Source organism: Sus scrofa, chromosome 6, assembly GCF_054392235.1.
Source record: "Sus scrofa isolate SSC_HxYL_T2T_F1_AM1 chromosome 6, Sscrofa_HxYL_maternal_Yorkshire_Landrace_v2.0, whole genome shotgun sequence".
Classification (NCBI taxonomy): Eukaryota; Metazoa; Chordata; class Mammalia; order Artiodactyla; family Suidae; genus Sus; species Sus scrofa.
Genome location: NC_139388.1, coordinates 67,801,013 through 68,034,151, shown reverse-complemented (window position 1 = coordinate 68,034,151; position 233,139 = coordinate 67,801,013). Strand labels below are relative to the sequence as shown.

At 60.8% G+C, this 233,139-nt stretch overlaps 13 protein-coding genes, 3 long non-coding RNA genes and 2 other non-coding genes across 119 annotated transcripts; 7 read left to right on the top strand and 11 right to left on the bottom strand.

The window, feature by feature from the left end:
* Window positions 1–4,548: 4,548 nt before the first annotated feature.
* On the bottom strand, window positions 4,549–20,960 carry TTLL10 (tubulin tyrosine ligase like 10). Of its 11 annotated transcripts, XM_084962490.1 has the most exons (16): window positions 20,189–20,667; window positions 20,023–20,088; window positions 17,809–18,004; window positions 17,562–17,628; window positions 16,949–17,029; window positions 16,735–16,870; window positions 16,530–16,648; window positions 16,318–16,447; window positions 15,518–15,589; window positions 14,960–15,045; window positions 14,407–14,578; window positions 13,355–13,526; window positions 12,712–12,852; window positions 5,882–5,998; window positions 5,441–5,534; window positions 4,549–5,048 (listed from the first exon to the last, which is right to left on the bottom strand). In XM_084962490.1, the coding sequence occupies exons 1-16, from the start codon at window positions 20,350–20,352 to the stop codon at window positions 4,603–4,605; spliced, it is 2,259 nt and encodes a 752-aa protein (XP_084818616.1). In that variant the 5' UTR covers window positions 20,353–20,667; the 3' UTR covers window positions 4,549–4,602. The 11 variants fall into 11 exon arrangements, with proteins under 11 accessions (XP_084818616.1, XP_084818611.1, XP_020953083.1 ...); XM_084962485.1 differs by having other exon boundaries at window positions 16,735–17,029; window positions 17,562–18,004; window positions 20,023–20,286; window positions 20,623–20,960; XM_021097424.2 differs by having other exon boundaries at window positions 16,735–17,029; window positions 17,562–18,004.
* A 2,562-nt stretch (window positions 20,961–23,522) lies between these two features.
* MIR429 (microRNA mir-429) lies at window positions 23,523–23,603 on the bottom strand. Its single transcript, NR_038606.1, has one exon. It is a non-coding gene; the product is annotated as a microRNA mir-429 (primary transcript).
* Window positions 23,604–25,321: 1,718 nt separating this feature from the next.
* On the bottom strand, window positions 25,322–25,386 carry MIR200B (microRNA mir-200b). The gene has a single exon (NR_162178.1). It is a non-coding gene; the product is annotated as a microRNA mir-200b (primary transcript).
* A 24,167-nt stretch (window positions 25,387–49,553) lies between these two features.
* LOC110261078 (uncharacterized) lies at window positions 49,554–53,512 on the bottom strand. The gene is made up of 2 exons (XR_014806910.1): window positions 53,392–53,512; window positions 49,554–53,199 (listed from the first exon to the last, which is right to left on the bottom strand). It is a non-coding gene; the product is annotated as an uncharacterized LOC110261078 (long non-coding RNA).
* Window positions 53,195–55,091, top strand: LOC146402524 (uncharacterized). Its single transcript, XR_014806911.1, has 2 exons — window positions 53,195–54,107; window positions 54,443–55,091. It is a non-coding gene; the product is annotated as an uncharacterized LOC146402524 (long non-coding RNA).
* Window positions 55,092–56,268: 1,177 nt separating this feature from the next.
* On the bottom strand, window positions 56,269–70,676 carry LOC106509643 (uncharacterized). Its single transcript, XR_014806909.1, has 2 exons — window positions 66,793–70,676; window positions 56,269–58,680 (listed from the first exon to the last, which is right to left on the bottom strand). It is a non-coding gene; the product is annotated as an uncharacterized LOC106509643 (long non-coding RNA).
* Window positions 70,352–99,775, top strand: RNF223 (ring finger protein 223). Of its 12 annotated transcripts, XR_014804914.1 has the most exons (11): window positions 70,352–70,901; window positions 71,314–71,566; window positions 85,904–86,028; window positions 86,113–86,201; window positions 87,300–87,375; window positions 90,424–90,510; window positions 91,410–91,612; window positions 92,341–92,475; window positions 92,999–93,024; window positions 93,127–93,157; window positions 94,207–94,878. XR_014804914.1 is itself a non-coding variant. In XM_084958377.1 (10 exons), exons 4-10 carry the CDS (start codon window positions 86,130–86,132, stop codon window positions 94,302–94,304), a joined length of 525 nt encoding a protein of 174 aa, XP_084814503.1. In that variant the 5' UTR covers window positions 70,352–70,901; window positions 71,314–71,566; window positions 85,904–86,028; window positions 86,113–86,129; the 3' UTR covers window positions 94,305–94,878. The 12 variants fall into 12 exon arrangements, 8 of the variants coding, with proteins under 8 accessions (XP_084814503.1, XP_020950849.1, XP_084814504.1 ...); XM_084958377.1 differs by lacking the exon at window positions 91,410–91,612; XR_014804913.1 differs by lacking the exon at window positions 70,352–70,901 and having other exon boundaries at window positions 70,944–71,566.
* Window positions 99,525–102,448, top strand: LOC146402523 (ring finger protein 223). Of its 2 annotated transcripts, none has more exons than XM_084962484.1 (2): window positions 99,525–99,769; window positions 101,171–102,448. In XM_084962484.1, exon 2 carries the CDS (start codon window positions 101,179–101,181, stop codon window positions 101,929–101,931), a length of 753 nt encoding a protein of 250 aa, XP_084818610.1. In that variant the 5' UTR covers window positions 99,525–99,769; window positions 101,171–101,178; the 3' UTR covers window positions 101,932–102,448. The 2 variants fall into 2 exon arrangements, with proteins under 2 accessions (XP_084818610.1, XP_084818609.1); XM_084962483.1 differs by lacking the exon at window positions 99,525–99,769 and adding an exon at window positions 100,713–100,849.
* Window positions 102,449–103,223: 775 nt separating this feature from the next.
* On the bottom strand, window positions 103,224–115,760 carry LOC100620540 (tyrosine-protein phosphatase non-receptor type 11). Of its 2 annotated transcripts, XM_084962482.1 has the most exons (14): window positions 115,686–115,760; window positions 109,626–109,748; window positions 108,445–108,642; window positions 107,603–107,789; window positions 107,401–107,520; window positions 107,103–107,216; window positions 106,865–106,961; window positions 106,591–106,670; window positions 106,088–106,243; window positions 105,743–105,874; window positions 104,854–105,008; window positions 104,676–104,743; window positions 104,232–104,547; window positions 103,224–104,058 (listed from the first exon to the last, which is right to left on the bottom strand). In XM_084962482.1, the coding sequence occupies exons 1-14, from the start codon at window positions 115,697–115,699 to the stop codon at window positions 104,004–104,006; spliced, it is 1,815 nt and encodes a 604-aa protein (XP_084818608.1). In that variant the 5' UTR covers window positions 115,700–115,760; the 3' UTR covers window positions 103,224–104,003. The 2 variants fall into 2 exon arrangements, with proteins under 2 accessions (XP_084818608.1, XP_084818607.1); XM_084962481.1 differs by having other exon boundaries at window positions 105,743–106,243.
* A 1,457-nt stretch (window positions 115,761–117,217) lies between these two features.
* Window positions 117,218–149,447, bottom strand: AGRN (agrin). Of its 17 annotated transcripts, none has more exons than XR_014806905.1 (38): window positions 149,165–149,447; window positions 146,772–147,033; window positions 135,612–135,659; window positions 131,370–131,585; window positions 131,062–131,286; window positions 130,755–130,979; window positions 130,386–130,592; window positions 129,092–129,310; window positions 128,823–129,017; window positions 128,531–128,731; window positions 128,298–128,446; window positions 128,102–128,207; window positions 127,296–127,412; window positions 127,060–127,224; window positions 126,779–126,922; window positions 126,552–126,676; window positions 126,373–126,478; window positions 125,943–126,275; window positions 125,727–125,864; window positions 125,148–125,275; window positions 124,888–125,002; window positions 124,676–124,795; window positions 124,224–124,571; window positions 123,843–124,035; window positions 123,531–123,746; window positions 122,907–123,136; window positions 122,682–122,816; window positions 122,485–122,584; window positions 122,229–122,393; window positions 121,974–122,085; window positions 121,420–121,773; window positions 121,097–121,289; window positions 120,932–121,019; window positions 120,710–120,733; window positions 119,995–120,027; window positions 119,475–119,699; window positions 118,879–118,982; window positions 117,218–118,571 (listed from the first exon to the last, which is right to left on the bottom strand). XR_014806905.1 is itself a non-coding variant. In XM_021095178.2 (38 exons), exons 1-38 carry the CDS (start codon window positions 149,375–149,377, stop codon window positions 118,414–118,416), a joined length of 6,198 nt encoding a protein of 2,065 aa, XP_020950837.1. In that variant the 5' UTR covers window positions 149,378–149,447; the 3' UTR covers window positions 117,218–118,413. The 17 variants fall into 17 exon arrangements, 16 of the variants coding, with proteins under 16 accessions (XP_020950837.1, XP_084818591.1, XP_084818592.1 ...); XM_021095178.2 differs by having other exon boundaries at window positions 121,420–121,536; XM_084962465.1 differs by lacking the exon at window positions 120,710–120,733 and having other exon boundaries at window positions 121,420–121,536.
* On the top strand, window positions 136,608–155,079 carry LOC110261384 (uncharacterized). Of its 5 annotated transcripts, XR_014806906.1 has the most exons (8): window positions 136,608–137,045; window positions 145,626–145,841; window positions 146,562–146,679; window positions 148,413–148,440; window positions 150,183–150,286; window positions 150,400–150,578; window positions 152,474–152,587; window positions 154,520–155,079. XR_014806906.1 is itself a non-coding variant. In XM_084962480.1 (5 exons), the coding sequence occupies exons 1-4, from the start codon at window positions 136,608–136,610 to the stop codon at window positions 148,442–148,444; spliced, it is 804 nt and encodes a 267-aa protein (XP_084818606.1). In that variant the 3' UTR covers window position 148,445; window positions 148,847–148,929. The 5 variants fall into 5 exon arrangements, 2 of the variants coding, with proteins under 2 accessions (XP_084818606.1, XP_084818605.1); XR_014806907.1 differs by lacking the exon at window positions 154,520–155,079 and having other exon boundaries at window positions 150,400–150,555; XM_084962480.1 differs by lacking the exons at window positions 150,183–150,286; window positions 150,400–150,578; window positions 152,474–152,587; window positions 154,520–155,079 and adding an exon at window positions 148,847–148,929 and having other exon boundaries at window positions 148,413–148,445.
* ISG15 (ISG15 ubiquitin like modifier) lies at window positions 151,320–152,330 on the bottom strand. The gene is made up of 2 exons (NM_001128469.3): window positions 152,252–152,330; window positions 151,320–151,849 (listed from the first exon to the last, which is right to left on the bottom strand). The coding sequence occupies exons 1-2, from the start codon at window positions 152,252–152,254 to the stop codon at window positions 151,349–151,351; spliced, it is 504 nt and encodes a 167-aa protein (NP_001121941.2). The 5' UTR covers window positions 152,255–152,330; the 3' UTR covers window positions 151,320–151,348.
* A 3,954-nt stretch (window positions 155,080–159,033) lies between the features above and the next one.
* Window positions 159,034–163,932, top strand: HES4 (hes family bHLH transcription factor 4). Of its 2 annotated transcripts, XM_084962464.1 has the most exons (5): window positions 159,034–159,064; window positions 159,105–159,285; window positions 159,366–159,461; window positions 159,564–159,651; window positions 159,741–163,912. In XM_084962464.1, exons 2-5 carry the CDS (start codon window positions 159,178–159,180, stop codon window positions 160,133–160,135), a joined length of 687 nt encoding a protein of 228 aa, XP_084818590.1. In that variant the 5' UTR covers window positions 159,034–159,064; window positions 159,105–159,177; the 3' UTR covers window positions 160,136–163,912. The 2 variants fall into 2 exon arrangements, with proteins under 2 accessions (XP_084818590.1, XP_003481977.1); XM_003481929.5 differs by having other exon boundaries at window positions 159,064–159,285; window positions 159,741–163,932.
* A 9,732-nt stretch (window positions 163,933–173,664) lies between these two features.
* Window positions 173,665–179,417, top strand: PERM1 (PPARGC1 and ESRR induced regulator, muscle 1). 2 transcript variants are annotated; one of them, XM_084962458.1, is made up of 5 exons: window positions 173,721–173,940; window positions 174,722–176,162; window positions 176,358–177,393; window positions 177,926–178,051; window positions 178,319–179,417. In XM_084962458.1, the coding sequence occupies exons 2-5, from the start codon at window positions 175,044–175,046 to the stop codon at window positions 178,420–178,422; spliced, it is 2,385 nt and encodes a 794-aa protein (XP_084818584.1). In that variant the 5' UTR covers window positions 173,721–173,940; window positions 174,722–175,043; the 3' UTR covers window positions 178,423–179,417. The 2 variants fall into 2 exon arrangements, with proteins under 2 accessions (XP_020950819.1, XP_084818584.1); XM_021095160.2 differs by having other exon boundaries at window positions 173,665–173,940; window positions 174,722–177,393.
* PLEKHN1 (pleckstrin homology domain containing N1) lies at window positions 179,393–186,771 on the bottom strand. 2 transcript variants are annotated; one of them, XR_014806904.1, is made up of 16 exons: window positions 186,647–186,771; window positions 186,454–186,553; window positions 183,844–183,990; window positions 183,671–183,751; window positions 183,497–183,569; window positions 183,084–183,211; window positions 182,879–183,010; window positions 182,695–182,775; window positions 181,945–182,020; window positions 181,678–181,789; window positions 181,391–181,540; window positions 181,080–181,220; window positions 180,780–180,911; window positions 180,399–180,608; window positions 180,104–180,152; window positions 179,393–180,021 (listed from the first exon to the last, which is right to left on the bottom strand). XR_014806904.1 is itself a non-coding variant. In XM_021095175.2 (16 exons), exons 1-16 carry the CDS (start codon window positions 186,727–186,729, stop codon window positions 179,906–179,908), a joined length of 1,848 nt encoding a protein of 615 aa, XP_020950834.1. In that variant the 5' UTR covers window positions 186,730–186,771; the 3' UTR covers window positions 179,393–179,905. The 2 variants fall into 2 exon arrangements, 1 of the variants encoding a protein (XP_020950834.1); XM_021095175.2 differs by having other exon boundaries at window positions 181,678–181,826.
* KLHL17 (kelch like family member 17) lies at window positions 186,770–193,951 on the bottom strand. 32 transcript variants are annotated; one of them, XM_084958374.1, is made up of 13 exons: window positions 193,124–193,369; window positions 192,052–192,311; window positions 191,843–191,964; window positions 191,553–191,707; window positions 190,926–191,042; window positions 190,523–190,736; window positions 190,126–190,270; window positions 189,874–190,041; window positions 189,380–189,468; window positions 189,228–189,301; window positions 188,860–189,041; window positions 188,396–188,503; window positions 186,770–186,943 (listed from the first exon to the last, which is right to left on the bottom strand). In XM_084958374.1, exons 6-13 carry the CDS (start codon window positions 190,731–190,733, stop codon window positions 186,904–186,906), a joined length of 1,017 nt encoding a protein of 338 aa, XP_084814500.1. In that variant the 5' UTR covers window positions 190,734–190,736; window positions 190,926–191,042; window positions 191,553–191,707; window positions 191,843–191,964; window positions 192,052–192,311; window positions 193,124–193,369; the 3' UTR covers window positions 186,770–186,903. The 32 variants fall into 32 exon arrangements, 18 of the variants coding, with proteins under 18 accessions (XP_084814500.1, XP_084814490.1, XP_084814494.1 ...); XR_014804904.1 differs by lacking the exon at window positions 186,770–186,943 and having other exon boundaries at window positions 187,613–188,503; window positions 189,380–189,619; window positions 191,486–191,707; XR_014804901.1 differs by lacking the exon at window positions 186,770–186,943 and having other exon boundaries at window positions 187,613–188,503; window positions 189,380–189,596; window positions 191,486–191,707.
* Window positions 193,952–194,795: 844 nt separating this feature from the next.
* Window positions 194,796–207,715, top strand: NOC2L (NOC2 like nucleolar associated transcriptional repressor). Of its 8 annotated transcripts, none has more exons than XM_084962462.1 (19): window positions 194,796–194,845; window positions 194,961–195,113; window positions 196,517–196,691; window positions 196,781–196,906; window positions 197,492–197,609; window positions 197,696–197,786; window positions 199,386–199,464; window positions 199,573–199,683; window positions 200,022–200,135; window positions 200,844–200,985; window positions 201,176–201,315; window positions 202,154–202,265; window positions 203,662–203,775; window positions 203,962–204,063; window positions 205,226–205,369; window positions 205,467–205,580; window positions 206,257–206,392; window positions 206,707–206,805; window positions 207,092–207,715. In XM_084962462.1, exons 10-19 carry the CDS (start codon window positions 200,866–200,868, stop codon window positions 207,196–207,198), a joined length of 1,188 nt encoding a protein of 395 aa, XP_084818588.1. In that variant the 5' UTR covers window positions 194,796–194,845; window positions 194,961–195,113; window positions 196,517–196,691; window positions 196,781–196,906; window positions 197,492–197,609; window positions 197,696–197,786; window positions 199,386–199,464; window positions 199,573–199,683; window positions 200,022–200,135; window positions 200,844–200,865; the 3' UTR covers window positions 207,199–207,715. The 8 variants fall into 8 exon arrangements, 6 of the variants coding, with proteins under 6 accessions (XP_084818588.1, XP_020950833.1, XP_084818589.1 ...); XM_021095174.2 differs by having other exon boundaries at window positions 200,797–200,985; XM_084962463.1 differs by having other exon boundaries at window positions 197,489–197,609.
* Window positions 207,307–228,007, bottom strand: SAMD11 (sterile alpha motif domain containing 11). 18 transcript variants are annotated; one of them, XR_014806899.1, is made up of 14 exons: window positions 226,964–227,845; window positions 225,754–225,845; window positions 221,613–221,794; window positions 220,178–220,228; window positions 216,255–216,379; window positions 213,099–213,188; window positions 212,807–212,941; window positions 210,853–211,015; window positions 209,719–209,834; window positions 209,443–209,495; window positions 208,833–209,353; window positions 208,505–208,629; window positions 208,141–208,251; window positions 207,307–208,041 (listed from the first exon to the last, which is right to left on the bottom strand). XR_014806899.1 is itself a non-coding variant. In XM_021095156.2 (14 exons), exons 2-14 carry the CDS (start codon window positions 225,823–225,825, stop codon window positions 207,796–207,798), a joined length of 2,016 nt encoding a protein of 671 aa, XP_020950815.1. In that variant the 5' UTR covers window positions 225,826–225,845; window positions 227,922–228,007; the 3' UTR covers window positions 207,307–207,795. The 18 variants fall into 18 exon arrangements, 16 of the variants coding, with proteins under 16 accessions (XP_020950815.1, XP_020950816.1, XP_084818575.1 ...); XR_014806900.1 differs by having other exon boundaries at window positions 212,807–212,923; XM_021095156.2 differs by lacking the exon at window positions 226,964–227,845 and adding an exon at window positions 227,922–228,007 and having other exon boundaries at window positions 209,443–209,521.
* Between the last annotated feature and the right edge of the window lie 5,132 nt (window positions 228,008–233,139).

The window sequence follows — 233,139 nt, the reverse complement described above, 5'->3', positions numbered from 1 at the left end:
GGTATTTTTCCAGCCGCCTCAAAGGGCTGACACCTGGGGAGGCTGATAAGGACTCTCTGGCATCCAGGGTGTGGCAGGCGGGCCAGTGGAGACTGGTCTCAGCAGCAGTAGCCTCCAGCTGCCAGCACGCCTGGCCACCTGCCTGAGGGTGGCCCCCCTCCGCCAGGCCCCCCCCACCCCGCAGGCTGCCGGCAGAGCCCCCTCGACTCACTGGTCCAAACGCCCCCAGTTCCAGTGGGTGGGCGGGCCAGGCTCAGGGCAGGCAGGTGGAGGAGAGGGAACTCTGGTGCCCTCCCCCCACCTCCGCCGCAGGAGGGCCGAGCAAACCGGAAGTCCTCGTCCCTCAGCCCCCCCCTCACCCCTTGGGTCCTAGGCTCTGGCATCCCAGGGAGTCAAGGGCAGGGGGGTTTCTGGGACGGCCCTCCGCCCACGTCCCTGGGACCTGCCAGTCACACCCATCGGCCCTCCTCTGTCTCCAGGCAGGACCGCCTGTCCTGCCAACCTCTCTCCTACCCGCCTCCCTCTCCGGGAAGCCTCTCCCTGGGGCTTGCTCTTGTCACCTGGGTCACTTGACTGCCCCACTGCTACATGCAGGAAAGGGGTCCCCAGCCCTGGCTCAGGATCCGGATCCTAGACAGCTCGTCTAGGGCCTCGGGGGCGGAGCGCGTTCCGTTGACTCAGCGCGGAAAGTCCTCGTGGGCGGCCCGGGCGTGGGACAAGCGCCCGACTGACGTCCGCGCGGGGGCGACAGGGCTGACGCAGAGCGGCGGGGGATTCCTGCTCCGCGGGGAGAGGTCCGAGAGGGGAATGTGGTGGGCGGACTCGCATCCCCATGGAGTGGAGCGGCTGGGAGACTGGGGCCGGCCTGGGGTGGGGTGGGGGCTCTGTCCGGGCAGCTCTGCGAAAGCTGCCCACTTGGCCCTGGCCCCTCCCCGCAGCAGAGATGCCAGGCTAGCCCGCCACCTCCACCGGGGTCTGAACCCAGCCGCATCAGCTCGCTCTCAGGCTCATGTCCCTCCCCAGGCAGCCTTCTCGGAGCCCCCAGCATCCCGCAATTGATCAATTGATCGCAAGTTGGGAGGGGCGGGGAGGGGCTCCGTTAAGGGCAGGGCGAGGCTGGATGCTCAGGAGCAGCGGACAGGGGTTCTGGGAGGGGCGACCTGAACAAGTCCAAGCTGGGGAGAGGGATAGTGGAGTGAGCAGGGTGTGGGGTCGGCAGTGCCCAGGGCCGCGGGAGGCTGAGGAGACTCTGGGGCGCTGGTGTGTGGGCAGTGCGGGTGGGGGGCGTTGAGAGGCACCCATCCCCCCCTCTCTCAGCTCAGCTTCCTGCAATGGGGGCAGGTCTGTGCCCACCTGGGTCCCCAGGTCTAAGCGAGACCCTCAGGTGAGGCTGCCGGGAACACCCCCGCCCCGGAAAACCACAACTTCTCCCCTGAGGGTTGGAGTCCATGGTGTCAGTTCAGCCTCAGATAAGGGCCCAGAGCCGGCTCTCTGTTCCCAGAAGTGCTTTTCCGGCCACAGCGAGTCCCACCCAGCCCCACCCCCTCACCTTGCTGGGAAAGGCCTCTGACCTCACTTCTTTTACTGAGATCCGGACTCAGCCAGTGCCCCCCCCCCCGCCCCCCGCCCTGCTCCTCGCAAATGGACAGTGGGCAGAGAGCGAGATCCCGTCCTGGACGGAACAGGACCCCAGCCCCTCCCAACCCATCCCAGGGCAGCTCCAGGGGGCTGTCCAGGGGCAGGTTGTCACTGGCTGCCTCCTGGTGCCAGGATGCTAAGCTTGGCCCCTCAGGGCCCTTGACTAGGTCCTGGGGCCATGGCGCCCACTCCTCAATGGTTTCCTGAACCTTCCAGAGCACAGCCACTCCTCCCACAGCTGGGCTGAGCTCTGAGGTCAGCAGAGGACTCAGTCCTGCAGGGCCTGCCCTCCTCTGGCCCCTCAGTGGTTTTCAGGGCCCGGAAACCCTCTTCCCACTGGGAAGGGGCTGCACACTGGGTGAGGGGCAGACGTCTCTCCAGGAAGCTTCGGGGGCTGAGGTGTTTTCCAGAGTGAGTCAGGCCACGGCTGTTCCAGACACCTTTTTTGGAGACTCCTTCCAGGGAAGAGGGGCTGGGGGGGCGGCATCCTCTGAGTCCTCAAGGCTTCACGGGCAATTGGGCTGAAACGGACCTCTGATTGCTAGGAGCTGAGGGAGGCTCCAGCGAGTGCCAGGGTGAGGGCCTCCAGATGGGGGCTGCAGGGATAGTGGCGCTCCCCGGGTGGTTCCTGGGTCAAAGCCAAGGGCAGCTTGATTCCCCAGACCTTCCGTGGGTGGGAGACACGGCAAGATCCCCCCTGCCTCCGCTTCCCCAAGCAGGACCCAGGACTCACCCCTGGAGGAGACGGGGAGAGAGTAGAGGGGAAACAGGGGTGGGAGGGACGGGGAGACGCAGCTTGGGCTGCAGCGCTGAGCAGCCTTGTCCTGGGCGCTAGGAGGGGCACCCCCGCCCTGCTGCTGACTCTGGCTCTCAAGCCACTGCTGGGGCCCGGCTGTCTCTGCTGTGCCCACCACCCATCACATCATTTGAGGACTGGGGCACACCTTGTACCTGCCCAGGTACCCACAGCCCAGACTCGGCCCCCTGCCCGCCCTCCCTGCAGCCCTTGCAGTTCTGGCAAGGAGGCCGAGTGTGGGCTGGGAGGGGCTGGGGAGGATCCAGATGGACAGACAAACAGCAGGGACACCTCACTGACTGACATCCATGCTCTCAGGAGGTGCCAGGGGCCCAAGTCAGCAGTCTGGCCAGGGCTTTGGGGAGCCTGGGGATGGGGGCTCAGTCAGGACTCGCACTTCTTGCCCCACACAGGTGCCCATGGGCCACTGCATCCTCTCCGGGCCCAGGGATGACAGAGGCAGCAGAGCCAGCCTCTCCCTGGGGATTAGGTCACCTCTGCAAATGCGGCCTTGACTGGCTGGCTGGACCAGGGGAACAGTCCCACTCTGGCTGGGAGGAGAGCTGGAACATCCTGGGACCACACAACAGCCACCACGGGGCCCATCAGGAGCCCCAGCCAATGCAGGTAGAGGCCAGGGGAAGGAGAAGCCTGGGAGCTGAGGCAGGAGGAACAGAGGGTGCTTGGCGTTATCAGGAGGTGACCCGAGCTGACGTGGCTCTGTAGCCAGCAGGGAAGGTGGTCCTGACCCCAAAGTCCCAGGTGTGGGTTTTGTGAAGACAGGGGTGCACTTGGCCCTCCCCCCCAGGAGGCCCCCTCTCCCTGGTAGAGGCTGGTCTTCCAGACTTGGGGCACAAAGCTGGCCAGCGGGCTGCAGAGGAGGCACTGCTGAGCTTGACCCCTCATGGAGAGCCCATGAGACAAGCTGGGAGGGGACTCAGGGCTCCCGGGCCCCAGACACACAGTGACAAGTGCACTCCTGGCCTGAGGACTGCACACGCCAGCCACAGCAGCAGGAAGCTGAGGGGAGTGTGGGTGGGAAGGCTGTGAGTGACAGGACAGGTCAGTCCCCTCCCCGGGTCTGTACCCGGGGAGGCCTGGCCCTACTTCTCCGAGCCCCAGTCTCTGGCTCCCGGCTACACCTCCAGGGTGCTGGCCAGAGACCTGGCAGCGCTGCCCTCTAGAGGGACTGTGGCTCTGGCATCTCTGGGGAAGGAGTGGCAGGTGGCCAGCGTGGGAAGACAGGCCCTGTGGTGCTCTAATGCAGGGCAGGGGTCCCAGCAGCCCCTCCCACCAGTGGTGGAGCCTGCTGGGGTGGGGAGCATAGGTGGGCGAGGCAGCAGGAGGGCGTAGGACTTGGCAGCGACCATTTGGTGAGGTGAGGGCAAGGGTGGGTGTGGGGGGCAGGGGTGGAGAGGGAGTGATGGCTCAGGACGCTTGGTGGGAGGGGTTTGACACATCCGCCGGGCCCGTGGGGAACATAGAGACACGCTGGCTCGGCACATCCCCGAGGGCACTGTCCTGCCATGACCACGTGCCTGCCGCCCATGGCCTGGGTCCTCTAGGCCTCCGCAGGGCCCGCCTGCAGCAAAGTCAGGGGCCGTCGCAGGCAGTGAGCTCAGGGCCCTGCGGCTCTGAAGGTCCGGTAAAGAGCTGTGCTGGGTGCCGTGGGCACGTCTCAGGCACGGCCTCTGAGGAACATCTTGGATTTGAGGAAGCCCTGCTGTGGGGATCTAGAGGGGCTCATAGGGAGCCAGACTCTTTCTTGGGGCACACTGAGCCAGGCAGTAGGGGTCAGGTGGGCTGAGGGGCTGCAGGAGGTCCCGGGGTGGGGGGCGATGAGGCGCAGGTGATGGGTGGGGGTCCAGGAGTTGGGGAACTGCCTGCCCCAGGCGGAGGAGCCCATGATGGACAGAGTGAGGCATCTGGGGCTCATCTCCTCTTCCCGCAGGACAGACTCCCTTATCTCTCCACCCCTGTGCTCCCAAGGACTGATCCCAGCAGTGGGGTAGGGCTCGTGGGGCAGAGGGAGGACAGGTGGGGGCCAGGGACGCTGCCAGGGAAGTCTGGAGGCTGAGGGTGCCGAAAGCCGCGGACCCGCTGCAGAGACCGCGTTTGTAACAAAGTAGCTTTTATAGGTCCCCTACTGGGCGCTGGTGGCCCGCCTGCTAGGAGCCGCGGTAGCCCACGTCCTTGCGTTCCTCCTGCGCCGGCCCCGGAGACGGCTCCTGCGTCGGGTCCCCGCCGCCCACCCGCGGCCGCCCGCTGCCCGGGGCCTCGGGGTCCGGGTCCTGGGCGCCGTCGGGGGCCGGGGAGGGCGGCCGGCAGCGCCGCAGCGCGGAGGAGGGCTGCGCGGGCGGGGGTCGCCCGGGTGCGCCCCCGGGGCCCCGGGAAGGCGCGGGCCTGCGCGCGCCCGGCCAGTCGGCGGCGCGGAGCGGGGGTGGCGCGGAGGCCGTGGAGTCGCGGGCGGGCGGGCGGGGGACGCTGCGGGAGCCCCCGGGGCGCGGCCACAGGTCCGCCTCGCCGTTGTGCAGGAGCACGAAGCGCCGCTGGGTCAGCAGCGGCAGCATCTTCTCGCTGCGCAGGCTCTTCCGGAAGGTCTCAAGCGCCAGGTCTGGAGGTGAGCAGGGGGCATCGGGCCGGGGCTGGAAGCCAGGGTCAGGACCCAGCTTCCCCGGCGTCAGGGTTGCCGGCTAGGGTGGAGGTTCTGGGAGCGGAGGAGGTGGTGAGGGGGTGGGCTCCGTGGGCAGGCACAGCCTTGGTGGGGACCGTAGGGGCATGAGCAGTGGGTGGGTTGCCGCGGGGCCCTAGGGATGTTGGCCAGCCAGGTGCGTGTGCGTCTGAACCCGGGGGAGAGGGTAGGCTGGCATATCCAGGACTTGGCCAGCGGGGCCGGGGGGTGGGTGGGTGGGGGGGGAGGAGGTGTGGGGGGGGGTGGGAGGGGGGGTGGGGGGTGGGGGGAGGTGGGGTGGTTTGAGGGCTCCAGGGGCTGGGCAAGGGCCTCACCCAGGGTCTCCATGACCACGCCAGGAATCACCTCCTTCAAGACTTGGCAGTTGGTGTGCAGGGCAGGGTTGGAGTTCATCTCCAGCAGCCACACCTGGACCCAGCGCTGGTTAGCACCCCTCCCGGCTTATCACTTGGCCAGCGGGAGGCCAAGGCCCTGGTCCCCATTAAGACAAGTGACATGGGCAGGTTGCTTCCCTTTCATGGCCTCGGTCCCCCATTTGCCTAAGGGGCTTAGACTCTGGGGGTCTGAGGGTCAGGCCTTCGGGGCTTCCCAGGTGCAGGAGGAGCAAAACCTTATGCACACCACCCCCAGGGCTAGGGAGGGCACCTGACTGCCCACGCTGGGTGCCCGCCTCGGTGGTCAGGGTGCACGCTGAGGGCCCCTGCTCCTTGTACCTGCCTGCCAGGCCCCACCCCCGAGGGACACCTCAGCAGCACCTTAAAGTTTTCATCGATCAGGAAGTCGCAGCCAATGAGGTCGAAGTAGCCTAGCTTGCACTCGAGCTTGGATTTGACAGCCAGGAAGCAGTGGGCCATGATCTCCTGCATCCGTTTCTGTGGGTGGGGCAGGGAGGGGGCACTGGTGTCACCTGTGGGCCCTGATTATACTCGCCAAGCTTGGAGAGCTGCAGTGACACCCCTCGCCTGCGTTCCCACACCTGCCCACACGTTCACGTTTCAGAGTCTCAGGCTCACAGAGAGCCCTTCACTCTCGTTTTATCCTGCAGCACATGTGTGGATTCCTCTTGTGTGGCAGGTACTGGGGGGGAGAGTGGAGAGGGCTTACGAGGGGTCTCCGCCTTCCAGCAGCTCCCTCACAGGGGAGAGAGACACAAGAGGGACATATGAGCCATCGGACACCTTGTACTGGGCATGACGCCGCACGTGCTGATGGAGAAGATGAAGCAGGAAGGAAGGGTCTTCCCAGGTGTTTGGTCTGAGACTCTGGAAGGATGGAGCCCCTGGCAGCCCAGGAGAAGATGGCCGTGGGGGTCTGAGGTAGCTGTGAGCTTGCAGATGGGGTGTTATAGGCCAGGGTTCAGGTTCAGGGGAGCGATCAGGGCTGGATGTTGGATGTGGACTCTTAAGCACATAGTTGGAATTTAAAGTCAGGAGACATCCATCGCCAGTGGGTGCAGGTGAAAGAGCAGAGCCTCAGGCCAAGCCCTGGGCCTCCAGAGAGCAGTGGTGGGAAGCCGGGGCGGGGGGGGGGTGCGCTAAGAGGGAGGGGGCAAGGTCCTGGAAGCCGCAGGGAGTGGGGGGCTGTGTCTGAGGTTGGCTGACAGGTCAGGGAGAAGAAAGCTGACCGCCCTCTGGGTTTGGTGCCAAGGAGGTCACTGACAAGCCTCGCAAGCATTTCAGGGAAACAGCAGGGAGAAGCCATGTGGAGCAGGTTCAAGAAAGACAGGGAGGGCATCGCACAACTGGCAGAGGAAGGGCACCTGGAGACGAGCCGCTCCATACAACCAACCAAAACCTGGCCCAGCCTCTCAGCATCAACCTTCTCGGAACTCTGATGTTCAGTGGCCCGAAGAGGGTGTCTTCAAGCCAAATCTTGACTCTTGGTAACAGCAGCAAGCTTTGTAGCAGTTTAACTTGCCCTACTTTTGTCCTCACTTCCAAGCCTGCATGCTCAGGGCTGGAGACAGCAGGATGTCCCTGTCTGGCAAGAATCGTGGCCCTTTGTGGTGATGTGTCCTGTGGTTCCTTGGAAGACCTCACTTGAAAAGAACTGAAGGAAAATAGAAGAACCACGTCTTACCAAAGATGGGATATCAGTAAAGAGATAGAAATTATAAAATGAAGCCAAAGAGAGATTCTGGAGTTGAAACATACAATAACTGAAATAAAAAATCGCTAGAGAGGCACAACAGGACATGTGAGTTATTGAAAGATAAGGCAGTTGAGATTATCCAGTCTAAGGAACAGAAAGTAAAAGGAGTGGAGTCCCTGTCATGGCTCAGTAGAAGTGAATCTGACTAGACCCATGAGGACGCAGGTTCGATCTCTGGCCTTGCTCAGTGGGCTAAGGATCCAGTGTTGCTGTGGGCTGTGGTTGTAGGCCGTCAGCTTTAGCTCCAATTGGACCCCTAACCTGGGAACCTCCATATGCCGTGAGTGTGGCCCTAAAAAGATGAAAAGAAAAAGAAAGTAAAAGGAATGGCGGAAAATCAAGCTGCAGAGACTGTGGGCACCGTGGAGCAGACCAGCAGAAGGAGAATCCAGAAAGAAAGGAGGGACAGAGGTGAGAAGAGTTTTTGAGAAGATAACGGCAGATAACTCCCCAAATTTGATGAGAAATAATCTACACATTCAAGAAGGTCAGTGAGCTCCAACTAGGGTAAATGGAAAAGATCCACCACAGCATAACCTTTCAAAAGACAAAGACCAGGAGCCAGTGTCGGAAGCAGCGAACAGAAGCCACTCGTCGTAAAGGACCCTGGGTGAGGTCAACAGCCAGTATCACATCCAAAACCACGGAGTCCAGAAGGCAGTGGGATGACACATTCAAAATGCTGAAAAAAAATTGTCATCTGGATTGCCCGTCCTGGTGCAGTGGAAACGAATCCAACTAGGAACCATGGGGTTGTGGGTTCGACCCCTGGCTTCACTCAGTGGGTTAAGGATCCGGCGTTGCCGACAGCTGTGGTGGAGGTCGAAGATGCGGCTCGGATCCGGTGTTGCTGTGGCTGTGGTGTAGGCCGGCAGCTGCAGCTCCGATTTGACCCCTAGCCTGGGAACCTCCAAGTGCTGCGGGGGTGCAGCCCTAAAAAGACAAAAAAAGAAAAAAAACAAAAACAAAAACTTGGTATTAATCTGAAAGAGATTGTTACAACTTAAGATATTAACGGTAATCCTGAGGGCAGCAACTAAGAAAATAATTTAAAAACATAATTAAAGAGATGACACTAGGAATGGTACATTAGAAAATACCCCATTCCTGGCCCGACTGCCGCCCGAGGAGGGCCCCTCGCCAGATGCCGCGTGGAGGGGAGGCCAGGGGCCCATCGGACCCAGCAGTGGCCCTGAACCGACAGTGCACTCTTGCCCAGGCCCAGGCCCTCGTGGGCCCCCAGGGCACAGGCCACCCCATGACCTCCCAGCCCCCGTGGCCCTGACCCGGGGCGCCCCGGGACCCCAAGGTGGCCTTTCTATCGCAGACACAAAGGACTGCTGGTGAAATAAAGTGTGTGAGGCTTCCGTGCATGACAGGTGTGCGGGTGCGGGGGCCTGCGGGGGCCCCACGCTGAGGGTCTGGGCATAGGTGCTGCAGCCGCTGGGCCGTTGGCACCACCACTGGGCCAGGAGAGACCTGGGGGCCGCAGGTCTGGAGCCCCTCCGGAAGCCTCTCCGGGGGGTGACCTCGTCCCTTGCTGCCCCCACCTATCCGGAGGGGGGAAGAGGAGAGGACTTTAGAAAAGCAGCCCCGGCCCCCAACTCCCAGCCCAGGCCACGGAAGAGCAGCCTCTGCTGGCAGCGGCCCCAGAGACAGCCCGGACCACCCTTCCCCCGCCCCAGGCGGCACCAGGACCCTGGAGGGCGCTGGGGGTGGAGACCCCACAGGTGAGGCCCCTCTCCTCCCTTCCTCCGGGTCCCCGCAGGTGCCGGGCCAGGCCATCAGACCGTGCCCCCACCCACGCTGGGCGGAAGGCCGGCAGCCCTCAGGCCCGCCCTGCCTTACTCGCTGGGGCTCAAGATGGCTGTCGAAGCCTGGCTCCCAACCCAAACTTCCGGATGCTGGTGCCACCGCCGGCCTCGTGACCACCCCCCCCCAGCCCCTCCCTCCCCCTGAGAATTCCAAGCAGGTCCTGGGTCCCAACCCAGCTTTACAAAAAAGGACTGGCTGGTGCCTCGGACCCAGGGCTCTGAGGCCAGAGTTGGGGCAGAAGGACCCCTCTGTCCTCCGTCCTCCCTGCCCACTTCGGGCCCCAGCTCTCTTCTGAGTGCCCTCTGAGAGCCAGGGCAGCTCAGAAAATATCTATTTAACACAAAAGGAGGCAGTGATGGAGGAACTGAGAAACAGCCAAGACGTGACTGTAGGAAAGAAAGGGCAAAAGTAGCAGATGTAAATCTGAACCTGGCAGTCATCGTGGTAAATGTAAAGGACCTAGTTTCCCGACTAAAAGGTGGAGATGGGGGCAGAATGCACCCCATTCACCATCTGTGGGACTCGCGTTAGATCCCAAGACACAGATAGGTTGAAAATAAAAGGATAGAAAAAACACATCTCATGCAAACAGTAACCAAAAGCAGATGAAGGTACGGGAAAATAATGCTATGTCGGAGTTCCGGTCGTGGCGCAGTGGTTAACGAATCCGACTAAGAACCATGAGGTTGCGGGTTCGATCCCTGCCCTTGCTCAGTGGGTTAACGATCCACTGTTGCTGTGAACTGTGGTGTAGGTTGCAGATGCGGCTCGGATCCCGCATTGCTGTGGCTCTGGCGTAGGCCGGTGGATACAGCTCTGATTCGACTCCTAGCCTGGGAACCTCCGTATGGCGCGAGAGCGGCCCAAGAAAATGGCAAAAAGACAAAAAAAAAAAAAAAAAAAAAAATAATGCCATAGACCAGGTTCGCTTTATACGTGGAGACACATTTCTAGTCAATGAAGAACTTGCAGACCCGGCCCAGCAGCATACTCACAGAACACCATACTATGTCCAAAGTATGTTTCGCCCAGAAACATAAGACTGACTCCACACATACCATCACGGTAACACGGCACGTTAAGAGGAGGAAGCTACTGCACCCGCGACCGCGTGATGCTGGCTTAGGACAGACCCTCACACCGGTAAAGACGGAGCATCTGGAAGCAAACACATACCCCCTGGTCAGCTGCTTTCCAACAGAGTACCAAGGCCGGTCTCTCTGACGAATGGTCCTGGGACCGTCGGATAGCCACAGGCAAAGGGCTGAAGCTGGACCCCCTGGTCACACCATATACAACAGTTAACTCAAAAAGAGCTAAAACTATAAAACTTTTAGAAGAAAACATAGATACAAATCTTTCCAACCTTGCAATTCCCGCTGTGTCGCAATGGGATTGGCGGCACCTTGGAAGCCCAGGGACACAGATTTGCTCTCCGGCCCAGCACAGTGGGTTAAGGATCTGGTATTGCTGCAGCTGTGGCTTAGGTTGCAGCTGTGGCTTGGATCTGATCCCCGGCCTGGAAGCTCTGTATGCCGAGAGGCGGCCAATAACAACAACAAAGAAGCAACCAAAAACTTTACAGCCCTGGCTTTGGCAATGGATTCCCTTTTTTTTGTGTGTGTGTGTCTTTTTCAGGGACACACCCTCGGCATATGGAGGTTCCCAGGATAGGGCTGATCCGAAGCGCGTCTGCGACCTACACACAGCTCACAGCAATGCCGGATTCTTAACCCACGGAGCAAGGTCAGGGATCGAACCCACAGCGTCATGGTTCCTAGTCGGATTTGTTTCCACTGCACCACGGTGGGAACTCTGGCAATGGATTCTTAAATATGCCATCAAAACATGAATAAAAAAGAAAAATAGATAAGGTAGACTTTATAAACACCTACAACTTTAGTGCACAGAAGGACATTATCAAGAAAGTGAAAGGAGTTCCCTTGTGCTGTGGTGGGTTAAGTGTCCAGCATTGTCACTGCAGTGGCCCGGGTCCCTTCTGTGGAGCAGGTTTGTTCCCTGGCCCAGGAACTTCTGCATGTGCCACAGATGCAGCCAGAAGAAGGAGGAGGAGGAGAAAGTGAGAGCTCACAGAGGGGGGCAGATATTTGCAAATCGCTTCCCTAATAAGGGTCTAGAATTCAGAATATGTCAAGAGCTCTACAGCCTTACAGGAAAGAGCAGACCAGGGTCTCCACGGAGACGCTTCTAGAGCAGCAAAATGGCCAGTAAATACTTGAAAAGATACTCTGAGTTGTGAGCGTTAGGAAACTGCAGATCAGCCCACAATGAGATACCACCTTACGCTCACGGGATGACTAATAAACGAACGAGATAGCAAATGTCAGCAAGGACACAGAGAGACGGGAGCGCTCGTACACTGCGATGCGATGGGATGGGAAGCACTGCAGCCACCGTGAGAAGCGGTCTGGCGGGTCCTCAGAGGGGTCACACAAGAGCCACCACATGACTGTGCAGCTCCCTTCCCCGATGAGGACCCGAGAGACGTGCCCGTGCATGTTCCTGCAAGACTCTGTCCGGGGTATTCACAGCAGCATAGTTCACAACAGACGAAAGTAAAAGCAGGAGTTCCCGCCACGGCGCAGCGGGCGGCGTGTCCGACTGCAGAGGCTCCGGTCGCTGTGGAGCCACAGGTTTGATCCCAGGCCCTGCGAAGCGGGTTAAAGGATCTGGCATTGTGGCAGCTGTGGCGCACGTCAGAGCTGTGGCTCAGATTCAGTCCCTGGCTGGGGAGCCTCCACATGCCATAGGTGTGGAAATAAAAAGAAAAAAAATTTTAATTGAAAAAAGTAAAAGCAACCGCATTGTCTATCAACTGATGAATGTTTATCTGAACCGTGCGTGATCCATTTACACTATGAAATATTACTCCGTTATAAAAGGAATGACGCAAATAGAGCTTGAAACCATTATGTTCAGAGAAAGAAGCCAGGAGAGCCTGCAGATCGTGTGGCCTCTTTCAGATGAAAAGTCTGTGGGGACGGGAAGTAGACGAGTGGCTGCCGGGCTCTGGGGGACGCGGCCGTGGGGAGTGGTCCATGGGTCCAGGGTTTCTATCTGGGGCCATGAACATATTCCAGAATAACAGAGTGGCGGGGATCGTGCAACTCTGCCTAAACCAGACTCCATGGGAATGTACTCTCTAACAGGGCGACTTTTTTTTTTTTTTTGCTTTTTAGGGCGGCACCTGCGGCACGTGGAGGTTCCCAGGCTAGGAGGTGAATTGGCACCAAAGCCGCTGGCCTGCGCCACAGCCACAGCCACAGCAGATCCGAGCCGCATCTGTGACCTACCTCAGGTCACAGCCACGCCGGATCCTTCACCCCCTGAGCGGGGCCAGGGATCCAACCCGCAACCTCACGGTTCCTCGTCGGATTCGTTTCCGCTGCGCCACGGGAACTCCGACAGGGCGACGTGTGTGTTGTGTGAATGATCTCATTTGAGACAGAGGGAGCAGTGAGTCACCGCAGGCGCCTCCAAGCCGCCAGCTTCCACAGTGCACGTGGCTCCCCCTGCAGAATGTGCCGGGGACTAGCCCCCCCCCAACCCGCCGCGCGCTCAGGGGTCCTGCCCTGGGGGCGGGCAGGGGTGCACGCACCGTGAAGGTGGTGAAGACCCAGTCTCGGGGGAGGCCCCTGGTCTTGCAGAACTTGTCGTTGATGTAGCGGTTGAGGTGCTCCATGCTCCACACTGTGTCTTCCTTGAACAGCACGTAGAGGGGGCTCTTCTTCTGCATGAACTGGGGGGCAGTGCAGCACTTGGAGGCCCTGCCCCCACGGTGGGCGCCTGCAGAGACCCTCACCCTGACCCAGAGACCCAGGGGTCCTTGGCGATTCTGCTCCCCAGGACACCCTGTAGCGGCCCTGCTTTGCCGAGACCCTCCCACAGCACCTGCCTCGGAGAAGTCGCTGCAGACCCCCGCACCCGGAAGGGCCACCACCCGCTCTTCCTAATGAGACCCTCCCACAGAGACCCCTGCCCGCAGGTTCCCTCCACTGAGGTCCTTGCAGAGAACCCTGGCCCTCGGCTCCTACCCCTGCCCGTGCCTGGTCCACACCCGGAGGGAGCTGAGCTGGGGGCCAGGGGGCAGGGCGTTCAGCTTTTACCAGGTGCCCAGCTGTGGCCAAAGGTGAGAGGCAGTGCTGACTGCAGGCAGGGCGGCCCAGGCCGGGAGCTGGATTCTTGAGCAGTGATTTTGTCCCAGGCTGCAGAGAAAGCCCTCGTCTGTGGGGTGCACTTGCCTGGTTGGTTAAATGGCCACCGAGGTCACTGGAATGGGCATCGTAGAGGCTGAGGGTGAGTCGGGCGTAGCCGTGGCCGAAGAAGACCATGCAGGGCACGGCGCAGGCGATCAGCAGGTAGGAACGCACGTCGAACTTCTTCCCGTCCAGCAGCAGCGGGTTCTGGATGTACCTGGGGGGCGTGGTCAGCCTGGCCCAGGCTCCCTTGCCACCCCCCCCTCCCCGACCAGTCCTCAGCATGCCCGCCACGTGCCTCAGGTGTGACCTGTGGGTCCCCTGCCCTAGCTGAGGCCCCCCACTCTTGCTAAGGGGATATTATAGGTCAGGGAGTTGGGGGGGGGCCTGGCCCCTGGAGCTCAACCCACTGTGTGGGTCCGGGGTGCCCCAGGGACAGCTCTCCCCAGGAGCCCGGGAGGCAGAAGCAGACTCGGGGCCCCTGAGGGCAGAGGAGGAGGTGGGAGAGCTGCTGGGAGGAGAACGGAGGGGTGACCTTGGGTCTTCAAGGGCAAGTGGCTTTGGAGAGGCAGGGAGGGGAGCTCCCAGTGAGAGGGCTGTAGGTCTGAAGACCCAGAGGCTGGGAGCAGCTGCTGGGGTGGCAGACGTTGCTGCAGGAGTGAGATCACAGCGGCAGACAGGCAAGCCCAAGGGGACCCTTCTGAGGCTAGACTGTGCCCCTTGGACAGAGATGGAGGGAGCAACGGAGGGGGTCTGCTCTGGCTGCAGCCCTGATGGCTGCGGCCAGCCGGGTGGGGTGTGGGGCAGAGGCCGGAGGACAGAGGGTGCAGGACCCAGACTGGGGCACAAACTGCCCAGGCCCTCCCTGCCTCACACCAGTCTGGGAGTCGGAGCGGGGGGCATCTCATCTGAGACCCCGACCAGGTGTGACATCCCCACCTCCTCTGGCTGGGCAGGGGCCTGGCTGGGGTACTGTAGCCTTCCACCACCAAGGACTCCTCTGTGGGCCCTGTGACCCCTACCGACTCTCACGGGCGGCGGGCCCAAGGTCGCCCCCCCCCGCCGCCCGACACCCCTTTGGGACCCACGAGCAGCACCTCTGCACAATCCGCGCCTGAGGTGCCCGGAAGGGCATCTTGCGATAGACGGGGTCGTCCTCGAGGCGCTGGGTCTTGGCCTGGAGGGCAGCAGCTTCCTCCTGGCTCCTGAGCAGAAAGATGCCTTTGCCCTGGTTGGAGGCAGTGGGCTTGCAGATCCATATCTGGGTTTCTGCGGAGAGAGCCGCCTGAGACTGGGGCCGGCCCTGCCCTGTCCCCCTCATCCCTGCCTAGCCCATCCTGGGCCCCAGCCTTGTCCCTGGCAGCCCTGACTCTGCCCAGCCCTGGCCACACCCACACTCCTTCCAGCCGTGATGGCCCCAGGCTTGGCACCCCGAGGCTTTGGCCTCAGCTAAAGGTGAGCCATGACCCTCCCCTGCATTGCCTGGTGCCAGCGCTGAGCTCACCCACCCTGGCTGCACCTTCCTCTCCCTGCCCACGCCCCCACCTGGACCTTGCAAGGCCCTGAACTCAGCTCTAATCTTGCTCCCACTTTGGTCCAGCCCCACACCGGTCTCTCCCAGAGCGGGCCTGGCGTCCAGGGGCCTCTCACCATCAAAGAGGGTGAAGAAAGCCTCTCTCTCTTCCCTGATATCCAGCCGGTAGGTCTCCGGGAAAAATTCTTCCATTTTTAGCACCCTGGGGAGGCACGACGGTGGGGAGGACGCGGGGAGGGTGGTCCCCTCCGGTCAGCTTACTGACCTTCCCAGGAACCTGAGCCCAGGAACCTGGCCGGAGGAGGCTGTTGGGGGAGCTGGGCTCGGCTCCAGGCACCTGCAGCCGTTGGTTCCTCTGACACCTCCCCCTCGCCCCCAACCCTTTCCTTGCAGAACTTTGCACCTTCTGTTCCCTGGCCACATGCACTCTTTTACAGCTCATGCATGCCTGCTTTCTCTGCAGGCCTCTCCGTCCACCTCCCTGCTCTCACCCCTGTTGCTCTCAGGCCTTTGTGCGTGGTCCGTTCAGATCTGGGCCTCCGGGCCAGGACAGCGTCCAGCAGGCAGCGAGCAAGTGGCAGGCACAGGTCCCTTGGCCTGGGATGCCCTTTAACCCCTTTCACTGACCGCTAGGTCACCCTTCATTTTAGGGCGGAATGGCTGAGCCAACCTACCTCTGTGGCCCAAGGTTTCCTGGGCTGGTCCACACAGGCTTTTCGAGGGCCAGTGTCATGTCCTTTCTGGATCTGTACCCAGGAGGACCCAGGACCTAGCCTGAGCGGCTGCTCTTGTGTGGAGAATGGGTGGGGGAGTGGGTGGGGGCTGGCAGTAGCTTGGTGGTTTGCGGATGGGTGGGGGCTGGATGGATTTTGGACGGAAGTAGGGGGATGGGTAAGTGGTCTGGGAGGGAGATGGGTGCCTGGAGGAGGGGGGGGACTGGAGCTGCTGGCAGAAATGGGTGGAGGTGGACAGCTGGGCAGGGGGATGTAAAGATGGCATCAGATGGCCGGGGCGGTGGTGGGGGCGGGGGGGGCGCTGTCCCCGGGGTGGGGGTGGATGAGGGAGGCAGAGGGTGGGTGGCTGTTTGGATGGGTGGGCAGACTTGTGAATGGCCAGGCAGTGAGTGGATGGGGGGTGGGTGGGAGACAGATCTCGAGCATGCCCCGGGGGTCAGGCTGCGTGGGGCGGGGAAGGATCTGGGGAACGGTTGGGGGGGGCAGTGGAGACGATGCAGGATGCCAGTGGGGGGCTCTGGGGCGGGCCTGTAAGGACTGCTGGGAGCTGTGGGTGTGGGTGGATGGGCTGGCAGCAGGTGTTGGGGGCGCGGGTCCACGGCTGGGCCATTGGGAAGACAGACCGCGGGCAGACCGGCTGGGTGGAGGGCGGTCAGGACTAGCGATGGGCTGAGCCTCCGGTGGGTGGGGGGATGTGTGTGTAGCTGGAGGGGGGCCCCCGGGGGCCAGGGCGGGCTCACCTGTCCTGAGGGCAGGGGGCCGGCTTGCTGGTCTTGCTCACGACCCGCGCACGCTCCCTCAGGGCGCTGAGCAGCCCGATCTTGGTGGTGAGCAGCTTGTTGTTGGGGAGCTGGAACAGCAGCTGCTCACCTGGGGTTACAAAGCCTGGGCAGCGGCTGCATGTGGCACGGAGGTCCGCACCCCCACCCCCAGCCCCTGCCCGTGCCCCCACCTTCCCGGAAGCTGCAGTACGTGTCCCTGCTCTTGACCTCGCACCACTTCAGCTGGTAGTCCTCCCGCCGGGCGTCCTGGATGCGCTGCCAGCCCTTGCTCTTGCAGTAGGAGCTGATTCTGCAGGGGGAGGGGCGTGCATGGCAGCGCATGGCAGGCTGGCCTTGGGGGCTGCGGGGCTGGGCCCGGCCTGAGGCCCCACTCACATTGAAGCCCCGTTGGTGCCTCCAATGTAGAAGAAGGGGCCCTGTCCGCTGCTGGACGGCTGCTTCTCCCCCGCCAGAGGGTGCTTCTCCAGGAGGGTGGCCTGGGGCGTGGCAGCGTCGTCCTCGTCCAGGTCGTCTGCGGGCAGGTGGGTGGTCGGAGGCTCTGGCCCAGCTGGTGGCTTTTCTGCCCCTGCCTGGGCCCTGCTGAGCCCACCTGCCTCTCTGCCCCGTTGGCTCAGCTGGTGTAGGAGCCCCTCTTCTCGGCGGCTCCCCATTGATCTCTCACGGGCCCAGCCTGTGAACAAAGGGGGCGTCAGAGGGGGTGGCAGGGGAAGTGGCCCTTCAGAATCTGACTGAGCCCTGGGCAGGTCCCCCCGACCCTGCTGTCTCAGCCGATCTCAGCCGTCTCAGACCCAACCAGGGCCTCCTAGGAGAGAGGCAGCAGTGGCCGTCATCTAGGGCCAGCCCCGGAAGGGGCAGGATCCCTCCTTACCAGCAGGGCAGGGGCTCGGTATGGGGCAGAGGCCGGGGTGTGAGGCTGGAGCTGGGGGCAGACACGATGCCAGGACATGTTCAGGAGGGTGGGCAGGGGTCACAATGTCCATCGTGACGTCACGGGTGACCCACGTCGGTCAGGGATACCCTTTGTGTGCCTGGTCAGACCTGGTCTCTGCTGTGCTCTGCCCAGTTGGCTGGTCCAGATCCCACACCCATGCGGGCGTCCTGCTGGCCCCTCTCCCAGGGCGTGGCACTGTGGGTGGTCCCCGTGAGAAGGCCTTTCCTGGGAATAGGGTGCCTGTCCCCAAGGAGGCCCTGGCTGCATTCACCTGGCATCTGGGCGTGGCTCCGCCGGACCCCTGCCATCCTTGACCGCTTGCCTCTCTTCTTGCCAACCTGGGTCCGAGGGGGCAGTGCCCGGCGGTGGATAAAATGGGTGTGGCCACAGGCTGCAGGGATTGGGGCACCGGGGCAAGGACACCCCTGGGAAGATGTGGCCCCCACCCCTCTGTGGGACCTTCGGGTGGCTCGTGGCCCTGGCCCTGGCCCTTGAGCTGGGCACACGGTCAGGCTCACCCCGCCCGGGGCGGGGTGCCGCCCAGCACCCTGCATTAGGGCTTCCTCTTGTGGATGGCTCTGGCCTCCGTGGTGACCGTGGGGCCTGGTGGCCCTTGGGGACAGGGCCGTCTCTGCATCCTGGCTGTTGGGGATGAGGCCCCTGCAGGGACGGTCGGGTGGGCGCCAGTGTCTCCGTGCTCGGCCTCGGTGCAGGCTGTAAGGAGGGCTGTGGTCAGGCCTGCAGGCAGTGATGCCCTGGTCCTCAGCAGGCACCCCCAGAGTCAGGGCGAGGCAGTGTCCTCGCTGCTGCCCCCGGCCCTGCCTGAGGAAGATGCCTCATTCGGGCCGCCTCTCCTGGGTGCCTAACTCAGGAACATTTTAAGGAACTGTAGCCCTTCCTTGTCTTCCCCTTTTGGGGCCGCTTGGGAGGCTAGAGCTTTTAGAATGGTTGAAGAAATACGAGCGGTGGAAAGCCAGCACCCTAGGGGGTTGGCCGCCAGAGAGGCTCCTGCACTTGCAAACCAGGTGCCAGCAGGCTGATCTCCAAAGACACTCGCTTTGCAAACAAACCAGCTGGTCACCCCAGAGGTGCTGCCCAAGACTTTCATCTCCACTTAGGACAGAAGAGGCTAAACCAGGAACAGCTGTCTCTATGGCTGCGGGGGCTGAGCAGGCGCTGGGAGGGTCTCACACCCCTGCCGAGTGTGGCCGAGCTGTGCGGATGACCCGGAGCCCCCTCCCCAGCCCCACCCCCCAGAACAGGAGGGCTTCTCTGTGGGGGCTGGACTGGGCCAGCTTGGCTGGGGGGCAGGTCTGAGCCTGCAGGGAGGGTGCGTGTGTGCGCGTGCGCCCCTGCGCGTGACTCCGCACGCTGCCTGGGAGACCCACCCGCTGCCGGCACATGGGACCCCCACGTGAATGCCGGTCAGCGCCATCCCCCAGCACTCTTTACGTGAGTGGCCACTGCATCCACAGGCATCTGAGGGAGGCCCCCAGGTGTGAACCAGAGGTGGACACACACACACAGACACAGCCGCACACAGCCAGGCTCAGAGGAAGAGAGGGGACGAGGCTCGGGAAACAGCCCTGGGGACATGCCAGGCGGGACCAGCTTCCACCGCCAGGGGGCGGGACGGTTAGAACCAAGGGACAGAGACTGGGGCAGAGCTCTGGAAACTCAGGATACGGGAGAAGTGTCAGAAGTTCATGGCAAGGGAATGGGCTGGAAAGGAGAATTCCAGAAGGAAGTGGGTGACTGTTGAGTCTGGGGACCCAGCCGGAGACATCTCAGCGCAGGAGGCAAGGCTCCCGCCGCCAGCCAGCCGGGTGTGACCAGCCAGCGGGGTGTGATGCCTCCAGACCTCCCTCAGGGGATTCCTGAGGCAGGCTCTCTCCAGAGGGGTGGGCCCAGGGAAGGGAGCTGGGACTGTGGCATGGGTCAGCTCTGTGCTCATGTCCCCACTGCGGGGTTGGCTGGGGGGGTCACAGCATTCTGGTGAGGTTGCTGTGAAGACAGTTCCTGCATGGGACGTGTGCAGACGCCTGCCTGGTCACGCCTATTCAAGGAGGGCCCAGGTGGTAATGAGGATGAGAGGGCCAGCCAGTGCCAAGCAAGGCGGCCAGCCTGGAGGCAGCGTTCTTTGTGTTGTGCTGTGAATGTGGGTGGTGTGGGTGCCCCCCACACTGATGGGTAACTTCTGTGGTGTCAGCCAGATGCTGCAGTGGGCACGCCCCAGAAACGGGAGCCTGGAGATGGGCACGGGGCGTTGGCTTTCAACACAAGCCTTATGAGCCTGTGCCTCTATTTGACGTGTCTTAACTCCAGTTGTTTGATTGCTTTCAAAGAGTATTAAACAGGTCGTGAATTGCCATTTCTTGTTATTCAAATCAGCAACGATTAAGAAAAGGAAAAGACCCGGGGACACACACGGGCGGGGGCACCGGGCCGGGGCTGCAGGGTGTGGCCGGCGGGGCCACAGCACGGGGAGCAGGGCAGGCGGGCGCAGGGCTCAGAGCGACGTTCTGAGAGGCTCTGCTGAGCAGTGGCATTTCTCAGACTCTCGGAGGGACCAGTTCTAAATATGGTAACAAATCTTCACGCGGAATGACGTTCACAGGGTGTTATGTATGGTGGCAAAATGTGGGCATGTCCCCAGACGTGCTGCAGAAGAGCGGGGGGGGGGGGGTTCAGTGGAAACAACTTTCTAATGAATTTGTAAGTAAACTTTTTACCTGGTCAGGTAAAAAGACCGGCAGGAAAGGGCGCCCCTGTGTGATGAGCAGAAGACGCTCGCGAACCTGCAGGAACCATCCAAGGGGTGGAGGTGACGTCCGAGTCCCGCCAGGAGCCTTCTCTGAAACACGCGTTTGGCCACACGGGCCGCTAGGAGGTGCTGACCTTGCTGGATGGTCTGGTGTCTCCCAGCCTGGGGCGAGCTGCCTGGGGGCACGTGGCTCCCCGTGGACTTTAGGAGGCCGTTCTTCTGGGAGTTGGCTCTGGGAAACAGACCTGGTCCTGAGCAAAGGAGCTGGGCCTGAGGGGCTGCCATCCCCGGGAAGCATGACCTTCTCAGCCCAGCCTGGGGGTCTCTGTCCCTCACGCCACGGCCCTGGGGGTGCGGGCCCTCCACAGGGGGGCCTCTGCCCAGTCAGGTGGCCCCTCCCCTCCCCTCCCCTCCCCTCCCACGCCTCCTTTATGCTCCTGGGCAGAGTCCTGAGAGGACCCGCAGGGCTCCTGGGGGCCTGGGGAACCCGGTGGGGGGCACTGGATGGCAGGCCCCAGCCTTCGTGCTGGGTCTGGACCCCTGCCGGTGGCCCACCTGTCTCACTTACCTGCCCGACCAGGTGGTGTGAGCCCTCTGCCCGGGAAACAACAGTGGTGACCAGGCAACCGTCTCCCAGCAACCACAGCCCCAGGAGAGCAGGTGGATTGGGAGGGGCAGGAGGCTAGCGCCGCAGGGGCGGGCGGGGGTGGAGTGGGGAGCGACTGAGGCTGGAGAAGGGGTCCGCCTGGGCCCTCCATCCTCCCAGAGCATTCCTGAGCCTTCTCAAAACCCCCAGAGCCGGGCCCAGACCCCGACTTGACCCCATAACATTTCCTGCTCACTGGGCTTTTCCTGCTCTGTTTCTCCCCTCGTCACAGCCCCAGTGTGTGGAGTTGGCATGTCACGGTCCAGGAGGCGGGGACTTGGTGAAACCGCGCCCCCCAAGGGGTGGAGGGGGCTCCCCTCCAGGGCCCTGCCCAGCGCCCCCTCCACCCTCCAAGCCTTGCAGTCACCAGAGTCTCTTCTCAGGGTGCTTCTTGTGGGGTGGACGCGGTCCCCGTGTGTGTCCTCGTCCTGAGCCCCGAACCTGCGGCCGCAGCCTCACTGGGAAGAAGGGCCTTGCCGATGGGCTTTGGCTGATGCGCCCTCCATCCAGTGACCAGTGTCCTCACGAGAGGGAGGCGGACAGAGAGGGGACAGGCTGACCGAAGATGGGGGGCGGGGGGAGTAGGCTGGAGGGAGGCGGCCACACCCGGGAGGCCCTGAGCCCTGGCTTCAGAAGAGGCGGGCAGGACCCTCCCTGGAGCCTGGGGTGGGAGTGCGGCGCTGATGCCTGGCTCCTGGCCGGGGACTCTGAGGGAACACACGGCGTTTGTGTAACTCTCTGTGGCCACCCCAGGACGTGAATCCACCCCTTTACCGCTCCGAACTTTGAGGGTCCCGTGCAGCAACCCCCACTAGGGGGAGGCCATCCTGACCCTGGTCAGAGCCTGACGCAGCCCCGGCCACCTGCCTGCCTGTGTGGTCATGCCAGTCTGTGGCTGAGACGCTTTGCCCTGGGGGTAGGGGCTGCTCCTCTAGCCAAGTCCTTGATGAGGGCTGTCCTGATCTTAGGAGCTGACCTGGCGGGGGGCAGTGGGGCCCTGGTCACCCGCAGGCCACTTGCTCTCCCTCAGCCTGAGCCCGAACCCTGCACTGTCCCCCTTGGGAGCCCACGCCCCCTCCCACATCACTTTTCGAGACCCAGGCCCCTCGGAGGCTCCCAGCTGGGCTGGCCCACCCCCTGCTCCTCTGTGACTACCCCCCACCGCTGGGAGGGGTGCTGCCCAAGTGGCAATATCATGACATCTAGGCTCAAACTCAAAAACTGCCTCATAACCCAAAAAACTGGTGTGGGTGCCAGCCCAGTGGCCTTTCCCACGATGGCCTGGGGCTGGGTGCTCAGTTGCCTCCACAGCCTGGAGCAAGGCAGCCAATCATTAACCCGCCAGAGCTGCAGGGCGCACGCGTCTCCCCAGGGCAGCTGGGTGGCCAGGCTGTCTCTGGGCTTAGATGTACTTGGCTCGGGTACACTGGGCAGCTGCTCTGCTCTGGGTAAAAGCGCAGGGATCCTCCTGCGCTGGTGGTTGGGGTCTCCCAGCAGGTCAGGCCCACCTCCCCCCCTGGAGAGTTGGCACCTTTGCTGGGGCTGTACCAGGAAGCCCTCCTCAATGGCACCTGGGCCGCCTCTGGCCTCTAGGTCCTTCTGCTTGGCTTCCGGCTAGTCCCTGCTGGGCTGCCTGCTCAGAGAGGCCTTCCTGGGTCACCCTCACCCTACCCCATGCCCTGCTCCTTTCCTAGTACTCCGGCCTCTGGGTCGCCAGCAACCCCTGCCCTGATGTGTCCAGCCCCCAAGCCTCCTCATCATCTGGTTCCCTCAGGGCCTTCCCATCTCCAGGGTCTGGAGCTGCCCTGGCTCTCAGAGGGCACTCAGAAGAGAGCTGGGGCCCGAAGTGGGCAGGGAGGACGGAGGACAGAGGGGTCCTTCTGCCCCAACTCTGGCCTCAGAGCCCTGGGTCCGAGGCACCAGCCAGTCCTTTTTTGTAAAGCTGGGTTGGGACCCAGGACCTGCTTGGAATTCTCAGGGGGAGGGAGGGGCTGGGGGGGGGTGGTCACGAGGCCGGCGGTGGCACCAGCATCCGGAAGTTTGGGTTGGGAGCCAGGCTTCGACAGCCATCTTGAGCCCCAGCGAGTAAGGCAGGGCGGGCCTGAGGGCTGCCGGCCTTCCGCCCAGCGTGGGTGGGGGCACGGTCTGATGGCCTGGCCCGGCACCTGCGGGGACCCGGAGGAAGGGAGGAGAGGGGCCTCACCTGTGGGGTCTCCACCCCCAGCGCCCTCCAGGGTCCTGGTGCCGCCTGGGGCGGGGGAAGGGTGGTCCGGGCTGTCTCTGGGGCCGCTGCCAGCAGAGGCTGCTCTTCCGTGGCCTGGGCTGGGAGTTGGGGGCCGGGGCTGCTTTTCTAAAGTCCTCTCCTCTTCCCCCCTCCGGATAGGTGGGGGCAGCAAGGGACGAGGTCACCCCCCGGAGAGGCTTCCGGAGGGGCTCCAGACCTGCGGCCCCCAGGTCTCTCCTGGCCCAGTGGTGGTGCCAACGGCCCAGCGGCTGCAGCACCTATGCCCAGACCCTCAGCGTGGGGCCCCCGCAGGCCCCCGCACCCGCACACCTGTCATGCACGGAAGCCTCACACACTTTATTTCACCAGCAGTCCTTTGTGTCTGCGATAGAAAGGCCACCTTGGGGTCCCGGGGCGCCCCGGGTCAGGGCCACGGGGGCTGGGAGGTCATGGGGTGGCCTGTGCCCTGGGGGCCCACGAGGGCCTGGGCCTGGGCAAGAGTGCACTGTCGGTTCAGGGCCACTGCTGGGTCCGACGGGCCCCTGGCCTCCCCTCCACGCGGCGTCTGGCGAGGGGCCCTCCTCGGGCGGCAGTCGAGCCGGGAATGGACGGCATTACCAGACAGTATTAGACAGAAGAACCAGATCTAACCGTGCCTGGTAAGACACCCATCGGCGGCAGTCTCATCTGTTGGCCCTTCCGGAGGGCCTGGCCTCCCCCACTGCCTGTCCCTCGGCAGGAGCCCCAAGGAAGCAGGAGGGCTCAGCAGGTGGCGAGACCCCAGACCCTCCTGTCTGTGGAGAGGTCCCAGAGGCCCCAGTGGCTTGGCCTAGGGCTGTGCCGAGGAGCGCTCTCCCGAGACCCCATTGGGTGGCGGCCCTGGAGGCACACGCATTTGTGGGCGCAGCTGGGGAGCAGGCTGGCTCCTCTGCTCCTGATCCTGGGCCAAGGTGGCTGCAGCGCCCTCTCAGCTTCCTGGAAGGCCTTCGTTGGTTAATGAGCCACAGCCAGGGTGAGCAGAACCCCCCGCTGAGAAGACCTGCTGGGGCCCAGGGCACAAGTGCCACCCCTGCGCCTGTGTTGGCTGAACCTGGCTGCTGTCACATCAGAAAGATAAAACAAAGGGCCATCCTGGCCTCACCGATTTGGGACAGGGGCTGTGTTCTCCATCTCACCTGTGACACTGTGGGGACTGGGGCAGGGAGAGCAGCACAGAACGTCCACCACACTGGCCAGTGGGCGGGAGCCAGGCACCTGGACACACTCTTGTCCTTCCTGTGTCCCCAGTGGGCTGAGCGAGTGCGACCCCCTTTGTGGAGTAAGAGAAGCCAGCGCCTTGTCAGCTGGGGACTCTCAGCAGAGGGTCAGCCGCCAATGGTGCTGTGGCAGGGGTGCCCGGGACAGCGTGGCGGATGTCTGACCCCAAGTGGTGGACTGGAGGGGCCAGGAAGCAGAGGCGAGGGCTGCCGGCTGCCAGCTCCATGCCAGCTGGACAGTGCATTTCCGTGTGGCTGCTGACTGTGCCCGACAGCCGTTCTGTTGAGTGAAAGGGCTAACCCAACCCTTGCGCGGAGGGAGCGGCTAAGTCCCCGCCAGGCCAGCCTTCAGGCCAGCCTTCAGGTCACTTGGGGAGGCACGGAGGGCCCCGATGTGGCAGACCCGGCCCTGTGCCCGGAGCTGAGATATGCCATCTGCTCATCCCCTAGCCGGCCCTGAGTCCAGGAGCTCAGGACGCACGTCCTCGGGCCACTTCCTGGCGGGCGATGGGTCACCTTTGAACATCGTTACCAGACAGTGTTAGAGTCGAGCCGAGAAATCCAGCACTGTCCGGTAAGATGCCCACAGAGGCCCAGGTGCGCCTCGGCCCGGGGACGCGGACAGACCTGGGTGCTTGCCCTCAGCAGGCCGGCCCAGGCTGCTCCCTGCTTTCCCAGAGCCAGAAAACCCGGGGCCACAGACCTCGGACCAAGGCCGGAGGTGTTGCTGGTCTGCCAGGTGGCCCACCCACCCAGGCCCGGGCTGGGCCTTCACCCTCCAAAGCCTTGGCTGCGGCTCCGCTCAGCCCACACCTGCCAGGTGTGGTGGCAGCACCTGCTTGGGCGCCATGGGCAGGGCCCGGATACCTGAGCATCCTAATCCCGGCCCCCGGGGGTGGGGTGCTCTGTGCAGCTGCAGGAAGCCTTTGATGCTAGGGGCCGAGAAGGGGGCTCAGCTGCGTCCGGGCCTGGGGGGAGGGGCCTGGCCAAGGTCAGCTTTCTGCCTAAGCCCCAGGCCGTGGGCGGACGGGCTGCCTGGGAGTGTTGGGGTCCTGTGGCCTGGGTGGGGTCTGCATGGGGAGAGGGCGGGGCTGGGGGCCGGTTCGGGGAGGGCGGCCCCGTCGCTGCGAGCAGGGCCCCGCCGTCATCATTACCAGGCAGTATTAGAGACCAGACACCATCCAATGCTGCCCAGTAAGATGGCGGAGACTGCCCCCAACTGGGTCCGGGGCCGCCCGGCTGGGGCCCAGAGGAGCCTCGAGGGGGGCGTCCCGCAGCCTAAGGTAGAACCATGTCTTCCTAGGGCACTGAGGTGGGGAGAGACCGGGAGGGGCAGGGGCTCAGGCCAGGGGAGGTGGGGTGGCGGCCCCCGGAGGCCCCAGGAGGCCCCTGGAGGCCAGGTCCACAGGAGTACCTTCCTGCGCAGCCAGCCCAGCTGGCCCCGTGGGGCTCTCAGCTCCGGGTATGGGGTGGGCACCTGAGAGGGGCAGGGGGACCTGCCCACAGGAGGCCGGGGCCCTGTGGGGCGGGGCAGAGTGGAACCCTCCCTCTGGGACATCCCTGAGGTCCTGGGTGAGCCCGAGTATGTCTGAGGCCGATGGGGTTGCTGTGGCTAGACAATGGGCACAGCGCCAACGCAGTCTCCCGTGCCCCCACCCCCCTTCGTCAAGGACGTGGATGAGTGTCGGGACAGGAGGGAGGATGGTTCCTAAGATGGGTCAGCGTCCGGCCCTTCTCAGCCCCCGCCCCACCATGCCGAGCAGGGCAGTCTTGCCTCTCGCTGAACTGCCTGGTCACCAGGGCCCCATTGCTCTGGGGCCCTGGGGTTCTGGCCACTGCTGGCTGTGAGGTCCAAGGGTGAGGTGGTGCTGGGCCTGCAGGAGGGGTGCAAGAGGGGCGCCTGGTGGTCACTGTGGCTTGTACGCCCACCAGTCTGGAGGCTGACCCCGGAGCAGGTGGGATGGCAGCCCTCAAACACAGAACATAGGGCGACAAGCCCCAGGTACCTGCAGGTGGGATGGCAGCCCTCAAACACAGAACATAGGGCGACAAGCCCCAGGTACCTTCAGGTAATCTTGGAGGCACCCCTGGGATGGGTGCTCAGTGAGAGGTCAAGGAATTGGGCGGCCCTGCCCAGGGTCCACGCCTGGGCCCTGTGTGGAGCTGAGACACCACAAGCGCCCTGCCAGGGTGGTTGGGGGGGCACTGAGGAGGAGGCCCATTCCGACTCCTGTCCCTTCTCTGTCCCCATGCAGGTGGCACACAAGCCTGGGGAGGCGGCCAGAGTAGCTTCTCAACGTTTTCCAGCACCTTCTACCCACAGAAGCTGTAGGGAGAGGGCGTGGGCTTCATGCTGGTCCCCCCAGGTCTCTCAGGCTGACCACGGCAAAGACTGGCCACCAGGCCCCCAGCCCCAGCCGGGTCCACCTGCTTCTCCGGCTTCATGCCCGGGAACAGTGGACATGGGCCTGACACTGGGGACTGGGCCCCCGTGACGCCTGTAGGCGCCTGTGTCCAGTCTCAGAGGGCAGTGCCCACAGCCAGGATCCTGGCCGTTGCCCCTCCGGCCCCTTCTGGTTCAACTCGCCTATCAGTGTCCATCCCTTGGGCCTGTAAAGTCAATTCACGTTTTTCTGAGCTAAGTGAAACCATCTAGATTTCATGTTCAGAGCTGAGTTCCACTTCTGCTGCACTCCCGGTGGCCAGGCCACAGGGCAAGGCAGTGCGGTGGGCGGATGCGGGCGGGTGCCCTCACCTCTCCCCTGTGGCCGGCTCCCCGAGCACAGGCCGCCTCCCCCTGCATGGCCTCCAGAGCAGGAGCCTACTGCCCCAGTGCCTTAGCTCTGCTTGGGGGACGATGAGGGTCCAGGAGACCCCACAGACCCAGGCCCGCCTAGCTGCCAGCCAGATGGATGGGCCAGTCCTGCTGTCCCCCGCCCTCGGCTCATCAGCCATTACGTTCTCACCTAGGAGGCAGAGACCTGGGGCAGGCGGGCAGCAGAAAGTCCCTCTTAAGCTCCAGGACAAAATCCCACGCTCCTCCTGGACTCGGAGCCTGTAACCTCACAAGGAAAAGCCAGCGCTGGCCTGGGCCTCAGTGTGGCTTTCATGCGGGTCAAGGGTCTGGCCTGCCGTGTGCCTGGCTGGGGGCCGGCAGGCGAGTCTTACGGGCTGAAATGAAAAGTGGCAACGAGTGCTCCCTGTTTCCGGGTGCAGCCAGGGCAGCTTCCTGGGCCAGGGGTTGGCAGGAGTGAGCTGGCGTGTGGTCCCGGGATGCGGGGTCTGGTCACCCATCTCTGTGACCACCAGGCTCCGCTTAGGCCATCGTGGTATCAGAGCATCTCCTCTCCTGTTTGCTGAGCAAACAGCCCACCCGGAGGGTGCCCAGCTTGCCCAGCCTGGCGGGTCCCACCTGCACAGGACAGGGCGGGGTGGGAATACGATTCCAGCGTGGAAAACCAGCAGGCTGGTTAACCTGCCCAACGGGCCTTAATCAACGGTGAGGCAGCACAGAGAACAAAGCCCAGAAATCCGACCCCTGTGCGTGGCTGGATCAGCCAGCCGGGCAGGGAGCCGCTGGGGTGGGGGCGGCCAGGAGCTGGCCTGTCTGCACACAGGGCACAGCCGGAGCTGCGCGTCGTGGGGGCCAGGCCGCCATTTCCCCGCTTGGCCCTTCGGGGCGCGCCCACCCCACCCTGCAGGGCGGACCGGTCTCCTCAGAGGCCGGAGGCTCCCACAGGCCATTGTAGCTTTTCCTCGATGCACCAAACCAATGTTGCAAATAAGGCATTTGCAAGTTACTGACATGTCTGAAAAGGCGCAGCGGACTCGGTCCATGTTTTATAGTGTTTTGCATTTTCGTAAATGGAAAACGTACTTTGCCTAATTCACCACGCTGCCGAGGGCACTAGCTTTTCGGCATTTCGTCTGAGTTACTAGAAAAAAGTAAACCAAAAGCGAACTGACCTATTTTTCCAGATGCTCAGCCTCAAAAGTCCTAAAACGCTCCTGATGGACTAATGAAAACACCCTATTCTTCCGCCTGAGAAGTTTCGTTCATCAGGAGCAAGGGACTGGATGTTGTGCCGCAAAGAACGTGAGCTGTTGTCATCTCCTCAACTTCAAAACGGCCTAAGAAAGCCAGCGGTTAGGGCTGTGGGAGCAGCTCCCGGGTCCTGGTCCGCCCAGACCGAGGTGCGCGCAGCCGGGGAGAGTGGCCCCACACCCACAGCCGGGGGTGCGTGCGGCTGCGGCCGAGGCTGCCTTTTGTGTTTAAGGGAAGGCTCTTACGAACAGACTTTGGACCTGACTCCAGTACCCGAGTCATCGGCGGGGCCAGCCTGTACCTCCTCCAAGGTGGTTCCGGCTTTGCTGGCGCCTCACACGGGGGCGGGAGGGAAAGAGCACGGATCCGGGCCAGACCGGCTCTGGCCTCACGCTCGGGCTGGTCATTGCCGGTGTGGCCACTGGCAAAACCGAGCCCTTCCCAAGAGCGAAGCTGAGAAACCCACCCCAGAGCCGTGGCATCTCAGGCTTCCCAGCGCCCAGCTCCGCTCCGAGGGCAAGGATGCCTCAGAACTGGCCCTTCAGTGGCTGAATCGGCAGGAGGCTTTCCAGAAGCCCACAGCCGGGGAACGCGGGAGCCCTCTGGCTGAGCAGGAAGACGCCACTGCCCCGTGCCCGCCCCACGGACCTGGCCTGGGCTGCTGGATGGCTCCATGCCCAGCACCCAGAGGCCCACCTTCCCCTCGGAGAGGAAGGGCCCCCTTGCCCCGCGTCCCGGCCCCGCTGGACTCCGCGGCCCAGTGGGCCCCGACCACCACCGCAACTTCCCCCCGGGCCAGCGGCGCAGGGGTGCGCGGTGCGCCCAGAGGCTCTTGCAGCGAGCGGCCCCCTCGGGCCCCTCCACCTCCACGCCTGCACTTACCTGCCCCAACAGGTTCCGTGCCGGAGGAGGAGGGCGGGAGGCCTCTCCCCACCCCTGCTGCCAGAGCCCAGCACTGTCCCTGCTTCCGGGACCCGCCAGGCCTCGGAACAGACAGCAGAGGCTCCCCTGGCACCAGTCACCCCAGGTACCTGTCAGCCCCTGGTCCACAGCCTGGGCGCCCAGGTCTGGCTTCAGCCTGACCTGACCCCAGCCGAGCTGGGCGGCCGGCTCCTGGGGAGACCCGTGCCTGCCGCCCCGGGCTGAGCCTCCACACAAAGGCAACTGAGGTCCACATGTGTGCAGTGGACGGCTGGCTGGTGGGCCTGGGGGAAAGTTCTGGGAGCGCCTGGGAACAATGGAGGCGGCGCCGGGCAGTGCAGGGAAGAGGCGGCGAGGCCCCGGCTCGCCTTACATGTAGGGCCTCCCCCCTCCCCACGCAGGTGTCTGCTCTGGGCCGACCAATCTCTGCTCCTGGCCGCCGACAGGTGTGTCCCCCGGGCTCCCATAGGCCGGGAGGGAGGCAGTTAGGTGACGCAGCAGCAGGGCGGGCGCCAGGCCTGCACACATTCCTGCCCCCGCCTCGCCCAACTCGCCCGCCCGGGCCAGGTTGAACAAAAACCAGGGCAGGGAGCTTCTGCAGGGGCTGCAGTGGAGCGTGTGAGCCAGTGGCTGGGAGGGCCCGGCGCAGCTCTGTCCAGCGCTGGCTACTGCCTCACCGACGAGGGAGGGAGGGGAGCCGGGTCCTGCCCTGCGCCCTCTGCCTCCCCCGCTTCCCCCAGAGGCCCAGCGATGCCCCTGCCCCTTGGGGCTGCAGCCGTCCGTTGACAAAGATCAGAGGCTGGGCCCGACCCCTTGGCTCCAGGCCCCCAGCAGAGGACGGTCTTCTTTGCGTGAACCCTCTCCTAGAATCCCTCTCCTGGAAGCCCCCGGCCTTCACCCCGAGGGCACATGGCCCCAGGATCAGGCTGTGTGTCACACAGACCCACACGCTAGGGGAGCCAGGCTGCTGGGGACAGCCTGGTGACGGAAGCCTCGGCAGCCCCTGGAGCCCCCATATGGAACCCCTGGACGGTTTCTCGCTGGGCTTTGGAGGGTCCTGGGGGCCGTGGCCACAGAGTGGAAGGACAGGGCCCCAGACCAGCTGGACACATCCCGAGGGCGCGGTGCTTGTCCCCTGCTCCCAGCACAAGGGCCTGTAATGAAGCGACTGTGAGCTCAGTAATTAGCCCGACCAGCAGAGGGTTCCCCAAGGCCTCACCATCTTCCCCCAGGACTGCGGCTGGAAACTCCTGGTGACAAGGGCTCTCTCTGGGCTGCCGGCTGTGTCCCACTGGGTGGGGCTCCGTGGCCCAGAGCCTGTCCTCCAAGGATGCACGAGGCCAGAGGGCCGAGCTGCCACCACAGAGGCTCCATGGCAGCCGCACAACTCCAGGGGGTGCTGTCCCCACCACACGGGGACCCAGGGGTGGCTACGGCCCCCAGGAGCCTCTGTGGGCCTGGATCCTAGGCTCAAGGTTGGGGAGCCAGAAACCCACCCTGGGCACCAGGTTCTGAGTCCAGTGCCTCCGGACCTCCAGAGGCAGGTCCAGTCCTTCCGGCCTGGGGCAGGGGCATGAGTGATCTCTAACCCGCCAGCCCCTCCCTGGACTGCCAGCATGAACCCTCGGGTGTCTGCGGGGGTGGGGCAGGCCACAAGTCTCCAGTGGACACCCCGTCTTGGGGAGACCGAGTCATGGCCGTCGAATGGGAGTGGGGGCGCTGCTGGCGCCGACCCCCTCCTCACGCTCCTCACGCTCACCCCCGTCCTCCCAGTGCTGCCTGGTGAGGCCGCATGTCCAAACCACAGGGCTCAGCCCAGAGATGCCAGGGGGTGGACGGGAGCAGCCTTAGCAGATTTCAGAAGCTCCCAGGAGGACAAGGGGTGGCCGGAGGGAGCCAGGGCCAATGTCTGCTGGGCCCTGGGGGCCGGGATGTGGTGAGCACTGGGACGGTCACTCGAGGAGCCCCTGCTCCTGGGTGGCCAGAGGGCCGACTGGCCACATTACCCTACCTGAGGCGAGGCGGAAGCGAATCTTCTCTGAGTTACGGGCTGGCCTGGCCTACCTGCTGCCTCTGATCCCATTGTCACCAGGTGGGGACCCTTTCCCACCACTTCAGGCTCAGATGCAGACTCAGAAACACCTGGTTGCTGTCTGTGTCTGGCTCACCGGGGCTGAGAGCCCACACAGTTTCCTGCGGGAGGTTTACTGAGGCCGCTCTCCCGGGCAGCTGCCCTGGGGCCGGGGAGGCCCTCAGCTCGGCTCCGCTTCCACTCTGGCAGTTATTTCGGGAAACTGGAGGTCGCAGTGGAGGCCGCCCCAGCTGGCCAAAGCTGTGCCGATAAGGCCTGCTCTTAGCCCAGGGTCAGAAAGGTCAGGAAGCAGCTGAGCTCCACCCGTCCGGAGAGGGGCTGGGGAGCCAGCACCCCCAGGAGGCAAAAGCCACTTTGATGGTCTCCCAGGCCCATCACCTTGAAGAGGACAATTCTGGTCTGGCCAGCTGCCCCTCCCTGGCCTTGCAGTGACCACTCTGTGCTCCTGCCTGTTCTGCCTCAATCAAGCAGAGTGGAAATGACCCAGAGTGAGCCTGGGCCTTGTGCAGGGGTCATGGCAGTTTGCACGAGTCCCACGCCTCGGAGTCAAGCGGCCAGCTGAGAGATTGCCTTAACCCCCAGGCAGTGCAGGCAGCCCCTGCCAGCCCAGGCTGGGTCTCAGGCTGCTCCGGGGCCCTGAGTGGAGGCAGTCACTGGTCACTCCTACCGCGGCAGCTGTGGCTGCCGCCGTCGACGCCTGCTCTGTGCAGAGGCCCGGTGAGGATGTGTGCGGTCAAGGGGCTCCATGGGGCGGGGCCTGGACCCTCTGGCCTCCTGCAAGGGGAGAGCACGCGGGTCCTGCTGGCTGGGGAGAGCAGGGGGCTGCCCCCGCAGCACACCCGGCCACACCACCCCGTCCTGCGGGCTGCAGCTGCACTTGGTGCCAGGACGGCTGGAGAAGCCGGTGGCCCCGACAAAGGTTCCGGCCCAGCCCAGCTGCTGGGTGCAGATGTTGCCATGGCAGCAGGAAGGGGCGGGCCAGGTGAGGCAGGTTCTCCAGGGACAGAAGGCCTGACCTGGGAGTGATGACAAAAGCCACCCCCCACTTGGGGACATAGTCGGGCTGGTGGTAGAGCTAGCCCCCAACCCCTCAGCCCTGCCTGGGGCTGAGGCCTCCGTGGGCGTGGTGCGGGGCAGGCAAGACAAAGGGCCATTGTGCCACAGCTACTTCCTGCATGGCGGCCAGCCACAGAGGGCCGCAGGGTCTCTGCAGCCCCCAGGGCCCAGCCTTGGCCTGGAGGCCAGGCCAATGAGGGATCCCACCTCACCGTTAAGGGATGGCCCTCCTCCAGGGACGGTGCTGGACAGTGAGGGCGGAGGGGCGGCTGGAGCCCCCAAGGCCAGCTCTCAAGCAGCCCCAGGCTCCCCCTCCCTGGGGACACAAGCTGGTCCCTGCCCTTCTGGTTGGGAGGGGCCATCTCCCCTTGGCATGGCCTGAGTCTGCAGGTCCCAGGCTCCTGACTCACCTCCTGGCCGCAGCAGAGCCAACACCTGGGGTAGGTTGTGGGGATGATGGGTGCCACCTGCCAGCCCCAGGGGGCCTCTGCAAGTAGGCAACTGTCTGTGGGGTGGGCGCCCCCCATGGTAGGGGGTAAGCTCTGTCCCTCACCCCTTTCTGGCCCTCCACCTGGGCAAGCGTATTGACCTGGGAGGGGAGGAGAGGGGCTTCTTCCCCTGCTAATTTTGCCTTTGGCCACTGTCCTCAGCGCCGCCCTAGAACACAGGCGGCTTCTCGGCAGGAAACTGGGAGAAAGGTCTCGCCACGGGTTCTGCTTGTGGGCCCGCCCGAGCAGGACCCTAGTGTTTGGGCTGGAGGTTAGGACCTGGAGGTTCGGCCCAGGAAGAGGGGTCTGTCCAGGGGGCACCAGCCCTGCCACCTCTCCCTGCTCTGAGCCGTCTGATGCAGCAGAGACCCCGTCCCACCTCAGCAGGAAGGCCGAGCAGGGGCCGCTGTGTTGCCGGGGGGACCTGCCCACCAGCCTCCCCTCCTGCCCCTGAGCCGTGCGGCCAGGTGTTCCCTGCCCAGGCTGCTCCCGCCCACTGTGCTGGCAGGTGAGCTCGGCCGGGGCTGGTACAGGAGGGCGGGCCCTGCCATTACTATTGCTGCACAGAGAAGGGACCTTCTTTCACCTACATGGTGTTCTTTTGTTTTTTCTGGTTTGTTTTGTATGCTTTGTTTTTTAGGGCCACACCTGAGGTACATGGAGGTTCCCAGGCTAGGGGTTGAATCAGAGCTTCAGCGGCCAGCCTACGCCACAGCCACAGCAACGTGGGATCTGAGCTGCGTCTGCGACCTACACCACAGCTCACGGCAATGCTGGATCCTTAACCCGCTGAGTGAGGCTGGGGAACAAACCTGTGTCCTCATGGACACTGTGTTGGGTTCCTAATCCGCTGAGTCACAACGGGAACTCCCACCCACATTTTCATCTCTCTCTCCACTCCTGTGGCCTCAGCTCCTCCCACCTGCACGCTGGCCCAGGACCCACTGGCCTTCCCGAGCTCAGGGCGAGAGGGTTCAAGCCAGAAAGCTCAGTCCGCTCACAGCCAAGGTCCCTTCTTGGCCCCACGAGCTGTCCTGGAGGCCTAGTCCTCACACGAGGTCACATACGTGCCCACTGGCGGGGTTAGGTATAACCCACGCTGGAGACTTCTCTCTGGCCCTCCTGGACAAGTCCTGGCAGCCCCTTCCCTGCCTTCCTGCCCTGGACCACGTTCTCAGGCACCAGCACTCAGGCAGGGCCTGGCAGCATACCCACAGGCCATGCCAGGGTGGCGGCATGCTTCTGAAGCCTGATTCGGCCTTGACCTTGACCTCCTGCACCTGAAACCTGGAAGCACCTGTGTTGTCCCAAGGCCCCTCTCCCTGAGGGCTGCACCTGGTCATAATGTCCAGAAAACCCTGGGCCAGAAGTCTGAGACCCTGTGTCCATCATTCTCAGACAGGTTGAGGCCTCAGCAGCCACTAGTGCCAAACCCAGTGGTCAGCCCTTCGGACTGTCGGCAGCTGGTCACTCTGCTCTCAGAGCCTCTGTCCCACTTGGCCACCAAGACCAGGGCACCCTGGGTCTGCCCATATCTGAAAGCCAGCAGGTCAGGTTCTGGTGTGTGGGCAGAGAAGGGGCAGAGAGGACTCAGAGCCGTGGATTTCAAACATGTTTGAAATTAAAATGCAAGCAATAGAAAAAGGCCCCCTTGGTGGGAAAACCTTAGCCAGGTGGCGTGGTGAGGTGGGAAGGGCTGCGCCTGCGACCCGGTCTGAGCGTGAGGAAAACATCGGACAAGTCCCCGTGGCTGGGCAGAGCCCCGCCCGGCAGCCTGCAAGCCACCAAGATCACAAAGCAAGGGGCGTCTGGGACTGTCCCAGCTGGAGGAGCTCCAGCCCGCGACGCAGTGTCACATGGGGTCCTGGGGGGAAGAGGATGTGCGGGGAAACCGGAAATCCTAGTGAAACCAGTGAGGTCGTCGTGACAGATGCTTCGCCCTGATGCTAGTGACACGTTAGCAGTGGGAGAAGCCAGCTGTGGTGCCATCTTGGCAACAGCTCGGCACGTCTGAAACTACTGGAAATAAAACCCTTATTTAACTGTATTTTGAAGAGTCTGACCGTGACCTTGGCAGGTGTCCTGAGGTTGTCAGGGACAGAAGTGGCTTGCTGTGGTGGCGGTGTCAGGGCTGCTGAGGAACCGGACAGCGACGGGGCAGGATGGGGCCTCTGACTTTTGGCTGAGGCCTCAAGGGGCACTGTGTCCGCGGTCCCACTGGCTCCCGCCCCACCCCAGCCTGTGGGTGGGCTCCGTGGGGGCTTGGAGCTCGGAGGTCCCTGAGGCCTCCTGTCTGCTTTGGCCTGAACGTTTCTGGGCGCCGGGTCTGGCACTCAGCACAGGCGCAGTTACCTCCACAAGTCTGTTGGGGCCACTGCTGGGCGCCCTTGACTCTGCTGAGAGACGGGGGGCCCTGGAGGCAGATAGCCAAAGCCTGGCTTTAGCTGGGGGGGTGGGGGGAGTGTGCCCTGGGAGCAGGCCTTGGAGGGGGTGGATCTGGGGAGCCAGGAGGCCTTCAGCTTTTAGGTGTGGCCCAGGCATTGCCTGCAGACGGTGGATTCTGGTGGAGCAGACCGGCCAGGCCTCGCTCCAACATTAGGAGCTGGGAGGCTCCGGACCAGGGTGCCTCAGACCAAGCCAAGAGCCCTTCCAAGGCTCTGCCGGGGGAGCTTCGTACACGCTCCCAGCCAGCGGACCTGGGCCCTGGGGTTCACAGGAGTCCATCCCAGGCCCTGCCGGAACCAGAGCTGCAGGGAGGGATCTGGCAGGGAAATCTCAGCAGGGAGGGAAATGACTCAGGCAAATTGCAGGGGCGGTGCTACCCCTGCGGGGGGCCTCCTCTCCCTTCCGACGGAGACGGACCTCAGGAGGCCCAGAGGGAACGCTGGAGACTGGGCCCTCCTGGGGGCAGCTGCCCCAGGGCTCCCGCAGCCCCATCGAGCACAGGCCTGAGGAGGCTGGGGGTGCCCAGCACCATTTGGGGCCCTGTTTTATTCTAAGTCTTTCCTTCATGACACTTTTTTCCCTTTTTATTGTGAAATTATTCCAAACTGACACAAGAGTTGCAAGTACAATACTGAATCCGTCGGCTTGGCAGCTGTAACAAATCACCACAGTCCGGGCAGCTTAGACCAGACGCTGCTTCCCGCAGAACTAGGGGCTGGGAGGCCCAAGGTCAAGGTGCCGGCAGACCCAGCGTCTGGCGAGGGCCCTTCCCGGCCTGCAGACGGCCACCTTCTCGCTGTCCTCACGGCCTTTCCTTGGTGTGCGAGCAGGGGTGGTGCGAGCCGGGGGGGGGGGGGGTATCGCTCTGTCTTGCTCCTGCCCTCAGGGCACCGATGCCAGCACGGGCCCCACCTCACCCCGATCACCTCCCAAAAGGCTCCACCTCCAGACACCATCACACTGGGGTCATGGACTTGGGGGTATACAGCTCAGCCCAGGGCAAATACCATTTCCTTCCCCCAGGACAAGGAGAGTGAGCTGTTGGCTGGATACCTCTCACCCCTGTCCCCCCCAAAGTACTCCATGGCCACCGAATCCAGGAGTTCCCATCATCCAGCCCCATGTCCTGCTGCGTACGCCTCACCTGATAGGCACTGGTGTTCTTGGCCCCCACAGCTCCCTCCCTGTGTCTGCCAGGAGCCCTCCATCCCTCTGGTGGCGGCCACCCCCTGGACTCTTTGCCACCCCCACCCCGGGAGGGCTGGCTAAGCCTTTAAAGTGCATCCAGCCTGGGACACCATCTGCTCTGACCACTGCCAGGTCTCCTGGGTCAGCACCACGGCCCCCACAGGTCCCTACCTCTGCACTTGCTTGCTGCCAGCTCAGCTGAGGCAAGACACCCTGTCCCTGCTCCCCGGCAGGTGTCCCCACTCAAGCCCACCGTGGCCTGGCCCTTCACCCCCTCCTCCCAGCCTCCCCAGGTCCCTTGCACCTTCCCCGAGTGCCTCTGCTCAGGGTGACCTCTCAGTGAGGCCCAGGCACTTGCTACCTAGAGTCCGGCCTGCACTCCACCCAGCAGGACGCGCCTGGACCAGCGTCAGTTACGCACACACTCTGATGTGGGTCTCACCTCCGGGCTGGTGTCTCTGCCTTGCTCAGGGCTACCCAAGAGCCCGGGCACAGCCGCCCCTGGAGGGCGCGGGGCATTGGCTGGAGGAGTGAGTGAGTGAATGATGCGGCAGCTCTCGTGCTGTGGGGGGCACGCAGAGCTGCCCAGGCTAGGCTTGGGGCTGGTGCACACGCCAGGGTCGGCCTTTGTGCCCCTCCCGGCTGGCACCAGATGCGGGTGGAGGTGCGGCGTTTCCCCATGAGGAGGCCGAGTGATGGCGGAGCGGCATGGGCCACGTTCTGCCAGCACTGGGATAACTTGAGAGAGGCTTGGACCTCGATCCACTCCTGTAGGCGAGGCAGCCGGGCTCTGGCCCCACAGAGCGGGCGGGGGCAGGCCAGGTGGGCGCTTAGGAAGTGCCCCCAGATGGCCCCTCCTGGTGCCCATGCTCCAGTGGCACCACCACCGACAGGGGCACCTTTGCCTCCTGGGAGCCCGAGCCCGGGCAGAGGCCGCCTGCCACCCCCCTACCCGCCCCCGCCGTGTGCGGGCTGCACCCAGGCCGGCGGGATGGGCAGCAGTGTTTGCGCAGGTGCTTCAGATTTACATCTCAAATTGTCTGGGGCAGCCGTGGTTAGCATCTAATTTGAGTGAAAATTCTCAGATTCAGCGGTGGGGGTGTGCGTCTTGAGACACACAAGCCCCTGATGAGGGGCTTCCCAGGGATGGGGAGGGGCCTTGCCCACCAGCCCGCAGCCAGCTGGGCTCCCAGGGGACACCCGGCCTCCTCACACCCTCACTGCTCTGAGTAGAGTCCTGGGTGGGCAGAGCCGCAGGTGGGACGGGTGCTGCTGCCCCAGGAACACCAGCTGTGCCCCCCAGGCGTCTGCAGCCTCCTTGGCCTCCCCTCTTGTCCTTGCCTGGCTCGGCCCAGTGGCTGTGGGCAGCCTCTCCCCCTGACCCTGACCCACCCTCTCCGGCCACAGCCGCTGTCCCGAGCGGGGAGGGCCCACCTGCAGCCCAGGCCCCACTGGCCTCCCTGAGCCTCGGCGCTGACGGTGACACGGGGTGGTGGCGGCCCCAGCACAGCCCGGCAAGGCAGCAAGCACTGCCAGCCCACTCCCAGCTGCCACTGGGCTCTGGTCAGAAGGACCCAAACTGGCCAGCCTCCACCCCGCGCCCTTGCCGGCTCTGGGGCCTTGAGCGGGTGAAGGCCTGGCCCACAGCTCCGCCTGCTCGCCCTGGCCTTGCTCCTGGCCTCAGCCAGTCCAGCCATGGGCTCCCGGGGCTTTCCTGGTTGGTGGATACGCTGCTCCCTCGGGAAGGGCCCCTGTCTCCGTCCCTCGTTAGCACCCCCTCCCCAGCAGCCGCGGGCCTCGCTGTCCCCCAGCAGCGGCAGGAAGGGAGGCCTCGGAAATCCTGGTCAGAGGAAGGGGGGTGGTGGATGCTCAGCAAGAAGGTCAGGAGGGGTCAGCGAGGGGGCATTCCGGAGTGTCTGCCTCCTCCACCCCTTCCCTGGGGTGCCCCCTGGAGACAGCCCCTCCTGCTCCCGGGCGGCTCCGTGGTCATTTCTGCCCTGTTCTCCCTGCAGGGGCCTATTGTACGGGGTCCCCTACAGGGCCCAGACTGGACGGATGGTGCCTCATCCCGCGCCCTCAGTCAGGGCCAGGCATGGCCGTGGGGGCAGGGGTGTGGGGACAGGTGAGGTGACCTCTGGGGATTGGGAGGGCACGGAGCCAGGCGTGCGGTGGGAGGAGGCCCCTCCCAACTGTCTGGGCCCCTTAGGGAGCAGCTGTCCTGATCCAGGGGAGGGCTCTGGAGCCACCACCTCTGTCCACAAATGCCCTGTGGCCGAGCGGAAACAGGCTGGCTGAGCCCCTTCTGCCGGGGGGACGGAGAGGCAGCATCTTGGGGCCTTCAGAGCCAGACTCTGGGCAGGACCATCAAGGGGGTCGCGGGAGCAAGGCCCTGGGACCTCCGGCTTCCAAGGAGGGTTAGGGCAAGGGCCCTGGACCCTGGTTCTGCCACAGGACGTTTGAGAGGTTTCTAGGGGTCAGTGGCCATTTGGGAAACTGTTCCAGAACCAGCCTCTAGCTTGGCCTTGTCCCTGACTGACTCTGAGCGACGGCCTTGCACAGGCTGGAACGGAAGCCTCCAGAGGCCCCACATTTATCGAGTTGGGCTGCAGCAGGAGAGGAGGGGCTGCGGCCATGCTGTGGGAGGCAGGGCCCAGCCCACAGGGCCAGGAACCCTCACTGCCCTGGAACCCGGGCGGCTCCAGCCTGTGGCAGGAAGCCCGGCCGTGCGGGGTGGGGCGCACCCCGGGCCTCAGGTGCTGTGGGGCCTCATGGGGCTGCCTGTCTGATGCAACCCCAGCACCAGGAAAGCCAGGCACCAGCTGGGCTGTTGCCACGGCAGGGAGGGGGCTCTGCTCCCTCTGGGGACCACCTGCCCTCGGCTCCTGCTGGCAGAGCCCTGAGCCCACTTGGGGGCCCGGACACAGCCAGGCTCCTTCTGCACCTCCGGGCCTTCGGGGCCCGCCCGAGCTGCACAGGCCCTGGACCAGCTGCCCTCACGGGGGGCCCCCTCCCGCAGAGGCTGTGATTTAACGAGGCCACTGGGCCGGCTCATCCCCTCCACCTGGGTAATTGGTCTCCGAAGGCAGGGGAGTGTCACTGAGATGCCTGGAGCTGCCTTGGGGGATGGGGCTCGAGAAAGTTACACCCCCCTTTCCACTCTCTGGAGGCTAGTTGTGCTCTGGGTCCGCCCACCTGGCACCCAGAGGGCTTGTTTGTCAGACACACAGGAGGGAAGGTGGGCTTTCCTGTTTCCAGGGGCCACGGCACATTCAGAGGGTCCCTGAAACTGCAATGGTGGACGGCAACTGTGGGCTGAGTGGTGGGGAGGGACGCAGTGGCCCACGAAGCCCCTGGATCCTAGGATTGGGGGGCGGGTAAGAGAGTTTGTCTTTTTCATTGAGGTGACATGCACATAAAATGGGCCATTTGGAGCTGGCGATTCGGGGGCATTTACGCATTTGGGATGCTGGGCAGCAGCCACCACCTGTCTCCAGTTCAGGAACGTCCTCAGCCCCTGAAGGAAAGCCTGTCCCCGAGCCTGGGGACCATCCCGGGCTCCTCGTCTCGACACTTCCCACCCCTAGACCCAGGAGCCCATGGCTCAGTTTGGCCCCCCTGCCCTGGGCCCTAAAGGCAGGAGACCCCCGCCCACTCACCCCTTGGGTCAGACGACAGGATGTGGAGTCCATTGACCTGCTGCTTGTTCCCGGTCTGGGCCCTGACACTGGCGGGGCTATGCTTGGGTCCGAAGGGCACCCAGCGAGCAAGGGGTCCCCGTGAGGAAGGGGCTGGGCTGGGGGGGACGGAGGGGGGAGCAGGCAGGATTGGGGGGAACCGATGTCCCAGCTTTGGGCAAGGAAGTGTGAGGCGATTGTCAGACAGGTCAGCTGGGGCTCAGGGCAGGAAGTGGGTCTGTGGGTCTGGAATCCAGGGTGCCCTGCAAGGTGTCAGGCACCCGAGGACCTGTTCCCATGAGATTCCTGGGGATCAGGGTCAAGGGGTGGAGTCTGCACCCCTGGACATGAGATCCAGACTCTTCACTGGGCACCGAAAGCTGGATCCCAAACCGCAAGGACAATAGCTGGGAAAGCACCCCGTAGCTGCTACTTTAAGAAAGATGCTGCGAGGTCGGATGAGAGGACCAAGGCTGCTGCACCCCCTCCCTGGTGGCTGGGACTCTGCTCAGAACTGTGTCAGGAGGCCAGGTGGCTTGGGGCAGGAGCTTGGCTGCAGTAGGTCTGGATTGGGCCTGACCAAGCATCTCCACCCATTTCATCCCAGGATTCTAGCAGTGCTGGTGGGCCCGGGTTCAGGGGTGTGGGCGCTGGGGAAGGAAGAGCCCCAGCTGGGGAGGGGGGAGGCAGAGGTGGCTCAGGCAGGGGCGGGGGCGTGGGGAGATGGAGGATGGAAGCCAGAGGGCCCTGGCTTCTGAGGGCTGCACCTCCAGGGAGGGTGAAGCAGGGGCCAGGCCCGGAGGAGGAGGGAGGTCACCGTGACCTTGAAGAGAGGGCAGGCTGAGCAGCAGGAGGGAGGAGCCGGGGCTGGGATCTGCCTGCAGGAGGAGGAGGCAAAGAGGGCAGGGCTGAGGGACGGCTGGGGGCAGGGGGATTTTTTAAGGTGGCTCTGTGGAGGCAGAGATGGACACTAGGGGAGTGTGGGGTCCCCAGGAGGCCCCCACTGGGGCTCCCCTCTGCAGGAGCATGGCTTCCGCCCTGAGGGATGGCTTGGGGCTGACTGCAGTTTGAAAGGAAGCTGCGGGACTGGGCGTTTCCTGTGCAGGAAGCGAGCGGGCACAGGTGGAGCCCTGGGGACAGGAACGAGCCCTGACAGAAGCCGTGGGAGGAGCAGCCGGGGGGTCTGCGGGGAGGAACAGCACAGACTGACCTGGGGGACAGCGAGCAGGGCTCAGCCTAGGAGGCCAGGCCTGCAGGGCTGCAGGGGCTGGGGTCCAAGGGCCCAGGGGAGAGGCCCCATGGGCGCAGCGAGCGGTGAGAGGGTGTGGGAGGGCCCCTTAGGACGGGGCAGACGCTTGGCTCAGGGCGCCCACGGGATGTCCATGGGGACAGTGGGGGTGTGTGGATGGGGCAAGAACCGTTTAGGAAGGAGACTTGCTTGGACGGGGGATGGAGGAGACAGGCGGGGGAGGCCCACTGGGAGAGGGCAGGTCAGGGAGGGGACGGGTGGAGGCCTTTAGGGGGTGAGTGTGGGGACAGCTGTGGGGAGAAGCCAGGGCTGCTTTGAGAAGGTGATGAGCCCGTGTCCTGCCAGCCAGAAGGAGCAGGTGGGCTGGGCCGCCCCCAGGTCCTCAAGGGCCGTGGACCTGCCCCCCACCCCAGGCCCCTGGGTCTAGGCATAGTCCGAGGGGCAGCATAGGGCTCTTCCTGGCACCAGGCCTGCGGCTCCTTATGTCCTCAGTGGCCCCACTGGGTCTTGGGAGGGGGCTGGGCCAGGGTCCCAGGGATGCCAGAACCTCTGGAAGACCCTCCACCCGCTCCTCCAGTCTGGTTGTTTACTGGCCTGGGGGGTGGGGTGGCTGCCCCTGGGGCTTCTGTCTGGGTGGGGTGGGGCTGCAGAGAACAAAGCCGGGCGGGGCAAGGTGCCCATTGACCTGTCGGGGGTTGCATGAGGCCACGCCGTCTCTGGAAATATCGGAGCAAAGCACAGACGGTCTCACTACTGCTGCCAAGAGAAACGCGCGGCTTCGGGGTGGCGACCGCAGGAGCTGGTGATAAAACTGCACAGGACCAGTGGGGAGGCCTGGCAGGTGGTGTGGATGCTGAGGCTGACTTTAGAACGCTATACTTGGCGGCAACAAATGCTCAGGAAATCTAGATGCCCAGGTGGGTCTTGCAGTCTTGGGCCCGCTGCGGGCACGCAACGCCACAGGGAAGGGGCTTCACGACCCGATTCCATGTTCAGCCCCTGAGTTCCACTGGGGCTTCGGGGCCTTCAGGGAGGTCTGCCTGGGGAGTTCCACCGCGGCCCATGCCTCGGTCAAAGGCACCCACACAGCCACGTCCAGGAGATCTGGGGGTTGTAGCTGAAGCAGAGGGACTGGCAGACCTGCGATGGTCGGGTCTTGATGCCTGGAAGGTTCCCTCCAGCCTGAGCCCTGAGGCCACGGCGTGAGAAGTGGGGCGCATGCGGAGAACACCCCTTGCTGATCTCAGGCCTCCTGAGCCTCTGTGGCTGAGGACCAGACCTGCCCCCTACTGTGGCTCTGGCCTTGAACACAGAGAACCCCCCTCCGCCCCCTTTAAACTGCTTTAACACGTCCAGGTCCCCTCCTGCTTCACACCCTGGGACCACCAAGCCCTAGCTCTGCCCGCGCCTCAAGGATGCGCAGGTCACTCTCAGGTGCTCCTGGAGGTGTCCTGGGACAGCACATCTGTCTTGTTAAGTTGATTCCTTGCCCCAGTGAACCTGCAGGCCTGGGTCCCCCCACGGCCCAGGAGGGTCCCTCTTTCCTGTCCGCGAGGTGACATCGTGACCCTGGGACACTCTCTTGTCCCAACCCCTCCTGACATGGTTGAGCCTCCCCCGGGGGCTTTCCCCTCAGATCTCACCCCAGGGACTCCCAGAGCCTCCCCCAAGTGTGGCCACTGGGCCTGGTCGTGGCTTTGCCTGATTAGTGGGAAGCAGACGACAGCTGGGGCACCAGGTCCTATCTGTGGGCACTGGGCACACTGCACATCATTTCCTGAGGATGCCAGGGTGGGGTGGGCTGGGGAGGGGGCAGATCCCAGCTCACCATCACTATGCCACTCAGAGCAAGGGTCCTGGCCCACTGTCGCTCTGGCGGCCCCCCTCCTCATGGCCCTCAGGGGTCCAGCGCCTGTGATGAGAGAGACCAGTAGGAGGGAGGAGGCTGCAACCCCTGTCCACCCCCTGCTCCCCGCATGGCCCCGCCCCTGCATCTCACATCTGGGGAAGCACCTCCATCCGCCCTGCGGGGGTCTGCCCCCTTCTCGTCTGGTCTGGCTCTGTCCTCCTGCCGTGGATGTGGGATCGCACATGTGTGCACTTGGGCCCCCGGGCCCCGTGGACAGACCCAGGGAGCACCCGCGCGGGGTTCAGCTGCGACCCCAGGGTCCTGGCCAAGTTCTATGTCCTGAGCGCAGGGCCTTGCGCAGGGCATCCACTCCGGGAGGCGCGTGAGGGCTGCTCCCCTCGGGGCAGTCCCCGGCCTCCCCGCTCAGGTGTTTGGAGGTAACGGCCGAGGAGAAGTGGGCGTTGGGGTTTGGGGTCTCGGCTTGGCCCTCGGCGTGTCGGAGGTGCCAGGTGGAGGCTGGTCTGCCTGGCACGAGTCCCTGTGCTCCTTGCAAAGTGGCACTTTCTGTGTTCTTATCCTCGGGGCCCCCAGAGGAGGCCAGTCAGACTCGGGCCTTGGGCAGGGGTCTGCCTTGAGGGTGCTGGGGGTGGGGGGTGCTCTGAGATGGGGCCCCATGCCATGCGTCCTAGAGGAGGGTCTGGGGGGCCAGAGTGGGCTGGGGGCTGCCGGGTAAGAGCTGAGGGTGTGTCCTGATGTGGACCCCAAAGCCAGTGTGGGTGCCGCTGCCACAGGGAGGCAGCGCTGCGAGCCTGAGAGGGAAGAGCAGTTAGGAGGCATTTCCGGGGGGCAGGCAAGCGGGCCCTGGCCCTGAAGAGATGGAAGCAGACCCATGGGATGTGGGGTTCCAGGAAGGAAAAAGGGGGGCTGGCCAATAGTGGGGACAGAGCAGAAGGGACAGACGCCAGCTCCACCCCCGTCGCTCCTCTCAGCCAGGATCCCAACCTGCTGGGACTCTGGGGGGCCTCCGGCCACCGCCTGGGCACAGGAGGCAGGACCCAGAGGTGCTGAGGCACCTGGCCTGGCTGAGCCTCAGTTTCCCCATCTGTCCCACTCCTCCCTCCTCCCCTTCCTCTGCATTTTGTCTTTTCAAAAGCCTGTCGCCGGTCAGGACCAGAGCTGAAAGCGGAAAGCAGCCACGAGTGACTGCAGCGCCGGAGCTGAGGGTGTTCAAGTCCTGAAAGCCCCTGAGCTTCGGCTGCAACGAATCCTGCTCTTGTTTTTGGCCAAAGGTCTTTTATTGTTACACAAGTTGATAGATAGAAATGAAGCATCGAAATTCTACGGGGTTCTTCAGGCCTGGGAGCCATCCTGACCTCACCCCCGCGGCCATGGCGCAGGGCACCCTGTCGAGCTGCAGGACCTGCCTCCAGCGTCTGGCGATGTCCTCCTGGCCACCCTCCCCAGGGCCTCCCACTCTCAGGGTGGTGCTGACCCAGAGCAGAGACAGCCTCGCGACACCCGGGCAGTGGGTGGGCTTCCTGACCTGCAGGCCCCAGGCAGGGCCGACGCTCGACCCTGGAGATGTGCAGAGGCCGCCTCGTCTGTCTGTCACACTGGACCCAGCTTCTGGCTGCCCTGCTCTTCTCCCCAGAAGGGCAGACCCAGCCCCGCTGTCCCGGACCTTGGGGACCAGCATGTGTTTACTTGACACAAGGGTTTGACAAATGCCCCCATCTACCAACACCCACGTTTTGCAGAGCGCTCTGTTCCCACGGGTGACTGGGGAGGCAGGGCCTTGGGTAAAAGGGTGCTGAGCAAATTTAAACTCCCCGGAAAAGTGGGAGCAACTGCCAGCTGAGCCCTGGAGGGTGCGGGTGGGGCCGCAGCTGGCCATCTGTGCGCGCCAGCCTCCCTCCTGCCTCCCCCTGACGCCTCTCTCTGCTGCATCCCACTGCTTTTGGGAGTGGACCAGGTTGCCGAAAATCCGGTGTGGCGGAAGCTCGGGGAAGCAGTTGAAGAGGGCTTCCTGAAGGGGTCGACCTGGGGGTGTGGGGTGGGGAGGGTCACACAACCATCCTGAAGAAGCTGGAGTTGGGAAGGAGCGGGTGGCTTCAGTCAGGTGGAGCCTGAAGGTGAGAAGGGCCGGCCTGCCCTGCCCCCGCCTGGCCACACTCTGGATGTGGTGGGAGGACTGAGTGCAAGTGCAGATGGATGAGGGAATGAATGAAAGCAGAGCCTCTGCAGTCTGGTCACCTGGCCGCCAGCCCCAGGCGCGCTCCCGTGAGTGTGCCTGAGTGTGCATATGTGTGCACGAGGCTGTGGGATTGTGGGTGTGTGGCTAAGCACCTGTGCTCGAGCGTGAGGAGCCACAGGCGGGAGGCAGAGCCACCAGGAGGGCGCTGGAGGAGGCTCCAGAGGAGTGGGCAGTTCAGGTGGTCCAGGTCCCTGACTCCGACCCCTGGGGTGCAGGGAGGCCTCAGGAGACCCCACCCTCCTTCCCCCTAATGCTCTCCCTTGGCTCTTGTGACAAGAGACCCTGAACCTGCCCCTAGGGTCACAGGGATTTGAACCCAGACCCAGAGGCAGTGCCTTGCCCCTGAGGTGGGCCAGGAGAGGTGGGGAGAGCCCTCTTACCAAGAAGCCGCTCTCTGGACCCCAGATCCCCCAGAGGCTGCTCTACAGTTGGGCTCAGGGTGACCTGGGGCACCCTGGATCCCTGCAGGTGGCCTAGTCCCAGCAGGACCCATCACTCTGGACACTGCAGAGGGCTAGGGGGCCTCAGGCCCTGCAAGGGGCCCCAGGATCCAACATAGGGCTGGGGAGAAGGGAGAGGGGCACGGAGGCCAGTGAGGAGGGAGTCAGGCCACTCCCCCAGCAAGGCCCCTGCTACTTAAAAGTAACCCTTTGCCAGGAACCCTCTCTAAGGGTTTGGCCCCATTTGGTGCCTGGGCCAAAAGGGTGATCCCTGAGGAGTAAATGTTTGCTTACCCTGCTCCAAGCCCCCTGCAGTCCTCAGGGGCGCTGGCAGTCCAGGGAGGGGGCCTCCCCACAGGGGTAGGGGCTCAGCCCCTCAGCCCCTCCCACCCCTCCTGAGCCTGCACAGACCCCAGATCCGCCCCCGCACCTGGCCAGGCTCAGGTTTCCTTACGCAAAGCTCAGCTCCCCTCCCAGGGGTGGAGGGCAGGTGCACAGAACCCAGGGCTCAGGTGCGCTCCCCTGTCTTCACCAAGGCCGGGGTGCCCACGGCCAAGTGCCCGTGGTAAACCCACTGCCTGGCCGACGGCCTCCTCCCACCGGCCTGCCCCGCCCCGGGGAAGGTTGAGCTGCCGGGCTGACCTACCAGCCGCACCTTTGTTTGCAGATCCGCACCTGCGCTCAAATCAGCCAGGTGAAGGAAAGCGGGGTTGCGTGTGCCTCACCAGAAAAAGGACCCCCCTCCTGTCTTCCCCAAGGCCTTGCCCAGGCAGGGACTCCCCAGGAACCAGAGCCCCCATACCCCACCTCCAACCTGCAGCAGCGGGCAGCTGGCACTCTCCACCTCCACTCTACCTTGGGGCAGGTGTGGGAGGCTTGCCCAGGCCCTCTGCTCTGCACCCCACCCCACGCTGTCAGGAGCCTGGAGTCCAGCTGCACCCTGGGACCTGAGGCTCCACCCCATGCTCTCTCCCTAAAGGGTCAGAGCCGCCTCCAGGGTGAAGCCCCTCTCAGCGCCCACAGGCCAGGCTACACCTGTGAGGCCCTTGCTGCCCTCAGGACACAACCGGGATGGCCCGGGGCACAGATATTTTTGTGTCCCAGCCCCACAGGCTGCAGCAGCCCCACTCCCGTGCTTCTTCCCGGTGAGAACACTGCAGACCCCTCTACGAACCACCTGGCACCTGCCGGCCCAGCTGCCTGCCTGGCGTGGACCCCCTGGCCCCTCCCCAGGACTAGAGGCCCTGCGGTCCTCCACTTACCACCCCCAACACTCAGGTCAGGGCCACCGGGGCCACCAGGGCCACCTCCTCCAATCCCGTTTCCAGCCCCCATCCCGTGTTTCTCAGCGCTCTGCCCGCCCCTCGCCTGGTGCCCCTCCCTGCACCACAGGCCAAGGGTTGCTGCAGCCCCCCTCACCGGGCACCTGGAGGGAGGGGAGCAGGTGGCTCCTCTCGGCCTCAGAGGGTGGGTGTGGACCTGAGGCTATTCCCTTAGTTCACCTGGTGCACCCATGGGTCCCGCCCAGTTCTGCCCTGCAGCCCAGCCTGGGTCCTACACGGTCACTCGGGGGCCTCAGCCACGTGGCCCCAAGGCCCCAGGGACCCCCAGGCTTCCAACGGTTCTCCTTCTACCCAGAACCACGCGGGGTGACACAGGAAGCCCTTGACTGTCCGCCCGGGGTGTTTGGGAAGCGCTCCCCCCCCCACCCCCCGGCTCCTCCACACCTCTCCCCAGCCCGGGGCTTGCTGGCCGCACCTCGGCGCCCTGAGGCCTGTGGGGGGTGTTTCCACATGGAAATAGCAAATGCCCCCCGCCCCTGGGCCATGGTTAACATTTACTAGCCCACCGTGGCCTGGGGCCACCCCGTTCCAGACCCGCTAGTCTCTGCACAGAAGGGGGCAGACAGGGTCTCCTTAGGCTCAGGGGCAGGGTGACCGGAATGGGCAGCAGGGTGGTGGGAGCAGCAGAAAGTGGCCTTGGGCTGGCTTTCCAGGGGGCAAGCTCTGGGGAATGGGCAGAGGCTTCAGGGGGACGCCTGCCATGGGAGGTGACATCCCGGTGCAGGGCAGGGGCTCCCAGGCACCGAGGCCTCAGCCAAGAGGTGGTGAAAAACCTGCTGAAGCCACAGGCGTGGACGGTCTGGGCCCAGGTTGGAGCAGCCCCTCAGGACCTCCCCCGGGGGTGGGGCGACCTGGCGAGAAGTCTTAGATTGGGAAGGTCGGGCAGCCTGGCCTCCTCTCTTTGGCCTTCAGGGAACCGGGCGAGGAAGCCAACCTTGCCCCCCAAGCGGGATTGGCCATCCCCGGCTTCCGGTCCCCGTGCTTCCTCTTCCTCAGGCCCCAGGGGGCCCGCCCAGTGTCCTAAGTTCTCCCCCGGACAGGCCTTCTGTAGGGCCCCACCCCTGCCTCTAAATATCCTTTCTTGGGGGCCAGCTCTGCCCGTGTGAACGTGGGCCCTGACCTGGGCCCTGTCGTGGCCCCCCCGCCCCGGTGCTCTCTCCACCCTGCTCCGGGCGCTTGCTGAGCAGGACACTGGAAAAAGCTGGTACCCACCCCCCTCAGGCGCCTCCACGTGGCGGGGTGAGACGCACCCAGACACGCAGGGTGTGTGAGACCCCCAGCCCCCTGCCTGCCCGGCTGTGTGGGGCGCAGTGTGGGCCCTTCCCGCCTTGAGGCCCCTGTGCCTGCTGGGGACCGCGTGCAGCCAAGCCCCCTCTGTGTCAGGGGTGTTAACAGGACCCGAGGAAAGGTTGGGGAGCTGGTCCTGGCTTGGGCGGAGTGGGGCAGGCGGGGGGCGGGGGTACACCGAGCCCTGAGAGGAGGGGGCAGCGTGGCCCCGAGCTAGTCACCCCAGGCCTCCTTCTCTGCCCGACCAAGAGCTTCACACGCTTGTGGGAACTTGCAGTGAAGACGGGCAGTCAGTCGCATTGCTCCTTCTCGGGAAAACCAACCATAGAATCCAGCTCTCTCTCCTCCCTGGACCCACCACCCACTGGCTCAAAGTCCAGAAAACTGTGCTTGTCCAAACAGACCGGGACCCCAGATCTGGCCTGTGCCAACACAGACAGGCAGCCTGGGGGCCCTGCAGGTCCTGGGCTGACGCGGGCACACACCCGACGGGTCAGAGCGCCGGGGCCTCTCCTGGAGGCAGGTTTCTGCAGGAGAGACACCAGGGTCACTCATCTGAGGGAGGAAGCAGCCAGGAGGGGTCCCGCTGGCTGCTTCCCACGCTGCGCGGTCCAGCAGGACCTCCTCCCCCGGGGCAGCCGGCCTGACCCTGGGATCCACTGAGGCCCGGGCTGGGCGGAGGGTGCCACGCACCGGCCAGCTCCCCGCCTCCCAGTGCAGTGGAGCCAGCCACACCTGTCCACGTGGGAGAGCCACCCTCACAGGGACCCCACTTGGGAAGGACATGCCAGGGGCCAAAGCCGAGGGACGGCCCCTCCCGGGACCCCAGGGACACACCAGAGCTCCCACCAGGGCCTCCACCTCGGTCACTCCTCTGAGCCCACACCTCTGCTCTCTGTCTTCCTGTGAGGGGCGTTTTTATTTATTTGTTTTTCACACAGACAAGCCTGCAGGAATCATTTCACGTGAACACCTGGGGCCATGCCGCCCCCCACCCGAGTCCCCAGGTGACACCCTAGCTTGTCTTCCTCTGTGATTTCTCTTTGTGCACAAATTCAGCGCCTACACGCCGACCACGAGCATCTCCCGTGTAACTTCTGTGCCTTCTGTGTGGATTTTTACCGGCGGCTTTGCAAGAGTGACGCAACGTATAAACTCTTCCTTCTGACCTGTGCTCCTGACACCTCTGAGCTACCCGGACCCCCTCCCTCTTAGAAGGAGCTACACACCAACTCCCTCTTGGGCTGAGCCTTGCCCCCAGGTTCATGTTTCAAACTGAGTCCCAGGACCTCTGGATGGGACCGTATTTGGAGATGGGCCTTAACAGAGATGCTTCAGTGAAGCAGAGCTGTGGGCTGGGCTCCAACCTGGTCTGACTGGTGTCCCCTCTAAGAGATCAGGACCCAGACCACCTGAGGACACGGGGAGATGGCCGTCTGCTCTCCCAGGAGCGAGGCTTCACAAGGACCCAGCCTGTCCACACCCTGATCTCAGACTTCCAGCCTCAGGGCTCGGGAGACAAATTCCTATTGTTTGAGCCCTGAGAGGCTGCAGTACCAGCCCTGCTCACGTGACCTTGCAGGCATCCACCGAGGCAGGGTTTGCAGGTGCTCCTAGCTGTCGCCGCATGACCAGCGGCCCCTCATTCCTCCACAGCCCGAAAGAGTGGGCTGCCCCAACCCCAGCCCCTCCACAATCCCTGCTTTGGCTCCTTCATTTTGTCAGGTGGTGCAGCCCAGGGCACCCCCCTCCAGAGCAGCCAGTTGCCCGCCCAGGCCCTCTTCTGCCAGGTGCGGCCCCCTCATGCAGGTGTCCTGGCTGGTCAACCTCAGGGTGGCCACGGTGCTGAGGCCCCCACTCCCACCGCTGCCCCAAGAGCCCCTCAGCACCCCTCTCGCACAAGGACCCCATCCCGAGCTCTGCTCCCTGGAAACTGCCCCTGGCAGCGAATTGGGCTTTCCCGAAGCTGACGGCCCGTGGATCTGCTCGCTGGGCCAGCCAGCCACAGCCCTGACCAGCTTCCCATAGTGTTTTTTGTCTTTCTCTTGACAATTTATAAGTTCTTAACCCAATGTTTACTTTACCACTCGCCATCTGCACTAAAACATTTTCTTGAATTGATGATTTGTCTGCTGACTTTGCTTGTGGATTATTTTCCTATGTTCAAATTTTAACTTTGATAGAGTGAAACTGCTACAGAAATATGGGGAGAAAACTCTTTACTGCACTTCTCCAGACAGAGTCTGTACGAGGAGAAGAAAACTTTTTTAAAAACACTGTTAGTGATGTCCTCGAAGAGAGAATTTTGTGAGCACAGAAAAAGATCAGAACGCTTTAGAAATAAATATTTCGAGAACAAAAATGGACCTCAGTAAAGAAGTCAGAAAGAGAGCGAGAGACCCCGGAAGGAGACTGGGGCAGACCTTCGGTGCCCACGAGATCCCAGATCCCCATTCACCACCGGGGAGGGACCAGAGAGAACAGAAGCCGGAAACAATCGAAACGTAATAATTAAAGAATATTTCCTGGAAATAAAGAACGAGATTTCCAGACCGACAGCCCCTGGCCCTGGCAAGTGGGTGAACAGGACCCGCGCAAAGGCCGTTTCCCGAGCCGTCGGAACTGGGGACCCAAAGAAGCCCCACGACGTCCAGCAAGAAGAGACAAGCCGGTTTCATTACCACGGACCAGGGGTTACAATGACCTTGAATTTCCCTGCAGTGGCATCGGAAGGTGGGAGTCCTGGTTGGCAGGAACGTGATTCTGGGCTGGATCCTGTGCCCAGCCAACGCTGTGTCCCCACGTCGGGCTGCGTGTCTGCCGCGCCCTGTCTCAGGAAGCCACCGAAGGACATGCTCCAGCAGAACCAGGGGTGAATCCCAAAGATGGGGGCATGGGATCCAGGAAAGGACGACCCAGGGGAGAAGCAAAGGGAACCTTTGGGATGAAGGCCGGCCCTGCCCGGGCCCAGGAGGACGGGCACCCTGGGAGTAGGGCGGGGGCTCCCGGACCGACCGCCTCAGAAAGACCCTTGTGTTTGAACTTAAGCCACTGGCGAGAGTCTGAGGATGAATCAGTCATGAGTTCAGAGAAAACTCAGCAAGCATGAAAGAGGAAGGCGATTATTAACTCCGGGGCAGACAACACACTTTGGGATTGGGGCTGCAACCCTGGCCTGCCACAGGCCTGGTGTGAACGCGAATCTGACCGCTGCGTTCACAGCTGTAACCACAATGGCGCTGGAAATGGGGGGAACCCAGGTGCGTGGGGAGTGGGAGAGGCAGAAGAAATAAACATCAGCTTCCCTGGGGTGAATTCAGTCGATAAGCCCTAAAACTGAAACAGCAAGAAGCTGTCATTCAGTCGTGCTGTCACGCAGACGCCAGTAAACAGCATGAGATTTGCTGCGGCTTGAGAGGCTGTATTTGTCTGAGCCTCGTGGGAGCATGGGACTCGTAAACGACATGCAAGTATAACTTTGACAAAAATGAAATTAGACCTCAGCCGGCACGGTCCCCGCGCTCTGAGGCCTGGGGACATTTCGATGACATTGGAATAGGACCTGTGATCGCTGTTCTCGTGGTCTTTCCTGGGATGTGGCTCTAACCCCCTCTCCTAATCCTCTGCATAAGGGGCATCAGCACAGCTCCACCTCCACGTCTGACCTGGGGACTCTGCCAGGACAGCGCCCATTTCCCATCACGGGGCCACTTAGAGTTCAGCACCCCGCCCGCGCCCGCGCCTGCTTTCCTGGTCAGGCCGGGTCTCCAGCACATCCCGCCCGCGCAGGACGGAGCACCGGGGCGGAGCCGTCCCACATCTTGGCCCACGTCTCATTTCTTTTGTGCCTTCGGGTTCCTGTGACACCCTGGGCCCTGAATCTTGGGCAGGATTGAATTTCAGGTTTAAGCAAGGAAGCTGGTCCAATTCCAGCCGATTAAGAATTACACACCACAGGGTAGTTCACAGATACCTGTGTCCTGTTAAGTGGAATAAATCTGGTTTCCTTGCAAGAGCCTTCTGGCCATTGTCACATAGATTAAGGTGTCTCAGACTCACTCCCTCCCCCCGACTCTGGCTCCCTCCTCAGAGACAGTGGGGTCACACACAGGCCTGTCCCCTTTTCCCACTGGAAGCTCAAGACACCCAGTTTCTCCTGGGGGAGCCCATGGGTCTCCTCACGGTCTCTCTGTGCAGCCACGTGGGGCCACAGTCCCACCTGGCCCCTTGGGGGGCCCCAGCCTGGCCAGCATGTACCACGGGCACGACCCCCACCCTATTCCCCAACAGACCGCAGACACAGGCAGCTTTCTGTGACACCCCTCTAGCTGGTGCATGTTCTCCCAAAGACCCCACTTTCTCTGCAGGCTCCCACTGGCCCAGGGCCCTCCCCTCTGGTCCCAGGCAGCGCGGGACCTCCAGAGACTCTGAGGTGGGGGAGGGGAGGTTTGGAGCCAGGTCGGCTCAGAAGTCAGGGGGAAACCGCAGACCCCACAAGACAGACTTCTCCCAGCAGCTGCCCGGGAGCCTCTGTCCTACCTGGTCCCGTGAGCTGCAGCAGTGTCGCCGAGGTGCGGCTCCCGGGCTGCCTTAGCGCGGTCTGACCGGGGAGTGTGGTGGAAGCCTTCGCCTGGTACAACCGGCCTCTGCAGCCGCCCAGGAATTCTGCGTTGAATAATTTTTAACTTCTGCTTGAGAGAAAACCAAGGTTGCGTGCAGCGTCTGTCTACACAGACGCCCAGGGGCTTTCATGAAGGCGTTAAAATCTCAACGGTGACAAGGATCCCACCTTGGCAAGAGGAGGGCAAGAAGCACAGGAGAAGAAAGCGGTCCCAGGGCTGGGGGGTCAGCGGGCGAGCAGGCGAGCAGTGGGCTCTTACCTCTGCCCCGACGAAGGGCGTCTAGCTGGGCACCGACCACGGCTCCCGGCACCTCGGGCGCTGCCGCCTTGGCGACCGCTCCCCACCCACGGCCCCCAGCTCCCCCGGCCTCTAACCCCACACCCGGCTCGCAATTTCTTTCGACAGCCTCATATTTCAAACTGCCAGCCAGGCACCACCCCTGCAGGCCTCCCGCCTTCCACACTGGGGCTAGTTCTGTGCCCGTCCAAGGCTGGGCCTGTGACCTTGCAGCTGTGCGTGCAGAGGCCACTCAGCGCTCCTGTGGGCCCTGCGGCCGCCAGTGGGGAGCCCCGGCCTGCCCCGCCCAGAATGGCCTCCACACCCCGAGCTGGGAGACCCGAGTTTTCCTTTAGAAAGAGCTCAGTTTCTCCGGCTCTGGGACCGGAGTGACGATTGCCCAAGGTACCTCAGGGAGGCCTGCAGACCCCACGTGGGAGGGCACCGGGCCCCACAGCACGTGGGGTCACCACTGCCCAGCTCTGTTCAGCCATGTGGGCCCTGGGCTCAGTGCTGGGTCTTGGAGGCCTCGTGAGGCGGCTGGGGCTCTTGCCCAGAGCTGTGGCTGAGCAGAGGCCAGGCTCGAGCGGCCTGGGCAGATGGGATCAGGAGAAGCTGGCTCCCACCACCCTTCCCCATCCAAACTCTTTGCGTAGCATGTGTGACCCCTGCACACCGCAGGATCTCCTCGGGGACAGGTGAGTGGACCAGGAGGGTGGACGAGGCAGCCCTAGGCCCTCTGCCAAGGAGGCGGGGCTCCAGTCCAGGCCCATGAGTGAACCTTGGGTACATGCCTGCTGGGTAAGGGTCCCTCTCAGGACCTGCCCTCTGGCACAGCAGCCACAGCCAGGCTGGGGGGCAGGGGCTGGGCAAGGCGGCAAGGCCGGGACACTCGGGCGGCCTGTTGGAGTGCGGATGGCTGGGGCTCCTCAGGCAGGAAAGCCCCGGGCCTTCCCACCCTGCAGATTGCGCTGGCTGTTTGGGGTGCTGGCCCTGTCACCCCACATTTCTTTCACCTCCCCTTTGCTTTCAGCACCTTCTTCCTGGATGCATCTGTGTAGCCTGACCCGCTCCTGGCTCTGCGTGTGCCCCCAGGCGGCCCCCCACAGCTCTCCAAGGATGCCGGCACCCAGCTCGCCATGCCCCCAGCTGCCTGCCTAGTCCACACCTGGCCGCTTTTTCCACACCTGGCCACCTCTCCACACTTGTCCACCTCTCCACACCTGCCCACCGGTCTATACCTGCCCACCTGTCCACACCTGCCCACTCTGCCCACACCTGCCCACCTGTCCACACCTGCCCATCCATCCACATCTGCCCACTCTGTCCACACCTGCCCACCCATCTATACCTGCCCATCCATCCACACCTGTCCACCTGCCCACCCCTGCCCAGCCTGTCCACACCTACCCACCGCATCCACACCTGCCCACCCGGAGCTGATGCTCAGTTCCCACACGCAAGACGGCAGGTCCCCGCTCCACGACTCAGATCATCACCTTTGTTCCACTTTACAGTTCTCTCCGCGGAGGTTATGCATATTCTTGCTTAATTCCTAGATGCTTAATTTTTTTCATTGCTGTTATGAATTCTTTTTTTCCTAATTGGTTATTGCAGTATAGAGCAATGCTATTTATTTCCTTTCATTTAAAAAATTGAAGTAAATTTTATGCAACATAAAATTAGCTGTTTTAAAGCGTACAGTGTATCGTTGGTGCTTTCACAGCGTTGTGCAAACACACCCTCCCTACCTAGTTGCAGAGTGTTTTCACCACTCCAGAGGGAACCCTGTCCCCATTACACAGTGACTCACCTTTCTCCCCGGAAACCACCAGTCTGTTTTCCATTTCAATAGGTTTCCCCAGTCTGGATATTTCACAGAAATGGAGTCTTACAATCTGCAACCTTTTGTGTCTGGCTCATTTACCATACTATTTTTTTCGTTTTGATAAAACACACGTAATGTAAAATTTGCTATTTAAACCCATTTTAAGTGCACAGCTCCGTGACGTCAGGCGCATTCACATTGCTGTGCAGCCATCATCACCACCCATCTCCAGAAACTCTTCATCTTCCCAACTGAAACTCTGTCTCCTTTGAACTCTAACTCCCCTCATCCTCGAGCCCCTGGCACCCACCCCCCTACTTTCAGCCTCTAATCTAGACACTTCGAGGACCTCATTTGAGTGGATTCATAATTATTTGTCCTGGAGTTCCCATCATGGCTCAGCAGAAATGAATCTGGCTAGTATACATGAGGATGCGAGTTCAATCCCTGGCCTCGCTCAGTGGGTTAAGGATCTGGCATTGCCATGAGCTGTGGTGTAGGTCACAGACATGGGTCGGATCCCAAGTTGCTGTGGCTGTAGTGTAGGCCCGCAGCTGTAGCTCTGATTTAACCGCTAGCCTGGTACCGTCCACATGCTGTGGGTATGGCCCTAAAAAGCAAAAAGCAAAAAAAAAAAAAAAAAAAAAAAAAAAGAAAGAAAATTGTTTGTCCTTTATGACTGGCTTATCTCACTCTGCCCAATGTCCCAAGGAAAATAAGACTCATCTTTATAGCTTGGTTTTTTTATTCAGCAATTTTATTAGACTCTTATTCTAAAGTTTCCTCATTTATTCTACCATTTTTCCCCCTGATAGATGATTGTATCTTCTGTGAATAATATTGATTTTTATCTCTTCTCTTATAATCCATGTGTCTCATTTATTTTTCTTTCCTTATCATGTTGGTTACAGTCACCAGTCCTGTGTTAGGCAGTAACTGTAACATAGAGGCACACTTGACCTGACCTCAACCAGATCTTGAAGAGAATGAATGAGAAGTTTCTCCAGTTAGTATAAATTTTGCTACAAGGCTTTGATTGTGAACTTTTTTATAACAATTTTTATTTTTTCCATTATAGTTGGTTTACAGTGTTCTGTCAGTTTTCTACTGTACAGCAAAGTGACCCAGTTGCACACATACACACATTCTTTTTCTCACATTATCCTCCATCATGCTCCATCACAAGTGACTAGATATAGTTCCCAGTGCTATACAGCAGGATCTCATTGCTTATCTATTCAAATGCAATAGTTTACATCTATTAACTCCCAATTCCAACTCCATCCCACTCCCTTCCCCTCCTCCTTGGCAACCACAAGTCTGTTCTCCAAGTCCATGAATTTATTTTCTGTGGAAAGGTTCATTTGTGCCATATATTAGATTCCAGATATAAGTGATATCATATGTTATTTGTCTTTCTCTTTCTGACTTACTTCTCTTAGCATGAGAGTCTCTAGTTCCATCCATGTTGCTGCAAATGGCATTATTTTGTTCTTTTTTATGGCTGAGTAGTATTCCATTGTGTACATGTACCATATCTTCTTAATCCAGTCGTCTGTCTGACATTTAGGTTGTTTCCATGTCTTGGCTATTGTGAATAGTGCTGCAATGAACATATGGGTGCATGTGTCTTTTTCAAGGAAAGTTTTGTCCAGATATATGCCCAGAAGTGGGATTGCTGGGTCATATGGTAGTTCTATATTTAGTTTTCTGAGGTACCTCCATACAGTTTTTCATAGTGGATGCACCAATTGACATTCCCACCAACCGTGCAGGAGGGCTCCCTTTTCTCCACACCCTCTCCAGCATTTGTTATTTGTGAACGTATTGACGTTGGCCATTCTGACTGGTGTGAGGTGGTATCTCATATTGATTGTGAACTTTATCATGTTATTGAACTTCACTTCCATTCCAAGTTTGTTAAGAGATATTTTATAAATCACAAACAGGTTTTAAAATATTTTTTCTTTTGCTTTTTTGTAGGGGCACTTGTGTGACATATGGAAGTTCCCAGGCTAGGGGTCAAATCGGAGCTTCTGCTGCCGGCCTGCACCACAGCCACGGCAACTCATGATCCGAGCCGCATCTGTGACCTACACCACAGCCCACAGCAATGCAGGATCCTCAATCCACTGAGCGAGGCCAGGGTTTGAATCCATGTGCTCACGGATACGAGGAGGTTTCATTACCTCTGAACCACAACAGGAACTCCTAGGTTTTGAAATTTCTTTAATCTATTGAACCATCCCTGCATTTGTGTTTCAAAGCTCCTTTGGTCATGCTGTATTGTTTTTAATACATTGTTGCATTTTGTTAGTTACAGAGAGGATCTTGCCGGTTAAGAAGCGAACCCTCCACACCCCTTCGCCACAGGTTGGCCCAGTAGGGCCCATCTTCCCAAAGTGCTGCTTGACCTTCCTCAGCCCTGACTGGCCTCAGCCTTTGCCCATCTATGGGAATGAGTGCAATGCACGGGAGTCAGGGTGGCCCAAGAGATGGCACGCTGAGCACCAAGCTTCAGCCCATCAGAAGACTGCCTGCTGCCCACATCTCTGTGCTGGGCCCTGGGGTCCCTTCCCTGACATTCAGGGGCATCTTGAAGCCCCTTTGGAGCTTGAGGGATGATCGGTGGAGTTCTCACAGGGACTCGGGTGTCAGCTTGTGTAAGAAGATGTGAATTCTAGTGGCATTCAAGGTGCTCACACATAGTGGGATGGACTGGGAGTTTGAGGTTAGTAGATGCAAACTGTTACATTTAGAATGGATGGGGAATGAAGTCCTGCCATAAGCACAGGGAACTGTACCCAGTCTCTCGGGACAGACGGTGATGGGGGTGACACGAGAGAAAGAATGTGTGTATACATATGACTGGGTCAGCTTGCTGTAGAGCAGACACTGGCACCACATCGTCGATCAACTATACTTAAAAAAATACAAACACACACACACAAAAGATACTCTCGCAGTTCTCAGAAAACCCAAGCAAAGGGGTAGAGGCAGCCTTTCGGAAGAGAAGTCATCACGCGGGGATCAGGGGTACATCTCTTCGTCTCCAATGGGAAACATGACAGGAGAAGGGCTGACTGTCTGATGTACAAGATGCTTGAAGAACTGACACATTAGAATCCTCTGGTCCCAAGATAACATCTTTTCACAAGGGAACCATCTCCAGGAGGCTGCACTCAGGCCAGTGTCCAGCAGCAAAAGCTTCAGAGCAGCATAAGACAAAGCATCTGAAGAGGGAGGTTTGTTCAAACTAGTAACACCTCTGGGGAAGCCAGGGCGCCTGCAGAAACGGGTGAGGAGGCTAAGCCCAAGGTGCGCAGCTGCGGGATCTTGGGGTCTGGGCTTGCTCCTCCCGCCCGGTCTGGGGACCGTTATGTCAGGGAGAGCAGGGCCAGAGTGTGCGGGGTCTTGCCGGCCCTCTGGGGAAAGGAGCAGATCTGTGGGGAAAGCACACGTGTGCAGGAATCAGCAAAGGGCGAGAAAACCCTGGGCTGTCAGGAGCGACCAGTGGGGGCAGCAAACGAAGGCCAGGAGGAGCCATGATGCCCCAGGGGCAGGTCTGAGGATGGGGGTGACCAGCAGGCCCAGGACAGAGGGTCAGAGCGGGGCCATGGTGCTGGAGCCACGACCACATCCCCCAATAGCTGAGGGTTCAGAGGTGTTGTGTGTGCCCTGGAGCCAGCACAGGGTCAGGCACCAAGGATCTGCCCCGGGCAGGGGACACAGGGCCTGCCCTGCACCAGGGCTGGGTGGGAGCCATTCCCCTGTCGGCCTCCATGTGGTGACAGGCTGCCCATGTCCAGCTTTCTGTCTTGTGCCTCTGAGCCCAGCCCGTCTGCTTGCAGGGGTGTTTCAGAGGTGGACAAGGTCAGCCCCAACTGCAAGGCTCTTTCAGCCCTTGGGGACCTTGGGGGATGGCTTCCAGTGTCACCCTGCCCGTGTGGTGGCAGGGCGCTGACGGGGTGTGTGGGGTCCCACCCCGCATACCCCGGGGAAGGGACTGAGGACACAGTCCAGCCTCGGCTGGGAAGTCGTCTGGAGAAGCCCGGGTTCTAGGCTCGGAAGTTCAGGGCAGCTGGGCAGCCCCAGGCCCAAGCCTGCTCCTTTCTCCAGGCAGCAGCCCACCTCCTGTCCTGGGGCCCAGGGCAGGGCCCCAAGCAGCAGCCAGACTCTGCGACAGAGAAGGCCTTTCCCCCGAGGCCCCCGAGCCGAGGTCTGGAACCTCGGAAGGCCAAGGGCTCGCCGTGCTCTCTCCCAGAACGAGGGTCCCTGGCGATGCAGCATCAGCTCGCCGCGTCTCCTTCTGGAAGGAAACGTGGCCTCAGGGAGCCCATGGGCAGGAATCCATGCCCACGCCTGGCTCTGTCATGCACAGTGAGGTGCCCAGTCCCCAGCCCAGGCAGGCACTGGAAGCACAGCTGGTAGGGTGCTCACTGCCCTTGTCCCCAGGGGCGGCTCACGGGGTGGTCCCCAGTGGGTGGCCAGGCCTGGGGACACAAGTTGTGGCTGTGTCCGCGGGAGCTGAGAAGGGAACAAGGCTCTTCCAGGGCTCCACTGTGGACACGACACTTGCCGTTCTCGTGGGTTCTCCTGGCCAGCCAGCCCTAGGCCAGGGCGGAGGTGTCAGCTCCTGTATTAATGACGGGCCCTTAGCAGTGAGCAGGTCACCATGGGTCTCTCACTTGTGCGGACAGAGCTGGAAGCCCACTGCGGGCAGGGACTTGCTGCTCTGCCATCCCTCGCGGCCCACGGGCTGAGCTCCCCCAGGGTGAGCAGGCCCTGGCGGTGCAAAACGTTTGCGCAGCTGAGAGATCAGCGCAGCGCTGAACCTCACGGAGTGCGTTCATAGCTCCCTCTGCTTCCTTACAAACTTTTTTCTGGGCATCGATGGAAGCAAACGTAAGTAAATAAATATGGGGTTAAAACCCCACTCATGCTCTTCCTGTCCAAGGCCACGTTGCATCTTCTCACGTACGGCTACGACGTGCTCACTGGACGTGCTCCAGATGCAGGCACGCAGTGTGCTTCCCCACCTGTCAGAGTCTTCCACAACCTGAGGTTTTGTGCTGAACTTGCATTGGCAGATGATGGTTGGCCTCTTTAGCAATAAAGTATTTTTATTTATTTATTTATTTAGCCTCGCCTGAGGCATGCGCAATGACCACACCAGACCCTTAACCTGCTGAGCCACCAGGGAACTCCAGCAATAATGAATTTTTAAAAGAAGGCGTGTGTGGAGTTCCCGCTGTGGCTCAGCGGGTTAATGACCTGGATTGTCTTTGTGGAGGCGCTGGTTTGATCCCCGGCCCAGCGCAGTGGCTTAAAGATCTAGCATTGGATATTCCTGCTGTGGCACAAAGGCAAAGGTGGAGACTGAGGCTCGGATCTGATCCCTGGCCCAGGAACTCCGTATGCCGCGGGGCGGTCAGAACTGAAAACAAACAAACAAACAAACAAAGATTCCATCCTGGCCCAGGACGGTCCATATGCCACGGGTGGGGGTGGGGGCGGCGGAAAAGATATAAGGCATAGACACACTTTCTTTTAGACATAATGCCATTGCCCACTCAATAAACTACAGTACCGTGTAGACATAATTTGCACATGTACTGGGAAACCCAACATTCGTGCGACTCGTTTTATTGTGTAATTTGGTGTGTTGCATGGTCTGGAGCAGAACCTGCAGACTCTGTGTGTTTCTGGGTGTCGGGGGAAGTGCTCTGTCTCCTGTTTCTGATCAAATTCCAGGGATGAGCTCAGACAGCCCGCGCCTGGGCAAGTGACCGCCCCCCACCATGTGCCCAGCCCGCAGGCTTGGTCAGTGGTTGATTTTACAGACGACCCACAGGGAGGCCTGTGGCGCCTCCCAGATCTGTTTGGCAACAGACAGAGAACTGGCCCCCGGGCTCTGCAGGCTGACCACATGCTTGGGCCCCCTTTGCGCCGCTCCCCGGGGCCGCTGGGGCCACCCTGCTGGTCAGTAATCCAGGGTGGCCGTGAGGACTCTGTTCCCAGCCAGGGCCCCTTTCACTGTGCCCCCCCACCTCCCCCCTCTGCCACCTCCCTCCTGCCTTCTTTCCTCCAGCCACAGTGTGTGCCCACGTCCCTGGGGCTGTGGGGCCGTGCCAGGGCCTGCACTCTGGGCCTCATATCCGTGCCTGGGACCTGGGGCTTCTCTCTCAGTGGCCCTTGACTGGGACCAGGCTGGTTACTCTCTGGATGGCTGAGCTCCCGGAAGAGCGGGGGTTGAGCTCTGCAGCCTGGGCACCTCCGTGCAACCTGATGGCAGGCCCAGGGCCCAGGGAGCAGAGGGGCACGGGGTCTGTCTTGGGGCCGCCCTGGGCACTCGGGACCCGCACCTGCCCAGGAGGCTCCTGGGGGCCAGCGAGAGGACCAAGGCCAGACCGAGGACACACCCCCTGCCCAGCCTCCTTCCTCCAGGGCAGCCCGAGGGCCTGGGCAAGAGGTATCCTGGCTGGAATCCGGGAGTAAGCCAAGGATCAGCACTGACCAGCCTGGGGCCAGCTCTGCCACTGTGGCTGGGCTGCAGCCACCTTCCTGGCCTGAGTCCTCCTGGCTGAGGTCCCTGTAGGACGCACGGTGGCCACCGTGGCCCCTCTAAATTAAAGTGAGCACTGGGGGTGCAGACAGGAGAGGCCTGTGGGGCTCCCATGGCTGCACCCAAGCTCTGGGGCCAGCACAGGTTCAGGCCGTTGGCAGGCTGGGAGCTCTGCCAGCCTGGCCGAGAGGCCACCCATGGTCTCTGGGTCACTTTCCAGGCCACAGCCCTCTCAGGATCTGGGCACTCCTGGCTGTGAGCCCTGGATCCCCCGGGCCTCTGCTGTCGCAGCATCGGTACCAGAGGCCTGGGCACCAGGACACATCCCGGGCGGGGCTTCCCATGCCCTCTGCACCCGGGACAGATGGCCAGAGCACCTCAAGCGTGGCCTCCTGCCAGGCGGGGCGTCCTTCTCGGCGTTGCCATGAAGCCCGAGATCCTCGCGGTGCATGCAGCTCCCCTGTAGCCCGGGCCCCAGGCTGACGACCCTTCCTGGCCAGTTGGCAGCCCCTTTACTCCTGTGCCTCGGCGGCTCTGAGAACCTTCCGGGGGCCTTCGTCCTATGAGCCCTTAACTGCCAAATAAATATTTGCCCAGGGCGGGGCTTGGTGCTCAGGGTTAGGCAGTAAATGGGCTGAGAGTCTGAGGAGCCTGTGGCTGCCCGGTGGAGCCCAGGCAGCGTTGGGGTGCTGGCCCGGCCGCGTCCAGTTCCCTGTCCAGGCAGGAGGGCAGAGCTGACCCCATGGCCAGCCCAGCACAGGCTGAACGCCAGCCCAGAGACAGAGGAGGATGGAGGCAGCGGGAAATCCTGGGAATGTGAGGTGCATGGAAAGGCGGTCAATCCCAGAGGTCAGCGGAAGGCGGCAGGCAGGTCCTTGGCGGCCAGGGCAGAGGCGGGAAAAGGCACATACACACCGATGTGCGTCAGGCATGAGCTTCCAGGTGACGGGCCACCCGAGACAGCACCTGGAACAGCAGCATCCCTCATCTTCCTGCGGCCCCGGGGCCAGAGCAGCGGATGCGGCTGAGGCTGCTGGCCATGCGGAGCCTGGAGCTCAATGGGGAGGGTTCCGCAGCCACCACGGGGCTGACCAAAGCCCCTTGATGGCCAGCCTGGGGTAGGCCACCTTGCCCCTTTCATCATGCTGCGTCCACTGAGAAGTGAGTGGGGAGGGGACGGCTCCTCCTGGGCGCGGGTCAGGATCCGTGCAATTGGTTTGTTTTGCTTTGTTCCTGGAAGCCACTCATCCTGCTTATGGGCTTTGGTTTGTTTTTGATGGACCGGCCGTCAGTTGGTTAAGACTACGAAGTGGGAGGAGTTCTGAAAAGACATTCCTTTGGTGTCGCCGTCGCTCTGACGGACGCCAGGCCGCGCATCTGGCCCCCTGTGGCAGCTCCTGCCATGGCTGTCCCCCAGCTTCTTGTCCACAGACTCATGGAGATGCCGTGTCCTCACTAGTGTTTTTCAAGTGTTCAATCTGCTGTTCCCTGGAAGGAGCGTGCACCCCCCACACGTCCAAGTCTCTTCATGCAGCACGTCTGCCGTGGCCCCAAGTCCCCGCAGCAAGCCAGGGTCTGGTCTGATCTTGTGGCAGCCTGACTGAGCCAGGGGGAGCCCAGGGGTTGGGCCAGGCCCTGTCCTGGGCGTTTTTCAGTGAGACGAACACTGAAATCAGTGGGCAGAGTAGGGTAGATGGCCCTCCTGTGACGGGGGGCCGTGTCTGATCCATTGAGGGCCCGAGCAGAGCAGAAAGGCCGGACCCTCCCTCTAGGAGGGACCCCTCCAGCCTCAGACCCATGCTAGCCAGCAGTGCTTGCCGACTGCGCTCCTGGGGCCTCGGCCTGCACAGCCACCCTGACTTGATTGTCTGGGCGAACGGGTGGTTGTGACCCCGCGGAGCCCAGCTGGCGGAGCAGAGAGGCTGGGTGGGGGCCCCCGGGCTCGGGGTGAGGGAGGAGGTGAGCTGCTGTCAGCCAGAGAGTCCAGGCCCAGGAACTGCCCAGAGACCCTCCCGTGGGCGAGGGGCGCTGTGGGACCCTGAGGGAAGCAGGAAGGCAGGCCGAGGGGAAGGAGCAGCCCCACGGGAGATGCGGGCTGGGGCCCTGTGTGGTCAGTAGGCGGCCGCCCCGAGACTGCCTGGGCTGCTCCCAGCGCTGCTCAGGGTTTCGGGGACTAATGAGGTCATGACGTGGGGCTTTCAGGCAGCTGGAACAGGGAGGCACTGGGTGTCACAGCAAGGCAGGGTCCCCTTCTCCTCCCATAGGCCCGGGAGCCTCAGCGCTAACCTAGAAGCAATCCACACACCCATTGCCTCCCCGAGTTGCCCTCAGGCCCTGGCGTTCTCGCCCAGGGCAGAGGGCCTGGGGCAGCAGAGCTGGGGCTCCGCTTGGTCCAGGCCGCCGCCCGCTGGACAAGGACTCCACCTACAGGCCGGCCCTGGGATGCGCCATCTCCGAGGCCCCAGCCCGGGGTGGCAGAGCCCCAGAGGCTAACACCCAGCAGGAGGCCAGCCTCCCTGCACGCTGGGCCCCTGGAGCTCTGTGAATATCCTAGCAAAGGTCACACAACGCTCTTGGGCTTTCGGCTGTGGGCAGGGTGCACGCAGGGCCCAGAGGTCGGCCCAGCAGGGACGGCGTCCACGTGGCCGGCACCCCCAGTGCTCTGTCCCCACGCAGCTCTTTGCTAGGTGACGGGTGTTTGCTGGCAGCCCGTGGCTCCTGGGGGGTTCGGGGTGCCCCCAGCACACCTGCTGGGTGCCGGCAGTCACGGTGAGGACCCCAAAAGCTATGAGCACTGGGTGGTGCATCTGGGGCAGCCTGGTCTTCAGAGGACACAGCCCCACTGGCCCTCCCCGCAGCCCAGGGAAATGGGCCTGGTTGGGGGGTGCTGGTGGGGGTGGTGGGTTGTAAACAACAATTAAGGCCTCTTTCTAATTGCTGTGGTTAATTAGTTGATGATGGAGCCTCCCTTAGCATGGGGGCCCTTCAGAGAGGAGCTAAGGACTTCACCTGCTCCTCCCCAGGCTACGCAGAGGGCCAGCGGGGGCTCCACAGGCTTGGGTCCTGGGGGAGACACCAGGGACCTGGCTGAGGGTCCTGAGCCTGCCCCACGCCTGCCAGCCCACCAGGGTCAAATCCCCTTCTGGTACCTGCGAGAAGACTCTTAACACGGAGGCAGAGCGGGGAAGGGCAGGCCCCGGGGAACACAGGGCAGATAATTGCCTGCTCCCGGCGCCCCCACCCGCCAGGAGCAGGAAGCAGCGAGCCTGGGCAAGTCCGCTCCCTCGGGCGCCCCAGAGCACCTGCCTTCCTGAGCTGATGCAACAGAAGGGTCCCTCAGACGCCCCGGGAGCCTGGGGGTCGGGGGGGGGCTGTTTGTGCCTCAGGCTCCTCTGGGCCAGGGTCCCAGCTCTGTGCCACACAGGGTGTCCAGGGGCTGTGAACACTCTGCCCAAGCAGCTGCGTCATAGGAAAAGCCAAGCATGAGAAAGGCCACCAGGTTTCAGGAGACAGGACAGAAACAAAGACCCTGAGAGATGGTCAAGTCCAGACAGAGGCAGACAAGCCACCCCTTGGGGAACACCGTCCCCAAACTGGGGCGTCGCACGCTGTGTTTAGTTGTCATATTGTCCCGTGTGTGGGCCTCCCCGTCAGGTGCAGCGTGTTCCCCCACCCAGCCCCTGGAGCCTTCCAGCTGCCCCGCCGCGCCCTGTCGTCTGTTGTCTCCATGATTTTGTCATTTCAGGAATGAGTGACCTTTTGAGACTGGCTTTCTTCACCTAGAAAATGCCCATAAAATCCATCCTGGCACTGCCCAAGGTGCGCCAAGGAGCGGCGGCCCTGTTCTCCCACCAAGGGACACTGGGCTATTTCCAGGTCTGGCTTTTTACCAACAAAGCTGCTGTGAACATCTGGTACAGGTGTTTGGGTGGACATCAGTTTTTATTTCTCTAGGATAAATACCCAGGAGTACCCCTGCTGGCTTACCCAGGAAGCGCATGTTTGGTGTACAGGAGACCGCGAAAGTGCCTTCCGGGCACTGTGTTCCATTTCACCCCCCACCCCAAGCAGTGCATGAGTGACCCGTTTCTCTGCAGCCTCCGCAGTATTTGGTGTTGCCACCATTTTCAGTTTTAGCCGTTGCGATGGGTGGGTGGTGGCACCTCCCGTGGGCCCAATTTGCATCTCCCCGATTCGGACCATCTTTATATCTGCCTACCTGCCACCTGGGCGCTTTTTTAGTGAAATGTCTCTTGTCCATCTTCTAATGCTTTAAACTATTTACAAAGGTAGAACACTTTATTTCCTCTTAAACTTTATCTGAATTAAAAAAAATCCTCCTGATTAAATACCTGATACCTGGATTAATTCAATTTAGGGTAGCTTATTCTAAAATTTCTCTTAAGTTTTCAAACTTAATGTAAGCTTAGCAGGATTTCATCTTAAAGCAACAAATCTAAGTAATTTCCATGCTTAAATGTTGCCTCGGTGGCAAGCTGATCACCTCTCATGCACTAAAACACAAAATGTGTTCTCATCCCATTTCAACACAGAAAAATTCTAGTGCCCGAGTTTGGTTCTCTGCTCCCCACACTAACTCGAAGACCCCCGGGGCAGAGAGGCGACCATTCAGGGACCCTGCCCACCCAGGGGCCCAGGCGGTGCCTTTGACCCGAGAGATCTGCAGGATGCTGGCAAGATCCAGCCGTCCATCCTGGCGGGTTTTGCTGGGTGCCAGCCCATGTCCCACGTCATCCTCCGTGCCCTTCGGGGAGCACCCCCACAACTGCTATGTGGGATTTTGCCTTTCTGTGGCCCTTAAGATAGTAAACATATTTTTGTTTGGGCCTGGAAGTTAATCTCTAACGTGATGGGCCCCTGAGAGGTGCCCTTCTGCTCTCCACTGACCCAGGGCAACTGGGACGGTGCAGCTCAGGAGCTGGCACTTCCAGGAACACCTCAGCCCCGCCCGGGCCTGTCAGACACTCACCTGACACGGACTTTCCCTCCAAGTTCACGACGGCTTCACAGGTCTGGCCTGTCCGCCTTACGGAAGAGGGAGAGGCACCCAGAGAGCTGGTGGAGCTGCCTGGCTCAGCCATGACACTTCACTTCCTGATGGTGTGGCCCGGGGCCCCACCAGCCAGAGACTGGGCCGGGCGGGGCTGCTGGGAGCAAGAGTGCAATACTGTGCTACATGGCAGCCAACCAGTACCTCGTAAAACCAGAGACTGAAAAAAAAAAACCAGGACGGGAGTTCCCTTTCGCCACAGTGGGTTAAAGACCTGGTGTTGTCACAGCAGCGGCTCAGGTTGCTGCTGTAAGGGGGGTTCGATCCCTGGTCAAGGAACTTTCACACACCACAGGTGCAGTAAAAACCCCACAAACCAAAAAAAGGCAGCGAAGGGAACGGAGGTCACCACGAGTCACAGTCAAAGGGCTGTTGGCCCTGAGAAGCTGGAATTGGAAGTCTGGAAGGGTCGAGTCAGAGACGAAAACGAAATAGAAACAGGCCTCTGCTTCTAGCCCAGATGTATCCCAGGTACCCCCACCCCCGCCCCAACCGACTAGAACCCAGACAAGACCAGGAGGCAACGGTCCCCAAGGCACAGGACATCAGGCGACCAAGGACAGTGACCCCCAGGATGAGGGTGCAATTGCGGTGAGTGCCCTGGCTGCCCAGCTCACGGCTGCCAGCTCCCGGGCAGATGGTCCCAAGGGATGAGTGCGGCCAGAGTTCACAGGATGGAGCCGTGAGGGGAGTGCTCTTGAACCCGCGGGGGCCGCTAGGGAACTCAGGAGTGGGGCACAATAAGCCCTGGAGCGCGGGCTGCCCAGAACCTCCTCACGGGGCTCAAGGGGAAGATCCAAAAGGGTCAAACGGCCGCCAAGGAATTTTTCGGCATATCCCAGAACAGAGCCCAAGAGCATGGATTATAAGATTGTCCAGAAGCAAGGTAAGGTTGCCATCTGGCAAGCAACCAAGGATGGCCACAGTTGGCTCAAAAATAAGCACATAACAGAACCAAACAACCTGAATAATCGTTAAAAACCTTCTTACAAAGAGAATTCCCAACCCATTTAAATTCCTAAACATTTAAGGGACAGATGAGACCAAGTATCTGCTGGCTGGTCCACAGTGAAGAGGAGGTGAGCTTCCCGCCTAGTCTGAGGACAGCGAGACCCTCACAGCAGATACAAGGCATCCTGGCAAATTACTCTTAACTCGGAGAATTTTAGCAAATTAATACAGCAATAGGATAACCTATCATGACCAGATGGGATTTCCTCGGAACATAAGGCTGGTTTAACATCCGAGAATCAGTGTGGTCCCACGTGAACAAACTAAAAAGGAGAAGCCAGATGATCATCTCAATAGATTTTTTAAAAAGCGTTTCGACAAAACCGAAAGCAAACAAACAAACAAAAACCACGTAGAAGGAGAGGGCACTTCCTCAGTTTAGTGAGGCGGGGGTTCCTGTGGGCCTCGACAGGTGGAGTATGGATGAGACCTCAAGGCAGAGGTGTTGAGGGGGCAGCTGGTTACATGGAGACAAGGTGCAGACAATTGTATTGTTCATTTCAGGAACTTCATGGGGGAAAAAAACTCTAAACACCAGGCTTTCAACAGATCCCATGACTCCTCCGACGCCCTGCCTTGCTGTGTCCACCAACCCTCAACTACCACGCGGGGACTTTCCCCCACCTGCACCGAGCCTCCTCCGCACTGGAAGCTCACCCTGACCCTGACCTGTGCCTCCCAGATCGGGGCACTGCAGAGACTCAGCCAAGAACCCAGGCGTATCATCTCATCTGCAGGCTTCTTGAGCAGCATTTTCAGGGAGCCCAGGTCTGACGCTACTGAGACGCACTGGCGGAAAGGTCACCCTCTGATATCAGAGGATGCATTATGAATGGATGCCCTGACCTTAGAGAAACTTGGGGCTGAAGCAGGAAGGCTCAGCAATAAATACCAAGTTCCCACTGGTCTTCAGAAAACCACCAAGAAGGTGGAAAGGTGCAGAGCCGTACAAAGCAATTCTGTGACACGGCGCAGGTGGGCGCAGAGCCCAGAGGAGCTGCTTCAATGAGGCAGGACTACTGCCCGAGGATGGCTCACACTGGGCCAGCTTCCTCCCGACCACGTGGGCCCACTGTCCTCTGGGAGGGAAGACCCAGAGCGACTCATCCTCCTGCCCCATGCTCTTACTTGGAGAGTAGCTCGCCCGGTGAGTCTGATACTCCATTTCCGTTGAAGGGTGTTCAAACTTGGGATGAATGTCCTGAGGCAGCGTCCAGAAGGGGAGGAGAACCTGCAGGATTCAGCCAGATGACCAACTGCACAGAAGCCAGCCAGGAAGGGAGCTGTGGTCGTCAGGGAGCCCAGGGACTGGGAGCGGCCTGGAGCCACCTGTCCAATAGCACTCGTGCCCTGCACCCCTGCACACCCTAACCCTATCTGCACCCGACTCAAACAACGCTCCCAGGGTCCTGCCCTCTCCTCGGCACACTTGCGATCCCATTTCCTGAGAAGTTAGGAGTGCTGCAGGACACACACTGCTCTTCTTGTCTGGGGCGGCTCAGAGGCAGAGCCTGAGACCACACAGAAATTCCCGTGTGTCACAGTTCCCATAGTGGCTCAGTGGTTAATGAATCTGACTAGCATCCATGAGGACGCAGGTTCGATCCCTGGCCTCGCTCAGTGCGTTAAGGATCCGGTGTTGCCATGAGCTGTGGTGTAGGTCACAGACGTGGCTTGAATCCTGCGTTGCTGTGGCTGTGATGTAGACTGGCAGCGGCAGCTCCGATTTGACTCCTAGCCTGGGAACCTCCATATGTGACCCTAAAAAAAAAAAAAGCGAAAAAAAAAAAAAAAAGAAAAAGAAAAAAAGAAAGAAATTCCCCTGTGTCATCCTGTTGGGACAAACCAGTCCAGGATGCCAGACAGTCCTGTCACCTAGACCCCACACCCACAGTCTTTAGGACTGACTGTGGGGGACAGTCACAGTCCCTGGGAGGCACAAGGTCACGGGGTGGAGCTTTCGTGGACAGAGCAACCAGTCCGACCAGTTCAGAGAAACCCGAGATCACACTTCTTTCCCGTCCATCCTTATTCATGTTGAATAAGGATGCTGGGGAGAGATCTGAGAGCCAGTGTTACAGGCGCCCATGCTGACAGCAGTTTGCTGTGTGGGTGCCCTTCCCGGTCCAGGCCTCTCACTCAGACTCACTCGCCCAGGCACTGCTCTCCCAGTAGCCGCCCTTGCGGAAGATCCGCCCCCTGTCCCCGCACCCAAAGATACACAAAGCACAAGGGCGGTGGTGGTTTTACTCTCTTTTCTCCCTAGGCAAAGCCTCTCCCGGGACCAGCTCCGCACGTCCGTCCCTCGGTGCAGACCGGGCCCCGGGTATCCCACTACCCCGCCCCTCTCCGTGAGAAGGGCTTTGCCCGCCCGGAAAGCGGCATGAGTCACGAAGGTGGCAGAACTGGGCGCAGGGGGGCGCTCGGCAGCCCCGGAACAGAGTACTTCCTGGGGAACCCCTCCCCCAGAGAGGACGCAAACATCGCAGAGGCCTTTTCCCCGCCAGCCGTCCTCCGCGCCCGGGCGCGGGACTGGCATCAGGGCGGAAGCGGTCGCCAGGTACTGCGGCGCCTCTCCCCAGGATGCGCCACTGGAACCCTGTGCTGTCTCCGGAACCGCTACTCCGCCGGAAACCGACGGGCAGTCCAGCCGAGCGTTGACGGAGGAGACCCGGGCGACTTTTCGGAAACCGGAACGCAGACGCCTCGGACTGCAGGGCTCTTTGGTCTCCTGGCAACGCCGGACGGCGGCGTAGTCCTTCCCTTACTTCTGCTGCCATGTTTAGGGCCCTAGACTACATTTCCCAGGTCGCTTCGCGCGAACCTTCAGATCTCGCGAGAACTCTGGCCTGGAACCCTCCGGGGGAGGAGACTCGCGCGGACCGCCGGGAGTTGTAGTTCCGGTTTGGGAGCTGTGCTCCCTGGCACCCGGGCTGAGAGACTTCAAGTCCCAAGGGGGCACAGCGCGACCGCCTGGAGGGCGGGGGGTATGAAAGAGGAACCCGGAGGGCGCAGGGGTGAGTGAGGGGCCGGGAGTGGGCGGGCGGGGGCTGGCTAGGGGTTGGCTGGGGGCGGGGACTGCGGCGGCCCTGGCTGTGCGGAGTCCCGCCGGGGCAGTCAGGGCGGCGGGGTTTGGCCGCCCTTTCTCTCTGTGCCCCTCGCCCCGCCACCGGCTCAGGGCGCCCCGGACGCGCGGGAGGAACCGCGAGTCCCAGGAGGTTTCCCATTTCAGCTCGCTGATCGCCACTGGAGTGTCAGGCCTCGTCCAACAGGGGTTCGTGTGCGTAGTCACCAGAACGATTTAATTGACGTTCTAGTTTAAGTTCATTAAGATCGGGGGGTTTGGACGCGCTTCTCACAGCGCTCCTGCAAACGCAGCTCCCTGGTGGCGGGGCGCTCAGGTGGCCCGGCTTTGTCCTGTGTTCTCAGGGTCACCGCGGTGCTGGAGGTAGCGCTGGGCCTCGTCCTCTGCGCCTCAGCCCGCGCCCCCGTAGCAGCCTTGTTCAGCCATAATCTGAATGCAGAAGCTCCTAGAAGGAAATAAAATCTGAATTTTACGGAAAGTTTCTTCTGGCACACGCGCACTCCACCCCGCCCCGGTGTGCGTCTCCCAAAGACAGAGCAAACGTGCCTTGGAGGGTGGTCACCCCAGGACCCTCCCTGCACCGCCCTGTTCTGCAAGGTAAGCGTAATTCACTTGAAGAATGATCTCTAGTCACCACAGTACTGAGAATTCCGCATCCCCACGGCCAGGAACCCCCTGGGGAGTTCCGGGGGTCCTCCCATCAGTACCTTCTCAGGGCTGCGGAGTCCACGGAGCACCTACACGTACACAGACTTTGCATCCAGTCAGATTGTGTACACCATCGGTTCTCCATCAGCACGATGGGACTTTCGGGTTGAGAAACATGTTAATGAACAGGGCCACACACAGTTCTCCTTTTGTCCTGAGAGCCACATTGCTCCCTTTGCTTGCTGAGAAAGTGACTGGCAGGAACCTGCCCTGAGGGGCTGGAGATCCAGCAGGTCCTCCCGTGCTGTGCTGGGCAGTGGGAGAAACAAGATCAGCACATGGGATTTTTTTTTTTTTTTGGTCTGTTCATCTTTTAGAGCTGCACCCCCTGGGCGTATGGAGGTTCCTAGGCTAGGGGTCTAATTGGAGCTGTAGCCGCCAGCCTATGTCACAGCCACAGCAACACCAGATCCGACCCATGTCTGCGAGCTACACCACAGCACACGGCAATGCCAGATCCTTAACCCACTGAGCGAGGCCAGGGATCGAACCTGCGACCGCATGGTTCCTAGCTGGATTCGTTTCCGCTGCGCCACAATGGGAACTCCAGCGCATGTGATTTTTAAAGCTGGCGACCCCCCCTCTCCAGCCACAGCCGCCGCAAAGCCTGGAGGAGCGGTATGTATGTGGCGTCCACCGCCCCCTGCAGTGGTCATCCAGGCAAGGCTTCCTACCAGGGAGCCCGTTTACATGGTTGTCCAGCCAGCACCCAGCCCCTGTTGACTGGTCAGAGTGATTCCACCCGCTTCGTGATGTGTTACTTGTGCAGAATCACAGTGACTTCTTCATTGAAACCACTTTTTCTAAGGAAGAATGAGCTGTGCAAGAACGCACAGTACAGTGTAAATTCTCACCAAACTGCATTACATTGTGGAAACTCGTGCTCCATTACTTAGCTGTTTGGCTCCCATGAGATCTTCAAAATAGAAAATGAATTGCATTTATTCAGTTAGTGCGTGTAATTCACATAAATGAAATGCACAGGCTCCGTTTGATCAATTTTGACAAAGGCGTACAACTGTCACCTGCACGCCCATCATGACAGGACAGTTCTGTCTTCCCTAAAGGTTCCCCTGTGTTGTGGGCCGATTGGCTCTGTCGCCCCAAATCCATGACCCCAGTGTGATGGTGTCTGGAGGTGGAGCCTTTGGGAGGTGATCGGGGTGAGCTGGGGCCCGTGCTGGCATCGGTGCCCTGAGGGCAGGGGCAAGACAGAGCGACCTCCCCACACCCCGCTCACATGACCCCTGCTCGCACACCAAGGAAAGGCCATGAGGACGGTGAGAAGGTGGCCGTCTGCAGGCCAGGAAGGGCCCTCGCCAGACGCCGGGTCTGCCGGCACCTTGACCTTGGGCCTCCCAGCCCCTAGTTCTGCGAGGAGCAGCGTCTGGTCTAAGCTGTGCCGGCTGATGAACCTTGTAAACCTTCCCAGCCGCCCCCGACCCCCCCTCCCCCGCCCCCGCCAGAAGCGCAGGCAGGGCTCTTCACTGTTTCTGTGTGAGAGCTCACGGGCACGGGGTGCCCCTGGCCGCGCACAGCGTGGTGGGCATTTTCTGATGGCTGGTCTCCGGGCTGTCTTGTGTGACCCTGAGCAGCGCCTTCCTGCGTGTGTGCTCTGGGGCCCAGTGGCTTGTCTTCAGCCTGCATCTCCTTGAGTGCTGTGCCGAGCGTGTGTGTCCGTCTCTGGCGCCCTCCCCAACCTCTTTTCTGAAGTGTCTGGTCAAATCTGTCGCCTTTAAAAAAAAAAAAGTCAAGCTGTAAGGCCCTTGCTGTTGGTCGGATAGATGTATTGGGGATGGTAGCTCCCATTTTTTGACTTGCCTGTTCATTTTATTAATGGTGTCTTAAAAAGTTAACTTTAAAATTTTTGGAATGGTTTTAGATTCACAGGGAGGTTGCCAACCAAGGGGCGTTTGTGGAAACTGAGGCTCCGTTACTGTCCCCTGCACTCCAGGTGTCAGGCCATGTGCTGCCCCCGTGTCCTCTTTGTGCCCCGGATGCTGGCCAGGATCCTGTCTTTTCATGACCCGGACAGTTTTGAGAAGGGCTGCTTGGCTGTTTTTGTAGCATGTCCCTGATGTTGCGTTTGTCTGATGTGTTTTCTCATGGTTGGACGGGGGTGTGGGTTTTTGGGACGAAGACTCCAGAGGTGAGATGACCCTCTAGCCACATCGTGTCAGGGGCACCTGGCATCCACACCTGGTCCTGGTCGCTTGGTTCAGGTGGTGTCTGCCAAGGAGAGTTCTCCTGTCCTGTCCTTCCCCGGGGGCGGTTTGGATTCCGTTTGAAGGACGGACTTGTGGGCGTTCGTCTGCACTTTGGAGGGGAACCAGCTCTGCGCTCTTTGTCTGCCCACCTTGGTCCAGCCTTGGCCACTGGGAGGCCACCCTCTGCCCTGAGTTGTTTTGAGCCCTTCTTTCCTTTCTGGCACTGCCAACTGCTCCAGCTGCTCACTCAGTCTTGTATCCCTGCCTCAGGCCTAGACTCAGCCGTTTCTCCAGGGAGCTCTGGTTCCTTTCACTGGAGAGTGGGCTGGAGAAGCCAGGATCTGGCAGTGGGCGTGGGCACTGGGGCTGGGCTGTCATTGCCTGCAGTCCCCTCACCAGATGGACAGGTGTGAGTCTGTAACCTAGACTCTGTAGTAAAAGTGCTCGTGTGTGGCCTTCTCACCACCATGGCCATGGTTTACGTGTTTGTCCCACCCCAGTGCACATGAAAAGCAGTTTCAGAATCGCTCCCCCATAGACCCCCATCCTGAGGGGCAAATTCGCCATCTTGACCACCGTGTTTATTTGCGGTTTCTTTTTATCGTTGGTTTTACATTTTCTAGTCAGAACACTGTCTTCCTGTTCCCTTCAGTGTGTTTGTGTCCCAGGTTGTGATAGAGTGAGAGTCTGTGGTTGTGGTCTGCTTTCCATCCTGAGATCCCTGACCTTCTGGTTGGTGGTATTGATTTTTTTTGCATGTTTTAGCCTACTTTCAGATTTTTTTTTGGCCACACCCACAGCATGCAGAAGTTCCCAGGCCAGGGATCGAATGCAAGCCACAGCATTGACCCGAGCCACTGTAGTGACAATGCCAGATCCTCAACCTGCTGAGCCACCAGGAGACCTCTTTTTGCATGTTTTAGAGTCTACTCTCTGTGATACGTTGTTCTGTGGGTTTTGACAAATATGTAGGATTTATATCCATCATAATGATGTATTGTAATGAGCAGAAGTTTTTAATATTAATGACGTTCAATTTATCAGCCAGTGGTTTTTCTTTTTTGGTTCATGCTTTCTGTGTCTGATTTAAAAGCTTTCGCCTAACCAGGAGTCACAAAGATGGGTTCCTGTAGTTTCGTATAGAAGGTTTGTAGATTCCATTTTTCTGTTGGCTCCATAAGCCATCTCTAATTAATTTTCCATGTGATGTGAGTCGAGGTTGACTTGTTAATTCTATTTGAATAACCAGTTGACCCAGCACTATTTGTTAAAAAACTTTCTTTTCCCCATCGAATTGCTTTGGCATCTGGTCAGAAATCATTTGAGTGTGTTTGTGAGAGTCTATTTCTGGATCCTGTTAACATTGATCTGTTTATCTGTTCAGCAGTCCACACAGTCTTGTGACTTGATAATAAATCTTCGGGTTAGAGGAGTTCCTGTCGTGGCTCAGCGGTTAATGAACCCGACTAGGAACCATGAGGTTGTGGGTTCCATCCCTGGCCTCGCTCAGTGGGTTAAGGATCTGGCATTGCGGTGAGCTGTGGTGTAGGTCACGGACGCGGCTTGCTGTGTTGCCGAGTTGCTGTGCCTGTGGGTAGGCTGGTGGCTACAGCTCCAATTAGACCCCTAGCCTGGGAACCTCTGTGTGCCGAGGGTGTGGCCCTAAACAAACAAACAAACAAACAAAAAATCTTCGGGTTAGAGTGTGTAAATCCTCCATGCTTGTTTTTCTTTTTAAAAATTGCTTTGGCTATTCTAGGTTTTTTTCCATTTTTTTTCCTTTTTTTTTAGGGCCCCATCTGCAGCATATGGATGTTCCCAAGCTAGGGGTCAAATTGGAGCTGCAGCTGCCAGTCTACACCACAGCCACAGCAACATAGGATTGAGCCATGTCTTCGACCTGCACCACAGTTGACAACAATGCTGGATCCTTAACCCACTGAGCAAGGCCAGGAATTGAACCCTTATCCTCATGGATACTAGTCAGGCTCGTTACCCTTGAGCCACAATGGGAACTTCGTGCATTTTTATATACATTTTAGAATCAGCTTGTCAATTCCTCAGAAAAAACCCCAAAAGCCTCTGCTGTAATTTTTTGACTGGGATTACATTAAATTTTGGTTCAATTTACAGGGAAAGTAATCTGGTTGGTTTTTTTTTTTTTTTTTTTTGGTTGGTTTTTTTTGGCCACACCTGGGGCATGTGGAAGTTCCCAGGCCAGGGACAAATCTGAGTTACAGCTGTGGCAACACCAGATCTTTAGCCCACTGCACCAGGCCAGGGATGGAACCCTCACTGCTGCAGAGACAACGCAGGGCCCTTAACCTGCTGCACCACAGCGGGAACTCTGGGAGAGATTAATGTGGTGATGCCGAGTCCTCTAATGTAGTCACGTGGATTAGGGATGCGCCACGGGCGTGTGTCCCTGTTGAGACAGGCTCCATTGCAGCGAGTGTTTCCAGTATTTGGATCTTGAACTCCTCTCAGCAGTGTTTCTGTGTAGCTGCTCTTACACATTTTTTATCAAATTTATGCCCATAAACCAGTTGTTTTTGAGTGCCATTGTAAACAATACTTAAGTTTCATTTCCATTTGCATGTTACCAGAATATAGAAATAACAATTGAGGAGTTCCCGTCGTGGCTCAGTGCTAACGAACCCAGCCAGCATCCATGAGGATGCGGGTTCGATCCCTGGCCTCACTCAGTGGGTTGAGGATCCGGTGTTGCCTCGAGCTGTGGTGTAGGTCGCAGATGTGTCTCGGATCCTGCATGGCTGTGGCTGTGGTGTAGGCCAGCAGCTGTAGCTCCGATTCAACCCCTATCCTGGGAACTTCCACATGCTGTAGGTGTGGCCCTAAAAAAAGAAAAAGAAGAAGAAATAATAATTGATTTTGCATATTGACTCTATATTCTTGGAACATTACTGAATTCACCTAGATGATATAGCGGTTTGTTACATTTCCTGGGATTTTCCATGTAGATGATCAGGCCTTGTACACAGAGGCGGGATCACTCTTCTTTCTCGTCTTGGTGGCTTTTGCTTTGTTTTCTGTCGTCCCTACAGATGTGGCTGGAGCTGTGGGACAGTGATGAACAGATTGACCGGGCCTGGGGTCCTTGGCCTGGTCCCTGTTGGTGTGAACTTGGCTGTGGCTGGTTTGCAGGTGTCTTTTATCACATTGAAAGTGTCTCCTGGAGTTCCCGTCGTGGCACAGTGGTTAACGAATCCGACTAGGAACCATGAGGTTGCGGGTTCGATCCCTGCCTTTGCTCAGTGGGTTAATGATCCGGCGTTGCCGTGAGCTGTGGTGTAGGTTGCAGATGCGGCTCGGATCCCGTGTTGCTGTGGCTCTGGTGTAGGCCGGGGGCTACAGCTCCGATTCGACCCCTAGCCTGGGAACCTCCATATGCCGCGGGAGCGGCCCAAGAAATAGCAAGAAGACAAAAAAAAAAAAAAAAAGGGTCTCCTGTTTTGAGTTTGCCGAGAGTTATTATCATGAATGGCCCTGAAATGCTGTCAGATGCTTGTTTTTCTTCTGTTGAATTGGTTACATGATTTTTTTCCTTTTTCATCTGTTAAGTGGTGGATTACAGTGACTGGTTTTTGTGTATTGAGCCAGACTTCTGTTCCTGGAAGAAGTTCGTTTGGTCACATTCCGTCCTGCTTTCAGCGTGTGACTGAGTGCACTTTGCTTAAGGCTTGCCGAGGGGTTGGGAGTCAGTATTCACGAGGGATGTAGGTCTGTCTCGTCCCCTGTGACGTCCTTGTCTGGATTTCCATCGGGTTGTGCTGGCCTATTTTTGAGTCTTGCTTTGCTGATTTTATAAACGAGCTGGGACGTGTTCTCCCCTCTCTGTTTTCTGAAAGACTTTGTGTGGTGTTGGTTCTGGTTCTTCCTTAGCTGTTGATAGACCTCACCAGGGGAGAGGCTGTCTGGATCATTGTCATCTTTGTGGGAAGTTTTAAAATTATGAATTCAATTTTTTTAATGTGTATAAGACTCTTCAGATTTTCTGCTTCATCCTGTGTCTTTTATTTTAATTTTTTTTTGGTCTTTTTAGGGCCACACCCACGGCATATGGAGGTTGCCAGGCTTGGGGTCGAATCAGAGCTGTAGCTGCTGGCCTGCACCACAGCCACAGCCATGCGGAATCTGAGCCTTGACTGCAACCTACAAACAGCTCATGGCAACGCTGGATCCTGGACCCCCTGAGCAAGGCGAGGGATCGAACCTGTGTCCTCATGGATACTAGTTGGATTTGTCACCACTGAGCCGCAATGGGAACTCCTTCTGTCATTTTTGATAATTTGTATATTTAAATAAATTTTGATCATTTCATCTTAGTTGTTGAATTTATTGGCATAAAGTTGTTTATAATATTGTCCATGTTTGTATAATTATCCAGCCGTGTTTGTAGTGTTTTTAGTGATGTCTGCTTTTTCATTTCTTTTTTTTCCTCTTCTTCCTCTGTTTTTTTTTTTTTTTTTTTTTGTCTTTTTAGGGCCACACCCTCAGCATATGGAGGTTCCCAGGCTAGGGGTTGAATTGGAGCTGTAGCTTCGGGCCTACACCTTGGCCACAGCAACTCGGGATCTGAGCCACGTCTGTGACCTACACCATAGCTCATGGCAATGCCGGATCCTTAGCCTACTGAGCAAGGCCAGGGATCGAACCTGCATCCTCATGAAAGCTAGTCAGGTTTGTTAACCATTGAGCCATGATGGGAACTCTGTGCTTTTTTGTTTCTGGTATAGATAATTTGTGTTGACAGTTTTTCCTTGCTTATTCTTGCCAGAGGTTTATCAATTTTATAAATCTTTTTTAAAGATCCAACTTTTGACTTTGCTTATTTTCCCTAGTTTTAGTTCTATTTCATTCATTTCTACTCCTATTTTTATTATTTCATCTGCCTACTATGGTTTAATTCACTCTTCTTTTTCTATCTTAAGACAGAAGCATAGGAATTCCCTTGTGGCTCAGCAGGTTAAGGATCTGGCATTACTGCAGTGGCTTGGGTCGCTGTTGTGGCACAAGTTCAATCCCTGGCAGGAACTTCCATGAGCTGTGAGGATGGCCAAAAAAAAAAAAAAAAAAAAAAAAATTTGTAGAAGCGTGGGTCAAAGATTTTACACTCTTCTTCTGTTCTTACATAGGCGTTAAAAACTAAGTTTCTTTCTAAGCCCTGGTTTAACTTTTTTTTTCTTTCCTTTTTTTCACCACTGCACCTGTGGCATGTAAAAGTTCCTGGGCCAGGGGTCTAATCAGAGCTGCAGCTGTGGGCCTATGCCTCAGCTACAGCAACACCAGATCCGAGCCACATCTGCAACCTGCACTGCAGCTTACACCAGTGCAGGTTCCTTAACCCACTGAGTGAGGCCAGAGATCAAACCTGCATCCTCACAGAGACTATGTCAGGTTCTTAACCCACTGTGCCACAGCAGGAACTCCTTCTTTAGCTTCTTACTGATATGGCACACTTTGTTATCTTTCTGTTAAAAATATTTTAAAATTTCCCGTATTTGATCCATGAGTTATTAAGTTTATTGTATAATTTACAAGTATTTGGAGATTTTATAAGTATCTTTTGCTATCGATTTGTATTATAATTCCATTTAGTCCATTTGTATTAAAATCCCAATGGATATGCTCTACTTGATTTTGAACCTTTGAAAGTCATTGATGCTTGTTTTATGGCCTGTGTTAGTGAATGTTTTGTTTGCACCCAAGAAGAAGGTATATTATACTTTTGTTGAGTGTCATATTCTGTGATTGTCAGTTGAGTTAGTTGATAATATCACCCAAATCTTTTATATCCTTACTCCCTTTTTTGTCTACTTGTTCAATCAGTTAAAAGAGGGGTATTAAAGCTTCCAGTCATGGTTGGGAATTTGTTTTTTTTTCCTTTAGTCTTGTCAGCTTATTCTTCAGGTATTTGTGTACATTAAGGGCCTACACGCTTTGAGATTGATTCATCTTCTTAATGAATGTATTGCCATTGCTGTGAAAGGTTCCCCTTTCTCTGAGGCGGTCATCTTCTCGAAGCTGACCTTGTGTGGGGCATCGCTGTATCCGCATGAGTGCTCTCGTGCTCGGTGTCTGTATAGACTGTCTTTTCCTTCCTGTGCGTTCAGTGGTCTGTGTCATTACAGTTAAAGATTGTTTCTTACAAAGCGCTGATCATTTGGTCTTGCTTTTTATTCAGTCTGACAATTTCTAGGTTTTTTTTTTTTCATAAAAGGCATCATACGATTTTTCTTTTATTTTTTAATATTCTTCCATGAATTAATTAATTAATTAATTAGCCTTTTTTTTTTTTTTTGTCTTTTTTGTTGTTGTTGTTGTTGTTGCTATTTCTTGGGCCGCTCCCGCGGCATATGGAGGTTCCCAGGCTAGGGGTCGAATCGGAGCTGTAGCCCCCGGCCTACGCCAGAGCCACAGCAACGCGGGATCCGAGCCGCGTCTGCAACCTACACCACAGCTCACAGCAACGCCGGATCGTTAACCCACTGAGCAAGGGCAGGGACCGAACCCGCAACCTCATGGTTCCTAGTCGGATTCATTAACCACTGCGCCACGACGGGAACTCCTAGCCTATTTTTAAATTGTTGTTTCCCCAATACAATTTTTTTTCTACTGTACAACATGGTGACCCAGTCACACATACATGTATACATTCTTCTTTCTCCCACTGTCCTGCTCCATCATAAGTGACTAGACATAGTTCCCAGTGCTACACAGCAGGATCTCATTGCTAAGCCATTCCAAAGGCAACAGTTTGCATCTATTCTAGTTTTTAAAAAATAACTGTAATAACTACTACTTATTAAGGTACTTTATATGAATTATGTAATTTCATTTTTTCCAGATTTTTTTGTGGTGGTAAAGTGTATGTAATACACAGTTCCCTTGTGGCTCTGTGGGATCTGGTGTTGTCACTGCTGTGGCTCTGGTTACAGCTGTGACATGGGATTGATCCCTGGCCTGGGCACTTCAGCATGCTGCCGGTGTGGCCCCCGCCAAAAAATGTAACATAAGGCTTACCATTTAAACCATTTTTAAGTATCTAGCCTGTAGCATTAAGTATATTTATGATATTGTATGACTCTTAGCAGCATCCATCTCTGGAACTTTCTCAGCTTCCCAAACTGAAACTCTCCCCTCATTAAATGCTAACTCCCATCCCCCCTCCCCCAGCCTCTGGACCCACCTACTTTCTGTCTGTATTTTGTTTTGACGACCTTAGGGACCTTAGAAGTGGAATCGTGCATTGTCTGTCCTTTGGTGACTGGCTAATTTCACTTAGCATCATGTCACCCATGTTGTAGCAGGTATCGGAATCCCCTCCTTTTTAAGGCTGAATTAATATTCCGTGATGGGGATGTGTACCACGTTTTGTTCTTTCCTTGGTTAGCTTTCACCTTTTGGGCTATTAGGAACGATGTTCCTGTGAACTCATGTGCACAAACATCTCTTAAAACACCCTGGTTTTGGTTCTTTTGAGTATATAATCAGAAGTGAAATTGTTGGATCCTATGGCAAATCTTTGTTTTCTTGTTCGAGAAACTGCCATACCATTTTCTACAGCAGCTGTGCCACTTGGCGTGTCCCCCAGCGGTGGACAGTGCCACATCCTTGCCAACACCCCTTATTCCTTTTGTTAATAGCCGTCTTCATCGGTGGGGAGTATTTAGGTTGAAATCCTACCATCTTAATGTTTGATTTCCATTTTTCCATCTGTTTCTCTGTTCCTCCTTCTCTCTCTTTTTTTTTTTTTTTTTTTTTTTTTTTGGTGAATCAAGTTTTTCAAAATTCCGTTTTATCTCCTTTACTGACTTTTTAGCTCTGTCTTTTTGTGTTATTTTTTAATGGTTCCTCTAAAGATGAAACGTGCCTGTTTGGTTTGTCCTGGGTACCTAAGCGTGGCTCCTGTGCTTTGCAAACAGTGCGAGGTCTGTTGAGAGAGGTCCCGCTTCTCGTGCTCTTGGTGGCCTGTGGTTCTCTTCTTCATGGGCTCGAAAGTTCTACAACACAGTTATTATCTTTAGCTAATAGTCTTCAAAGATAGGAGTGTATTATATTTATTTTTTAAGTCTCAGATGCCTTTATTTACTAAGGTAAGAATTTCTGTAGAATTGCACCAAACTTGGCCAGGCACACGAAACGTGTTAGTTGCACATTGTCAAAACGTCAGTACTTACTGGCTGGAGTAGGAGAACCTTAGCCCCAGTTCACTGTGGCGGGTGAGAAGAGGCTCTGGAGCCAGAGGCCTGGCCCAGTTGTCACCCTCGTTCTCACCCTGTGGTCTCGTGCAGGCCTGCTTTCTCTCCTTTAAAACGGTTGCTGATAGGTGTTGTTGGGAGGATACAGCAAGGTAGTGTGAGCGGATAACGCATCGTGGCCCTTGGCACATGGCAGTTGTTGGGCGGTGAGTAGGTTCACAGCCCTTGGAGATCCAGGACCTGCAGCACAAAGAGACCTTTGATCCTTCTCAAAGCACATGGGTATGAAAGGCCAGCCCTAGCTATGTGTGTGACAGACCTCTAAGTTATGAAATGACATTTCATAGGAGAATGAACCTCAGATTATTAATTTGATCATTCTTTGGGGAACGTTTCAGAGATGAAAGGGGCTACTAAAATAATATTACGTGTAACTTATCTCAATTTATCTTTTCACAACTGGATTCACGTTTTTAGCAAAGAAGCGTCTTCTGGCTCCCATCCTATTTATTCCCGAGGCTAATTCCGGTGGCACCCAGTTCTGTCCAAGTGCCCTGCTGGCTGAGCAGAGTGCAGCATATCTGGAAACAACCTCTTGGCCCACCATTTGGTTTCTGAATAAAAAACCATGCAGTGGAGTTGTTTCCAGCATGGATGAATCAGCTCCAACAAAATGAGAAGATTCAGTATTGTTATAATGTCAGCTATCGCAGTCAAAATTCTAGCAGGCTTTTTATGTAGTAATTGCCAGGGTGATTCTAAAATATGGGAACGCAGGCGACCTAGAATTGCCAAGGCAATTAAAGCAGGGCTTCGCCTGATTTCAGGTTTTCTATGAAGTTTCAGCCGTCGAAGTGTGTGGTCTAGCTCAAGGAAAGACACATAGATGAATGGAACAGAATAGAAAGTCCAGAAATAGACCCACACGTAGAGCGTTGACTTTCAACCAAGATATCAAGATAACCCCCTTTTTAACAAGGGGTGCTGCAACAACGGGATGTAATAGGGAAAAAATGAACTTTGATTTTTATTTCACACCATCACACAAAAGTAACTCAAAATATAAAAGCTAAAATTATATAAAACCCCTGGAAGAAAACATAGGAAATCTTTATGACCCTGAGGTCAGGACACAAAAAGCAAGAACCATAGGAGTTCCCATTGTGGCTCAGCAGTTAACGAACCCGACTAGTATCCGTGAGGACGTGGGTTCCATCCCTGGTCTCGCTCAGTGGGTTAAGGATCTGGTGTTGCCATGAGCTGTCGTGTCGGTTGCAGACGTGGCTCGGATCCTGAGTTGCTGTGGCTGTGGCCACAGCTCCTGATCATCCTCTAGCCTGGCAACCTCCATATGCTGTGGGTGTGGCCCTAAAAAGACAAAATACATACATACATACATACATAATTTTTTAAAAAGCAAGAACCATAAGAGAAAAAAGTCAGTGCATTTGATTTCAGAAGAATATTTGTTCTTCTAAAGATACCCCAGAAGCGGGAGTTCCCATTGTGGTTCAGCAGGTTAAGAACCCAGCTAGTATCCATGAGGAGGCGGGCTCGATCTCTGGCCTTGCTCAGTGGGTAAGGGATCCAGTGTTGCTGTGAGCTGCGGTGTAGGTTGCAGACATGGCTTGGATTTGGAGTTGCTGTGGCTGTGATATAGGCTGGCAGCTGCAGCTCTGATTCAACCCCTGGCCTGGGAACCTCCATATGCCACAAATACAACTCTAAAAAGATAAGACCAAAAAAAAAAAAAAGATAACTAGAAGAAAATGAAAAGACAAGTCACAGGATAGGAGAAAATATTTGCAGTATACATATCTGACAAAGAATATGTGAAGATCTAGGAGATAAAGAGAAAGACGACCCACCCAAACACGGGGGCCCAAAGATGTTAGTAGACAGGCTGCAGGAGATTTCAGAAGACTGGGATTGGCTGATGTCAGTATCAGGGAAACATGGGTTGGAACGACCAGGGGAATGGCCACACGCCCCTGGCTTGAGGGCCAGAGTGGACAAGCCGCTCACCATGCTGGTGGCAACGTACTTGAGCCACCACTGGAAACAGCTGGCAGCTTCCTGGAGAACTCCCATGCCCCGGTGGCTCCAGGTGTTCACCCAAGTGCAAGGAAAGCTGACCGTGCAGAAACAGGCACCACCATGGCAGTGTTGGTCACCAAAACATGGAAACAGCCCAGGCACATCAGAAGGTGGTCGGAAGGGCAGTGTCGCCTGCCCTTATGGTACCACTCAGCCACCAGAGCACGGAGGACTCTGGAGATCACTGGGCTGCAGAGAAGGAGCCACAAGGTGTGCGCTCGGGATGCCTATTCGCCTGAAATTCCACGAGGCACAGTCTGGTGAACAGCAGACAGGGTCAGCCCAGGGCGGGGCTGCACGGCCAGTGGAGGGGGCGCGTCCCTTGCACTTTGTGTGCTTCCTGTGGTGTGGCTCTTGGTGTGTAAAGCATGCTCAGTAGTGTCGACTGAGTAGCAGGTGGAGGGGTTGATTGAGAATCAAAGGCATCAGTGTGTCTGTGACATCAGCAGGTGCTGCCTAAAGGGATCTCACAGCACAGAAAGAAGGGGCTGCGGGGAAAAGCCTGTGTTTTTAGTGGGGCGGCAGGGCGGGGGTAGGGAGGGGCAGTGCCTCCTGATAGCTCGAGTGACAGGACAGATCCCAACCTGGCGCCCCGCCTTCACCCCCCCATTCAGTGTTGGCCCCCAGCCCCAAGTGAATTATTTGGGATGTGCCCGGGAGCAAAGCAAGGGCCCTGTCTGGAACACACAGCTTCGACCCTGCAGCTGTTTTTGTTAAGTAAACAGACTTTTTTAGAGGCGACTTTTATGTGTTTTGGACCATTATAATTTCTGTAGGTTAGCAGAAGTTTGTTAAATACCCAACTGATGGTTTACTTCAGGGGTTCTGCAGGTTGTGTGTTTTCCTGTTGTGCTGGAAATGTGGCAGCGTAAGCCCTAAATCACATGGGCTATCAAGTTTCAAGTGTTTTGTTGCTTTGTTTTTCCTTTGCTTTTTCTGCTTTTTAGGGCCGCACCTGTGGCATGTGGAGATTCCCAGGCTAGGGGTTCAATCGGAGCTACAGCTGCCGGCCTACACCGCAGCCACAGCAACGGCAGATCTGAGCCGCATCTGCGACCTACACCACAGCTCACAGCAGCACCAGATCCCTGACCCACTTATCAAGGCCAGGGATTGAACCTGCATTCTCATGGATACTGGTTGGATTCGTTTGCACTGTGGCCCAATGGGAACTCCTCAGTGTTTTTGGTTTTAGGAAATTTCTTGGCAGTGTGTGCCCTATTTTGTCTGCTCTCTGAATACATCACCCCATTGAAGTGTCTGTGCTCTGGCAGCCCCTGAATCATGGCTTTTGTCCTGACTGGATGTTTTTCACACACCCTTCGGTGATGACAGCAGGGCGAGGGCAGAAAACTCTAAGACCCAGGGTCCTTGACGGGCAGCTGCCCCAGAGGCACCCTTGCCGCTCACCAGTTCCGTCTCTGGGTGAAAATGCTTGAAATGGAATCTGGGTCTTACGAAGACGGGCCGTCTGAGCTCTTGGCAGGACCGGCCCCTGGGCCTCTTGTGCTCCGTCCTCCTTCCAGGAAAGCAGCCATTGGCAGAGCCGGTGGGGCAGGGAGCCACCTGTGCAGTCCTGGTCCCTGTGGGCCAAGCGTGGCGGGGGCTCCTTACGGAAAGTCTGTTTGGATCAAGGCCTTGGCCTGGTTTGGCTGTGCTCGGCCAGCAGCGAGGCCTTACCTGTGCACCTTGATTTGCAGGCCTCAGGCCGAGGGTCTACTGGGCGCCAGGATCGTGGCACACCTGGTGCTCGGCAGCCCCCACCGACCGCTGATCACAGGCGGCCGGGGCCTGGATGTCTCCGGCCCGTGTGCAGGAGGGCCAGGTAAGGGTCCTCCAGCCCCGCCCCCACCCAGTGTCCCGGCCTGGAGGACAGCGCCTGGGCCAGCCAGCACCCCCTCTCTCGCAGACCCTGCGCCCTGGAACATGGCGCTGCCGCGTGCCGTCCTCCTGGCAGGTCTCCTGGTGGAAGTGGCCAGCAAGGCCTCAGGAAGCGTGGTAAGCCCCGGTCCTGTGGCGGGCGGCCTGGGCTCTTTCCCTGGGGCGTCTCACCCTTCTGCTTCAGGTGCCACCCTTGCCCTGGCCCCAGCGGCACTGACTGTGCCCATGTCTGGGTCAGAGCGCCCATGCCTCTGGAGGCACCAGCTCTGTCCTGCTGCCAGAAGCTCTCTTCTCTCTTGGCCTAACTGGACGTCTTCTGGGAGCTGGCGCAGGGTCTCCACAGGGCTGCCCCCTGGCCAGGACCCGAGCTGGTGGGGTGGACGGAGGCGCTCATCCCAGGCCAGCAGCAGCTTCGAGCAGGGGCCACTGCAGGCCTCCGGCAGCCAGGTCGTGGCTCTCTGCAGGAGCCCGGCCGTGTCTACACCCAAGCTGGAATCATCTGTAAAATCATCAGAGAAGCGTCCAGGGCTGTGGGAGCGCAGGGCAGACCCCTCACCAGGGAGGCCAAGGGTGCTTGGGTTTGTCTTCTGGTTTCACCACAGTCTGGAAACACGTGTGTTTCCTTTCTTAGCAGTTTAATCTTTTAATTTTCAAAGCCACCAGCTGCGAGTGGCGACTAAGGTAAACACTTTCACTGTTGAAATGCCCGCCCTGAGCCCGCCCGTGGCCCATGTGACTCAGGAGAGCCTCGTGAGAAAGGGCTACCACGAGGCCCCGAGGGAAGGGCAGGAAGGGCGGGCAGGCACCCGCAGACCCGGGGACTCAGGACCACCCCTGCCCACCAGGCTGCTCCCAGCCCAGATGCCCGACAGAATCTCTGGGCAGCCCCAAGTCACCCCCGAGGGCTTGTCCTCTCCCCGCCGCTGCGAGTCAGGGTGCCAGGGGTCATGCCCTGGACAGTCCCAGCCTGATGCTCCAGGTACATATTCAGTCAGCAAAGTGCTGTCCCGGGGAGCTTCCTTGCATCGCAGCCATGCGTCCTCAGCTCGCCCCAGGTCAGCAGGGTGCAGTCACCTGACACTGACCCGAAGAGGCCGGAGCCCTGGGCTTTGGGGTGAGCTTGCTCGGAGCCCCTCTGCGAACACTGTCCTGGGCCTGGTCCACATGAGCCGCCCAGCCCCAGGGTCTGGAAACCCACCGCCATCTCCCCTCTAGGACCAGCAGCCCGAGTGTTGTGTGGACGTGGTGGACACCAATGCCACCTGCCCGGGCACAAGCCTGTGTGGCCCAGGTAAGCTCTGGCATGAGCCGGCCTAGGTCTGCCTCGGGAAGGGGGCTGGAGGGCGGGCAGAGCAGCAGGGACAATGGGGCCCGCCCGTTCTGAGGCCTCCTCCCTCCTTCTACTCGGTGGGGACAGCACCCCCTGCGGAGCTAGATGGTGGCTCGGGGCTGTGGGAGGTGTGAGCAGGTGACAGAGCCTCTCCCCTGGAGGGAGTCTCAGAAAAGCACACAGACACACTTTTATGTGACACATAAACAAAGTTGCAAATAAGTGGCCGAACCTCAGGGCTTAGTATCAAGCTGAACGAGGAGATGGCTGTGGGCAGGTGCCTGGGACATGGGGGCCGCTGCAGGAGGGTGAGGGTGATGGTGGCAAGGTCGTCTAACTCCCATCTCCTCCCGGGTCAGGGAGGGCAGCTCCCGGCTGGGGTTGGTCACCTGCTTCTGGGAAGAAGGAGGGAGGCCAGGGCGCCCTCTGGCCCCGGCTGTTACCTGAGTTCTTCAACCCCAATCAGTCCTCACGCCACAGTGGCCGTGGTCTGGTTCCCTTCATCCCTCGCTTGAAACTACCTTCAGGAAGTTTCACGTGTTAAGAGCCATGCTGGTAACCACGGAGCAATGTGGGTTAGAAGTTGTGAGATAAGAGGTCAGCAGAGGGGAGAAGAGACAGACGGACAAGCAGCAGGGAACAGGATCAGCCCCGCCGTCTGCCTCGCTGACCTTCAGTCCTGCGACAGACTCACCTTGGGAGCAGGGTTGTGGGTGGGCTCCCTCTGCAGCGGGTCGGGTGGGGACAGTGGGGAACTCTGGACGCTGCCTGAGTCTCTTGGGAGCGTCCTGAGGGACCCACACGGCTGCAGGTCACTGTGCCCTGCCGAGGCACTGACCCGAAGTTCACATCAAGTCGTCCGGCCTCCCTTTGCAGGGCTTTGGGGAAAGGGCACTACAGTTGTTGGTGACTCCAAGTCGCAGAGGTGGGAGGAACGTGGAGACATTAATTTGGCGAGTCAGGGTCAGACAGCAGGGGACGTGAAGAGCTCAGGATCCCGTCCAGTGTACAGGTGCCTGGACCTCAAGGGCAGTCAGTGCTCAGGACTGAAATCTGTGAACCAGACGGACCGTGGTCTCTATCGAAACACGTCTCTCTACAGTCACCCCCCCACCTTTGTTTCTTTTTCTTTTTTTAACTTTTTGGCCATGTCTATGGCACGAGGACGTGCCCGGGCCAGGGATCGAAGCTGCACCACTGCAGTGACCCAGGCTACTACAGGGACAATGCTGGAGCCTTAAGCTGCTTTGCCGCAAGAGAACTTCTAGTCACCCCCTTCCTACCAAAGAAAACCACAGTGAGATTAATAGCTTTAAATCAAGTCCAGCCTTGGCAGTTCCCACTTTAGCCCAGTGGGTTAAGAATCTGACTGCAGTGGCTCAGGTCCCTGCAGAGGTGTGGGTTCAATCCCCAGCCCAGTGCAGTGGGTTAAAGGACCTGGTGGTGTTGCAGCTACAGCCTAGGTCACAATTGCAGCTTGGATTCGGTCCCTGGCCCAGGAACTTCCATAGGTTGCAGGCGTGACCATAAAAAAAGTCTCACCTTGCTAAACTTGTCCTGATTGTTTAAGTCAGTTTAGCAAGAACAGCGATTGACCACATGGGCTCGGTTTTGAGTCTGCATTGCTGGCCTTTTCACAAGGACTCTCAGATTGGACTTTAGAAGGCCTCTCAAGTCCAGGAAGCCAAGCCACCAGACTTGGCCTGAAGTACCTATAGATTTGGGTGACTTCCTCTCTTCTTGAGGTCTCCATGCCCCACCAGAGGTGACCTTCCTTATTTACTGGTGAGACTGGCAACCTGGTGAGCCAGGTACTGGCCATTTTTCCAGGGACTTTTGGCTCTATAAAGTCAGCCTTTGCCCCTTAACACTGCCTGGTTACTGGTTCTGGCCCCTGGCTGTGCTTTGTCCCTGTGCTCACAGCCCAGGAGTCTGCTCCAGGCCAGCATCCCTGGCATCTTTGCTAAGGAGTCAGTTTACCTTGGAGCTGGCAGAGGGTTCTTCTCGGCAGAACCGCTGCCTGGGTGCCAGGTCTGTGCCCAGGACCCCACGTGCTGGGCCTCCTTGAGCAGCCTCCCAGGGGTCGGCTCTTCCAAGGAACGAAGGAAGAGCGCCGGCTGCCTCAGAAGAACCCTGTTCTTACGAGAAACGAAGGCCTATTTCTAATACTTGTACAATTCCACGTTGGGCCTGACACGACCTCCTGGCATAGCGCTCAGCCTATCCGGCCCCGCCACTCTTCAGGCCCTGCCACCTGCTTGGTGGCTGGAAGGACTTCCTCTGACGGTGACCCACTTGCATGTAGCCTAAATGCCTGTACTGGCCTTTAGCACCTATGGCCGGTAACTTCTCCAGTGCATGTCCTCCGCCTGGGCCGCCCGCTGAGGTGTTAAAAAAAAAAAAAAAAAATACAGGTGCAAGACACGATTTCCGTGCTGTATGCCTGAAACTAATACAGTGTCAGTCGACTATTCTCCAGTAAAACTAAGTTTCTTAAAAAAAGACAGAACTTCTGCCCTGAAAGGGTGCCCTTGGCAAGACGGACTGGCCATAAACCACTGACCAGCAAGAGTGGAGTGCTTCCAGCCCCAGGGCAGGCCCTGGGTGGCTGCAGCATTGGTCTGGGCCCTCCCGGGATGGCACAATGGTACGGGGGCAGCAGAGGTGGCACACACAGCAGGGCTGGACCCTGTCCCTTGCGGCAGCCGAGTGAGGGTGCACTGCAGCCCTTGGTAGAGGTAGGAGGCAGGGGCTCACCTCTGGTCCCCTCCAGAACTGAGGCCACACACTCGGCACCTTTGACTTCAGGTTCCCATCCTGGCTTCCGAAGTCGCCGAGACATCCAGTGTGGGAACCCTGTGTGAGGGAGCGCCGGCTCGGGTTCCTCTCGAGCTTGTTCTTTTTCTAAAATCCATCCAAACTTCCAGAACAGGTGAACTAGCATCTTGGGATGAATGTGGTTTTACACAGCTGACGAGGGCTGGCTTGGGCCTCCTGTCTCTCGCGCAGGCTGCTACGGGCGCTGGGATGAGGACGGCACGGTCAGCTGCGTGCGGTGCAGGAATGGGACCCACAGCAGCTCTGAGTGCAGGAGCCGTACGTCTTTGCCCCCCGTCCCTCCCGCTCCCTTCTCCCGACCCTGTTCCCTGCCCTTCCACCTGCCTGCTTCTCACCGAGGATCCATACCTCCAAGTTCTGGAGGAAAGGGTGGGAGCCGTGGTTTTTGTCCTCACACCTTGCCCAGGGCCACCGCCCCCAGTGGACACCCCCAGGAGCCCTCCCCAAGTCCTCTTGTCCCTTTGGACAGGTGTGGGGCAAGGGCTGCTCTGCCTCCGCGGCCCCTCCCTATCTCATTTACGGCCCATAATTGCCATTTGGGCTGCACCCCTGGCTCTTTGGGGGTCCTCAGGGAGGTCCCGGTGCCGGGTCTGGGACCTTCCCGTGGGTCTGGCTGCCCTTGGAGCCAGCAGTGCTGATGGCTCTGCTCCCCCACAGTCACTGGCCAGGGCACTCAGTTCCCTGGGAACAGGAGCACAGGGAGGCCTGGCCGGCCACACCTTGCTGAGTCTCCTGGCTCTAGGTCAGGCCCTGGGGCCCGCGGGCAGCATCACCATCTGTGCAGACACAACCAGTGATGCTGGCCACAGCAGGGCCACGGTCACAGCCACGGTCAGACTACACTCCAGCCAAGAGCTGTGTACTAGGACCGAGCCCTGGTCATGGCCAGGGCCCCAGACAGACCGAAAGCTCGGCCAGCTTTGAAGTCGGGGTCTGAGATTGATTCTCAAGGGTGGGTAAGGCTCAAGTCACTTGGTGTGGGCACCTTGTGCCTCTGAACGGCCTGGTTAGTGGAAGCACCTGGAGCTGCGTGTCTGAACCTTCTGCCTTCCTCAGCGCATTGGCCCCTTGGTCCCTGGGAGCTCAGGATGTGCGGTTCTCCAGGATGGGGGTACACCCTGAGGTCCCCTTGCCCCCTTCCCTGGTGGCTCTTTTAGGACATAGGTCTCAGAGAAGACTACAGACACCACACACTGGTCAGACATGCCCGCCGCATCACCTGTTCCTTAGAGGTGGACCCAGGACCCACCTCCAGGATGCCCTGGTCCCCAGCCTGCTCCTGCTGCCAAGCACCTAACCTGGGGTGCTTCCCCAAGCCATGGGGGGGCAAACTGTGCAGAGGCCTTGGCTGGGCCGCAGGGTATGGTGCCCAGGCCACCAGTGGCCACTGTAGTCAGGGAGTGGGACCTGCCCCACGGTGTGGCCACCTCTTCTCTGGGTCGTGATGGGAGTCATGTCCCCCCCAAGACTCTTGTCCTTCAGCAGTGGGCGTGTGGGACCTGGCCAAGCGTCCACCTTCCCCATGAGTCTCAGGACAGAAGCTGGTGGCCTTGTGCCAACATGGGCCACTGAGGCCGTTGCACCGGCGGCAGCAATGTTGTCAGACAGGCTCAGACGGCCCTGACTCCTTGTGACGTGGGGTTGGGCCTGTGGCAGATGAGGGCACTGCGGTCCAGTGTTGAGCTCGTTTCCGTGGTGGCAAATGTGGTCCCACTGTGGCCCTGGCGGCCTGGCAGCTGTACTCGGGTCAGAAGGGCACAGGTGTCTGAACATGTCTTCCTATCCTGACCCTGTGGGTGAAGGTGGGTGGGCGTCCCGGTGCCAGGAAGGCCCCTCCGGTGGCAGCCAGCAGCCTCCTGAGAGACGTGGCAGGGGGTCTTGGGAGCCCCTGCTCTGAGCTCTGGTCACGCTGGGGCGTGAGGGCCCCCGTGTCTGTGAGTGTTGAGGATGGAGGTGGGCTTGGGCTGGCGGCACTGAGCCTCTTCACTGCTGCCTCCTCGGGGGACCCTGAGCCCTGGAGCCTTGGCGGAGAGCATGGGGGCCCCGGGCCACTCCGCCTGCCCCTGGCAGCCCTCGCCTCGCTTGCAGGGGGCCCTCAGGTGGCAGCCTGCCTCTTCCTGGGGACACTTCTCATCAGCGCGGGCCTCATCCTCTCCGTGGCTGCGTTCTTCTACCTCAAGCGAGCCAGTAAACTGCCCGGGCTCTTCTACAGAAGGAGCAGAGGTATCCTCCCACCCCAGAGGCCCCGGGCAAAGGGCGGGCTGGGGCTGAGATGTGGGAGAACAGGTGCGAGCCTCTCCTGGGGCAGCCAGGAGGGCACTGGGTTGTCCCACGACTGTCGTGTCTGAGGGTGAGAGGGTGGCTGCTTCCTCGCGTGCTCTGGGGTGGTGGTGTGGGGTCGCACTGTGGGGTGCTGGGTGACTCGGCACCTGGGGCTGCGTCCTGCAGGCCAGACCCAGACTGGGGCAGCGGTCTGCAGGCCGGCTTGTCTGCCCTACCAAGAAGGTGGGAAGCTGGGCCCTGAGGAGGGGGCGACTTGCCCCGGTGTGCTGGGTGGACCCCAGCCTGAGTGCAGTGGGCAATAGGGCCGGGCAGGCCGAAGGCACTGCTGGGTGTGGCAGGGTAGGCCTGGAGCTCGGGAGACCCTCTTTGGGCCAGTAGACCCCCCAGGCTGAGGGGCCGCCCCCCGCCCCAAGGCGGAGGCAGCTGTGTGGCCTCTGAGTGACAAGTGTGTCTTTCCCCACAGCGCCTGCCCTGCAGCCTGGCGAAGCGGTACGTACGGGGCGGGGGGTCGGGAGGGGCGGGCTGGGCTGTGTCTGGACATCCGGGCTGGGGCCGCCTGCAGTTCTCACTGCACCTTTTCCCCTTTTCAAGGCCGCGATGATCCCCCCGCCGCAGTCCTCAGGTATGTCGGCCCCTCTCATCCTGCCCTGTGGGGGTGCCCGGGCTCTGGTGGGAATTTCAAAACGCCAAGCCCAGGGCCACTGCTGGGCCACCAACCAAGCCCCACGGCCTTTTCCCTTTTATCCTGAGCTGCTGAGTCTGTGGAGAGAAGCGGGTTCCCACTGCAACCAGGGGTCACCTCTGCCGCCCTCGGCCCTTCGCCAAGTCCCAGCTCTGCCCAAGTGGGAAGCAGATCGGCTGGCACAGGGCCCTCCCGGGGCCCCTCCTGAGCAGCTAGCACTTTAGTTTTACTGCGTGAGCGGTGCTGCAGTTGATGCTATGAGCACAGAGCAGTCACACAGCCTCAGTCAGAGCGTCACTCAGAGCAGGCGTCACCGGCCTCCTCGCAGGCCACTGTCACCGCCGTGCGGAGGTGTGGAGTGGGGACGGGTGAGGACAGAGAAGTGGCTTGATCAAGGCTAGATCCGCCCTGTCCAGTGAAACGCTCGCCTGATTTCTCTAAAGCAATGCTGTGTCCAGGGGTGGGCGCCTGCATTCTTCCCCTGGGGCGGCTGTGACGGGGGCTTGAGATGGCAGAAGTGTGTTCCCTCAGAGTCCCCGGCCAGGAGCCAGGCGTCAGGGCCGCGCTCCCACCCCAGGCTCCAGGGAGGGTCCTGTCCGCCTCTTCTGAAGCCAGGGCTCAGGGCCTCCTGGGTGTGGCCGCCTCCCTCCAGCCTACCCCGCTGCCCTCGTCTTCGGTCAGCCTGTCCCCTCTCTGTCTGCCTCCCTCTCGTGAGGACACTGGTCGCTGGATGGAGGGCGCATCAGCTAAAGCCCATCGGCAAGGCCCGTCCTCCCAGTGAGGCTGCGGCCGCAGGTTCCGGGCTCAGGACAAGGACACACATGGGGACCCCGTCCACCCTCTGATGTGCGTCACACATGACCTGCACCTTTGTGTCCAGGCTGAGGGGGGCTGGGTGGGTGTCCAGAGGAGGAGGGACCTCGGGGAAGGGGGTTTTCGCCCCCAAGGCTGCCCTGTCCTGACCCTGCCTGTCTCTGACCCTGTTTCAGTGCGGAAGCCACGCTACGTCAGGCGTGAGCGGCGCCCCCACAGGGATGTGGGCCCCTCTGCCGTCTCCTCGGTGGAGGCCAGGGTCAGCAATGTCTGACCCTGAGGCCCCCCCACAACGCCGCCTGCGCCAAGGAGGGGCGCAGTGCACCAAGGCCAGGCGCTACCCAGCGAGGCCTCAGGACACAGCCCTGGCTCGGTCCTTCCATCTGCAGCCACGGCCACTGTGGGGGAGCCACCTGCTGCAGGCGCTTCTCTGCAAACAGCTGCTCAGCGTGGCTGAGCCAGAGGATCACTCGAGTCTCTGTCCCGAAATGGGCTTGGGAGCCAGGCGATGTGGGGTCCAGGCCCCTTGAGAGAGAGACAGCAAGTTCCCAGGGCCAGCACCCCACGCCTGCACCCTGGGGCCGGCAGTGGGCAGACTCCTGCCGCAGGCTGCCTGGCCTCTGCAGCCCCTCTTGCGCAGTGAGGCCGAGGCCTTTGAGTCTCCAGCCGCGTCCAGACAGAGGTGGAACAGGGCCTTGGAACTGCCCCCTCAACTGCAGGCTCAGACGCCTGCAGGGCTGTCCTCCGTGGCTACGGCTGCCCATTTTCAGGAGCTGCAGAAGGGAGTTATCTGGGTTCCTGCTGAGTCTTGTCTGTTTTTAAGCAGAAATGCATTTTGTACAAAAGTCCAAGAGGTGTGCTGTCCTCACATGCTCCCTTGCCTGGGCCCCAGGTACTGCCCATCCTTGTCCACCCAGGGCCACGTTTGCCTGTAATTGCCACCTGGACCTGCCAGGGGCCCTGCTGGCTGGCCAGCAGTCCTGTTCCGCCGTCCCCACCTCGAGGCATCGCCCTGTGTGTTCCCAGCCTCGGCTGGTGCCGATGGCCGCGGTTCCTGCAGAGGGCAGAGCATCCAGGCCACTCTGCTGCGCACTGGGTGGCGGCCCGTCCCGCCCAGGCCCTCTCCTGGGACCGGCGTTTTCTCCCTCAGCGTCCGATTTGTGTCCCAGGGGCCCGAGGCGGGGCCCGCGTGGCCGGCCTCCCTCCCTTTCTGCGCTGCCATTTGCGTCTAAATCGTTCACAGTTTATAGACAGGAGCTTGTTGGTCAGGATGTGAGTGGACCACTGGCCGGCAGCTGAGAGGGATGGGCCACCTTAAATCGGTGTCAATGAACCACTCGGGGCTTCCTTTTGCCACCCCAGGGTTCACCTGTTCCTAAGCTCGGGTGAAGCCTCACTGCCAGAACTGCTTCCCTGTGCTGGGGTGAGGCTGGCCGGGTGGAGAGCCCTTAGCAAGGACTGGGACCCCGCCCCCTGCCATTGCTCCTCCTGGAGTCCGGGGCCCAAGGAGCTGCTGGGCAGGGTCCCCACCCTAGTACGTTATCCTTGGGAGGATGCAGATGGCACACCCCAGGGGCCCAGATGTCAGGACAGGTGGGAAGAGGGTGGCTGCCCCTTAGGGAGGCTTTTCTGTAAAGCATCCAGACCTCGTGGGGGCTACGGAGGTCACAGTGACCACAGGCCCCAGGCCCCACGCCCCACGGCGCCCGGCTCCCAGCTCCCAGAGGAAGTCATACGTGGGTACAGAGTGCAGGCTGGAGTCACCCTGAGGAGGTGGGGTCCTGAGAGTTGATGGCCCTGAGAGAGGCTGGCGAGCCAGGGGACATTTACCAATTGGTGGTGGGCTTCATTCTGGCATTTCAGCCAGAGCTGGCCGGGGCAGCAACCATCAGGGCAGGGCAGAGAGCCTGTCCCTGCCCCAGATCTGCTACCAGCCGTGGGCGCCTGTCCTTAGACACCTGCTGCATCTGGCCTAAGGTTTGCAGTCATGGGGGCCCCCTGGGGGCATCTGTGTGGCCCTGGGCCTTGGTGCTGAAGGAGCCACCTTAGCATAGCCAGGGCCTCTGGGAGGCTCCTTGAGGTTTTGTCCTTTATTCTGGGAACACCTGCCTCCATGGCCAAAAGTCTCGAGGGGCTGTGGGGTTCCCACGGGGTTCCTGTGGGCCTAAGATGACCTTTGGTCTTCCCGGGGTCCCCCAGAACCACCTCTTCTCTAATGTTTGCCCCTACGCACAGCCCCCGGCCTCAGCTCTGCCCCACCCCCAGCAGCAAAACTCAGCTCTGAATTTGACCCTGCAGCCCTCTGGCTCCCACTCGACGTGCTTCCCATGACCGTCCAGCAGTGTGGCCCGGCCCGTGGGCCTCAGTCGCCCCAGTCTCCCCTCTGCCGCAGGACACCCCTGGGCCTGGGTGCACCTGTCTCAGGCCCCCAAATAGTGGGGGGTGGAATCTGATGGACATCTGGGCCAAAAAGTCGGGGGGGGGGTGCACCTGAGGTGGGGGTGGGGCCGCTGGCAGTGGCAGGGCGTCTGTGCTGGGACCCGGCACAAGCCCCTCCCTAGTTTTTCTCCATCCTGAGCCTGTTACCTGGACCTCCGTAAGCCAAGATGGAGCTCCTGCTGTGGCGCAGTGGGATCGGCAGTGTCTTGGGAGCTCTGGGATGCAGGTTCAATCCCTGGCCCAGCATAGCGGGTTAAGGATCACAGCTGCGGCATGAGTCACAACTGCAGCTTGGATTTGATCCCTGGCCCCGGAACTCCCTATGCTGCGGGGTGGCCAAAAAAAAAAGGAAAGCCAAGATAAGGCCAGTTTGTGGGCTTTAGGCCAGAGCAGGTTGGGGGGTGGAACTGGTCCCCACCCAGCCCTCTGCCATGTCGGCCACTGTAGGGACCCAGACGTCCCACAAGGTGAGCCTGGTGGGGGGCGGGGGTGGGCAGCGGGCACAGCTGCAGCTCGTTTGTCCACTCATCCGCTCACTCGGTGCTGGAGAAGCCCTACAAGCCAGCAGGGGTGAGGGGTCAGCGAGGGGAGCGCCCGCCGTGGTGCCGGGCGGGGGCGCCTGGCTCTCACTGCTGGGTGTGGGATAGGACTAGAAGTGTCGCTTTGTGGCCAGAGGGCAACCCAGAGCTGTCAGGAGCCCAGAGTGCAAGGGTGGGCGGAAGCTGGCCCCAAGGGCAACCCCCACCCAGAATGCTTCAGCCCCACCCATGCCCCCAGGCACTGGCCTTGGGGGACATCTGACTTCACGCCCATGTGGTGCCCTCTCCCCAAACGCCTTTCCACACGTCTCCTGCAGGGCTCTGGGATTCAAAGCCGGTTCAGTCCCCAGTCCTGGGGGTGGGGGGACCATGGCCAGGGTGGGCCTTGAGGCTGTGGTCCTCTCCTCTGCTTGTCCGGCCAAGGACAACTTCTGTGTCCGGTGCAGGACTCCCGGGTGTCCTCAGAGTGCGGGCCCCCACATCCAAGAGCCATGACAGGATGGGGTGGTTGCCGAGGGCCTTGTTCTCTGCCAAGTCCAGTGAGTCTCAGTTCTGGGGTCACGCGCCAGCAGCCATGCTCCCCTCACGGGCACACTCCTGCCCGCGCGGACACGTGCTCACACCTGAGGTAAGCTGGTGAACACGCTTACCCACTCACGGAGCCCACGTGGTACATGGCACAGCTGCTCCTTCCCTTGTCAAGAGACTGAGCGGGTGTGTGCCTGGCGACCAGGTGTGCCAGCCGGATGCTGTGCACTGAGACTGGCCACCACCCCAGATGGCACATCCCTCAGGTATTCGTGTCCTTTTGCCTCTGGGCACTGACTGTCCACTGAGGAGCTCAGAATGACCTCAGAGCTCGGATATTCCCAGAAACCCTTGGGAAGTTGTCCTCAGAGGACCGAGGACACTTCCTGGAGGCAGCATGTGACCCCGAGTCACCGTGCCCATGGGAACCAGAACCCCATCATGCATGGCCCTGCCCAGCCCTCACAGTGGCTCCATGCTCTGCGCCCCCACCCTTCCCGTCTCTGTCCCGCCTCTGAGCCCCACCCCCGAGCCCTCAGCTCTCATTCCCTTGTCAAGCTTGTCACTGAAGCGCCTCCCTGCCCGGGGAGCGCCTGGGAGCCCTGGCCCCTGCCTGAGCACAGGTGCCCCTCTGCCTCCTTTTGAGCGTAGGCCCGGCTGCCTCTCCCATCTCGCTGTGGCCACTCTTCCTGGAGTCCGGTGGCCAGGCAGTCTGCTCTGGGCAGCCACCGCCTAACACGGCAGTAGGGTCTTCCGCTTGCTGGCCTCTGACTTCTGTTGGCCCTCAGTGCTCCTAGTGATGTTAGGGCCGAGGACAACCTGCTGAGGTGGTCAGTGGGCACCTACCAAGTGGGCGGGATGAGGTGGGCCAACCCCCACCAGGGTGGCCTCCTGCTCCAAGCCTCACCAAGCCCAATGTCCCCGCCCCCCAGCTCATGACTGAGGTCCCATCTCAGGTCCTGGGCCCCTGCCCAGGAGTCGGGGGGCCACCAGCCCAAGTCTGGCTCAGGTGTGCATGGAGGCGCTGTGCACAGCCAGGAGGCAGGGAAGCCACAGTGTGTGGGGGAGCCTGTTGTAACTGTGGGGGCTTGGAGTGTCAGGTGTCAGATGGGGAGTGGCTGGGACTTCTCAGGAGCAGTGAGGCTATGGGCAGTCACAGTCTGTGCCATTGGCTAGAACCCAGACCCCTCCAGCACAGCCCCCTCGTGCTCCATCCTTGTCCCCAGCCTCAGCCCTCAGGCTCTCGCCAGCCCCCAGCCAGACCTCTGCACGGGCTAGTCCTGTGGTCTGCCAGAGACCCCAGGAAGAGTTCCGGATCCCCTGGCTGGGTGGGCACATCCTTGGAGCCCCTGCCCTACTTGTGTAAGGACGTTCTTATGGCCAGTCTGGTCCCTGACTTGTCCTCAGCCCTCAGGGGCGATCCCAGCCCTGACCTTTCACTCCCACCCTGGAGCCAGATCAGGGAACTCCCTCCTGGCCCCCAAGGGCTGCAGGTGGGGAGGGGTGGGCAGGGCAACAGCAGCCCAGTTTGGGGGGGCCGTGCTTGTGAGTGGCTGGCCACGTGGCTGAGGTTGGGGTTCCTCTGGGGGAGGGCATCAGTGAGGCCATAGGTGGACGGGGGTGACAAGCTGAGCTGAGCTTGTGAAGGGGGCTCCCTGCAGGCACCCTCTGGGAGGACCACCCAGGAGCTCACGTACCACCAATGTGAACAGGGCTGGGGAGCAAATCTGTCTTTGGAGGGGCGGCTCCAGTGTTGCAGGGGCCACAGAAGAGGGAGGGGCAGGGGTCCAGTCCCCGCCTCAAACCTGCCCAGAGTGACCCCAATGCCACCCCATACTCTGACCTCTCACTTCTGACTGCCCGCCCTCGGCTGCTCAGCCTGCCAGGGAGAGGACAGGCGGCCAGCCAATCCCAGACGCCCCGGGCCGCACCCCTGGCCAGCGAGATCCAGGCGAGCGTATAAATACACCTGCCAGGAGCCCACACCCAGAGAATCCAGCTGCCCTGGACAGCGCTCGACACCCAGAGGAGCTCACACATCCCCCTGTGCCCCACCTGCCTGGCACAGCTGCTGGTGGCTGGCCCTGGAGAGGAACACCTGCCAGGTAGAGCATAGGCCGGCCTGCCCCGGGGGAGAAGGAGCCAGCACCGCTGGGACGAGAGAGCACGCAGCTCCAGCCTGGCTGTGCCGGCCGAGAGGTCATGCCCAGGTCCCACTGACCTCAGCTACCAGGTAAGCCCAGCTCAGCTGGCCCTCACCTCTCACCTGCATAGCTCAGGGTGGGGCAAGTCCTTGGGCGGGTGGGGCCTAGTGCCAAGGAACCGGTTACACGGGGTGCGCTGGCTGGGGGACGACAGCCTTCAGTCCCCCGGATACTGCTGAGGCTGCTGCCTAGCCTGCGGCGACTGCTGTCACCAAAACCTAGCGCTATCTCATGCCCAGATGCCAGAGGCCCCCGTGACATCACACAGTGTTGTCACCGTCAGGAGACACCTGAGCCTTCGTGGCATGTCACTGCGAAGTCATTGCACCAGCCCACCTGGACGGACCAAGTCAGGCTCAGGTCATTGTTGGGGGCCCTCCTGGGCTCCATCGGGAAGGTGATGGGCGAGTCACCCCCTCTCGGACCCCTATGGCCACCTTGGGTGGAGACCTGGGCTCCGTGGAGGGGCAGCAGGCAGGTCACCTGAGCCTCCCCAGGAAGATAGAGGCAGGGACTCCTGTGAGAGGGAACAGGTTAGGTGGGGACATCCCACTGCCTCCTGGCTGGTAGCTGTGGCCGAAGGGACTCTTCAGGTGCTGGGCCGGCCTGGAGAGGACGGCAGGGCCTGTCCGCCTCCTGCTCCCTGGGCTGCAGGCTGAGGAGCATTTCAGGGCCGTTGTCACACGCCAGACAAGCTGGCCCTGCAGGTTTGGGCCGTGGCTGGGAGACAAACCCACTTCTCGGGCCACAGCCACTGCCCTTGCTCAGGCCCTTCCCACCTCCTGCAGCCCGACCAGCTCAGGCCAGCTCCCAGATCCTGACTCCCAACTCGCACACCACCCAGCCCGGCCCTCACCCTCACACAACTGACTGAAATCTGAGTGTGCCCCAACCAATCAGCTGCCCACACTGGGATCCCTGGTAGACCCACTTCGCCTGACCTGGAGCCACACCCCGCAAGAGCCTAGGTCCCTCTGAGCTGTATCTTCCGTGCGGCGGCTGTGGCGGATCACGTGAGCAGGGCCCAGCCTGGCAGAGCCCAGTTGTAAACGGTACTGCTGTGGGCCATTGTCATCATCACCATTGTTTCTGACCAGTGGCACAGCCAGGTAGGACAGGGCTGTGGGTGGGTCTGATGAGCAGTGGGCCCCACGGGCTCCATCCTCAGATCTGCCCTGGTCTGCCCCCCCACCCAGGGTTCCCCCCCTTGACTCGGCGTGTGAGGAGGGAGGGAGGGCAGGGTTACAACTTGGGCAGAAAGACCTTGAGCCAGGGACAGGTGGGACTTTGCAGAGAGGCCCACAGATGGGCAGTGTCCTTCCTGGGATCTTTGGGGGCTGGCGCAATAGGTGGGGACAGGGAGAGAGCAACAGGCTGAACTTGCAGGAAACGGGCAGGCAAGGTCACTCATGGTCACCTCTGTCCCACAGCCCAGAACATGTCAGGCCCACGGGTGTGGCACCCGGTCATGCCGCCTTCCAGCAGGAGCAGCCCCACAGCCACAGTGCCCAGGTCCCCCAGCTCAGCGAGCAGCCCCAGGTCCCCGGGCACCCCTGGCTCAGAGAAGGTGGCCTCCCCTCTGGAGTGCTCCATCTGCTTCTCGGGCTACGACAACACCTTCAAGACACCCAAGGAGCTCTCCTGTACTCACGTCTTCTGCCTGGAGTGCCTGGCACGACTGGCGGCTGCCCAGCCCTCAGGCCGGCCGGGTGGCGAGGCGATGCCCTGCCCTTTCTGCCGGCAGCCCACGGCTGTGCCTGCTGCTGGGGCCCCTGCTCTGCGCACCAGCCGCCAGCTGCAGGCCAGGATGCCGGCGCACCTGCGGCGGGAGGAGCCTGTGTGGCTGGAGGGCACCAAGCTATGCTGCCGCCCGCAGCCCTCTGCACCCGGCCTGGCAGCGCCTGGCTTCATCAGCGTAGATGTGGGCCTGAGCAAGCCCTCTGAGCCCCCTGTGCCTATACCTACCCTGGGCGCTGCCCGCCGCAGCGGCCGCCTGGCGCGCTGCTGGGCACGCTGCGGGGACTGGAGACGGGTGGCACTCATTACAGCCTTGCTGCTTGTGCTCTTCTGCGTGGTGCTGTGGCCCGTGCAGTGTGCTCTCAAGACGGGGAGCCTGCGCTGCCTGTCCCGGCCCCCTGCCACCACCACTGCTGCCACGACCTACTCATTTGGGTCCCTGGCTGACAACTAGGGTCACCAGCTCCACGTGTGGATGCCCAGCCCACCGCTGGGGTCACAGGTGTAGCAGGTATCTGGGGTCCTGCCCGGGATTCTGGAGGAGCCCCAGCATCTCCCTACCCCACGGGGCTCACTTGCCTCCCTCTCTGGGGCTGGGTCCTATGGGGTGGACAAAAAGGTCCCCTGAGCTCCCGAGAATCACAGGTTCCTATGGGCCCTAAGACCCATCCCCACCTCCCATCATGGAGATGGGGAAACGGAGGCCCAGGAGAGACGGCTTGGTGAGGCCCCTCCTTGTACACACTGTGAACGGCCGGCAGGACCAGCCCCTTGCTGAAAACGGAGGAGGCTCTCCATCTCCATTTTTTCTTCACATTTCACCACAGCTCCTTCCCTTGCTCAGGTGGGGCTGGCCCCTTCCCTTGGGTGATCAGGGAACAGAGGGCAGGGGTAGGGTGCCCAGGCCCCCGGTGCGCATCCCACCCTCCTGAATTGTACAGTGTTAAATAAATTATTTTGTACCCACTTTAGGAAGGTGCCCTCACTCTGTGTGTCCTCCTTCCTGCACCATTAAGCCCCTCCCTCCAGAAAGGCCCACCGTCTGCCTTTGTCGCAAAGACCCTCCATCCAAAGGACACCCCCACTGGATTGGACTCCCAGCAGCCCCGGGTTTTAGAGGATCCAACACCTGTCCCCTCTGGGCTGTGGATGGGCTGTCCCCCAGGGCCATGAGGTGCCCCCTGGGAGAGGGGAAGGGCCCAGAGCACTGGGTAGGCAGGACCGGTGAGGGGCCTTGGCCTGGTCCACAGCCCTCCTCCTCATCCCCCACCGTGGTCACACCAGGCTGCATCCCCCAGAAGTCATGGCCCCACAGCCCTGCCAGGAGCCCTGACTGGGGGCCCACGGGATCCCCAAATCCCCGGGGAACTGAGGCCTCAGGGTGTACAGAAGTGGAGGTGGTGACAACTAGCACGTTCTGAAGATCCACAGGCCTCAGGTCCCTCCAGCAGACTCTCCCTGGGCCACACCTGGCTGGCGAAGCGAGTGTGGCGAGGGATTGGCAGGAGTCCTGCCAATATCATCTACCCCATCCCCGCCCAGTTCTGCTCTCGGCCCCAGGAATCCTGCACCACCAGATTGGTCCTGGCTGGTATGGGACTCAGCCTCCTCATCCCTCACCCCAAAGTCCAGGACTTCTTGCTCCAACCAGCTGGGCCTCTGGCCCAGGAAGCCCCTGGGGAAGCTGGGGCCCGTTGTGGGGCCCCATGTGCTCCCTTTCCCCAGACCCCAACAAAGACACAGAACTGAGAATAAGGCATTTTACTGAGGATACCACAGGGCCACAGGGCCATCTGTGACACGAGGCTGCAACTATGGGCCACGTGCAGTGACGTCACAGTGCCACACACCAGTCATGCACACATGGAGCCTCGCCCTCATCATATGGTCACAGGAGCACGTCACACATTCCCTCGTTCAACAAGCATTTATCCACACATGACGGCAATGTGATGGTCTGGGCCAGGCTTGGACACAGCAGGGACTGAGCCACTGCCTGGGCCACATCCCAGACCATGGCTGTGGGCAGGGGGAGGAGCAGCTCCGAAGGGGTACGGGGGGATGCACAGGATGCAGGGCAGGGGCCACAAACGCCGGTGACTACAGTCTGGTCAAGCACAGACTGCCACTCACTTGCTCATGTGCCAAATACAGGCCGTGACACTCAAATACGTGGCTCACACAAAGTCACACGTGGTCACTGCGCCATGCAGGTGGTCACTGGTGGCCTCCCATACCACACCAAGACAAACAGCAGCCCTGCCTCTCCTCCTCCACCTTCGCCTGGGAGCCCCTGGAGGGCCAGCAACACAACTCCTGAGCGCCCCTCCCCATTCCTGGGCGTGCAGGCCGGGTTAGGGCAGGTCTGAGGGGCAGGCCTGGGCGCCCTCCCCCGCGCGCTCTGGCATGGGCGCTGGTCTGCAGTCCTAAACACAGTCCCTCGGAGGAACGCGAGGGCCGGCCTTGCTGGCCTCCCGTCTCCTCGCACGGCTCCAGCCCTACTCAGGGCGCTCGCACGCGGGGCTCTCAGGGCCTGAGGCCCAGCAGGTTCTCGTACTCGCGACCGGAGGCCTCTGGGGTCCTGCGGGTAGAGACGTGCTTGGGCTGGGGCCCACCTGAGATCCCGCCCCCTCGCCTCGGGCCACGCCCCCAGGCCTCGGCGGGGCCGCCTCCCCACGCCCGAGGCCACGCCCTCAAGGCCTCCCCGCTCCGGGTCCGGACTCCGCCGGCCCCGATCCTCGACGACCTACTCACGCCTCGGGTGCCGGGGACGGCGCGGGTCCCGGGCTACAGCCGCGGTCGGCTGGCAAGGCGCCCACGTTCAGAGAGTCGTGCTCCTTAGGCGGCTCGCGCTGAGGGGAGGGACCGCTGGTCACCATGGTGATGCCCGCGCTGGCTCCGCCCCGGACCGGCCCCGCCTCCTGCTCGCGCAGGCGCAGCTGCTGTCCCTGGATGTACCGCTGCAGCGCCAGGTACACGAACTTGTACTGCGCCTCCGTCTGCACCATCCCGGAGCGCTGTCGCCGCACCAGCTGGATCGTCTTGGGGACGTCGATATCGCAGTCCAGCCCTGGGGACGAGCGCACTCAGGAGGGGGTGGGAGGGCTAGAGGAAATGGGCGGGGCCCTGCAATGGCGGGGGGCGGGGCTAGATGGGAGGGAGGGGCGGACAAGGAGGGGTGGGCCTGGGGCGGCTCACCCTGCCTGCGAACGATGTCCACTAGGATGTCAATCACAATAATGGTGCCAGTGCGTCCGATGCCCGCGCTGTGGAGGTGGACCAGGGAGGCCTGTGGCCAGCTGATGGGACAAAGCTCTGACCCCTTCCCCAGTCGCACTGTGCCGCTGGCCCCACCACGCCCTGTCCCGGCTCGCACCTGCAGTGCACCACCACGGGTCCGGCCCCTGGCATGCTGTTCTGCGCCCGGTTCACCTCGTCCAGGAAGCCCAGGACGCCGGCAGGCTCGGCCGGGACTCCATGGTCCGGCCAGCTGCAGTACTGATAGTGCTTCACAACGCGCTGCGACTCCTCCTGGGCAGGGCAGGCTGGTGAGCTCCAGCCTGGCAGTCTGGGCGGATCCCAGGAGGGCCGGACCGCAGTGTGGCAGGATTGGAGCAGGCGCTGCCGTGACTCTCGGGCGGGAGGGGCGCAGGGAATGAACCGGAGGAGGGGGGCCGTGGCTCAGCGGAGTTTACCAGAAGGAATGTCCCGCAGGGCCCAGGAGCAGGAGGGAGTGGGAGGAAATGATGGTATTCAAAGCTTGGGGGACCCCCAGATGGCCCCGGGTGGCTCAGGTGCAGTGGGTAAGGGAAGAAAGACCATCGGGGGTGGGGGCAGCTTCCCTGGACAGTGAGTTCTATTTGGGAAGGGCCAAAAAAAATCCCTTCCCCCCCAGAGGCTTGCAGGAGCCCCACCCCCCCAAGGTGGATGGACAAATGGGACTGGCTGGAGGGATCTGTGCCTGGGACAGAAATAGGCACCACTGGCACCCAAAGAAGTCCATAGGTACCCAGATGGCCCAGGGAAGGACTAGAGCGAGAGGCAGGTGTGGGTAGGAGGCCACCTGGAGCCAGGCAACAGGAGCTGAGAACCTGCCTGCCTGGGGACACTGTGCCCACTGGGCTGAGGGACATGGAAGCCACTAAGGCCAGTGGGGCTGGGTGGAGGCGGGGCCAGCACAGGGCTGCCTCATCCTAGTGAAGACCTGGGGACTTCCCGACCCCTCTGACCCTGGCCCAACATGTCCCGTTGCCCTCCAGACTCACCTGGTTTGGCTGCCACACCTGCAGCTCCCGCACACAATAGCCCTGAGCCCAGTGCTCAGCCACGTTGCGCACACGCAGGTGGCCATACCCTTGGCTGCCATGCAGCTCTGGCCAGTATCGGAAACACTTGTTCTGGAAGGGTGGGTGCGTTGCATCAGCCATGGTGGAAGACCACCAGCGCCCTTGCCCCTCGGTGCTGTGGGGCATACAGGGTCTCTCCGGGAAAATCCCTTCCCCCCCAGAATCCCTAAGACTGAAGAAGCAAGGCTGGGCCAGCACCAGCCAGCACAGGTGCAGCTGGGCACACAGTGGGAGGAAGAGGGGAACACGATCCTGAGCTCCTACCCGGCCTCGCTCCACCTCCCTGGTGGTCATGACAATGACACGGGTGTTCTCCTGGTGCACCATGGCCCAGAAGGCAGCTACCGTGGTCTGCAGGCAGCCCTGGGTGGCAATGTACAACTTGCCCAGTCCATGGCCTGGCTTCTCTTCTGGGTCACTCTGAAAGGAGGTGGGGTCAGCTGCCTGGCATTTCCAGGAATTACAGTGCCAGAGGACAAATGCATTTGATGCAAATGATACGCAAAGTAGCTCAGCTGGCTCACACAAGTCCCTCCCACTCTAGGCTGGGGAGGGGCTTAGGACCAATATTTAGTCCAGCAGGCTCTGAGGCCCTCTCTGGGGACCCTAGGGCACTGTCACAACCCCTCCCCCTGAATATCTATTGTCCTGCCAAGGTCCACAGACAAACAGAGGCCAGCAGGCGCTCCAGGCTCATAATAAGGGGACAGGAAGACTGGTGTTTGTTCCTTGCAGGGCCACGCATGCAGCTGGCCACGCACACTCACCCTGATGTAGTTGGCATTGATGTAGTCAGCCCCAGGCACATTCTTGTCCACGTCACGCAACACGACACGGGTGGTATCAACTGGGGAGGGAAGATGCCACTCAGGTCTCCAGGAAGGAGGGGGTGTTTGTGGACCCTGTCTGCTTCCTTGCCCGCTGACCCGTGGTGAGCGGAGACAAGGCACGAAGGGGCAATGACCCCTACCTCCACCCCCTGGGCTCCTCTGCAGAAGGGGCCTGTGAATGTGGTGGTGGAGCCCCGGCCCCCCGCCTCACATGGAAGAATGTTCTTGTAGCGATTCTTGGGCTTGTTCTCCAGCCGCTGCCCTTCCCTCCGGGGATGCAGGAGCTGGCATTCCTGCTGCTGCAGCAGCTGGTGGGGGGGGGGTCTGCTTTAGCCCAAGACTCTGACCCTTCCCCAGAGCCCTCCATACCCACCCCCTGACCCACACCCACTCGCCACATCCCAGAGGATAGGGGTCTGAGAGGGGGGCAGTGGGCAGCAGGCTGGCACCTCAAACTCCTCCCAGAAGCCCTGCTTGGCCTTCTCGCTGGCATCCATGACCTTGTTGAGCTCCTGCACGCGGCTCTCAATGCTTGCAGCCTTGATTCGTGTGGCCTTGAGGGGCTGGAAGGGAGAGGTGCGTGTTCCAGCCGAGCAGGGCCCAGTGGACTCCATGGCACTCTGGCCTCGGAACCTTCCCTTCGGCCACCCTGCCTCAGCGCAGCCTGGTGCCCTATGTTCTGGGCGTGGCTATGCCAGGGGGAGAAGCCCACTCTGAACCCCAGGGTTCGCGTGCCGGGGGGCATACCTGCCCGAGGTGCACCATGGCCCCTGACCTCTCCACCATGGGGCTCTTCCTGTAGTGTTCCACCAGATCTCCCAGGGTGTCGAACTGCTCCCCACCTCCCACGTCGTACTTCCCCTCCGGCTGTGAGGGAGGCAGTGAGGGGCCTGGCTGATGCCCCCGCCCCCCAGCCACACCTCCACCCCGGCTGCTGCCTCCCTCCCACCTGGAAGTGGATCCTGATGTGAGTGACCCGTGGTTGGCAGTCCGCCTTATCCAGCAGCTGTGTGAGGACCGACAGCACAAAGTCCCCAGGTTTGCTCTGACTCTCCCGAACCAGGAAGCTGCCGGGCCGCCCCTTCTCTGTCAGCAGCTTCTCGGCCTCCTTGCCAGACAGGTGCCCATGGTACCACCTGGCCCAGGGCAGTACAGATGAGACTGGGGGCCCTGGCCTGCCAGATAAGGGTCACTGACCTACATGGAGCCTAAGGCTCTGGGATACAGTCACTAAGAGACACAGACCCACCCAGGCCTTGGGTGACCAAGCAGCACCCTCAGCCAGGCCAGCTTCTGTCGGCCCGCCGGCAGGCCCACCTCTCCGCCTCTCCCCCTCCCCAGCAGGTGGGACAGGAGGGCCCTGCAGTGCCATAGGGTGACCACCAGGTGGCACCCTGGTCCTCAGCAAGGAGGGGCAGGACTGTCTGCCCGGACCAACCCCACCTGGCTTCCCCCAGCTGCAGCTCACTGAGGCCTCTGAGTGCAGAGAGGGAACCTGCTCATCTCAAGTCACTAGCCATGAGGGCAGGGGTGAGACTGGCTGCAGAGCCCCTGCCCTGCACTCTCACCCCTGTGGCTGCTGCCTGGCACTTGGAAGGCCCAGAACCCCAGGGTGGGCGTGTCAGACACTCCCTCAGCCTTGCCCCAGATGTGCCCAGGCCTGTCCTGGACTCTGGGGGGCAGAGGACACCCAGAGGCCATGCCCAGCAGCCTGTGCCCCTCGGACACTCGCATACACATGGGTGCAGACAGACACACAGATGCCAGCCAGACAGAGACACGGCCACTTACCGTTCTGATGTGGGGTCCTGGCAGCCCAGAGGGTGCCGGAGCTCCACCGGGGCCCCACCGCGCTCTCGGAGCAGCCCCCCGTGCTGGCCAGTGTAGTGCTGCACCAGCTCAGCCAGTGTCGCGAACTTCTCCCCTCCGTAGAGATCGTAGTAGTCGCCCGTGCTCTGGATCTTGATGTGGGTCACCTCGTCATGGCGCCTGGAAGGGCCCGTGCACCAGACACCGTGGGGGGCCCTGCTCCCACCACCCAGCCTCCTTTCCGTCACCACCCTCAGCTTCGGGAACACTCCCTGGGGTTTTCCTGCCCGGAGGTCTCCACCTCTGCCATCCCCCTGCCAGGAACAGTCACAGTCACGGCCACGGCCAGGCCCTTCCCTCTGCAGCTCCCCGTCCAGCCAGGGTCCATCACCCACCCCCACCACCAGCTGGTGGGCACCCCACGCCCACTGCCCCTCGGGCCGCGGGGACTGGGCCTGGGCTTGGAGGCTCAGGTGGGGGCAGCCCCTCAGCAAAGACCCTGCCTCGCCCCAGACCACCCGCTCAGGCGCTCCAGACCGATGCGGGGCTGGGCTTCTCCCAAGTGTCAAAGTGCAGCCTGGAACGCCCCCGGAAGAATGTCCCTCCAAGGCAAGGTAAGTCCATCTGGAGCACCAGCCTCAGTTCCACCTGCTGCCTCAGGTTTAGCAGAACACCTGGAAAGATCTGGAGCCCTTTCGGGACACCCTCTCCCCAGACCCTAGACTGATGCGCCTCAGCTGGTCTGGCTGGTCACGGCCCCTCCTGCTCGTCCTCCCTGCACAATGGCCTTTTCTTGGGCTCCAGCCAGACCTGCAGAGGGTGGCAGCAGGCAGCACCCCGGGAGACGGGATCTCGGTCACAGCATTGAGGCCCTTTCAGAGGGTGCCACGGAGGTCTTGCCGACGCCCCACTGCCTTGAAGACTTTTCTAAGCGGCCCCTCCTGCCTGGAGGCCACCTGGCCAGGAATGCCAGCCACCTGCCCCTACCCTGAACTCTGATGTCCCGCATCCAGCCCTGCAGGGGTCCTCACTGCCCAGAAGGCTGCCCCCAGCACTCTGGGAGGACTGGGGAGCCTGAGCCCCAGCTGCGTCTCCCGCTGAGGCTGTCTGCACCCTGTGAGGTCTCTTGGGGCCCCTCGCGCCTGGCCCCACCACCCACCCACCTGACGGACAGCGTGAAGCCACCTGGGCAGCTCTGGCTGGGTCTTGCCAGGAAGCTCCCGTGCTGGCCCCTGGACAGGAGCAGCTTCTCCGCCTCGACCCCACTGATGTTGGGGTGGAACCACCTGGAAGGAGGACAGTGAGTTGGTGGTGCGAGAGAGCCGGGCCATGCTGGCTGGACCCAACCCCATCTGCCCTCATCCCCGCTGCCGCGGTGTGCCCGCCATGCCTGCTGTGGGCCGCCCTGAGCTCACAGCCTTCCTTGGCCGTGACAGCAGGTTCTGGGGTCTGTGGGGAAGAAGGTGGGGGTTGGGGTCCTGGGGACACAAATGGGCAGAACTTCCCCACAGTGGAGGGTGGGCAGGGCAGACCCCGCCAGTGCCTCCACAAGACACCACCAGGAACCTCAGCTCATGCCCTCCGGGGTCTCGCCCCACCCACCAGGGTGTCCCACAGCCACCCAGGGTCCCCTTCTCCACTCACAGCCTGGCAGGGGACCCTGTCAGTCCCACCCTCCCACCTCCATGACCCCTCCCATCCCCCCCCATGAGGAACCCTCTCTGTCAGCACCTCCCAGACGAGGGCACAGCCCGCAGCCCCCAGTCCACCGTCCATGCCCTGCTGCGCCCCCGCCCAGCTGCTCACTCACACGGGCTTGGTGTGACTGAGTGACCCTCTCACTTCGCTCTTGGATGCTTATCCTGCTTATTTTTCTTCCTAGCATTTGTCACCTCACTGACACATACTCCACAGGTATGGGCTTGTGGTCTGCCTGCTGCTGGCCTTTCTGCCCCACAAAGGCAGACACTGTTCTGCGCGGTGTGCGTGGCCAGGGTCGGAAACAGTGTCTGGGTGTTAATGGATGTACTCAAATGCAGACGTGAAAGGATGCTGGCTGGGTGTTGGGTGAGAGCAGCCGTCGGCCGGGCTGCTCCAGAGGCAGGGCCAGGGTGGCTTGCAGTCGCGGGTCAGGAAGGCCCAAGAACACCATTTGTTCTACTGAGTGTGAGGCCCAGTCCAGGCTGAGACAGGTGCTGGTGAAGGGCCAGAGCTGGAGGTCCAGGCTGAGTGGGACTTGAACCCGCCGCTGCCCTGGGACTGTCCTTCACAGCCTCTCCATGAGATGGGGGGACAGGTCGGGCAGCCTCATCAGGGCTGCCCGTGAGCCCACATCTGAGATCATAACTGCTGTTTTCTTTATCCTGGTGTCTTCGGTCTGTGTCCCCCCTGTTAGGACAGGAATTTCTGGGTCTGGGGTTAAATCCCACTTTTGGGGGAGCTCAGGAGCGTCTCCGAGCAGGATCCCTGCACAATGCCCAGTGTGGTGCTGGCCTTCCATGGCAACGCTGTGTCTCCCACCGCGTTGCCAAGGGTCACTGCATCAGGGCTTGGGACGTTGGGCTCAGAGGTATGTCCCTGGCTCCTTGCACAGACGACTCGGTGTGGGGGCTGGTCCACCGCAGGACCCCCAACTCCACCTCGCCCCCCCGCCTGTGCCCTCCAGGCCCTGCCCACTTGTTTGCAGTCAAAACCTGGGCACAAATGTTGTGGGGGCTGCTGGTCCCTGGGCAGTCTCTGCCCTGCCCCCACAGCTGACCCAAGGCCATCCTGCCCCACCGAGATCTTTCTAGAATTGGAATCAGATCTCGCCTCATGTAAGAGCTGCCTGCCCACCTCCTCCGGCCCCTCTGCTCCTCGCTCTGCCTTGTCCCCCGGCCCCCTCTGCCTGGGCCTTCAGCCCCTCATGCCCTCCTCCAAGGAGCCGTCTGTGCTCAGCCTGCACCGCACTGCCTGACACGCAGCCTGTAGCCTGTGTGAGGTGTGCACGAGAATGGATTAAAATTCAGCAGAATCACAATCCAGTTCCCAAGTCACAGTGGCCACACTTCCTGCTGAGAGCCAGGCTGGTGCTTGTGGGCAGGAGAGAAACTTTTCCACCACGACAGGAAGAGCTGGCCTGCCTGCATGGTCCACACGGCCCATCTTTGCCGGAGGCGCTCAGACCCTCACTGGCTTTGGTCTCAGCAGCGGGAGTTCTCCACTCAGCCTGTATTCCCCCCTCGCACGCCAGGGTCCTCCTCTGCCTCTTTCTGACCCCACAGTGTTGGGGCCCCCACCTGTGCCCTGCGTGCACACACCGCCTACCTGCAGCCTCGCTCGACCTCCAAGCTTCAAGCCCAGAGACCAACTCTTTTGAGCATCTCTATTTGGAAAGGTAATGGCATCTCTATCTTAACATCTGCAAAATTCTAAATTTTTTTTTTTTTTTTTGTCTTTTCTAGGGCCGCACCCGCGGCATAATTGGAGCTGTAGCTGCCGGCCTACGCCAGAGCCACAGCAACGCAGGATCCAAGCCGCATCTGCGACCTACACCACAGCTCATGGCAATGCCAGATCCTTAACCCACTGAGCGAGGCCAGGGATCGAACCCGCAACCTCATGGTTCCTAGTCAGATTCGTTAACCACTGAGCCACAGTGGGAACTCCCTGCAAAATTCAAAATTCTGATAATGCGCCCCCAGCCCTCTATGTGGCCCTCATTCTGGGAGGGGGGTTGCCTCCCTCCCTCTGCTGGCTCCCTGCTCCGTAGACTCCTGCACACTCTCAATACCGCGCCCTCTTTTCCTGAAATCCGAACGCCGCAGAACTAACGACTTCTCCTACCACCCTGGGTCCAGGGCCTCACTGGCTCTTGCCTGGACTATGGAATTGATTCCAGGCCTCGGGCCTCATCCCTGACCCTCAGCTGAGCCATGGCAGACAGAGGGGCTCTCAGAAAATGCACACCAGGGCCACGCAAATCTTTCCAGCGGCCCTCAGTGGCCCTCAGGATGCTCCCAGGGCTCATGGTCCCACCATCAGAGACCCCTCCCCCATCCTCCATCTCTCTGTTCACTGACCTTGCCCCTCCTCTGGTCACCTCCCACTGGCCCCCAGGGGGCATGGCTCCCTTCCTGATCATTTCCTGAGAGTCCCCCCGCCCAACAAGTCAACAATGCAGCTGCATCACTGCCCCCTTCCCCGTGTGGCACCTGCAAGAGCAGACACCTGCAGATGGATGTATTCAGGCTTCTTTGTTTACTCGTCCCCCGCCCCCCCCGCCCCCTCCTTCATGTCCTCATCACCAAATAAGCCCCAGGGAGGGCAGGCTCCGTTCTGACCTTGATGGCACCCAGGGTCCTTGTATTGGTTCAGCGAGGCCCAAGCGCTCAGGTGACCTGCCCAGGGCCCGCTAAATGCTCCCATTCACCCTGCCCGTGGGAGAAGGAGGGACACCACCAGCCAGGTACTTCCTGAGCACGTTGTAGGTCTGGGGTCTCAAGCTCCCTACCACACTGGCTCCAGAGGAGTCAGACCTGAGGGCAATTTTGGTCACGTCCTGTAGGTGGGGCTGCCAGGGGGGCTTCCTGGGGGAGGAGCTGCCAAAGGAGGACCTCCGGGCCGGTATGGGAGAGCAGGGCAGGCTACCAGGAAAAGGGCAATGGCCTCATGCTGCCTGGGGTGTGTGTGGGGGGACTGGAACCCTACAGAAGGCTTCTGACCCCCTGGACCCCGGGGCCACCCACTCTGCTGAACCACATCCTGTGATGTGCCCTTCCCTGGTCCCCGGCAGCCTCAGACTCTGGTCCAAGAGGGGTGATGCCCGGAGTGTCTGGGCAACAGGAAAGGGTAGAGGCCCAGCATCAAACCACAGAGGGGGCAAAGGCCACACTGTCCTTTCGGGGACCCTAACTCTTACTTTCTGTCCCTCTCTCCTCCCCCCAGGCTGCTCTTGGGTATCAGGTGGGAATCTCCAGGGGTGGGGCGGCCCGAATTGTTGCAGCAGCTCCACCCACCCATAACCCCAGACCCAGGCAGGCCTCGCACCCCCTAACTGGGCTGAGAGGTGGGGCTGAGTGTCAAGCAGGCCCTCCCGCTGCCTAGGCTGGGGGGCAGGAGTGGGTGGAGAGGCTACAGGTCCCCATCTCCAATCACCACACCCCCTCTGTGTCCAGCAGCAGGTCAGTGACTCGGCTCTGCCCTGGTGGTGGCATGGGCAGGCCACACTAGCTCCCCACAGGTCTAACAGCCCAGGCCCCTCAAAGAGCCTGTGAGTGCTGGAACTGAAGCCTGTCAGTGCTCAGGTGCCCAAGGACAGCTCAGCTCACCTGAGAGATCAGCCTGAACCCACTGGCCACTCTGGCCCAGCTTCCTGTGTCACATCTGTAGATGTGTCACATCTGTAGATGGCACAGCGCCAACCCTGGGACTGGACTCCCAGGAATGGCCCGTCAACTTGCTTACACATACATGATACAGGGACTGGACACGCCTGCGGGGAAGGGGTCGTCATGATGGGGGAGGCACATGGACCAGTGGAGAAGGGTCCCAGGCTGGAATTCCGAGGCCCAGCCAGTGTCCATCTGCATCCCCTGCCTCCAGTCCCTCCTGGTCCCAGAGGAACCTCAGCCGAGCTCTCTCCTGTCTATGCAGAACCGAATTACCCAGGCATGCTTTCTTCTCCAACCTGGGAGGGGGGATCCTGAGAAGGCTCAGTAGGCCCCCTGCCACAGGACCCAGCTCCCCCAGGTACCGGCATCAATACATCAAACCACAGCACTACGCGGGACTTATGCCCAGCCCTGCCCACAGCACCAGAGACCCTGGGCAAGTGGTGCCGATGGCAGTGCCCGTTAACCCACAAACCACAGCGCTATGGGTTAGGGGCCGCAGGGAGGGGGGAAGGCCTAGAGGGGAAGGGCTTTATTTGGGATTTGGTTGGGCCTGCCCAGGCCTGACAGGGATGTGGGCAGGGACCCAGGGGCCAGAGGAGTGACCTTCCAGATGGTCATCACAGGGTGGGGCCGGGAGGGTTGGTGAGGAAGGGCAGAGCCTCGCCCGGGGCTTTCCCAGGTTGGCCCAAGGTCGCATGCACGTGACGTGGATGTAGCTTTTTGTGCCCAGGGACAAGTAAGAGCAAGGCTGAGGGGAGCCCGAGGGGTCATTCCAATGAGAACCCAGAACGCCCTCCTCCCGACCTCCTGCTGCTCGTAAGCCTCAGGCTCTCGAGCCGACAGGTTCTTAGAGATCCGACCCACTTCCACTCTTCCTGCCCCTAAGAGGGCCCTTGACCTTGCCGAGGCCACTGTGCCAGGCTCCCCACACTCCTCCGGGGGGATCCTGGGACCCTCACTGCTGAGGCACTGCCTTGGGCCCCACAGATCAGAACTTGCTCAGCCCCTCACTGATCTAGGGGTCACTAGGGTCTTAGGGTGACCCCTCCTGTGACCCCCAGCCTCACCCAGGCCCAGAGGGTGGCATTCTGGATGTGCCAAGTACTAGGAAGTGGTGACATGCATCTCGCACCTGTGCGGCTCCTCCCTAACATCCACATCCAGCCAGAGTCTGAGCTCATGCGTGTGTGCACACACACCCAGAGAGCGGGAATCTGGTAGGGTGGGCGCCAGTGTCCCTTCCCACACACGTCCCACATTTCCTTTTTGTGGACGCCAGAGCTGGCTCGACCTGCGGGGACCTGGGGGGAGAAGAGCCTGTCAGGGAGAGCTGGTCTTTGCAGGCCAAGGGGCCATGTCTACAGTGGGAGACTAGAGCCTCCATGATGCCCCCAGCTTCAGGCCTGGGGTAGCGAGGGCCCCTGCCAGGTGGAACACATCTCTGGTGGCCAAAAGGGAGCCTGCAACAGGCAAAGGATTCCAGGAGAGTGAGAGAGAGTCTGCAAATGACCTGACACCTACTGCTACTTTAGGGTCCAGCCACTGTCACCCAAGGGCGCAATCTGTTCCCTAGGGGCAGAGTACCTCTGACCTCCACCCAGGCCCAGGCCTCATCCTCCCTCCCAAAAGGAAAGAGTCCTTTCCACCGGCCTGAGTGAGGCTGGGGACCTGGGTATCCAGCCCTGGCTGTGGAAGAAAGTAGGTGTCAGAAGGTCAGGCCTGGGGTGGGGGGGGGGGTCACAGGCCAGGAACAGGAAATGTTCTGGGTCGCATCTCACCCGCATCCCCATCTGCCCGAAGCGCATATCCTGGGGTCCCAGCGTCAGGCCACCGGGGGGCCGGGCTCACCTAAGCGAAGTCATCTCCGCTGGGTCTGGCCGCTCAGCTGCACAGAGGAAGCCCCGCCCACCGAGGACACGCCCACACGAGCCACGCCCACAATACACTCGCCACGCCCACCGAGAGGCCTCTCCCCTCCAGAGCTCCCTTAAAGGCGACGCATCTTTGGGTCTCGTGGCAGTGCTGGGAGGTTGGGATAAAAGCACTAGTTCTCAAGGGCGCTTGTTTGGGTGGTTTCCTTTCCAGAACATTTCCGATTCCGCTTCCGTCCTGGGGGAGAAGGGGTCGCGCTCTCTGCACTCCAGGGGAGCTAGAGGATAGAGTGGACTAGGTCCCACCAGCCGCAGAGTCCTGGACGGCACCCCAAGGTGGGAGGTGTGGGCCCACGTGGTGACCAGGTCTTCCCTCTCACCCTGTCACAGCTTGGGCTGCCGCCTCACCTTCTCCCCACCTCTGCCACCTGCCATCACTTCTTAAGTGATGCTGACACCTCTTGGACCTCAAGGCTTTTCCTCCTACTATGCCCCCACCAGGCCCACTGGCTGATCGCCTGGGTCTCTGCCCTTCTTTGCCTGGGCCCCTAACCTGGGGATCCCCTTTAGGAGGGTCAGGGCCTGCCCAGCCCTGCCCCACTTTCAGGAGTGGTAAGGCACTGGCTTGGAACCTTCTGCTGCCTTCAACCCCTGACCCCCAGTCAGCAGTGCTGCTGAGACTGGGCCAGTGTCCCTTGGCCATGGCTCTTCCTCTTCCTCCCAACCACCCGAGGGCCCTGCACTGTTTGCCCCCAGATCCCCCTCCTTTTGGAAGCATCAAGTCCCAGAGCACCCTTCCCTGGCCCTCCTGGCATGGGGCCTCTTCTCTCCTCCCTCGGCACCCAGCAGAGCTCACCAACTCTCTCATGTGCCAGGCCTCAGCCCAGCCTCCCCTCTGCCAGGGAACCCATGGCTTCCTGAGCTCCACTTGGGTGGCTCAGCTCCTCAAACTCAGCCCCTCCAGATGCATCAGGATGGTCCCCACCCAGGTGCTCCAGGGCCTCAGTCAGTGCCTCCTCCGCCCCGTGTCCAACCCAGCACCGGCCCCTGCCACCCCCAACCCACCCTGGATCCCCTCCCCCCGGCCCCACCCCAGCCCCAGCCCCCATCCTGGCTCCCGCACAGGCCCTCCTTGCCCTTACCTGCTCTCTTCACAGCCCCTCTTCCCATCCTGTGCTCACAGACACAGAGATGTGTGCAAATATGCACACACATGCACACATGGCAAGGGGAGCAGCCTGCCATCCTTTAGGAGGCTACGTGGACTGAGTGCAGGCCTCCACGCCCAGCCAGCTCCATGCACAGTGTGTGCATTCACTGCATGGGGTCTCCCCGCCAAAAGCAGCCCCCACCCCAGCACAGGCTCCCCCCTCCATCCAGAGCCACTGAAGGGAGCTGAAGCCTGCATGCCACCATGAAGCTGAGCAAGAAGCTGCTGCAGAGAGGAACCAGCCAGTGGGCGAGCCCAGGGCTGATGGTGGTGTTTGTATGGACAGATGCGAGCGCCTCTCAAAAGTGTTCGGACTTTATTTCGTGGTGATTGACACAGACACAGATTGGAGTTAGTAACAGGACGTGTGAGGCTCCCTCCGGCCTCTGAGCCTGACACCCCAGGCCCAGTTGTGGGAGGCGCTGCTAACCCCACCAGGACGGGGAGGGGTGGGGGTGGGGAACAGGACCAGATGAGACCTAACACTGCAGTTTAAGGCGTTTCTGGCTTAGCAGCCATCTCTGCCACCCCTGCACCTGCCCTTTGGCCTTGGTCAGACACCAGTCAGCTCCTGGTCATTCTTGGACAAGGACAAGCACTCCTCATGCCAGAACAGTGTGGTGTCCTCAGCTGCCCTCGGGCCAGGACAGGAAAGACAACAGCCCTGCCATCCCAGGGGTCAAGTAAAATCAACACGTACAGGTTCTGTGGTTGGTGGTCAGGCCTGGACGTGCTTCCTTGAGAGGGGATGCTGGCTGCCCTGGCAAACAGGCAGTGGGTGTCGATGGCATCGCAAGCTGGCCCCTTTCCCTCCTGGGGCTTGGGGGTGGGGAGGGCTGCCCTGAACAGGCCTGAGACTGGCCTCTGCTCTCCAGTGCCTCAGGACTGGTGGGCACGTCTGGGGGAGGGGTGCAGTGTGGCCCCAACAGTGACACGTTTCTAAGTCACAGTCTTGGCACAGGAGGCCCGGGAGGGGCGGGCCCGTGCTCTGTGGATCCAGGTGAGGTCAGCCCTGCCCACACAAGCAGGCAGGAGGGGCAGCTCGGTTGGTAACAAAGGTGTCGTGGGGCTCGCGCAGAGGAAGGGCCCCCCAAACCCTGGCAGTGCCTTTCTGTTCTGGGGACACAGCCCTTTGCCAGATGGAACGTGGGCAGTGTGTGTATGTAGGGTCTGCCGACAGGCCGGAAAACACGAGGGCCAGTGCAAGCGGGCACACCAGGGAGGCACGTCCCCAGAGGCCAGGACGCAGTGTCCCAAGGCAGAGGGGTGCATCCCAAGCTGTCAAGGGAGTCAAGCCCTCCATGGGCCGCATTTTGCCCAAGCCCGAATGTCCCTCGGCACCAGGCCTGTCTCTGCGGCTCGGCCTGGACAGGAGGGAGGCTGGGCCGGCAGTCCCTCTGGCCAACGCGTAGGCAAGAAAATCATATCAAAAAAGCAACAAGTTTACAAAAATAGAAAATAATTACAGCAAGGTGGGCGGTGGCTGTGGTGTGGCTCACGGGGTGGGACAGGGCCGAAGCTCCGGCTTGGTGACGGCGTCCTCCAGCAGGTGCAGTGGGCGCCGACCCACCACCACATCCCGCAGACAGCCCACAAAGCCTGTGCTGTAGGCCTTGGGCAGAGCCTGGCCCCCAGGCAACTTCTCCAGGCCACCTGCCGGAAGACAGGGGAGTGGTCACTGGGCTGTGACTCAGCGATGGGCAGGCCTGACACTGGTGGGCAAAGGGACTGGGTGCACCTGAGTGACCAGGTGAGCTACCTGGGGCCTGTCAGTGCCTGGGGGGCCAAATGACCAGCAGACATGTCCAGCCTCCTGGTCTCCCCACAGGAGGGGAGAAAGCTCGGCCCCAGCCAGCCGATCAGCTGTCCCGGAGGGGGCTGACACAGAGGCCGCTCTCAGGTGCCAGCCCCAGGGGATGGGACCTGCCCCTGAGGGAGTCTGAGGCCCCTTGTCACTCACCCAGCCACAGGGCTCCGTCGGTGTCCAGCTGCGTGGCGCCCAGCGGGGAGGAGCCTGTCACAGGAGCTTCATTGCCCACCTGAAGAGAACCTTCCCTCTGGTCCCTGGGGGAAGGGTGGCGCGAGGCCATCAGGGTGGCTCCAGGGGGCCAACTCTGCCATCTCCAGATCCTGACCCCTTTGTTCCTCCCCCCACAACACCACACCCTGGGGACCACCACCAAGTGTCAGTCCTAGGGGCCAGCATGGGGTGGCATTGACCCCGGGAGAGCACCTGATGGCCAAGGGCTGAGGCTTCATGTGGGCCAAGCTTTGTGGGAGGGGATGGCCTGGCTTGGGCCAGGGGGACACATCCCCACCAGTGTCTGGGCAGAACAGGGACCCCCCTTTCAGACGGGGGTCCGCTGGCCATCACTGCTTCTGTGTCCACCTATCCTTCCCTCCTCTCTCACTGGCAGTGACCTCAGTCAGGCTGCCAGCCCTCATCACCGCCCCTGACAAGCTCCTACCCCAGCCACGAGGGGCCAGGCATGCCCCGGTTGGGCAAGTCCAGGCACCACCCGCTGCTATTCTTGGGTCCCCTGGCTCTCTGCTAACCTGTGTGCCCTGACCCGCAACCAGCGGTTGGTGTTGACTGCGACGGTGGAGCGCAGCACCACAGGCTGGGAGCCCAGGTCGTAAGTCAGCTGCAGGTGTCCATCCACGATGGCCAGGGCGATATAGTCGGCCCGCTCCGTGGCCTTGCCACTCCACAGCACCAGCCCCTGCGTGGCCTCCGTGCGCAGACTCAGCTCAAAGTGGTTGCTCTGCAGCGCCTTCTCGCTGGTGGGCAGAGGGCTGGTCAGGCCTCCAGGAGGGTGGTGGGGAGGGGAGGGGAGGTAGGAAGGCGAAGGTCACATCTACAGAGGCCATAAGGGCTCGTGATACCACTGGGTCAGCTGGATGGGCAGATGGTGGACACCACCAGTGGGACAGATGGCCAGAGAGATGGATGAGGGAGATGACGGCCAGACCGTCAGAGAAGCGAGGTGGACACACAAGGACAGCTCGGCAGAGAGGCCACCGGAGAGATGGGAAGACCACGGGCAGATAGCGGGGGCCGGGGCCCACTGCTCACCTGTGAGGGGCCCCGGATTCTGGAGCTTCAGGGCTTAGAAGCAGGAAGAGAGGGAGGCAGGTAAGCGGGAGACAGACAGGCTGTAATGCAGGGCAGGGTAGGACCCGGCAGTAGCCCTCCCCACATCCCCTCCTCAACAGTGGAAGGTGGGAGGAGCAAGCATCCACAAGGACACCCAGGACCCTGGGACATCGGCTCCCCTAGCACGGAGCCCCGGCAGTGACACAAGGGCAGCCACAGGGCTGGTGGGCATGGCTCAGGCCAGGAGCAGAGGGCAAGAGCTGAGGCGCAGATGGCAGGGAATGGGGAGGGACTGAGGAGTCCTGGCTGGGAGAGGCGCCTGGACAGCACACCCCTCTCCACATACGCATGTGCACATACACGGGAACACACGGACTCGTGTGCACACTGGGACACACGTGTGTGTGTGCACACAGACACAGGAGCACATTGTGCTGGTGCCTTGTGCTGAGGGGAGGGGCTGCAGGGGTGGGTGGGCAGATTGGCATTCAGTGCATCCTGGAGAGGGGTGACTCCCCACTTTCAAGCTAGGACGCCGTGCCCAGGCAGCACGAACAGCACCCCCAAAACCCTGTCCTTCTCCACTGGGGATGGGAAGCTCAGCCTGTGCCCTGGGGATGTGCTGACAAGTGGGTGGGGAGCAGAGAATGGGCGTGAGCGTGAAGGTGGCGCTAGGCCCCCAGAGGCTACTTACGCTGGGATCTCATTGGTCAGTTCGCTTGGAAACAAAGAGACAGAGAGGTGAGAAGGAAGGAGGGTGGAGGGGTGGGGGGCAGACTTCGGCTTTCCCTTCGGGCCTCAGAGGCAGGGGAGGTGTGGAGGGGGTCCTGCTCACCCTGCACCGCAGTGCGTGTGTGTGTGCAGGGGCCAGAGAGCGGAGGGCCGAGGGGGCGCCTGGCTCCCTGGGACGCGCTACCTCTCAGTCACGGCATTGAGGTACTCGACGTAGGTCCGTCCATCAAAGGCCAGTGCGTCCAGGTCCCCTGCTGACTTCTCAATCAGGCCTGAGAGACAGCCAGGATGAGCGCCGGCCTCCGGGGCCCCCGTGGTCCAGCCGCAGCCCTGTGGGGGCAGCACTCACCCTTCTCACAGTGCAGCCCTGAGAAGCCCCCAGGACACAGGCACTCATAGGAGGCCCCCCGAGGGAGACAGGAGGCTCCGTTGAGGCAAGGGTGGCCCGCGGCCTGGGTACAAGGGTGGTCTGCAAAGGACGAGACGTCCACTGCCTGCACCACGTGCTCCCGGGTCAGCAGCTGGCGGCCGTTCAGGGCGACCTGGAGGAAGGGGCATGAGAGCCTCTGTCCTGCCAGCCGGGTTCCTTACCCGACGGCCCCCGTCCCAGGACAGAGGACCCCTCTGGACTGGGCCTCTCCTGGAGGCTCCCAGGGCACTGCCCCCACATACCAGCTGGATGGCACCATCGAAGCCAGAGGACACGGCGGCTGCCCGGGCCAGCCTGCTGAAGTCGGGGGCGCCCCCAATGTACAGGGGCTCCTTCAGGTTGAGGATGGTGTGCGGCACCTGGTGGGGTGCACGTGAGGGGCTGTGAGCCCACCCCTTGGGCAGGAACAAGAATGCGAGCCCCGGACCTGTCTGCCGTGATGACCCACCCCTTGCCCTCCCGCCGAGCGGGAGGCAGAGTTAATCACACAGACATGGCGACACGTGGGGCTTAGTGGGGGAAGGAGCTACTCTAGAGGCGGAGGCGGCAGAAGACGGATGAGCAGGATGAGAGGGAGACGGTACCTTGCGGGATTTCTGACATCCGAAGAGCGGGGTGGGGGTTGCAGAGCAAGGGCCAGAGAGCAGTGGGAGCAGAGAGCAGACACAGACAGAGGCAGAGGAAGAGGGAGAGAGAACAGTTCGGTGAGAGCTGGCTGTGGGGCTGGGGCCGCATGCCTCCCTGGGGGAGGAGAGGGGCAGGGAGCAGGCAGGGGGCCCAGGAGACGCTCACTCACCGGGGATTCCCCCAGCACGCGGGGCCCGTCGCCCACCCGCATGGCTCCTTTGCGGCCGTTTCGCTCCAGGGACACCCTGGTCCACACGCCCAGGGCCACGGGCTCCTTGCTCCTGAAGAAGAGGGGAGCCCGGTGAATAGACCATGGGCTCTGCCGGCCTGCCCGTCAGGGCCTGAGGGACATCGCCATGTGCGCCTAGGCTGGTAACCTGCACCCTCCGTGGGCCATACTGACAACTGCTGCCCCCTTGCCCACCTGATGACCGCCGCCCCCTTGCCCAGGTCATAGCGGAACTCCAGGAGGCGGTTGTGCAGCGCCAGGGACACAAAGTCACCCTTGCCGTCTGTCTTCTGCCCGTTGTACAGGAGCAAGCCGCTGGGGCCCCGGGCCAGGAACACCACCTCCAGCTCCATCTTCTCCCTGAGGTGGCAGGAGGTCAGGCAGGGGTCCCTTGATGCTCCCTCTCCCCACGGCTGGCTGCTCCCCTCACCCACCCCTCTGCCCAGCTAACCCTAGGTCCCGCTCAAAGGTATGCAGGCCTTTCAGCTCCAGGTAGGAAAAGCTGTTGAAGTCAGCCAGGAAAGGCTGCATGGCATCGTCCCGCTCCGAGGCTGTGAGGTCAGGAAAGGGGTCACACGGGGTGCTGGGCCCCGACTTCTGGAGCCCCTCACCCCACCGCCCTCCTACCCTAAGTGCCAGTGTCCCCACCTGTTTGGCAGAGGCTGCCGCCCCGGCCCCGGGGGCACTCGCACTGGGCCTCGCCCTGGGGCAGCACATGGCAGGGGGCTGCCCCATGGCAGGGGTTCGGCTGACAAGGGCCCTTCTCTTCCGCACAGGTCGGGCCTGGGGGCAGACGGGATGGGGTTCCAGGAGGCGTGAGCCCCTCACAGACACACAGGTCCCCCCAGTGCCTGGCCCAGGTCCTGTCCTCACCAAAGCGGCCGGGTGGACACTGGCAGTGGAACATGCCGGCCTCCAGGGCCTGGCACGGGGCGCTGCCGAGGCAGGGGCTGGGCACACAGGGGTGGTCTCCGCACTCGCCCACTCGGGAGCTTCGAGTCGCAGAGCCCTGCCAGGCGCTCAGCTCCAGCCTCTGGTTGTTGACGTCCAGCAGGCGGATGCAGCCCCTGAGGCCGACGCTGACAGAGGTCCGCTCAAGCACCCTGCCGCCAAGATGAGGGCCAGGGGTCAGAGGCACCCCCTCTCGCAGCCCACTGTGACATTGCACCCCTCAAGCAGTAAGATCGTGAGTCAGGGCTGCTCCCCAGCCCCACCTGGCCGCTCACAAGACCGACAGTCCCACAGAAATAGGGCAGAAATCAGGAGATGGGCTGGGCTGAAGGTCAGGGCCAGCCCGGCCCCTCCTTAGTGAGCTCACGCAGCCTGGTCCTCAGAATCAGGGTAAAGGGTTGGGGGTGAGGTCACGGTGCCAGCCCTCCTTCCTCCACTTTGTTATCCACAGGGAGCTTAAACCTCTTGGACGCCGCCCCCAAGAGGGGAGCCAGGATCAAGGTTGGGTCTGTGGTCAAGGCCACCCTCCCCTCCCCCCATGCTCACACAGCAGCCTGGTCCTCGGGGACGCCACCCACGAAAAGGTCCGTGTCCAGGTTGAGGCCGTCGGTGCCACTGGGGCTCTGGCCCAGGACAGGGGTCTCGCCGTCCACTGACAGCGTACCCCGTCGCCAGTGCCGAGACAGCTCCAGGCGATGCCACCGGCCAGGCTGCACGGGCACAGAGCTGGTCAGCACCGCAGGCCCAGAACCTGTGTCAAACCTGGAAGGTGGGAGCAGGTGCTCAGGACAGCCGCGCGTGGAGCCAGGCCCACGGCCTGGCCTTGCCCCACCCCACCCCCAACCACCCACCACCCACCTGAGCTGCACGCGGCCCCCCAGCAGTGCCAGTGCCAGGAAGTCCTTGCCCCGGGCGTTGCCGTTGTAGAGCAGCAGCCCCTCGGGCTCCAGGGCCCGAAATTCAAGGGCCAAGCGCAGCGTGTGGTAGGCGCGGAGGGTGGGGAAGGCCAGGAAGGAGCGGCCCCCAAAGGCCGGCCTGGACAGGGGCAGCGCTGCAGGAGACAGGGAGGGGCTGGCCGGTGGAGGGCACGGAGGACCCCACTGCCCTGGCCCTGTGCCCAGCGCCGGACAGGGTGTCCAACCCGACCCTCACCTCAACCTGACCCCTCCCAGGGGCTTGGCCCGCCCCAGTCTGGCCCGCACCTGCCTCCCTGCCCCTCTCCAGCACGGCTGACCTTACCCTCCTCACAGAAGGTGCCCCCTCTGCCTGCCGGGCAGCTGCAGGTGAAGGCTCCACCCGGGCCCTGGTCCTGGCAGGTCCCCCCGTGGAGGCAGGGCTGGGAGTCGCAGGGACTTGGAGGCTTCTGGGTGCCTGGAGGCAGGGGCCGGCGTCCAGGCACACGACTGGGGGCAGTGGTGGGGGGCTGGCGTGTGGTGAGGGGAGCTGTGGTCCTGGCGACAGGCCGGCTTGTGTGACTGGGATACAGGGCCCGAGTGGCTGCAGCTGAAGGAGGTAGGCGGGCCACAGTGGTGGCTCTGGCCGTGGCTGCAGCAGGGGTGGCTCCCGTGAAGAATGCAGGAAACCAGTCTGAGAGCAGGCAAACCATCAGCATCTGCAGGGCGCGGGACACTGGGGCGGGACACTGGGGCGGGACAGGCAAGCCGGAGCAAGCGCTCAGACCAGCCACTCACCGAAGTCCATGAACCGCACGTGTTCCTGCAGAGGACGCCTCACCCCCAGGGACCGGCGCCTGGACACTTGGATCTGCCGGAGCAGGGCCCTGCCCACGTCGGGTGCCCTGAAGGTTGTGGCTGGGGAGGAGGGACCCTGAGCATGGTGGAGCCCGGCTCAGAGTCCCCTCACCTCCCGGGGGCAGGGGGGGCGGCCGGGTGTGGGGGCTCACTGGGGTCAAAGTGCACATCCACAATGGCTCGGACCGAGCTGCCGGGCCCCAAGTCCCGTAGGCGGATGCTTCGGAAGTCCTTCTTAACGTCCGAGTTCCGGAAGAGGTCATCCAGCTGAGGTGGGGAGTGAGTCAGGGCTCCGGGAGGATGCTGGGGGCGGACTGCAGGGCCCCCCGCCCACTGCCTCTCTCGGTCTGTCCCGGGAAAAAGGCCAGTGGCTGGGAAGGGGCTGCACCCCTGCCCATGGCTCCGGACTTACCGCGCTCTCGATGCTCCTGGCGGTCTCCCCAAACAGCTCGGACTTGGGGTCGGCCATCTCCGGCGTGTAGAACAGCTCCTGCCCCTCGACCCCCTCAAGCTCCAGCACACCCTGGAACACCTTGGTGGCTGCGGGGGAGGGGAGAGTGAGGTCCTGCCTGGCACAAGCCTGGCCTCTGGGCCAGCCATGGGCACAGGCCCCAGCAGCAAGCCCCCTGGGGGTGCAGGGCAGGCAGCGGTTAGTCAGATGGTCATGAGGTTAGTGGGGACCCCGGGGCAGGGCTGGCATCAGTTACCAGGCAGACTCCTTGGAGCAGTGCCCCAGGCCGGCTTGCAACAGGAAAAACAGGTTAGCCACAGGGTCCTGGGCACCCACGTGTGTGTGGGGGCCAAGAACACACGGATGCATGCGTAGGCTGAATCCCCAAGACCACACACACACCACGTGTGCTAAAATTGGTAGCCCGTAAACCTCAGGGCCCACCTGCCAGACAGGCCTGTGCCCGGAGGAGAGACGGCACCTCTGGCTGTGTCCGGGCCACGCCTCATGTTCCACGCCAGCCCCCGCCCACCCACTCACCAGGACAGTTGGAGCCCTCTGCGTCCAGTGAGGGTGTCCTGCCATCTGAGCAGCAGCCCACAGGCGAGTTGTAGCAGGAGGCCCTCTCAGCGGGTGGCCCCGGGGTCCCAGCGCCGTCTCCCTCAGGGGGCAGAAGTCCTAGGGAGGTGCGGTCTGAGCCCAGCCCCGGGTGCAGCTCTCCTGGGCCCTGCCCCAGGCCCCTGGGCCCGTGCTCACCTCCTGAGCCAGCCCCACTGGCCTCCAAGTCACCACTCAGCTCCTCGTCGCTGCTCCCATCAGCACTGCCAGATTCACCGAAGGCGGACATGGCAAGGCTGGCTGCTGCGGGGGGCGGCGTGGGAGGCAGGGTCGGCACAGGCCTTGTGGTGGTCCTTGGGATGCTGGCGGTGGTCCAAGGTTGTGATGAGGGTCGCGAGGCGGGCTGGCTGAGGTGGCTACCGCTGGGAGCCAGGGGGAGGGCACTGGCGGGGGGCAGCAGTGCCTTGCTCAGGTCAAGCCATGAGGCGGCCACAGAGGCGGATGTTGGACGGGGGCCAGAAGCAATGCCTTCTGCAAGGAGAGGGGAGTCCAGGTGGCAGGGCCGGTGGTCAGAGCAGGGTCTGGTCTTCCTGGTCAGTCAGGGGCAGCGGAGTGGGTAGGACCTCACCCTGGCAGGGGCCGAGGCTCTGGACAGAGATGTCCAAGCCCTGACGGCAGGCGATGGTCCTCAGCTGGCACTCGTTGCCATAGGTGACTCCATCTGACCCACAGACCTGAGGCACAGGGCAAGGATGCTGGGGCAGGCTCCTCCCACCCCTGCCGCCCTCCACACTCCCTGTCCCTCACCTTGGTAGCGTTGGCCCCCAGACAGGTGGGTGTTGGGCACACGCAGTGGGCGGAGCCAGCCTCCTCCACACAGGATGCCCCGAACTCGCACGGCATCTCAGCACAGGTCTTGGGTGCCGAAGGGTCTGGGGCACAGACATGGGAGACCCTGCTGGTTCAGGAGACACCCCTAGGACAGCCCCGCCCCTAGCACAGGGAGCCCGGGCAGTGCCAGGTCTGGCCCTCACCTGTTTCACAGCCAGCAGGGCCCAGGGCATGGCCATCTGGACACTGCCCGCACTTGGGTCCAGCCACTCCAGGCTTACAGGAGCACAGCCCGGTCATCTGCTCGCAGTCATCCCGCACGGCGCCCTGGGGGTCACAGCTGCAGGCTGGGAGGCAGGGGGAGGGAGCAGAGATCTGTGCCTGGCCTCCCCAGGGACCTGAGCAGGTGGGACGAGGGACACAGGGACAGGGTGGAGAGGCAGGAGTGCTCAGCTGGAGCTCAACCGTGGGCCCTGTCACTTACGGGTACAGCCGCTCCGGCCGTCGGTAACGATACCACGGAAGTTCCAAAAGCCAGGCTCACAGCGGTCACACTTGAGGCCCCCCACGCCTGGGCGGCAGGAGCACTGGCCTGTGGCTGGGTCACAGGTGCCGCTGTAGGAGCCGTGTGGGTTGCACTGGCACGAGCCTGCAAGACAGGGTCACTGCAGTCGCATGGCTCTGCCTGGCTGTGGGTCAGGGCTGGGCTCGGGTACTCACTGGGGCAGCCAGCCAGGCCCACACCCCGGGCAGCAGTGATGTTGTCCTGGCAGCAGCCATAGGGGGCCTGAGCGCAGTGCAGGGGAACTGCAGGTGGCCGCGGGGCCAAGGTGGGGCCTGCAGGGAAGGGCGGAGATTTAGATGACACACAGGGCTGGATGCCCACCCTGGGTGCAGCCACTCTGCCTCAGCGCCCCCTGCCAGCCATCACCACTCAGTTCTCCTGATGCCAAGTCCCACCAGGGCCTGTAGGTCTACGGCTCGGGTCACAGGTGAGAAACCCAACCACACACGGGAACATGTCTTTACACAAAGGACCGGCAGCAACACATGAGACACGCACAGACGGTGGACATGAAGCCCTGTGCACACACACACAATCGGAGCCACAAACTCGGATCAGCGTGCCTCTGCAAACTGGCATGTGCTCACGTTCACCATGACCCTCCACACGCACACACACAGGAGCACTTGTGCCCAAAGACATGGTCGACGGGATGTGTCAGTTAGTCACCGTCAGCCCCATCCCACCAGAGGAAGCACCTAGAGGGTGGGCCTCGCTGACATCTCCCTGCACGCGTGCTGACTGGCAGGCACACCTGTCCGTACGCTGCAGCTGCATATGGGCATGCACCAACACTGCACACCTAAAGCACATTACTGGTGTTCACACACACCCACCACGGCACACACGGAACAACCTCGAAAAAGGCACGTGCCCCCCACACCTCCCATCTGTGTGCACGTGCACCTCTGAACATGCACCTGTGGACCCGCACAGCCAGACTGCCCTGCACCCCACTCACTGCGGCAGGCTCCCTGGGCCACGACGTACAGTTCTTGCCTTGAGTCACACCTGGCCTTCTTCAGCTCACACTCGGTGCCGTAGGTAACCCCGTCTGAGCCGCAGACCTGGAGAAGGGCATCAGCGTGATGGCTGTGGCCCTGCCGGCGCCACCTGTTCAGAGACAGGGGAGTGCGGGGGGTGGGGGGGGGCCTCACCGGGCTCCTTAGGACACCCTGGCAGCTGAAGTCGCAGACGCATGGCCCATCCTCAGAGTCTTCGTCCCAGATGCCGCCTCGCTGCCGGCACAGCTCCTGCTCACACTCGCCGTCTTCCCCAGAGCCGGAGCCTCCTGAGCCGCACTCAGCTGCGGGTGGGGGAGGCCGGGTCAGCCCAGGGTCCTGGTCGAGGGTGGGGCCCTGCAGCCCCACGCCAGTTGCCCCCAGCCTACCCTGCTCGCACGGCCCCCCCCGGGCCTCCTCAATCTGCCTCTGCTGCTGGCAGGCAGCCTCGCGTAGCTCACAGGCACTGCGGTAGGTCACCCCATCGCTGCCGCACACGGGGCCAGGTGGAGGGTGCTCACACCGCGGGCACACACACTGTCCTGCCAAGCACACGGCCCCAAAGGCGCATACGGACTCTCCACAGGTCTCTGCAGAGGGTGGAGCCAAGCAGGGGTCAGCCAATACCAGCGGGAGGGTGCATGGGACCACAGCCCGCTGGGCACCCCCAGCCCCACTCACGGCAATGTCCGGCCGAGGCCACGTGCAGGCTGATCTGGTGTGTGCAGGCGTGGACATGCAGTTCACACTCACTGGCGTAAGTGTGCCCGTCAGAGCCACACACAGGCTGGGCTGAGGCCACACATTCAGAGGGGCACACGCAGCGCCCGGTCTCAGCCTCGCACAGGGCTCCAAAGCGGCACTGCCCGCAGCGGTCTGGGGAGAAGCCTCCATCACTATGATGGCCAGGACAGCCTCCCCCCAGCAAGATCTGTTTGTCCGTCACTGACCACAGGGTCCTCGACGAGCCACCCGGATCTCCTGTCCAAGGGCACAGGCGGTAGCCTCCAGCTCGCACGCACTGCCGTAGGTGACGCCGTCACTGCCACACACAGGATCATAGAGGCCGGAACACGTCTGCTGACACACACACTCGGCTTCCCCATTCTTCACGGCACACGTCGCCCCAAATGGGCACTGCACCCCGAGGCATGGGGACGGGGGCTGGTCTGGGGAGAACATGGGTACTCAGCGGGGTCCCCACCTGCTCTCCTGGGCAGTGCACAAAGCCCCTAGCCCCACGCAGCAGGCCCTCTCCCAGGGTGGGGATGGTGGAGGAGGAGTGGACCAGGAGAAGGGGTGGATGCACAGGACACAGCAGAGAAAGGGACAGACACAGGACAGACATGGACAGGGACACAGACCCAGGCGGCCCCAGGCCCCTGCACGAGTGTGGGGCGGGACTGCCCTCAAAATGTAGGAGCCCCCAGAATGACCTCGGTGGGTTCTGGGAGGGCCAGTTTACCCAGCCCACCTGGGCACTGAACCTTGACCACCAGTAGCCCCGGGACATCCATGCATATTGGGGGAGGTAGGGGCTCTCTCTCTCTCTCTCTCTGCAACCCAGAGCCACACCCAGGGCCACACGGGGGAGGAGGTGTCTGTCCACTTGCTCTGAGGACCACAAGGCCAGGCAGCAGCGAGCCACCCCCCCTGCCGCGCGGGGGGCAGACCTCGGGCTGCGGGCTCCTGGTGGCAGGCGCGGAACCGCGCGGAACCTCATCCTGACAGCAGGTCAGGCTGGAAGACACAAGAGGTGGAGCCAAGAGGGAAGGGGGCGGAGAGGAGAGGAGACAGACGCAGAGAGAAAGGCCAGAAAGATGGACAGACCGACCGAAGGGGACGGAGTGAGGAGGGCAGAGCTCCAGCCCACGCAGGACACACCATCTCTGGCCTCTCCAAGCCCAACTGAGACGCTGTGTCCACAGGGGCTGCGTGTGTCCTGAGTGTGGGGCGCAGAGGACTTGAGGGCTGTTGGGCAGGACGGCCACATGCAGGTACGAGGGAGCCTGCACATGTGAGCCCCTGCCTCCTCCCCTCACCCCCCCCAAGGTGCTACAGGCACGTTCCTGGCAGATTGCACCCCCCCCAGAGCCCGGTGACAGCCATCAGCCCTGCCGGGCCTCCCCAGAGTGGCCGGCACTGGCCCACAACCCAGGAGAAGCATGACTTGGATGGAGATGGCACGTGATGACCGGTGCAGGACAGGACCAGCCTGCCTCGGACGCCGCCCACGGTGCTCACCACACGGGCCCTGGTGCTTGGCAGGGATGCTGCGCTGCTGCTGACACTCGGCCTGCTGGCGCCAACAGTCGTTGTCATACGTGTGCCCATCGTGGGCGCACACAGGTCTGTAGGCCCCATCACAGATGACACGGTCGCAGGAACAGCGGGGGCGGCCTCGGCGGGACAGGCACACAGCACTGAACCTGCACGTCTCTGGGCACTGGTCTGGGGGGCAAAGAGATCAGAGGGGCCGGCGTACCATGCCAGCCCCCACCTTGGGATGTGCAGGGGATCCGTGGGGACCCGTGAGGTGTGTAGAGGAGGTGGGGACAGACAGGGCTGAGCCATGCCGAGTGCCAGGGTGCCCTCCCCCTGGGAGCTGCCCACCTCGAGGCAGGCACTGGCCAGAGCGCACTTTCTGGAGGAGGAGGCCTCGTGTAGCCCCTGTTCGGCCCATGACGCAGTCGTTATCGTAGGTGACCCCATCGTCCCCACACACAGGTGCCTGCCGGGAAGGGCAGCTCTCTGGCCGCAGCAGCATCTCTGGGTGCCGTGTACGTGGGTTCACACGGCAGACTCGGCTCAGGTCGTTGAGGGCGCCCTGGCAGGGGTCTGGGGGCAGGAAGGCGAAGGTCAGGGCCCTGCCGCTGGGGGTACCCACTGAGGTCACATTACGTGTGCAGGCGCCACTCACCGCAGGGGCCATCGAACTTCTTGAAGACGTTCTCCTGACGGGCGCAGGCGTGGCGCAAGAGCTGGCACTCACTGGGGTAGTCAGTGCCATCGCTGCCGCACACCGGGCTCTCGGGGGCCCCCAGGCATGTGGCAGGGCACAGGCATGTGGCCGTCAGCCCATCTGAGGAGCGTGCGCAGGTGCTGCCGAAGCTGCAGGTTATATTAGAGCAAGGGTCCCGCATCCCTGTGGGAGGGGCAGGGTGGGGTCACACTGGCCGTGCTGCCACAAACCCCCTCACCGCAGGCCCCGCCCCACCCCACACTCACCACAGGGCCCCCGGCGCAGCAGGCGGATGCGCCTTTGCTGGCTGCACTGCGCCCGCTGCAGCTCACACTCGTTGCTGTATGTGGAAGCATCCGAGCCGCACACCGGTGCCACCACGTTAGGGCAGGTGCTCTTCTTGCACACACAGGAGGCTCGGCCCGGACCTTCTGCACTAGGCTCGCACACGGCGCCGAAGCCACACAGCATTCCTCGGCACGCTAGAGGTGGAGCGGAAGACAGGACCCCCAGGCCACGGTCATTACTCGCAGCATCCAACAGCCTCATGCCTGCCTGTGGGTCACACTGGCTGTGTGCGAGACCTTGCACGGACAGTCGCACATGCACATGTGTGTCCACCCATGTTCGTGCTGACTCACAGGAGCACGTGTGTACCCGCTGGGGCCAGGCCTGATGCCTTCCCCCTCTCAAAATGCCCCAGCGCATCGCAGGGCTCCCTCACCAGAACCTTCTCTAACCTCACCCCTGGCCTTGCAACTGTGGAGGGGCATTGCATCTGCTCCTGACCCACTCCCCACACAGGGGCAGACAAACAGCCCCCAGGCACAGGGAACCAGGGGCCTCTCCCCACATTAGAATCAAAGCCCCTCGTGTGACTGTGACCTACCCCTCAGGGCCCAGGCCCCCTCTGCCCCTGCTTGGGAGCTGCTCCAGTGTCCACACCCACACCTGGCCCCTGCCTCCTCCCCAGGACCAGCTCCCCTGACTGTCAGGGATGGCCTGAGGTCACACGGCTGCAGGGAGTGGCCTCTGAGGCTAGGTCACATGCTCCACCTTCAGCAGACACCCCTGCCCTGCCTGCCTGCAGACTCCCCCTTTCTTCTCACTCTCCCCGCCTGCTTGCCTGCTTCTCTGCAGCCCCCTCTCTCCTCAGGCCTGTCCCCACCCACATGGGCCCTTCTGTGCCCACTCCCTACCTTCCATGCTCCCCACAGCCAGCCCTCCTCAGGTCCAGCTTTGCTGCGGCTCTGCCACCACCCACCCAGCCCTCTCAGGCCTCCCAGCTGCAAGCTGACCAGGGCGTTTCTCCCTGGAGCCCCTGGGTGTCCCCACCCTCATCTCTTGCCACCTCTCCTCCTGAGCAACTCCCCTCTGCCCCGAGGTTCTGCTGCCCCACCTCCCGCTGAGCATGGCTTCTTCCAGGACCCTAGAGCGACAGCCCCTCCTGAGCTCAGCCTTGGGGCAGGGGCAGGCTGACTCCTCAGGACCCCCACCTGGGACCTCACACCCATAGGCGGGGCAGGGCCATTATGGGGTGCAGCTGTCTGGACCTGATGAAAGTTTCATTGGGTCCAATTATCATTAATAAGTTATGGGGGCAGCCCCACCCCCGGCCCCCGCTGCCAGCTCCCAGCAGGCTGAGGAAGTGGGGCAGGAGGAAGCACACTCCATTCCAAGGTGGGGTGGAGGGGGGCCGCTGCACAGGGAGCTGGAGTCAGCTGTCACCGCAGCGATGGCCCACCCCAGGCTCCTCTTGTCTGTCTGTCTGGGGGGGGGGGTCCCTGCCCCCATCCCCCACAGGCTGAGTGAACAGGGGCTAGAGGCCAGGGTGGGGCCAGCATGGATGCCCCAGCCTGAAGCCCCTGCAACCCACCTGTGCTCCTCTCCCACCACCATACCCTGGGCCACCTCCATCAGATCCGGGAGCCCAGCTGTCCCCAGCTGCATTCGCCACCAGGTGACTGTGGGCACGCTATGACCCCGCCACACCTCAGTATCTCCTTCTGTGAATAGGGACGGTGGAACTTACCTCCCAGGGCTGCCGTGAGGCTAACTGGGCCAAAGCCGCCAAGCCCTGGAGAGGCCCAGCACACACTCTGTGGGGGGATGGCCACCATGACCAGAGCAGTAAGAGCTGCCAGCACCCCAGCCACCCTGGCCACACACCTAACTCTCTTCTCACTCTCCCTTTCCTTCCAGCATCGTCTCTCCCTGAAGCACTCACGTCCCTCTCGCCTTTAACGCTCTCTTGCCCACGGCCCCAGAGACCCTTGGGCCAAATCCACAGGCACTTCCTGCATCTGGCTGGCTCCTCTACTTGACGTCACCTGGACCTGTTGATCAAGGTCTCCCCAGAGTCCTGACCCCATGGCTGAGACCCTCACTGCCCCTCAAGCTCCTCGGCCAGCTGCTCCGTGTGGTGCCTGTGCTCCAGCCTCTCTCCCTCTGGTCACCTCGGTCCAGCCAGACGCCACCCGAAGTCCCAGTCTCTTGGCCAGGGCTGCTTACTCCTGCCTGACCAGTAGGTTCCTCACCCGCCACAACTTGCACCCTCCCTTCAGAGCCCAGGGTTCTGTTCTGTTCCTTCAAGACAGAGATCAGGGAAGGAAGGTGATGATGATGGTGGCAGCTAACCTGTGATGAGCAAGGCTGGGGCTCTAGGTCAGGTTCACGGAGGATGGACTGGAAGGTGAAGGACTGGGGGCCGGAGACCAGACATATCTCAGGGACTAGCTCCTAGACGGAGGTGGTGAGGGCAGCAGGGGCCAGGGCCCCCGAGGAGGGGCACGGAGCTGAGGCCGCAGCACTGACTCCCAAGTCAGATGGGCAGGTCCAGGTCCCAGCCCCTCCGCTACCCAGCACTTTGAGAAGCCCACTTCCCTCTCAGAGGGCAGCTCCTGAGGGGCTGAAGTGGGGCCAGATGTCCGGCTTCAGGACAGGTGCTGCACTTGATGATACAATCTGGGCAAAGCCGAGGGTGGGGCACGTGGTGTTGGTCCCCTCTCAGCCCCAGGCCCCGCATCTGTTAGGTTGGATGAGAGTGGCCCTGTGCACCCCCACATCTGCTCCCCTGAGGGGCAAGGGGATTGGAGACGCCTGAGATGACCTTCCAGACTGAAACTACGCGCACAGACAAGTGTGATGGCACACGCACACATGCACATGTATGCAGGCACAGCTCATTGTGCAAGTAACAGCTCGCCGTGTGGGTGTCAGGCCACGCAGGCCACACCTGTATTAGCCCCGGATCGTTACACAAGCTGCCCCTCGTCGCTGCACATGAAGCACCCAGACACTTAGAGACCCTTGGCCTTGAAGGCTCACCTCGGGGCTCTGCCACACCTGCCCAGCTGGGCCTCCTGCAGGAGCCACACTCCTCACTTACCCAAGTCCCCCCTCTCCATGTGCAATGCTGGAGGCGTTGGTGGCTTTTTATAGCCTCCGGTTGGAGCGGGTATATTTAACTCTCTTCCCAGACTTGGGGAGGTTGGAGCATGGAGCGGGTCCCCTGAGCCCCGCCTACAGCCACAAAAGTGAAGTGTGTCCCTGAGAGGGGTGACGATGGTCACGGGGTGCTGCTGTCCCCAAATGGGCAATGGGATCAGAGTGCAGGTGTGGGGTCCACGTGGAAGTCTGTGGGGGAGGGCCAGGGTGTGTAACAGAGAAGACACACCAGGCTCTGGGCTTTAGGAGAGGAGGCCAAGGACGCTGGGGGAAGAGGCGGGTCTTTAAATCCAACCTGCTCCAGGCCTCTTGCCCACAGCCTGTGACAGACTCAGTCCTGGGCCCCAAACCCCAGTCCAGCACAGACCTGCCCACCCCCCACCCCGACGGCCCATCCCATGTAGGGACAGCACTCTGTGTGTGTGCCTCCGTGGACCTGGGCAGGTGCCTGCCCAGCAGGGGACCCAGGTTCCAAAAGCAAAGCCCAGGAGAGCACCTCCCTCTCCCAAGAAGACCCCGGGCCGCCCCCTTCTCTTGCCAGCCCACAACACCAAGAGCTTCCTCTCTTCCCCTCGTATTAGCTTAATCACCACAAGCCACACACCAGCAGAGCCCCCCAGGGAGGCCAGGCCCCAGCCCACAAAGCAGGTCAAGATGGCCAGCCCCAGCCTGCTTGGTCCCAGTGACAGGCCCGCCAATCCCTCCTCAAACAGCTGTCGATGGTCCTGCTGAGGCCCTTCCCCAGGGCCCTGGTCTCTGCATCCTTCTGCACACAGTGCCTGACTCATTTCTCAGCCTTTGGGCTCCAGGACTAAGCCCCAGTTTTGTGGCCAAGATGCAGCCAGGCCCAGGGACTTTGGGCCCCACGTTCCCTTTGCTCTCCACCACTGTGGACGCCCTAGGAAGGACCCAGGTTCCCTCATCCAGCCTCCTCCTCCTCCTCCAGACACACCTAACACATCTGATATGCACGCCCAATTATAGCCCCTAACCCCCAGGAGTGCCACTGCTCCTCCAGGCACGGGTTCCCAAACTCAGTCTGTCACCGAGCCCCTACTCACCATCCGGAGGCGTCGGGGGCACTGGCGTGAAGTGGGTTCCAGGTTTGTCTGGAAAAAAACAAATCTCATGTTAGGTCCCTCTGAGCCAGTCCTCCCATAGCCTGTCCTTCTGTCCGGCCTCTGTCCCCCCTGCCTGCACACATCCCTTCCCTGGCCCCATTCTGAGCCCTGAAGACAGACTGAGGCTAGGGGTGGGCAAAGGCAGAAGCCTTGGCTTTTCTCTGTCCCTCCAGCTATACCATCATGCCCTGACACTTGTCAGGTGAGGCCCAGCGGCAGGCATATGGGCAGCCATCTAGGCCCTAGACGAGGCCCAGACTGACAAAGCCCCCATTCCCAGTGCTGCCAGATGCCCCCTAACCCTCACTCCCAAGGAAGGTTGTCTCTGAAGCTCAAGATGAGGGTCAGCCCTCTCCCCTGCGCCCGCCCCCTGCCCCAGCTGCCAGCTGCACGAGGATAAGCTTCGAGGGGCCCATAGGGGTCCGGGCATCCAGAGATAACCCATGGTGCCCTCCAAAGATGCAGTGGCCCATCATAGCTGCCGGTTTCTCTGTGACCCTGCCTGTCCCCTCATATTTGGTGGCTGAGGCGGGGGACCTCAGCCAGCAGAGGCAGGATCCCTTGGGCCTGGCAAGGTAGCCACACCCAGACACGTACAGTTGTTGAGGAAGAGTAGTACCGCGAAGCCGAGCGTGGACGTGGCCAGGAGGATCAGGCAGACGTTACAGGGGATCATGAAATACCGCACCAGCAGGGAGACCCCGTGCTGCTGCCGGGGGTCCCGCTCCAGCGGCAGCGGAGGCATGGCCCGCTCCTTGGCTCCCACTCTTGGGGTGTGGGGGGTCCTCACGGAGTGCCCTTAGGCCTCCTGGGTGCTACACCGCTCATTCTTGGCCCCCCGGGGCAGTTGACAGCAGCTGCATTTCAAAGTTCAGCTCCAGTCACAGCTGGGGAGCAGGGGGCACTAGGCCCCCTCCGCAGCCCTTGAGGCTCATAATGGGAGGTGTGCAGGATTCTCCCGGAGTAGAAATCCCAAATTTGGGCTCGGAGGGAGGCGGAGGAGGAGCTGAGGGCCGGGAGCCACCCCTGCTGCCCACGCCGGTCAGGGCCTGGGCCGCAGGCGCCAGCAGCTCTCCGCAGGGCTCCGGCTGTGCTCGGTCTCCCGGAGCCTCTACCAGTTCCACAGCCCCGGCTCCTGCCCGCTCGGCTGCCCTGCAGAGGCGGGTCCGAGCGCGACTGGCGGCGAGGCGCAGGGCGCGGCGGGCCCCGGCTGCTCCAGCGGCTCCAGCGCCCGGCGGAGGCGGGAGCGGCGACGGCAGCGAGCAGGAGGAGCGCGCGCGCGTCCGGAGGGAGAGAATAAAGAGCCGTACGCGGAGGGCCGCGCCTCGCCTCCCGCCTCCGGGGGAGCCGCGCCCGCTGCCCGCGCCCTCGCGGGTGAGTGAGGGGCGAGGGGCGCCACGGAGGGAGGGCGGAGAGCAGCAGAGACAAAGGAAGACGCCTCCCGGGACCCCAGCGGGCGCCCGCGCGGGGAGTCGCGGCTTGCGCCGCAAGGGGGATCGCGCGGACGGGCACGGGAGGGCGTCGGCACAAAACAGAACGCAGGGACCAGGGGCGCCGGGGTAAGGCAGCGGGGTCGGGGCGGGCAGGGAGCAGAGCTGGAGAGGGCGCAGAGGTAGGGGCCGGCGCTGAGGTGGGGCGCTGGGGCCGGGGAGGGTGCAGGGACGGGCCAGGGCCGGGTGGGAGCGGAGGCTGGAACTGGAGGAGAGGCAGGTGTTGGGGCGGGGGCGAGGGGCTGCGGAGTGGGAGCGAGGAGCCGGGCGCGAGCGGGGCGGCACAGGCACGGGGTTCCCTCCCGCTCCCACCTGGCTGCGCCAGGCTGGACCGCGCTTAAGCGGCCACCCGGGGAATGTCGGAGGGTCTGTTTGCGTCCCCGCAGGGGGCTTGGCCTGCACGTTGTGGGCTGCGGTCTGCTTGTCACTGCGTGTGCGTGCCACTGTCTCTGCTCCTGCTGGCCCCATTCTGGCGGGGTGGGGGTAGGGTCTCCGGAGTATAGGTGCATACACAGGTGGAGAGGGGGCTGGGTTCAATTCGGAGGGTGGGCTTCCGCCGCCTAGGAACTGACAGCAACACCTCAAACCATCCGCGCACCCCCAACTCGAGTCCCCGCAGGGAAAGGAACATGCAAATGAGTTCTATGTAAATGAGAGTTATACAAAGAGCCGCAGGGCTCCAGGCACAGTCCGCGAGCCGGGAGCGCCCCCCAGAGGCGGTCCGGGAGCGTTGGGGCCGCGAAGTCAGCGGGCCAGGGCGCTTGGCCCACCTGGGACTCCGGTCCTCCCTACTACGTACCCAGCTGCCTCACAAACATGTCCCTGGAGTCGCCCCCCACCCCCACCCCCTGCTCACTCTCTCCTCCTCAGGTGGCCTCCGCATGCCCCCTCGCCCCAACCTTCCTCAGCTGGGACAACGGCCTGCCAGCCAGCACCCAGGTTGGCAGGTCCATCTCCTTGGACTCCTTTCCGGCTGCAGGCGCACTAGTACCAAGTCCCAGTGGGGTCAGCCTGCCCTGTCAGGGTCCCCCGTCACCCAGGGCAGAGGTCTTCAAACCACTTGGAGCCCTGAAACCTTGCAGGAAAAGCCAATACACAAAGTGGTTCCCCCCACCCCACCTGGCGATAGACCCAGAGCAGCAGTCTGTCAGGCTACCTGGAGAGGGGAGACTCTGGCCCCTGGCTGGCTTCACTCCCTCCACAAGGGAGCCTCCCACTCCTCACCTCACCTTGGCACTGCCCACCCCACACTGAGAGTGGTGGCTCCCAGGGCACCGCCCAGAACTGGGAGCACCCAGGGCAGGGTCTGACTTTTTATCTTCTCAGGGCAGGGCTTGGCCCAGAGCCCAGGACTTGGGGTGTGGTGAGCCCAGGCAGTGACACATTTCTCATTTTACTTCTCAATGCAGTCCTCCAGACTGCAGGACGAATCCCTTGGCTTCAGGAAGTGCCCAAAGACAGGGGTTAAACTGATGTGCCCACTGGACACACGTTTGCACATGAGCCCTGTTTGCTGCTGCCACTGCAGCTGTGGGACCTCATGGGTGGGCTCTGTAGGAGGAGGGCGAGGCAAAGGAATCAGAGTGTGGGAGGTCTAAGCCCAGGCATCTTGGCCGCGGTGGCCTCCCCCAGGCAGAGACCCTGGGATCTGCCAGCAAATGGGCTGGCCTTGGATGCTCACGTGGTGGTAGGGGGCTCAGGGCCTATCAGGCCTGGCCTGGGGAAAGGGGAACCAGCAGGCAGCCTGGTCCCTCCCACCCGAGTCTGAGTCTGAGCCCCCACAGGGGTTGGATGCCTTCAGAGAGACAAAGGACCATTGAGGCCCCAGACCCAGCCAGGGAGGGGAGCTCAGGCTCCCCAGGCTATTTTGGGATCATTCAGCCCTAACCAGCCCAAGCTGGCGCATGCCCCAGGAACAGAGAGTGCGCAGAGCTAGGAAGGAGCCCAGCTCCGGGCGCACGCAGAGTAACATGCTACCGCTCACATGTGTTTACACACGCTCCATGTTCCCAGCTCACACAGGATCTTGCACACTCCCCCACGTGCACACATGCTGGGCATCGCCTTCACACCTTAATGCAGGGCAGAGCTTGTCCCTTCCCACACAGCACACACTGGATGTGCCCCAGGTACTCCCCTGGCCCTGAGAAAGTGGGGAATGGAATCTAGAGAGGCTGGGAAGTCCTACCTACTGGCCACCTGCTGACCCCTTTCTTACAGAGATGACCCTCATTCACGAGGGGCTGAGATGTCACCGACCCCACCCCCCGCCCGCCCCCACCACCGCCCCGGTCAGCGAGCACACACGGGATCTCCGGGGTATCCTGCTTGGGTGTGAAGTGCATCGAGCAGCTGAGTGCTGGCTGCCAGGCGGCCCCACAGTCACAGATGTCTGGCTGCCCCTGCGGGAGTGGAGGGGCAGGGGGGCCCCCTCCCCCCGTCCTGGCCTCCTGGTATCCGTCTCAGACGACGGCCTTCCCCTCCCGCTCGGCCTCAGCAGACAATGAGCGTTTCACAAGCGGGACGTTGCTGCTGGACCCCGGCCAGCCTCCGGGAAGGAGGTGGAGTCCAGCCCAGGCCACAATCATTGATCGCTGCCTCAGGTGAGGCTGGTAGGCGCCCATGTTTGAGTCGGCCGGCTCTGTGCCCCGCCGCCAGGCACCGGGCCGGGCCCACACTTTTGCCGGTTGGCCCCCGCTGCTGGGCAGAGGGATTCAGCGAGAGCTTGGGGAACAGGCTCAGCAGGGCTGGCTCATAGGGCAGCCCCCGCTGGCAGCTAGAAGGGCAGCTGCAGGCCACTGAGCGCCCGCGCTCCTCTGCGCTTACTCAGCACTCCTCCATCTGCGCCCTGCCTCCAGCTGGTCTGAGCTCCTCCGTGGGCGGGCCGAGTGCAGGAGGTGTGTGCCCCTCAGGTAAACTCTCTGCCCTCAGGGAGGCTAGCCAGTGGCAGAGGGTGCCCTGGATTGGCGGGCCTGATATCTGTACAGAGACCGAATGATGGAGCGAGGGGTTGGCAACTCCAGACGGAGGCCACTACAAAGGTCCCAGTGAGAACAGACTCTGAGGATGCAGGAGTCCTGGAGGAGCCTGCCAGGTGGGACCGAGGGCAACCAGGGCTATGGGAAGATCCTCAGGCCCCGGCAGCTCAGCTCAGGGCCTGGACACCTGCCAAGACATAGGCTGCAGCCACCAAGAGGTGCCAGCCAAACAGAGGAGGGGACAGCAGGCACCTGGGGATGGGGTGGAGCTGACCCCTGCTCTCTGTCCCTCCCTTCCAGGACAGCTCCTCCTAATGCACCTCGGCATAACCCTGCCCACCTGCAGGAGGAAAGAGAAAGCTGGGGGAACCGGGGTGGCACCCAGGTGTGGTCAGTGCCTGGTGAGTCAGGAGACCCTCCTGAGTCCGGCACAAAGGTCCACACTGGGGGGCAGTGCCTCCAGAGGTGCTGACCTGCGTGTCAGGATGAAGGGACACCTCCTCGAAGCAGGACAGGCAGGAACAAAGGGGTAGAGAGACTAGAGAGGGCCACTAAGACCTGAGCAGATGCAGGACAGAGAGAGGTTAGGGAAGCAGCCCCTGGGGGAGAGCAAATGGGATGAGCAGCAAAGGTGGGAGGGCTGGCTCAGGGGAGGGTCCCACTCCCCCAGCCAGTGGGTTGTGGCCTGGACTCCAGGTTGCCGGCCCTCTCTCATGTACCACTCCAACCCCTCACCCAAGACAAAGGGACGACCTGCTGCTCCCTGCACCCTCGAACCCTGTTGTCCTGTCTTTCCCGTCCAGAATGTCCTTCTCCCTCTGCCTTCACTCCTCCACACACAGCTCACACCTGGCCTCCTTGGGATGCCCATCCGGAACCTCAAAGGGCCCTGTGCAGGTGACAGCAGCAGCCCCTTCCAGCGGCCCTGTGAGGATGTGCTGCTGGGCCGTGAGTGACTGCATTGATGAAGGAGCCAATAGGTGGAGTAATAAGTGGCCCTGATGAGCCTCACGGCCTCCCTGTCCAGGAAGGCAAGTGGCGCACATCCCCTCCCCACTGATGGGTCAGGGCCAGGCTACAATCTGCCTGGATGTTTGGGCTCTTATTTCTCCCCAAGGTGCTGGACCCACATCTGTGGGCAGAGGGACAGGTGTCTGCTTCTCCCAGGGCCAGCGCGGGGTGTCCCAGCGGACGCTGCTGGGGGCAGAGGCAAGGCAAGCGCAGACCAGCGGCAGACCTGCCTCTCCTGACTTGCCCTGCCTGGCTCCTTGTGTCAGACTCAGGGTCCGGTAGGCACTTGAGGGGACAAGGAGCCCAGGTGGCCCCTGCTACAGCCCTTCCATCTCCGGCTTTGAGAAACCCCGAGGCAGAGACTACAGGGCGAGGTGCCCAGACCTCTGCCAGGTATGGGTGGTGGGAGGGGGGCACCGCTGGACACTGGGGAGATGGGACCCACGTGAGGGCAGAGGGCTGGAGCCCTGTAAGGTTGCGCATGACCAGCCTGTTGGCAGAGCACCTAGAGAGTCCCCGCCCCAGGCTGAGCCCTGGGATATAAGGGTGGCAGGAAGCACAGGTCACCAGCTGGGGTTTCAGCCAGAATGGTGTGCAGACTAGTACACCTGAGGTTGCAGGCACGTGTGCATACATGCCTACAAACCTGCACACGTGCAGGCCACACAGCTGCAAACAGCTGGCTGCCCATGGGACACAGAGCTCCCCCCTCCCACGTCTCCACCACAGGGGGAGGGGAGCTGGGAGGGGCGTCTTCCCTTCCCAGGTCCAGCTGTAAGCAGCCCCTGGCAGGGGGCCTTCCTCAGGAAGTTCTCAGGGTCTGCTCTGGGGGGAGAGGCCCCTTCAAGGGGAGCTTTCCTCCCAACTGGAAGCCTTACCAGGGGCCTAGGTCACTCCCTCCCCAGCTCTGAGCCACAGCCCGGGACTGGGACAGGTCCCTTGGAGCCCCAGTGTAGCCCATGGGGGCACAGCACCCTCCTCAGATGACCTGTGTCACTGTCATCAGGTAACTGCCACTAGGGCGCTGTCTCATTTCTGAGATTCCTTTTTCTCTCTGGTGAGAGGTGGGCACCTCCAGGGACCCTGGGGTGTCAAGTGCTACTGGGGCTACTTCAGTAATTGTGCCTGCAGCTGCCAGCCCAGCCAGCCCAACCTGCGCGGAGAAGCCCCAGTTCCCCATCCCAACGGCCGGGAGGAGCTCCTTGGGCTGGCACAGCAGGACAAGAAAGGGAGCCCATTTCCCACGGACCCCCAGACCTCTAGGCAAGGGAGAGCTCGTGGGGGAGGGAGGGCAACCGGGTCCCACAGGTGAAGGCAAAGGACCGGGGTGGCGCGGCAGGGGCAGGAGAGAGGCCAGTTTTGGCAGCTGTTTTCCACTCTCCTGTGGGGGTGGCAGAGGGAGCAGGCTTTGCTCTCAGGGGTTGAGGGGGTTAACCCTTCAGGGAGGAAGCAGGGCAGCCTGGACTGCAGCGGGGGGCTGGTGAGAATGACCACTGGCTAGATCCAGAACCCTGAGTCTGGGGCCACTCCCTCCTCTGCACTCCCCCCTCCTCAGCCTGTCACGGTTCGTGGGCAGGGGGCTGTAGCCTCAGACCCAGACCAGCCGTTTCCTCCGCTGCGCCTGGGTGCTGGGTGCTGGGTGCCAGCACACACAGAGACTGCTGCGAGGGACAGCAGAGATGGAGGAAAAGGGAGGAAAGTTTCCAGAGAGCCTTTTTTCCCATTTCCAACCTGCAGGGGAGGATGGAGGTGGGGCTGTTCTCCCGGTAGGACCAGAGAGATGGGGTGGGGTCTGGAAAAAGCCAAGAGCTGTTTCCACCAGCTCAGTTCTGCCCTAAAGGAGCACTGCCTGGCCGAGCGACAGGACCCAAAACCCTTTGGTTTCAGGAGCAAAGCCCACTCCCACGCGCCCCCATCCCTAGGGGACTGCGTGGTGACGGTTGCCTGCACGGGTGGGCCCGAGTCCACTCCCCGAAGCCTTCCTACAGGAGAGCCCCAGGTGGGGAGAAGAGGGCACAGCGGGGTGGGGGTGGGGGTGGGGTCCGGGCAGATGCCCTGCCCCCCGCTGCTGGAGGGAAGGAAGAAGGCGCTGACGCCAACCTCCAGCCTGGGCCTGCCCCCTCCAGGCCGACCTGCCTGGGGGAGGGGCCAGGGAGGGCCCTGGGCGGGTCTGAAGCGAGAACCTACAGCCTAGAGGAGGGAAACCCGGACAGGAAGAAGCCACCTCCCGCCTCAGCAGGGAGGAATGTGAATGGGGGGGGGTACGGCGGGCTCAGCGGAACTGGGGGTGCAGAAGCTAAGTGCCAGACAGCAGAGGGAGCCAATCCCAGTCCCGAGGGAGCCGCCCGGAAACCTCCCCCTGGACTTCCACCTGCCCCTGCTCGGCTCTGGGGAGGGTCAGTCCCTGTGGGGGTGGGGGCGTACCGGCCGTCCACACCTGCTTGCACCAAGGCCAAGGCCGGTGGCGGGGGACCCGGGGCCTCTCCAGCGTGAGCTATAGGACTGCCCTCCAGAAGGCCCTAGACGACTGGCCTGGCAGGAGGAAGGGTGGGGGCCGGCCAGGCTAGGCCAAGTGTGGGCACCAGGACCCCTATTTCAGGGCTGGGCCGGGCTGCGCTGGACCAGCGCCAGCCTCACTCTGACCCTGTCCCTGTGCCAGGCCCAGAGAGGGCAGACAACACTTCCTTTCTCTGCTCCTGGCTCCTGGTGGGGGGAAGGGCCCCAGGCCTGCACCCCTCTCTCCAAGGGGCTTCAGGGGAGGCCCCAGGACCAGTCCTCATGAGGTGGGGGAGGGGAGGGCCGTGCCCAGACCAGGGCATAGTAACCGTAAGGCTGGAGGAGATGCCCGCTCAGCTGCCAGCCTGGGCAGGCTCGTGGTGTGTGGGCGGCTGGCACTGGAGGAGCCCAGGCTGCTTCCCTGACAAAGCAGGGGCGAGGGTCTCCTCTGGCAAGAGGCTGCTTCAGAGACCGTCTCCCTCGCCCACAGGTGGCGCAGAGGGAGGGACACATACCTGTCTCAGTTATGCTCGGAATGTGGCTCCTCGGGCGGGAGGACAGGGAGGAGGAGCTCCCAGGGGCCTGCAGGCCCTGGGGGAGACACTGAAGAAAGCCATCTGCATAGAGCAGGTGACCAGGTGTGCCACCCAGCAGCAGGTGCCCCTTCAGGAGAGCCCAGGTGGGGATGAAGTGGAGGCATCCAGGGAGGTGGACCTGGGAGGATGTGCCCCCTGACCTTGGCTGCTGTGGGCCTTTTGGGGGTTGGGGGAGGTGTCATAGAGGCAGGGGTCTTGGGGTGGTCTTGGGGCAACCTGCACAGATTGGTGGCTGTCCAGCCTTCCCTCTGGGCCCTGTGGGGCGGGGGCAGCTCTGAGGCCCCAAGGAGCAGAATGGGATCAGAGTCAGACAGGGAGAAGTCATCGTAGCTCAAGCCCTGCCCATCTGTCCCCCTTGCCAGGGTGAGGCCTTGGCTCCCTGGAGAGTCTGGGGTGGGATCCAAGGTCCTTATCTCCTACAGAAAAGGAGGCGGTCCTCCTCCCACCCCCACCCTGCTGAGGGAGGTGGGGATAGGGCTGTTCCCTTCCCCAAGCCTGGCCCTAGCTAGAGGGGACCTTGTTCCTCAGGCCTCGGAGAGCCTCAAGGGGGAGGCGCCCCCATCTAACCCAGGGCCCTGGGAGGCATCCACCCTGTCCCCAGAGCCCAGCCCTCCCAGCCCCCTGACCCCCAGCTGGGCCGTGGTTTGCTTCCAAAGAAGAGATGCATGTGTCCGGGCTCCGAACTTCCAGGGCTCTCCAGCAGCTTCCAGTGGACCCAAGCTGCTCATTCTGGGCCCCTCTGCTCCCTGGGGGCTTCCCCTCCACCCTGGCCCTACTGCAAGGCCCCAAGCCACAGTCAAGGCTACTTCTTTTCCTTCCTCTTCATGAACCCCCTTCCCCAAGACCCTCCACCTGGCAGGCCCACCCAGAAGAGTCTGGTGGCTTCAGCCTCTCCTGGGTGCTCACCCCATTGCTACAAACTGTGGGTCCCAGCCCAGCTGGAGCTAGGGTCCTAGACTGGTCACTACCCTGGGCAGCCCCTAAACACTAGGTGGCATCTCCCTCAGTCCTGGGTGGGGGCTCTCCCTGTGGGTCCTCCTCTCTGGCTGGCCCTCTGCCTGATCCAACATCCAGAGCCAGGGCCTGGCGTGGGCCGAGCAGGGTCTGGCAAGATGGCAAACCTTGTTCTGTCTGGGGCTGCCCTCCCGCCACATGCCCTCTGACCCCTCAAAAGGTCTCAGTTACTGACTCACGGACCCTCCGGCTGGACCCGCCCAGCTGTAGAGTAGATGACTTGCCTTCTCGATCTTGCAGAAACAGGGGATGTCTTGCGTCCTAACACCTCTTTTCCAGCCTCTCCTTAGCCTTCAACTCATCCCCCAACTGGGCATCACTGCCCCACGACCTGCCCCATCTCTGGGGCATCCTCCCACCTCTTCCTAGACCGCAAGCTTCTGGACCAGGGCCAGGGTCTCCAGCCCTCACCTGGTGAGAGGGTCATGCCAGGACACTGCAGCTAAGCCACTGCTGGCTGTGTATGATGTCATGGCCTGGGACTCTGGACACAGCCCCAGGAGCAACCGACCAAAGGCTGAGCAATATGCTGCAGGCTCCCCTTCAGCTGCTGACCTGCCCCCCACCCAGTCCGACCCTGGCCAGGTAAGTCCACTGTCCAGGACCCCACAAAAACCAAGCCAGCATCCCAGCTGTAAGTTGGGTAGAAGATGGAACTCCCTGCTGGCCGAAGAGCAAATGAGAGGGACAGGGTCACCTCCCAGGACAGGAAGTCAGGGACCCTTCCCACCACCCTGGGAGGAAGCCTTCTCTCTGCCCCACCCCCCACCCCCCAGACATCCCTTCCCAGGCAGCCATGAGGGGACAGACAGGATGTGGGGGCGACGGCAGTTCCTGCGTCCTCCCTGCTGCATTCCCCAGCCGAGGAGCTCGGCCCCCAGCTGGGATTCTCTTGGGGCGAGGGGGCTGGGTGAGCCCTGGTCATGTGGTTCCCGCGTACCTCTCAGACGCTGGGGTGGGGGAAGGGCGTGCTTGGGCCATTTGAAATAGGGGGACGGGTTCTTCATCTCTATGAGGGGATCCCACAGCCACTCACGCTGCTAGAAGCATCCCACTCCACATAATTGCCCCTTCGGGTGGGGTAGTACTCCCGCCCCTGGGGGCCCCCGCACATCCTCATGTCCCACCCCAAGGGGTTTGCTCAACATCTGGGCCCCGTCTAGACAGATGTTTGGGATTCTGCAGAACACAAACAACTGGTGTTCATTCACCTGGTCTCCGTCTCTCGCCCAGAAAAGGGGACTCCAGGAGGGGGTGTGCCGAGCTGGGAAGCGGGGGAAGAAAAGGAGGCTTGTCCCTTTGCAGGGCTCGGATTGTTTGGCTCCAAGATGCAAGAGGGTGGCATCTCAGGGGAAGTCCTGCTTCTGTCAGAGACTGGACCTGAGACAGCCAGGAAGCCAGGGGGCCAGGACACGGCAAGGAGGTGGGACCACAAGACACCATGTGCTCTAGCCTACGACAGCGGGTCCCTTGCACACCTCAGTCCCCCGCTGCCCCGCGCTAGCCCTCACAGACCTTCTACACAGTGCTCCACCTCCTCCAGGTTCCGCAGGGTGATGCGCATGAGGCTGGAGTTGAGCATCAGCTCGTTCTTGTGGGCCGGCCACAGGTACGGTGGTGCAGGGTTCACAAAGAAGATCCTGGTGTCCCCAGTGGACACCTGGTTGTCACAGATGAGCGGGTCTCCGAAGCCACCAATCACCACCTTGTTGCCTCCATCCAGCAGGCTCTCCTGAGTCACTATATCTTTGCCCTTCAAGTACCGCCAGACCCGCACCTGGAGTGGACATGGGGGGTGGGGGGCACAGGTGTCAGTGATCCTCCTCCCACAGGGGAAAAGAAAGGGGGCCACAGAGGCAAAGAGCAAGCTGGCCCTTGGGCTTTTTCCTTTCTTCCCACCTCATGTGCTCAGGCCAGATGTCCATAGCAGACCGGAACCCTGGGCAGAGGTGTGAAGGTCTTTGGGTCAGCCCCCCAGGAGGAAGCTTCAGGGATGGATGCGGCCGCCCGTGTGTGTCACACACTCAGACACATGGCCTGTAAACACATCTTCTCCCTCCAGAAGCAGCCCCCCCAACCCCCAGGTCTAAGGGACCGCAGTCACCTAGATTCCAATAATGTCCACCTCTGTTCAGGCTGGACATGGGAAGGGGACCCAGCTGGCCTGGGGTGCCTGTCTTCCCAACCTATGCTCCCAGTCGACCCACCCAGTCCTCTCGGCCCACCCCTGGGCAGAGCCGGGAGCCGCTAACATGACTGTGGTTTTCAGGGTGAGGGGCTCTGAGCTCAGAGCTCTGGGCTGGCTTGGGTCCCTACAGCCCTGTGGGTGGGCTAAGACAACCTCCCCGCCCCCGCCCCAGCCTCTTTCAGTGAATGCGGTGCAGTCAGGGCAGCCTGTGAACCACAAATCAAGTTTGGGCAGCACAGGGCAGCCCCACCCTCCACACTCGGCTCTTGGAGCCCTGAGGGTACCCACTCTGACAAACCAGGCCCTGGGACGCGCCCACAGCCTAGTGAGGGTGGGGAGCAGGACCTACAGACAGAAGGGCTGCCCTAAAGGAATGGGTCTGCGGGGGCATGCACCCATGCATGCTGTCCATAAAAAGACCCCTCTTTCCTTAGGAGCACTGGGGGCCAGGACTTTTGGAATGGGCAATGAAGGACAATGGTGGCCTGTCCACCTGCCTGGCCCCAGCGGGGCGTCTCGGGTCTTCAGAATCCACAGGGACTCCCTCCACCCTTCGGTGGCCCAGGAGAGGCTGGGGAGGGGGTAGCTTTGGCTCACTCTCTCAGCCACCCCTAGACTTAACATAGGCTCTAGAAGGACGGTAACCAGCAGGGGAGGGCAGGGTGGCTTTCATCGCCTCCCCCAACTCCAGCCACACCCAGGAGCAGCGGGGAGGAAGTCGGGAAAATCCTGCAGGGACTTGGCAAAGTGCCCTGGCAGTGGTGGAGGGGAGGGGGCCCGGCGGGGGAGCCCAGCTATAGCCTGCACAGGCCAGTCTGAAAGAAGCTGCCACCCCTCCCCATCTCCATGGAGGAGGAATGGTCTGATTTTGGGGTGGGGAGGTGGTTTTAGGGGCTTGAGTGAGGCTGGGTCCCTTGAGTCCTCCCTAGGAACAGATGTAGGACAAAAAACCACCGTGTATATTCCAGGGGGCTCCCAGATCCAGCTGAAGGAGAGGTGAGGTAAGCCCCCCCACCCCCCCGCGGCCAGGGGCGATCCTGTTCTCCCAAAAGCGGAATGGGGCACCTGCCCCTTGGCCCCCTCCCTGGAGGCTCAGCAACGGCCCCGCCCACTTCTCTGCACACACCCCCACCCCCAGTCACTGCAGCATTTGCCCCACCAGGACCCTTGCGGCTGGGAGATTAGATGTGACCCCTCCTCTCTCTCCTGACCACCCCTTCTCGCCTCTGGGGAGGGGGCACAGCACTGACAACAGGCCAACCCCCCACTTCCAGCCCAAGCAGAAAGCGTTACCTCCCCACGTCCCTATTCTTTTTCTTGGGCTGGTGGGGAAGGGGGTGCGGCAGTCGTGCATTCTCCCTGGATGGAGGCGCACTTGTTTCCAATAAGGGCTTGGGCTTAGGGTGAAGGGGCAGACGGTGAAGGGGCCTCCGGAGCTCGGGCACCGCGAGGTGGGACTGCAGCGGCACCGCAAGAACTTTCCCAGACCTGGCGCCCCACCCGGGGGTCGGCTGTCGCCAAGGGAGCGGGAGCGAGCGCTGCGGAGCGTCTGGGGCTCGTTCCCACGGCCTGGGGCGGGGGGTCTCAGCGGGGCGGCCGGCTTCGCGAGGGGAGGGCCTCCGGAATAGGGGGCAGGGGTCGCGGGGGAGAGGCCCCCAACTCAGGCTTCCAGGAGAATGCGAAGGGGGCTCAGGATCCCAGGGGTCCCGCGGGGGCCCACCTTGCACGAGTACGTGTGCTGCACCGGGTCCACGTTGAGGATCTCCTCCACGGTGCCGGTGAGCACCACGTTCGCCTCCTCCTCCCGCCGCTCCAGCGCGCGCTCGGGGCACGTCCCGTCGGCGCTGGGCAGGGCGCGCGCGGCCACGACCAGGAGCAGCAGCAGCAGCAGCGGCTGCAGCGGGGCCGAGCCGGACGGCCGCAGGCTGGCCATGGCGCTGGCGGAGGACGGCGGAAGGCGGCCGGAGCGAGCGCACGGGCCGGACCGCGCCGCAGACGGGACTGGACTGGACGGGACGCAGCTCCTGGGAGGCGGCGGGAGCGCGGGCAGCGCGGGGGCGGGCCGGGGGCGGGCCCGGGGCAGCACCACCCCCTTCCCGCCCCCCCCGCCCCGTCTGCGCCCGCCCCCGGCCCTCCCGGCGCCCAGCGACCCGCGCCGGCTGCGAACAAAGCGCCGGGACAGCGGCGCCGGGTGGAGGCCGGGCTGCGGAAGGGAGGGGGCCGGTCTGCGTCGGGCCAAGGTGGGTGGTGGGACTGGCCGGGGCGAAGGTGGGCCGGGCGGGGCGGGGGCGGGGGCGGGCCGGAGGGTGATCTCCTTGCTGCGACGCACCCCCACGGACGCCCCTGCCCCGCCCGCGCGGACGTTCTCCACCCCCACTCCCCCGCCAGGAAATGCGGCTGAAATCGGGTTAATGCATAATCTGGAGGCGACGTGACGGGACTTCCAAGGGGCTCCAGGCTGCGCCGGGGCTGGGGCGGCGAGGACTCCCCGGCTGCGGGGAGGGGCTGCCAGATCCGGGGCCCCACCGCCTCTTGAGCCCTGCAGGGCAGTGCCCCGCCCCCAGCAGGAGGGACTGACTGGGGACCCCAGCCCCTCGTTGGAACTGGGGACGGAAGCTCGGCCGGCCCGGGACCCCCTTCCTGCTGGGACCAATGCGGGCCGGGGGCTGCAGCGATTGGTCACAGGGAGTAGAGGCCCGCCCACCTCCCCCTCCCGGTAAGCTCCGGCCCCTCTGCAGGGAGACGGGCTCCCTCTGCCGCCACGAGGCTGCAATCGCGTGTCAGCAGTGGACGGCCGGCCACGCCCCCTCGCCCGCTCCCGGAGCTCCGCTAGGTACCGAAGGTAAGCCGAGAAGGGTATATGCTGAGATCCAGACCCGCTAACTTAGAGCATGACCTAGATGAAGGTGGTGGGGGGCGGGGGGCGGGGAGAGGAGATCCCTTCTGTCTCTCTAGGACTGGGTCCGCCGCGCACACCCTCACGCAAGCCGGCCGTGGATCTCGGAGCCAGAGGCAACGGAGGATGAGCAGCGGAAGAGACCCCTCTGGAGGAGGACGCTACTCCGCCCAGACCCTGGTGGAGGGATTCAAAAGAGGAGGGTGGCGCTGAGGGTGTGTGCTCACACTAAGTTACGGTATGACACAGAGGTGGGGGTGGAGGTGCAGGAAGTGAGGCTGGAGCCAGGAGCACCCCCGCCGATGCACCCTCACCTGCATATCTACACATATATCTGTCACAGGCAGGTCTGCTCCCCCTCCCCCACTCAGCTGTGGACCCCCACAGACCAGGAAGGAGGCTTCTGGGTCTTCAGCCAAATGCCCTGAAGAGCCCGAAAGCAGAGGTCCTCAGAGCCATGCCCAGAGAGGTCCACGTCCTGTGCTCCTGCCTCCCCCATGTCCAGGGCTGACTCAGCCTGGCTCCTGTGGGGCTCACGGGGGAGGCTGGCTTCCCTCACAGCTCACCCAGACAGGCCACAGGGGCTCATGCCCCCACTGCTTCCAGGGGCACTCACCTGGCCAGGCCTTCTCCTCCCTGTGCTATCTGCTGACCCAGATGTGGGGCTGCAGAGCTGACCACGGCACAGCAGGAAGACAAGGATGGGCTCTAGCGGCTGTGCCTCTTTTTATTTCTCTAGAAGGTAATTTCCCAAAGATGTGGGGACACATCTTCGATTTCTCTGGTGTGTGTGGGGCACCATTTTGATCCCACAAGGCTTGTCCCTTAACTTGGCAACTCTAGTCTGGTGACCACCCAGCAACCTCTGGGTCCCCTCATCCCACTCCCTCCTCCATCTCACCTCCTGTCTCACCAAAATGGGTGCAGAATGGAGGACTGACACCGAGATGGTGCTGGCCAGAGAAGAATGGACGCTTTGTTACACTCAATTTTGCCACAGCTTTATTACTAGCACTCGGTGAGGTGCTCCCCTGGCCCTGTCCCGCCCCCCCGCAGGCGCAGATTCATATACACGGTGCACATAGGCTTGAGGTCATACTCCCCCAGCTGGTGCTCATCCTCCATGGGCTTCCCCTCGAAAGTCAGCCAGAACTGGTCAGCTTGCACGCCCTCCTGCTGACACACCTGCTGCTTGAGCTCAGCCACTGTCTGCGTCAGCCAGACCTCATAGGCGTTGCTGCGACCCTTGTCGTTCCTCACCAGGATGCTCAGTGGGTCTCTGAAGCTTTGCACCATCAACAGGACTGTGCTGCCTGGGCCCAGGCCCTGGTTGACCAGGGGCACCCCATCCTGAAGCACATTGCCGGCTGGGTGAGCCAGACGCTGCTGGAAGGCGGGCACACCGATCTCCCGGGCGATCTGCTGCTTCAGGTCCGATGCCATCATGCAGTCCCTCAAGGGCACCAGGATCTCCTTGCCTCCCAGCATCTTCACCTTCAGTTCCCTACCCTGTGGGCGTCACACAGGCTCAGAGACCCTGTCACCAGTCCCAGGGCCACCACATAGTGGGGCAAAAGCTCCTAGAGCCCAGGAGTGCTGCTCCCTCCTCCCTACCCTCCCCACCCTCCAGGAGGGGGACCCCGGGCACTGGAGAGGGCAAGGGGGCATTTCTAGAATGGCCACCACCCACAACCATCATGTCACCTCCCTTCACCAGCTAAGATGCCTCCCTGTGCCGACCCCAAGGGATCTCAGCCCTCTGAGGACACAGACCCTGACGTCAGGAGGAGCCCCATCCCTCCCCTCATGCTTAGGAACCTGGCGGGCCCTGAGCAGCTCTGTCTGCCTGGTACACATAGGTGTTCTGCCCCTGGGAGAGGCCACCTGCCCCACCTGTCAAACCCCCCTCACCATGGCCGTGGGCTTTGGCGACAGGTCCTCTGTGAGCTCTGCTTCGCTGCCTCTGTGCGCTCTGCGTCGCTGCCGCTCAGCTCGCCGCTGCTCTTCAGCCGTGGCGGCTCAGCCCTTTAAAAAGCCTGAGCAGCCGCGTCAGAGGGCGGAGTCCAGGAGCCAACCACCGCGGGAGCCGAAATCGAAATCGGCTTCAGTTTCGGTTTCCTTTTCCCAAGGCAGGCTCCGGAGTGCATGGCAGGAAAAAACAAATAGCAATGACAGGACATTGAGGAAGGGGGTACAGAGTCTCTCCAGCTGCCAGCCAGGCACACGACAGCATCCCCGCCTCCAGAGGTACGTGTTCAGAAACCCCCGGCACGCCCAGTGCCTCACATCCTTTTCACGATGCACAAATAGCATCATAATACCGAGAGCTAACAATTGGCAACTTTCACTTTCCATTTACCAGTTTGCAAAATTAGGAACCTTGGAAATCATTGCCGGGGTTAATTCAGAAATAGCAAAACATAGTGACAGTCCAACCAAGCCAGAGATAACAACCATTGGTTTATGACAATATTTATTCAGGTTTTTTATTCAGATTTTTTAAATGAAAGAGATGTGTCTTTTATTTTCCATGAAAATGAACTCACGAATACTATTGGCAAGGTAAAAAAACTATCTACAAAATGGGAGAAAATATTTGCAAGTCATGTGTCAGTTAAGGGCCTAGTATCCATAATACATAAGGAACGTTTACAACTCAACAACAAAAAGATAAACAACTCATTTAAAAGTTGGGCAAAAGACTTCACAGACAGTTTAAAATAGAAAATACGTAAATGGCCAACAACCACATGAAAAGATGCTCAACATCACTGGCCATCAAGGAAATGCACATCAAAACCACAGCGAGATACCATGTCACACCCACTAGCATGACAATAATAATAACAACGATTAAAAAGAGAACAGTAACAAGTGCTGGTGAAGGTGTGGAGACATTGGAATCCTCATACATTGCTGATGGGAATGAGAAGTGGTGCAGCCACTGTGGAAAACAGTCTAGTCAATCCTCAAAATGTTAAACAGAATTTTCATGTGATTCAGCAATTGCATTTCTGGGCACAGGCCCTAGAGACCCGAAGACAGGTGTTCAAACAAATGCTTGCACAGAAATGTTAACAGCAACTCCGTTCACAGTAGAGGAGTCATAGAAATGGGGTGGGGGGAGGAACCAAATCCATCAGCAGGTGGAGGCCTCACCAAAGTATGGCCCATCCTGGAGTTCCCGTCGTGGTGCAGTGGTTAACGAATCCGACTAGGAACCATGAGGTTGCGGGTTCGGTCCCTGCCCTTGCTCAGTGGGTTAACGATCCAGCGTTGCTGTGAGCTGTGGTGTAGGTTGCAAACGTGGCTCGGATCCTGTGTTGCTGTGGCTCTGGCCTAGGCCGGTCGACTAGCCTGGGAACCTCCATGTGCCGCGAGAGCGGCCAGAGAAATGGCAAAAAGACAAAAAAAAAAAAAAACCAAAAAAACAAAAACAAAGTATGGCCCATCCTTAGGGTGGAACACTCTTCAGCCATAAAAACGAGTGAAGCACTGCCACAGGCTACACTGTGAGGGAACCTTGAAAATATGGTGCTCAGTGAAAGAAGATAGACACAGAAGGTCACATATTGTGTGACTCTGTGGAATGGCCACACGCGGCCAGTCCATGGAGACTCAAAGTTGTCCGGTGGTAGCCAGGGGCTGGGGGAGGGGGGAAGAGTGGCAGCGAAGGACACAGGTCTCCTTTGGGATGGTGAAATGTTTCAGAACTGCATCAAGTGACGGCTGTGCCACACTGTAAATATGCTAAAGGCCACTGAATTACATACTTTAAAGCGGTTAAGTTTATGTTGCATGGAATTCCCGCTGTGGTGCAATGGGATCGACGGTCTTGGGAGCGCTGTGACATGGGTTCCATCCCTGGCCCAGCACGGTGGGTTAAGGACTCGGCGTTGCTCTGAGCTATGGTGTAGGTTGCAGATGCCTCTCGGATCCTGTGTGGCTGTGGCTGTGGTGTAGGCCGGCAGCTGTAGCTCTGATTCGACCCCTAGCCTGGGACGTGAGTGCAGCCCTAAAAAACAAACAAACAAACAAACAAAAACAAAAAAAAAACACCCTCCTAACTACTGTCACCGTTTTGTAACCTGCTTCATTCTTAGATGTGTTTAAACATCTTTCCATAGTAATAGATACTTTTATGCAAGTTGTTTTAGTGTCTGCGTATGTTCCCCACAGCATCAGGAGTCTACTGGAGAATAGGATGCAATCAGGAGTTCCCCTGTGGTTCAGTGTGTTAAGGATTCGGTGTTGTCACTGCAGTGGCCTGGGAACTTCCACATGCTGCAGGCGTGGCCAGAAAAAGAGCAAAGAATAGAGTGTAATTAATTAACCCATCCCATATTGTTGAATATTTAGGTTGTTCTCAAATTTTCACTATTACAAACTGCACATTATAGGCATATGTTTGCTAAAAATAAATAGATAATTAATTTTTAAAATAAATAGCTTTAAGTGAACTCAGTCAGACAATGAGACACCAACATCAAATGCTTTCACTGACATGTGGAATCTGAAAAAAGGACAGAATGTACTTCTTTGCAGAACAGATACGGACTCACAGACTTTGAAAAACTTATGGTTTCCAAAGGAGACAGTTTGAGGGGTGGGGGGATGCGCTGGGGGTGTGGGATGGAAATCCTATAAAATTGGATTGTGATGATCATTGTACAACTATAAATGTAATAAATTCATTGAGAAACAAACAAACTAAAATAAAGTAAAAATAATTTTAAAAACATTTTTGTCTTTTATTCTTTTCCCTTTAAAAATAATTTTAAAGAAAAAAAAAGTAAATAAACTTTTAAAAAGAAAGTAATGAGTTCTGGTGGCCTAGTGGTTAAAGGATCCAGTGCTGTTGCGGCTGTGGCTTGGGTCACTGCTGTGGCGTGGGTTCCATCCCTGGCCCTCAAACTTTTGCATGCTGCAGGTGCAGCCAAGAAATAAATAAATAAATAAATGGAAAATACAAAGTATTTTGAATATAAATTGATCATTCCACCTCCCCTTCCCCCAAATGATCTCATAGGGTACCAAAGTTGCTAACATGCCAAAAACAGTTGAAAAAATTGGTTCTTCATATGATTGAAAATTTTTTCTTGACACACTCCTTGCATAAATATTAGTATTATAAAAAGAAAACTGCAAATATAACAAAAGAATAAGAATGTGAAAACCCTTCAATCTCCTTCAGCTGACCATTATTAAACATGGCACAAAGATAAAGAAATTAAAAAATTAAAACAGTTACAAAGAAGTTTAAAAATAAAAACATAAGGAGTTCTCTTATGGTGCAGGAGGTTAAGGATGCAGTGTTGTTGCTGCAGCAGTGTGACTTGCTGGCATGGCATGGGATCAATCCCTGGGCTGGAAATTTCCACATGCTACAGGTGCAGCCAAAAAAAAAAAAAAGCTATTCTGATTTTATGTGGCTTATAGAAGATCCCAATTATCTAAAATATAGACATAAAGGAAATTTGAAAGTAAAAGGATGGAAAGAAACGAATCACATAAATATTAACTAAAAGGAAGCAGATATGGCCATATTAACAATTTTATTAATAGATTACCAAAGAAATCTTACAGGTAAATCACTATTTGATATAGAAGTTTGCATAACAATAAAAGGTTGAGTTCATTGGTAAAATAAAATTATTTCAAACTTGTATGCAAAAAAAAAAAAATAAAAATAAAAAATAGGAGTTCCCATCGTGGCTTAGTGGTTAACGAATCCGACTAGGAACCATGAGGTTGCAGGTTCGATCCATGGCCTCGCTCAGTGGGTTAAGGATCTGGCGTTGCCGTGAGCTGTGGTGTAGGTCGGTGGCTACAGCTCCAATTAGACCCCTAGCCTGGGAACCTCCATATGCCATGGGTGCCCTAGAAAAGACAAAAAACGAAAACAAAGAGCAAACTTGTATGCATCTAATAACATGACCACAAAATATATAAGTTCTGGTTACAAACCTTAATATTCTGTTTATGAAATTAAAATAGCCACTTATAAAGGGGCCTTTGATTAATATTTGGCTTCATTTACAAACTAACCTAAAATTCCTTAAACCTTTAAAACAGTATCTATAAGGTTTAATACATTTTATTTTTAAGCCCTTTATCTAACAGCAGGAACAACAACAAAAAACCTTCCCAAGAATGTCCACAGTCCTCACTACTTATACCTGTGCACCTGGTCTAGGACGCAGTCACCTCTCACCTGGGCTACTGCAGGTGCACCCCGGTGGTCCTGCTTCTATCCTGCCTCCCGTAGTCTGTTACTGACCCAGTAGCCAGTGTGAGCTACACAAAACCTTCCTTCCATGGCTTCCCATCCCCCTCAGGGTGACAGGAAGAGCTAAAGTGTGCTCTGGCCACTCTGCTTGCCCTCTCCTCTCCTGTCTACCTCCCCCAACCAAGTGCTTGGCTCCAACGCTGGCCTCCTTGCCATGGCAAAGAGCTTCTGCAAAAATCCAGGCCAAAGGTGGTCATGGCTGGCAGCCAGTGGTAGGAGAAAAAGTGGTCAGAAGTGGGTGTCTGGGAGTTCCTGTCATGGCACAGTGGCAACAAATTCGACTAGGAACCATGAGGTTGCTGTTTCCATCCCTGGCCTCGCTCAATGGGTTAAGGATCTGGCGTTGCCATGAGCTGTGGTGTAGGTCGCAGACACAGCTCAGATCTGGCATTGCTGTGGCTCTGGCATAGGCCGACAGCTATAGCTCTGATTCGACCCCTAGCCTGGGAACCTTCATATGCCGTGGGTGTGGCCCTAAAAAAAAAACGGCAAAAAAGAAAAATAAGTAAGTGTTTGGATACAGCAGGGAGATGGAGCGGTTTAGGACCTGATGGAACAGCATTGGGAGTGGGCTCCAAGGGTCAAGGATGATACTGAAAGTTGGTCTGAGACTCCAAGAAGGTCCGATGCAGAGGCAATCAGACCCTGTCACCATCAGAATCTGCTCCAGCTGCCTGGATGGAAAAGTGAGTGTGCAGATTTGTTCCCAGGTACCAAAGGACTGAAAGGCCCAAGGAGAACATGGGGGCACTGCTGAGTTGTGGGGGGTAGCGGGGAGGGCGTGGGCAGGACTGAGGGAAGAGGCTGGGGTTGTGGGGATAGGAGGCAGAACCCCAGGTGACACTGGAAGAACAGCAGCCCAAGGGTTAGAACTTGGCCTCCAACTCCACCTGTGCCTCTGTGGGCGGGGCCCCAGGGTGGATGGGAAACCGAGAGCAACAATCACCACCCAGCATCTGGAATCCCCAGCTTAGTTAGGACATTACACCCAGACCACTACCCATGGAGAAGGGGGAATCTAGAAGTTTGGAGAATCATCCACGTGGATTTTGCAATCACCAAGAACTATGACAGGAGTGTTTGAAGAAAGTGACAGGGAACCAGAAGTAATAGCTTCAGGAAGCCCACTGGGCTGCAGTCGAATTCCACAAGGGGCAGTCTGATAATCAGGTGGGGTTCAAAGCTGGGGCTTTTTTGGTGAAGAAAAAGCTGGTCTGGATGTGGCAAGGAAGAAGGGCAGGGAAGCTCATCTTCCCCAAGAGTGGTGATGCAAGGAGAATGATGAGAAAAGTAGCAGCCATTGGAGATGGCATCCCAGGCACACAGGAGTTGGAAGGAGATTCCATCACCACCCAGAAGTTGGAGGGACATGGCTTCCCAAATGTGGAGAGGAATCAACACTCAATTCTGGAGAAAGATAATGCCCAGAGCACAGGGAGGTACTCCCACAGCCCAGCTCCTGGTGGCCAAGGGAAGGTGTGTTCGTCCTGTGGTCTTTAAGGGTGGAAGATGCTCTCTCAGTCACAGGGAGCAGGGACTGCCCTTGAACCTTGAACGCTGAATCTCCTCACAGGTATCCTGGTGCTCCTGGCCTCTGCCTGAGTCCTCGGCTTCTGCTTCCCACCTATCTGTCCTGAATCCTGTGGTTCTCCATCCCTGGCCTTTGCTGCTTTATCACTCTAGTGAACACTGATGAATGACTTAGCACCCAACCCCCAAGCTCCCAGGAGCGAAACTGCAATAGTTTTAGCCTGCACTGGGCAACTCTGGTCCCAGCTGCCTGAGTCCACAGGCTGCCGCCCCTTGGCAGGAGAGGAGAGGACTCCCTAGAGTGTGGGGGTGTCGGCAGTGCCCTATGGTGACTCTGATGTCCCGGAGTCCATATGCCAGTGTAAGGCTGAGGAGCAAGGTGGGAACGCAGTTGCCACCCCCACGTCTGAGGTTGGGAGGGAGGGGTGCTCGGCAGTTGGTGGGCTCCCAGGGGACATTGTCTGAAGGTCGTTGTGTGGAATGCTGTCGTGGTAGCCAGATGCGGGGGCGGGGCGGGGCGGGGCGGGGGCACCCCACCCACCACAAGGCTGCGGGCCAATGAAGACACACCTGTCTTTCCACACAGACCCCCTCCTAACCCGAACTTTCCTATCCCAGTCCTCCTGCCCCATACTCCGCTTGGAACCGAGGAGGGGCCGCGGCGATTTTCCCGCCTCCGCCCTGCGTTGCCAGAGGCGGGCGCCGGCCGGTTGCCCCAGCTCGCCTTTGTCGCCGGCGAGTCGGTGGGCTGGGAGAGGACGCGTGATTGACAGTTGGCGGGGGGCTGAGGGAGGAGCGCCGCGGCTCATTGGCTGGCGCGAGCGTGGGAAAGAATGCGGAGCCGGGTTCACACACCCAGCGCCGGCCCTGCCTTAAATAGCCGGGCGGCTGGCGGCGCGCGCTCGGTCCCGGAGCGTAGGACCGTCTAGAGAGCGGCTCGGGAAGCCGCGCGCCCCAGCCGGCGGTCGGCCCCAGGCGGCGTCCTCCGCCCGGCACCGGGAGGCGCGGGGGGCGCACCATGCCTGCAGACACCCCGGGGAAGCCGAGAGCCTCGCCGCTGGCAGGAGCGCCGGCCAGCGCCAGCCGAACCCCGAACGAGCCCCGGAGCGCGGCCGAGCCCCGAAAGGTGGGGACCTGGCCGGGCGTGGGTTGGCAGGATGGGAGCGGGGGAGAGGGGAACTGACTCACCCACTGCCGGCCCCGCAGTCCTCCAAGCCCGTCATGGAGAAGCGGCGTCGAGCGCGCATCAATGAGAGCCTCGCCCAGCTCAAGACCCTCATCCTGGACGCCCTCAGGAAAGAGGTGAGTCGGGGGCGGGAAGGGTGAGATCTCCGGGCCGAGGCGTGGAGCCTGGAACCTGGGCCCTCCTGGGCTGCCATCCGCTCACGTCAGCCCTGCCCCTAGAGTTCCCGCCACTCGAAGCTTGAGAAGGCGGACATCCTGGAGATGACCGTGAGGCACCTGCAGAGCCTGCGGCGCGTGCAGGTGACAGGTGAGGCGCGGAGCGGAAGCGGCGCGGGGTAGGGGGCGCGGGGACCACCCGCTCGGGCGCCCACCGCCTGACCCCTGCCTCCCCCGCAGCCGCCCTCAGCGCCGACCCCGCGGTCCTGGGCAAATACCGCGCCGGCTTCAACGAGTGTCTGGCCGAGGTGAACCGATTCCTGGTCGGCTGTGAGGGCGTCCCGGCCGACGTGCGTTCTCGCTTGCTCGGCCATCTGGCCGCCTGCCTCGGCCAGCTGGGGCCCCCGCTCCGCCCGGTTCCTCCGTCCCTTGTTGCGGAAGCCCTGGCGCCGGACGTCTACGCGGGCCGACCGCCGCAGCCGGACTTCGACAGCCCCTTCCCCCCGCCGCCGCGCCCCGGGGCGGCCTTCGCGCTGCCGATCCTGCCGGGCCGGACTGGGGCGCCCCTCGCCGCCGCCGGAGCCGGGGCCGGGCCGCAGGGCCAGGGCGTGCCCTGGAGGCCGTGGCTACGGTGAGGTTTCGGTCCTGGACTGCAGCGGAGGCCGAGCCCGGTTCTAGGGCCGCGGCCTTTGCTGAGATTGATCCAGAAGATATTCACGTCAGAGACCGCGTGGAGAGTTCTGTTTCGTTGTCTCTGTGAGGAGTCCAGACACGGAGGCCCAGCAGCCGGGGTCAGCTGCTGTCTTTGAAGCCGATGTCTCTGCACGGGCGGGCGGGGTGGCTTTTCCCCAGGCCGAGCCCTGGGGCCCCGTCCTTCTGCGCCCATCTGTGCTTGGCAGGTGCGCCGCGCGGGCGTTCACCTCGCGTTGCCTTTGCCTGTATCTATCCGCACTGGAGTAGCGACCCCTCTCGAGGTGGGGTGGGGGGATGTGGGAGAGGTCCTTCAGGAGGGTCAGGCAGGACTGTGACAGTCATCACTTCTTCCAGAACATCTTCCAGTGCTGGGTACCATTTTTTTTTTTAAAGGTACCTTTCCCCACTCCCACCCCTGGAGACTCTGGAGGGTGGAAACATGTATTTTCACACTGTTGTCTCAGGGCTAAGCTGTGGTAAGGGGTGACTGTCCCTGAAGTTTCTGTTCTGGCCTGGTCCACCTCTTGGCTGCTCGAGGCTGAGCACGAACCCACCTGTGCCCACCCACAGATTGAAACTGCCAGTGTCCAGTTCTACTGTGTGCCTTGCTCTGCCTTGAGAGGGAAGCTCCCCTGGCTGTGCCCTCCTGAGCACCTGCTGTGTGTTGGCCCTGCAATACAGCGATACTAGGAATCAACCCGGGAGTCACTGTCCTGCGGTCCCAGGTCTCCCCAGCCTGCTGCTGGCAGCTATGCTCCAGGAGACACGAGGGAGTGGTCTGAGTCACACAGCTGAGACTGAATTGTCTCATCCTGAGCCCTCCTGAGGCTAAGGCAAGATCTACTTCCCAACCAGAGCCAAGTTCATCAGATGGTTGCCTGCTGCCTGCCTGGCCAGGAACCAGCAAGGAGGAGGAGGCTGAGTCACTGCCTGAGGGTGGTCTGCCCTTCCTCCAATGGCTCCAGCAGCTTCCAGGTCCATGTTATGGGCAGGGTTCACCTGTCCTCCTGGACTCAGCCATGTACCTGTCAGGGCCCTCCAAGTCCCCACCAAGCCAGTGCCCCCCCCCCCAAAGACTCTCTGGCTGCCTGGCCCATCTCCCTGAGGGTCCAGGGCCTGGACCAGTGGCAGACATGTGGGCCAGGTGTTGCACCCTAGAACGTACACACATTCAGCAGTCCAGGCCCTGGGGAGGCTCAGAGTGCTGGGTTACCAGCAGCACAGTGAGGGAGTTACTGCTGGCTGGCTTGGGAGGCCCTCTCCAGCAGGAGAGTTTCAGAGGGTCCATTTCAGGAGCTGGAAGTTCCACTCCAGAGCAGGAGGGAAGGGCCTGGGGCTTTGGGATATGAAGCCTGGTGGGTAGGTAGTGGGTGGTTGGGACCTGCTCAGAGCTGGGCTCCACACGGCCTGCAGGAGTAATGGGAACTGTGTGGCCAGAGAGAAGGGCTGCCTGGGAAGATCGCCTGGAATTGAGACCTCTTACTCTCTCTTCCCAGTCTCTAGCCCCGACCTCCTGTCCCTATGCCGTGCCTGCCCCTGCACCATTTCCTTACTTCCTGTTCCTGATAATCTATTCTTTTTGTCTTTTGTCTTTTTGTCTTTTGTTGTTGTTGTTGTTGCTATTTCTTGGGCCGCTCCCGCGGCATATGGAGGTTCCCAGGCTAGGGGTCGAATCGGAGCTATAGCCACCGGCCTACGCCAGAGGCACAGCAACACAGGATCCGAGCCGCGTCTGCAACCTACACCACAGCTCACGGCAACACCGGATCGTTAACCCACTGAGTAAGGGCAGGGACCGAACCCGCAACCTCATGGTTCCTAGTTGGATTCGTTAACCACTGCGCCACGACGGGAACTCCCTGATAATCTATTCTTGAGATGCTGAGAAGCTATTACCAAGAGATCTTTGTGCTGAGGACACTGTTAACTCACCAGGGACCTCTTGGACTCTGAGGGATCCACGCTGTTCTGGGATGGGCAGGCCCCCCATCTCACCCCTTTGTGCCCAGCCCGGGCATTCTCTCCTTGCTTTCCCACCCGAGGCAGCCACCCTAGGCTCCAAGGGCTCTGGAGGCCAGGGCTGTGTCTGTGTCACTCACTCCTGTCCCCAGCACCTGCTTGGAACAGGAAGAAGCTCAGGCCGTACAGACCTAGTTAAGTAGCTTGGATAAAAGAGGAGCCAGGAGGTTTGCAGAGGGGTGTCCTTGGTTAGATTAGGGGAGTCTGAGGAAGCACAGCCCAGGCTGAGGCTGGGTGCCTGTGGTGATGCAGAGGGCAACAGGGGAGGCCCCAGAGGAGCTGTCTTGGGTCCCCTCTCCTGGCTGCTCCTCAGCAGCTGAGGGCAGCACCCTTGCCTCCAGCTGTGGAAGGAGCCATGCCCCATCCCACTCAGCGTGGACACCTGCCCCGGCCACAGCGAGCCAGGGTGGGGTCTCCTCCTCACACTGGGGACTGTTCCTCCTTCCCGCTCTCCCCACTCTTCCACCCATTTCCCGATCCTCCCCTGCCTCAGAGGGGGGCTGGGTAATTCCTCTGTCCCACTCCATCCTCAGCTAGTATTGTCTTGGCTTCTGGCTTCTGTCTTGCAGACCTTACCTGCTGGGCGATAGAGGAAGCACCTTCTCCGGGCCGAGCCCTGTGGAGTGGGTGGGGGAGGAATCAGGGCTCCCTCCTCCTGTGGGGGAAGTGGCCCTGAAGGCCTGCTGGTCATTTCCCGTCCACGCAGGCTGAGCCTCATTCTTCTGTGGCCTCCTTCCAGCCCAGTCCCTGGTGACCAAGGGTCAATGAATGTTTACTGAATTCAGGTGCACAGTCAGGTGCTCTGCCAGCCTCTGTGGGTCCCAGTCCTGTGGAGCCTTGTGAGTCTGGCTCCCTGTGTCTTGCCTGTGGGTCCAGAGCTTGGGGACCAGACAATGACAGCAAATTATAGGTGTTTGAAGTCAGGAGAAAGAATGGGTCCCCATGGTGGCAGAAATCAGCCCGGCCATGCCCATGAAACTCCAGTCACTTGGGAATCTGGGGTGGGCCAGGGCCTGGGGCTGCTTGGATCCTTGGCTTGTGAGAGGTCAGGCCTTTGCTCACAGCCCCCACCTCCTGCCTCAGAGCCCCTGTGCTCACCTAATTATCCCCGGGCTCCAGAAGCCTCCTCCCTTCCTCTGGCATGCCCTGGCTCCAGGACCTGCTTGCTTTTCCTGGGGAGGAAGCTGTGATCAGAGGGCTCTGCTCTCTGCTCCATGGAGCCCTGGGGCCATGCCCACCCTGGGATACACTTATGGGCGAGGAAACAGGCCCTAGGGTTGTTGGCCTCCCAGAAGGCCCCCTGGTATTCAGCCAGGTGAGTGTACTGAGGTTGGCCCATGTGTCCTGCAGAAGATGAGGTTGCGGCGGCTCTAGGTCCACCTTCTTCACTCTGGGGCCGGCCAGCTATCCTTTGCTATGGAGGTGCCAAGAAAGTGTGGAGTTTAGAAGCAGATCCTCCAGCCCTGCTGGGCCTTCAGATGAGATTCCAGCTGCTGCTTACACCTGAACGGCAACCTCATGAGAAGCCCTTAGCCAGAACCATCCAGTTGAGCAGCTCCTGGACTCCTAGCCTTCAGAAACTTTGTGAGATAATAAATGCTGGTTGTTTAAATGTTAAAGTGATAAAGTTTAGATTGATTTGTTATGCAGCTATAAATAAGTTTTATGTAAAACTTAAAATAAATAACAATAGCAATAAACAACTAATGTGCCCCAGTCACCCAGGGCCAGCAGCGTGTGCCCATGTGTTTCTGGGGTTGTGGAAGGGGTTGGGTGGGGCAAGGACAGAATCAGGGTGGGGGTGCGCTCAGAGACAGCTCTTGCAGCTGTGGCAATAAGCCTGACATCCATCGGGAAGTTCCCCACTGAGCCCTAGCTGGGGTGCTGGGACAGGCCACAGGCCCTGGAAGACCAGCACCGTGCCAGCTTCCATTCCATGCTAGGGCTGACCAGCCACAGCCCGGGACCCTCCCTGTGGCTTCTGGGCAGGGCTGGGGCCCGTTACTGTCTCGGGAACAGACAGGGCACATGAATCAGAGGCACGTGTGAGAGATGCTCCATGCTGCGGCACACAGGGCCCATGCCCAGGGCGGGCCTGGCCAAGCACAAACCCTGTAACCCATCCCCGGGCCACAATGACTTGCTCCCAGTGAGCACATCCACCCTTTTTGCAGCCTGGTATCCATGGTTCCCAAGAAGCAGCAGGCTGCTGCTGCCTCAAAGCTGTCTTTTCCTGGTGGCCTGCCTGACCCTGACACCTTCCTGGGCTCCTCCTGGGAATGAGGAACTCCCATGTCTGTGGGGGGAGGCAGGGGCTCCGTGTACACTATGCCAGCATTGGGAACCTGAAGCCCTTTGCTTGGCCATCAGCACCCACAGTAAGGAAGAGGCACAGCCTTGGGGGCCTCCCACTTCCTACCTTCCCATCCTTACCCTCTAGAGGGCCAGAGGCTGGTGGGGGAAGAGGGCTTCCGCAGCTGCAGCCTCCCTCACCCCCAGCACCCCTTGCTCTGTCTAGCACAGTGGGGTAAGTGTCAGCAGCCCTGGGGGTGGGGAGGCACCACCAACCTCTTCTGGCCCCCAGACCATGACCTGGGCCATACACGCACATCCAGGGGCCGGTCCCCATCCAGAGCACCCCCAGCCCCTGACCCTCCTTTCTCAGGGTCTCGAAAGGCCCTTGGGTTTCCCCTGCCAGCCCAGGGTCAGGAAAGTGTTAGGCAAGAGCACCGTTTCTCAAGCAGTCCTCATGGGAGGTGGAAGTCCTTTCGTGACCGAGTCTAATTTAGTTTTGGATCATAAAGGCAAGTCCTCTACAAGCATTTTTGTAAAAGCCTCAGAGTAAGACAGCAATTGGCTTGAAATGGTAAGAGACTTAAAAAGCATGGTTAAATACTTGATTACGACGAGATCGTCCAGGAAATTTGACTATTTCTATGACATACAACATTTGAAGGTAATAACTAGAATGACAACTAACAACATAGCATTGTTAAGATGACCATACTTCCCAAATTAATTTGTAAGTTCAACACAGTTGCTTCAAAGGCGTAGCCGCTGTTTGCAGAAATTGTCAAGCTGTTCCTAAAATTCATATGGAAATCCGAGGGACCCAGAATATCCAAGACGAGCTTGAAAAAGAAGAACAAAGTTGGAGGACTCAAACTTCCTGCTTCCGAAACTTACTACAACACTACAGCAATCAAGACAGTGTGGTACTAGCATGAGGCTGAACGTACTGATTGATGGAATAGGATTGAGAATTCAGAAATAAGACTTCACTTTTAGTTAACTGATTTCAACAAGGATGCCAAGACTACACAGTAGAGGAAATAATAGTCTTTTCAACAAATTGTGCTGGGACCTAATATCCATATGCAAAATAATGAAGCTGAACCCCTTCCTCTCAAGGTACAGAAAACGTAACTGAAAATGGATAATACACATAAATGCAAAAGCTGAAACTGTAAAACTCTTAGGAGAAGATACAGGAGTCATGAAGAACCTTAGGCACAGCCTTCTTAGATATGACTCCAAAAGCATAAGTACAAAAGAAAAAAAAAGACAAATTGGACTTTATAAAAATTTAAAACTTTCGGAGTTCCTGCTGTGGCGAAGTGGGTTAAGAATCCGAATGCAGCAGCTTGGGTCAAAGCTGTGGCTCGGATTCAGTCTTTGGCCCAGAAACTTCCATGTGCCTCAGAAGTGGCCATAAAAGAAAAAAATTAAAAACTTTTGGCTTCAAAGGAGATTATTGAAAAACCGAAAAGATACATAGAATGGGAGAAAATATTTGCGAACATGTATTGACAAGAGATTTATATTTAAAATATATAAGCAACACTCTCAACTCAATAATAAAAAAAACACCCAACCAAAAGAAATGGGTAGGGGAGTTCCTGTCTTGGTGCAGCAGAAACGAATCTGACTAGGAACCAAGAGGTTGCAGGTTGGATCCCTGGCCTCGCTGCTCAGTGGGTTAAGGATCCGGCGTTGCCATGAGCTGTGGTGTAGGTCACAGACGTGGCTCGGATCTGGCGTTGCTGTGGCTCTGGCGTAGGCCGGCAGGTACAGCTCCAATTAGACCTCTAGCCTAGGAACCTCCACATGCCGTGCGTGTGGCCCTAAAACACAAAAATAAAATAAAATGGGTAAAAAAATCTGAACAGACATTTCTCCAAAGATATATAAATGGATAATAAGCTTGTAAAAAGATGCTTAACATCATTGGCCATCAGGGAAATTTAAATCAAAACCACAATGAGGATTTCCCTGCTGGCTCAGAGGGTTAAGGATCTGGTGGTGTGACTATGTACGGTTTTGTTACAGCTGTTTTGCAAGTTTGATTCCTGGCCAAGGAACTTCCGCGTGCCTGGGAGGCAGTTAAAAAAAAAACCAAAAACCAAAACCACCTCATACCTACTAGGGTAGCTCTAATTAAAAAGACAGACAGTTTCAAGTGTCGGTGAGCTTGTAGAGAAATTGGGACACTTACACATAGTTCATAGAATGCAAAACGGGGCAGCCAATTTAGAAAACAGTTTGGGAAGTCCTCAAAAGGTTAAGTTTAGAGTTACCACACAACCCAGCAATTCCACTACTACGTACACACCCAAGAAAAATGAAACCATGTCTACACAGAAATTTGTGCATAGGAGTTCCTGTTGTGGCACAGCGGTTAACGAATCCGACTGGGAACCATGGGGGTTGCGGGTTCGGTACCTCGCCTTGCTCAGTGGGTTGGGGATCTGGCATTGCCGTGAGCTGTGGTGTGGGTTGCGGAAGTGGCTCGGATCCCGCATTACTGTGGCTCTGGTGTAGGCCAGTGGCTACAGCTCCAGTTCCACCCCTAGCCTGGGAACCTCCATATGTGGCGGGAGTGGCCCTAGAAAAGACAAAAAAAAAAAAAAAAAAAAAAAGTTTGTGCATAAATGGTCACAGCAACATTATCTATAATAGTCAAGAAGTGGAAATAACACGAATGGCCACCAACTGATGAATGGATGAGTTTAAGGATGTGCTATGTGGATACAGTGGAAGATCCTTTGGCAAAATAAAAAGGAGGGAAGTGCTGATACACAACATGGATGAACCTTGAAAACACTGCATCTAGTGTAAGACGCCAGACGCAAGAGGCCACGTGTTATGCGAGCCCATTTACATGAAATGTCCACACTAGGCAGATTGGTACCAAGTAGATCAGTGGTTCCCGGACCTGGGGCGGGGGTCCAGGGAAACTGGGAATGACTGCTTACGGGTATGGAGTATCCTTGTAGGGTGACAAAAACGTTCTAAATGTGATTCTGGTGATGGTTGTGTAACTCTGATTATACTGAAAACCACTTTGTTAAAATAGGTGAATTGTATGGTGTGTGAATTATTTTTCAATAAAACTGTTACCCCGTCCCTACAAAAACAATAGTAAAGAGAAGGTTTTAAGAGCTTCTGTACAAAAAGATACATGACACATACAAAGGCACAAAGATAAATGGATAGCTGATCTCATGTTGGAAACAAGGCATGTGAAGACAAGTGCATCTTCACTAAAAGTAAAAACTGCCAACTTAGAATTCTAGATATCTATAGAACAACCCTTTTATGGTCAGTTGACTTTCAACAAAATTCTTAAGACCATTCGATGGAGAAAGGAGATTTGTCTTTTCAACAAACGGTACAGGCACGATTGGATATCCATATGCAAATAAAATAACCTGGAACCACATCTTTTTTTTTTTTTTTCTTTTTAGGGCCTCACCCATGGCATATGGAGGTTCCCAGGTGAGGAGTCAAATCAGAGCTGTAGCTGCCAGCCTACACCACAGCCACACAACGCCAGATCCTTAACCCACTGAGCAAGGCCAGGGATCAAACCCGCAACTTCACGTGGAACCACATCTTATACCACATACACAAGTTAACTCAAAATGGAGCATAGGCCTAAATAAAAAAACTAAAACTGTAAAACCTTTTAGAGAAAACTTAGAAAAATCTTTGTAACCTTTGGTTAGGCAGTGATTTCTCAGATACAACCAAAAGAACAAAGCATGAGAGAAAAATGGATAGTAGTTCCCCTAGTGGCTCAGTGGTTAACAAACCCAACTAGCATCCACGAAGATGTGGGTTTGATCCCTGGCCTCGCTCAGTGGGTTAAGGATCTGGCATTGCCATGAGCTGTGGTGTAGGTCGCAGATGTGGCTGGGATCCTGAGTTCCTGTGGCTGTGGTGTAGGCCAGCAGCTGCAGCTCTAATTGGACCCCTAGTCTGGGAACCTCCATAAGCCGCGGGTGCGCCCCTAAAAAGACAAAAGACAAAAAAAAAAAAAAGGGATAAATTGGAAGCCATCAAAATTAAGAACTTCTGGAATTCTCTTGTGACACAACAAGTTAAAGATCTGTCACTGTCACTGCTGTGGCTCAGGTTGCTGCTGTGATGTGGGATCGATCCCTGGCCTGGAAACTTCCTCATGCTGTGGGCATGGCCAAAAGAATTAAGAACTTCTTGGAGTTCCCACTGTGGCTCAGTGGCAAAGAACCCGACTAGTACCCATGAGGACATGGGTTCTATCCCTGCCCTTGCTCAGTGGGTTAAGGATCCAGCGTTGCCGTAAGCTCTGGTGTGGGTCGCAGATGCACCTCGGATCTGGAGTGGCTGTGGCATAGACTGGCAGCTGCTGCTCCTATTCAACCCCAGCCTGGGAACTTCCATATGCCATGGCTGCAGCCCCAAAAAGACAAAAACATTTAAGAACTTCTGCTCTTCTAGAGACATTGTTAAGAAAATAAAAGATGAAGAAAATAATTTCATATCACATATGTGAGGAAGAACCTATATACAGGTAATACAAAGAACTCCTAAGGCTCAACAATACGAAAACAATCCACTTAAGAAAATGGGCAAAAGATCTGGTCAGTCATTTCATGGAAGAAGATATATGGATGCATGTAAACACATGAAAAGATGTTTAATATCATTAGTCATTACGTAAATTCTAATTAAAACCACAATGAGACACTGCTAACGATCTATTAGGATGGTGAAGTTAAAAAGTCTGACCAACTTTTCTGCTAATTGTGTCTAATGCATCCTTAAGGATGAGCAGTAGTATTAATTCGTGTTCTGTTTTGTTTGTTTGCTTTTTTGTCTTGGCAGTAGAGATATTTTTGTGGCTTGGATTTGCCATAAGGTGCTGGGTTGCAATAAAAAATTGAATATGAATCATAAAAATAAGTCTGACCAGACCAAGTGCTGGCGAGGATGTGGAGCAGCTGGAACTCTCGTGCACTCCTGGTGGGGATGAAAAATGGTAGCCACATGGGAAAACTGCTTGGCAGTTTCTTAAAAGATTAAGCACATGCCTACCATGAGACTTAGCCGTTCCACTTGAAGTTCCAGGAGAAATGCAAGCACAGGCACATGCTCACGCAAAGACCTAAACACAAATGTTTGTATCAGTTTTACATATAGCAGCCCCAATATCCATCAACAGGGGACTGGATAAACAAATTTTGGCATATCCAACAATGGAGCACTACTTATAAATAATAAAAAGAACAGGAGTTCCCGTCGTAGCTTAGTGGTTAACGAATCCGACTAGGAACCACGAGGTTTCGGCTTCAATCCCCGGCCTCACTCAGTGGGCTAAGGATCCGGCGTTGCCATGAGCTGTGGTGTAGGTCACAGATGTGGCTCAGATCCCGCGTTGCTGTGGCTGTGGCATAGGCCAGCGGCTACAGCTCCGATTGGACCCCTAGACTGGGAACATCCGTATACCGTGGGTGCGGCCCTAGAAAAGAAAAATAAAAATAAAAATAAAAAAACTGAAAAGAACAGCAGGTATACACATTATCTAGCATAGATGAATCTCAAAATAATTATGCCAACTGACGTACCGCACTCGTTCCTGCGGCACCAACGAATGAGTGCTGTACGGTCCCTTTACATAAAGTTCTGCACCGAACTGCAGTGACAGAGCCCTGCCTTGGCGGAGGGAGGGGGCGTCCCAAGGTCACTCTCAGGAGTGTGGTGATGGTTTCCCCCGGTGCACACACGTGGATGTTAGTTGGGTTCTTAACCCGCTGAGCCACAGCAGGAACTCCTAACTTTACTCTTCAAATGTGTGCAGCTTATTGTGTTAAGTCATACACTTCAACACAACTGTTAAAACAAGAAAAGTAAAACGCCCCTAAGCTGTGTGAAGCATTTAACACTGCGGGACGAGTAACAGCAGCTAGTTGAAAGTTGGTTCTTATTTCTGAGGGCTTACGTCTCAAGGCCAAGGGTTCAAAGAAAGGCTGCGCAGCTTCAGGAGGGGACCCTGCCACTCCTGCAAGGCGCCTCCCAGACCAGGGCCAGGGGGCTGCCCGCTCTGCCAACTTCCGGTAGATCCCGCGCGTCCTCTGGTGGCACCTGTCGGTACCGCAGGCCGTGTGCCTGGTGATGCGGATCCTCCGTTTACTCCTGCATCATTACTCCTGCTCCTCCGCCCAGCGCTCGGTCGGTCCATTCGCACAGACCTAAGGCCCCAAGCGCGGAGCTGGGTCAGAAACGCACAAATGCCCTGCTCTCTAAAGTCTAACCCAAGAGCAGGCCCATGCTTGGGGAAGGGGCATCTTCAGCCACAGCTGGTCTTCAGAAAGAACCAGGTCTACAGACGCCCTCTCCCAGCCTCCTGGCAGGACCCTGTACTCCCTTCTCCCAGAGCAGCTGTGGCAACTGTTTTTTTCTTCCTTTCTTCTTTTTAGGGCCGCACCTGCATATGGAAGTTCCCAGGCCAGGGAACTAGGGGTCGAACTGGAGCTGCAACTTCCAGCCTACGCCTCGGCCACAGCAACACAGGATATGAGCCACATCTGTGACCTATGTGGCAGCTTGAGGCACTGCCAGATCCTTAACCCACTGAGCCGGGCCAGGGATCAAACCCACATCCTCATGGATATTAGTCGGATTTGTTACTGCTGAACCACAAGAGGAACAGCCATGGCAACTGTTGAAAAGCTCCTGCCCCAAACCCTTCAAACCTCCTCATTGTGAGGAATTCATTCGTTTGTGTGTGTGTGTGTGGACTCGGCTGCTGTGCCCCTGTAGACAGACAAACACGCAAGTGTGCACCCTGAGCTGTGACGTGGCGCCGGACCAACTGGTGTCCACATGGAATCAAAAATGCGCCACGGGACTGCCATCGTCCATCATCCAAGACGATGCCAATGGCCAGTAACTTCATTATTGAGGAAAGTGCTGAACCACATGGTGACAGTCAGCAGACAGGAGGCACACAGAACTGTGTTCTGCAGCTGGAGTGAGCACACAATCACTCTGAAAAACCACTGGGCAGTACCCTCTCGAGCTGGACAAACACTCCTGCTCCCAAGACCCTCCAAACCACCAAAAGAAAAGTCTTCGCGGTGTCACTCTTGGTAACAGCTGCAAACTGGAAACGACCCCAATTGCTGTTGACAGGAAAACGATGCCATTTATGCCTGCCACACATGAAACAGCTCAGCAGTGAAGCTGAGCAACACAGCCTCAGCTACCCGAGTCCAGAGCCTGATGGGGAGATGGGGAGATGATGGAAAGTGCATGTATGGGTCACTGCCCAGTCCCTGGCACAGGGCTCCTAGGACCCTGGGACTTTGCTGCTGAGGACACAGAAGCACCTTTTGTACTAATGAGGCTCCTGGGTAGGGGCTGGTCATCAAAAAGACCAAGCCTAATTAGAAGCTTGAAATTTTCACCCCCACCCAAGAGATGGGAGAAGGGCTGGAAAGCAGGTTAATAATTGATCCAGCCTGGAGTTCCCGTCGTGGCGCAGTGGTTAACGAATCCGACTAGGAACCATGAGGTTGCGGGTTCGATCAGTGGGTTAATGATCCGGCGTTGCCATGAGCTGTGGTGTAGGTTTCGGAGGCGACTTGGATCCTGCGTTGCAGTGGCTCTGGCGTAGGCCAGCGGCTACAGCTCCGATTCGACCCCAAAAAGACCAAAAAAAAAAAAAAAAAAAAAAATTGATCCAGCCTGAGTGAGGAAGCCTGCACAAAGCCCCGTGCTGGTGACCGTGTGACGGTGTGGAGTGAGACTCCTGCCTGGGTGGGGCATGGCCGCTCCTTGCCCTCCCCCAACACGCAGCTCTGCCCACCTCCCACTGGATGTTTGTCTGTACCCTTCATCATACCCTTTCATAATAAACTGGTGTTAGTAAATATTTCCCTGCATTCTTTGAGCTCCTCTAGCAAGTTAATTGAATCCAAGGGGCAGGGTGTCACGGGAGCCTCCAAGTCGGACGGAAGTTGTGGGTGACCTGGGGACCTGCTACTTGCAGTTGGCATCTGAGGTGGAGGGCGGTCTGTGGGGCTGAGGCCTTAACCTGTGGGATCCGACGCCATCTCCAGACTGTCAGAATTTATTAACCATAGAACACTTGGCTGGTGTCTCAGTGGCCCAGATGTCCCAGGTGGCTGAGGATGCCACCAACCTCCCTCTTCCTGTGTGACGCTGCCTCCTCCACACGAGGCCTCGGTCTTCATTGTCCCAGCCCCCCCCAAGTCTCGACTCTCCGACCCTCTTCAGATGCCGCCTTCTTTCCACTCTACGTCCTTTTACGATGTGTTGCTCTCAGAAATGCTCTTATTTACCTGCCAGTTTAGATGTTTGCTCCTCTGTCCCTTAGTGGGAGGCCAGAAGTGTGTGTGTCACCATGACCTGCCCGGCGGCGGGGGGCGGGGCAGATAGGCAGCACCAGCCCCAAGGGCAGGATGACTCGGAGCAGGGGCTTTGGGACCCAGCTCTGCCACTTACTAGCTGTGTGACTGTGCACAGATCACTCACCCTCTCTGTGCCTTACCAAGCTCAACAGTGAAAGAGGGTCTTTCTGGTGCCACTCTCAGTATGACGCATTTTAGAAAAGTGCTCAGGGGGCCAGGCAGGGTGGTGCCTGCAAGTGGCTGTTGTTCCGAGAGGCCGTGCCTCCTGCCCAGCTCCACATGGTGACCTGGGCGAGCAGCACCAGAACCCCGTTCCTGCTGGGCCTGATCGTGGAGCCTTGTTGGGAGACAGGCTGGCAGGAGTGACTAGCTCTCCCTTTGCCCTCCCCAGCCCTCTCCAGAGGCCAGCACCCATGGGTGCCCTCTGCAGAGAACCCTAAGGCCCTCATCTGTCTCCCAAGCCCCACCAGCAGGGCAGGGGCCAGACCAGGGAGGTACAAGCCCTGACCAGGCCAGCAGTGGCCTTGTCCCGATGACCTCGGAACATTCCAGGACTGGTCTTTTCCCAGCTCATCGCTCTGTTGTTCCCTCTGTTCCCCCCAGGTGTCAGGGTAAAGTCCTAAGATAGTCTTGGGGGCTGCTAGCAGGGGAGCTGGCATGAGAAGTGGGGGTCTGAGTTTTCACAGTGGGCGGGACCACTTTAAGAGGGAAGGGCAGGCTGTGGCCAAGATGGACTTAAGAGTGGCCTTCAGCTTGGGAAGGGGAGGTCCCTGCCGTCCTGACTGTGGTCAGCGCTCTCTGACTGGCATCTGTCCTGACCAGGAAGGTGTCCCTCATGTAGCTGGAAGCCCCTCAAATGCCATCTATTTGTGGCCTGGACCCTGATGCCTGGCAGCAGACATGTGACCGTGGGGCTGGGGTATTTTTGGCAATGGGGGTGGGGCCTGGATGGCGAGCCCAGCACCATGCCTTTCTGGAACAGGCTGCTCGGATGCCCAGCTCCACTGCCCCAGCTGGCTGTGGAGTCCCAGGTACGGTACTGTCAGCAGCCCCATTCCCACCCTAAGGGGTCCCTAAGGGGATAGCCCCTACAGAACCCCGGACAGAGAGGAGAACCAAGTACAGCGGGTCAGGAAGCCACTGTGCCCTGGACTCAAGGCATCTCTGCCTCAGGACTGGCCCAGCCAGAGCGACCTCCCACCCCCCTGGGTCCAGTGGCAGCTGACCAAATGCCAAAGGCAGCCCCTCCTAGGGAGCTGAAACGTTAGGGGCTCTCAGACAGCTAGGGTTGTCTCGGTTCACTGAGACGGGTGAAAGGGGGCTTCGCCAGCTGTGCAGGTCTGGGTCAGGGCCTAGAGCCTGAGGATGGGCCCTAGGGGGGCTTGTTTCTGTTCTGGGACCTCCTGCCCAGGGAGGGGCAGAGCCAGGCTCTCCCTGATGACCCCTGAGTGGGCTCTGGCCAGCGGTGGCATGACCTTGGTAAGCTCAGAGGAAGCCCAGCAGCCTTTCTCAGCCAAGGGTGCCGGAAGGTCATGGCCAAAGGCTGGTGAACTGTTGGACACCGTGGCCCCTCCCCCCATGGCCAGCAGCCACCTGGGGCATGTCGGGACAGTCCAGGGCTGACCGTCACCCAGGTGAACTGAACCCTGGTGGGTGGTCCTTAACTGGGCTTGGCTCTATAAAGTCAGCCTTGCTACCAGCAACTCAGGAGGAAAGCTGCAGGCTGGCCCGGCTGAGCAGAAAATGCACAAAGCTGTGGGGGAAGCTCCTCCTGGGGATGAAAACTCAAACAAGATGAACCCTATTTTTCAGTGAACTTCACTCACCCGAAAGCAGGACTGTAGCAACATGTCATTGTGACGTTATCGTTCGCGGTCACTCTGGGAACAGGGCAAGTGGCAGCTGCGGATATTCCAACTCCAGGAAGCAACCAGGTTTGAGGGCAGCACAGCGTCTCTCTGGACACCCCATTTGTTCTGCTCTCTTTGAGGACAGAGATGGAGTGCTGGCCCCTGAGCCAGGGAGGGGGAGCCCAACCCAGGGGGCAGGTGGGGTGGTGGCAGTGGTTGCTGGCCGGGGCCCTGGGCCTGTGAAGACCCTACCCCTGTGGCCCATGTGCCTCTGTTGACCCGTGATGGAAAACTTCCAGTACAGTGTCCAGCTGAGTGACCAGGACTGGGCTGAATTTTCGGCCACTGCTGAAGAGTGTGGCCTCCTGCAGGCTGCCCTGGCCTCTGGGGATGAGCTCTTGTCCAGTGACACTGACCAAAGGGACAATAGTCCTCCAGGGCCCCCTCCTCTTCTTGAGGGGCAGTTGGCTCCCGGGGGGAGTTGCCAGCCTGGCTTTGAGGAGGAGGGCAAGGCAGCCACTTGGCAGCTGGTCAGCAGGTCTTGGCGCGAGCCTGTCCTGGCCCTGGAGGCTGGTCAGCAGACGCCTAGCACGTCCGCACGGTCAGATGCTCGGCTGTCCCTCAGCTCTGGGGCTGCCCTTTCTGTCCGGAGCTCGTCCCTCCCAGGGCCAGCGTCTTCCGGAGACGAGATGCAGAGGCTTCTGCAGGGGTCAGCCCCCCAGGGCCCTGCCCCTAGTCCCACTGGTGAGCCTCCTCAGAGCCCCGAGTCCCCTAGCCGCAGCGCTGCCCCCCAGAGGCCCCCTGGCAGCCCTGGAGCCCCACCACGCAGCCCCAGCCGAAAGAAGAGGCGCGCTGCAGGCACCAAGGCAGGTGGGCGCTCGGGTGCTCCAGGCTCTCTCACCCAGCTGGGTTCCGAGGTGCTCACTGAGGCCAGGCCTGAGGAGGGCCTCAGCCTGGCTGGGTCCAGGGGGAGGGCTCTCCCAGCTGGGGTGGCAAAGCAGATGGCAGGAGCCAGGCAGAACGAACTGGGGCCAGAGTCGGCAGGAGCCCCTGAGCGGGTGACCAGGCAAGGGCCAGGTGTGGCTCTGTCTATATCTGTCCCTACCACTGAGCAAGGTACAGATCTACTCAGAATGATGCCCATGGCTGAGCCTGTGTCCATGCTGGACCTGGAGGCGCCTCGAGATGTCTCAATGGCCAAGTCAAGGATGCCTCGATCAACACCTACCTCCAAGCCTTCAGCTGAGGTTGCTCAGTCTACATCCGCCTCCAAGCCTCCAGCCGAGGTGCCTCAGTCTACACCCGCCTCCAAGCCTCCGCCCAAGGTGCCTCAGTCTACACCCGCCTCCAAGCCTCCAGCCGAGGTGCCTCAGTCTACACCCGCCTCCAAGCCTCCAGCCGAGGTGCCTCAGGCTACACCCGCCTCCAAGCCTCCGCCCAAGGTGCCTCAGTCTACACCCGCCTCCAAGCCTCCAGCCGAGGTGCCTCAGTCTACACCCGCCTCCAAGCCTCCGCCCGAGGTGCCTCAGTCTACACCCACCTCCAAGCCTCCGCCCGAGGTGCCTCAGTCTACACCCGCCTCCAAGCCTCCGCCCGAGGTGCCTCAGTCTACACCCGCCTCCAAGCCTCAATTGGATGTGGACTTGCTTATGCTGGGCCCAGTGGTCAAGCCAGAGGTGGATTCATCTACAGCTGCCTCAAAGGCCACCCCGTGTAGGGCTCTGCCTCACTTTGCTCCAGAGACCAGGTCTGAAGGGGGTGTGTCTACATCTCCTGTTCCCCAGGATTGGCCTGATGAGGTGGAGGCGGAGGCTGCCCCACTGGCCCAGCTGGGTCTGAGCCCTGTTCCACCTCCAGGGGTGCATGGAGAGAAGCCCAGAGGGGAACCCTCAGAAGGAGCTCCTGGATACCACACTGGGGAGCCCCTACTAGGCCCCACCCAAGCTTCCAAGAAGAAGAAAGTGAGATTCTCCATGGCTGAGCCTGGCCCGGAGAAGCCAGGGACAGGAGCAGCCACAGGCCCGCCCCCCACAACCACCACCCCCAGGATGGCAGCTGGGGGCCGCAGGGGGTCCGGGGCCTGGGACGCTGTGGCAGTTGGGCCCCGGACCCCTCAGCCTCGGATCCTGAAGCACCTGCCTCCCCCTGCCCCCTCTGCCTCAGGGGGGCCTGCGCCCAAGAGCTGCTTTGCGGTGACCCTTCCAGAAGCCTATGAGTTCTTCTTTTGTGACACCATCGAGGAGGAGGAGGAGGAGGAGGACGAGGATGCTAAGGAAGAAGCGGAGGCCCGCCAGGCTCTGGCTGAAGTCCGGTGGCCGGAGGTGTGCGAGTTCTTCTTCCAGGACTGCCAAGGCCAGAGGGTGGGGCGCCAGAAGGGCCGCTCCCCAGCCCCGCCCCCACAAGCCAAGCCTGAACCTGTCTCTCCTGGAGACCCCATGCCCATCTCTATCCCGGAGGCCTACGAGCACTTCCTTGGGGAGGACAGGTCAGGGGGTGTGCTGGAGCAGACGGCCCTTCTCCAGGTGCAGGCCATGGAGCCCCCCAGCTCAGTCCTCTGGGGAGTGGGGACTGGCACCCCACCAGAGCCTAGCCCAGCCACAGCAGAGCAGCTCAACCTGGCCATCAGGCAAGCAGGTGTGTGTGCAGCAGGAACCCCGTGGCCTGTCCAGGACTCAGGGACACGCTGTCCGGGGAGCTCAGCCAAGAGGGCCGTGGGGGAGGGGCAGGCCAGGTCCCTGGGTTGCGAGCTGGTGGGGCCCATGGGAATCATCTGGGCAAGAAGGACCAGCTCCTGGCCATCCGGACACAGGTCAGGTGGGGCAGCCCAGGCCAGGCAGGGGTTTGGCTCCACCCTGACCGTCACTCTGTGTTTAGGCCCAAACAACAGCAGTTTCTGCCTCCAGCCAAGCGGGGCCGGTGCTGGGGCAGTGCCAGGTCAGGCACTCAGTACACTTCATCTCACATTTCCTCCGGAAGGTGTTTTATGAACAAGGAAATGGGGCCCTAGACGTACTCACCACGTCGGCCTGACTCAACTATGCCACACGCTAGCCTGTGTCTTGGGATGGAGGTATCACGGGGAGGATATGACTCAGGGCAGACGTGTCCCGGGGCAGGCAAGTCCAAGTGGGGCAGCAGGAGCTCAGGACCTGCTTCTCTTTCCTAGGGGAACCCCGGGGTCCCCTCACCTCGTTTACCTTCAGCCAGAACGACATGTGCCTGGTGTTTGTAGCCTTTGCCACCTGGGCTGTGAGAACATCAGACCTACATGCCCCAGATGCCTGGAAAACAGGTTTGTGGGCTGGAGGGGTGGGGGTGGGGGGCTGGTGTTCGGGAGTCAAATGCAGGGACAGGGATGGCCCGTCCCAGCTGCTGGGCCAGCAGGGATGAGTGATACAGGGGGAGGCACAGCTTCCTTCCGTGACTGTTCTCCTGCGCTGCTGGCCCACCCTCGCCCCACCCGCCTCCTCTTAGGCTTTGAGGGCCAGGCTGTATGGACAGAGGTGGTGACTAGGCCGAATGGAGCTGGCACTCAGGAGGCCTTGTGCTTTTCTTGCAGTTTTGCTGGCCAACATCGGCACCATCTCTGCCATCCGATACTTCCGCCGGCAGGTGAGGCGGGGGCGCGGCAGCCCCAGCCCCAGCCGCAGCCCCAGCCCCTAGGACCCAGGCTTGGCCCAGGAAGACGCACGACAAGGGAATGCTCACAGGTGCTCAGGGCCCTCAGGCCTTGCCCTTTGACCCTTGTGTTCTTCAGTATCTAGGAAGGAGCCAGCGTCCTCAGTCCAGGCTCCCTTGGACTCCACTCGAGGGTCCAGCCGGTGGTGGTGGCCGAGGCTATGCTCCACACCTGGGAGTGAAGAGATTCTGGAAGGCTGGGTGGGTGGGGGCCAAGCAGGGAGCTGGTTACTGAGGTGGCCAGATCAGCAACTAAAAACATAGGGGCGTCCAGTGAAATTTGAATCTCAGACACACAGGATTTGAGATGTACTTATGCCAAGAAATTAGTTGTGGTTTATCTGAAACCAAAGTTAACTGGCACCCTAGTCCTATCTGGTTATCTTGTTGGGGGGAGGGGCACGACAGGGCCTGGGAAATTAGATGACTTCAGAGCAGCAGCAAGGCCCCAGCTGGAGGTCTGAGCAGGGGGCAAAGGTAGGGAGGCTGGGTGGCCTTGAGACTAGGAGGCCATGTCCCAGGGACTCTGCCCTGTTTGTAAGTGGGCTGGGCCAGTGGAGGCCTCTGAGGCTGCCTTGACCCTTGAACCCCAGGGGTGTACAGTCAAGCCTCCTTGGTTCCTGCCCAAGATGGTGAGCAGGTACCTAAGGTGCCCTGTGGGGTGGGGGTCTGTAGGGCAGAGCCTGGAGTCCTTCCTCCAGGGAACCCTTGAGCAAGTGCTGAGGCAGAAGACAATGGCATCGGGGGAGGGACTGGACAACCTGGGATTGTCCCAAGTCTGAGAGGAGCTGGAGATGGGACAGGAAAGTGGGTGGTGTGCTGGTGGTGGTAGAGCACGGGGGTCTGCCAGGCTGGGTGCTAGGTGGGCATCCAGCCCCGAAGCAGCATGGCGTACAGGGTCCCCAGGACGCAGGAGACTCCTGGCTGCTGAGGACAGAACACGTGGACACATGGCGCCAATAAAATCTCTTTCTTTCTTGTTTGGTCTCTTGTCAGTTTCTCCCGGTGAACCCATTCCACTCCCACGCTCCCAGAGAACCTTCCTCCCTCTGCCCTCCTAGTCTCAGACCTTGCTGGCCCTCGTGCCCTCTGACCTCCCATACGCGGACCCTCTCTAAGCTGACTTTCCTGGTTCTCTGACCGCTACACCTGTGCCATCCTCCCTCTCCCAGGTGAAAGCCCCTAACCCAAGTCCCCTCACTCTTTCCTCCCCAGGGAGGCAGGCCGAGGACGGCACCCTGGGCATCCAGTCACCTTGGCCAAGGCGTCCTGAGGATGGGGCCCTCCTGGCTCCTCCAGGGCTCAGGGAAGCTCAGGGTTCTGGAGACTCCCTCCACCCTGCTGGGGCCAGATCCTGGCTCAATACTGGATGCCTGAGCCTCACAAAGAAAGAGCCAGGCCCTGCTGCAGACCCTCCTCCAAAGTCAATGCTGATAAGCGGTCCTGAGAAGCAGCCACCCGAGGGCCATCAGATCCACTGGACGAGCCCCTCATCAGCCTCAGGTGCTCCTCGAGGCCACCACTGGTGAGAAGGTGACAGGGCCTTGTCCTGGATGCTGTCGTAGCTCCTGAAGGGGTGGCCATCTGGTGGGGAGGGCAGAGATGCATGTGCCTGCAGGGAGCAACACCCAGAGCTCTCCCCGGAGGAGGCGGGGCCCTCACTTACCTGGGGGCGGTGGCAGGGGCGGGGGGGACGCTTCCCTGGCGGGGGAGACCTGAGGACCCCAAGCACAAGTCTCAGAGATGGGCCCTGGGAAAAGGGGCTTGAAGACCAGCCCACCTTCTCCCCTTGGCCTTCCTCCTCCCCAGTGCCCCCATCTTGCGACTGCGCATAGGTCTCTGCCCACCTGCTCTCCCCGTTTCCATCTTTCCTGCTCCCTCAGGGTCCCAGGAGGCTCCATGCTCCGTCCTCTCCCAACAGGACCCCTTGCCTGGGGCGGGGCGGACTGGCTGCTACTCACATGCTGAGGGGAGCCTGGGAGCCGGGGCCCCCGGTCCTTGATGGAGCCACGATGCCGCTGAGAGGCTCGGGACTGCAGGGCTCCCTTCTCGGAGAGCGAGTGGGGGCTGGAGAATCCAGAGCTGGGGTCCGAGACAGGTACCGACCCCGGGCCGGCGGGGAATGGGCCCGAGGGCTCAGGTCCGAGTGAGCTCTGCACTGCGCTGAGGAACTGCCAGTGACCAAGACCTCAGGCTAGGACCTCCAAGCAGCTGAGGGACCCCTGCCCCAGAAACCCCTTAGCCTCTCACAACAGCCTGGGCAGACCTCAGGCTTCAGGCACCCTCCTAACCTCCGGCTGTGGGCACTTCCAGCTCTTTCTGTCACCCAGCAGGGGACTGACCTTGTCCAGGCCCCGGACATCTGCGATCCTGTGGTGGGAAGTGGCAGGTGGTGTGTAGGGATCAGCGTAGAGTGGGGAGTGTGGTGTCTCCAGAGAGTGGCCCGGGGCCTCAAGGCTGTCCTCCAGGCTTAGCTGCAGGCAAGAGACAGATGCGACAGGTTTCCTGGAACTGGAAGTGGCCTAGCCCTCCCTGCTCCATGCTGTAGGCCTCTGGGTAGCTCCGGGACCGAGACAGGCCAGGAAGGTGACGGGCAGGAGGGAGAGGCAGGCCCAGAGCCAGGGTCATTGTGCTGGGCCCACCTTGGTCAGGTCCAGGCGCAGTGGGGTGACTGGGCTGGGCCCCTCGCCCCTCGCCTTGCTCCTGGGTGATCGGCTGCTGCCGCCCCGTCTCAGCTTTGCCCTGTGTCCACTGACACTGGTGCCGTCAGGGTTGGCTTGCTCCTGCGGGGACCAAGAAATTTCCAAAAGTTTCCCTGGGGCCCTCTCCCACGTAGCCCTCTGAGGTTACACAGAGCCCCTGCAGTCCAAGTGCCCTCCCCTGAGGAGGTAGGATCCTAGTTGGGTTGGGCTCCCCCTCTCCCTCCACGGCCCACTCCCCTCCAGACACTCACCAGTGCAAGCTGGGCAGGGCAGTCTGTGGTAGAGGGCACCAAGGACTCAGGGAGGGAGTGGCTGGTGCAGGTGGAGGCGGGCGCCAGGCACCCTGAGTCCCAGCTGGTCCGTCCATCCGAGGAGAGCGAGCCTTGGCCACCACCCACAATCTGGGCAGTCGGTGGTGGGTGAGGGTGAGCCGACAGCACCTCTCCCCACGTACCCATGCCCAGACCCATCCTCCTGTTTCTACCACTGCCCGGGACCCCAGCTGTGGGGCAGCATCCCGCTGCTGCCAACCCCTCACCTGTGTGGGCGCCCGAAGCCCAGGGAAGCTCTCAGGGCCGGGCAGCAGGGAGGCCCCATCCTTGTGGCAGACAGTCTGCAGGCAGAGCAGCCAACGGCCATAGTCCTCGTAGCTGGCACACACCACACGGATGGTATTGATGAGACGGCCTGGCACACGGAGGCCGTGAGGGGGCCTGGTAGGCAGGGTGCCCCCCTCAAAGCCCCGGTGCAGAGGTGGCCACCCAGCAGGCTCACACCCTTCCTCCCAGGCCTGGCCTCCGCCCACCTTCGATCAGGAACGAGCGGATCTGTTTCTCCCTCTCCTCCAGGTTGATGTGGATGGCGCTGAGTGGAAGCTCCCCCTGCGGGGCGTCAAGGGAGGATGGGGCCTTAGGAGAAGCCAGCCAGGCCTCTGCCTGGGCCCCGCAGAGCTGCATGGGCAGCCAGGTAGTGCGCGAGGCAGGGCCAAGGCAGACACTCCCCATCTGTCCTGGGCATCCCTTCTCCCCCGTCTCTGGGGAAGACTTTGTCAGCCAACGGCCAACACAGACGGATGCTTATGGGGACTGGTCTCCTGGGTCACCTGCTAAGATGGGGGTGAGTGGGAAGGGATCACGAGGAAGCCCCCCATGTGTGTGTTTCTCAGTGACTGAAGGCCGTGATCAAACCCAGAGTGGAAGGTATCGTGCTGCATGTGGCAGACGATTCAGGCTCTAAGAGTGCCCACGCATGCCCTCAGGCACCCGGAAGATGTCTACTCAGGGCCACAGGAGCCCTCATGCCACCCGCCCCAGGGGATGGGCCTGCTGGTGGCCGAGGACCCTCTAGGATGCTATGGGGGGCCAAGGCGGGGGCCCCTCCTTGCCCACTTCAGGTTGAGACCAGACTGACCAGGGCAGTGAGCTGGGTGGGTGGGGCCTGTACTGTCTGTCCCAACAGGCCCCGAAATACAGGTTCCTCCTGCGCTGCTGCCCCCTCCCACCCCCCACGCACAGGGCTCCTCCCTGGGGCGGATCCACTGCGCTGAGGGACCCACCTTAAAGCAAAGCCCATCTGCTTCCTCAGAGAAAATGGCCAGGGAAGTCGGGTACAGGACCAGGAGCCGGTCCCACTGCTCCTGTGAGGGGGGTCAAAGGGCAGAACAGGGTCTCCCAGGCATACGTCCAGGGCCTGGACCTGCCCCCACCTCCTCCCTCCTCTGTGCCCTCCCCCCCACGCACCTGTGAGGGCAGATGCTGCAGCTTGACCCTCGAGGCACAGATGGCACTGCCCACCACTTGGCACCCAGATGCCGTCCGCAGCTGGGTCAGCCTGCGCTGCAGCACCCAGGGGAGCTCGTCCTCGGGGGGGCCCTGGTAGAAGGGGGTCAGGGGCAGGTGGAGGAGGCTGGGGATGGGAAAGGGTTGCAGGATTTCCAGCACTGACCTGCGGGGGCACTTGGTGGCGGCGTGGCAGCCCCCCCACGAGGGCTATCTGCTTCTCCAGGTGGTAGAGCCAGCGGCCCAGCTCGGTCTGGCTGGGGCAGAACACGAGAAGAGGGGTGGGCAGCGGGCCTGTTGGGGAGGGGCAGACAGGGATGGGCCTGCAGCCCACAGGAAAGGACTCTCAAGGGTTGGGAGGAGCCACTGACCACCACACGCACAGCTCTGGAGGTCCCAACCCGCTGCCCTCCACCCCAGCCTGGCAAGTGCACGTGTGCCCATCGGAGGAAAAGCCAGGGCCCCTCAATGTGCTCAGAGCTCCGCCAAGGTCCTGGGGCCTGCTCAGCAGCAGTCTTAGGGCCCTCGTCCTTCTGGCAGCTGGGTAGGCACGGGCAGCACACCGGGCCCCCCGCACACCTGTGATCTGGAAGGCATGTTCTCGGGACCCCTCCAGTGGGCAGACACTCAGCTCCATCAGTGGTAACAGCCCCTGCCGAGCACAGCGGGAGGGAAGTCCTAGGACTGGGCCACCCGCCCCAGCAGCTGCTGGCTCCCCTCGCCCAGCTCCTCCCACTGCCCATTTCCCCTCACCTGGAAAGTGAGCCCTTCAGAACCATGGGCCTGGAAATAGAGGTGGGAGGGGAACAGCTCCAGGTAGCAGTCACTGATGTCCTGCGGGAAAGCAGGGCCAGGGTCTGAGGGCTGGGGGTGGGGGGGCAGCGTGGTCCCCAAGAACGCCCCTCCCAGCTCGGCCTGGCCCCCACCTGGCTGTGCTGGAAGCGCAGCTGGACCTTGGCGTAGTGGATGACTTTGCCCAGGTTCCGCACGGGTGCCCTCCGCCGGCCCGCCTTGAACACACTCAGAAAAGGCTGCTCCAGGTCTTGGGGCTGACTCTCCAGACCGGGGAGGTTCTAGGGTGGGGGCAGAGCTCAGGGGAGGGGGCCTGACCTGGGGCCAGCAGCCCCGGCCCACAGTCACACCACATATAGATTAAGGACGCACACGCAGTGTACGCACTGCACGCACTCGTAGCCCCTTCACGCGAAAACATGCAGAAGGCACATGTACACGTGTGCGCGCGCACACACGGCCTCCCTGCTGGTCACAGAATTCCGTGGTCTAGTGGTGGAGTCAGTGAGGTTTCGATACAATGCAGATCCAACCCTTAGCATCACTATTTCCTAAGCTGTGTTCCCTTATTTTCGTTGTTCAGCCTCCTAAGGCTTGTTGGTCAAAGGGGTTTTCAGGTGCCTTGGGGAGACAATGCTTGAAGCCCTCCCACACCTCCAGCGCTGGCAAAGCTTTAAAAATCGTTGCTACCAAAAAGTGGGGGGCTGATTTATAGTACTTGCCAATTTCCATGGTGTAAGTACTCCCATCACAGCCCATTTCAAACTACCAGCACACCACCGCAGGCTCCCGATCACCCTCTCAGCACAGCGCAAAGTCCTGGCAATGGCCAAGGGGTCCTCTTACCTCCCATTGGGCAAACGCCCATCTCAGGGCCTCTGCCCTTGCTGTCCCCTCTGCCTGGACCACTCAGCCAAGTTCAGGGCATGGCTCAGACTCACCTTCTCTGTGAGGTCCTTCTGGGTACACTGCTAACCTCCCAGCCTGCACTGACCCCTGCCCACCCTTCCTCTTTTATGTTTCTCGGTAGTGCCAGCCACCTCTGACTTCCTCTGTCTTTTACTCATTCATCATCTGGCTCTGTCATGGGGTGGGAACAACATGAGAACGGGGCCTGTGTCGCTTTCGCCCCCTGCTCATTCCCCAGGGCCGAGGACAGGCCTGGAGTGTGCAGGCAGCTTCAACTCCTGTCTCCTGAAGGGAGCGAGGGTCAGTGCCCACCTACAGCTGACCCTGGTGCACAGAGAATCCTCGCTAAACAGAGGCTTGATGGTCAGAAGGGGAGTCAGACAGGGACAGGTGCCAAAATGGAGCTGGAGGGGCTGAGGTCTGGGGCTCAGGGTAAGCTGGGGCCGCTGTGCCCTGGCCAAGCTGAGCCATCCCTTGGACAAGCCCAGGAATGTAAACAGATAGTCTCACAGCTTTCTGGCCTCCCTGCTCTGGGTGGGGCCTCCTGTACCCACACCCAGTGTGGGGAATGATGCTGGGATGGGACCCATGAAAAATAGGCCATGGAGCAGGAAGGGCCACACACCTGGCCCTGTGGTCTGGGCTCAGCCTTGGGCCCATGGCAGGGCGGGTTCGCGTGTGAGCACAGAACCCACCACAGGCAGGCCACAGCAGAGGGGGCTCTTCCCCCAGCCCCGCTCCCGAGCTTCGGCAGTCCCCTCTCTAGCCACCATGTCCTGGCAAGGAGGACCACGAGGACCATGTGATGTGTCCTGGGCCTGGAGAGAAGGAGCTGAGGTCTGAGAGGCAAGCATGCAGAGGGACGCTGGCTGGGCCCTGACAGAAGTGCCCTGTCCACTTCCCTGAGGCAGCTCAGGTTCTGAAGCTGGCACTTGGCCGCAGGAAGCCCTGGGGACCTGAGGGAACAGGAGAGGGACAGGCCTGGGCTTCCCAGCCTGGCAGGAACACACATGAGGGTGGCTTGGAAGCCCATACCAGCTGCCATGAGGTCCAAGGAGTGCAGGACCGTGTCCTTGGCACAGTCACAAACGCTGTTCCTGGGGTCATAAGCTGGGGGTCACTTCCCTCACATCCTGGGGCCTCTGTGCACAGCAGAGCTATGTCCCGGCCCTCGCCAGCCATGCTGGGTTGAAGGGCGGGGGGTGGGGGACTGGCAGTTTAGCATTCAGCTCAGAGGTGGCCCAATTTTGTGTCCTTGGGTGGCAGAGGGGTTGCTGTCAGATGAGGCAGTGGTGGACACTGAGGAGACACCCCCTTGGAGAAACTGGGGCTGAGAGCAGGCGAGAGGCTGGCTCCCTCTTCACCTGAAGCCCCTTGCGCTCTCAGACGGCCAAAGGGGAGTGGCGCTCACAGCCACATCACCGACCTGACACCCCTGCCCACGGCGCAGCAGCAGACACACGAGCTTGTCCAGCTCGAATGTGCCCGGACACGCTGTCCCGCACCAGGCCCCGGGGCGGGGGACAGACACCAGGGCCCACAGGCAGGGCTCTGCACGTGGCTGGTGCGGAGGCCCCGCCCTGCCCGCCCTTGCCGGCCGCTCACCCCACTGACTCAGTGCTGGGTCTCAGTTTCGCTCTCTGCTCAGACTTTCGGCCGATGAGCTCCCCAGGGCGGGGCTGGGCCTACTTCCTCACTGTGCTCTGGATTGACCTCTCCAGGGTGACAGGGGAGACCCTGTGCTGAGCGGAGACGGGGCGCACACACACATGCAGTCACACAGAGACCATCACCGCCATGGCCCTTCCAGCCGGGGCCCGCGGCTGGCCGCTCACCGTCCCAGGGAAGTAGTGGAAGATCTTGTCAGCAGTGGTGTCCCCGTCGGAACTGGCCTCGGTGCCAAAGAGGCCAGTCAACTTCCGTGCTCCATCCTCTCTGAGGACAAGGGAAGGGGGGAGCTCACAGCCTGGCCCCCCAGGTAGGTAGAGGGAGACCCTGTGACTGAGGCTGTGCCCTGCCCCCTCTCACCTGTTTCCCTTGAGTGAGGGCTTTCTGGAAAAGGAGGCCCGGAGCCTCCTCGGGGCCTGAGGGACGCAGTGGCTGTTCCCCATGGGTGGCGGCAGCTGGCCCCAGGAGAGCAGGTAGACAGGTCTGGGTCCCTCTGCCGGGAGCCTCCTGCCCCACCTCCTGGGGCGGGGCTCTGGGCCGGCTCGCCCTGTACTCAGGGGCTGGGGAGGGCGGAGCTTTGCCAGGAGAGACCCGGTCCCTACCTGAGTCTGAGCCTTTCAGATCTCTGCCCCCGGTTCTCCACACATGCCAGCCAACCTGGGGGGTGGGGAGGAAAGGCGTCCCCCCTCTCAGCCCAGTGAAGAGCCCCTGATCTACAGAAGGTGGCTCCAAGGCGTAGCCTGTGACTACATCAGGCTGGGGATGCCTGGGGCTGGAGCTCCATAAGCCCAGGGAGCCCCTTCTAGACACCCCCCTCCCCCCCCCCCCCCCCGGGCCCTGTCAGCACACATCCTGCTTCCACCTAAATGCATCTCTGAGTCACCAGGGACTGTTAAGGGGGACGCGTGCCTGCTCTAAGCTGCTGAAGCAGAAATCTGCAACCAAGGAAGGAAGCCAGGACCCTCCCACAATCTCCACTCCTGCCTCAGTCCACCCCTCACCTCAGGTCAAGTTCAGGGTCCTGGAGGCTTAGCAAGAATCCAGGAAGAAAGCCACAACTGTCCCACGTGTGCCTGGGGCTGCCATAGTGAGGTTGGGGGGATGCCTTGCAGAGCCGGGCGGAGAGGCCATTGGGAGCCTCTCAGGATCAGGCTGACAGCCATGCTCATGGCTGGGCGCTTTGCTCATGACACCACAGCCCTGCCCTTGGATGTGACCGTGCTGCCTCAAAGCCCCCAGACGCCAACACGTCACCTCAGCCCAGCTGCACAGGCCCTCCCAGTCACCCCAGACAGGACCCTGAAAGGCAGAGATTGGACACTCAGCCACAGGCCCACAGAGCCCAGGAAACACGTTTATTGTTCAAGTGGCTCATATTGCTGTGTGGGGTCTGCAGTGGTCTGTGCCCAGCTCAGTGCAGGATCCAGAAAAGACACCACAGCCAAGGGAAGGAAGCCCAATTTGTGCTCTCCCCAAGAGCGTGCCTGGCTAGGTGAGGCAAGGGTGGTGTGCAAAGCGCAGGCTCGGGGGTCTGCACCTGTTCAGAAAGCCCCCCCTTCCCCCCCGCCCTCCAGCCCCAGTAACCACTCTCGGCATCACCTGTCAGTCCCTTCAGGTCTGCAGAGTCCACGTTGGTCCCTCCCCCATGGGCAATGCCAGTGGCCATCCCCTCGTCCCCCAGCATGGTGGGAGGATGCTGAGGAGGGCAGCCTGGTCCCAGAGACAGGACACTTCAACAGTAAATGTGTAAACTGGTAGTTGCAGCCCCGACAATCAATAAATAAACGAATAAATGGCACACACACACACAAGCACTGAGGAAGGAACACAGAAACGGGCCGGCTGGACACATGGAGACTGGACAGCGCCGGATGCCCCTGGTAGGGGCCGAGCCCCGCCCCACGCATGGCGGAGGGAGGCGCTGGGCCCTGGGGGGCTTAAGGCACGTGGGAGGCCACAGGTCGGCCTCTGTGCAGCCGCGCCACGGGTCAGAGGCTGGTGGACGACACAGACAGCGTGGGCGAAGAGGGTGGCGGGAAGTTGAGCAGCTCCAGCACCGCCACGCCCACGCTGCTGCGCCGCGTGAACATACAGGACGCGGCCACCCACTTGTTGGTCCTTGGGTTGTACTTCTCGATGGAGTTGAGGCTGGAACTGCCATCGTTACCCCCCACGGCAAACAGCCATCCATCCATGGCCACTAGGTCGTGTGTGCTCCTAGGGGCAGGGTGGATGGGGAGGGGTAGGGGGTGAGGCTGGGGTGAGGGAGGGGGCAGGACCAGGGTCTCAGGGCTGCGGCCACAGGAGAAGCTTCGGGGGCGGGGCTCTGACCGGGAGGGGGTGGGGCCGATGGGAGGGACAGGCAGGGCTTGGGGGGAGGCCTTGGCGTCGTGGGGGCAGGGCCATAGGAGCGGCCTGGGAGCTAAGCTGCGGTGGAGGGGGGAAAAGGCGAGGAGAATGCCCCGAGGGCAGGGCCCGGGAGGGGGAGACCTGGGGGGAGGGACAGTGTGCAGGGGTCAGGCCCTGGGACACATCTGCCACTGTGGGGGGCGACTGGAGTGGGGCCTCTGCACCTTCGGATGTTCATGGGCGCCACACTCTCCCAGGCGCCTGCCTTGGGGCTGTATCTCTCCACGGAGTTGAGGCAGCTGGTACCATCGTTGCCGCCGGCCACGTAGAGGGCCCCCTCCAGCACCGCCACGCCCGCAGAGCTGCGCCGGCTCAGCATGGAGGCCGCGGGCGTCCACGAGTTAACCTGCATCAGAGGGAGGGCTGGGGGCAGACCCACCACTAGCAGCCCCCCACCTAGCGTGCAGACCTCTACCCCGTGGCCAGGTGTTTGTGGGACAGGATGGATACAGATGATGGGTGGGGGCGGCCAGGAGAGTGGTGACCTCGCACAGCTCCACAGAAGGGGGATGTGGCTGGGGACATTTCGCACCTGGGGCTCATACTTCTCCACGGTGGCCAGGTGCGACGAGCTGTCATAACCGCCCACCGCATACAGATTTCCATCTGCAGGGAGCCAACACACCCATGGTGTATCTGCGTGCGGGGTCCGTGGGACGGGCGCTACACGGAGCAGTCACCCACCGAGCATGGCCACGCGCACGTATCGCCTCCGGGTGCTCATGGCGGCGATGGACGTCCATGTTCCCGTCAAGGGGTCGTAGCGCTCAGCACTGTAGACGTCAGGACCCCGCTGACCTTGAGCAGCGGTAGCAAAGCTGTCCTGGCCCCAGGACCTGCTCTCTCCTGAGGCATGACTAAAATGCCATGCTTGGCAGTCACGGAGAATGACCCGAGTCCCCTGGGAGCAGGAAGCAGGGCCTGCTGGGTGGGCACTGGTGATGGGCTACCTGGACGATGCTGGGTGTCTACCCGAGCCCAGCCCCTGGCCTGGGGGAAAGGACCCCAGAGGGGAAAGAAAGGGCTGCTGCTGGCCCAGATGGAGAGGCTTTGGGGACCCTGGTGGCCTGGCCCAGGCAGGTCCTGGCTTCCCTCAGGGAGGACCTCTGCAGTCCCAATGCAGCCACACCTGCTGAGCTACCCCCCAAAGGCCACCCAGCCCTGACCCCAGTCACTACCTGTTGAGGCAAGAGGCCCCATCGTAGCCACCAGCTGCATACAGGAGCCCGTGCAGGGTAGCCACACCCAAGCAGCTGCGCCTCGTGCCCATGGACACCTCGGGCTGCCAGGTGTTGGTCACAGGGTCGTAGGACTCTACGGTGGCCAGGTCTGAAGTCCCATCATAACTAGAGGAGGGGTCCGCTGCTGGTCAGGGCTGGCCCAGTGGATACACACCAAGCCCCTGATCCAAGACCAGCCTCCACTCTTACCCGCCCACGGCGTACAGCCGGTTCCCAACTGCTGCCACACCCACCCGGGCCCGGCGCGTGGACATGGAGGCCACCACATGCCAGCGGTCAGTGCGTGTGTCGTATGCTTCACAGTCTCCGTGGATGGCAAACAGGCTTCCACCACCTAGCGAGAGGGAAGTGATGAGCCTGGACGAGGGCCCAGGGGGCTCTAGCATAGCGCAAGGGTGAGGGCGTGGGGACTCCAAGGGCAAGTGGGGACAGGGATTGGCGAGCAGGTCACACCGTGACGGATGGAAGAGCAGGTGGGGGGTGAGTATTGGATGGACCTGGCACAGAGTGGGGTGGGCTTGTGTTGGGCCGTGGGTAGAGGACATGGGGCAGGGATTAGGGTACCAGAGAGGACCAGCGAGCGTACCCACAGCGAAGAGCACAGGACCAGCACCCTCACAGCGGCGGGGCCGGGTGCGGCTGGTGCCCAGGACGCCCCTCTGCTCGGGCAGCAGGTGGAACTTGAGGGCCTCGATGAGCAGGTCCTTGCAGTCCGGGTGGTGCCTCACCAGACTCTCGGCATCCACGTGACCCAGCAGGAAGTCCCGGCTCAGCAGGGGCAGGCGTACACACTTCATCAGCTGGGGAGTGGACGCTAGAGTCAGGTGGCAGAGGCCCGAGCCCCAAGACCCCCTCAGACACCTGGACCTCCTCAAGACACATGTCGGTATCACCCTCTCTGGACACAGAAGAGCCCAGGCACACCTGGGTCCTCAACCACAGTATCCCCTCTGGAGCACTATCAGGGAGACCCCAGGGCCTGGCCTCACCCGAGGGACGTGCTGCCTCCGGGCATCCACGTCGTGCTTGACCCAGCTCAGGACAGCACGGTAGACGTCCTCCTCTGAAGGCACGTTCAGGCTGTCGCTAGAGACCAGTTCCAGCACCTGGGGGTGGGGACCCTCAGACCTGAGATCTGGGGTCTTGGGGGCCCATGGATCCCTGAAGGTGCCTGGGAGGGAGAGTCCAACAGGGGCCCAGTGTTCCTATGAGGAGGGGCCAAGCAGGGTCAGGAGCCACAGATCCTGTTTCTGGGGGCCTAGTTCCAGGGCAGTCCGGAGGGACTGGGGGTTGTAGGCAGGAATGTGATCTGGACAGGATGGAGTCAGGGATCAAAGGTGGGAGCTTGGGAAGGGTTAGAAAGTGGGGAGCGTGCGCACGAGACGGGTGGTGGGGCTGGCACGTGGGCCAGAGGGTGGGGATAAAGGTTGAAGGGCAAAGGACCAGGTCTTAAGGGCCCAGGGGGCCAGGGCTGTTTCTGGGGTCCAGGGATTGGTTCAGGGTTGGGGTCCAAGTCAGGGTCCAGGCTGTGCCCCAGCTGGCACATTACCTGCTTCAGCGGCAACAGCATGAACTCCTCGGTCTTGGCCACGTCCACGAAGTGTTGCAGCACGTACCTGTGTGCCGCCTTGAGCAGGTCGCTGCACGAGTGTGTGTCGGCGAAGCCCCGGATGCCCAGACAATTGGAGGGGTCGAGCTGACTCAACAGGAACTTGCAGCAGGCGTCACGGACGCCATTCAGCTGCAGGAGACTGGCAGCCGGGAGCAGAGTCTGTGCAACAAAGCAGGAGAGAGGACCGGGGAGCAAGGACAGAGAAACTGGACGTGAGGCACTGAAGGGGTGGGAGTGGCACAGGAGATGCAGCAGGGTGGAGGTACAGGGATGAGGAGAGTGAGGCAGCCTCACCTGCACGTTGCCTTCACCCACCACAATCTCGGCCGTGTACGCAAACTGCACCAGCTGGTCCAAGGCCTGAGGGTCAATGTCGTGCAGGGTCACGTGCGTCTGACGGCTCTCACTCATCTCATCTGTGGGGACAGCAGGTCAGGATGGTCCCCACTCTGGAAGAGGTGCAGAGTCCCCCACATGCCCAGACCTGATGAAGCGGTACTTGCTTGTGAACATGGCGTGAAAGTAGGGGCTGCAGGAGGCCAGCACCACCTTGTGTGCCCGGATCTCCTTGGCGGCCACGTGCAGGACGATGTCACACAGGAGGCCGCGCTGCCGCATGCGGCTCATGGCCACGAAGGCATCATGGTAGTGCCGCTTGGAGTTGTGGGATACAGTGTGGCCCTCACGGCTCAGCAGCTGCATCGCACCCTCCATGGGGGCCGTGGGGCGGGCCTGCCGGGGACGGGCACGCTCTGCCTCGGGGCTGCAGATGGGCAGTGCCAGGTCAGGGTGCACTCTGCAGGGAGCTGCTCACCCTCCCCTGAGACCTTGGGTAGGGCTAGGGCACCCAGGAGGCCACTCTCCCCCCAGCAGCCCATACCAGGCTTCCATCAAGGACCAGCACCCTCAGGGCCGCCCCTGCTCTCCAGGCTCCACCCCATTCTGCTCTCTCATGTCCAGAGAGCCTTCTCGGAAGTCCAACCAGACTCTGTTCCAATCTGCTCCCAGCTTGAGGTGGGACCCCACTCCAGAAGTCAATAGTTAAACGTTGTACAGCTTCCTCCGCCACCACCCCTGCTCAGGTACCACACTTCCCTCTGCCCAGGAGCCCTCCCCCCACCCCGTCTCCCTAGGCCCTCCTTAGGGTAGGCTCTCTGTCCATCGCTGGCCACACTTCCCGTGCCCCCATTGGAGTCCGATGTCCTCGGCACGGGCTGGGCATACAGGACCCGCACGGGGTGAAACTGGTCCATACTGTCGAGTGTCTCTGAAGCGACTCCTACATCAACCAGCAGGTGTGACCTCTCTGGACTCCCACCCCCAGCATGCAGACAGGCCGCCCCAGCCTTTAAGCGGCGCAGCCAGATTCAAGGGCAGCAGGCGGGGACAGAGCAGCCACCTCGGGACACCCTGCCCCGCCCCAGCTGTGTGTGCCGATAACGGACGGGGGCTGGACCCTCCGCGGCCCGGCAGAGCCCGCAGGATGCAAAGCGCCAGGGTCGGCGCGCCCCTCCCTTCCTCCTCCTCCTCCTCGGCTCGGGCCAGTCACGGTCCTAAGCCCCCCGGCCCACTCACGCTGGCAGCTGCGGTGGCGGTGGCGGCGGCGGCGCCTCGGGCGCGGGCCCCGGACTGCTGTGCTCCGGACTTTGTGTCCTGCCAGCCGGGCGCTCGCTACGCGGCTGCATGGGTTCGGCCGCCGGCCCGCCGCGGATCCGCGGAGGACGCACGGAGGAGCGAATGTCGGGCGGCCGGAGGGCTGCTCGGCGGTGGCGGCCGGCTTCGCGTCCCTGGCTCCCGCCGCTTGCCCGCAGCCGCTGTTTCTCGGCGCCGCCCGCCCCGCCTCCTGCGCTCCCCCGCGGCTTCCCGGACACTGCATAGCGCAAGAATTCTCTCAGGTTTCCGTGCCCCGTCCGCCTCCTCCTCCAGGAAGCCCCCGGCGCCCCGCCCGCGTCCTATCTCCAAAAAGCCTCCCGGGTCTTCCGCCCGTCTCAACCCGTTGAAGAAGGCAGCCCCCTCACCCCGCCCCGCCCCGCACTCTCCTGGGCCCCGCATCTCTTAGACGCCGAATGGCTGGCTCCACGTGATGCCCCTGGGGCCTGAGCCAACCCGGGGCTGCATCTGCTCGCCTCTCTGTGACCCCACGCAGGCCTTTTTACCTGTCCGCCTTTGATCTGGACGCTGGCTGGGGAGCAGGATGGAAGTGGGACGCACGCCCTAGGGGCTGTGGGATTTCCTATCTTGGGATCTGACTGTCCCGGCTTGCATACTCCCTCCATTAGGCAGGTGGGGGGAGAAGAGGGCAAAGGCTGGCTTCCTCACCTCCTTCCTTCCCCATGGCAACCTTCCAGCTTCTGGGCCTTTGCACCTGCTGGCTGTTCCACAGACAAAGAGGAAAAGTAGCTGTCCCTACCCGGGCCGGTCTGGGGACTTAGGTAGGGGTGTTCCCAAGCGAATCTCCAGCGGAAGACTCGCTGGACTGAAGTATCAGGCACACTCTTTTAGGGAGATTTGGCTAAATTAGCTTCAACAACAGTGCTCGGATCTGTCTGCTCTCTTGCCCCCTCCTGCTCCCCCGGCGCAAGTGCTATGGGGCTGCTTAGGGAAATGGAAAAGGCTCTCACTGTTCTGACCCTCACCAGAATGTTATTTATCTTTAAGCAAACTGCCCATCGATAGCATCGCCATTTCTGTTTTCATTTGCTTTTCCTACTAGATTGTTCGCTTTAGATCATCGATTTGTAAGAGCTTTGTGTATAGGGTCCTCTCTGACGCATGTCTCCCACCACCATGCATTTTTTTCTGTGGAGCAATGACACCCTCACAGGCGCGGGTTCACGGAGCCCGCGGGGGCTGTGGGCAGGGCCGGGCGAGGGCCCGAGCCTTGCCTTCCCCTAGGTCGTTGTCGATATTGGTGCCTTTTTGGGAAAAGGTCTCAGATTTGTGAGCAGAAATCTGTGAGATTCCGCCCTACGCAGTCCTGCCGGGTGCTCGAGCTCTGCCGCCTGTCCTTCAGCGGAAGCGTTCGGGAGCCGCGACTGAACCCGGCCTGCGCCAGGAACGCGCATCCCGCGTGCCACCCTGGGAGCCCGGGCGCCGCCCGCTTCCCGAGAGGTGTGAACGCGCTCTCCCGCCTGGATGCTGCCGCAGCCGTTGTTGGAGAACCGTAAAGCCACCCGACGAGACGAGACTGGGCGGGGCCGGCCTCAGGAAGTGCGCACAGCGCAAGGCCTGCCGGGGCAGGAAGCGGGGCGCACGCTGCGGCCGGGCAGCGATGGCGGCGGCGCGGAGCCGCAAGCGGTGAGTCGAGGCCCTGCTCCCGCCTTTCTGGCGCCCCTTGCGCCTTTCCTGGGGTGGCGGGGCTGGGGCACACCGGGCTGGCGGGGAGTCATAACTCCGAGGGCATGGCCCGCAGGCGTCTGGCGGAGCTGACTGTGGATGAGTTCCTGGCCTCGGGCTTTGATTCCGAGTCCGAATCGGAGCCCGAAGGAGCCGCAGAAGGCGAGACGCTGGCGGCACGCGGAACCTCCCGGAGCGTAGATGAGCCAGATAGGAGTTCCTTGGCCAGGTGAGTGGAGCGTTCTCCACCGGACGTGTGTAAAGCAGAACCCCGTTAATCGTCCTGGCCCTCCCCACCACAAGGGTGCTGACCACTCCTGGGGCCTCAAGACTGAGACCTGAGGACCCGTGACCTCTCCCCCGGACCCTCCGGCTTGTTTATTCTTCGGACCGGTATTTACGGAGCGCCTCTTCTGTGCCAGGTCATTCAGGTCTTAGACGTTGGAGAATAGTACTCCTTTCTGGTCTTTGCGGTAAGAAAGCTTACTCGATTTTGGATGGCCCACGGTGTGTAGTGGGTTAGAAGAGGGAAGTGCTTGCGGTCAGGAAGGCAAAGCAGAAGGGGCTGGAGGCACAGGGAGCATATCTGGGAGCGCCTGCTGCAGTGTTAAGCGAAGTGGATAAGGCCATTCGAGGAGGTGATAATTGAGCGAAACCTGAGGGAGGGAACTGCCACAGTAGGAGAAGAATGTCCCACTGTTTCAGGGAGCAGGAACAGCAGAGGTCCTGAGGTGGGAGTGGACCTTACGCGCTGAGATGAGTGTGGTTGTGGCAGGAATGAAGGGGAAAGTAGCAGGAAGTGAATCTGGAGAGGTGGTGATGGGGCTGGATCTTGTAGATCATTTGTATGACATCCTAGTACGGTGGGAAGTTATCTCAGGGGTTTGGTGAAGTAATGTCACGTAGCTCGTAACATGAAGGGTCTCTTGGGTTGCTGTGCTGAGAGGAGGTTGTGAAGGAATTGAGAGATGGTGCTGGTTTGAGAGGAGCCATGAGTGGATTTGAAAGTATTGTATTGGAGTTCCCGTCATGGCTCAGTGGTTAACAACTCTGACTAGGAACCATGAGGTTGTGGTTTGATCCCTGGCCTTGCTCAGTGGGTTAAGGATCTGGCGTTGCCGTGAGTTGTTGTGTGGGTCGCAGATAAAGCTCGGATCCCGAGTTGCTGTGGCGTAGGCTGGCGGCGACAGCTCCAGTTAGACCCCTAGCCTGGGAACCTCCATGTACCACGGGTGCGGCCCCAAAAAACAAACACAAAACAAAGTATTGTATTGAGGAGAGCTCATGGCAGCTGGGTTCGAGAGACAGGGAGAGGTTTATCTTTGATCTGAGAACCTGGAAAGGGGGAGTTAGAGATAGCTTAGATAGAGCAGGGTGTGAGCAGAGCAAGTCTGGCTGAAACTGCAGGTTCGGGCATCCGTATGCATTGAGGGTGGGGAGAGAGAGAGATCTGCCGAAAGCTCTCTCTCTGGAAGTCCCTCTGCCTTGATTGTTGGGAGCGGCCATGGAGGAAGTCAACTAAGCCTCATGGGTTCTCTGAGGAGGTCACCGCCCTCACCGCCCCCACCCCCTCCACTGGCTTTGGCCTTGGCTGTACCTGCCAGTCAGTCTGGATGACCCCTACCTCCTCAGCCGGCGGAAGGGCCGTGCGTCCGAGCACAAGGACCAACTCTCTCGACTGAAGGACAAAGACCCTGAGTTCTACAAGTTCCTGCAGGAGAATGACCAGAGTCTGCTGAACTTTAGTGATTCGGACAGCTCCGAGGACGAAGAGGAGCAGTTCCACTCCTTGCCAGACAGGCTGGAAGTGAGGGCCTGCGCGCAGCTGGGTCGGGGGCAGGGGCGTACTTGTGATCCCTACATCCTGTCAAGCCTGGCCCTCTGTGTCTGGTGCAGGAAGCAAGTGAGGAGGAAGAAGATGAGGAGGAGGGGGACCGGGTCCCAGGAGGACCTACAGGGAAGAGGAGGGATTCTGTCCCTGTGACCCTTGCCATGGTTGAGAGGTGGAAGCAGGCAGCAAAGGTGAGAAGTGGCATGGTGTGGGCAGCTGAACACCACCCCACCCTACCCTTGGCTATTGGTGATCTGGGGCTGTGCAGGCGAGAGGAGGCAGGAGGGCAGAGCTCTTCTCTGAGCCCTGGCGCTGGAGTCCCTTCAGCATGAGAGAATCTCAGTTCTTCCCAGCATACTAGGAGGGTTCAAGACTGCATCCTCTCCTTCATTCACTGACGGGGGCTCCCTGGAGTCCTGCTGTGGACAGGACATGGCCTCTGTGCCTTTGCTAGTTGGTGGAGCCAGGGCCCTTCCTCTGAGGGCGTCGCAGTGGTTTCTCCAGGGAAAAGAAAGGACAGAAAGAGAGAACTCCAGATGCCCCTTGACTGGCCATCATCCTCATCCAGAACCCTCAGTTCCTTCCTCCTGGCCCTTCCAGGAGGCTCTGGGCCCTTTTTCTCTGGACCTGGCTCAGTAACACCGCTTCTACCTCTGCTCTTGAGTGAGGATGTGGGCGAGGGGTGCCTTTGTCTCGTAGTGCAGGTTCCTGGAGCCCCAGCTAGCTGCCTCTTGCTCTGCCCATCACGACCGGTTGCTTCTCCAATGTTTTAGCAGCACCTTACTCCAAAGCTGTTCCATGAAGTTGTTCAGGCGTTCCGAGCAGCCGTGTCCACCACCCAAGGAGACCAGGAAGGTGCTGAAGCCAGCAAATTCCAGGTCACGGACAGTGCTGGTGAGCTGGGGTGAGGTGACCTGGGATACTTGCTGTCTGTTCCATCTTTTGTCCTGAGAGTGGCATCTCTGGCCCCTTCATTGCAGTGTTCAATGCTTTGGTCACCTTCTGCATCAGAGATCTCTTTGGCTGCCTCGAGAAACTGCTGTTTGGAAAAGCCCCAAAGGATAGCAGCAGGTAAGAGGGCAGGGGCTGGCATGGAGGGCAATGATCAGGGCCCTGCGTTGGGGAAGGCAGAGGCCTTGCAACCTCGTGGTCCTCTCTAGACCCAGCTGGTGTGGAGGAATGTTGAGGGGCTCTTGGGAGAGACCAGACAGTCAGGGCCACGTGGGGGTAGCCCCATCCTTCCTCCTTCCTCTTTTCTACTTTGCTCAGACTCCTTTGGGGGCCACAGAGTATGTTCTTGGCTTGCCTCCCCATTTTCCCAGGTCCGCATTCTCCGTCTTTGTCTTTGGATCTTGTTCATTCTCCTTGTCCTTTGCTTTGTGGCTGGTGTGTGTGTGTGTGTGTGTGTGTCCAGGCAGCCCCCCCCCCCCCCCCCCCCGAGCACGCTGGCTTGAGGACCTAGACTTCCATGTTAGAGGGAGGTTGAGCGGAGAAGGCCAAGGACCGTCCTCAGATAGGAGAGTGGAGCAGCAGACATTTGGCAGCGTGCGGGTTACCCCACATGATCTGGAGGCACTAAGGGCATAGAGGGTCCAACTCACCCCAGACACTTTTCAAAAGAAGAAAGAAGGCTCCAGGGAGAGATCCTCCTGTGACCACCTGAAGGGGAGGTGGGGGAGCAGTAGACTCAAAGATGGGGGGACGTGGGCTGGTGGCATGGTGGTCAGGGCTGGACTCAGAGGTCAGGGAGGTGCAGCTGCATGGAGGTGGTTCTGTCTGAAGGGGAGCAAAGGATGCTGACGGATCAGCGAAGGTGGAGGGACAGGCAGTGTGAGGGAGCAGCAAGCATGCGGCACAAGTGGGCTGGCATTGGCTGGTGCGGGCTCTCGTGGAGGCCACAGCGCTGGAGAGAGTGGTCACCTCGAGGGACGGTGGGCTTGGGGAGGAAGCCCTGCTGCCTTCTGGGCCGTGGCTTCAGGCGCCCAGCGTCTGACATCAGCTGATGGGGAGACTTTCAGGGGCCCCTGTCTTTTCTTCCTTCGTGTGTGTTCGCAGATGCAGTAAAAGCACTTGCTTTTTGTTGAGTTCTTTGATTGTTGAGGGGTGACGGCTGTGAGACACTCCCAGGAGCATCAGCCACCATTACTGAAATTAAGCAGTAAATGGGGACAGCTAGGTCTCCGTGAAGCGTGTATGGGTTGAAGGGAGTCAGCTTGCGGTGGTGGCTGGCGGTGGTGGTTGGTGATGCCTAGGTTAGACCACCCACTGCAGAGTGTGGGTGTGTGAGTGGTGGAGGTTGCTGGCGACCAGGGGTCCCTCTGGGGATTCCAGGGGAAGTGGCTGGCCCTGGGCTCGGACATGGAAGACCGTCAGCCCTCTGGCCAGGTGGGGTGGCCTGTGCGGGGCTCAGGGCCTGTTGGTCACCTCCTTAGGTGCAGGTGTAGGACTGTCTCCCTGAGAGTTTTGATACGTCTCTTGTGTCCGCCCAAGCAGAAGGGCCACTGAGCTTTTCACGGGAAGGGGGTAAGGGATTCACCACAGGGCCCATGCGCCCCTGCGTCCTGGGTAACCTGGGTGAGACGTAGCTCAGGGCACACCCCTGCCTCCTGGCCGCCCCACGTCTGAACCGCGGTGCTCAGCTGGACGGTGAGGGCTGTGGTCTCTCTGCAGGGTGCTGCAGCCATCCAGCAGCCCGCTGTGGGGGAAGCTCCGGCTGGACGTCAAGGCGTACCTGAGTGCTGTCATACAGGTGCGGTTCTTCGGGGCAGGGCCTGCTGGTCCCGTGGGGCCTGGCCACGTCTGCGGGCCCAGTCCTTCTTCATCTCCTGGGCCTTGCTGACCTCTTCTGCTTCCCCAGCTGGTGGCCTGTGTGGCAGAGGCGACAGTAGCGGCGGCCGTCCTCCAGCACGTGGGCAGCTCTGTGCTCTACTACCTCACCTTCCCCAAGCAGTGCCGCATGCTGCTCAAGGTATGCTGGCCAGTGTGCAGGTGGCGCGTGCACCATCCCTGCAGGGCATTGTCTTGGGAGCGCCCGCAGGGCAGCACAGCCCGGTCTCTTGAGGATGGGCTGCCCTGGGGGCTGGGGGCTTTCTGACGTGCATGACCTGAGGGCAGAGGTGGGTTTCCACCACACAGCCTTCAGGAGGGGTGGCACGCTCTGTTTCGCATTGTCACTTCTCCCTGCTTCAGCTCTAACTCGTGGGGCCCCCTGGGGTGCTTGGGAAGGGCTTCCTCCCAGCTCGACCCCAGGAGCCTCTGGCTGGGCTCGGCGAGGCTGGGGCAGACCGTGACTCCCCACCTCCGCAGAGAATGGTGGCCCTGTGGAGCACGGGAGAGGAGACGGTGCGAGTGCTGGCCTTCCTGGTCCTGGGCAGGGTCTGCCGACACAAGAAGGACGTCTTCCTGAGCCCTGTTCTCAAGGTAGTGGTGCCGCCGAGTCCGTCTGTCAGAGCCGGGCAGGCTGCCTCTGTGGTTGGCACTCCTCACAGGCACCGTGACTCTGGGCAGACGCAGGCCCTTGTTGTGGTTTCCTCCCTGAAAAGTGGGGGGTGGGGTGGGGTTGCACGTGGACTGCTCCCCACAGCTCTGAGAGGACCAGGACATCAGGCCTGGAGAGGGGCAGGGACCTGCTGCTGGGCCTGAAGCCGGGGGGTGGGGGGCCTGCCCCACACAGAGACCCTCTGGAAGCCGCCCGTGTGGCTTGGTGTGCAGCAGGGGCTCCTTGGCCTCCCCCGCTCCCGGTCCTTCTGTGATCCTTGCCCATTCCCAGAGTTACTTGTGCTGCAGCGACTCCTTCCTGGGTGCCCAGCCCTCCCTGTGAGGCCTCTCCCCTCTGCACGGCAGACTCTGTGCCCAGGGTTAGCGGGTGCACACACTTGGAGGCTGAGCAGCTGGCGGGGGAGGGACAAGGAGCAGGCGCCATGCCAGCAGGCAAGTCTGTAGCACACGTGGCTGTCCTGTGGTTCCTGCTGAGGCCAGCTCTGAGGGAGAGGTCCAGGTGGCTGGTGGTGGCTTGGAGCTGGGTGGTTGGGTCCAGGGCCCAGGAGCCCCGCGGTGGCTCTGACAGGGGTGTTTCTGGCAGCAAATGTACATCACGTACGTGAGGAACTGCAAATTCACCTCCCCCAGCGCACTGCCCCTCATCAGCTTCATGCAGCGGACCCTGACGGAGCTGCTGGCCCTGGACTCTGGCGTCGCCTACCAGCATGCCTTCCTCTACATCCGCCAGCTCGCTATCCACCTGCGCAATGCCATGACCACACGCAAGAAGGTGTGCGGAGGGGCATGCAGGGCTCAGGGGAACCCTGGGGCCTGACCTGCCTGGGGCCCGGGGCCTCCTGGAAACCCCCGTCTCTTGGGAGTACAGTGCAGCACCTTGGTCGGGTCCTCGCTGGTGGGAGCTGTGGGAGTGAGTGGAGGGCACCCTTGGGTGACCCGGAGGTGTACCTTGCTCTGCCCAGGAGACGTACCAGTCCGTGTACAACTGGCAGTTCGTGCACTGCCTCCACCTGTGGTGCCGTGCCCTCAGCACCGTCGGCCCCAGTGAGGCTCTGCAGCCCTTGATTTACCCCCTCTCCCAGGTCATCATCGGCTGCATCAAGTGAGTCGGGTGGGTGGGGCCGTCCTGGGGGCTGAAGGAGGAAGGGGCCGGGGTTCTGCAGAGCGGTCGGGGGACATCCCTCCAGGAGGCTATTTAGAGGTCCAGGTTACACGAGGGTAAGGCGGGTCTGGCAGTACCCCTGCTGGCTGGGGCCTCCTGGATGTGGGCCCTGTGACCTGGCTGCACTGGTGGAAGGGCTTGGGGTGAGGCCGTCTGTGGCCAGGGCCCAGCGAGGGGGAATGTCCTAGAATCGTGTCATCTGGGCTGCGTGGTTGCGTGTGAGGCCTCCCCAGTTGCACGTGAGGCCTGCTTCCATTTAGTCCAGGATGCAGCACATGTGTTCTGGGGACGCCAAGTAGGGGGCCTGTGTGCAGTTTGAAGGGAATCTGCAGGGGCATCTTGGAGCGCTTAGATTGGGTAGGAACATCCAGCCTTGATCTCTGGGCGCTGAGACTGGAGGAGCCACGTGTGGCCAGGAGAGGGCGTCCATGTCTTCCTGAAGGCAAGAAAGAAAGGCTCGAATGATTCTTGCCACGCTGCTATCTCATGTGTTAGAATGAAATTGCGTTAATAGCCAGGCGGGGGTGTCCCCCGACCCCTGTAACTGAGCAAGGGGCAGGTCCTTAAAAGCATGATTTCAGGCGAGGCCTTTTGTTCTGCCCTTTCTTGTGGGGGGTGGGTGTGCCCCCCCCCCATCCCCAGGTTGGAGCCCTGAGGGTGGTGAAGAGTCAGGGGTAGCTGGGCCAGGAGGGTGAGGATGGCCTGGGGCCCGGGGCGGGGGGGGGGATGGTCTCTGAGGCTGGGGCCTGTGTTCACTCCCGCCTTCCCCTGCCCCCAGGCTGGTTCCCACTGCCCGCTTCTACCCACTGCGCATGCACTGCGTGCGCGCCCTGACACTGCTCTCGGAGGGCACGGGCACCTTCATCCCAGTGCTGCCCTTCATCCTGGAGGTGAGCTGGAGCGTGAGGTCGGGGAGGGAGACCTTCCTGCTGCACGGCGTTGTGCAGCTCTCCCGAGGGCGTTGCACTGCCCCATGCCTACCTGAGTTGGCGGTATGTGCTGGTTGGCAGGAATGCCATCGCAGACGAGGACGGCTGCTCTGCGGGGCTGGCCCAAAGCACTGGTTTTAAGGCACAGACTTGAGTTGAGCCGGATGTTCGCCCAAGATCAGAGTGAGCAGGAGAGCTGGGCCCGAAGCCCCGTCCGATTGTAACACTGTGTTCTCCTGCATGCCTTTGCGCGTGTGCACCTATGTGTACATGAGCATGAGGCTCGGTAGGGAGAGCTGTAGTTCAGAGGCCAGAGATCTGCGGAGGGCTGGGCCCCAGTGCACCACACTCTCAGGAGCTCATCCTCACCCTTTAGAGAGGCCTCAGCACCAACCACCAGACGGCCCGGAGCTCAGTGTGGCCAGGGCTTGGGTGCCTCCCCCACCACCAGCAAGTGGAGAGGGAAGGGGGCCTGGTAGAGTCCAGTTCCCGGCAGGGCCTGCAGCTTGTCTCACGGGTGTCCTTTGGGAACATCCATGCCGCATAGAGGGCCTCTGACTTGGCCCCAGGGCCCTTGGTTGGCTTGGGGTCCCCACTGTGGGTCTCCCCCGCTGGCCAGCTCTGGACACCTGTCTGTCTGCGGTCTTCCATGGTAACGTCCTCCACCTTTGCCATCTTTGCGTAGCCCATGTCCTCGCCCCTGGCTCAGCTTGAGCTGCCCCCACACGTCTTTTTCACACCCAGGGCTGCAGGAGCAAACAGGTGGTGGAGGCGGAAGCATAGCATCTGCCTGTGCCCTTCCCTCCCTGGGTGGGTGAGAAGAGGGGTTCAGAGCACCCTGTGTGGGCACTTAGCCTCCCCACACTGCAGGCAGCATCTTCCCAGGGGACCACTGTGTCCTTGCTGTGTCACAGCTGGAGCTGAGCTGGGCTCAGCGTGAAGGTCTCCTCCTCCACAGGGCAGGCTGTGGTGTCTCCTTTTGGGGGCCTTCCTCAGGCCTCCGCACCGTTTGCCACCCAACCCCCTCAGGGACACACCGTGGGTTCCCGCCATGGGACGGTGGCGGGGAAGGGTGCCCTGGTGAGAGTTGCGGCATAGCTCCCACTGCCCCAGGTGAGAGCGACCCTTGCCTTCAGACCTGCTTCCTGGCTCTGTTCTAGGAGAGGGCAGCAGAGCATGTGCCTGTGCTCCTGGTTCTGCCCCCTCGGCCAGGGCTCTGCTGTAGGGCAGAGGGACTTCCGTGGGGGACCAGAGCCCTGGCAGGCAGGCTGAGTGTTGTGGGGGGTTGTCTGGGGCTGAGGGGCTGGCACTGCATCTGGCCACTTGTCCCTGGTCTCATGATGGGTTCTTGGGGCAGGTTTTCCAGCAGGTCGACTTCAACAGGAGGCCAGGGCGCATGAGCTCGAGGCCCATCAACTTCGCTGTGATCCTGAAGCTGTCCAAGGGCAGCTTGCAGGAGAAGGCATACCGGGTGAGCCCAGCCTCCAGGAGGGTCCAGGGAGGGCCCTGGGTGGGGTCACGGCAGGATGGCAGAGCCTGAACATGGCTTGGAGGCTACCAGAGTGGCTCCTGGCTGGGGAGCGAGCTGACAGTGGCCTTTGGTGGAAGAGGGCTGAGCTCCCGTCTCTCCTGATGCTCTCCTCTCCTCCTGCCTCAGGATGGTCTGGTGGAGCAGCTGTATGACCTCACCCTGGAGTACCTGCACAGTCAGGCCTACAGCATTGCTTTCCCTGAGCTGGCACTGCCCGCTGTCCTGCAGGTGTGTGCCCACTGCCCCCTCCTCCCCACGAGTCCAGACCCGTCGGCAGACTGGACTCCTTCCCAGGGGGCTAGCTCTCCTCAGGGGTCAGAGAGAGGCAGCTGTGTCCCAGCCCTGCCAGCTGGGGTCTCTGCTGGCACCACTGGGAGGCTGGATCCCCGCAGCCGTGGTATTGGCGTACAAGCGCAGGTGCAGAGCCTGAGAAGTGGGGCTGAGCGGGCTGGTCTGACCTCGTGCTTCCCCAGGTGGTCCTGGGCTAGGGGAGGAGTCAGGACAGGTTTGGGGTAGCAGGAAAACCTGGCTGCCCATCTCAGCTTTCCTTCAGCTAATACAGGATGGGGTGGGGTTGGGGGTCTTCCCTCTCAGAAGCCCGTTTGAGGCCCCTTTCAGCCTAAGTGGTTCCCATCTCAGGGAGGCCTGTGCCCATCTGGCCTTGGTGGGCAGAAGCAGCCTACCAATCACAGGCCCTCTGATGGGCGGGGTGGGGCTGCCCAGGCATAGGTACGAGTGCAGGCTTCTGGCTCTGAGCCCCAGGGGTCATGGTCTAGAAAGGGATCAGCAGATGTTTTTGGTGAAAAGTCAAATGGTAAATATTTTAGGCTTTGCAGTCATGTAGTTCCTCAGAACTGCTCCATTCTCCCACAAAACTGCAGAAAACTCACAGAAAGATGTAAACAAGTGAGTGTGCTGAGGGCCAGTACAGTTTTATTTACCAAGGTGGGCAGCAGGCTGGATGTGGCCCCAGGCAAGATTCATGTTCCCACCTAGTAGGAACCTAATGTATCACCTCGTGTGTGCCCTCCGGTCAGTCTGGGGCCAGAGAGGTCACACGGGCCCCCACCCCGCCCCACGTACCCTGGCTCCTCTCTCACATGCGCTGGGGTGTGTCCCCAGGGCTCTGACCACCCTGCCTGCCAGGAGCGTGGGGGCCGACTGTGTGGGTGGCGCTTAGTGGCCGCTTCACTGGCCTGGTGGGGTGGCTGTCCAGGAAACCCTACCCCGCGATGTTGACCACTTTGGATCAGTCCCCAAAGTGGCCAAGCAGGGTCCTTACATGGAGGCTGGAGGAGGGGTGCTCAAGAGCAGGGGAGGAGGGAGCAGAGTTGGGTGGCTGTGAGGGGTGGAGCCTGGAGCCAGGCTGAGTGCCCCCTTCCTCCTACAGCTGAAATCCTTCCTCCGGGAGTGCAAGGTCGCCAACTACTGCCGTCAGGTGCGCCAGCTGCTGGAGAAGGTGCAGGAGAACGCAGAGCACATCCGCAGCCTCCGCCAGAGCGTCTCCTTTGGCGTGTCTGACCAGCGCGCAGTGGTCAGCTGGGCTTCTGGGCCCTGCAGGCACCGGTTGGTATGTGGCTGGGGTTTGGGGGTGTGTCTGCGTGGGGCACGACCCTCAACATCTTGCACAGGATGCCTGGGAGAAGCGGACCCGAGACGAGGGGACCCCACTCACCAAGTACTACAGCCAGTGGCGGAAGCTGAGGGACCGAGAGATCCAGCTGGAGATCAGTGGCAAAGAGCGTGTATGGTGGGGCAGGGGAGGGAACGCGGGTGTGGCTGGGAAGACGGTCCCCAGCCACCCCAGCTGCAACTTGTCCTGGTGCCGTGGCTGCTGTGATGGGGCAGATGGTGGCGGAACTGGATTAAGTCTGGGGCTGCTCCCCTCCTCAGGCCTGATGGGCTGGCGGCTTTGGGGGAGGGGCGAGTGCTGGACTGACCTTGTCACCTGGGTCAGCTGTGGACACCAGGGAGGCCAGTAGGGAGGGGCAGGAAGAGCTTTAGCTCTGCCTTTGGGTCTGGGCCCGGCCAGCGGGTGCAGGATGGCATGACCTGAGGGGGACGCATCATGCCAAGGGGCATGACTGTCTGCAACCGTCCTGGTGTCAGCACGGGTTTGCTGTCTGTCCTGAGAATAATGGCTGAAAATTTGGGAACAGGAGCGTGGGGGCCGACTGTGTGGGTGGCACTTAGTGGCCGCTTCACTGGCCTGGTGGGGTGGCTGTCCAGGAAACCCTACCCCGTGATGTTGACCACTTTGGATCAGTCCCCAAAGTGGCCAAGCAGGGTCCTTACATGGAGGCTGGAGGAGGGGTGCTCAAGAGCAGGGGAGGAGGGAGCAGAGCTGGGTGGCTGTGAGGGGTGGGCAGGTCGCCCTGAGAGCCCACCCTCACCTGCTGCTCTGGGTCCTGGTCCTTCCAGCTGGAAGACTTGAATTTCCCCGAGGTAAAGCGCCGCAAGGTCGGGGACAGGAAGGATGAAGACCGGGCCGAATTCAAGGCCCTCTTTGACCTGGACAGTGATGAGGATGACTGGGCTCCACGCTTCCCAGAGAGAGGTGGGGGCCTGTGGCTCAGCTCGTGCTGGGGGAGGAGGGAGCAGGCGGGCCTGGCAGGCCTCCCACCTCATGGAGCCAGAGGAAATGCACGCTTCTGCCCCTCCTGCTGTGTGGTTGGTGTGTGTTGTCTGTCCCTACCCCCCCACCACCACCACCACTTTTCAGCACAGTTCTGGGTCCTCTCCACTTGCACAAAGGAGGCTTGAGGGCAGGTTGGGGACAGGACCATAAACCTAAACCGCCCTTCACCTTACTGCTCTCCTGCGCCTCTGCTGGTGGGGTCACTCCCATGGACTCTTGTTCTTGGTCCGCAGGGACGCCTGGGTCCCTGCAAGCTTTGCAGAGGGTGGTGGCGGCGGTGGCGGAGGACAGCAGTGGTAGCAGCATGGAGGAAGAAGTCAGCAAGTCAGAGGGTAAGTGGTTCCTGAGAGTGAGGGGTGCCGTGGTCTTTGCGCCCAACTGTTTGGCGCCCAAGGCCGTTGGGATTGGGTGGGCAGGCAGGGCCATCAGCTCTATGCTGGGCCCACGCCCCTCCCTGGGGATGCCGAGCCAGCTGCTCCATTCCTGCTGGCTCTGGCAGCCAGCGATAGCAGCACCGATAAATTAATTAGCACTGTGATTAATTAGTGATGAGTAACCTCTGAGGCTGGTTTCTTTCTGATAAAGCAGAATTTATGTAGCCGTGCTCTCCTCCTACAGATGGAAGCCCAGACACAGAGGCGGGGCTGGACGCCCAGGAGCTGTGGCAGCTGGCCCAGGGGCCAGAGGACGAGCTGCAGGATCTACAGCTCTCCGAGGAGGACTGAGGGCTGCCTGCCTGGGGGCCTGGGGTGCAGTGTGGCCACCTCACCCTGCAGTCAGGCATGCCGCTTCCAGGCTGGGGCTGAGCACCTGTACACAGGACAGAAGGGCAGTAGATGGGGACAGGGCTTTATTTTTTTACAACATAAAAGACCAGAAAGTACCAAGTGCTGTTCCAGCTCCTCACGTGGCAGCCATGGGGGTGTAAACCAGCGCCATGGAGCCTGCTTGCCGCACCCTGTGGTGGTGGGTGAGCTGGAAGCTGATCTGGAGCGGGGGCTCCACTGGAGGTCAGGATGCAGAGCAGGCATGCTTCCAGGGGGAGCCGGTGGGCTCAGCCGGCGTGGCGTGAGGTGCCCTGTGGGCCTCCTTCGTCTTTGGTTTATCTGCAGCTTCCCAGATTCGGGTCGCCAGGCCACCCACACCAGGCTCTATAGTCACCCCCGAGTCTCTCTGGAAACTCATTCCTTTCCTCTTTAGTCCTGTGTTTTCCTTTTAACAATTGTGTTTTTGCATTTAAAACCGAAAGGAAAATAAGCTGTGGGGGGAGGGGCCTTTGCACTGGAGCAGCTGGTGCCAAAGGGTTGGGGTCTGACACCGGCTCAACAAAGAGGCTGAGAGGGGTCTGTGGCCCCTGGGAGCAGAGCCATGCTGCCGTTCTCTTGCTTGGGTGAGGCTCGGCCAACGGGGGGGTGGGTCCCCCCATAGGGGGAGGGGGCCATTGTCGGGGACAGGGGCCGCTCCCCTGAAGTGAGCTCCCGATCAGGAGCCCGCAGCGTTGGTGGCTGCAGCGGCAGAGCCACAGGGAAGCTGGCCATGTAGAAGACACGGCCCAGGCGCTTGGCCACCTGCAGAGAGACGGGCCTGGGTGGGGGCCTGCAGCCACATACAGAGCCTCAGGGCTGCCCCTCCGCTGCTGGAGACCACCACCCCCAGCAGGCACTCACCTGGGCCCGGATCTTGAGAGCAGGCCCCAGCTTCAGCCCCATGGTGGTCAGGAGGTGCTCCTCTGTCAGCAGGGGCAAGGTCTCCCCGTCAATCCCCTGTTCTCTGAAGACCTGGGGGTGGGGGAGTGCAGTGTTCAGGGCCTGTGTACAAGGGCTGTGTGTCCTGGGCTGGTTCAAGGCTCTCCAGAGAGCAGAGCCTAGAGGAAGGAGTTGGTGAGGCCTGCAGGGAGCATTTTCAAATGGGAAGAAAACCTCTGCCTTGGGCCTGTGCCTGTGTTGGAGGCAGAAGCACTGACCGAGGGGGCAGGGGTGGTACTGGGAAACAGGGCAGCTCGGAATCTCCTTGGGCAGGTGTCCCCCTCACCGGTGCATATTCTCCACAGCCAGACAGGCCCCCCACAAAGCTGCAGACATCGTCCACTGTCCACTTGCTGACGTCCTCAGGGGCTGTGGCCTCCTCCCCATCCATGAAGAGGCCCCCCACGGTGCCTGGGTTTGGGGGGAGAGTAGCTCGAACTCTGGCCAGCTCTTGGCTATGCTCCCACCCCCATCCGCTGGCCTTATGCTTTTGCCCTAATTGTTCAGAGATGTCCGGGCTAAGGGATTTCTTCTCCCCATGGACACCCTCCCTGAGACCCTGGCAGGATGTGGGGGTGCTGGGCCCCCTTACGCCCCACGGAGGGGGTGCCCACCTGTGTGGAAGTAGGGGCTGACGGCATAGGGGAAGCCCAGGGGCAGGGGAGGGGGCAGCATGGATCCTGAGAGAAGCCCCTTCCCCTCAGAGCCGATCCCTCCAGTTGGGGCTTGGCCTGACGTGGGGCCCTGGCCTCCAGCAGCCACCATCTCAGGGTCTTCTCCGTCCAAGTCCTTGGGGGGCTCATCTTCAGAGCCGTCTTGTGCCCAGAGCCCTGCCCCCGTGTTCTCCTTGGGCTCACTTGGCCGGGTTGAGGCAGGACTGGAGGCCCCCTTCCGAGGAGCTCGGTGGGCAGGCTCCCGGGGCGGGGGCGGGGTCGGGGGGCCTGGGCCGGGGGGTCCCTGGGGAGGCAGGGCCAGCAGCGGCGCGGAGCTGTGTCTCAGCACCAGCATGGCCCCGCGCCGCTGCAGCTCCTCGGCACCCTCGGGCGGGCGCAGGGCGGCTTCGGGGCCCAGCAGCTGTGGCCGGTGTGCGCTCTCCAGCTCCTTCTGGCGCAGCAGCTCTGCTGACATCTCCAGCCTGGCCGTGGGGAGCAGACCGAGGAGGATCAGTGGGCTTGGCAGTGCCATTTGCCACGCTGTCCCCCGACCCCGCGGTGCAGGACCTACCGGGCCAGGTTCTGCTTCCGCAGAAGCTCCTGCTGCCGAGCGAGCATCTCTGCCTGGGCAGGGGGCAGGAAGCCGTAACCTGGTGGGAAGGGGACACCTGGCCTCGTGGTCCAGGGCCGCCCAAGGCCGCCCTGGTCTGTCCTTGGCTTCAACAAGGGCAGGGGCGGGGCCAACGGGAGCGCTGATGGACGCAGGGTTGGTCACGGACGAACCCGCACGGTCCTGCACCGACAGCCACCCAGGAGACAAAGGATCTCACACCCGCCTGCTCCTCACCTGGGGTCTGGCACAGGGCCGAGGGCACCCCCAAGAAGGGGGGCCTGAGGTGGGGGCCCAGGGCGATGTGGGGGGCATTCTGGGGCGACAGCAAGGGGGGCGGCTGCGACAGCTCCCTGTGGACGGCAGGGCGGTGAGCGGCGAACGCCGCAGGCCTAGGTCCTCTCCCCGCGCTCCCCCTCCTTCCCGTAACTGCGGCCCCCGCTCCGGCCGCCTCTGCTAATTGCCGGCCCCGCGGGCGGTCGATGTGCGCTCGCCGCGGCTCCGGCCGCCTCCGCCCCCGCCCCCTCTGGCGGCGCCAATTAATCTCGGCGGCGGCGGCTTGGAGGCGCTGGCCCGGCAGGCGGCGGCGACTGCGGCGGTAATTACCGCGCGGGGGCCCCAGCTCCATGCACCCTCCCCCCCGCCCCTCGCCCCCCCGCCGACCCTAAGCGGCAGCAGCGCAATTAGCGGCGGTCGGGAGGCGGCGGCGGCGGCGGCCGCTGCTGTACACTCGGCGCGGGGCGGGGGCGGCCTCGGGGCAGGAGGGGCGGAGGGAGCCGCTGAAGCTCTTCCCGCCCCTGCTCCCTGCTGGGGCCTCCGCCCCTGCCAGCCGGGCAGACTTCGTCTGCGCCGCCAGCGGCTCTGCTGTCTGAATCGCTGCTGCTGGGGGGCTCTCCCCATCCCCAGCTTTCCTCCGACCTCGGGGTTGCCAGAGCTCTCGCCGCTCACCTTATCTGCCTCAAGCCTCCCACCTACCTGTGGGGAGAGCTAAGCCCTTGGCTATCAGGGACACCTGGATTCAGCGGTCCCACAGTTGCTCAGTGGAAACAGGAGTAGCAACAACCCAGCTGAGGGATGGTCACCACTCCCCCACCTCCCACAGACACACCATTCTACCCAGGAATGTTCTGGGTCTGCGCCTGGCTCTGGAGCATCAGGTCGCTGCTGCAGAGCAGGCCACAAGCCTAGGCCTGAGCACAGTGCCTAGCTAGCATATGCAGTACCCTAACGCTGCGGTGGGTGCACCGTGGCCACAGGGTGAGGAGGGCCAGCGTGGGACATGACCTGCAGAAGCCAGGTGATAGCACTGCCAACCGCAGACGCAAGCACAGGGAAAACAGGAGCCTCTCTGAAACACAAGCACCCCAATACCTCTCTGAGAAGGATGAGGTGCCAGCTGAGGTGGTGCTGTCTCGGTGCTGAGTCAGGCCCTGCTTCCGACGTTGACCTGGTGACGATGAGGGCAGGTGGATTTCTAGGCCACTGGGGCTCCTCACAGCTGCTGCTGCCACCTCCTGCCGGACCCTCAGGAGATCTGGGGAGAGGGGGGCAATAGCAGTGACCCAGAGGCTAGCCCCAGCCCTCTGGCTCTCACACCCCTCACCCTATTGAGCACAGGACACTGGCCAAGGACATGGAGACCAGGAGGACATTCTCCTAGGGAACTTGCTGGTTGGTCACAGGGACCGAAAGATGAGCAGAAGGCCACAAGGCAAGGCAAACAGGAGACATTACAGCGCAGCACGCTGCAGGCACCACCAACCTTGGGAGCGTGGCCAGGCGAGCATTTGTAAGGGATGTGGAGTTAGTAGGAACCACGAAGTGGTGAGGATGGAGAGAGAGAAAGACCTGAGGTGGAGGTGCCTGAATGTTGACACTGACAGGAGTTGAGATCTCGGAGAGCAGCGGGAGCAAGGCTGCAGGGTGTTGGTGGGCAGGGGTCGTGCAAAGGCCCAAGAGTGAGCGCAGTGGGACCAGAGTCCAGGAGTTGGGGTGGGTCTCCCATCCCCTCCCAGGCCCACCGTGCGCTCTACTGCACTCTACTCCCCACCTTCCGTCCCTCTGTCCTGCTCAGGGCCGGACCTCTGAGTCCCCCCGCAGCCCCCCACTGTGCAAGCTCCTCCGCCGCCGCCGCCTGTTTATAAATTAATTACCCGAAAAGCGGAGGTGGGTCCTGCCCCGGGCCGGGTGCCAGCCCGCAGAGCCCAGCCGGCGCGGCCGCCCGCATCGATCCCGGCAGGGCCCCGCGCCCCCTCCCGCCCGCGGCCTGGGTTATTTACCGTCGGCTCCCCGCGGGGGTGGCAGGCAGGGGCCTGATTGACAGCCCGGCTCCGCGCTGCTCCCCGCGGCCGGCGCCCCTCCCCCGCGCAGGCCAGCGGAGCCGGCCGCAGGCAGGGCAGGGAAAGCAATTAAAAAGGAAGATTTTTAAATTATTAACATTTGGTGAATTATTCAGGCTCTCGATGCCTGACTGCCCTGGGGGACATTGCCTGTGTAAGGAGAGGAAATCCGGCCCCTTTTCCCAGCACCCCCTCCCCACCAACCTCCAGCCAGAAAAGGCAAGCCCGCGGCTGCCAGGCCAGGGTGCAGCTGGATGGGGTGCCAGAGGGTGCCCCTGTGGTGGTAGGGGGACTTCTAAGTGTCCGTGGGAGGAGGCACAGACAGATGGACAGAGCCTGTTTCATAGGGGGTTTAGACAGAGATGGCGCCTCCAGCTGGAGCTTCTCCTGTGTACCAGTGAAGGCCTGGTGACCAGATCCCAACTGTGGCCCATCCTGCCTGGGGACCAACGTCCGCAGCGGACTTTCTGCAGCTGACTGAGCAGCTTCCCCAAGGAGGGTCTGGCCCCCTCCTCACACACTGGTACCCTGACTGCAGCTGGAGTGGGAAGGACACAGCGTACAGAGCATGGGGTCCAGGCGAGGGCTTCAGGCCAACCTGCGTGTGCTGGAGACGGGCAGGTGGGCCTGGTGAAACCCCTAACTCCCACTCTCACTAGGGCTCCCCCAAGGCTCAGCTTCCTCATCTGCGAAATGACAGTGGCCGTTGGAGGCTCTGCTGGGAGAGTCTGTGGGAGACGGAAAGGGTGGGCCCCCCAGACCTACCCAAACAAGTGGTTGCATCGGGCAGAGGGAGAAGGCAGGCTTCATCGTCCATCTACAAGGGCTTTGGGGATTTGAGGGGCTGAAAAACCCACATCCAAGCCTAGCCTTGGTGTCAGCAGCCAAAGACCCTGGGCCTCTTCTCAGGGTGAGCAGAGCCCTCTGGGGACAGGGAGAGCCAGGGCACGTGGGTGGACAGTCATGGCATGGGGAGGGGCATATACCGTGGCTGGGGAGGCCCAGGTGGTAGAGACGCTGAGGGTCCTCAAAGTTGCTGGCCTCACTCAGGGCGGACACCAGCCGGCGGTAGTGATCCTCGGGGGCCATGCTGGGCCCTAATTCTGGAAGCAGGAGAGTCTCTGCATTGGGCAAGCACAGGTGAGGGGGCTTCCCCTTCAGATGCTGCCAAGGGGGGAAGCAGGACCTCCCTTCTTAGAACATGCTGCTGGGCTAACCCTGCCCTAGAGGGTCCTGCTCCCCTCCTGTCCCCCACCCCACCCCGGGTCGGGCTCCCACCTTGGGGAGACTTGCTTCGGGCCTTCTTCTCCAAAGGGCAGTCACTGGTGATGCGGGGCGATCGGCCCAGCCTCTTGCCCAGCAGGTCACCTGGGGGAGGGCAGAGGGAAACCTACACTGTACCTCAGGGCGTGTAGGGGCCAGGGCAGGAACGGCGCAGGCCCACCCCGATTACAGCCTCAGTCTTAGCCTCGCTCCAGCTCAGCCCAGAGCCCCACCTGTCATTGCTCGAGGGTGCTCGAAGGTCCTGCCCAGGCCCGAGTCCCAGAACTTCAGCCACAGAACAGCGTGTGGGGTTGGGACAGGCAATGGCGTGGGACCGTCCAGACTGTGGGGCTCTGGGCCATGTGGGTAGATGAGATTGGAGACTTATGGTAACAGACTCAGGCGTCGACTCAGGACCCCACAGGCAGCAATGCTCCCCTCAGCCCACCAGACTAGTCTCTTGTACAGGTTAGATTAAGGAGCCCTCCTCAGCACACTGATCTGACTGGAAACCACCTTCTTCTCCCAGAACAGGGGTGAGGACTGGCAGTGCAGGGTCCCATGCCAGGGTACCTCACCCTCTTCCTGGAGGCTACAGGCCCCTTAGGTCAGGTGCGCCTACCACCTCCATTCCTCCTGGGCTCCTCCCCCAGGCCACACCCCTCATCGCCCCAGCCACCACCCTGGCCTGGCCTGTCACACACGCACCCAGCTGCCCAGCTGGGCTGAGCTCCCAAGGGTACCTCGCATAGCCTCACCCTACTGTGTACAGCCCCTCACACAGCCCAGGCCCCACCCCACCCCTATCCCAAAGCCCTCTCTCAGGTCCCACATCCAAAACACTCTTCGGTCTCCTGAAACAGCCTCCTTCCATCCCGGGGCCCTGGCACTCTCAGATGCCAGGCTTCCTCTTGAGCCCCAGGCCTGGGAGGTCTCTGCTGACCAGCTCAGCAATTGTCTTAGTCTCCTGGACCCTCTGCAGTGCTGGCCTCCAGTCTAGATCCTGTGCTCCTGGGCCCCTCTCCATCTTCCTGAGGCTGTCTGGGTGGGTGGGGTGAGGGGGCTAGCCCCTCTATGATCTGGGCCCACCATGACACCTTGGCAGAGGGAGCTCCCGAGAAGCCCTGAGCCTAATTCCCTTTTCTTATTCCCTTAATCTGTCATTTTTATCAGGCGGGGAAATGCGGAGGCAGCGGAGTGCCGATCAATCTCCACTTTACAGCTGACAGAATGGTGCTAATAACTTATTGATCTCAGCCACCTCCTGCCACTGGCCTGAGCCCAGCGGCCTAGCCCCAGGCCCTGCCCCAAGTGGGATGAGGATGAGGTCCCCACTGCCCAGATGAGGTCCCACCTCAGGGATGCGGCAGGATAGGTGGCGGGGGGTGCTTAACCCACACAAGGCCCCTGAGGATGCCAAAGAGCCCTGGGCCAGCAGGGTTGCAGCATCCAGCTGTGCCAGGCCTGCAGATGGGTCTGGGCTGCATCCATACCTGCTGTCCACACCCTACCCTGCACGCCCCCCTCCAGGACCTAGTAAGCAACCTGAAGCTCTCGCTTCCCTGTGATCTGTTTCCCATTTGCCACAGTGGGAACTCCCCCTCCCTTTTCTCTTGGTGGGGTGGGGACTCCTCTCTGCCTGGGGGAGGTACTCTGGGGTTGGTAGGGGGACCCACAATGAGACCCAGGCCTTGTAGCTGCAGTGAGGTCCTGCCATGGGGGGTCTGGCCCCTGATGAGGGCCACGTGCACTCAGACACACCTGGGGCGGCCAGAAGCCGACTCACACACAGCCACAAGATGCCTGGCAGGGCCTACCCCGAGCCCGCACCGCCCTCCGTGACCCTTCCTGCCCAGGCCTGTGCTCCTGGGAAGGCGGGGTGAGGACTGGCGAATGTCTCCACTCCGGGGCTGGTGGGAACACGTGGAAGCCCATGAGAACCTGAGTCCCAGGAGGTGGGCGGGCCCCGGACAAAATCTGAACACAGGACACACACGTGACACTTCGCACAGCCCACACGTGACTCCGAAGCACTCACATGCACGCCCTGCACCTCAGCATGAAGAGCGTGTGGACACTCGGGTGTGTGACCCTGGTGAGTGGACGCCCAGGCCTCTGGCTGGGCCTTGGGCGCACACGCGCACAAGCCACGTACCAGGAGGAGCGCGTGCAGATAGCACGGAGCTGCCGGCTCAGAATATCTCAATCACCGTGGGGCTCCCAAGGCTCGCCCGATCAATGGGGCAATTAGATTTTATCAGCTGCCCGCTCAGCGCCTCCAGCTCAGCTCCAGAAGCAGCACTCACGCCTGCCCTGCCTTCCCAGGCACAGGCGTACCTGCAGGCCCTGACGGAGGTGCTCAGGGTCCGGGGTCGGTGCCCCATTCCCTGCCCTGCCTTCCCGACAGCTGTGGCCTAGGCTGGAGTCGCCTTTGCTCTGGTCCATAGGGCAGCGAGGGACCCCTGCCAACTCCTCTCGCCCTCCCTGGCCCCTTCAGCCGAAGCTTAGCCGTGCCCCCACTCTCTGCAGTGGTGCCTCGTGGGTCCCCAAGCTGCCCTTCCCTCTGAGCTCATGCGGACTCCAGGAGCCGCCCCTCGCCCCCCGCAGAGACAGAGCTCCTGGGCCCGCGCCCCCCTGCTCCACCACAGAGTCCAGCCCGCAGCCCCCCTTCTCCCCGGGGGTAGACCCCCTCCCTCCCGGGGCCCCCTGCTCCACGGGGTCGGTGGGTACTCTCCTGCACACAGAGGGTGTCCCTGCCCTCAAGCGAGCCATTCCCGGGTGTGCACCTCTGAGCCTCTCTGAGGCCTGCATGCCCTGACCATCCTGCCTCCATCTGCCCCTGGGAGGAGGGAGTAGCAGTGGCCTCAGCCACTCCAAGCCCTCCCCAGCAGCAGCCACAGTGGAGCCACTGCCTCTGCCTCCGCCTCCTGTCTGCCCGGCTGGCCGGGATTAACACAATTACCATCACACGGAGCCCCGGGGGACAGCCGGCCTCGCCACCTCCCTCCTCCTCCGCTGGCCTTCCTGGCTGCCTGCCAAGGCTGCTGGGGGTGGTGGCATCCAGAGCCGCTGAGCAGAGAGGCAGGGAGGGCTGTGGGGTGGGCTGTCCTCACTGAGCCGCCTGGCCCTGGCAGCCCTGTCCCCACCCCCAGCACTGCCCCGGCTCCTCACCTGCGGCTCCCAGGCCTATCTCCACACTGCCTCTCTGGAATTCACAGCGGCTCTGATGCTCGGGCATAACGAGGTGGCGGCTGCGATGCACGCTGGATATGAGGGTGGGAAGGTCGCTGTCCTGGCTGCGGTAAAGCGAGACAGGGAAGGTGAGACTCTGTGGGGCTCCTGACTGAGTTTGAGTGTGAGCGTGCATGGCCTGGCGGGCAGCACCTGAGTGCGACAGTGCCTCGTGCACAGCTCCGCCGTGGTCCATGACACCATTCGTGTGAGCATCTCCACAGCTGGTCCCAAGCAAATCGTCCCCTAGTGGTGGGGGTGTGGAGGTTCACCCTGTCGGACAGGCCCCACCTGGGATCACCAGGACCTGCCAGTGTCTGCTGGACACGCAGGCCTTGCACTCAGACCCCACTGCTGCTCCCAGGGAGGGTCTGTGCAGACTGCAGGGCTGGTCCAGTCCTGCTATGCCCTCTCCAGCGTGACCAGGTGCTCTGTCCCTGCTTCCTGCCTTGGGGGGCAGCCAGGCCCCCGCTAGGATAGGGTGCCTTCTCCCAGGGGCCAGGCTACCAGCAAGGACACACGGACCCAGCACTTGAGACTGCACGCGCTATTTCAACCAGAACTTGCAACCATCCACGGAGTCTTTACATCTTCAAATAAGGAAGCCAAGGTGGAGACCAAAGTCCGGAGTCAATGAGGTGTGCACAGGTCCAGGGACAAACATGGGCACATGCACACTCGCCCAGGGTCTGCAGACACACAGACCGGACACACGGTGTGGTCCCCGATGTGCTCATACTCAGGACACTTTGCTCTACCCACTGCTTCCCACCAAAAACCTTGGAATGAACATGAATTTTTGTTCCCTTACTTCTCTTCTTGCTCAGTCAGCTCACTACTGATATCACAAAACCCCAGAGAAAAGGGGGCGTGAGACATCCCAGTGTAACTGTGTGAAGATGCCCCAACCCCATTTGCCCTTGGGATTCTGAGAGCATCTTCCTTAGCAAAGAGAAGGGCCACCTGGCACCTTGCAGATGTAGCCTGGAGTGGCAGGAAGTCAGGATAGAACAGAAGAGGCACAGGGAGGGACCCCAGCCCCCCAGCCCACTCTGGCATGCCAGCACTCCCTTCCCAGCACCCTGGCTCCCTGGCCCACCTGTAATGGAGCAGCCTTCTGGCTGGGCTGCTGCAAGGGGGGCCTCCACGGAGTGACCTGGGAACCGACCCTGAACCTCATTAAATAGCCCCCAGCCCCCCTCCCCAGCCTGGGTGGCTGGAGCAGGCTAATCCAGAGCTGGCCCCTAAGCAGATCAGTTTCAGCACCAAAGCCTCCAGGGCTAGAGCCTCTGGGAGACCCTGACGCAGGCTCTCCTCCCACCCCAGCCCCCTCTCCCCAGAGGAGAGAGAAGCCGCTGCCCCCGCCCCCACCATGCAAACTAGAGGGCAGGTGGGCTGGGAGTAAGTACTTTATGGGATTAATTGGCAGCGATTCTCATCCCGCCATCACCCTCATCCATTCGGGGGTGTGGAAGAGGGAAGTGCTGTTCTCAGCACCAGGGAGGGGGTGAGGGGTGCCTGTGGCAGGGCTGCTGCTGCCAGAGTTCTCCCTCAAGGGGACCCCTTTCTGTTGTCCCCAGGACTCTGCAGGAGGTGGACCAACTCCACAGAGACTGAGGGGTGGGGATGGGTCCTGTCATTTGTCCTCTGCGAACCCTCAGCTGAGCGCCCCACACCAGGACTGGGTCTGCCCAGCCGCTACGGCACTAGCTCTTTCACTCACTGGCCACTGAGGCACTCGGTGCTGCAGCCCCATGGAGGTGATGCCTAGTGGGAACCAGGACACAGACCACCCAACAAACCCCACTCTCTGCCTTGGGATTTGCCCCACAGGCCCCAGGACAGCCTGGCTCGGCCCCAGAAAACCTGTGTGGTCCCTTGGTCATTCACTCAACAATTTATGCCAGGTTTTATGTAAAGAACTGCAAAGAAATTCTGCACACATCAGACTGAAAATGTGTGAACCCTCAGACCCCAGTGCCTCCTTGAGGGGCCTCTCGGGCTCCTCCAGTGACCAGTGTATGGTCCAGTTCTTGTGTCCATCTCCTGGCTGAGCTCAGGGCCTCAGAAGGACACGGACCACATCTACTGCCTGCCGCCCATGCCGAAGGGGGAGCTCCCAGCAGGCCAGTGGTACACTAGTCAGGCAGTCAGAGGGATGGGGACGAACGGACAGATGGATGGAACTGATGCACAGACAGGTAGATGAAGACTGAAGGATGAAATCAGACAGGTGGAGGTAGCTAGATGGGCACAGACAGACAGGCACTATCAGACAGATGGATGGAGACAGGCACTAATGGGCAGACGGAATGGATGGAAACAGACAGACAGATGAACAGAGCCTGAAGGACAAGCAGCAGACAAGAGACAGAAGGGCAGATGGACAAGGCCAAAAGGAGCCAGGAAGAGGAGTTCTCATTGTGGCTCAGTGGCAACGAACTCGACTAGTATCCACAAGGATGAAGGTTTGATCCCTGGCCTCGCTCAGAGGGTTAAAGGTCTGGCGTTGCCATAAGCTGTGGCGTAGGTCACAGACGTGGCTTGGATCCCATGTTGCTGTGGCTGTGGCTGTGGCTGTGTCTGTGGCTGGCAGCTCTAGGTCCAATTCGACCCCTAGCCTGGGAACTTCCATACTTTTCTTTCATTTTAAAGCCCGAGTACAGCCTTTAAAATGAAAGAAAAAAAAAAAGAGCCAGGAAGAAACGAAGACTGAGCTGGGAGGAGGGAGGGACAGTGCAAGGCTGCTGGGCTGTGTGTCCCCCAGCCTTCCCTGACCAGATGCTGGGGTGCTATAGCAGTGGGGGCGAGGGGGGAGCTGTAAGTCCTCTTGGCTGTGTGTCTCCCCCCGTGCCCCATTTCCCTCTAGTAAAATCCAGAAAATCATCCCAGCTGCTTTTACAGTCTGTGCCGGGCTGAAGGAGTGCCTCCACGCTCTGACCTGGCTTCTGTGTCTGCACCTCTGCCCCCCTCCCCGACACCCCACGGCCAGGTGGGGTGAGCAGCCTGAGAGTTCGCCACAGGCCTTGCTGACAAGTTTATCCCGTAGCTTCCCAAGTAAAAGGCTCATAAAACGTCATCAATGTTCATGACGGTTCATAAAAATGATCAGTCGAGTGGGCAGCTTCAAAGTGAGGTGGAAATAAGTTTAAAGACATTTTCATTGTAATTCGGCTCCAGGACCAAGACATGCTCGGAAACGTAAATAATAACACATCTGGCACAGAGCCAGGCTGCGAGTGGGGCCCCTTGGCGCTGGATGCCCTTGCATGCATGGCTGGGCCCTCCTGTGCCTTCCGCAAAGCCCTGGGGTAAAACTTGATCCCATGTGGGCTCTGCCCACAGACTGACCACCTCTGCCCATCTGCACTGGGGACTTGAGTTTTCTTAACACCCTCAATATCCTGGTCAGGTCCCCTCGTTTTTCTCTTCTTCCTATGTTTTAGATTGGCAGCCCACTCAGCTTCTCTGCCCCCCTGCCCCCCACGCCTGGATCACCATGGATGGAGCAAACCCCCAACCTGCTGGACGGGGCCTCCCGAAGGATCTTGTTAGAACATACACCGATCACGCTCCTGCGCCTCTGGGAGGCTGGGGTGGGGGGCAGTCACGGCCCTATCTTTGGGCAGAGGGGCTCAAATGCAGGAAGGGGACGCACTCTGGCTCCAGGGTTGGGCCGCCCAGAGCCCGCGCCTGTGCTGTCCCAGGGGCCCAGGCACAAGTTAAGAGACCACAGACTAGGAGAGGAGTGAGACAGGGAGGCTGCAGACACTTAGAAGCAGACCCCAGGGAGGTGGAGCCACAAGGCTCCGTTGTGCTCATGCGCAGTGCGTGGGGGAAGCCTGGCCTGGGCCCGGCCCTACCTGCAGGATGTCTCTCGGAAGGAGATGTTCACGTCCCAGTGGGTGTGGACTCTGGAAGGATAGAAGCAGAGGGTCAGTGTGGCCTCCAGGACAGCAGGACAGGTGTGTGGCAGCCCCTTGTCTACCCCAGAGCACTGGCTTGAGGGAACAGGGCTGGCTCAGACCTGCCTCCAGCACCATCTGGAACCAGCTCGACAGGCTTGCGGCTGCCCCCAGGACAGGCCGGTGGGGCAGGAGCCAATTCTGGGCCTCACTAGACAAAGGGATGGGGAAGGACTGAACTGAGGCCCTGCACCCCTGCTTCCTGTGGCAGCGGACCCAGAGGAGCCCCTGTGTTGTGCTAGGGGTTGGGGCTGTGACTTCCTCTGCCTGTGTCACTTGTGTGACTGAACCCTAGTTGCTAGAGCTGCTCCGGGCAGGCTGGAGCCAGGTCAGGGAATGAGCCCCATGGCCACCTGCCCCAGTGGTTGGGGGTCGCCCAGGAGAGTGCAGGCCCCTGGGTCCCACTTGCTGCCAGCCTGCCTCCTGAAAGTGACTGTCACACAGCAGAGGGGGGAGGGACACCAGGGTGAGGGATCAAGCAAGGAAACAGCTCTGCCCTATGCCCGCTTTCTGACCCCCAGTGGTGTCCCTGGAAAGCCCCTCGGTCCGAGGGAAGGCAGTGGGAAGCCGACGTGGTAGTTCACCTGGGTGCAGGTGGGGGATAGGGCTGGGAAGGAGGTTTCAGGCATCTAGGAAGGCTACTTTAGGGTCAGAGAAATTGGGACATGTTAAAAGACTACTTAGGAAGACAAAAGGCCTAGAAATTCTGGGGACGCCTAGGACATGCTGGACAGACAGATGATGGATGGACAGATGGAAGGATGACAGACAAAGAGGGAGGCGCCTCTGCCAGAAGGGGAGAAGCTAGGAAGTCAGGAAGGTTGGCCCCAAACTTGGGAGGGACAGTGAGGAGCCAAGGGAGTGGCCACCTCCAATAAGAGTGAGTGTCCAGGGGCTTCTCTCACGAGGGTCCGCCCAGCTCCCCTCTCCCTGCCTGGTGGTGGTGGCCCCAGACCCTCCTCCTGGAGCCTTCTTGCTTCCTCACACCCAGCAGCTCCATCCCGCCTCAGCACCTTCCCCACACAGAACCGCACTGACTCCTCCCTGGGCCACCACTGGTGGGCCCGCTCTGCAGCAACACTGACCAAATCCTGGCTGGCACTCTGTCCCTAAGCGGGGGCAGGGTGGGTTCTCAGTGATCCTGCGGCATGTCCCCGGAGGTCCAGCCAGGCTTTGTTTCAGCTGTGGCAGCTGGAGACACAGTGAGCTAAACTGGGGCCTTGTCCCCAGGGTGGAGCCCCCCCCCACCCCCAGGCCCAGCCTTGCCCTCAGCTGCCTGGAGTCCTCCCCCTGCCAGAGCCCAGGTGCCCTCCCACCCTGGCCCTCAGAGTACCTTCTCTTCATGATATGGACGTGCGGGTCATCCTCCTGCTTCAGGCCCAGCCGCTGCCCACAGGTGGGGCCACTGCCGTCGCTGTCGCCATCACTGGCTGAGAAGCTGGGAGTCAACTCCTTCTTCAGGACCCGGGCTGGGGGCAGGGCCACTGTCCTCTTGTCTGCCAGCCGGCCCCGGTTCTGGTCCAGGGAGGGAGGAGAGGAGGGTTAGGTCACACCAGGTCCCCCGGCCTCCTGGGAGACCTGCATCCCAGTCCTGACCCCCGAGCAGGGCCGCTGAGGTCAGACAGGCACAGTGCCCAGGCCAAAGCTCCCTACCACCCTCGCCTACAACAGAGCGGCCTCCAGCCTCCAGGAGAGTCACAACTGGCCAGAGGCCAAGAGTGACCAGGGAGGCAAGGCCTCCATGAGGAAGCCCTCCACAGACCGCCTTCCACTCCACCCTGGCAGGGGATGAGCGGCAGGGCTGTGGGCACTGCCTTGTCCAGACTCTGCCTCAGCCCAGCCCCCCTCCTCAGGCTGAGTGGGGACGCCTCCTGGAGGTCAACCCTGACTTTGCTAGCTCCAGGGAGCTCCAAGGGGCCACGCGCACCTGCAGGACACAGCACGTCTGTGTCCTGTCACCCATTCAGCGTGCAGTTCCCTCTGCATGCATGTCTGCCTGGCGATCCCACTCACATTCTCTGTGAGCCCCCCACAGATGCCAAGCCCGCGTTCTGTTATTAGTGCCAAACAGATCGATTTGAACCCTGGGGCCTGGGGCTGACCCCTTGCAAACTGTGGGCCTCTGGTTCACAGGCCGCCTGGTACAGAGACTTGACCAGCCCAGACCCTTCGTCCTATGGGCCCTAGTGGGCCTACGCCCTGGATCAGGAACTAAGAGATTGCGAGTTTTTCCACAAGGCCCACTTCTCCCCTGCCCTGCGGCTGCAGCACGAGTGGGGAGCATGTGCCGTGGGGCAGGGCTCACAGGCAGGGAGCTTCAGGGTGGAAGGCGTGGCCTGCCCACGCGCACACATACAGGGCACTCCACGGCAGAGCTTGCGTGTGACTGGTGGCACACGTGAGGTCTCTGCACACCGTGGCATGCACCCGTGTCTTCAGGTCTTGCCACCCCAAGGAAGAAAAGTGACCATTTTCTGGTGGGCTGGAGCTTTTGCTTTGTTTTTCTTTTCTTTTCTTCCCTCCTTCCTTCCTTTGATTTATTTTGTCTTTTTAGGGCTGCACCTGTGGCATATGGAGATTCCCAGGCTAGGAGGTGAATCGGAGCTGTAGCTGCCAGTCTATACCACAGCCACAGCAACGCCAGATCCGAGCCACGTCTGTGACCCACACCACAGCTCATGGCAACACTGGGTCCTTAACCCACTGGGCTAGGCCAGGGATTGAACCTGTGTCCTCATGGATATCAGTCAGATTTGTTTCCGCTGAGCCAGGACAGAAACTCCACCCCCTTTTCTTACAGAGTGACAGGTCACTGGTTCAGGGAGGTGGCAGGGGCCTCGGGATTATCTGCTTCTCTCTCATCTTTTCAGTCATCAGGGCCTCCTGGGACCCCTCCCTCCTGTTGCCAGGACAACATGTCCCCACCACACACAAGAGTTTGGGGAGGAAGGTGTCAAGGGGGTTCTCACTTCTCCCTGCACAGTGCCGTCCTGGATCTGATGGCCAGCTATGTGCCCAGGCCGTCATCACCTCGAGACACACAGCCCACCCTAGTCCCACCCAGATTTGCACAGTGCCCTTGATAGGGTCTCTCCTGCACCTGCCCTCGTGAATCCACCTAGGACGTCCTCCATTTTCCTCTCTGCAACACACACTCAGTGAGACGGACTGGGCAGCAGATGGGGTGGAGGGGGTTGTGGAGTCTGGGCTAGGCCTTCGAGATGAGAGGGCCTGTTCTGAGCCTCTGAGGACCCTGGCCCTGGCTTTGTGCTACTCCAGCAACAGCAGAGCTCAGGTGAGGCTGCGGGGGTGACGGCCTGTCTGCTCCCCACGCCTCTTCATGCCAGGCTGCCGGGGAGGGGTTTCTCAGCCTGTCTGGAGTGTGCTTGGCTGCAAAGCCCCCTCAGCTCTGCCCTTCTCTAGGCTCCTGCAGCCCCAGCACCGGACCTCCTCTCCTGCCTTCCTGCTTTAAGTAAGCTCTTCTCTTAAGAAAAGTAAATGCATTTCTCTCTGCTTCTCATCTGTGGGACTGGGACGCAGAGGGGGAGTGAGAGCAGGAAGATTGCCACTTGGGGTGGTGGCTCCTGTGGGAGGCGGCTGAGGCAGAGGGACGAGGATGGGCAGCCTTGACCTCAGCCAAGGATGGGGCTAGGCCTCCCACGCACACCGGATACCTCAGCTGCTCACCTCTGCTCAGCACACAGATTCGAGAGTTGGGTGCGGAGCCCCTGCCCTGGCCAAGCTCTGACTCCTCAGACACTGCGAGTGGGTGCACGAGGCCTGCTGCGTGACCCTTGCCCCACGCACACCCACATTCTGCCCCCAGAGTACCCTCTGTGACCGTGAAGTGTGTACACACCTGTGGACATGACCATGGGAGGCGGGGGAAGACAGTTTCTGGGTGGGAAAGGTGGGGGCTGGAAAGAGTCCATGAAACACCTTCCTAAGGCCTGGGAGGGTCAGGCTCAGGAGAGGTAGGCCCAGGTCTCAGCCATCCCTCATGCAGAGCCCCAGACAGGTAGGCAGCCCCATCCTGGCCTCCCATCCGAGCAATGTCCTCCAGGGCACAGATGCTGGGCTCAGGCCACCTGCCCACCCCCTTCCTGTGGGAGACCTTTGGAGAGGATGGGTGGGAGAGGCAGGGCTCCTCCCACCTGAACAGAAAGCCCAGATCAGCCTGGAGGGAGCCCTCTCTGGCACCAGCTCCTTGAGTGTGTGCAGGAGTGGAGAGGGAGCCCAGCCTCTTGCCCTAGACAGGTAAGGCTCCGCAGACAAGAGGCTGGCTGCACTGTGCGTGTCAGCCCCCTGTCCCAAGTGTTCTGTATGCAGATGAGCCTGTGAGTGTGATGAGCGCATGACAGTGTGTGTATGTGGCGTGGGGGTGGGGGGGTGGGGCAATGGTGAGGCTCGGCTGCATCCCCTTCCCCTGCCCAACTTGTCCAACGTGTGTGTCTTTACAGAGTCATCTGTGGCTGCCCCATTTGCCGGCCCTCAGGGCCTGTGCGAGGAAGCCAAGACGTCCCATCCCCCACCCTGCCGCCAGTCCAAGGTAAACAAGCTGAAGGCCCCTGCTCCCTGCCCCAGGGTCCTCTCAGGCCTTCCTGGCAGAGGGGGCTGCTGAGTGATGCCAGGAACAGCAGCACAACCCCAACCACCACCAGGAGCCATGGCCCTAATTGGCTCTCCCCCAGGGGCTCACATTGGTCCCTCTCTACATGCAATTCCCTTTTCAGATCAATCCTCTAACCACTGCTGCCAGGAGGGCATAGGATGAGAAAGGCAGCACTTCAGGGGCAGGCAGAGCACCCCCATGTCTCTTGCTCCCCTGGACTAATGAGGGGTCAGTACATGTCTACACTGTTCTGGAGACCCCGCACCAGCATCCAACTCCTGTTCTCTTGACACTCAAGGCCCACACCGCACCTGTTCTGGCCTTGACTCCATTGTAGCTCCAGACACTCCTGGACAACCAGGGCCTTGTCATCCAGAGCTCTAGCTCTGGGCACCCCAGAGACGTACTTCACTCCCATCCAAGCCTCTGCCCCCCCGCCCCCGCTCGAATGGACGTTCAGGCCAGCCAACACTGTCACATCTCAGAATAAGCATTAACTTAGGACCAGCCCATCTCCCAAGTGGGGCCAGATAACATAGCACCCTGTGACAGGGCAAAGTCTCCAGACCCCAATCAGATGGCAGTGTCCAGAGAGGTCTTTCACACCCTGGGCTGTCCCCAGGGCTTCAGGGAGAAGCAGCTCCGAGAAGTTCCAAAATAGGCAGCACCCAGCCCTGCATCAAGGGGGCGGAGGCTCCAGTGCGCCAGGATTCCCACCCAAAGCGGTCTCTCTTTGCCCGTCTGGGGGCTCCCTCCTGCGCACTGGCAGGTTTGAGGTTAGGACTCATACTAGAAAATACAGGCACAAGCGCCACAGGGAGAAACAAGACCCCGAAGCCCCAGCTTTTCTCCCACTTCTCACCACTGGGGAGGATATTCGACAGCCTGGACAGTCGCAGATCGGAGGATGCACCTGCAGGATCCCCTTGGACATAAGCGTCTTCAGACTTTTCCCTGCGAGAAGAGCCGAGGCAGGACGGTTGAGAGAGCCGGGCCGGCCCACGTAGGGCCCGAGGCGCCGGCACGCTTCCAGGGTGCTGCCAGGCGGAAGGCCGGGTTCCCTCCTGCCACGAGTATGAACTCTCACCGCCGCCCAACTTCCGAATTCACCACCCGGTCTCGCGGGCCACCCCACCCTCGCGGACGCAGCGGGGATCTGCAGAGCTCAGAAACTCGAGATCCGGCGAGCGCCCTCCCCGGACGAAGGGCAGCCTCCTTCCCGCCCCCTGCGCCGCTCCTCCCGCGCTCCACCCTCTCCAAGCCGGTCCAGAGCTGGGCGGAGGAGGGTTGGGCCCGAGCGCAGGTGAGCTGAGCAGTGCGGTCAGGACCCGGGACTGCGCCGGACCTCGCAACTAGAAGAAGGCAGCCACCGCGCAGCCACTAGCCCCAAAGTCTACGAGCGTGACTGGGCCCCTAACTTTCTTACTACCTCCCACCCTCGGCCTGGCGCTCACCGCGCCCGCGCGCATGCCGGTTCAGGCGTCCGCACGTCGCAGCCTCGGAGCCAGACCCTGAGAGAGCTCAAGCGGCTGCTCCCTGCCCCACCGCCGCTCGGCTCCGCGCGCGCCCCCGCCCCGAGGCGCGCCCCCGCGGCCCCCACCTGCCTGTGCTACCCGAGCACCTTGCAGTTTGCTCCACCAGCGCACGTCCGCACCCGGCCGCACGTGCACCCCTCTACTCCCGCCAGAATCGGTGGCTCCTCGACCCGGGAGGGGAGTATCCTGCCCAGTGGGCCTCCTGCCCGAGTTCCCGTAAACTTCCCCAGAGCCTAAAGGCCCAGGAATCCCGCTTGCGCGCAGAAGGAGCCTCCCGCTTGCGCGCAGTTGGGAGCCCAAGGCACCGCGGTCAGCGCTGGGGGGCCGGCGGAGGCCAAGGGCGCTCCGTGCGGGTCCACCGAGGCGGCCTTTCTTGGGGGGGAGGGGGTGTCCCCGCGGCAGCCCCGGAGTCGCAGCGCCCTCTCTGGGCAGAGATGGAGTCTCCCAGGTGGTAGAACGAGGGGGGTCGGGACCCGCGGGTCCTTAGGGAGCGGAGGGGAGGGACCGTAGCGGCCCGCGCCCCCACGGCGGCCGCACCTTTGTGGCGGATGCTGCGCTTCCAGTCTTTGGCCGTCTCGCGGCCGCTGACGAACTGGAACTCGTTGGGTGTGAGCCACTCGCCGCGGTGGCGGATGGACGGACCCTTGCTGCCCTGGCAGAGTTTGCGCACGTAGAGCAGAGCGCGGTTGGCGCCGCACTCCACCTCGATGCACGGCTCGCCGTTGTCCAGCAGCGGCTGGAAATCCGGTGCCGCGGCCGCAGTGGCCGCGAAGCGCTCGAGGGTCAGAGGGTCTCGGGGCAGGTGGAGGTGCGGGGCGGCCTCGTGCAGGCTCAGGTAGGCGCGCGATGCGCGGAGCGGCGGGGGCAACAGCGCCTCGTAGCCCGCGGTCGCGGCGGGTAGCGAGGCGATCGGGGGCAGGGCGGCTGCCGCTGGCAGTGGCGCCAGGTAGCCCGGCAGCGGCGGCAGTGGCAGCGCAGCCAGTGTTGGGTGGAAAGTGGCGAGAGCCAGGGCGAGGTCTTCCCGGCCGGGTAGCTCCTTCTTGACCGCCGGCATGGCGGGCCAGTGGTCCTGCAGCCTCACTCTCCGCCGCCGGTGCAACTTGTTCCGGCCCGGGCTGGAGTTGGGTCTCGAGGGCGGGGGCCTGGGAGGCTCCTGGCCGTGCACCCGCCCTCCCCGCTACTGTGCCCCAGCTGGGCCACCTCGGACCGCTGCCTGGCTGGCTGGCAGGGCCTCTGCTGCCTGAGACATGATGCTGCCGGAGCTGCTATTGATCCCTGATCGACCTGCCGAACGCCGCAATTCCAGGGCCATGAGGCTCCAACGGGGCGGCGGGGCACCTGTACCTGCGCTCCCTGGGGCGGCACGGCGTCCCGCTCGCTGGTGAGCCCACCGGGCCAGGCGGGGCAGTGAGGAGTTGTGGAGCCTCTGGCTCCGTGCCCCGCCCAGCCTGAGGGTCCCAGGCCCCCGCCCCGCCCCGCCGTCCCAGCCGCGCACCCGCGTACTCCAGCGCGCGCCCGCCCGGCGGGGACTTGGAAGACTCGCGCCGCCACCGCCGCCGCCGCCGCCGCCGCCGCTGCCTCCGCCGCCACAACTTGGCCCATTTAAACCGCCCCGGCGCGGCGGGCGGGCGGCACGGGCTCCAGCAGGGGGTGCGTGACGGCCAACCGGGCTCCCAACGGGAGCAGCGGGGGCGGCGGGGGCGACGGGACCCGACGGCACCCCTAGCCCTACTACCAAGTGGGTGAGAATAGAAGGAAAAGGGACGGGTTAGGGACGGGTTGGGGGCGGGAGCCCGGCGATGGATGCTAGCTAGACTTGGAGCTCCCGGCGCCCGGCGCCCGGGCTGAAGTCTCGGCCTCCACGTGGGGCGGGGCTGGCTCCGTGCAATGGAGAAGGAGCAGATAGGAATCGGAATAGCCCCTTGCCTGGTGGGTGTGTGAGCCGGCGTTTCTGGGTAGGTGGTGGACATCAGTAAGTAGGGCATGAGTGGTCTCCTCTGTGTGTACAGGGTTTGAGGCGGTGGGTTGTGGTGTGCGGCCTCCATAGAGGAGTTGGGGAGGGTTCCTGGTCTGTGAGTAACAATCTGGCCAGCTACTGCCCTCTTACCGTGCGCTTACCCCCCTTAGTTCACTTGATCATCCCAACGTGAGTTCTTCTTTATGTGACTCATTTTATAGACGAGGAAGGTGAGACACAAAGAGGTCAAGTAACTGTCCAGATCTCACACAGCTGTTCAAGTCCAGATCGTCTGACTCTGGGACAAGCAGAATCCCAGCCATGGTGTGGGGCAAGAAAGTGGGCAGTACCCTGTCTGGGAGAGGGGTGGGGGATGTGGAGGGAGGGGTAGCGGAATGTGGGGTCAAACACTTGAGCGTGTTTCTGTCCCCCACTGTGGGCGAGGCTGGGGAAGAGGTGCCTCTGCATTCACATCCACCTCCACCTTGGGGAGCAGGTGGGCCTTGGCCCAGGCCTGGAATGAGGGCCCCTTGTCCCCTAGAGCTCAACCCACACTTCCCTGCAGGTCATCACATCAAACTGAGAAACTCAGTGGCTTTGATAATAAATAGCTGGTGAGAGTCTTTCTCTGGTGTGCCATTTTGGACAAGCCAGAAAGTAGCTTCGGAACCCACCCCAGTGCCCAGACCCCTGCCCCTGTCCCTCTGAGGTGCACTTGGCAGGCATCCATGTGGCATCTTCCTGACTGGGCTCTTGGGGCGCTGAGCGGCATCGCAGGAGTGCTTGCACCTTCTGTTAAGGGTGGGGCTGGGAGTGAGGCAACTCACCTCCTACCTGACACCAGCACTGGCTGGGCATGTGGCTGACTGTTGGGGACCCCTCTGCATTCCCTTGCCAATACATGCTGCCCACGTCATCCTCAGCTGAGTTTCCGGCAGCCCCAAGACCAACCTGGAGAGCAGACCAGGAATGTGTTTGGGAACCTCTGCTGCTCCACTCCTTGTGCATCTGTCTGTGGGGAGTTTTAAGGGGCAGGTGGGAATGTGGGTGTGACTATGAGTGACCCTCCTTACTTCACCACTCTTGACCCCACTGTGCTGTCTGTAGCCTGGACATCTCACAGTGGTGTGAAAACTAGCTGTGTCCCCCCCGCCCCCCACTTGTGGCCTATGTCTTGCTCTCAGATGTGATGCCTCTGTGTCCCTGCCGGAGAGCCAAGGCCCACGGAGGAGCCATCACGCTAATTGGTGGTCATGGCTCAGTGTGGAGAAGCTATCAGGGCTCAGCTGGAGGCCGGGTGGGAGGGGCCTGTGTGCCCGCTGTCTGGCTGCAGCCCTGACTTTGCTGCCAAAAGATGGTCTCTTCCGCCTAGTGCATCTGTTTGCCTGCACCTGTCCACTGAGCCTCAGGCTCCCCAACCTCTGACCTTCATACTGCGGGAAGGGAAAGCTGGCGAAGCACATCTCTAGATCTGAGAAGATACCAGGCAGCTGTCGGGTCAAAACTCTTCCTCCATCCTGAGTCCGAGGGGGTGGGGGGGTCCCCTGGCTTCTCTCACCACACATTGGTTAGGGAGTGGCACAAAGGGGCCTCAACTCTGGCTTTCAGGGCAAGGGGCCAGCTGGCAAGGTGCAGTGGCTGACCTAGCTTAGCCTAACCTCCGTGCCACCATCTGGCTCCAGCCCTCCAGGGTTTCCTCCTGAAAAGACCACGACTGGGTCCAAAGCTCCCTGTAGGACCACTTCTCCTCCTGGGCCCATCCCCTGACTCCAAGTAGACCCCTTCCAGGAGTTGTTCAGGGCCTGGGCTGATCTGGGCAGTTCACCCCCATTCCCACCTGTTTCCACCTGTTCTTGGGAAGTGGAGTCCTCCGCCCATGGGAGTCAGAGCCACTCTCTCAGGGGACCAGGCACCCTTACTCCTGAGCATCATACCCTTCTCCGGAGGATCTCCTCACTTCCTCCCTCCTGTCCACTGTGTCCTGGCCTGGCACCTGGACCCGCGCGGTTCCCCTGCATGGTTCACACTGGAGCCAGAGGCCTGAGGGACAGAATTTTGGCTCTGCAATCACCGCAGGCTGCCTGGCCCTCAGGCCTGGAGGCCCAGCGTACACTGTGGGTGGGATCGCGGCTACGGCCCCTCCTCCGGCCTGCAGAGGCCCCGCCCCCGCCCGCCAGCAGGGCCTCTGCGGCGCCATCGCTGCTCGTGGTCCCCCCGCTCAGGGCCCTCCGCCGCTGCTGCTGCCGCCAGGGAGGGAGAGGGGGTCATAAATAACCCGTGGGGCGGCGCGGCGCTGGTGGTGCAGACTGTGACCCGAGACGTCCCTGGGGAGCGCGGGGGCGGCCCACAGACCCTGCTGCCCCCAACCCAGGCTCGGCTAGCCTTGACGGGCCCTCTGGCGCTGCCAGGCCGTCCACAGCTGGCGCTCCCTCCCATCCTGTAGTACCTGCCTACCTCCTCTCCAGCTCGCCCCCTTGGAGCCCCCTTTTCATCCGTTCCTTCTTCAATCAATCATTTATTGAGCACCAGATGTGGTAAAAGCCCAGGAAGAGAGCCCCAGAGGTGAGGTTGGAAGAAGAAAGATGCAGAGGGCAGCGGCGTGTCCCTAAGACCAAAGGTGCAGAGCCAAGCCTGCCCCTCTCAGCCTCCGTTTTCCTGTGCTTGCTCGGGGTGACTGAAGGGGTGGGACAACAGGCCCAGACCCACCCAGACCCAGGAAGGCAAGCAGGGACAGATCACCGGGGCCCCACAGTGAGCTGCGAGCACACCCATACACACACACAAATGTGCCCACACAAGCAGCCACAGCAACCAACAGACGCGTGCCTTCTTAAAAGCACACAGATAGCATCCCACATGTGTGCTTATACCCACATGCGTGTACTGCAGCTCCACATAGCACAGGTGCATGCACAGATGCCGACACCCTCAACACAAACCTGCACAGTGTGTGTGTGTGCTAACTTACACAACAGCCAAGATCAAAGCCATCTCCAAAACCTGTGCACAAAACACACGTGGACACACAGGGCTGCAGCATGAGCCCCAGATGGATACTGTCATCATGTCCAAGACAGCTTGTCTGGTGCAAGGTCTGGTGTGCAGCACGGCTCTACCAGGAAATGTTAACCGAGGAAGTCAGAATTTAGTGGCAAATAGGCTGGGGCTCTCTCAGACACCCCTGCAGGAGTGGTCGGAATCCCCGGGGATGTGTCTGTTCCTGGCTCCAAGTCAGACACAGAAGGGGCTGCCCTGCTGGGATATGCCTTGCCTTTGGCCATCCGTGAGCTGCAGGCAGGCCCTGCCATCTCTCCCTCAGGAAAGGAGGAGGTGTTTCTGAGGCCAATCTGTCCACTGACCTTAACTGATGCCATTTAAAGAAGCAGAGTTAGGGCCTTGTGTCCACACTTGGGGCACCCACAGGCACACATTGTCGGTTGCATGTACCATGAGATTCATGTGCTGACATACACACACCTTCTCAGACACATGCAGTGATCCCGGATGTGAGCGCAGCAGCACTCGTCTGCTTGACACACCATGGGGAACATTGGGTTCACTGACACCAGCACAGAGGAAGCTGTTGTCTGGCAATATGGGTGGGAGTCTTGGCTGCCAATGGCTCCACATGCCCGGTCCCTCCCCAGGAGTGAAGACACCCCCTTACTGGCATCCCTGGGGAGCAGAGAGCAGGACCTGCCTGCTGTGCCGTGGCCCCGTGCTGTGCTGGGGAGGCTGAAGCAGGCAGTAGAGAGAGCAGACCCTGCGGTGGGCTGCGACTTGGGTCCTACTGGCCGGCCGCAGCATGACAGCCCTCTCTGCCCTTATTGTGACCTTGGTTTGCCCATCTGAAAATGAGAGAGGGCCTCATAATCTGTGGGGTTCCCTTTGGCTTGAAGTGGAGCTGCCAGGGTGAGATGTGGCTGCAGGTGCCCTGGTCTGCATGGTGAGGCAGGCCTGGCAGAGCCCACACCCTTCCACCATAAATGGTCAGAGTGCGGGAGCTGGAGCACTTCCCTGCCCCCACCCCCCGAGTGGGGCCAAGCAAAGGGAAGGAATAGAGTTCTCCAGGGCCCATAGAGATAGCAGACTGTGCCGTCCTCAGCCACAAGCCACTAGTCAGGACCCCCGAGGGCAGCAGGAGTGGGTGTTGGGGAAAGGTGAGCTCAGGTGGGTTCTCTGCCAGACTTCTGGGTGCAAGCGGAAGAAGAGAGGTCATCCAGGCAGGGGCCCTTGAGGCAGAGAGGGAAGCTGAAACTGGACCGAGGGGGGTGGGCGTCCCAGTGTGGCCCAGTCTCAGTCCAGCTTGACTTCTCCACCCAGGCAGCTCCATCCCTGCTCACCTCTTCTCCCAGCACCTGCCCACTGGGCTTCTGCCCAGGCAGGACTCTGAATACCCTCCTTTCCCCAGAAGCTTCTTAAGAAGTTGGCCACAGGCATCCTCTTTCACCAGAGAGAGAAAACTCAGGAACCTGGGAAAACCTCCCAGCGGGGGTCAGGGTGGGCATCCTTGATTGTCAGCAGGTGTTGCCCCCATCGAACGGGGAGGTTAGAGTCCAAGGACAGGGGTGGCGGTCTGTTCTGAAATCCTGGCTGGTGATGTAGGTGTGGCACAGAGGCCCCACGAGGGGTCCTGCGCAGCTGGAGCAGGCAGGGCTGGCACCTGCTCCTGGGTGAAGCAGATGCAGCCCCTTGGAGGGGTCCCTGAGATACTGCACCCCAGTACAGGCGGTGACTGCCTGAGACCTCCTGACCC

Coding starts and splice junctions, on each gene's coding strand:
- AGRN (XM_021095178.2), bottom strand. CDS start 149,377: ATGGCCAGCCTGCGGCCGTCCGGCTCGGCCCCGCTGCAGCCGCTGCTG. Junction 121,290..121,419: donor TCGATGGTGCCATCCAGCTG/GTATGTGGGGGC, acceptor CCCTTCCTCCAG/GTCGCCCTGAACGGCCGCCA. Junction 121,020..121,096: donor AGGGCTGCACTGTGAGAAGG/GTGAGTGCTGCC, acceptor GCTGTCTCTCAG/GCCTGATTGAGAAGTCAGCA.
- HES4 (XM_003481929.5), top strand. CDS start 159,178: ATGCCTGCAGACACCCCGGGGAAGCCGAGAGCCTCGCCGCTGGCAGGA. Junction 159,286..159,365: donor GCGCGGCCGAGCCCCGAAAG/GTGGGGACCTGG, acceptor CCGGCCCCGCAG/TCCTCCAAGCCCGTCATGGA. Junction 159,462..159,563: donor TGGACGCCCTCAGGAAAGAG/GTGAGTCGGGGG, acceptor CCCTGCCCCTAG/AGTTCCCGCCACTCGAAGCT.
- LOC100620540 (XM_084962481.1), bottom strand. Junction 107,790..108,444: donor CAGGACCCCACATCAGAACG/GTAAGTGGCCGT, acceptor GCCCTGGGCCAG/GTGGTACCATGGGCACCTGT. Junction 107,217..107,400: donor CCATGGTGCACCTCGGGCAG/GTATGCCCCCCG, acceptor TCTCCCTTCCAG/CCCCTCAAGGCCACACGAAT.
- LOC146402523 (XM_084962484.1), top strand. CDS start 101,179: ATGTCAGGCCCACGGGTGTGGCACCCGGTCATGCCGCCTTCCAGCAGG.
- PLEKHN1 (XM_021095175.2), bottom strand. CDS start 186,729: ATGGGGAACAGCCACTGCGTCCCTCAGGCCCCGAGGAGGCTCCGGGCC. Junction 180,609..180,779: donor ATGTCCGGGGCCTGGACAAG/GTCAGTCCCCTG, acceptor GGTCACTGGCAG/TTCCTCAGCGCAGTGCAGAG. Junction 180,153..180,398: donor TCCCAGGCTCCCCTCAGCAT/GTGAGTAGCAGC, acceptor TGGGGTCCTCAG/GTCTCCCCCGCCAGGGAAGC.
- SAMD11 (XM_084962445.1), bottom strand. CDS start 227,480: ATGCCGGCGGTCAAGAAGGAGCTACCCGGCCGGGAAGACCTCGCCCTG. Junction 225,846..226,963: donor GCGCAGCATCCGCCACAAAG/GTGCGGCCGCCG, acceptor CTCTTCTCGCAG/GGAAAAGTCTGAAGACGCTT. Junction 211,016..212,806: donor CCTGGGCCTCCCCAGCCACG/GTATATGCCCCT, acceptor CCCTCTCCCCAG/ATCTCCTGAGGGTCCGGCAG.
- NOC2L (XM_021095173.2), top strand. CDS start 194,820: ATGGCGGCGGCGCGGAGCCGCAAGCG. Junction 196,907..197,488: donor GGTGGAAGCAGGCAGCAAAG/GTGAGAAGTGGC, acceptor CCAATGTTTTAG/CAGCACCTTACTCCAAAGCT. Junction 203,776..203,961: donor TGCAGGAGAAGGCATACCGG/GTGAGCCCAGCC, acceptor CTCCTGCCTCAG/GATGGTCTGGTGGAGCAGCT.
- RNF223 (XM_013995383.3), top strand. CDS start 85,635: ATGCTTGAAATGGAATCTGGGTCTTACGAAGACGGGCCGTCTGAGCTC. Junction 86,029..86,112: donor CCCGTGTGCAGGAGGGCCAG/GTAAGGGTCCTC, acceptor CCTCTCTCGCAG/ACCCTGCGCCCTGGAACATG. Junction 86,202..87,299: donor GCAAGGCCTCAGGAAGCGTG/GTAAGCCCCGGT, acceptor TCTCCCCTCTAG/GACCAGCAGCCCGAGTGTTG.
- TTLL10 (XM_084962485.1), bottom strand. CDS start 20,825: ATGCTCTGGGAGGATGGAGGGCCCAGGCGGACCCCTTCTCCAGCCTCA. Junction 14,579..14,959: donor TTTCTTCACCCTCTTTGATG/GTGAGAGGCCCC, acceptor CTCTCTCCGCAG/AAACCCAGATATGGATCTGC. Junction 5,535..5,881: donor TGATCGATGAAAACTTTAAG/GTGCTGCTGAGG, acceptor CGCTGGGTCCAG/GTGTGGCTGCTGGAGATGAA.
- KLHL17 (XM_084958358.1), bottom strand. CDS start 193,824: ATGGAGGGAGTATGCAAGCCGGGACAGTCAGATCCCAAGATAGGAAAT. Junction 193,419..193,704: donor TCCAGATCAAAGGCGGACAG/GTAAAAAGGCCT, acceptor TGCGCTATGCAG/TGTCCGGGAAGCCGCGGGGG. Junction 188,504..188,859: donor GCGCCCATGAACATCCGAAG/GTGCAGAGGCCC, acceptor CCCTGCCCCTAG/GAGCACACACGACCTAGTGG.
- PERM1 (XM_021095160.2), top strand. CDS start 175,044: ATGGAAAACTTCCAGTACAGTGTCCAGCTGAGTGACCAGGACTGGGCT. Junction 177,394..177,925: donor CCTGGCCATCAGGCAAGCAG/GTGTGTGTGCAG, acceptor TCTCTTTCCTAG/GGGAACCCCGGGGTCCCCTC. Junction 178,052..178,318: donor CCCAGATGCCTGGAAAACAG/GTTTGTGGGCTG, acceptor CTTTTCTTGCAG/TTTTGCTGGCCAACATCGGC.
- LOC110261384 (XM_084962479.1), top strand. CDS start 136,608: ATGGGAGGTGTGCAGGATTCTCCCGGAGTAGAAATCCCAAATTTGGGC. Junction 137,046..145,625: donor CGCTGCCCGCGCCCTCGCGG/GTGAGTGAGGGG, acceptor ACCTCTTCCTAG/ACCGCAAGCTTCTGGACCAG.